The sequence below is a fragment of the Bombus affinis genome, chromosome 12, assembly GCF_024516045.1.
Source record: "Bombus affinis isolate iyBomAffi1 chromosome 12, iyBomAffi1.2, whole genome shotgun sequence".
Classification (NCBI taxonomy): domain Eukaryota; kingdom Metazoa; phylum Arthropoda; class Insecta; order Hymenoptera; family Apidae; genus Bombus; species Bombus affinis.
In genome coordinates, this window is record NC_066355.1 from 4,632,084 (window position 1) to 4,904,739 (window position 272,656).

General features: G+C 40.4%; 10 protein-coding genes, 5 long non-coding RNA genes and 1 other non-coding gene across 31 annotated transcripts; 7 read left to right on the forward strand and 9 right to left on the reverse strand.

The window, feature by feature from the left end:
- The first annotated feature begins 14,266 nt into the window (after nt 1–14,266).
- On the forward strand, nt 14,267–20,916 carry LOC126922486 (uncharacterized). Its single transcript, XM_050735060.1, has 9 exons — nt 14,267–18,464; nt 18,603–18,844; nt 18,939–19,116; nt 19,218–19,360; nt 19,440–19,624; nt 19,695–19,806; nt 19,877–20,059; nt 20,161–20,403; nt 20,514–20,916. The coding sequence occupies exons 1-9, from the start codon at nt 15,368–15,370 to the stop codon at nt 20,592–20,594; spliced, it is 4,464 nt and encodes a 1,487-aa protein (XP_050591017.1). The 5' UTR covers nt 14,267–15,367; the 3' UTR covers nt 20,595–20,916.
- A 61-nt stretch (nt 20,917–20,977) lies between these two features.
- Nucleotides 20,978–26,017, reverse strand: LOC126922499 (39S ribosomal protein L10, mitochondrial). The gene is given in 4 exon segments (XM_050735085.1): nt 20,978–21,056; nt 21,058–21,260; nt 21,321–21,827; nt 25,848–26,017. Coding segments are annotated over 4 exon segments (759 nt in total). The 5' UTR covers nt 25,870–26,017; the 3' UTR covers nt 20,978–21,029.
- On the reverse strand, nt 22,091–25,794 carry LOC126922488 (partitioning defective 3 homolog). The gene has a single exon (XM_050735061.1). It carries the CDS (start codon nt 25,287–25,289, stop codon nt 22,404–22,406), a length of 2,886 nt encoding a protein of 961 aa, XP_050591018.1. The 5' UTR covers nt 25,290–25,794; the 3' UTR covers nt 22,091–22,403.
- Nucleotides 26,018–26,085: 68 nt separating the features above from the next.
- Nucleotides 26,086–28,614, forward strand: LOC126922490 (UBX domain-containing protein 4). Of its 3 annotated transcripts, none has more exons than XM_050735066.1 (7): nt 26,086–26,481; nt 26,677–26,811; nt 26,884–27,296; nt 27,368–27,643; nt 27,724–28,050; nt 28,137–28,369; nt 28,453–28,614. In XM_050735066.1, exons 1-7 carry the CDS (start codon nt 26,400–26,402, stop codon nt 28,577–28,579), a joined length of 1,593 nt encoding a protein of 530 aa, XP_050591023.1. In that variant the 5' UTR covers nt 26,086–26,399; the 3' UTR covers nt 28,580–28,614. The 3 variants fall into 3 exon arrangements, with proteins under 3 accessions (XP_050591023.1, XP_050591024.1, XP_050591022.1); XM_050735067.1 differs by having other exon boundaries at nt 28,456–28,614; XM_050735065.1 differs by having other exon boundaries at nt 26,087–26,481; nt 28,444–28,614.
- A 154-nt stretch (nt 28,615–28,768) lies between these two features.
- Nucleotides 28,769–38,625, forward strand: LOC126922498 (homeobox protein ceh-19-like). The gene is made up of 5 exons (XM_050735084.1): nt 28,769–31,259; nt 31,342–31,461; nt 35,381–35,607; nt 37,359–37,495; nt 37,554–38,625. Exons 1-5 carry the CDS (start codon nt 31,085–31,087, stop codon nt 37,765–37,767), a joined length of 873 nt encoding a protein of 290 aa, XP_050591041.1. The 5' UTR covers nt 28,769–31,084; the 3' UTR covers nt 37,768–38,625.
- Trnam-cau (transfer RNA methionine (anticodon CAU)) lies at nt 37,070–37,142 on the forward strand. Its single transcript has one exon. It is a non-coding gene; the product is annotated as a tRNA-Met (tRNA).
- LOC126922496 (cyclin-H) lies at nt 38,108–40,111 on the reverse strand. Its single transcript, XM_050735083.1, has 6 exons — nt 39,876–40,111; nt 39,349–39,573; nt 39,112–39,285; nt 38,811–39,036; nt 38,620–38,731; nt 38,108–38,504 (listed from the first exon to the last, which is right to left on the reverse strand). The coding sequence occupies exons 1-6, from the start codon at nt 39,990–39,992 to the stop codon at nt 38,363–38,365; spliced, it is 996 nt and encodes a 331-aa protein (XP_050591040.1). The 5' UTR covers nt 39,993–40,111; the 3' UTR covers nt 38,108–38,362.
- A 70-nt stretch (nt 40,112–40,181) lies between these two features.
- On the forward strand, nt 40,182–117,677 carry LOC126922503 (uncharacterized). Of its 8 annotated transcripts, none has more exons than XR_007712810.1 (6): nt 40,182–40,330; nt 40,407–40,465; nt 64,039–64,499; nt 88,575–107,574; nt 113,732–114,064; nt 114,728–117,677. It is a non-coding gene; the product is annotated as an uncharacterized LOC126922503 (long non-coding RNA). The 8 variants fall into 8 exon arrangements; XR_007712812.1 differs by having other exon boundaries at nt 40,407–40,460; XR_007712814.1 differs by lacking the exons at nt 40,182–40,330; nt 40,407–40,465; nt 64,039–64,499 and adding an exon at nt 75,098–75,866 and having other exon boundaries at nt 88,575–90,265; nt 98,606–107,574.
- LOC126922504 (uncharacterized) lies at nt 40,670–57,618 on the forward strand. Its single transcript, XR_007712817.1, has 2 exons — nt 40,670–46,017; nt 57,472–57,618. It is a non-coding gene; the product is annotated as an uncharacterized LOC126922504 (long non-coding RNA).
- Nucleotides 115,110–228,363, reverse strand: LOC126922495 (homeotic protein distal-less). 7 transcript variants are annotated; one of them, XM_050735079.1, is made up of 5 exons: nt 226,545–228,363; nt 217,780–218,003; nt 141,757–141,928; nt 140,229–140,541; nt 115,110–117,427 (listed from the first exon to the last, which is right to left on the reverse strand). In XM_050735079.1, exons 1-5 carry the CDS (start codon nt 227,026–227,028, stop codon nt 117,259–117,261), a joined length of 1,362 nt encoding a protein of 453 aa, XP_050591036.1. In that variant the 5' UTR covers nt 227,029–228,363; the 3' UTR covers nt 115,110–117,258. The 7 variants fall into 7 exon arrangements, with proteins under 7 accessions (XP_050591036.1, XP_050591034.1, XP_050591033.1 ...); XM_050735077.1 differs by having other exon boundaries at nt 217,780–218,021; XM_050735076.1 differs by having other exon boundaries at nt 217,780–218,021; nt 226,530–228,363.
- On the reverse strand, nt 124,028–130,787 carry LOC126922505 (uncharacterized). The gene is made up of 2 exons (XR_007712818.1): nt 127,655–130,787; nt 124,028–126,566 (listed from the first exon to the last, which is right to left on the reverse strand). It is a non-coding gene; the product is annotated as an uncharacterized LOC126922505 (long non-coding RNA).
- LOC126922508 (uncharacterized) lies at nt 211,515–217,773 on the reverse strand. The gene is made up of 2 exons (XR_007712820.1): nt 212,302–217,773; nt 211,515–212,199 (listed from the first exon to the last, which is right to left on the reverse strand). It is a non-coding gene; the product is annotated as an uncharacterized LOC126922508 (long non-coding RNA).
- Nucleotides 228,364–256,759: 28,396 nt separating the features above from the next.
- Nucleotides 256,760–259,360, reverse strand: LOC126922624 (uncharacterized). The gene is made up of 6 exons (XM_050735421.1): nt 259,345–259,360; nt 257,973–258,036; nt 257,681–257,865; nt 257,424–257,505; nt 257,031–257,124; nt 256,760–256,950 (listed from the first exon to the last, which is right to left on the reverse strand). The coding sequence occupies exons 2-6, from the start codon at nt 258,019–258,021 to the stop codon at nt 256,881–256,883; spliced, it is 480 nt and encodes a 159-aa protein (XP_050591378.1). The 5' UTR covers nt 258,022–258,036; nt 259,345–259,360; the 3' UTR covers nt 256,760–256,880.
- A 706-nt stretch (nt 259,361–260,066) lies between these two features.
- LOC126922661 (uncharacterized) lies at nt 260,067–261,099 on the forward strand. The gene is made up of 2 exons (XR_007712890.1): nt 260,067–260,208; nt 260,396–261,099. It is a non-coding gene; the product is annotated as an uncharacterized LOC126922661 (long non-coding RNA).
- On the reverse strand, nt 260,846–263,289 carry LOC126922640 (SIFamide-related peptide). The gene is made up of 3 exons (XM_050735440.1): nt 263,187–263,289; nt 262,447–262,598; nt 260,846–261,196 (listed from the first exon to the last, which is right to left on the reverse strand). The coding sequence occupies exons 2-3, from the start codon at nt 262,574–262,576 to the stop codon at nt 261,105–261,107; spliced, it is 222 nt and encodes a 73-aa protein (XP_050591397.1). The 5' UTR covers nt 262,577–262,598; nt 263,187–263,289; the 3' UTR covers nt 260,846–261,104.
- A 1,672-nt stretch (nt 263,290–264,961) lies between these two features.
- Nucleotides 264,962–269,187, reverse strand: LOC126922609 (uncharacterized). The gene is made up of 2 exons (XM_050735397.1): nt 269,022–269,187; nt 264,962–266,968 (listed from the first exon to the last, which is right to left on the reverse strand). The coding sequence occupies exon 2, from the start codon at nt 266,966–266,968 to the stop codon at nt 266,240–266,242; it is 729 nt and encodes a 242-aa protein (XP_050591354.1). The 5' UTR covers nt 269,022–269,187; the 3' UTR covers nt 264,962–266,239.
- Between the last annotated feature and the right edge of the window lie 3,469 nt (nt 269,188–272,656).

A 272,656-nucleotide genomic window follows, 5' to 3' on the forward strand; every position in this document is an offset into this window, starting at 1 on the left:
AGCAAAGATACGGTGCCGACTCGTGTCCAGTTAGCCAAGTACCGGTATATGTGGCTGACCACGCGTCGACCTATTCTACTGAATGTATTAGGTATAGCTTACGTAGCCACGCTACGTTGCTATCAACGATGCCAGACAAATATTTTCCCTTCGTAGGTATTAATGTTTACACGGAACAGTGCATTTGTAACTGCAAACAGAAATTCCAGCGAAGAAACGAACGATAGACGCGTTCTGCAAATTCATTCGCGATTCCTGTACGACGGCGCGGCGCGTTTCGATTCATAACTTTCTCTCCTCGTCTTTAATTTCATTCTCTCCGCTGTATGGCCAGTTTCCACGCGCGAACGAGCAAACGATCGAGGTTGTCGGCCATATGCCTGCATACTGGATGAAAAGCATTATTTCCCTCTCTTCTAACGAAGTGAGAGTGCTCTCTTTGCCGAGTAAACGGACGGGTGTGCGTTGCCCAGAAGCTCGTGTTGAGAATAGCACGAATAACGCCATATTTCGCGAGAAGAAATAGAATGAAAATGAGAACGAACTTTGTCACGACGTTATTGGAGGCACGCTTTCGATTTAGCTTCTAGGTTATTAGTTCAATACGTAGATAGACGTAGACGCAGGTATCGCCTTGACGCGGAGAAAACGTGATCTTAAGAGAAAATTTAGGGTAGTAAAAAATTACGCGACGTCTTCTACAGGCCAGCAACGGGAAATTGATTATACTTGAGATATCGAGACGTCGATTGAACGGTCGCTGTGACGACAAACTGTACCATCGACGTGTCAAATTTTGTAGGGTTATTAATCAACGACAGTCGAGGACAGAAAAAGTGAGAAAGAATGCGTTTGATCGTGAACCTCAACGTGGAGGAAGCAATCGGCTGATGCTTCCATAACGATCGCAATTACACGATAAACAGACTCGATTGATCAACCACCGACAGGCAATGGAAAGATTTAACGAACTGTCAATCGATGTGACTGACCGCGACGATGAATTGTTTAAACGCGTTTCAACTGGTCGGATCAAGTGATGCGCTCAATCGCTGCTTATTAATTATGATTCAACCGGAATACGTGTTTTTGGTCTGTCCAGGGAACCCTCGAGGGAATGATGTAATAGATAATTGTATTAAGTAATATACATGTATGATTGAATTAATGGATCTTTAATGGATGTCCTAACGAACATCAACAATTTACATATATTACTAGTAGTTAGCTAATACAGATATTGTTTAAAGTAATTGAAATGAAACGACTCGAAATTATCAACATTTTTCATTTCTTGAGAAACGTGATCGAATATATTAGTTTGTCCGAAAAATTTCATCCGTTTCATAAGGTGATAATAGATGAACAACAATTTCTGTTTTATATTATTTTATTGAATTAAGTATGAGCCATTTCGTTCTATTTCTATTATTATGTTCGTGCATAATTCAACAAACTAATATAAAACAAAAAACATTGTGCGTCTATTGTTTCCTTAGAAAACGTAAGAAACTTTTCCAACAACCTAATATTTATATAAAGGGCGTGATAAAACACATTTTCCATCTGTTTTATATAAGAGCAACCTAAAAGTTTGGTATATTTTCAACCAACATGGTGTAGCAATAAATCAATTACTATATGTACATAGTCGCCGAAATTTCAATAGCCGACGGTTGTAATAAAAAAATAGATAATGCTATACAATCTACAGACACCAATATCCAATGAAACCACCCCATGTGTATAAAATAATTTCCAATCTTCCCAAACATCAGCGACACAATACTATTGCCCATATATGATACCATCCCTTTTCAATACCGTGAAATATCGAGGAGTTCCAATAACTATAGTCGAAAGAAGGAAATATTTCGTTGCTGGGAACGCTTTATTGTATCAAGCCCCATGGAAGCAACCTCTTTCAATGTTTTCTCGTCCCTGAATATACAGAGCGGGTTCGCTTGCATACGGCGATAGGGAGATCCCCTGGAAGATCACGTCGCGTGATTCGTCTAGGAAGAACGACGCCGTGAAAAACACATAAAAGACGTTCCGGGGGCTGGGGCAAAAATGTGGTTGGGGCCATCTTAACGCACTTTTTAGTCGACATCGAGGTCGCCGGGCATCGTGGCGCAGGCTTGTGTAGCAGCGAACATAATAGAAGCCGGCACATACCGGAATTTTCATTTTTCCGGTCGACCTCGCGGAAGATCATAACCCGTCGCCACAACCGACGAGGCAAAGAGAAGAGAAGACAGAACGCATCTCGGAGCGTCGCGACGCGAAAAATGTACGGCTGACCTGCGTCGTTCCTTGTCGTATATAACGGACTATGGTCAGCCGCGCTTTGCTCGGTTAAATGTCTGCCCTCTAGGCTCTTCCGTACACATCGTAAAAAACTTGCATACCCCCGGTGTATAATCTCCGGGAATCGGGCCACCCTGTTGGAAGAGATTCATTGTGCTGTGCTTTCGGTGCTGCCGTTCGCTCAGCCGACAGAGAATTACTGCTTTCTTCTGTTTCTTCCATGGTGCTGCAATTTGCTCTTCTCTGCTCTGTGCTTTGTTTCGTACGAACATCACAGGGGAAGGATATGATAAATACATTTATGCTCATTCTCTGACGTTGTTAACGTCAGAATAATTTTAATGTGACATAATTGCAAATGAAAATAATCCACTATGTGTTTCAAAGTAGCTAATAAATCGACAAAATTTTATATATGCGTGATATATACATATATACATATATATTATATATAAATATATATATTTTATATCTTTTATTTATCAGAAGTCCCAGTTTCTACAAGAGAAGGGACGAACTTATTCGTTTTTTGAGGTGGGCCAAATCGATACACGAAATGTTGCACAATTGTTATTAAAAAGAGAAGAACCGAGTAAGTAAAACGCGTAAAGTTACGTATCGATCGGCGATACGCGTTAAAACATGAAATGTACGAGAAAGTGCAAATGGCAAATCAGCACAGGCGAGGTATTATAAGCACCCGTACGTAAATCTGGCCACGATATGGCTGGCGGTAGCAATAACCGATATCCAGCCAAAGATTGCGTGGCATAATAGTGAATGGAATTTTTATGGAGCAGCATTTTTCGAACTGAATGTTTTATCGAGACTGCAGCCAGCACAGTTGCTGAACCATCCTTCCCCTCTTTGTCTGTCTACGTTTGTGTGTATCCTACCATCCCTGTGTTTGCTTTCGTACGTGTTTCTTCTTTCTTCCACGTAACCTTCGTATACCTCCCTTTTTCCATGGCTTCACCTTCCTAAAACCACTCTCTCTTACCCTCTCTCTTTATCACCTCAGAAGCCGCTATCTCGACTCGCTTCCTACTCCATCCATCGACCAGCCATTCTTCGCGAACCCGTTAAAAGCAATCCATACTTTATTCTCGCTCCGGCTGTCTCCGCGACCTTCTCTCTTTCATTATCCCGTGGAACTTCGACGGATGGCGTGTGTACCCAGCCTAATGCAGCCTGGCACGCAGACACGCTCAACCACGTGCTAGACGTCAGGCACCTCGTCGTAATTTCGGTTCCTACCACGAAAGAGAGAGAGAAAGAGAGGGAAGCGAATCTTCGTACGAAAGAACCGAATCCGCCGATCGACCCGAAACGAAATCTCCTTTGAGGCAGCCCAAGTCGAGAGAAAAGGATCCTCGGTGAAAATAAATCTGCCCCTGGCCCGACCCACTCGCTCGTCACCGGAGGCGGCCCTCTAGATTTTCAGATTTCGCAAAAGTGATTCCCAATCTTGGAGGAAAGGAATCGGAGAAGAATGGATCGCTGGTGTATCGCATGACGAGAATTGCAGGCAACTGCCAGATTATGTGCGTCGATAAGTGAAACGAACCAATGAATTCTTTTCCTTATCATTCTACCCCATTTCTACGTTTAACTGTATGCGTTAGAATCGCCTTGTTATTTTGTTTAGTATCTTCTTCTTCTAGCTACTTGTGCAGCGATGAGTATGCAAATAGGAGATAGTTTTATACTAAATTTATCTCAATAGTTTGTAATTATTAGCCGAAATAAAAGTTTAAAAACTATATCTCTATGTTCGTCGCACTTCGAAATATAACAAACTGTATATTATATAAATAAATAGTAATTACATTTTTTGCAATGAAATTAGTCGAAGTGACGAGCATTTCCTACTTGTATTCCCTATCTATCTCAAACAAGTATAAGAATCACGAATTTTCTAAAAATGTACGATTGTACTGTAAAATATTATAAAATTAAAAGTATTTATAAAAATTCTATCTAAATCTTCTAACGAAGTTGCGGCTAGAATGATTTAGAACTCGCGAAACCTGGAATGTTTAATTCCAACTCGCCCAGCCGGAACTTTCGCGCCTAGATAATCGCCGTAGCAATTCCTGGCGAATTCGTGACCATATGAACGGAGATACGCGTAGACATCCCTCGCACGCACCCTAGCGAATCTTCGTGAAAGAATTTTCATCCAGCAGCTCGTTTCCTCGACGAACGTTTCCAGAGTGCACGAAGAGCCGCAGAGAGTGGAATTCTTGACGTTGGTCGTGTTCAATTTCCTCGCCTCGTCAAATGGAACACGTATCGATCTCTGGATCTTGGTCTAGCGACTGATAGGAAGGTAGGAACTTATAGTGGATCCACGGAAATCTAGATCGATGCGTGGTGGATCACGAAAAGAGGGAAACGTTTATTCGCGGGATAAAGGGGATACGAAGGAAGGCGAAACAGGGATGGAGAAACGGATAAAAGAAGATGAGATAGAAGGGACAACAGGGGGTCAAGAGAAGAAAAAATATGGGATTATGAGTTTATACCGGCTCCCCGTGGCTGGTACAAGGGGTTGTTCGAGTATTCGATTTTCAAGCGTTCCAACCTGCCAGCCGCATAACCAACGTACTATCCGCGTTGTTTCCTCCCTCTTTCTCGACATTCTGGGTGATCATAGATGGCCACTCATGAAAGTATATTGCACTTTCTGCCACGGTTTACACATTGCATTCTCTGATGATTGGATTGAAAATCGATCCTCCGCGATTGCGTTATTGGAAACGGACGCAACAACGAAACGGATGTCTGAATCCGCGCTAGGAACCTGAAAAGATGTTTTCCATCGCCTTGTTCCTTCCCGTTTTTCACATTGCTATCGTCGTTTCCCCTGCTTTTTTTGCCAGCTGCCTTCTTTTCCAGCAACCTCAATCTCCAAGCCAAACACTCGTAAGCCCGTATATCTCGTTCGATCGTCGCGCAAACGATCCTTCCTTCCCAGGGAAGGAATAAACAAATAGAAACACTTTGAAAATCCGATTATGCAAGAAGGATTCGCCAAGACTCGAAAAATCATGACTGCTGATCGATATTCGATTTTATTCGTTATGGTTACCAATGACAGGTTAGAAAGTGATCTTGTTTGAGTTTCAGCGTTTGCACGATTTTATTTCTTCGATATTTTAGTAATTTTCTCCTAGCTAAATCTTGGATATTTTTAAAGAAGAATTTATGACTTATAGGATAGATAATACTGGTTATTATAACCAGTATTATAATGAAAGAAACATTTTTAAGAATGGAATGAGATAATTCTTTAAATAGTGGCAAACAAACTGGTCGCCTTACTAACATTAATAATCTCTTGCACCACTAACGGAGTTGGATTTTTCCAGCAATGCTCACTAAACATTTTTCACTCAGCTTAGAATACTACTTATCCTATAATTCCTGAGCCCTCTTGCAAACATACTTTGCATGAAAATCCCCTTCTGCGATGCCTCCGAAATTATACGATTCCCCAGCATCGCCAATCTTTAAATTCAGTTCTCCGTATTCCACTATTTTTCGGCTTCTTGATTTTTCTAAATGCATATTTTAATCTACAAATCTCTGATACCACAGTAATATCAATTTCCCATTCATCGATTTACCAATTACTTCCCACGTTCGCTTCTTATCTTTCAACTTCTTGATTTTTCAAATTTATTTTTTAATTTAGAACAATTTCCTACTTTTTGATTCTCAAACATTATCGATTTCCCATTGTACATTATATATCAATTTTCGATTCTCAGCATTACCAATTCTCAAGTTCTTTATCCATCAGTATTATCAATTCGCAATTTGTTGATTCTTCGGCATTGATAATTTCCAAGTTCACTATTCTCCAACATTACCAATTCCTCAAAACTTAATTGTTCGCATTCATCTAACATCTTTTATTTTCTCGGTATTTGCTGATTTACCTTTTAATCCATTTCATGAACTAAAACTCGTGTCAGTAGCTACCTGGTACACGTACTTTCGTTTACCAACGATAGCATAAGACAATTCCATAATTAATTCTCCATGAGCTGCGACAAAGAGCAGGTGCGTTCGTGGTAAACCGATAATATATATCGCAGCGCGTAAGAACGTCTAGTTACCTCGTATCTCGAAGAACTGTACGAGGTAGGAAGAACGGAAGGCTGGTGGCCTGTGTTTCAGGATCTTCCGAGATGACGCTATACTCGCATAATATCCGGATTGCGACCACGCGTACCATAAAATGGCTTGGAGTGGCCGGGCACGAGCGAGCAAACGCCCGGCGAGACATAAAATCCGGGGTAGAAAAATTCCCGCGTTTCTCCTCTACCTTTGCCTGGACCTTTTTCCTCTTTCTTCTTTTCGCGCATTATTTAACGTAGCTCGCGTGTCCGTTTACTCTCGTTTAACTGTGTATACTGTTATTCAGGAGCTAGGCCAGTGAACTAGTTCATGTTTAATGCGAACGTCAACGCTTCTCCCCCTGGGAACGCGCTTAGAATACATGTTCCCCTATTAACGAAGGGTTGCTTGAAAAATTTAGGCGACACTGCTTTTCTCGATTCGAAAATCGATACTATGGTGAACATTTAAAATTATACTATATATTTTTGAAGTGACAAACAGACTCATGACTTTTTGTTCGAGTTTCAAAACTGTTGGATACTATATCGGTATAAGAAACTCCCGAGTGAATATTTAATTGGCAATTACTCAATTTCGCGAAAATATTTTTAGAGCTGAACGATACTTCTTTTAATTATTTAACAAGATACGAGGAAAATACTCGAATAGTTCTTATAAATAACCCGATTTAAAGGAATATAATCCTGTTTTCGTGGTAAGAAATAGATCAGACCGTAACATCTATTTCCACGTCGACCAATAGTAGATCGGAACAACTGTTGATACACGTGTAAGTTCCAATTCGGACCTCTGTTTGTATATGTATGTCTATAGAGCAGCGATGTAACCAACGCCTAACCCAAAGCTATCTAAGACTTAACCAGGATCCAACCGATACCTAACCAAGTCCAACAAAGATCCAAACCGGAACCCTAGCCAATGATTTAATCTGCAACTACCGGGCCTCGTGTAACCGAAACTTGGTCATGTTTCGACCAATATCCGACGTCCGATTCGATTTCTAATTGGCCATCTGCTCAATGAAGCTCTACATCATCACGATACCAGATATACCTATGCTGATCATAATTCTTCTCGCATCGCCACACATCGTATAACGCTGTTATCGTTGTACAGACACTAATCACTAATATCATAATCGATCATCATTCATAGTCATCGAATATTGGCACACACCTTTATTTTCTAATGAAAAATTTCTTCATCAATTTCTACATTTTATATATATAATCAAGTTTTTATAATCGTGTGAAAATATTGCCAAATGATATGAAATTTAATTTACTTGGATCTAAACAAATGTGTAGTATGTAAATGCCATAATAAAAAGAATGGTACGCCAGTATTTTTTGATATACACACGTACTACCTCAGATAAATGATAAATTGTCATTAATTGTCCAAATTATTACTAGATATGCCTAGACGATTATGTAAAATAGCTACAGAATCCGATAATCTTCTTAAACCCGTATATGTAGTTCATGTTAGTAATTAATAGATTTTCCCGCTGGAATTTATTCAGATTCCTCGATTTAATAAAAAAGCAAAAAATATTGCAGCGATAAAATTTTGTGGAAAATTCAAGTTATTACACTTAGGCGACGTTACGAGATGCTAGAAGGACGCAAGAAACGCAGACTCACGAATTTCTCCAATGGTATTAAAAGTATCTCCAGCGAAACACAGACCAGGACTTCCCCTGATTTTCCATTATAAATGAGACGAGGATACAACGCCCCATACAACGGCGAATATAAACCACAGGAACGTAAACGATCCGCTGTTTGATATTAACACGACAGAAAGAGAGGGAGAGAGGGAGAGAGAGAGAGAAATTCAAAGCCGGGATCGACCGATAAATTATTGCAAACGGACATTCTTTATTCTTTTGTACAAAGCGAATAGTGAAGAGATCGTTGTAAAAGTACGCTCAATTATTAATCGTGTCACAATTTACGGTCGATAGCCGGCAGGCAACGGTGCTCGGTGTCTGTAACAGAGCGTATTGATATCCTGTCCATATCATTACCACTGGGGATACCGGGGTTATTTCACGGACATCAAAATTGCCAGGATTTACCGATTAAACTCGGTGCCTCTCTACCGGAAAGCTTAATGCAATCGAGCCTTGACAATCGAAAGCTTGCGAGCTACATGTGTTCGCGGTTCGCTCGATTGTTTGATAATCGTTGAAACGTTGTCGAAATAGCAGTACGTCGTTAGCAAATCTAGAAATATACATCGTGTTTCAATTAAAATAGATCCGAACGAATATTTTTGGAAGAAGTATAAAGCTTCGGTTTCGAAGCAAAAGCTACGGATAAAAACTTAAGTTCACTGTATAACAAGACAAGTTGCAATTAATGGGTACAAAAACGATAAAAAGATAAATGTATAAAGCGGCTGACGGTATTGGAAAGCGAACGACCGTATCTGCGTGGTAAAAAGTACCGCGGGTGGATCTCGGGGGAAGGACAAACGGAGGAGCTTAATTGAATCTACCACGTCCATTCACGTTGATTAATTCGGTTCGATCACCGCAACGGGATACAATTATTTCATGCCAGAAGTGCTGGAAGGGACATTGCCATGTAACGGCTGTCCTGTACCCGTTTCTAATAATCATTTGCGAACGACTACGGCATTTCATATGCAAAACGATCTGTTTCTAGTACAGACTGACACGGCTACCAGTGCATGTTTGTGCCTGTACATCAATTTCTGCTGGATACAAATACATTTACGCACGATCGCCAAAAATATACTACATTTTTAACAGTAGATATGTAATTGTATTTAATGAAATTTCACAATGTTTCTTTTCGATTACACTCGATGGTGTGAACAGAAATCATTTCAATTATTAACTTTTATCAAGTCCCCACGCTTTTAACGGAACAACACGCTCGAACTCATTGAATATGTCATTCATTCTCTTCGTGCTAATTAATATATAGCAAATATAACCGCGTGTTATTAATAATCGTTCACCTTTCAGGATGGATGTATTGGAAACAAACGCACGTTCGACGACAAACCTGTGTGTTCTATCGACGATTCAACGAAGGACCGCATTTTACCAAATACCCGGGATAACAATTAATTTGATGACAGACGAATAGCAACGAATCGATCACCCCTGGTAGATTGCCCTGATGTGGATGATGATGCATGAACGTAACACGCGTGCTTCATCCCTGATTATTATCCGTGACGTGTGGAGAATCGTTGTTACTGGTAACAAACATCGGGATAATAGGCAGCCGACCTGTTTTCATCGGTAAATAGAACGAACAACGAAGATAAGGGTGATTACGTTCTCTAAATCGGCCACTCGTAGGAGGGATTCCAACTCCTCTAACTCTTGGATCGCTTGCACGATTATCAGGATCGATCTGCTACCGTTTCTGATAAATGACCATTCGGCCGTCTGCTGATCGTATGCGTTTCAGTTAATACTATTCGGGAGGACTAGTTCGGTGATCCGCAGGCGCGGAGCGTAAAACGCATTAAACCATGCCACGAGATTGAAGTGGAAGATTTACCGCGAACCAATTTCATAGCTGATCGGAGCTATCAATATTGTGGTGGAAAAAGCATTCGGAATATCGCACGAAAGATTAAGGCGATGCGTTACTCGTGACGTAAAAATTTTATAAGATCCATCGAAATTTCTATCGAACGAGGATCCGAAGACATTTGCGAACAGAGGTTGTCCGATTTGTTAACGATCGAGAAAGAACGAAAGGAATTTAATAGAATCATAGAATTTCAACAACGACATCGAATTTATACAATGAAGATTATCTTGATGGGAATTCATCTATCGATCTCTATTTGGCTGTGTTTAAGCCTGCTTTTAATATTATGCTTATCAAAAGGGTAATTGGTTGCCGGCCGAATGTGACAACGTTAAAACGACAGAGAAATCGAATTTCGCGTTGGTATAAAGAGGGTGCGTCGGCCGATACATAATTTATTTCGCAGCATCGCGAAACAAATTTACGCGGCAATGTAATTTGGCACGCGCGTATCAGCGATTATTTCGTGAATCCTCGGCCTGGCTAACACGCCAGCCAGCGTGTGTTCATCAGCGAACAACTGCGGATATTACAGAAACACGTTCACAGCTTGCCGTACGTATGGACATGGAGAGGAGAGAAGCCGGGAGTCTAATTTCACGAACAGTGGATAACTTCGAGAAGACAATCTAACTATCTTGCTCACGTACGGAACAACGGTGTAACTAAGGAGATAGCCAAAGGGTTCGAAAGGGCCAACACACAAGTCGAAGTCCGTCTAAGAAGTACTTTCCCTCACGTATCACGGGTCCTTCTGTTTCCTGGGTTAAGATGAACAGATCGTGCGAAGTACAAGGCTCCCAACCTCCCTTTTCCGCTCCTCTGCGGCTATGTACTTCAGGAAATATCGTTATGACGCAGTAATAACGTTGTTACCGAAATCCATTGAACTCGAAGCGCGCTACTACAAGTTTTAGAAACTCACAATAATTGTAATGATAAAGCATACATAAAACGATGTTTGGAAAATGACATGAATGTTACGAAGTGTAAAATATGAGATTAGTAACCAAACTAGTTATTCTTTAATATCGAATACTTCTTGTTTTTCTTTTTTTTTATTTTTTTTAAGTATAATTGAATCAATCTATTTAGAATCTAAAACATCAAGTGGTAACATTATATTTAAATATTACGCAAATCAATCTTCTGTATTTGTAACATAACGTAAAAAGATCCCTACTATTCTGATAAAATAAAAAAAGGCAATAACGTATATGGCTCGCTTTTGAAAAAAAAATCGACCTGCATTAATCTAGCTTCCAAATAGAGAATATAAATACGCCGATATTGATCTGATGCCGTTCATGTGCTGTTAAATGGGCGACAGTCCTATGTGTACGTTATAGCGTGATAGAATAAAAGTAGAAAAAGATCGAACTGTTCAGACGCACGCCTTTTCCACAATAAGTTCCAGAGCAGGCGCCAATGTGATAAAATTTCCATATCGAACGTTCGCTATCTCTTATCAAACAATTCGAGAATTCAGAATCATCGACGGCCGCGTTCGTTTGCACATCTCGTGCAGAAAGAACTTCACGTAGAACTAATGCTCTATATTCTAATGCAACGATAGAAAGGAAAATTTCACAAAATATGCATACGATCAAATTACCGTGGATATTAAGAAAAATATATCACCAACTAAAAATATAATTAGCCAATCAATATATTTTGAAACTTATTGTGGTAGAGGCGCATGTCTGAATAATACGATCCTTTCCTTTTTATTACTTATAATTACTTTCATTTTATTGCGCTGTAGCGTGTTCTAAATCATTCTAAGGTAGTCGTCCATTTAAAAAGAGCATCTTTTAATATAAAAAACTTTCGATATCATCGAGTATTTCCGCTTTAATCTTCATTCAAGAGGTCAAAACAAGAAGCGTCGTCTAAATGAAGCGACGTCGTCGCCGGCGATCGACATCCCGTTTTACATGGCGGAAAACTTTTCGCCTAGTAAAGGGCGAGGAAAGTCGAGAGAGAAGGGAGCAAAAATTGTCCTGGATCACGATTAATTTGTATCCCTGTTCCCCGGGTAAGCACGACGTTGGCCCAGCACGTACAGCTGAATAAAACATCATCGCCCGTATCCAACGGGTAACTAAATTTTAAGCAATGGCATGGCGCCGCAGCACCGACCTTTTGAAAGTTCAACGACACATCGTGGCTGGCCGCGACTTGTGGCGCTCTGCTGGGAATCTGGCATAAAAATTGTAAATCGCGGATATACCCGGTGCCCCGATACCGGAGGGAATAATCATGTATTACGATCGGCCACGAAACTTCTCCTCCATCCCCATCTTCGCCGTTTTGCTGGTTGAGTTATGCGAAAGAAAGAGAACTTGACTATGAAGAAACACGAGAAAGAAACCATGGAAAGGATCGAAGGTACAACCACAAGTACTTCCTAAGGGCTTGGTACTCGAACGGAACGGTAAGAGAGACAGCGAGAAGAGCCCGATGCATCGTTGACTTCTTCATTAATGGTAATGATCGCGTCCTGAAAGTCTTCGGGAAACTCGCGAAAGGAAACATCGCGATTTGTATTCAGGACACGATATGGCGTTGCTACGTACCGTGGAACCAGGGTTCGAGCCAAGCCGGGGCGGTGGGTGGATTCGCGAAATAAACTCCTGAATAAGAGGAAGAAAGAAGGAGAAAAGAGAGAAGTGGAGAGCGAGAAGAGGGTATACGGGGGTAGTAGTAGACTCTTGCGCTCCAGTTCGGCTTCCGACAATAAAAGTGAGCTAAGACCACGCACACGTTAGCATCGTGGCGTCGTTCGTTCATGAACGTATACGAGAAGTAAGTTGTGAGCGTGTCTAAGTTCCATCGCGTGGAGCACTTCAGGATGCCTTTTCGGAGACTTTATTTGGCGACGTCGTTCGCTATTCGCCGTCTCATTGCTCGTAATAATCGAACGAAATCGAGAACGAATGATAATTTTCAGTGAGAATGTCACAGTTTGGAGCAGATGAGGGAATTGGGGATGAGGGGTCGTATCAAAAACGCATAACTATAACGCATATTCGATATTCTATCGCCAACCTACATACTATTGTTATCGACTACTGTGAATGATAGACGATCATGGGGATGGTGTGCGAGGAGCAAAGATAAGAGGGAACTCTCTATAGGTCAATTTAAACGCGCCGTGAAGATGCGAGTATGGTCGTGCGAGAATACTGCTGGTTGCCGCGCGCACGGGGTTATTTAACAGTGGTCTTATTTCAAAGGCGTGCAAGGAGTATCAAAAAAAAAGATCATGTATCTTGTGGTTCCTTTAAATGAAACCTCTTAACGGGAAGCGGGAATGCGGATAGCCGGCGTTGCAACTTTGAATATTGTCGAGTAATTAAATAAAATATAGGAACATCTGGCGTTTTGTACGAAGAGCATCGTCCCTTTTTCCATGGACGAATCCTTTTCACTGTACCCTGATATTGTGTTTCATCACCGTTTGTGCGAGCGTAGCGTAGATGCACGCGAGTGCGTCTGTAGAATCATGACCGCGCGTGTTATGTCTTCCAGAGAAACCGCTTTGGCTTTCGAGATACCTGTCGCGTTATAAACTCTTGAGCAAACATACTTAGGTTGGTTCCCGAGGCTAAAAGCCGCTAAAGGTTAGCTCTCGCTGATGTCTTTCTTCCTACTCGGTAATTGTAATTAAAAATATTTGCTTGGTTGATTTCCAAACGGGACACCTCTTTGAAAATCATGTTATCACCGAAAAATTTCATTAACAGCGAGTACCCAGGAACGACACTCTACCATCCCTGGCGAAACTTCTTACTGTTGCATTAATCGCGTTTATGGGAAAACTAACGGCAAAAGAAGGAAAGCGGAAAACTGTTATAGCGATCTTATAACAGGAGATTATCAGCAGAGAGTCGAAGCGTCAGAATGATCTAAACCAGAAGTTTATTTGGAACTATATCGTTTAACAGAAGAAAATGTAGACCGAGGTATCGTTTGTTTTTGGAGTTGGTAATAAGAAATATTACGGGAAACCGGACGTTATGTTATTTTTGGTGGATGGCAAACAAAATACGAGACTGACGAATCGTAAAGGAACTCTGCAGCTTCATATTTGGTCCAACATGTTTCGTGTCTTATATGTGTATGTATATGAACGTGACATCGAATATCGAATGACGTGTACGTGAGTTTGGATATTTTTCAAAAAGACGACACTTATTCGTTCGTGAGTTGGTATCGGCTAACTCAAAAGCGAGACGCTGATCATCACCATGCTGGTCCATGCCCTCTCACGGGATTAGTCAAATCCCAAAATAATACCGTGGGCGAGAGCAGAGTTTGCATATACCGTGATACAAATCTCCGCGACGGTGTAGATCGGATGGTTTAAGCTGTTTGTATATAAATCCGGCGCATGGCCTATTAAGTACCTGCTTCGTTCGTCATATATATTATACCCCTATTTTAGGATATGTCGTCTTTATGTCAGAGAACAGACATATGACAAAAATCTACATCCAATCGTAAAACTACGTTCGTTCGATCAACTTCTCAAAAGATAATATAATACTTGGATATCTCATAGATACACCGGTTTCACATTCTATTCTCTTGAAATCTAAAGTAAGATTGTCAATTGAAATACCGTAAAAAAGAATCGTTTCTACGAATCGTAAGAATACTCATGAACGAAAGGTTGGTGTTCGTGGTTAAAAAGCGCGCGCGTACGGCCGTATTTCTCTGTTTTGATTTCGGACAGCGAGCGCGCAGACAGCAAGAGTGGACTTGAAAATAACCCACGGCAGGAGAAGGCCCGTCTATTAATAGTGAAGAGTGAGAGTATCTTTGTCGTGCGTGTTCGGCAGCGTCCCCGACGGTTTCGCAGCGAAATTCGTCAGTCGATTTACCGTTCCGCGATACATTCCTCGCACGTACACGCCGGGGAAACGCGTAACTCGATCGGAACACGATGTTCCGCGCAAGTTTGCGTCCATACCCGGCAACCGTCGTTGTCTGTTGAATTTCCCTTTCGCTTCGCGTTGGCGGATAGGCGAAAAAACATCGAGAGACTAGAGAATCGGATATACAGAGAATCAGAAGACAGGTTCAATTAAAACCAAAAGAGAACGTACTGGTTGTAACGCGAAATCGAGAGGTGTGCTGTGTCGGATGAGAACGGAAGATTCTTCGAAGGTTCCACGAGTTTGGCTTTACCTATAGAGACGAACTGGAAGGAAGTTAAAACCACATTCGAGTGATTCTAAATAAAGAACTATGCGGAGCAGTGGATGAGCAGTGGGGCGGAGCTGGCTGCGAGAGGGAATATGCGGTGAGTAAGAATGGTACAGCGAGCCGCATGCAGCATCGAGGCGAATACATTCTCCAATGGCGTACGGATCAGCGAACGGGAAGGAAGAACGTCGGATGTCGTCGCGACGGAAGCGTCCGTAGACCACGAGTCGCGTAACATTCACGAGGCAGGACGTGGCAACGCGAGATTCTCCCTGTTCAAGTGGTTCAAACGGTCCGGTAATCGCGAATCAACGGTGGACAAAAGGCGAAAAACCATCGATAAATACGGAGATAATGAAAACGGCCGGCAACGAAGCGTATCGTCGAGCGCGGAAAGCGTAGACACGTTTTATAGTACCACCACGGTTCGTAGTTTCGCCTTTCACACTGGCACCTTGAGCAGTTACAATGGATTATCGTTAGACATACTAGAGCAAGCGGCCGAAGTTGGCCCCTTCGCGGCTGGAGCTTCGAAGGTTGCAGTTGGCAACAAAGAGAACGAGTTAGCGGATGTTGCCTGCACGCTACCTACGAACGCTCATTCTCATAGAAGAGACATAACCGCGAGATACTCGCTACAGCCGTCGACTACCTTTAATTCTTGCGGAAATTTACCGCTTCCCGATCGACGATTGTTGGAATCGTTAAGAAGGCTAGACGATCGAAAAAATCATTATAGCGTAAGCTCCACCCGTAGAAGGGTACACGTGAAGGGGAAACGACGCGCACCGAATCCTCCAGTGACTTCGATCAAAGCAATAGAGGTAGATGCACGCGAAACATCGAGGAACAGCAGCAGGCGAAAGCGACGCGCGCCGAAACCACCGGAGAAGATCGTCGATAGTAATTCGCCTGAGAAAAAGTGCGAGAATCAGATTACCGATGGCGGAATGGACGTAGAAAAACCAGCAGACACCGAAGACGCGCAAACTTTGAGCAACGACACGCTAGTCCTTCAAGGAGGCGTTCTAATGCCGAAAAGGGAATTGAAACGAAGTACGAAGGAGAAGAACACGAAGGACACGAGTGCCAGTTCGTCGGACATCGCTGTTCTTCAAGAAAACCAGACTGCGGCGCCCGGTATTGGGACTCTGAGCACCGCCATGCCACGACCTTGGTATAAACGGAGCGTCTTCGAACATTCTCGGGATTCCGGAGCGTCCAGGAGGGGCGATGTCCTCCGGGGGCCAACAAGCTCGACGATCGAAATAAAAGAAGAATGTGCTGCCACGAACACGGCTTCTTCCACGAGCTACTCCGTGGACGCGTCTTTGTCTAGGCGGAGCTTCTTCCATCGTGGCGGACAAACGGAGGACAGGAAGAAGGAAGCAAAACGAAGATCCGGCCTGTCGATTTTAACGAACATCAGCGAACTTGACAAAGAAGCCGCAGCGATCGTACAAGAAGAACAAGCACGAGCGAGAGCCTCGATGCTATTGAAATCTTCGAAATTCGTAGATGCTTTCGAAAAAAGGAACGATATGAACGAGGAACTCGTTCAAGACATCGTCACGTCGGCAATGGAAAGTTCGTCGCCCAGACGTGGCACGCGAGCTCTGATTTCCAAGTTCAACGCCATCAGTAACATAACCAAGGTCACGGTGAATGCCAATTTCTTCGCAAGGAACGCCAGGGATCAGCAGCCGGCGAAGTTTGAACGAGACGTGGTGAGAAATGCGAAGGCCTTCGAGCATGCTAATGATTGGAAGGATCATCCGAGATTTTCGGTTCAGTCTGCAAGCGGACAGGCTAGTCACATCGAGAAAGATATATCTAGATACTTTCCACCGCAACAAAAGACATCTAGAAATCGGTCAGAGAATACGGAAATAGGTGAGAAAGTTTCGGGAGCAAAGGGTAGTTCGATCAAGGAACAGGGCGATCGACTAGTCAGTGAAACTTCCAACAGAATATCGTTCTTGCAGAGTCAACTGGCTGCAAATAGAATGAACGATCAGGTCGCTCAGAAGGATAGCACGATGTCCGTAATGGAGGAAAAAATTAGATCCAGACAGGAAGTCTCCAGTGAAAAGAAGGAAAAGGAAACAAAAGCGAGTAACGAGGGCCAACGAAGACCCTTGTTTCCTCGTAGCTCCGTGGAAGCTAAGGAACACACAACTTTGAACATCTTTGAAGAACCAAAGAAGCTGGACAGACAACGTATCGATGGTGTTCAAAAAGAATTCTCGGATATATTCGACGAGATCGACAAGCAATTGCGTATGAAAGAGTTGGAGCTTATTGATCGTAGGGCGACCCGCACAAACGCGACAGCCACTAATCAGAGAAGTAAAGTTCACGAGGAAGAAGCCGGAATATCAAGTAAGGTAACTAAAGTGCTCGATATCCTGGTCGAGGCGGAGAAAGACGCCAAGACAAAGAGCGGCATACTGCCAGAAAAATCGATAGCCGTCGAGGATACCTTTCGTCCGACCGAACCGAACGCGAAAACGAAATCGACTAAGACCAGGTCACCGTTATTGAACACCATCGAGGATCCAATTACAACGGATTTAAAGGAGATGTTGAAGGAAATGAAACACTCGTTACCAAAGCGTTCGAAGCCGGGCAAGATTGTGACACGTAACACCGACGTGACTGAGAAACTGGCTCCGGAAAAAGAGGTAGCGGCTGGCCCTAGCAAGACTACGTATTTCGTTTCCGCTGTAACGAAGGTCGAGAATATAGCGCTGCAAAATGATTACGAGCCCGACAAACAGAAGGTATCGTGTTCCGTACAAACTAGTGGAAATATACGAAGATTGAATCAGCCTTCTACATCCGCGGAACAACCGTCCACCTCGGGTTGGAAACAAGAAAACGTCCTATACAAAACATCCGGGAAGAATTTAGGTGGTTCAGGATTGGTGAAAAATACGTTCCAGCTCATACGACCACGAGATTTTGCTGAAATAGAAGCAACAAAAACGACGAGAACACCCGCGTTCAACGAAAACACTTACGCCAATGTGATCGAGCAATCGATCTACGCGAATGCACGTGTTACTCCCTCGCCCAAACATACTGGTTCCGAGCGAAATATCGTTACGAAAATTGATAATACCAGTGAAATGCCGAAAACACCGCCCGTAATTGAACGAAAATTCATTGCGAAGGAAGATACGTTCGAAGGTAGTGAAGAAGGTAACTTTGATTTAGTTGATTGTCCTAGATAGTTGCGGGATTTTCTGAATGAATCATTCGTCCAAATTTATTGCTTAATGTCACGCGTTTTTCCCTGCTACCATTTTAACGCTTGTGCTTTCTCTCTGTTCGCGACAGATGACAATTCAGCGGAAAAGAATATGAACACGCTGGCCATAAACCGATTACTCAGAAAGCTAGAGGCGGCTATTGCATCTGGTCATCACCAACAAGCAGCTGGTTTAGCAAAGGAACTAGCACGGCTTAAGATCCATTGTTCCGTGATTCGGCAACGATCAGCTCGTCTCAAAGATCAGTTGATTAAAGTCAATATGTACATTGAGGACAAGCTTGCCCACCAGGGACCGATACCACTTCAGGTAAATAGCGTTACCTACTCAAATCAAGATGGCCGAGGTTTGCCAATCCATATGACGATATTAAATGCTGTACTAAGCCCAAATATAATAACAGCTGCCCAGCAGAATGACGGTGGCCGAGTTGAAAGCAAAGATACATACCGAATTCGAGATACCGACGAACGTGCAACGATGGATCATTGGTAAAAATTTAGCGGATCGCGATGAGGCGACTCTAAACGAATTACAAGCCGTAAATGGCTCTCCGGTATTTTTGTACCTCGTGGCTCCAGGTAATGATAATAATAATAGGTAAGCTAATAAAATAAATAGTAATAACAATAAGCGAACTAATAAATGTATAATGGAATATTTAATAATTAATTGCTTACAGAGTTAAGACCTGAAAATATGGTACGAGTGGAGAAAGATAATGCTGCAGAAGAAGTATCAAATGTGATAAACGATGATACAAGTACATCTGCTGAAGTGTTACAAATTGTGGAAGAAGATCCCGAAGAAGTCAAAGAACCTCAGGTACTAAACAATTTCTAGAAATTTGTTTACCTTTTTTATATAGAAATCTTTCCTATAAAGTATAAAAAAAAAATTGCAGGGGACAGAGGAGAGGGGACAGAATACGCCAGTGGAAGTGAAGATGGATAGATACGAGGAATTAATTTCTTTGGAAAACTGTGACGTCATACCGAACTCCGAACCGATCGAATGTCCCGTATGCTTCGTTACATACGGTCCTCGTGAAGGAGTGATTTTGAGGGATTGTTTACATATGTTCTGCAGGTATACTATTAACTTCTGATTAAATTTGAAATAAAGTTATAACACATTATCGGCAAGTAATTTTTCCTAGGTCATGTATTGTTAATACGATTCGATACTGCGAAGAAGCCGAAGTGAAATGTCCTTACAGAGACTCACAATACACCTGTGAGTCTACTCTCCAAGAACGTGAAATTAAAGCTGTAAGTTAACCATTAAAATTTTGGTAAAAATAAGTACTTAGAAAAGATTTAATACGATACGATTATTTAGCTCGTTGAACCAGAAGTCTATCAGCAACATTTAGCCAAATCAATCGCTCAAGCGGAGAATAATGCTGGAAATAACGCGTTCCACTGTAAAACTCCTGACTGTCCTGGTTGGTGCATCTACGACGACGATGTGAACAACTTCCTATGCCCTGTATGCGGCGCAAACAATTGTCTCACATGTCAGGTCGGGAAACAAAATTTAATAATTATACTTCGTTCATGAAAAGTGGAATTCAAATACTATATTGCATTAAAACAAATTAGAAAGAAATCTTTTCTCCATAGGCCATTCATACTGGTAAAAACTGCAAGCAGTATCAGCAAGAATTGAGATTATCAAAAGAAACGGATCAAGAATCGCGAAGAACTGCGGAAATGCTCGAGGAAATGGTGGACAGAGGTGAAGCACTCGCGTGTCCCACGTGTGCGGTTGTTCTGATGAAGAAATGGGGTTGTGATTGGTTACGCTGCTCAATGTGCAAGACCGAAATATGCTGGGTAACAAGAGGCCCGCGTTGGGGTCCAGGAGTGAGTAGTCGATACGTGACAATGTCATCATTCGATATTGAAATATTAATATATGCAATTACGACTCGATTGTTTTGTTTTAATATTGATCGTATTTCGGCGGTTCGCAGGGAAAGGGGGACACGTCCGGAGGCTGTAGATGCGGAGAAAATGGAGTCAAGTGTCATCCTCGTTGCAATTACTGTCACTGAGAACCATCAGAAGATACAATTGCTGCAACAACGTACAAACAACGGTGCATATAATGAAATAAAGGGACTGCAGTGCACCATTAACCAAAATATTTTTATACTATTGTCGAAGTTATTGTATCGGGGCAAACCACTAGTCAAATGGGTTGATATGTATTTAATAACGAGTTTGATAACCGATAAATCTGGTACTGATAAGTTACGTGCGTATATGTCACACACACGCTGCTTGCTCAACGATTAACCTTATCGCGGAACCGTCCTTCATGGAACTGGAAGTAATAAGAAGTAATAAAGAGGTAGACACCTCAGTTTCCAACAATCTCTCTTATTTTTTGTAGTGATAAAGGGCACGGGAAAATAACTTGTACTTTACTTAATGCTTCGTGTGCATCATAAACATATAATAAATTATAGATACAGGTAGCTTTGCAATTATACAGGCACCGATTGTTCATTTCTTATCGTTGGAGCTTGTCTCATTTGTACCGATCTGTTCCAGTCGTGTTACAAGCGTCGTCTGATGATGTGTGAGTTGTCGATTCAGGTTAAGGCCTCCTGCATTCTGTAATACTTGAACCAAACTCAGCTGCGCCGTTACAATATCCATTTCTCCGTATTTCAGAAAATCATCGTAGTTCAAGACTTGTCCTTCCAATATTCCCCCTGCAAAAATATCAACTGACTAATAAAATCGCTCTGCAATCATATTTCCATATTACGTACCTAATATGAACATTTTCTTGCTTTTCTTGATAATCTTTTGTAAAGCAGTCATGTTTATTTCAGGACTGAACACAAACGAAGTATACCTGCTAACTAACGGGGCAAGGGCCTCGTAATGTGTATCCTTAATGACATGGTTTACAATATGAGTCCCATAACGCTTGTAGTGCATATTTTCCCTGAAAAGTGCAACTTGAACGTCGAATACATCCAGCTGCTTCATACTGTTTACGTGCAAGCAACCAATCATTTTAGAATTGTCAAACCAATTACGAACTTCCCTCGCTATTATTTGATCGTAAGGGCCCAACTGTTTCTCGACTTGTACCTTTTGTGACTCTATACAAAATTGTTCCAGAGTTTTATCTTTGTTGGGATTATCAAAGAACGGCGTCAAAAGATTGTTCAATACTCTTTTCTTAAAATATATTTTCGGCTTTTTAATGTTTATCTTTCCCCTGTAACGCTTCTGTTGGTATAGTAATTGATTCGGAGTTAACTGAAGTGCTAGAACAGAAGAAACATATATTGTACTTGTAATGAAGATAAATTCCTGTGCCATCTATTTAATTAATGTACCATACCATAACTCACCCAAGTTTGGCAACATGCTGTTTGTATCGAACGTTGCTTCTCTTGGATATAAATTAAAATTTGCAAGAAAATTTTAGCGTTATAAAATTTATAATCGAATATATTTTACGAGTCTACTTAATATCAATAATAATTTCCGTTTCGTCAAATTATCGGTTATTCAATTTACACATTGCTTATATTACGTGCATAGTTTTATTTTAAAAATAGATACATGATCGGTACGAATTAAAGACAAATACAAAAATTATATAAGTATATATACAGAATAAATTTTTTTTTTTTGCAATGATATAAGGCACTTTGGAACAAATCATACATATTTAAGTACATAATATATATGTGTGTAAGTACATGTACGAGCGCACGTGCAATGAGTGTTAAGATGTGTATATTTCGTGTATAATATGTGTTTTCTAGGTGTTATGCACAAGTATGTTTATGTATATCTTGAATTCCGTATCTACGTTATAAATTCCCTTTTGTATATTATGCGATATAATTAATCGTTCCACTGCAATAATTACTGGATTCGTGACGAGCTTCTATACTATCACCGAAATTGAGCGATTTCCTATTCTTTCCTAATCGAAGCATCGAACGTATGCCACCTTTCTTTCGCAAACGCTTATATCGATCATCTAAAGCTGAATTGAGAGATGCTTGTTTCACATCCCCCCGACTATTTGGAAAACCCTTGCAATCGTCTTTAAAATTATTGCTACTCCTTATCTCGCCATGTACATCATCGACAAGCCAATGTTTCCTCGGTGACGTATATTTATTATTACATCCAGGTATAGTGTATACGTATTCTGACTGAGCAGGATCCACGGACTTTTCGTATCGTTTCATACTACTCTCACTGGCCGTTCTACCGTCAGTAGTGCCTTTATTTTTATTCTTATCGTAAATGTCCGATTTGCACCCTCGTCTAGTTGGATCCTCTGACTCAACCGATTGATTCGAATGTTTCTGATTGGTCTGCTCCTGATTCTTATTTTCGCGCCCTTCCCGTAATTTTTTATTTCTCTTATAAGTATCTGTGTTCTTGGCATCTAAGGCGGCATGTCGCTTCTCCGACATACTCTGTCTACCTAAAGCGTCGCGCGAAAACTTATTGGAAGAGGAATTAAATTCTTCCAAGGATAATTGACTATCGTACGTTGGATCTCCGGAATACTGACTATCTTTATCGTCTGTGTTTCGTTTAGCTTCATTGCACTGTGGCTCATTGGAGTCTTCTAACAATACTGGTTCCGCGCGATCGTCGCGCTGTCCTATCGTAATCTTCTTCACGTTACTAGCAGATTCTATCCACGTTTTATTGGTAGCGATGCAGTAACTTTCGTTCCTTAAACTATTCTTATTATATTGTTCGGTTAATCTATCGATAACTGGATTCCATGGAGAGGCGGTCACACAAGACAATAATCCGCCGTTGTCCAAGATGTCTGACTGGGAATTCAAATTGTTCTTTTCTTTTACTCTGCCTTCATTGCCTTTCGTAGAATCAGAAATATATATACTATTAGCTGACTCCAGTTTACAATGAGAAGACAAATTCTCTGATAAATTTTTATCATTTCCATCGTACGAAGATATCCTCCTGGCTATTGTAAGAGTGATCACCCCAGTTACAGAACTGTTTGTATTGAGCATCGCTCTTCTCAGTGTCTCCATTGCATCTGAATTTGATAATCCTAATAATGATACCCCATTAACATTGAGCAATTGATCATTGGTCCTCAACCTCCCATCCCTTGAGGCTGCACCCCCATGAAGGACACTTTTAATAAAAATTCCTAGATCCATGTTAGTGTTTTCATCTGTGTTAGTAGTCTTTCCCTTAACACTAACACCTAGTCCTGCTTTCTCTGAATCATGTACCGGTATGTCTAAAGTTAAAATCATGCGATTTTTACGTGGTGATAAAACAATATCTTCTGATGTAGACTTCACTGGTTTAAAAGTGCACTTATCATAGTTATGGGTATTAAGTTTATCTTGCACTTCGGTATTCTTTTTCTTCGGCGATGTATTTAATGCATTCCAATATTTTGAATTATCTGTAGCTTCTAAGGCTTGACTCGTGGAAGTACCATGAGAATGAGAGTCTGGAATACTAGAGGAAATTTCTTCCTGGCGCGATACCACCATCCTTACCTTCCCACCAGGTAGAATACTTCTGAGAAGTGAAACCACTTCTGCTTGACTTTTACCAGTCATTTCTTTATTATTTACTTCCAACAGCCTATCCCCAGATCTTAATCTGCCATCTTCAACTGCAGCACCTTTTGATAATATATTTTTAATATATATTGGACAATGACCTCCTGCAGGATTGTCACGTGTTGTGACACTAAATCCAAGACCATTGCTGCCTTTCGTTAATTCTATCTCTATCATACGTCCAATCTTACGGGTGTTAGCTGTCTGCAGCAAATTGTAATTACTGCATTGAAGTCTTTTAACATTATCATCAATTTCCTTTTCTGACCCTCCACTAGTATTGCCATGATTTTTATGCAATGATTTTTCTTGCGGCTTCTTATGTTTTACTATGGAAATTTGCAAACATGGTTCTGACATACAGGTACGAAAGATCTCTTGCACTTTAAAAAATGGTATATGCAATAGATTGTGTCCATTTATTTTAATGATCTTATCATGCAGGTCAATTTGCCCATCTCTAGCAATTCTGCCATTAGGCTCAATACCTTCGACTCTAAGCCCTTGATCATTACCCAACAAATCATAACATGGCACCACATGAAGCCCCAGTGACCCTGCTTCATTCTTTATCACAATTTCTCTAATTTCTCCTTGATCTCCTGGTTCTATATTAGCATTTGCATAATTAAATGACACTTTGGCATCTTGTCCCAGTGGCTCTCTACGCCGAGAATCTCTGGGAAGGGACTGAGCAGAATATGTGGTTAAACAAGGTTCTCTGGTTGACAATGCATGCATTGACAATCTTTTGGTGCTTTCCCTTTTAATACCGCTTACAGAAATGGAGGAATGTGCATCAATTGTATAAGGTGGTTCTTTACTATCTGGATGAAAAAAGTCTGGGCTATTTGTGCCAACTGAACTTGCCCCATCACCACCAGCATGCGTAACGTCAGAATTAACAAAATGAGCAACAATCTGTTCTCTGTCATCAGCTACATCACATAACCTATCATCTGGATCCAGGAGACCACCTCCAGTTAAGGAGGACAAACTATTTATAGTTAATGCACTATCATTTTTTCCAGTTGCCTTTTTATATCTTAAAGTAGCCTCATGCATTAAATCTTTAACCAGTAGGGTTCCATCTCCACAAGGAACCACCACTCTAACGTTGTCGAAACACACAGTTACCTTCATGCTCGTTCCGATTTCATATTATCTTGTTATACGTTTACGGGCACGTATTGATTATTTCTAATACAATAGTATACTTAAAATTCTCTTTAAGGGTTTAGAAGTCGAATATGATGGATGAAGTGCACGTGTTGTGAAATATATAAAATTATAAATTTTATTTCGTATAATATGATTATCTTCTATTATCTGTCGTGTACTTCCATATTCCGATAATGAATCACCGACATCACACACTGGACACTTCTTTCTTTTTATTGCCGGTTATATTTCTTTAAAACCTACGTATATACACGTAAATTAAGTAGACATACTCGAAAGAAAAAAAAATTGTCACGACTGATAAGGCGGACGCGTACGCCCAACTTTATCACAACATCAAATATGCGGAACAGACGCACTCGCCATTACCACATTTTATTCCACTATTCCTTCTGGCAAACCAACGGAAAGTAAGAAACATGGCGATACAAACAGTGTGGCCAACAAAATAACCCGTACCGCTTCCAGTTTCCACATTCGTCTTAACCATAATAAGGAAAAAATGGCATCAATACTTACCTTTCTTCATGAAATGAGCCATTACTTAATTGTATTATTCTCGAGACAAAGGCAACAAAATGGTTCATACATAAATTTTATATCTTTTTCACACATTAACTCGCATCCTTATTTATACACTGGTCACACTACAATGGTTCATGTCCACTGGTTCTTGTTTAACCTTTAAACTTAAAGGCTGTGTTACAATCGACTGTATTTTCATCGATTTAACAATAAGCTTACCTTCAATTTGCGAATAACTTGTCTACAATAGCGTTACGTGACACTGACTTGCATTTCACAAGACTTATTTTTGCATATTCACACAAGATTGTGGTTACAGCTATTTATATATACCTTACTGAATTAATATAAAGACAAACGGACAATTATGCTCAATGCAATGGACCAATTCATTAATACAATTCAATAGTTACCTAACCAAACCTTACGTAGTTTTTGAAACGTCAAGTTCTATAGAAAATTTCTAGTGATTGAACTCACTTTTTCATTACGTCATTATCAACTGATAACACAATAGAACACGAGTATCCTTAATTTGCAAAAAACATGAAGTGGTTTAAAGGTAGCATCAATGAAGCAGTGGCAACATCAAAATCAAGGAAAGCAATTTTTGTCGTTTTCATCGAAGGTATATATTTGTAATGTTAGGTTAAGGTATTATTTAATCCGTTATTACTTGTTTTTCGCCTAAATTGTTTTTCATTTCATTTAATTAGCAACATACTTACAGATTATCTTTTATTTTCAAAATCCTATTATAATAATTATGTTTTGTTTGTATCATGAATGTTATATGACAAATAGCCTTGTCATCTATTTACAGGTAAAGATGACACATCTGCACAAGTTGCCGAAGCAATCAATGCTACAGAAGTTTCTTGCCGCTTGGAACAGGAAGATTTTGTAGCAATTCGATTGGAAAGTGGATCTGAAACCTACAGATTCTTTGCTCAGATTTGTATCCTTTGATAAAATATTTCAAGTTCAAATTTCAACAAAATTCTGTATTTTCCTAAGCATTTTTCAACAGATCAATTGGTACCTGTACCATCCCTATTCTTCATTGGTGAAAATGGTGCACCTTTGGAAATTATTGCTGGCACCACAACAGCAGCTGATTTAGCTACTAAAATTGACTTAGTTTTAACAAAAGTAGGAAAAAATAAAAACGCATCTGTCAATCTGATAGATGCAGAACAAAAAGCTACTGTGGCCAGTGGTGCCACTAATGCTAATATGAAAATTGACGTAGATAAAAATAACGATAACATACCAAAATCAAGCAGAGAAGTACCATTAACTCAAGCTACATCAGAGGATAAGGATAAGAATGTAATTAAGAACGATATTAAGGAAGAACCATCCACAAGCTTAAAAACTAGCGAGCCATCAGAACCAGTCAATGAAACAAAGGAGACACCTACTAAAGAACTAACACCAGAAGTATGGTTACATAAAGATTTTTTATTTAAAGCATTATGATAAAAAAAAATTAAAATATTGTATATCTTTAGGAAAAAATAAAGAAAGCACAGCAGCTAATAGAATTACAAAGAAAACAGCGTATAGAAGAGGAGGAAAGGAAAAGTAGACAAAGTGAAATAGAACGTCGTAAAATCGGTCGTGACGTACAAAAAATGCGGCAAAAACAGCAGGATCTAGAAATGAAACAAGCTTACGAAGAGAGAATGAGAGAGAAAGCTGCTGACGCAGCAGCTCGGGAGAAAGTTTTGCAACAAATTGCTCAGGATAAATTAGAGAGGAAACAAAAAGAATTAGCAATGCAGCAGGTTTGTATGTTCTTTTCCGTAAGGGGCTCATAAAATTAATTTTCTTATATATAGAAAAAATGTATCCTTGTCAAATGTAGCAACAAGGACAACAACAAGGACAGCAACAAAGTCAACAACAATGTAACAACTCAGAACCATCTGAACCACCGATATCTATGCCAACTGTCAGTAGAATACAATTCCGATTGCCATCTGGCAGTCCTTATATCGCGCAGTTTGAACCATCAAGTACTTTGCGTGATTTGCGTAATTATGTTGTTGAGAATATTAATTTACCATTCGACCAATTTGCGATGTCTACCTCCTTTCCAAGGCGGGAATTAATGCATGAAGATGACGGTAAAACTCTTTTAGAATTGCAACTGGTTCCTACAGCAGTTATCCTAATCCTGCCTTTGAAAAATGTAATTTCAGTTTATACTTCGATAAAATATTCATGTTCTTCATCGTATTCGTGAGATGCTTTATTATTGTCGATTTATTATTTCAGTCGACCGTTACAACAACTGTGACATCTACACAAGATATTGGTATTTTACCACGGTTCGTTTGGTCCACTTTTTCAATTTTCACAGCTGTGTACTACTATGTGATAGGATATTTTACCGGAGGTACACGCAATAATACACCGAAACAACCAAATAACTCTTCTGGAAATAACGATTCAGAAGACAAAGCAGCTGGTACAGTTAAAAATCTTCAGAATGTTGCCAGTTCATCAGGGTAGGTTTCACGTTTATGAGGATATTTATGTAAATGAAATACAAATATAGGCGATAACGATTTATGACATTTAGTTTGGTTAGAAGATATTTGGGTAATCAAGGAAGTACAACCATCAAAACTGAAGGAAATGTACATAGACTACAATCAGGTGGGGATGATAATGATGAGAATAATACATGGAACGGTAATTCAACGCAACAAATGTAGATTATTATAAATCAATAAAGTTCTAATGAGCTTTACTTTGTTTCACTAATCAGAATTTTAGATATGCAACAGAAACAATCGATATCTTCGATAAAAAGTATATTTTATTAAACTTTTACATCTTTCTGTTCTGTCGCACTGCAATCAAGCGTTACGTCGTTATAATCACGATATCAATTATCAATTACGATAACACGTTGGATAACGAATCATTTTATTTAAGCAGGAAAGTTTACTTATCATCTTCTTAAATGTTAAATCGATAATATACTTTAATAAGTTACAAATGATATAAGGACCAAACGCAGTTTTCCAACTACTATATGGCAGATAAGCATACATCCCGAAAAGGATATGGAATATACATCCTTATATTCGTAGTACGAGTATTAAACTTATTGTGGGTTTTAAGTTATATTATATATGCTTTGAGATTTCCTCTTCAAACAAAAATTATTTTGTTTTATCACATTAATCAAAGTTATGATATCTTTTCGAGTAACAAGAATTATACTAAGAATAGTGATCACGTTACGTTTTATTTTACGATAGAAAGCAAAATGTATCGATTATATAGAAAGCTTTTATTCTGTTATTATATAAGTAATAAAAATATATATATATAAAATTTACACAAATCCTAAGATTTCCTGTTGTTACACTCAGTCAGAAACATCTTAAGTTCATTGCTTTTCGGTTCTGTGCGGCGTATAATTAATGGCGCCAAGTAGTTGGTAAGATGATACACGACAGTTTATTACAACGGTGAGAACATGGAATCATGACGCGTGATTTTTCGTCTGACGAAATATGATTCCAAAAATATGTTCAAGGAAACGATGGAAGACAAATGCCAGAGAAGTGTGTCGACCGTTTCATTTTGCGGTTGACACGTTCGAAGGAATCGATAATTTACACCCTTGCTACCTTGATGCTATCGATTGTGGAACCAATTAAGCGTAAAATTAACAAACATTTTGGCTGACTTGTTTCTTCAAAGGTGTCAGCTTTCTGGCAACGTAACATATTGCAGAACATGCGAGAGGAGTGTCGTTCAAGTAATGTGATCTTACGGACACACCTACTAGTTCTTTCCTTTTACTGTCTACTATGTTCCATCATAATGTATTGCTCATACTTGAAGATATAAAATTCGAAGTTCTTTTATACCGTTCTTTTTTTTCTTATGTTGCACCGAATCAAAACGTAAGAAAATTAATATAAATCAAACGCGATGGATATAAATAAATTTGAATCAGAATTAACTCCAAGCCAATATCATCTGGTTCTGATTTATTCAGAAGAGTCACAATTTGGCTGGCTGAAGTGTGAAACAAATTTCTGCAGTGTATTTCGTTGGTTTGCATAATCGTAGCCAAGTTTTGCATCTGTCAACAGTTTTTGTATCATTCTATCATCCCTTTCATCGTTCTGTTAATATAAACAATTGTGCGTCTAATAATCTCATTAAATGTATGAACGAATGTACACTGACCTTATCATATAGGTAAATGACAAACTTATCGCGTATTTCGTATTACGAGAATTCAGATTTCTGTAGAATCGTAATACAGGTCTAATAATACATTTAAGCCGTTCAATTTATCATCCCGGTCATTATATGCAAATTCGCAACTATACACGCGTATTACACATATTTCGCATCTACTATTCCTCTCGATTTTCTTATTTGAATATAACTCATCATACAGTCATCGAATTATTGAGATATTAAAAAGAAATTAATCGTTCGTATTTTCCAAGTTGAAATGACGTTCGGCATAATCAGGGTACTTCTAAATTCATATTCGATGCGGATGCAACAGATTGAAAATTGATATCAAACCGCGTTCGCTTTCTGTCAAGACAGTTATTAAACAGCGTTTCATGGCGGTGACAGAAATTTATGGGTACCTCATTACCACCGTTTAGTGACTGCTACCGTCTCGCTGTACGAGATCATTAGGGGCTCCTTTCAGAAACGCACGTGCTTGCCAAGAACCGCCCAAACTTACATAGGATTGGTTGAACATACAATGACGTCATGAGCACGTGGCTTTTCGTCGCCGCCTCGAAGAACGAAGAATTTGACTTGGTTGCCAAAAAAAATATTGTTGGACATCGCGAGCAACCCCGACAATCAGTCGCTGGTTTCGACTCTAATCCCGCGAACGGATCACGGATATCTATGAATGATCTGAATCGATCTCGTACTTGCAACTTCATCGGTCACATCATTCTGCTTTTTCATAGAATAAAATCAAAAATGTTTCGTTAATTACCGACGAATCAAATTTGAGAACCATTGTACGAACAGGTAGTGATTGTGATGCGATGGTGATAAGCATAGTGAAGACATGTGCAGTGATTTTTAAAGGATCGGTTCTTAAAAAACCACTAGATACGTATCTTTGAAGTACTTTGAAGTGGATATCTAATCAATCGGAACATCGAACGGAGATCTAAATGATAGCGTCAGGCATTTGAGAACGATCGAAATTTAGAATGTCGGAAGAACACGTGAAAATATCAGAAACCAATAGAGAATCGATGGAATTGAATGAAAGTCCGAAAGTATGCTCCTTCAGTATCGAAAGTCTTTTAGCGCCAAGTAAGAAACCTGTCGAAGAGGAAACTCGTGTATCAATTCAGACCGAAACGTATTTGCAAGGTCACGAATGTAAGTTCGTCCAAAATTTCCGTTTCATTCTACGAAGATTAATGAAGCAAATTAAAAAAAAAAATGAAATTCATTTAAATAGCAAATGATTCGGAGGAACGGAAATTGATAGCGCCAGATTCCTCCATGTCCATGGCAGAAGAAATCGAATTTAACGATGTGGATCTGGTTTGCACGACCCCTGAACCAGAAATGTGTTATGGTAAGCTGAATTGAAAATTTTATGCCCGCATTACAATTGATTTGCAATGAAAATTAATTGAAATGCATTAGAGCGATTCTACTGAAACAAAGAAGAACGTCGGTTTTAACATTTACGATAAAATTAAATGTTTCCATAAACATTCATCAGTTAAACGTATCCAAATGAAATCATTATAAAATCGCGTTTGCGATACTCGATTTTAATGACAGACTGTTTTGCAAGATTATACGGCGCAACTCAACAAATTATACAGGTGTTGCACACTTGTATTTGCTTTATCAAATTACTTGGTTAATAAAGGCATATATATAGGTATATATATAAAGATATATATTGGTTATATATTGTATGAAAACACAGAGGTAAAAGCTCGGAAAATGTCTTAATTCAACAAATGGCAAACTATCGAGTTATTTCAGTTGAAAGTCTATTATTTAAAACATCTTATCGTATCTGTTATGTATTTATATTTCCTTAAATTGCACGGCCAACCAAGATATCGCAATAGTACAATAAAAAAGTCGGTATTAAAATAATACCGTGCCAATCATTCGAAAACACACGATGATTCTTTTAAAGTCTTAATCATTCGTTGCGCTGTCATCGTTTTAAGTTTTAATTGCCTCTCATTACCTAGAGATTCCTCATTAAAACTCTAAGTAAGTAATCAATAAAACACGTCGTAAAATCCGTAATATACGTTGACGCAAACATTCCGATGTCAACGCGAAACACTAAAATTACTTTGTATCCCAACTTTGCAGTTATTACACGTTGCGTAGTAATGGGTAATTGTTTCCACTTAATTCGGATATTGTTACCAACGTGAAAGGGAGTAATTGTTACAGAATCCACATGCTTCCTTCACGTGGTAACAAATTCGTAAGTTTGCGCGGACGACTGTGAGTTTGATCCATTACTTCCTGCAGGGTCCACGCCCACTCAATGTTCCTGCTCTTCGTTCACTATTTATCTGTCTCCTGCTAATTCTGCCATGGAAATGCGGCAAAATGTGTCTTCGTATCTCCACCGTACAGAATGTACAAAAAAAAAAAAGAAAAAAAAAAAATACACCATGAACGGATAACATTCGGCGATATCTTATGAGTTGATCCTATTTGGTTTCCATCTCCAGCGTTAATAAGAAATTCTTTACATATCTTAATCTCTCGATGCATTTTCTAGTTACAACCGTATTACGATCGTTATGGCGAATCAATTCCTTAGAGTCATAGATTCAGTTCATACAGAATATCCATTTACTGGACTAGTGTTATTATATGTCCACGCCATAATGTACGAAGAGACATCGATAGTTGGCTCAGCTCAATTCCATTTTACCAAGAGTGTTTTAGATTCTCGACGACTAATTTCCACCAAGGGCCCTTGTCTTGTGTGATTTACACAACGTAATGGTCACCGCGATAAATCCGAGATCTAAGGAAAGGACAATTCTCGTTTGCGCCGTGCTTTTCAACTGAGATATGTGGGACGTCGCGTCCAACTACAAAGCCGTCAACGCGACGCGTAAATCTTTGCAAAAGCTGCCTCGCGAACGAGTAAAGTCGTCCAAAAGATATTTTCCTTTTTTACCGGCTCACTTTTACGATTTTTAATAAACGATTTATTCGGTCGTTTCTTCAACGCGTAATATATCTTGCAACTGTCTATCAGATATAGGAATTATAGTAGGGATATCATCATCGTTGAATACCAAACGTATAATGGTCTAATTCGAGACTCAAAATCATTTTCAATTCCTTGAAGAGTAAAACGAGACATCTTTCGTTGAAATCTCTGCAGTCTACGATATTAATCTAAGTGAACGATGGTTTAGATCATGACAAAAGATCTAGCCATCTGTCTATTCTGAAGCGTCCAATGGGTATGACTTACGCGTGTGGATTAATTATCCTGGTAGTTGGCCACGAGTGTGAAATCGTGCAACGCCGAACGAATGAAAATTAGCCACGTTTTATCGCGCATTTCTACTCGTGCTCTCACCATTCATCACAGAATAATTAGGAGACAAGTTCACCGCAGCTCGCAGCAATTAGGTAAACTAGAGGGCGTGGTGTTCTATTTCGGCTCGCTGTGCTCCTCGTCGGCTTCCACCGCACGCTTCTTCACGTTTTAAGCTCCTTTTTGCATCGTAGCCTTCCACGCCAACCCTTTCTTCCCTCTTCTTCTTCTTCTCCTTCTTCTTCGCGGAGCTCGTTCGTCAATGCAACCGAGTCAGAAAGTCGACGACAAATGAGCCGCGCGAGCACCCTCCGAAAATATTTTTCTCTTCCGCTCGTTCAGATCTTTTCCGGAAAAGAATGTTAGCTTTTCTTTCAACGAAAGGTGTGAAACCTCCGTTAGAAAAAAAAATTCCCGAAACGTTTCGTTAGAAAAAATTACAATAAATTTCCTATAGGTAATTCTGTAAAGAGAAGAGTAAGACGGATTTAATTCTTTATTAACTGCAATGTCCACAGGCATCGTGCTAATACAACAGATATAACCGTTCAAATCTAAAATGTAAACACGTGCTACTTGTAGCCTTTGATATTATTATCTGCGCATACTGTTTCCCAGCATTCGAGTTGGAATCCTTCCTTAATTTACACGTGCACAAGCACGCACGTCGTACGACGTGGTTCACGTCGAGTGAATTAGAGGCGGTACGGTTTTAGCCGACGACTCTGTAGTACGGGAGAGAAGAGAAGTCTCGAAAAACGCGCGAGAAACGCGACAATTACGTCGCCATCTGACAATTAGTAGCCGGTAAACGACACTCTGCGGTCCCGGTAACCACGCCGCAAATACTTTTTTCGAGATATTTATTGCACCTCTGACTGCAAGGGTTGCTCGAGCCGATCCATTCTTCTTGCAAAGGAGGAAGCTTTTGTCATCGATTTATCGATGCCAAAATAACAGGTTCTCTTCACGTTTGATACAGTGATAGATGAGGTCTAATCTTTCCAACGTGCTTGTTCCAAGACATTTAATACAGATGAGATGCTAATTATATTCTAACGACACGAACAACCGAGCGATTTGATCCTGTTATTCAAGGGATTTAAGGGATTTTGTATTAATTTTCACTATGCATATATTTATATATATATAATGTATTATTTCTAAAGGTGATAAAATAGGGTATAGTATGCGTACGCTATGACACGAATGGTATTGCTGTGTTGCGAGTTATACTTTTCTTTTTTGAAGTAACAGACGTATATACATATATTCAACGGTGGAGCGTCGTGCTGCCAGGGTTTTTCGTCGGATGACGAATGGGCAGATAATTAGAAGATGATCCCCGCTACTTAGAACGCGATCCTGTTACCAGTCGACTAAAAGAGACCCCAAAGACATTCCTCATGGGCGAGGCGCGACGTCTTGTACCAGCGGCTTGTAAGCCCGGGATAAATATAAATATAAACAAGTTCGACGGGGGAAAAAAAGTAACGAGATTGATGAGGAAAGAAATCTTAAAGGGGTAATTGGGTCTGGTTAAGTTAAAAAGAGACGGCGTTTTGTATCGTCTATGGTGCCGATCTCATTTAAAAGCAATTAAAATGAGAACAGGTCGCGTCACGGCACATAAACCACCGCTTTACAATTAATGATAGGTCTTTGTCATCGCACTAGTTGTTTAAATCTAGTCCCGTTTATTCCTGATCAAACATCGAATACGATGTTATAGTTTATAATTCGCAGTTGTCTGCTATTTAATCTCGCATGAGGCACGTGTTATTAGAGCTCATTTAATTACGACGCGTTTTCATTCCGCTGAAGTAACATGACCAGCGTCGCGCAATTATTCGATAATTACACGATAAGGAAACGTGGCTTAATTATCATTTCTCGCCCGATGTACTTCACAATACATATAGAAATAGTATAATCCTTTCCACGATGTTACCAGAGGCGTGTACCAGCAGTAGCGGTGCCAACTCTACAACAGGTGTAGATAGAGACATTCAAGAAAAAAGTGACAGCGCTATTAGCGATGACGAAAGAAAGAAGAGGCCTCGTACGGCATTCACCGCGGCGCAAATTAAGTCATTAGAAGCAGAATTCGAGAGGAACAAATACCTAAGTGTGGCGAAAAGACTACAGCTCAGCAAAAGTCTGAAACTGACTGAAACTCAGGTACGTGTTACATAATTTATGTCGCTATTCATTCCAAAGATTTCCGGAGCGGAAACTGATCTACCTAACGGTTTCATGCGGAGAAGAAAAATTACCACATTATATTTCATAATAATGAGAAGAACTGGAGCTACTAAATAAGAGTCCCCTGTGATTAAAGGGAAACACATTTCGCTGAAGTTGCTTCGAACAAGATGCACACCACACAATAAATTGCGATAACGTCTGAGACTTCCGTAGCCTAAGGGCACCTGAAATAGTTTAAGTTCCATGTATCCTGAGTTCCTCAAATTCAACCGGGCATTGAATTATGGCTCTAAAGGTCACCATATGTATAGGCGCCAGATTGTGGCGCCATGGGGGAAGATCGCCTTTTAAGACCAATTAGCACTTATACGCCCTTTCTTCTCGCACGGAGAAGACGAGAACGCAAAACGATCGCTCCTTTCTTTCATGGAAATCTTTAATTAATCATCGTGTTGCGTAGAAATTATATTCTACCTAGAAATTCGATTCTTTTTATCTACTATAGGCGCCACGTTTAAGCAACCCTCTGTATTGCTCACTTTTCTACGCAATTCGGTTTCTAATATTATCCTCGCGATCCGAAGTGCTCAGCTTTCAACAAAGATTTAGCTACGTAATCCTACACAAAGTTATAGAAATGGATTGCGACAGTTACATAATTCTTCCATTTACTTTATAGGATGCAACATGGCTTGCTGTTGCATCGCTTTAAACTAATTAATTTATGACAATACCCTGGATATTTTCTGTTCGGTCGAGTTGCAATCGTCCAGACCAGTAATGTCGCGAACTGTAATAATTGCCAAAGCGGTAGAAATATCGCGGGGTACCGCGAACGAGGCAGATAATTATCTTCGTGATCACAGCAAAAGGCAAGGATGATCAGACGACGGATCAGAGGGAAGAAGGAGACGTGTCGTGGCGCAGACATAACTGTCACAATATTTCTCGTAGTTAACGAGCCAGCTCCGGGAGTCCCCTTCTTCTTGCTCTACTGCTTCTCCGATTCGTGTGTACGTTTCCAGCATGCCACAAGAACTAAGAATCCCGGGACAACGGATGCTTCGAAGCGACGGACCGAAGAGGCGTCGATTTTTTAATTAGGATATATTACCGCTTTGAACGTTCTGAATCCGGTTTAGGCATTCCCCTTCAGAAAATTCTGTAGAAATCGTGTCCAAGATGGTGACATCATTTTTTCCCGCGCTGCCTCACATGTTTCATCTTTTTCTCATGGTCAGGCTTGATCCACTTCTCCACACAGGAGCTTCAATTTGTATGTTTCTTTAAATTCATAATATCCCTTGAAGATTGTTGTATTTTCGCAATTATTTAACATAAAACATATAGCGTTATTTTTTGTATAAATATATTTGAAAAGCTCAAGCTTGCGAGGTTTGCAATTTCAAATGTGGTGGCGAAAAGCTTTTCAAATGCCTCGGTAGCGCAGTAGGCAGCGCGTAAGTCTCATAATCTTAAGGTCGTGAGTTCGATCCTCACCCGGGGCAAATATTTTTGATTTTGGTTACGAGAAACTCTGAACTTCCTTGATCTTAACATATTATACTTCGTAGCTTATGTTATTCACTTAATGTCTTATCGAATCAATGTTTTCTTCACCTAGGTCACTTCAATTCTTTATTGAACATACTACTATAAACGAATAATATTTTCTAACACTCGTATTTGTTAATGAATTTTTGTGTTGTTTCTTATATTTACAGATTAAAATTTGGTTTCAAAATAGACGTACAAAGTGGAAAAGGAAGTACACAAACGACGTGGAACTGCTGGCGCAACAATATTACTCCAGTTTAGGTATTCCTGCACCCCGACCAATTTTCGTCGAGGATCGTCTTTGGTGAGTATCGATATTCAATGAAAATTTGACTTTTTATAAAGGAAAAGTTTTTTTGCAGGTTCTTTAATTATCCAGCGCAATTGCAACCAGGAGCACCGATTTTTCCACAACATTTAGCGACAGTACCTTTACCATCTGCCTTGCCTATTGTTCAACCATTGCCAAGTAATTTAACAATGGGTCAACAGACATCGATTTTCCAAAACATCCCAACAAGTAATCCGACATATCATTTAAGCCAAAGATTAGACTTTAGGCATCAAGATTCTTAAATGCGAAAATATTCCGTGTTAACGTTACATCAAATGAGTTGGTAAAGCTCATATGCAATATCAATATAATTAATGTCGTGCAGGATTGGATCGTTAGAAATCTAGGTATGTGATATATATTTTTGAAAATTTTAAAATTAATAACATTTTTAAACATTCTAAAGAACGGTTAAGATATTTGTTAATTTTTTATTATCACAATAAATAATGATACTAAAATGGAACCAAAATTCGCGCCAAGAATATATCATAGTGAAAACGTAATCCTCATCTAAATCGTAAAAAATTAAACATTTTCATTTAAATAACGATAGAAGTATAGAAAATGAACAAGGTAAACAAAAAGTTTATTAACCGCATTTATTATAAAGAGATACAATATATACAGTAAATAATTTTTATAACAATTTCCTGATTTTAATGAAAAACTAACAAATATATTTTTATCTCTAAATAGTATATATTGTAGTATTAATAAATATTGTAATCCTTTCCTAAATCATATTGTTATAAAGTAATCAATTATTTATTATTATTGTGTACAATCGGCAAAGGTATAAAAGATGATATCAATGCAATGTCAGAAATTGCCTTATTATAGAGCCGAAGGAGACAAAACTTTGCTGACACCTAAGATTTTCTCATCATGAGCTGCTTGATCTTGTATAATTTTAGCATATTTTTCATTGTCTTGTAAATCTTCCTCATCTAACATTTCTTGCATTCTCTGCTTATAACTGTAATAGTATATACAAAAATCTTATCTTGTTGAAACTTATGTTACCAAATATAATTTACATTATACTTAAAGTATATTTAAAACTATGCTTAAGATTATAAATATATACTTACATTTCACTGTCAGGATTATTTTCCTGATTTCTACATTTTTCCAATTTCTTTTCCAAAGCTCTTACCACTTCTCTTGAAGGAGGTTCTACACATTTAGCCATAGATCTTATTTCTAGAATATATATTATATATGCCAATTAAAATATATTGTAGAAATACAAAGTAACATAAATTAAGGAGGATATATTTACTTCTTACTGCTTCTATTATACATACTAAATGTTCTTGAGAGAACAAAATATCAGTTACATAATTATCTAAATTAGCAGAGGCTCTAGATGCAGCATGTAATGTTGCAGCCAATGCAACTTGGCTTGGTGTATATAGTAAAACACTATCAGTCAAAAATACCCTTTCTAAAAATTCATCGATATATGGCCTCAACCGTTCTGGATTTTCCAAAGATGTATACCTCGTCTAAAAATATATTAATTCTATCAAATACATCAAAACTATTGAACTTACACTGATATAAAGGTATTGAAGATGTACCTTGATATCTATCATTAATCCCTCTACAGGTCTGAATGGATTGTGCACTGTTAAGTTATAATTTAGTTGCTGCATAAGGAGCAATTCATTATTAAGTATAATATCGGATGCCTTTTCTCTATCTCCTTTAATATTAGCAACAAACTGACATATGGATACATTAAATTCTTCTACCTAAAATCAACTACTGTGATAAACTGCAAAAATGTAATGATAATATGGAGATAATATAATTACTTTACAAGCCAAGTAAACACAAGTGACTAAAATCTCTTTGGGATGATAATCCATAACACTGTTTCTAAGGTAAAATCGTTTGAAATAATGCAACGCAGTAGCTACAGTGGCACGTGGCATTGAAGGTGTGAAGCGACGACAGAAGTCTCTCAATTGTAATTCATAGAAACGAAGTAATGTACGTTCCTCTGTGTGGGATAGAAAATGTTCTTCTCTCTGCTCTGGCTTTTTAAAATATAAGTTCCATGTTATGTTTTGTAGAAATAACATGTGTATATCACAATGCATGCAATACAAAATTATACACCAAAAAACGAATTGAAAAATGACAAATAAAAATTCATATAAAACAGTGTATATATGTATCGACATATTTAGCTACAATTATCAATAGAGTCAAATATCTACTTCACCAGTTTATTTAGAAATAATACTTTTATTTTTAATTATAATACGCACGATAACGGTTTGACAATTAAAATACAAAATTTCATCGTTTATTTATCACTGCAAGCAGCATAACTCACCTTCATATTTGCACCATGCCTTTGGATAAATTCTGCATTGGTTTTCTCTCTTAATGCTGTTAAGTCATTTTCATCGCTAAATATCCAATACCTTCTCTGTGAACTTTGCGGGAACATCGTAATTGTACTTTTGATAAGTATATTCAAATACGCTAGGCACAATAACACAAAACTCAAACTTGACGTTTACACTGTAAAATCACACGGCAAAAATCGGCATTAAATATCCAAGATGGCGTGCGATGTTTCGACTAGTCTATCGCAGAGGGCAGCATTAGGCGCACTTTGCGCCTATTCCTATGTCGATACGGTCGCGAACTACAAGATGGACGCAACGCTAACCTCTCCGCAGGAAAAGTTTTGTTCGCTAAGGAAGCACCTGGTTTGATTCAAAAGCAGCGGCAGAGGATGAGAAGACGTACTTGTATTTTTTTAAGTGAAGAAAATAAAAGCATGTAATATTTTCTCACAGTAGTATCGATACAATGCAGCAATGTACGTAAAATTAACAAATGCGTTGCATTATTACAGTTGGTGTTTATTTACGATGCACATGCAAAAATTGGCAGGCTGTTTGCAGAACAAGTAAGGTAACAGATAATAATTCAATTTCCATTGCATGCAATTGTCTTTTCAATACACCTATATTCGTCTATATTTACTTGACTGTTTCAATGATATTGAATAATGAGGATGATATTAACAGTAAAAAATAATGAATATATATAATATATGTATATGTATGTATAAGAAACATATTCTTGGTATTTTGAATATTCGTATTTATATTTATCTGTATTCATGTTTCCTTATCGAATTAGCATTGTTTTCAACAAAGGTTGTCAGTATCATTTTAGTGAATGTTATTGTTTTAAAGAATGTTTTAAAGAAATAGAAATTTTCTAACGCATTATAGGTTATACGCTGTGGCAAATAGTTTAATACATAATATTGCGAACTATTTATATAGGATATACGTTACATTATTTAGTATTACTATAGGAAAGATATATAAATGCATAAAAATACGGAACCATTAGTATAAAAATATGGAATGGAGCAAAATACTCGAACATAATAAATAAATACAATATAATACACATTGAAGATCGCACACACATTTTATGAACGACAATATGTCTTGCGAATATGATGTTAAGAAATGATGTTCAACAAAGTTACGGCATAAAGATACGAGCTGGTGAGTACAACAGAGGTTAGAGTTTTCGGTAAAAGGGATCATATTTTCTGGTAACGTGATTGTACGTGCCAGTAATAAACAAGATTGGCGAATGGTTGATACAGGGTTAGAGGTGGGGGGCCAATTTTAATATGTACGCCCCCGCAAGCGGTTGCACGTCGGATCTGAGGGGGCGTTCCTACGACCCTTTGTCAACCGACGACGCCGCTGCATCTTATCACGATCAAGGCTCGGGATCTCCCATTCTGCTCTTCCACCTCGTTCAGCCCTCGAGGCCATCCCGGTGCTGCCGCTTGTTCAAGCAAAGACGTTGCCTCGACGTCTCGGTGGCTATAACTTTTTACTTTTTGCACATTGATTTATGTTTCTTTATGCTATGCGACGATACGTTGTCGCGGGTACAGTGTGGATCTCTTAAAATTTAGCCCAAGCATCTGCATCTTGTATCGTGGTGATCTTAGATGCGAGATAAAACGACTGTGTTGGAGTGTTCTTGAATTAATTCTTACACAAATAACAAAATATAACATTGCAAACGTGCCATATATGCGATCTATAGGAACACTAAATAATTAAAGGCAATTTTCAATTTGTATGACTGATGGACGATGCTACTCGAGAAGTTTAATTTCCGACGAAATCTACGTCGGGAAACGATATGGCACCGAAAGTGAAGTACATCCGCCATTAATCTAATATTGCGGTTGCCGCCACCCTCGACTTTGCGTGCTGCACCCTTTCGCGCCGAAGCTTGCTCCCTTCGTACAAATACAAACACTAACACGTCATCATTGTGGACAAGCATCTATACGTGACCATCTATATATCAAGATATCTCGTGTATCTACGTGAACACGGAGGAAAAGGGAACCAATCGGTTCGGTTAACTGGTAACGATAATGCAAAATCAATGTCTGGTATGGTGTACGAGGTGTGACGAGTAAAGTGGATTGCCATCGCACCCCAATGGTTCACCGCAATCTAGAAGAACTTTCTATCAAATTGCAGTTGTTTCTATCGTCAGATACGAAGCTCAAGAAGAGTAGACGAGCAGAGGAGGAGATATCTACTTCATAGTTTTGAAGTCGTTGCATCGAACAATGGGTATGAATGCAAAAATATTGCATATGTATGCAATTCTTTTTTGTATGCGTGACCTAGTGTATCGCATGACCGTTAGCATGCCGTGGTATCGTCGTCGGTTAACCCGCAAAAAGCGGTATCACGCCTGCTTCTAACACTCTACGTCTGATCGGCCAGGTATCTTGCACGCAAGCCTTCGGCGATCGAAACCTTCTCGTGTATTGTTCGTCATGATGGACGTACTGTTTGCATATTATATGAAGTTGGTGGTCACAATTCTTTTCTCTCGCTTAAAAATGGCCACCATTAGGCTGACGATATTTCTGAAGTTTCTCGTTGTGTCAGTAACGATGCTATAATCGATTTATTTTATAAATTAATTGAAACGAGTGCATGAAATATAAGAGTAATGTAATAAGAAGAAACGTAAAATACATGGTTAACTATAATGTCCTATTAAGAGAATATTTTTTAAAAGAATATTACAAATTTACTTTGTATTGGAATTAAATATATAAAAATGCAAAGACATATAAAATCGATATGTTTCGGCTTGTTTAATTATTTAATGGGGCCTCAGATTCGTGTTAACAGGCAGTATATCACTGTCTTCTATATACGGTGTGCATTATCTGCTATCGAGTGTCTCGGATAATGTGCGTTCACTAGTGTGTGAAATGATTATATATACCGTGTATACGAAACTAAATTTACCAGAGAGACGTTGTTACGTAACAAACCATAAATCTCGCAGTCAGTGAGCGTACATAGCTGGAAAATCGTGGTACACTGACTTATTTCAGACGCTGATGCATTTCTATACACTTATATAGAAGATATTCACGCACGTTTATAAGCAAATAGCGTACGTAACACAGTCTCAGCGTCCAAGACTGATGCACCAACGTTATGTTCATCGATGATGTCCTGTCATATGAGTCATGGTGTTTATCTAAGATTACTACAATTTATCAAGGCTGCCACGGGCCCTAGACCATTACAAAGATTCGCAATAACTAACAATTTTATTTGGGCAAACCGGTAAACGGATCAGCCTGGCGTACGATATTCCTTCGCAACTTCTCTCTTTTTCTGTTGTTATCGAAGTGTGCATAGTTATGATCACTTTTGACCAACAAAATATAAGAAACTGTAATGCATGCAGATTGTAATTTATAAGATAAATACTGTGGAAAGTAGGGATAAGAAAACTTGCCGTGGAACGTGGCTCGTCCGACGGCAACCAACCACAGACGACCTGCTTTTTTCTCGAATATTAAATCGCGATACGAAATTACGATCACGCCGCGAAACACTGTTCAAGATGTGTATCTAGATATATATTGAAGTGATCGCGCGAACGGATCGCTGCTCCTGAACCAATTATCGTTGTACAAATATCCACAGAAGCAACTGATGCTTCGGGCATCGAAGATGCAAATAACGCGTCTGCTCAAGATCCAGAGTAGCGACAATATTTGATCGACAATATGCGTAACCATGCATTTAACAGGAACGGATCATTAATTGAAGATTCGTATTAATCGCGCATCGATAAGGTAAATAAATAATTTCGATGCTTGTAGCCGGCAACGATCCTCTTTATTCGCTCTTGAATCGTGTAAATCGTGGACTGTCTGTGAAAAAGTGACGGACCGAACGGAGCGATCATTACTAAACAATAAAAGAGCAATGTAGTAAGTAGAACAAAGCAAACGAAACGAGGAGGGTGGAACGGAAGAGCGGAGTCTCGAAGACGGCTGCTCGAACGCAACTTTGGCCCCCGGCAGGACCATGGTCGGCGAAACACGCGTTCAACAATAAGAAGCATCCAGTGAAGACGAGGAATGGTGGAAAACGAAGGAGAAAGTAACGCCAGAAAGAAAGAGCAAGACAACGTTCGGTTGTGTACGGTATAATTACAGAGGGCAGAGCAGTGGCTAGACCCACTGCAGCAACTTATCGTTGCCTAAGGCGCCAGCATACTCGAAATCGGCGGGACTCGATCCTGTTGCGACTTGGTCCTAATTCGTATTCGTGCCCCAGGTGTAGCAGATAGTATACGTCTCGAAAAACGGCGGAAGGACTGGCAGGAATCTCCTATGTTACGCCCTTCCTCCCTATCTGCGGTTTCCTTTTTATCTCCTTTTAGCAATGCAAATCTCGATGGTTATCAGTAATCCGTATGCTCTATGATTCTAACTAAATTTTAAGAAATAAGGTCATATAATGCTTTAAAGCCTATGAGAAATACAAGATGCGAGCATTTGTGATTTGACTGTAACGTCGATAATATTGGTATTATGATAATTACAAATGAAATATGTGGTTCTAGCTCCTTCTCTTACGTTTGCGAATATCAACTCGTTCTTGTTCGTCGTTTTCTTTATGTAAAGCGTAAGAGATCAGTGGTGGTTTTATTTTTATTCTTACCACAGGAGAGGAGTAGCGACCTCGAATCCTCTAATTTCCTTTAGCCGCAACCACCGATAATTAACGACTATAATCAGGGGGCCAGTTCACGTGACGCAACGAAACGTAACACGGCGCTTCGAGAACCCCCTACGGGTGAGGCGTGTGCATTAAGATGGATATACACCTACCCAATTGCATCCATGTACATATCGTGTATATGTAGAATATATCAACGTGGGCGACGCCGGAGAAAAATGTTCGGGCTTATCAGATGTCGCTAATTAGTTTATGACGAGCTAAGTAAGGAAAATATGCAACGGTGTTTAAACTATCTAAGTGTCATTCACCGGATCGGCTAACGGCTCATAGTAAATTACAGCCACATTAGAGTGTATTAAAGTTATTAACTAATTTCAGTGGAAAAGATTCCCAGTGTTAACGAAGATAAACAACGAAGTCTAATTAGAAATTTGGAACAGATCTATGTGAATGCTGCCGTTATTTTACCGCGCGCATGAAGAATCGCTTTTACAGCAGCGTGTTAGTGCAGTCTAAATATTTTGTTCTTATAATTACATGGTGCATGGTTGCGCCATAAATGGAAGACGACAACCTTGTACCAGCCTGCGTGAGAGACTCCGAAGCGCGATTACGTTTCGCGGTCTCGGCTTGCGTGCAGTTTCTTTTTTTCGTGCACTGAACACGGAAAGGAAAGAGTTCTCTGAATGCGACAGAATAATGCAGCCGTGCTATGCAATGCTAAGTACAGAAGATTCAAAGGAAACTTAATAGAACGGATTACCATTTAAATGGAAAGAACTGACATTTGTACCTTATTCGGAATTAAGACCGTTATCTTATCTTAGCTTGGACATATCTATTTCTATTTCATGTGCAAATATATATATATATCGTATCGTATCGGGAGTGCAATATATAAAAGATAGTGTTATCTAGAATGTCGAAGTCAATGTAAAATTCGATAGCGTTATTAGCCAAAATTGTTTTTACTTTTTGGAACGGAACGATCGAGCAAAGGACACATACATCTTGCTGGAATAGTACGCACCACGTGAGCAAAGATTATCCACTTTTGCGGTAATTTGTGGCTGCTGATGCGCATGCTGTATCGCGCAAGATGGCCGCCAACTCGCGATCGCTGATTGGCGATGGCGGAGCGGGTTATTTGACCGGCGGTTGGTGGTTCCAGCACTGCCTGGTGCGAGTAATTTTGATCGTGATTATACTAATTTCATAGTATGCCCCTTCTCGGTGGCTTAAGCATTGGGTGAGTTCACACGAGCAGCAGTACAGGGCAAGAGTTGCCGTGCTAGCGAAATCGAACATCATTTGTAAGATTCCTTTCGACGTGTGTCAAAGTGATTTTGTGTTTTCGAATCTACGCCAGGTTATGGATAACAGTTCGCAGAAAATTTCATGTTGGTAAGTGTATTGTACTTTTTCTGATAAACCGACAGCTTTTTTAGCCATAACGATTCAGCGTGCACGCGATAACGATGTCATGATGCATAAACCACGATTACTTTTACAGGCTTACATACGTACTGCGAATTGCTTCATTTGATACAACTGTATCGTACATTAAACGTTTGCATGTAATATTTCATATATGATATGTCGCACACGCTGGCTACGTTAAAAATACGATATACGTTTTTAAAATATGTTTCACAATATATTTTTTTAGGAGAGAAAAAGATACGCTGATCGTGTGAAGCCGCCTCAGCTATTGTTATTAGCGTCAGTTATATTGAACCATAATTGTTCCATGTTGTTAGTGCGGCGTATTCACGGGCAAAAGGCCCCCGTTTTACTTTCCTCTTTTCCCGCCCCTCTTCTTCCCTTTCTGTCTCTAACATTTTCTATCTTCGTCTCTTTCTCTGTTACTTCTTCTATCTGCCTTTTACGCTCTTGTTCGCTCATTGCCTCTCTCCTCCCTGTGGCCAGCGAGTGGAGCATCGCCGCCACGGCGGTGGGGGCTAAATTACCACAATTTTGTACTTTTTATACCGCGAGGGAAAAAAAGAGGATAATTTTTGGTGGAAACGCAACAATTTTATCGGCCGTTGTTATGTGAGATCAGTTGGTGTCTACTGCCGCTACGCGTTACACCTGCCTGTCTTGTGTGCTCCGCTCTGGACTATGGATCAGCGGGTTCTGTTCCCTTTGTCACCTTATTTCCATCTAAATCCACGTTGTTTTGGTTCCGAGACGAATAACTCAGTGTCCCCCTTTCGATCTATCAAGAGTCATTTATATCGCCGCCATTTTGCTGACCTTGACTAAGGTTTCCTCGAACTCCACGTTGCCAATACTTTCTATTTTTCATTTTTCATGTATAAAAGTGACAGTTAACGATGACAGTGCATATGTCAAAGTGTAGCTTCTAGTGTTTTCGAAAAATTGTGTATCTTTACTATCTTGACACTAATTTCTCATATAAGTGATACACCATGTATTAAAATGCATAGTGTGATTGTGAATGGCCGCCATTTTGGTGCACACAATTCTTTCCCCCGAGGAATTCTGAATAGTGATATGTAAGTGAACAGAAGTTCGTGTTGAAGTAGAAGATTCGTTGAAAACGATGATCTCATCAAGATATTGGATTTTCTTCTATTAGTACAATGATTTTCTTATAAGAAAAACGATAAAATACCGCAAGATATTTAAGTTATGAATCACGTCAGGGAAAAGTCGTATGGACAAATCTTTGATTCGATGTCTAAGTTTGATATAGTAACTTTTCTTGCGAAAAATGAAATTTGGATGGAAGCAATATTATTAATAAATATCTCAAAATAATTAATGGTATATATTAATTGATAGATGGTAAAATATTAACATACGCGATTTATATTCTAACCATTAACTACTGCGCAAAAAAATATTCTTCGTTTTGCTTTATCCTTCAGATAAATTCCTCTACTCCTCCAACATGCCGCTGGCCAGGCATCACTGTCACGGGAGATTTATACTCCTTGAAAACTACATGCTTGCACGTGCACACAATGCTGCTCACTTTGTGCATAAAACACTTGTTTCTTTATTTATCTAATTGTCGTTGGTCTTCTCAACGAAACATGTTTCGAACACATTTTGTACCCAGGACTGGCGGTTACTGTTATTTAAATAAACAGATTAATTTATCCAAATATTCCTTAACGAGGTTTCTTCAAAATTCTTTTCTGTCGTGTTATTTAGAAAGAATGTTCTTCAATCTACGATTGTAAACTTGCAGCTAGCATCGCAGAATAATGTTTTACCTGGTACAGAACTTGTAGATTCGCTAAGTGGAAACGGATTTTCTGTTTCTTGCGGTTCCTCGAGCGGATCGTGGAATTGTTAAAGCCGTCGGATCCTTATTGATGCCGACGATATCTATCGCTCCCGGGCTTGCTGGACCAACGTTGAAAAAGGGGAAGAAAGAGGCAATAAAACTGCAAGGGCGAAAAGGACGGAGGTAAATAACGGTGGAGAAGGCGTGGTTGGCGCGATGCGGCGCCCTCAAAGCACGATCGCCCCTCGAGGGTACATCTTTTAAGAGTTCGAGGTACGAGGACCGTCGAAACTGGGAGCCCTCGAGATAAGATCCTCCTAGTTATCGAACGGACTCCCGTTCACGATCGATGTACCAGAACCCATCCACGGTTTTTGATATACCCGCAGGCGAATCGATCCTTCCACCTTTTGATTTCATTGTGTCTCAGAAATGTGGCCTTCATCACCCACAAGGACGCTTCTTCCAAAAATCGTTTAGTGTGCGTCGGTAGCTTCTTCTTCGAACCTCCTTCAACATCGTCGCGTCGCATCGAAATATTCGCAATCCAACGCAGTTCTTGTACTTATCCGACGGCTAGAAGCTACCGTGAAGTTAGTTCTCTTTCATTTCTACAACGAATTTAACGTGGAAAGAATAGAAGGAAAGAACGAAGTAAATTATTCATCTAGTAAAGTCAGTAGGATATCTTGATGTTCCACTTCTAGGAAATCAGAAGGAACATTTGGTAATTCTTGAGGAAACATTCGTGCAAATGGGCACCTTTGAATTAGACCAGTAAGAGAGGCACTAATGACGATACGATGACCCCAAGCTGTGGAAACAAAGACCGAGATGTAAGAATGGTAGAACATACATCGTTTAAGACGTCGGTAATTACAGACTCTGTTCTATCTCGTGGGACAGCCGCGGCAGATGTGGATAATGATAGCCTAAATGTGCCGATGTGTCCCACTTCACGGAAGACGCATTCAGCTTTCTAGGATTTTGTCCTCCTCGATCAAAATTTCGATCGAATAATCGGTATAACCGCATCACGAATAGAATAATAAAAAGAACGATTCGCAACTCAAGAAATTCAGTTTATTAAATGCATCAAGCAATGCAGACAATTTTTAGAATTATGATACTAATTTGCTGGGTTGAATTCTTGGAATAAATTATTAACTTCATAAAATTTTTAATCTAGAAGCCTCATCTACATGCAGATTTATCAAACTGTTTCGTATCTCACGATGTTTCGTAGCTACTCCCAACCAATTTCTTTCCTTAAGGACATTGATCCGCCGTTCGACGTGAACGAGACACGCTCTGCGCTCTTTCAAGTCTTTAATTACTAAAGAATTTTACGAGCCGCAGCGTCCATCTCTGTCATATATTTGTCCAAGCCCACCGGAAGTTCCAGCTAATTGCTTATCTGCTAATTTGTAACTTTACCTATTAAGTAATATTATAGATCAGTCTTGCAATAGCTTCTGGTATGCTATATCCTCCACTCTTTGATAAATGCCGATGCAATGTCATTTTCTCCACATTTATATTCTATGTTGAAAATTGTTTAATTCCAAAGTTCAAATGGTTTCGTTTCTCTTTCCAATGTCTGACATTTCACGCTTTCTCTACTCTTGCGCCACGGATACTGGAATTGAAACGACTAATCAAATCTGCAAGTGGCGCAAGTTTAAAATTTTTCCTCGCTAATAGATTACATTGTAGACGTGTCGATGGTAGTTCTGTGTGAGAATAGAGGAGGTTTAATGTTTACCCTCGTCTTGTTCGCGGATTGGATAATTGTATCAAACTTGATCTGATGGGAACAACGTAATTCGAGGTTGTTGAGTATAATCTTGGCACCATACACTAATCATGACAAAACAATAGATACTATGCTTCGGTGTAATAATTATGTTATCGATTCGACAATTGCGCACGCGGGAACTTTTTATTCCTCGGCACACTTTATTCAATCGTGAAACATTCTACTTCAACACGGTAGTACAAATCTTTCACGCCTGGCGATATGTCCAAAGTAATCATAAGTACCAGGAACTAAATTCAAATTCTTCGTAAAATCTAATTCAGAGATACAACTATAATATAACAATTCAATCCTCCCTTCTTTCCAAAACAGTCCTTCGATGCGGAAGATTTACCGCGTCATAGATTATTCCTATGGACCATTTCTCCAAGCAACTATCGTATCTAGATACCAAGCTGTAAAACTTAACACGTTAGAACGAAGAAGGATGCTCGAGGCAGTTAGGTCAACGCGATGCTCGAACCGTGAGTGTCTCAGAGGTCCATTTTCGAGGTCACAGCCGGCTGTCTTTTTCGCGGTGGATCATGGATGGAGAGCGGATCGCATAAGCCAGCTACACGAGCCAGGACCGCGTAATAACACGGCAGCACGAAACAAACCGACGAATTAGGTACTATCGGGTTCTGCGAAAGCGGTCGACAGACGGACGTAGCAGAACGGACGGATGGACAGACAGCTAGCGCAAGGGCCCAGCGTGGCGAAGAACGAGGAACTGTTGAGGGGGGCATTCGGGGATGGGGAAAGAAGGGAAGTCTCGAAAGGGCCTGGCCTCGTGCAATTACGGGGCCCCGGCAACCCCGACATTATCCCCAATTATCCGTGTGCGTTTTGAGGTTAGGTTTTCGGGGCCCCTCCGGGCCAAGAGGCGCGCGAGAGCCACCGCGAGGCATCGCGACCCAAACGTCCACGTAAACCCCTAAAGAAACAGGAGACAAAGAGTAGTAGGGGCGAACTCGATGGAATGAGACTTTCGGTGTATATATACGAACCGATCTATTATATGGCGTCTGGCGTCAGACACAAATCGATCCGGCACGTTTCGGTTTTCTGGGTTGTATGCTTTCTCGCGAACTGCACGACCGCAAGGCATGCGACCAATTCGCCGTGAAGGGTTGATGCATGGTTATTTCCGTGACCGCAGATCGGATACCACCGATGCAATCACGATGGAAGGAAGTTGAGTGGTAATGAGAGTCAAGAGAAAACCGTTAGAGACGAATTTTCATCATAGAAAGGCCGAATTCGTTCTTTTGAACGTAAAATGAATACTCCTTCCGTGTATTAAATACTTGTAATTACGATCGTAGGTGTTAGATTAAGTGAACAGTGTTCAGTGAACTTTCGCGATTAGAGTGTAAGACACGCCGTCTCGGTCTTGTGTGTAATTAGAAATACCCTTCGCGGTACGTGATACCTAGCATTAACCGTTCCATCGAAGCGAAAGCGAAACCAAATAATATATTCATAACTGCCCAACCGAAACGGTCTAACCACGGTATAGTTTACCCTAGACTGACAAGAACACCTTGGTTTCGTTCGAAGGGCGTAGTTCTTCGCGGTATCTGCTAACCTTTCACTGATCGTTGTTACGATCTAAAGCACTTGGATAGTAGAAAGGGCGAGGGACGATAGAACGATGAAAATAGGGCAGTTTCGAGGACTCGGGCGGACCTCGTGTCGGTTGGCGTGCTGGAAAAGATTTACAGTCTCCGCACCGGAAAGGGTACCGAGAGGGCGGTTGGTGGAAGAATGGTTTCCGGCGATAGCTTCTAGCTTTAGAAACTACACCTACACCCAGGTCGATACGCGTGCCAGCTTGAAATAGCAGTGATAACTAACTGACGCAAATTTTAGTTCAAATTTGAACACTGTACAGATATTTTATCAATTTAGATCAGAAAATAGAGACAAAGATCTTCGAAACTTTATAAATAGATAATTCGTAGAATTTACCTTTTTGTCATAAAGAATAGATGGTAGTTTTCTTTGATTTCAGTTTTCTCCCTTTTTGTCCTTTGAATCACGTATTAGGTACCATTGGTACGTTTCTCGCATATGCATAATAATTCGTCATTGCATTCTGAAGTTACACCTTTCGAATACAATTTTCATAATGATATGCGAAATGTCTGTGGTATTCACAGTCTGTTGCGTGGCTCCACCTGGCGTACAGAATGAAATAAGGTACCAGCTGACCAATCCACCTAATATTATATGCTTTCCACCTCATATTCTTTCTTCTCAAAGTGAATATTTTCTTTCAGAAGCGTTGAATTACGTACTTTTACCGCAATTGCACTTGACTTTGATATCTCACGTTCGTGTCTTCCCCCCATCGCCCCATGTCTTCTGCTTCTTGTTAAAAACAAAAGAATCGTTCTACCATGTTACTTACTAAAAGACAAATTTCTCTTAGCAAGAAAATCACTACTTGCTCTTCCTTAGTTTCTATACTCAGGCTGAGACCTGGTCTACGTTAGAAAATCATCACCATAGACAGCTTACATTTATGAATGAGGCAACGACATGCAAATTTTTCCATTACGCTTTAAAGCGGAACTTCATGCTTCTAATTGAGGAAAGTACCGAGTTAGTTTGAACGTGGTTGATTTCTCACGCAAATTTCCGCATGTAGAAGGAGTCGCGAGGCCGCGTGCGTTTCTATGCAATGAATCTCGACTGGTTTCCCGAGCGCGTAAGGTCTCGAAATATCACGTTGGCCGGCTCTATAGTTCGGTGCCTATCAATCACTTGGCGCATGGTCCGGCAATAAGACTTCTCGAAGGAGGGAGCTATTATCCTGCCAGACTCTGGTGATGCACGACCTCCAAGCCGACGCTGGACCTTAAGCTGCCGTTGAACGATCGTCCGCCGCACGAAAATTCCGCGACCGCATACAAACCAGCAGAAATAAAATGGTGATCAGCCGAAGAAAATTCGTTCCTGTCACCCAGAAGCTCGCTCTATGTGCGAAGATTTACTTTCAGCGATTTAAAAATGTCCTCGTTGATTTATTTTATTAAGTTGTGCCGTTTAACACGGCAGGAAAATAGAAAGCAAACGATCGAACACGGTCGCCGAAATGTAAAATATCAAAGAAGTACAAAGGCACGAGTATGAAAACGTAATAGCGTGTGTAAATCATGGATCGATGAAAAAGTAGCATAGCCTCGACGAGGGGAAGAGAGAATTATGACGCCAGGAAGCTGTACGTCCGTGTTTTATCTCGGACAGAATGGTATAATGAAAAATCGGGCAGTACACGTAAGTTAAGGCCTACTCGAGAAAGAAAGATCGAGCTCGTTCGCCTCTTGAATATTCATTAATCGTGGCTTGGCTATAAGTATACTGACAGGGTTGAAGGATCGAGCAGGAAGAGAGATTTTCTATTAGGGAATGATTGTATGGAATAGCAATCGTTAAGGTGGACATGATTCTTCGTGTTTTGTATCATAAAGAACTATAAAAAAGAGAATTTGACGCTTCTTTGATAAAATATAATACCGCGTGAACATAATGAAGGATATCCTGTGTTTCCTTTGTGAAATCTCTTAGAAATTCACGCCGTGTCTTCTCCAATGAGACTAATGAAATTATCGCAAGTGTTAGAGGAGATTAACCCCGGAACGAAGTTAGATCGCGTGATTCGTGAATTCCCTGCGGTTGAGCTGAGACTTCGTTCCTTTCTCATTCGTGACAACAGAGCTGCTGCGATGCACGTGTACTCCGTGATACAGAAAAATTATCCAGGCAACGTCTGTTCGCGTTATGCGCTAAAGTATCCCCACGTAATACGCACGCTACTGTCTACATACATTCAACTTTTCCTCCCTTGTGGGTTCGTACACGTCTAGGTAACACGCGATCTCAAAGGATGAGAACAGATACTACTTTTACGATTTCAAGTTGAGATTTCATTGAAAACTTACTTTGTAGAAGTACATAAACATATGGAGAACGATATTTATCGAAGAATTATTCAGTATCTAATAGAATGCGGAAAAATAGGTGACACAAAATCTTCGTACGCGGTACAGGCTGTGCGTACTTTGAACGTGTTACGGCGGATTTGAGATGGGTGTAATCGCTTACGAAATGACATGCAAATGCAATGGGCATCCAAGGCGAGTCTGGTTTTTCAGGGCGTTACCCTCGGAAATTCTGGTCGGTTGGTTGGTCGATGGTGAACGTTGAGGGCGGCGCATCTGTCGGCGGAAGATTTATATCCCGAGGCCGAAGTTCCTCCACGGAGTTACCCGTTGCGATGTTACCTGACATTAGGCACGCCAACACGAAATACTTTCGGGTATCGTTCAGCCCCTTTACTATATCAATAATTGAAGTACTAAATTATTAACTAATTGGAACCACTTCGTAGACAAATTAAGCGTGAAACGCTTGTCCATATATAATTACCGTAACGGTTATTCACCTTTTTTGTTATAAAATTAAAATTTAGATCCTTTTCATGTTACCAAATATTTTTTAGAAATGTATCTTTAATTGTGTCTGTATTCACACTTGTCTGTATATCATATTTATATACTTTTATCGATGAAGGACGAAGTAAGGAGTTATAAGTGATGATACTAACGACGCACGAAGGGATGAAATTCATCTATGAAGACTCGATAGAATAACATCGCTGATGATCAACCACTTTTATGACCATGACGCCGAGGTTACCGAGTCCAGGCTCAAAATGGAGGACCTCTCCGACACGGCGAGAAAACGATGCGCTGCGGCGCGATTATACTCGGCTGCGAGGGCCGTCCGGTCTATCAAAACCCGCTCGGCTATACATCAATGCCATCTATACGTATAATTTCGATGTCGACTGCCACTCGTTTTATTTTCCGCGTGCAAAAGCGAAGGCGTACGCAGTATGATTTGAGGTTAGGTTGACCGGCATTGATGATGCGCGTACTTTTAGCGATTCCATTCGATTGTATCTCGTTTGTCGGTTTCGACGGCGCAACATTTAGGTTTACGAAAATCTTGCTGCTAGCGAGTCTCGATGGAAAATACACGTTTCGAAAGGTTGAATATAATCTTTATCCTTTGTGTACTTAACCAACCAACGATGATGCGCTTACTTACCTAGCACAAAGTCATCGTGCGTATGATGAAAATGCGCAACGCGTATCAAATCGGCGTATCTTTCTCTCGTTAGGCGGCGGCCAATATTGGTACACGATAAATCGTTAGTTAACGTAGCGAGACGCTAAAGAAGATGCACGGTAATATTGGCAGTTAAATGACACGGTATTATCCGAAGGTAATAAATGTCACAATGCAGTGTAATGACTCTGTAATTTTGGTCACTTAACCGACGTTATACCATCAGTTATAGACATGCGAGCGCCACGTTGTCGATCTTCATTTACTCGTGTGGTAACAGGTTGGCCAGATAACGCTCGATATTTATTGCATTTTCCACTTAGATACGAGGTGTTGCCTGATGTATCTTACTCGTCGTCGGACATTTTCGTAATCCATCATGCGCAACAGAATACGCGGACGCGTTTCACGAGTACATTCGTGGTCGGGCAGGGGGGCAGGGGCCACGGAATCGCTCTTTTATTGCATGCCTTCGTATTTCTTTCTCAGCCTGCTTTCTCAAGCTGACACTTAGGAATTAACAGATCGCTCGGTGGCAATTAAACCCCCCAAAGTCTAACTCTCTACTCGCTGGTTCCCATGGTTGCACTATGCGCCTGGGCTCTTTGGACGGCGAAAAAAAGACCGCGCCGAAATGAAGGAAACATGGGGATTCGAAGAGGTTAAGGAGGGAAGGGAGGGTTGGGAGAGGAGGAAGACAGACATCATCGACAACCCTGGCGAACGGGGTACGTGAAGTTCCTCTGGTTGCGCCGGGGTCGTGAGAGCAGCGAGAAAAAAGGCCCAAGAGAAAAGAAAAAGCAGGCCAGAAAAGATACTGCTCCGTTGTGGAGGGCAATATTTACGAGAAGGGTTGGGTTCTGCGAGTTCCAACCATGGGACGTAATTGCACCGGCAGACTACTCTGATTTATTGGGTTATTACAGATCCTGCGTAAGAAAAGTTCGACCCGCGTGGTGTATGGATTTCTTCAACCGTTTCGCTATCTTTGTGGTTATTCAAGATGGCGTGGGAGTATGGAACAAGAAAAACAGATTATTTTATATAGTATCGTATGAGATAATTTTCATCTTTCTCAAGTTATAGTTAGAATACAAAAATAAAAATTTTATGTTGTATGAAAAATGCTAAGAGTTAGCGTTAGGCTGGTTTTAGTCCGTTATCATTGATCGCGTGCTTGTTTTCAAACGCTGATTGTTCCGGGTTGTTGACGAGAAATGACGGTCGATATTTTCCGTAATACGTTTATACAATGCGATTTTGCGTTTGAACGACAGACTGCGGTTGGTAAAGTTCTGTTCCAGGACTGTAGAACCCTAGCGATTGAAAAGCACACGGAAGAAATATAATAAGGTCCATATATTTTAGTTTCTAACATTACGTTACGTGGTAGTTAAACAAATGTTTTGATATGAAATAATTATAAGAGGGAAGACTTGATAAATTCGAAGATATGTCTTCTAGAAATAAATAATCAATTCACGTTGTTTCATAAAAAACGAGTAATCTTACTTTGGTTATGTGAGTAATTCAATTTTAGTATGCACGAGCAATACTATTAATATTTTCGAAATGTTTAAGAAAGTAACAAAAATACATATTCAGCCCCAAAATCAAATGAAAAATTAACGATATATTGAATTTTGTAATTGCTTTTCCATAAAACACAGGAAATGTATCTTGTCATGTGTTTCATCCACAGCGAATTAATTTCATTATTCTTAAAAGGCGACGATTCTTCTTATCGTAATGCGATACACCTATGATAGCATTTTGTCTAAAACTTTGATTGTTTCGAAAAAGCCAGTTAGTGCGGATTAGAAGATAAGTTGATAATATAAAAAAATAACATCAGGCTTTCAGAAATCTATTTCACAAATCTTTCAGAAAGTCCGAAGCCCTAAAATTTCATTCAAGTCCATTCTAGATCGAATTGCTTTTTTGTTTTGACGTTAGGCGATAAATCTCGAAACTAGTGGGCCTTGGGGTACCAAAAAAAATATGAAAAAAAATGAAATGAAAAAAAATCAGGATGCGAAAACGAGAGATGCATTTTACCAATAGATTTACGAGCCTATCCATCCTCGTAGCACGCACTTGCTGCACATATTCTCGAGAAAAGCTCGCCCCTGTATGTGTGCATTATACGTATATAAATATATCTAGGATTCCAGAAGAACGGTTCATTATTATAAGCCAGGAGGCGTAATTGTTTCCAAGGAACCGTCATGGCGAAGACCTTGCCTGGGAACGTCGAAGTGTTGGCAACCTTCTACAGGACGTTCCATCGATAGCACCGCTAGTCACGACCATTCTACGTCTACCGATTCTAATACTCCTTTCGATGCGGTGGTACCGCGAACTTTCAGATTTCCACCGACGGGTCTGTCGGCGTGCTATGGTATACAAAGATGGTGTATGAATAAACTTGCGGATACGTGTACCGTAGCGAGCGTGTGTCGGTGTAGATCGAGATTAGATAAATTACAATTCGCCGTTGGCTTGATAGTCTGCGGTAAAATATAGAATTGAAAATTAGAAGTAACATTTTTTCCTTTTCGTGCGCGCATGAAAATAGCGTGCACGCGCGCCTACGGTCACTCAGTTTCATAAGATCACCGTTAGAACTTGCCTGATATTGTTCCTTCTGTTTCAGGTGTTCGTCATTCGTGAGCTCATGACGCGTTCTTGATGGCGTTCTTCAGGATCTGACGACGAACCAAGAGGAAATGATAGCCGTATTGATTCGATGTTTTTGAATTTATCTAATAATAAACGTGTATATCTCTACCTTTTTCTCGTACCTACGATGTTTATCATTATCGACTGGAAGATTTTTCCGAGGTTGTCTTTTCCGGTTCTTCTAGTTTACATATTCGAAAAACGGAAAAGGCACAGAAAATGTGATGAATACTGGACAAAAAATTTGGCCGCGAACGCTGAATAACGGCAATCTAGTCTAATCTTGGCACGCCCATTACACACTGCACCGCGAACCTATTACATCATGATCGCACTAGATAGGGAGTCTATCTATAACGAACCCTGATTCTGTGCCTACCTGTGATACGTATAAGGTACAATTAAAATTCGAAAAAATTCCTGGAAACCAGTTTCAGCCTGGTTGAAATATTTCGCTACGGGGTGGCCACCCAGCAATGTCGATTCAGGATGATCACATTTAATTACCGATTTCTAGTTATTCATCCAAATTTTCTATTCGTCGGCGATCGATGATTTATTTGGTTTCCCAACCGATCGAATTAATCGATCGTGTGCGAATAGCGCGTAAGATATATGAGAGATACGTACTCACCATATGATCACGACAATTGTCAGGCTCGTGATAATAAAGTAAACAAATTAGCTGATACAGGCTGATATCCACGGAAGCGAGTACATATATGTATAAATTATTATTCACGCAGTTCAATTTTGCGATCAACATGAACTAGCCATATTCTAAGGTGGATGTTTACGATTTAACTTGCTGAACGTCAATTTGTGCCTAGAAGGGTGAATTTTATTTTGTAAGTACCACGCGTTTTACAATGTATATAGGTGTATGGCGTGAAACAATATGATCGCACGCGAGTGCTGAGTGCTCGTGACTGATGTCTTCATGTACCGACTCCATTGTTGCGTCCATAGTCATTGTAATTTTCGCTTCACGCCAGAAAAATCAATAATCGATAGCTTGGTAATAACGCCGTCGTGTTTCCCGGAATGGAATATTACTCGTTCGGCTGCATTCGCAGTCGGAGAATATATTTTCCCATTTTCACATCGTAAACAGGTCTCGTTGGCAAATCGTCGGTTGAGACCACATATATAGTGGCTTGATTCCATATTGCTTCTTGGAAACCAATTTTCTCCCACGAACGCAACGTGTTACATTACACGTGGAAATAATTTATCGATTACTTTCGTATTTTACACTGTCGCGAATTTGAGGAACGACGGCCATACCGAACCGCGAGACACGGGGGGCATGGCCACCATTTTGAAAGATGGTGCATCCTGCAAGCCGTGCAACCTACACCCACGCAAAGGTAAGGCCGTTGAGAAAACTCAGACTACTACAACCACCCACGTTTGATTCCCATTGGCCGAGCCGTCCTCACCCATAAGATACCACACCACCCACGGCCTACGGACCCCGTGCAGGTCACTGCCAGTTCTCTACAGGGTGTCCCTAATATACAAACTTCAAATACTCTTGAGACTGGCCCATTAAACGCGACCAAATGATTGCGGAAATGCATCATACCCGAAGAAAGTTATCGAGAAAGTCTACATCAGAAAATGCGATCAAAAATATCCGTGAGAAAACAAAACTTAAACTTCAAGGAGTTTGGCAAATTTGACGAGTACAGATTGAATTCGGTTGAATCAGTTGCCGATATGAAAATTCTAGTTGGCGAAATTTTTTTCAATACACGTGCTAGACGCACACTTAGCGAGAAGGAATAGGAAGAGAAGATCGAGGAGCCCTCGACACGACTTTGCCGGCGCTCGGATTACAGTGGGTTAGACCAGCGCTAGATTATCTCAGTGACGGTAAGTATAGGTTAGATCGGCAACTCTAGCCCATCTTGCGGCCATACCAGGAGCATTGCTTCCCCGAACACGTAAGTCCCGCACTCTCGGGGCACGTCGAGCCACGCGATAATTCATGGAACTTTATGCGCACCTCGTGTAATGCCAGTTCCTGTTTTTTTTGGCCGTCATGACGCGGCATAGTGAGCCACGGTGCTGCACGAGCCTTAAAGAATCGCATGGGTGGTACTTTTCAAGGTGAACTGCCGTTGAAAATCCGTGAGCATAAAAGACGACTGGCCGAGTAAGTCGCTTCACGAAGCTACCATAATATAATGGAATAAATACAAGAAAATGAACGAACGAAGTTCTTCATTTTATATATATTTTTATATGTTGTTTACATATGAGATCGTATTATCTACGTTTTTATTTTAATTACCCGCGTTAATGACTGTGGTTAATTTAGTATGAATATCAGGGTGAAATATCATCCGGTCTATACATTTTATATCGTAGCTGTTAGAGCGCTATGAAATTGCATCACCTTTGATCGAGAGATTAAACGATTTTACTAGTTGCCAGATAAAATCGGCCAAGCTACTTTATATATACATTGTTACAGCATGATTTTGTATGTTTTAAGATTGTCAGTCGCTCGCGGAGAGATGGAATCTGTAGCGGCGCCTCGCATTAAAGACTACAATTTTTCCATTCCGGGGCCACTAAATTTTACTACAATTAACGCTGGCAGCAAATTGCTACTGCCGATCGCGGAGATAACCTAATTACTACATAATATCAGGTAGAGTTGTTGTTACGATGTACCGGTGTGGTAGGAGGGGAAATTTAAGTACAGCCGAGGCTTTAGCACCAGCGCGACGGTGGGATAATTTTTCCTCTGATTATGGGCACGTGCAATATTTCCATTAGTTGTCAATTTAGTTGTCGGCACCTGATGGACGTACGTTGGATATATGTACCTGCAACCGTTCCGGGAATAATTAACAATAAATTATCCACGGAAGCTATCATTACGGTAGCTAATCGTGACAAATTGACCGTTATATTATTAAACAGCTTACAAACGCTAATTGCGTGACTCGTGTGAATCGTTTGAACGAGAGCAAGTGGCTGATTGTAAGTGAATAATGGACACTTAGGCCGATCGTTTCGAATCATAGATCGAGTCGAGTAATTGACTTTCTTTCGATAATTCGATCCTACGGTAAATAGCACATAGGCCGAGATAAAATTTAATATTATAACCTTGTCCGATGAAATTCGAAGTGCGTCGAGGATATACCGTTACTTCGTGGTCATTGGGTTCGTTAATTATGTACATACATACATATAAGATAGAATCTCGCTTAATTAGGTGATGAACTACCGGACAGATCGCGAAGAAGCTTATATCTTATATAGCTTCTCCTCGAAAACTCCTTTTCAATTGGATTTTCCTGTAAAACATTGTTATGGAAGAAATCTTTTTCGTGCTTTATCAAAAGTCATAAGTACTAAGGTGCTTAAGAAATTGCTGGAACAAAGTTGTTGAAAATAGTCTGAAGCACGACGTGGCCAATAATTTTCCCACCATTGGTAGCGAAGCGTTTCAGAGGGAATCTTTCAGAGGACGCCACGATGCACGTCTAAAACGCAAAGTTAATCAACCTGCTGACAGATGGCAGAGGCAGTATCGCAAATTGTGGATAAGCCTTTACCAAGTACCGAAAAATATCAGCAAATATTCCGACGTGTTGAAAACTCGATTAACTAATGATAGAAGAGCAAACGAGCAGCCACTTCGTGCATCGATAATTTAACAAGAAAATACTGTAATATCGAATAAATATACATACATATAGAAAATCACCACTTGATGGATGTCGATTACACTAAAAAGAGTAAGAAAATGAAAAACAATAATGTCTTCTATTTAGCAAATGAACGGTTCTTTTACACTTCTACCGTTATTACTTATCGTGCCGCTGTTATAGCAGAGTAACTGAAAAATTAACTCGTGTAATTTAGAGCGGCGTTTAAGTTGATCGCCACGCTCTTAACGGATCCATTACGTTATCCTTGTTAAACCAACACGTACAGAGCGAAAACGCTTGTTCGCCGGCGCAACATGCAATCTTGAATTTAGAATTTCGATAACGCCATGCAATAAAACCTGTTTTTCCCGCATCGAACTCATCGATGCAATATATATTGAGAAGTATTAGTCCGGTTCCCAAGATGGTTCGTTGAACAACCTATGCCTATGTAGGAATTCACGAGGTTCATCGACGAGACACAGCAAATGATTTTATACTTTGGAGCGATTTCAATTTCTCTTCTTTCCTCTTGACACCAACGTTGCGAACGATTCCTCGTAATACGGGTCCCCGATCAAAGTGTAGAGCCGTTCACGATCTCGCACAATCGCATATCCAAGGGAGTCGAAAGTGCGAAGCGTTTACACCGGTATTTGAACTTCGCTGATGACGGTAATCACGCTCGCTCGACGCTTCAATTGCACGTTTCGTCGGGTTTCTGCGCCTCGGTTACTTTACGATCGGGAGTAACCCAGCGTGGTGGTCAGGATCGTGTCCTCTTCGTCAATCTCTATCCACGAGACCTTCTCCAATATCTTTTTACTCATTTTTCAGCTTCGCTTCTTTGACTATCCTTTCTCCACGTTTCGGTAAATTAACGATAGGCGCACGTTCCTGCGGAGTCGAGTAAATTTCTATATTTTTTCTTCAATGTTTACTGTAAGACTGATGGAATTTACCTTTGTTTGCACTTTCCTTATCCAATTTCTATTTAATCGACTGAGTTATACTTAGCAAATGTAAATTTAATTGTAATAAATTTGTCTGATGTTTACGATACACGAGTGAAATTATAATTGCAAATTAATATAAAATGATTGGTTTCAATAATGATAGGAATTAAGTAATTTAACAAGGCGCCATATAATATTTGTATATAGTACATAATATGAAATTATGTACTCCGTGGAGAACGAACGTTTTTGTAAGATAGCAAAACGATAAGACGGTGTTAATTATAAATAAAAGAGTGTGGCAGTTTGATGAGTTTATCCTGTCATTAATCGTTACCAGGGTAGAAAATGCGACGCTTCTGGTGGCATTGCGGTGCTCTTAGTGTGCCACGGAAATTCTAGGATTCTCAACAACCATGCGGCCACGGTTGGCATTATTTGAAGTGTTTCTATACGCGGATGAGTTATTACCGTAAATTACTATTGTTACGACTTCCCTGGGCGCGCGTTACCGTAATCTTTTTGACACGTAGCGCGACACACGGTGCCTTTCAATTCGCCTGAGATTCAAATTAGCCGTGCTTCAATGTATTATCCCATGGCGGTCTCTGGCGAGCGCGCGAGCGCGTACTTCCTGATACCCGTTGACAACCGTAGAAATCACGCTGTCAAAATATTTTTCAGGCCGACCGCTTTTTCCAACCGCGTGTTCAATATTCACTGATGTGACAGCGATGGCCGCGGGATTGCGCATAATTTCACCGCGCGACGATTTTCGACTCGTTACAGAATCATCGCTAAGAGCCAACGAGGACGCGATGGCTAAAAATACCAAGAATATTTCGTTCGGATTCATTGTGTTTCGGCTGAATGCGTTCTCCTTCCTGGATGTGTCTCGGCTCGTGAGTCGTGAGACTTCGCTCGATCTTCTGGTCTAAGAGGAAACAAGAAGAAGAGAAGAAGAAGAAAAAGAAAAGGAAGAGGAAGGAAAAAAAGGAAACGTTCCATGGAGACGGTGGCGCGGAGACGCGGCGACACGGTCGTTCCACGGTGTTCGGAAGGATGCTGCGACATTATCCTTTCCATGTAGCGAGCGCATCGACGACGAATGCACGAGGAACGCGCTTGTATCGAAAGGCTATACGTACGTGTATAAGTATACAGACACGAGTAGCATACAAGCGGAGATCGCACGCACGCGGCCAACAGAGCGCACCGGTTCGACCGGAATCGAAGCTCCGTCGAAGCCCAGCCAGTCTCCGCGGCTCGATCTCTCACGAGAGAGCCGTGAGCGCGTGCATGAACGCACGCACACGCAAGCAGGAACACGCGCGGAAAGTCGAAGCCAAAGCCCAGCAGTCGGTGGACGCTTTGATGTGGCCGCCGCCGCCGCTACCTTCGCCACCCTGAATACCTTTATATCTCGCTCTGCTGGCTCTCTCTCTTTCTTTCGCATTGTCCTGCCGCATAGTCTCGTCCTTCTTTCGCTTTCTCTCCTACTTTGTAGCTGCACCACGCTCTCGACTTCGTTCCGCAATTCATCTCGGTGTCCTCGCGGACTGAACTTCACCCCCTGTCGAGACAACCGAGTGTGACGATGCTCTAGCTTGCCTTGTGACACGATCAATTCCTCCCTTTCGTTTTTTCCATCGGCGAGGAAATCCGGATTCGTGGATTTCTAGGAAAAAGAAATGAGCAATGCAGGAGCGATAATTTCCTAGTAATCGTTAATCCTTATGTTCTAGTAAAATATCGAAAGCTTTCGATTTTAATATTCCCTTCGCAAATTAATCTTCGCTTGAATCTTTCATCTTAATCTATATGGCAAAGGATTGAAATTCTTTACTGCCTAAAAGTACAACAAAGTTGAAACTTTAGAAAAAATGACCTGGATTTCATTCATTGTTACAGAGGATGTCCCCAATTTCTGGATGGAGATATAGTTTGGACGGGAGAGAAAACGGTTGCAGAGTACGTATCGACACGTCGATCAAAGGAGCACGAAAGAGTGACGGAAAGCAAAATCCTCGGCGATGCCCGACGTGGCCGGAATGTGGGATGTAGAAAAAGTGGTGACGTCCCTTTCCCCCGCTTTGGCGGTACCGATAGCAACAGCACGAGGATATCGCGGAGCTTGCGTTCCTGCGGGATCAGGAAAGAGGACGACTCTTGGCCAGCACCTGTAGCACGTAACCGTGTGTCCATCTGTCCACCCGTACCATCGGTGGGAAGGCAAGGCCTGACTTCTTGCAGCGCAATCAATCGAGCCGCCGCCGTTGCCAGTTTCTATTCCTCTTTTCGTTCCCATCTTCTCTTCAACTTCATCTTTTCCGCTCACCACCTTCGATATCCTTCTGCTATCTGCTATCTAGGTGAGTTTAGAACCTCTTGGAACATAATCTGACTTCAAGTACCCAGGAATTTTGATTGCGTTGCAATTTTACTCTTGCCTTGACATTTTTTTTTTCCTTCGGAGAAGCGCGGTACTAGGGATTCGAAATACCAGGAATGTGACGTACTCGCGATTTGAGATACTAATTTTCTATAGGTTCATGGAGCCTGTCGATATTCTTGAATTTTAGTTTTTTCGCTTATTGCCACACCACTGTACCAACTGACACTAAATAGTTTATTTATGATTATCAGTTTGTAAATTTCTGGTTAAATGGAAAGATTGTGATCAGTTACAGCTGTAAACAAATTCTAATCATAAAGAATCAAGGATTGAAATTGTACTAGAAATTTGACACAGGTGCTACGAATGCAAAATAGTAGAAATGTAAAATTATAATACAATATCAAAAGCCGAAGGCATTAGGATTCTTTAAATTAACTTATCTTAGATTTCATACTTCGACAAGTGTGACGATTGCAAATACGACAGTCGCAACTCGCAAAGACGTAATTTCATTATGGGAAAGACACGGTCCAGCTAAAGGCGTAGTCGAATCGCGGAGCTCGTTGTTCAAGTTTTTAGCTCAAAACAGGTACCGGTGTTTTGCGGTGCGCGTAAAAGAGAGCCTCGTGCGTGCCACGTATGAAGAGAGTTACGCAAGGCTTCTTAATTTCTTTTCCTCGCGGTGAACCGGCGAAAGAACCGTGGCCTTGACGATTCTACCGAATCAACGTTGAGATCTTCTCCGTTACGTCATACCTTTGATCTTCCATATTCAACATTTTTTACGCCCTCAGAGGAAGCATAACGTGACAACGATGACAATAAGAGACTGGGAACTGTAGCTCGTAGGACCAGAAATTCGCAACGGGCCAGAAATTCAAACAGGTCAAAATCTGCATACCTATCGACCGTTCCTTGGATCCTAGTCTCTATTTCTCTCAATATAGAAAACAATAGAACTAGAAGGTGACCAACGAAGACAAACGATGGGTGGCAGATTCGAGAGTCACGCTTACAACTTTTCCTATTTCAGCAATCGTATTATCTTAGCTTTTCTCTGACATGGTTCAGCGTCGAAGTCAAACTAAGATGTATATAGTTTCGGCTTTTCTTCTTTATTTCAGACGCGGTATTTTTTTTCAGGAGAAAAAGAAGAAGAAAAGATTCGACCATGAAGATCGTTCGTTATCTGGAAGATAACGCGACTCGTTGTTCGCAGAATAATTAAGCTGAATGTTTGAATCGTAGAGTCGAATAATAATGACGATGCTCCACGCGGCGGTACTCACAGTACCGGCACAATATAATTAACAGTAGCCGTGTACACATGCGGAGCAACAATTGCCGGCTCCTCTTTGAAAGAGAGACCACCTCCGGAGGCGATAATTTATTATTTTTATAGGGAGCTATTCATCAATGGCTGCGGTCTCTGCCACGGTTCCTATACCGTCGTCAGGTCACCCACAGTAGATGAAAGAGAGGGAACAGGTGTCCAGATTTGACGAGGAGAAGCTTAATTGTCTTCTTCCGCAGAAAAAACTATCTCTCGGTATCTTGTTATTTATGATGAGAAAGAAGAGTGTAGTAATTAAATGTTAACTTGGATCGTGTAATAGTTTAGAGGAAGATTCCTTCATAAAGCATTTCGTGGAAAAAGTCAGTTTAATTTTCCATTTAGATCTTCTATAAGTCTAATATTCTCTTTGATTCTTCAAATATAAAAGAGGAAAGAGACGAAATTAGTTCATTCATTTTCAGTGACTCCGCATTCAGGGAATACGTTGTCTAAACACTTCATTTTTAGCTTCTAAACGATCATACTATATAACATTGATTTTTAAGTGTTAAGATAGGTCGTGTAATACTTTAAAGAGATACACTTGTTTATGAAGCACATTTTACGGAAAAGATCATCCGAATCTTCTGGTTCGCTATTTAAGAAACTTAATATTCTTTCTGTTTTTTAAAAAAATGAAGGGAGAAAGAAGAAATCCATTTTCGAAGGTTTCCTCTAAACAGTTTTCGATTATTTACATTGACAATATTAATATTTGACTATCCAATGAACCGCTTCTGATCTTGTCTTAGAAATGACAAAATGTCACCTTTGGTTCTGAATATCTCGTTTAATCGACGCTACATTTTTAAAATCCAAATGGCCCTAGACATTTGTGCAACTCTGTAGACGAAACGATCGGCTGCCAGGCACGATTCTAATTTCCATCCACTGTACTTTCATGGATGTTCACAGCGGTCAGATCGCTTTGCTCTATTTGCATTTAAACGGCTCGCTATGGTTGACAAATGAGGCCGATATTATCGGACAATCGATTGCCAGGCTGAAGGAATCGCTTTGCTCGCGCCCGCCAAGCCGGCAAATCTCTTAACTTCGCGAGCCCCGATTCAGGAAAGGGCCGGGAAGAGGAGAACAATCGGGCCTGCGACATGCCTCTACAAGCGGATTCCGTGTTCTCCGTGTCTGCCTGTTCTCTCTCCGTGTTCCTCGTCCTCCTTCTTCGTCTCGTCCCCTACCCTTTTCCCCTTTTGTTCACTGTCTGTTTTTGTGCGACTCATTTCGTCCGAGACACCCGTGAATTTGCTGGTTCTATGGGAACCAACAAAACCAATAAGATGCATGCTTTCGCTAAAGATCTCGCGAAGTTTACTGCTTTAAGCCATTGAATGATAAAAAAAATTATTTTTTTCTAATAGCGTCTACATTTTTCTATTTTCTTTTTGTTTTCTTTTTTTAAGATGTGGCATCTGAAAGAGTTCGAAATTATATATTATACTCTGTATTCTCTCTGTTGCGGATAGTGTTGCTATAATATTTTGTGAATCAATTTGGAATTTTTATAGTTTCGATGAATAATAAGTGAAAGTAGATGACGACGAAGATATATTAAATAACTATGAAGTTATTTTTGGTCAAGGCCACGAGGTTCCTGAACCCCTTGGGAATCGAATCGAATAATGTTTGGACAGCGTACTATGTCACAGAGGAAACTCCGCACGGGCAATTACAATATTTCCTACGTTGTGAAAGAGGATGGGCTTGGCTGACACTCTGACAGCCCGTAGTCAAATGTTCCACGCTCCCTTGCGTTCTCCTCTACGCCGCCATTGTATCTGCATACGCACATGCCTGCTTCCCTAACAGTAACTTCTCGTTTTCGTCTCGTCTGGTACACGTGTCGCTGCTAAACTACCTTTCGCTCGTTTCACGCGCTGTGAATTTGATTTTACCTCGGAATCACTCATTCGATCGTTCCTTCCTTTGTTTTCATTTTATTTGTGAAAATCATCAGTCCCCTTCCTTGCTCGTCCATAAATCATAGCGATATTTATTTGACTCTATCGCAAAATTATTCATTATAATTTCCTATCCCTTGTTTTCCCTTTTCTCAATTAAATTATGGAACGATTTGATTGCTCTACCTACGTCATCCATAAAATTTAACTGTACCTCGAAATATTTCTATTATTAATCGAAAGAATCAACTTTCAGATAATTGTTTCCAATATCTTATCATTCGTCCTCATTTTTAAAATCAAAATTATCAACCAGAACAATGGACCGATTTAATCACTCTCCCTCCATCGAATTCAGGACCATAAATTAATCTGTGCCTCAAAACAGTCCTTTTGTTTCCACGTTATTGACTAAAATGATGAACCCCGACAATGGGTTAGTTTAATTATTCTTCCTGGGCGATAGAACGCAGTCGCTATAAATGGTATACCGGTAAATTCACGGTCAACGAAAAGAAAGAGAGACAGAATGCCAGATCAAAGGAGAGGGTCTCACAGGTGGACGCATTGCGCAAACGAAAATCTCATTATCGCGAGACAAAGGTAGGACGATTAATCATCATCATCGGCGTATCTCTGCGGGCAGCGCGTCTGGCTCGCGGCGGAAGCGCGGGATGATAGACTCGAGGAGTCGAAACAGGAGGAGACGAAGAAAAGAGAGCAAGATGAGGAACGAGCGTCACCGTTGCGGTGCCTCGTGAAAGGTCCATGCGGAACTAAGTCGTCGTCCTTTTGTTCTCGCGTCGCTGGACCATCGTAGCCACCTACCAGACTTGTTTCTCCTTTTCCTTCTTTTTTTTTATCTACCTCTAAAAGACCATCCTCCCTATTTTCTCTTCTTCTTCTTCCTTTTTTTCCCTTCTCTTCCTCTCGAAGCAACGATACCGCGACAGGGGGCTCGATTCTTTCACGATTCGTCGCAGTTCATTTGCGTATAGATCTCTCTGTTGGACGATTCCAAAGGAAAGAAGTCGAAGCTCGGTGCCTTAGTCTGATTCCATGGCCGTCGGCAGAACGCGTTAAATTAGTAATTGTGTTTATTACGAAGGCAGGGGTAGCCGTTTTCGATCGCTGCCACCTCGTGTCGCGTTCCTTTCGAAGTTAATCCGTGCCTCTGCAATTGCTTTTTCGCCTCGAGAAAGAAACGATTTCGTGTGTGGCGTTCGAAGGTATTGCGTTCCCTTCCGCCGTTTAAAAAGATGGAAAAATGTCAGTGTAATAGCAGCTTTTGTCCTCTTTCCTTTCGCTCTTCGTGTACAATAGTATATGCGATGGATTTTAAGAGCCAGACCACCCTTCTTGCGCTCGTGTTTCGAAATCGACAAACGAGTCGGTTATATTCTCTATTTAGGTGTGACAGTACGTAGGAATTTGCATAGAGAACTATCTGTATCCGCCATGAAATTTCTATGAAACGATTTATCTTTCACTTAGTAACATATGTGTGTTTTACGATATACCATTTGCGATTCATTACAATTAGAGACCTGATTGATGAAGTCGCATTCGGAATTATATGTAGCATTCAGTCTTCTCCGATGGACAGCGCCTTCTCGAAGTACACGTAAATTGAGATGTAGGAGAATTTGTACGTTCGAAAGATCCTGTCGCTAGAAGGATTCTAGGAAAAATTCTAGCAACGAGAGAAAAACTGCATTTCTCAGAAAAGTAACAGTGTGCGAGGATAGACTACAAGAAGAAAGAATGCAAAGATATCGGAAAAGAGACTGTAGCGATAAAAAGCAATCCAAATACGTTAAACAAGGAAGCGAAGGAATTACACTAATAGAAAGGAGCAGCGTAGGAACACTAGAAGTAGAATCTAACGACAAAAAGAACAGCGACAATCTTCAACACTAATAGAAAAGCCCAAGAGTATCGGAAGAAATGACACTATCAGAACAAGAAAAAGATTCTACAACTAAAAATACAACAGACTGTAACTAGACAACAATCCAGGATGTAGCGTTCCACGTACAGGATACTAAAATGTCGTTCCGCCCAAGAACTCCTAATAAAGGAACATTAATGACGTTTAATTACAACAATAATATTTTTTCCATGAACACGGTAGCCAGAGAAACCTTGGAAAAACTGGACGACGCGACGGGCGAATTACGCTTCGCTCGGATTCGACCCGGCAGTTTCTCCTTTACCTGGAGTATCGTAACGCGAATCCGCGACACGATGGAGGATCGGAAAAAGGAACAAAGGAAAGGAGAACGTAAAGTCTGTCGTTTGACTGGCTGGGTCGAACCGATCGAGCGCCTCGTAATTATTGGGTTACCTGAATGAGAGACGGTCGGTGTCGACAATGAAAAATTCTGGAAGGATTAATTTCCAGCCTCGCGGCACCACCACGATAGGTAGGATCCTCGGCTTCACGTTTTCCCCTTCAGGGGGAACATGGCCGTGGCTCTGCAACGCGCGGAAGTCCCATCGAAATTCCGGTGTGCACGTGGAGCCCATCAATCTTATTTATGCATATTAGAAATTACGCGTATATGTAAGTACACGGCATGGTACACGATACCACCGGCGAAAAACGAAGAATTAACAACGTTGTCGGGCATCAATCTCTGCCTCTGTTCCTGTTCGATGTCGCCGACCGGTTTTTAGGCGAGGCAACAATGTTATTAAACGCTATTAGAATAGGTCGTTTAAAAAAAGATCATACCCGATCGTTGATTTTATGTACGATATTAAAAATATCGAGAGCACCGAAGGAATACTGGTTTTAACTCGGACATACGACTGTTCGTTCTTTCACTCGTACGAGAGATCTAATGTTAATCTGGAATGGCGACGAATGTCACCGGAGGTGGTCCACGATGATAAATGCGAGGCCTTAGGCGGACCTCACCAGTGAAATGGTAGGTAGGTAGCCGGGTAGCCGACAACACGCAGCAGGGGTCTCTTCTCACCTCTGTCCGGTGGCAGTGCAGTGAAAGAAGGAACACGCTTCCGTTTCAACGAATCCGAAGTCAATCTGCTGCTTCGATCTTTCCAGAATCAATCTGTTTTACGCTGTGTTCATAAACAAAACATTCGCGATTCTAGAAAGATTCCTGACAAATCTATCGATTTCTATATGAATGTAAGTACGTACTTACATAGTTCTTCGCTTGATACCTCTTCAAACAAGCGAAAAAGAGAGGAAAATAAATTGTCGTGCACGTTACAAAGAAGGTAATCAACATTCTTTACGTTTGCTTTTATACTCTCGGAAAGATAATTGGAAGCACGTACATTCGAGTGGAGCCGGGAAGGAGGAAGAGGAGATTTAATATCGAATCCAGCGAACAAAGAGGCAGACAAAGGGCGAGCATCTCGACGCGGAGAAAGGAAAACACTTCATTCGCTTCTGTGAAATTATAGAAGGCGGAGAACGACGTTTGCAAACGTCGAGATGCAAAAGAGGCGGCGACCGTCAGCAACCGGGTTCAGAGGTTAAAAATGCGACCTTACTCGACAAGAGGGAACCTTCATCGTCGTGCTGCGACAGAAAGCGTCGCTTTTACAAACGCGATCTAAAGAGACGACGCGTGCTTTGTTCTTATATGAGCGTACACATCGAGCCGGCGAGGCTTGAAAAAATTGCTTGATATAAACAACAATTAAGTAGGAGTGCCGTGGATACCTTTCACAGCGTCGAGCCCCGTGGGAGAGCTGGTGTACGACGCGACGAGAAAAAAGAAGTCGAAAGGTACGCGGTGCGCATAGAAGAACGACTTCCTCGCGTAGGCGATCCTCGAATCCTCCATACCAAAATTGGCCAGAATAACTCTGCGAAGAGCGAGTAATTAGTTTCGGAAACGATTGCAATTGTCCTTCGATTAGGAACAGTTAGGCTAAACGAAAGAGAACGCTTTCGACTGGAACGTTTATGAACGAGTTATTAAATCTGAACGATTTAATTCGGCTGTCTTTTAATTAGTTTGTCGATTCATCGTATACTCCACTGAGAATTATATTCTCGCGTGATCCGTTACGGTAGATATTGATATACGAGATTATCGAATGGACGATGGAAAATTTCTGCTAAAAGGAACAGAAATCCTCTGCCGTCGATCGTTTTCAGCGTTGGTTAGGCTACATTTTTAGACATAGATTGGCTTAGATCCTTATCTTGGGAAATCCTCGTGCGAGCGAGATCCTACAGATAGATAACCGTTAACTCTTGTGAGAAATCATTGGCAGCGTTTAAACGTGGTTGAGGAATTTTTAAAGCTTCCATTCTTCCAGTTCCCTGCCAGATTTTGTATTTTTTCTTCCATGAAAATGACGATCGTGTCTTTTAGATGTTACGTGTTTGATTGATGGTTTCTGGTTTGTTTCGTTAGTCAAAGAGGACTATTTTCGAGACTCCATGCGCAGTTTGCATGGGGGTTGCGAGTTGGTTTAAGGGGGCGGGTCGCATCCCCATGACAACCGTTGGCCTCGCTGATAAATCGACTTCGTGCGCGGCACATCGGTACACCGTGAAATGCGATTCCAGATTACTTCGAAAGTTACGATCCTAATTAACGATCCACGAACGCACTCGTTGTTTAAATTACCGCTTTCGTGGGTTCATGGTTCGATGCACTGGGAACGAGTTCTGTAATTCAACTCTTCTGATAAAGTTTCTTAATAACCAGCCTTTAAATGACTTTATTATAAATTAATAGTTTCGACGATTCTCTAAATCGTTGGTTGCCGCGGCAACATCGTCCGACTTTTCTGATCTTTAAACACATTTTCCACCCGAACGATACAATCGTTCGTCGTCGTTGATTAAAGAACCATGACGCTGTAAAACGTTGCCTGGCAAAAACGTAACTGCTTCAGCCAGCCGTGGAATCGTTCGATCAGACACTTTCAGCAATAGTGGACCTCGACATTTCTCTCTCTTTCTTTCTCTCTCTCTCTCTTCATCCCCGTGATGTTCTCCTTCTTCATATACATAGCCACGACAACCAGTCGAGGTTGTGTCTGCCTTTCCAGAAAATTTTCCGCGGAGTTGGATGGAATATGAAGTCGCGTGCGCTCTTGCAAATGTATCGCAAATTGTCGTTGCGAAGTGCTTAATGCAGGAGGCGAGGTGGTGGCCGTCGAGGTGGCGGAGGACGAGGACCAGGATTGGGGCGAGGAGACGCTCTTATAGACGAAGGGAGACGAAGCCATTTCGCCCGTACCCGCCCACGCTGGAATTCGAAGCTTGGTTGACGTCAGAGGCGTAGCAAAACTGTCATCTGGGCGAGGAGTCTGACGACTAACGCGACGCTCCTCTAATGGTCCCGGTAATGTCGCCCGTAAAGATAATCGACCGTGAGATCTTCGACCGTCTCGTGGCTTTCTTCGTCGTGCGGATTTCCATGGGACCGCGAATCGCGAAACGATTTTCCGGCCTCCGATGAACGAGCCGGTACGCGAAGCGTTAGCAATTGTGTAGATGTGCAGGTGCAGGCTGTCATCAAGGGTGCACTTGGTGATGGAGCGTTCTTTGAGGTCGGTGACGTTTTCAAATGTTTTCTCTCCTTCTAGATTTTTCTCGCAAATAAAGACGGAATGGTTTCGTTCAGGATGGAGACGGAGATTTATGGGTTTTATTCGTTAATGCGGGATACGAGGATTTATATTTGATTGCGTGCTTCTTCTATTTCAGAATGTAGTCGTAGTTTTCTTTCTGTACGTGCGTGAAACGCGTGAAAAATTTGATTGCGATTTAATGGCGCGCAGGGGTTTATTAGGGTAATTTATGGGCAATTGGTAACGAACGTGGGCGTCGTTAAAATTTTAATAAATATTTGTTAGTTTGTTTTAACGTTTGTACGAGGTGACAGAGAAATCTGCATCGATGCATTCGACGCGAATGTAGAGCCGCCGCGATGCAGTAACATAATGGCCCCAACAAGCCACGAGGGGTTGGGTCGGTGGCTCGGTTGCCCTCAAATCATCACGGGGGTGTGAGGCAAATGACGTTCGGCCACGCGGAAGTAACGCGATAATGGCAGCTATGAAAGGCCCCACCACGATATCTGATGCTTTGATGTCCTCTCCCAAAGCTGCTCGCTTCAAAATCCATTCTTTTCACTAACACTTTAAATTCTTGAACCCACACACACTGCTTCTGTCGATTGCTTTATTACGATCCGAAGCGACGCGACGTAACGATCTCAATAAAAGTATCCTCCCTCTGCATGTAATTCCATACATTTATTCGTAGTACTTACATGAATCTGCTACTAAAATCTATGGAATAGTTTGTTGAAATACAAACTGAGATTAAAAAGTGAAATAGGGGAAACGATCTGTAAATAAAATTAATTGGCGGTTTAAAGGAGATAATACCCTGTTTCTTAATTAGGGCACTAGACTCTGAAATACGCTTTGAACCGCTGGCTATTGCTTATTCCTATGTTTCTGACATCGACAATGATGCAATTTGAGTAGGGATATAATTGGTTTAATAATGTCTACTTAACACATTCACTGCTATTTACATGCATATTTTTTTTTATCAAGAGGTCTTTATTTCAAGATTACATTATACTATTTTTCGCAATCCATCGAAACGTACAATCTCAGAACACACAATACTTGCTTCAACAGTATCATTTAGATTCTAAGCAAGATATTGGAGCTGTTCACACACCACATTGATTAACTCCATAAATTGAAAAGTAGGAAAATATAACGTTACAAACACTATTTTTTAATTGTACGTTATACTTTACTATTCATTATGCCATCCTTTTATAACAACTAAAGCTATGAAGTAAATCATTTGTTTCTCGATAGTTGAATATTAATCGCGTACTCGTGTCATTAACAAACTGGCCAAAGGTGTCGATTAATTTGATTCCTGGAAGGATAAACTATAAATCTTCACTAGAATAATACAGACTAGTACAACGAAACGATAGATACGTATATAGCATTGATATTCAGAACTGGACAAAAGAATTCTGTGCCTTATAAAGCGATCAAAAACTGCAATTACATATGACAACTATAAATCACATCTCTATATTCCAACGACAAAAATTGTAACGAAAAATTACTGAAACTTCCCAAGTTCACGAGTAACTCTTTCCCGTCGCTTTCAGCGGATGTTAAAGAAAACGAATCCGCGACATTGGCCCAGGTACCACGAAGATCGATTCCGAAAAGCAGTTTTTAGCGGCGAAAAGGAATAGCAGGAGGCAAAATTACATCTCGAACGGCCTGAGGTCGCAGTCTACCGGAACAGAGACTCGTCCGTAGTCGCAGTTTGTCGGCCAATGGGACCAGACAGAAACGCAATCGCAATGCAGGCCAATCCCTCTGCCCCGTTCGTCCACCCGCTCGCTCGCCCTCCCGTTCCCGGTAATGACAATCATTACGGGGAATGATTGCAGCGTCGGGTCCGCCAGCGCGCCAGCCGCTATTGGGGGATGGAAACCACCTTATAGAGTCTCTCCTCGGTCCTCGATGCGAGCGGTTTGTCACATGCTCCCGACGCGGCACAGTGTTTCCTTTTCGTCGCGATTCCTTACGAATTCGTTACCACGGTGAAAAAATACCATAATTTTCGCTGAACGATCGTGTAAGATGGACAGACGTTGAGGACGCGATCGTTCGAAGTATGGCCGACGATTTCGAGCCTCGAACACGTGGATTTCTAGAAGACTTCTATCGTGGAGAAAGGTTTACCGAGATTGGATTGGAATTTTTGTGGCTTTTCGAGGTGCTAATTTGAGAAATGGAATTGGAGTAATGGACTGCGATGCTGAATGGAGAAAGTGATAAATGGAAGACGCGGACGATGCGACGGTCGCGTGATGGAAACGTCTCAGTGCGATATGAGTGCGTCATCGAATACTCAGGGTCAGGATGATGTAATTACTGGAAGATTTTTTGTATGGCTCGGCGAATGATGGAAAAGGCTTATTCGTGATAAACATAGTAAAATGTATGCAAAAAGTCTATACATGAGAATCATCGAGATGACAGAAGAACATGGCGGTCATTCGACCACGTGACTGTTTGTACGACCATTTTCAAGGTAACTGACAATAAGAAATATGTATTCATTTCTAATAAGATATCTGTCAGACGTTTAACATTTTTACGTCAAACCGTATAATATTTTCCAATTGATTCGCTTGTACCATGTAATTTAATCGTGACAAATAAGTAAGGCAATTATATCGTATCTCCGTTTAGCAGCATCAGTCACTGGAGATTCGCCAAGTTTGCTGAAACTTCTCTGTACAACGGAGCCACGAGGTTAATAGCTAATTGTCGTTTGAAAACCGATCGATTTCTGATGCTCGGTGAATTCCTTCGTCCGGATGCAGGTGGAAAGAAATCTCGAGCAGACATAACGGTAAAGTGATAACGCGTCATTGATAGAATGCAACGCGTTGATTCGACGGATGCGCGTAATATTCGTCGAGATAGGAAAGAACGGACGGGTATCAATTTCAAAGTCGATAAAATATCAATGCTTGTTAACAACGATGAAATATGGTCCATGTCCTATATCGTTATGTATCGAACGTGGAGCATAATGACCGGTGATAATCGTTCGTAATAAGAGATCGAATCGAAGTCCTCGTGGTTCTAGGAAATTATGGAATCGATCACTTCGCGAGTTATCCGGATCATTCTTGCGAAACCCTGATTTCTTTGGGGGCAAAAACCGCGGTCGCGAGACCGGTTAGAGCTTTAACTGGTATCGAAAGAACAGATTGCAGGAAACGCTTGGTAAAAACGCGGCTGCGCTTCGCAAACTGAGGGATACATCGCGGGGGAAAAAGTTGAAATTGCCGTCCGTTTCAAGAGAGGAGCTTCTCAATGAACGCCGGCACACATCTCTCGCGATTGTTTCACCCTTCTTCGACGAATCCTCGATAATTGTGCTCGGACGTAAATAAAGATTCTCGCGAATGAATGGAGGGTTGGCGAGAAGAAAGTGTAACGCCGGTACAATGTACTTAATTGCACGTACAGTATTTGGCTATTGAGTTAGGAAAAATTTTACTTTCCTAAAGACGACGCTATAAATGGGAAATTGCACTTGCTTCTTCATAGAATCGGTACATCTGACAATTAATTTATTACTACACTGTGTCATAGAGATTTTTTGTAAGCAAATGGTTACAAAATTTTCCTTTCATGGTCAGACAATTTATTCAACTTGAATGGTATTGAAAATATCTGAACTCTGTTCGGATCGTCGCTGTATTTATTATCGATTATTATAATATCCGACCTGAAGACGAGGATACCGAATGTCTAGCAATATAACGAAGACATAAAATAACTGATACAGCTGTGTATACGAAATATATTAAAAAGACTACGAGCTATAACGAATACAAACGAAGAAAATAGATAAATATTACGATCTCGGTTTAGCCGGCCTTCTAATTTTACTAAAGTTATGAAAAACATTGATTGTTTTTGGTATTCGACGAAACTGTAATCATCACGATAATCGAATAGGACAAACTTTTAATTCTAAACAGATTACAAGAGTTTGCATAATAAAGCAGACGCCACTAACTTCGCGGTGACTGGATTGCCAATCGACCGCGCAAGATTTCCGAACGTAAAATCATCGTACCGACTGGAGCCTGTCATAATACTAATCATCCCCTGGACGCAAAAAACAGATCGATTTTTCTCAGCCAAGCCCAGATACGCGTCCCTCCGCCCAATCCAGTTTTCCTCGCAGCCTGCTTAATCCAGTTCCACCGGGGCTGACTCTCGTCAAAGTATCGGTTACAAAGTATCGAATCGATGCTGGAGGTATATTTAAAGACGCAGGAAGAAATTCGACTGGATGGTGACCGGATTCACCCATACTCTGATACGTTCTCCATCTGGAAAGAGGCACGGTATTCAACGTTTGGTCGCGTGTGTGCGTATTTCTGGGCGCGTTCGCTCGTGTGCGCGTCCTTTCTCGCCGCGGAAAATATAATGATGGCGAGCGAACGGAGCTGCGAGCGTTCGTTCGGTCGAGACTCGCGTTGGAAACCGGCGATAAGGAGGGAGTGTCTACTGCCGCCATAATGATAGCCCTGAGCGGCTCTCTGACTCCGGTACACGCTGCACCGAGCTGTTCTGTGCACGTTGCATCGACTATACCGTGCGTTTGTACGCGCTATGTGCACATGCACCGAGCCGCTGCACGGCATGCAGGCACGCATGCACGCGTGCACGCACTTTACGTGTCGCCAGCCAGACAGTCAGCCAGCTAGCGAGGAGAGACTCGAGAAGGAGGGAAACAATGAGCGTGTTCCTTGCCGTGCTATACCTCGTTTCTCCAGGAACCTTACCCTTTTCCTCTATCTTCATGCACTCACCGTAGTATGCTTGAACCTTTGTGTCTGGCTACCCACGCGGTGCATGCGCGACTCGCATGCGTTCCGGCTTCTGGGGGTGAGGATCTGTTTATTTATGAGTTGTACGAATCGTTCGCCAATTGCTGTCATTTAAAATTTAAACTCGCCTGATGAACAAGTTAAAACGGTTATTAGAAATCGAAATATAGGGTGGAGAAGTTAATCGTAAGGGAAGAGACTTTCTCATACATTGATTAACATTGCTGGTGATATTGTTGTAGGTTTCGAAATAGAATGTGTTTATATATATATATCTCAGGTATAGAGCATAGTGGCTGGTTTATATCGCGATACTTAAAACGCGAGTAAACGATCCACCGGCTCGCAGGGGTTAATCTTTCCATGGAATCTTGTTCGGAAATATGTTCGAGTCGATAAATTAAACTAAAGGGAGGGGAGGGGGGAGTTAGGGCGTTGCGTAATAACCATTGGAAATTTCGAAAAAATCGTGCGCCGCGTGGCCTGTCGTTCGCAATTCTCCGATCGCAGAAAAAGAGGAGGATTTCTGATCGAACGGCCGCGCGCACACACCACACCCCGGGTTTCTGGTACCGCGGCATTGCCACGAGGGTTATACCGGGTTCACCAGCGGCGTATATGGGGTTCCGCCATTGGTCGGGTCGGTTCAGATTCATTAGCACGCGAACGGCGATTGGCCGGCCGCGAGGCTATCGTCTTTTTGCTTTCTGCCCGCGTAATGACGTGCTGCGCGTCTCGGCTTATATGCAACCGAGCGATCGTGCATGGCAGATAGGTTTTGCCGGTGTCTGCATGTGCATCGTCGAACCACAGGCGCACTGTTATACGCGTGCAGCCACGTATACGGTCGCACCAACCTTCGTATACGTTCACACGTACAGGAAGCGGCCGACCGAAGCTGGAAGATACCTCGAGGGGGGTGTGGAGTTACCTGCATCGCAAATGGGTCTCCGCCACGCAGCTCAGCCTCGAGTCTCGAAAAGGATACACATGTATATATACGCCCTTTCTCCTCGCACCCTCGACGAATCGTCGATCGTCGAACGGGGGAAGCCGAATCACCTGATCGAGATCCCCAGATTTCGCGAAAAAATAATTACCAGAGAATCGGTGAGAGATAGGTAGACGGTGTTGAAATTCGATTCCGAGGGGATGTGCACGCGGGCCGTCTCACCTCCATTTTGAATTCTTGTTAACCGTGGCCCAGGGGTGGTTGATGGTAGTGGTCGCGCCAGAGAACCCGTTGGTCGAGCACATTACAATAATATCGATATTAGAATGCAGATCGTTTCATGCGCGTGACTTCCACGCGGCGTCATACGGATTGCCAAGGACGTGTCTTTTTCTTCTTTATTTTGTCTCATTTTTCTGTCTCGTTCGATACTTGTCTTTTTTGCCGCGATTTGCTTCTCGTAAGTATTAATTAATTCACGATGTACGTAACTGCCTGCAGCGGAAATTAAATAAGTTTCTCGTATTCAATTTGCGGGACGAGATCGGATACGCGCGTATGCAAATCGTTCAATTACGACAAGGTAGACACGTATGCAAAGCGTTGAACGATGTTTTTACTCCCGTGTCGTCATCGTGACACGTGATCCATACGTTTCATGCTCTGCTCTCCGCTTTCGCCAGCGCAGTCTCGATTGTTCTGCTTTGCCCATTCCCTCGTTGTTTAATTACCGATCCAGACCGTTGTTTCCTCTTAACGTCATAATCGACTGTAGGGCCGTGACTCTTAAATCGGTCCTCGACGACCAATGCACAAGTGTCGCGACAGTACACCCCTATGCATCGTTGAAAGGGCGCCTGGTTACGTGTGGAGTGAGTTTGAGTGCTCTAGGAATGTGTCGAAAGCACTTCGCGTAACATAGAGACCTTGCGACTAATGCCTTGGAAAGAATGAAAGAACTTGGAAAGAATCTTCGTCATCGAATTTGCATTTCTGTTTGTTTATTTAATATATCATATATTTAATATCTAAAAATTTTCTTCGTCGAATTGTAGTTAATCGAATTAAATATATTTCTTTCTACTGAAAAATGATTTTCTTTTTTTTTTTTTGGTAAGTTTCTTAGGACATTACTTGGAACATTGTTCTAAATAAACGCTCGAATGACAGCGGATACGGTTCGTCAAGATTACGTAAACGCGGCTAATTGCACCGTGGATTGCATACAATATTCTTTCTAATCATCACTTGGTCGTTCTTTGTTTCGAAAATTCGTTCCCAGACGTCCTTGTCACGAATTATTATCCGGTCTTCGACATGTTCATTATACGCTATGGAACTATATCTTCCATGCGACGTGGCGTTTCCTTGTCGCTTCGCTATTTACATCTTCAACGGTGTAATTCCCACATGAATCCACGTTTGACATAATGACAACGTGGCTTAAATACGTGTCATTATAATACGTGTCATTACGTCGAATTTTCTCTCTGTTTAGTAAATACGTTTAATTAAAGCGTAACCATCAATGGGTGGTATATCCTTTATTCTTATTTAAGCAAAGCCATAAATAGTCCAGAGATTGACCAGAGTTTTTCCCTGAAAGGAAGTGAAATCAGACGAAGGCGAAGTTTTCGCGAGAAGCCGAGGACCCGTTCTTTCTTGTCACAGCACAAAATGGCCATTGAAACGTGACTTCGCGTTAGCAGATATGGATCGCGCCTTCCCCGGAGGTCGGAGGGATCGCTGTAGCGCACGGGGGAAATGGTGAACTGCCGGAGGACGGGGTTGGTGTCGCCATGGCAACAACGATCCCTCAGTAGCCGAGCCCACCTACACCCTTCATTCAACTCTACCACCCCTGTAATCCGCTCGAACTCGAAGACAGCCACTACGCAATTTTCATGAGAGGATACCGAGTTCGCGACGCTGTCTTTCGGGGATCGTAAGGCAAATAGAGAATCTGTTTAAAGGAAGCGACAATCGTCGCGATTCATCTCGCCTATCTTACGAAATAACACACGATATTTAAAAAAATATCAACTTCAGCATTGAACTTCGAATATCAGACCTTTTAATCGACCGTCATTGACAGTCGATCGACGTCCTAATGTTCCGATTGGGAGAAGAAACTCGCGAGAAAAGACAAGTAGTCAGCTCGTTCTTTAACGATGTCTAATTAATGGAGGAAGTTAAAAAGGGCGCGGTTCACGGCGACCGTTATTCCAATCCTTTGTCGGGAATCTAACGAAGCGACAAAACGTCGCTTTAATCGGCAAGTTGGTCAAGTCTGACCCAGATAAATATTCATGAGCTTTCACGAGCGACTCCTTGCTTCTCTATCAAGAGCACCGTCTAGCGCTGCCACGTCTCACTGTGAGCTCTCGGCCGGCATTCACCACCGTGTTATTTCATCCCCTTTGTGTTCATTAATTATTTTTCGTCAACTTATAATGCATCAGCGACGAATAACATACATATATGCATACGTGGTCGCGAATATGGGACGAGTAGGCGAAAAGTCTGGACGGGATCGGCCTCCGGGAACAGCGTGGCGATACTATATTGTAATATCGTCGGCTCGATTAACATAATATCTTTGCTCCTTTCGTATTCAAAATGGGCCACCACCAGGGCCGTATAATGGTACTCTCGATCCGTGTTTATACTAATGCTAGGTTCCCTGGGACGAGCTCTAAGATCATAATGAGGCTTCGATCGAATTAGGAAGGCGGATGACTCCTCTGCTGGTCTCCCGTTTCTTCGCTTATCCGTATCCTCTTACGTTTTCGTCTTTCCCTTTCGTTTTTTACTATTTTCTCGTTTCGAGAATCCCGATATACTTTTCACAGGCAGCATCATTACGCGAGGGCAACCACGATCTATGGCAACGCACACGGTGGACACGTCCTTTTGCTCTTCTTCTCGCTATGGATATTAAACGGCATTTCAGGGAAGCGTCTCGAACCCTCTGATATTAGACGAGACATCGTTACGTTCGGTTTTCTAATTGGTTGAAAAAAACAACCGACTAGAAAGCGGATCGTTCGACGGTCTTCGATCCGATTACACCTTTTCAGGGCATTAATAGGCGTGGCGAGCGAAGCGTGTATCGAGGAGAAGGAAAAGAATCCTTCTTCGACTATGTGAAACACGATGTCGGCGTGTTTAAATTTTTCATTTCCAGTAGATAGGCATAGAAGAGAAATCCGGACGTTCTTATATACAGGCTACGTGTCTCTTCGTTTTATGCTTCGTATCAAGCTTCTTGTTAAATATCGATTCTTCGACAATACGAATGGAGAGGAGGTGGAGGGGCAGCGAACGCGAGAAAGTAATTTCTCGTTCAAGGAAAATCAACAGTTTTTCCGCGAAACGAGCTTAAAATCTCCCCCTCGTTGGTCGGAGAAGTGCCATTAGCAGCGGCGGCGAGTACTTTAGAAGCTTCCAGCTTCCCCGCTTCGTTGCATCGCCGAGCTTTCGAGTACAGCAACATGATGTTCGTCGTTGGTCGTTGTTCTCTTAGCGCTTTCGTGATATTGCATCCATTCGGGCGAGTTCCTACGGAAAAGGGTGGAACATCGATTCCTCGATTTCTCTTATTCTCGAATTGAAAATCTCATTAATTTCTCGTTTCGCCCTTGAAAAAAATCTAACAATTTTTATTTCCTTGTTTTTAACGCGGATATATCGCGTTAAAAAAAAGAACATTGTATTGAAAATTCACCTCGATGATTTCCACGGGAAGATAGTAATCCATTCCCCTGAAACGGAGGGGTGGTAAAAACCAGGAGAAGCAATAATGCGCGTGCAACGTGTGAAATCGCGCGCCGGGAAACCGAGCGTTTAAATCGTACGGGCCCGCACGAAGCGACCGGCCCGATCCAAGGCGAATTCAGGATTAATGCGTTTTTAATAGTGACATAACTGCACCGCTCGTCCGCCTTTCCCCCCTCACCTCCTCCTCTTCTACCCTCTTTCTCTCTTTTTGTTTCCTGTTCTCTTTCTCTCTTCCTCTCGGTTCGTATCGCGGTTTTTACGCGGCGAGTGTCGGTCGTGTACGTCGTTTCTATCGCGAAATACACTTCGCGGAAAGCCGAAACGCGCGCTTTCGGGCATTTTTAACGATCCTCCATGCGATAAGGAGAGCAACAGACAGTGAGAGATGAAAGGAAGGAGGGTGAAAGAAACAGAACGACGAGCAGAAAATCGCGTGAATACATTACAACGAGCGCGCTCCACTTTCTTGCCGGCGGAATTGCGTTTTGCAAGAAAGTCGGCACGCCCTCCCCTCGTTTCACACAGAAACGTCCGGAATCGGCGGATTGCGCGGTCAATTTCAAGCGTGTCGAGAGAAAGCTTCATCGTACCGATCATCTGTCGCGGCGTTTTGCAAATTTTGCTCTTGTACGATGCAGTATATTGTTCTTGTATAATGTTTTCTTCGATACGAAGCTTTAGGGATGTGATATGGACGGGCAAGAGAAATCAAATTTACAAGGGGAGTGCTGTGATTCTTACCTTTTTATCAGAAAAAGTTAATCTTAAAATAGTTAATAGCAGAGTATATATCTAAATATAGATACCATACGCTGATAGAAGTTAGAATTAAAATGATGTGAGCCAAGTTTCCATCTCAATAATTTTACCATCACGTTAATCTTACTAAAATGGTCTGTACGTAGAAACGCAAGAAATTTGAAATCTACCACCTCGATAGATTTGGTTCTACTGTTCCAATTGTAACTTTTTATTTATGACTGATGGTAAAATTGTAACTGTAAAAGTTGTAGCTTTGGTAGTTCTACTGTTAAAGATTGTGTGGTTAAAGATCTCAATATTTTATACGACATATAGACCATCGAATGTTACAGTTTCGTCTCAATCGCAACCTCCCAGCCTTTCTAAAATCCCTTCATAAAGACATTCGAATGATTATAAAAATGACGCTAAAGATAGGTTACTTTCAACTATACCAATCTAGCTGGAAAATAGATCTAGAAAGGCGAGCACACAGCTGATAGCACCTATGGCTTTCTTCAACTGGCCAATTGTTGAAATAATTTTAAACCTTCTCTGAAATTGTTACACTTTCGCCACTCCTTTTCCTTTCTACGAGATTATGTTCCCGATTCGATATGAGCGTAAATTGCTTGCCGCGCCATCGGTATCTTCCGCGACGATTTTACGGGCGGCCATCAAACTTAACGCGCCCGCGTACACATTAAAAGTTGCTACGCCCGGCCCGGGTCATGAGATAATGAACCGGCCGTATGATTATTAGAATCAAGCGTGTCTGTCGCGCCTACGACTTGTTCATTTTTTTACTGCAAACGGGCAGATTCTTTTGAGGTTACGCCGATACGAGGCAGGTGGGGAACGGGCGCGATACCGATCCGTATCATAGTTTTATTCCTTCCACGGCCAAGGAAAAAATGTAATTGGCCTGACCGAAATCTATCGCATGGGTAAGGGGGCCACGGGGGGAGAAAAGGAGCACCGAGGGATGCAAGGGGGATGAAGGAAGAAGAAAAAAAGCACGTGTGCGAACGGGCGACCGCTCGTAATAACAATGATTAGGACGACGAACGGAGCATGAAAAAAAGTAGAAGAGCAGCAGGTCCTGCCTTGGATCCATCTTAAGATGGCGGCCGGGGGAGCAAGCCACGTGCAACCATCCTCGGTCCTATCTAAGATATACGAATTCCTTCGAAAAGTATGAGAAAATATTCCATCTGAAACTTTCTTTATTTCTTCCATAATTTAGAGAAACTAACGTATCGCGTAAAAATTTGTTTATTTGCAACATCGTGTCAGGGTGGTCGAACGTATAGCATTCACCACTCGTGGGCCAACGAGCAATCCGCTCCGATCCTTTCTTATCTGCGTATCTTCGCGTCGGTTAAATCGAGGGTTAACTCTTCGTCGTCGTCGACGTCGCCGTCCTCTACGTTCATGTGCGATGCCGCCCGTGGAAAGAGTTGCTGGAGGAGAAAAAGATTGTGGCGGGGGAGGAAGAGGGTCCAGCATTGTTCGCGGACATTGTAAGCATGTCCGGAACAAAGAGCGGTAATCGACCCGTGTAACATTTATAACGTAATGGGAGGGCCTCACCGGCCCATAATAATATCAATTACGGGGCAACAGGAGAAAGTAAGAGAGAGAGTCTGAACTGCGGCGAGAAAGAGACGAGAGAGGGACGGAGGGTGAGGCAGAGGGCTTAGATCGAGGGAGCATATTCGCGACGCGGATTCGCGAATCTGTCGGCCAGAAAATTGACCAACGAAACCTTTCCAGCCGACCAGCTGTCTTGGGATAGGAAGAGAGCATCGTGACGTTCTCGTTAAGTCTCGTAATCAAGTTCGAGGGTAACGAGATTCGTGTATCAGAGGGATGATTCGTATATCTTTAGAAATCTTAGAACGTATAACATTCCAGGTTTTGGACTCGTTCGACTAACAAGCAGCGATTCACGAACTTAGTATTGCGTACATACTTCCTATCATTAACTTTCTCTAAGTTCACTGTATTTTAATTACGAGTTAGGAAATTTAAGTTTCATCTATTTCTGTAGTATCACTTAGCGTAGGTATACAGAAGAAGCAGTATCCACTCTTAACAAGTTCTTCCTTAAAATTCTTACTGCTCCAAACCTATTAAAACAATGACATTATTTGTATTTAAATATACTTACCATCGAATAATTCTACAGCCGCTTCGAATCCAATATGAGATCAAATTTTATTTTTTCTTTCTACGGTAGGAATCCTTATGGAATCACTTTGCGCTTCGGTTGAAAGCCTAAGAGAAGACAAAGAGGAGACGAGAGTAATCGAGTTGAATTGACGGGGTGCGTAAGTGAATCGACACGTCGCGAGGCAATCGCAATTGGCTTAGAGGTACCGAAACAGTGTCGGGGCAAGGTCGAGAACGTATCGAGGAGGGCCTGGGACCCTTCGTTTTTTAATTTCGCTCTCTTCTCGCAAGGTTTTGTTTAATGGCGAAGGCGGTAACCGCGCACAGACCAGTCGACCAATGAGAGCTCGACTGGAAATCATACGCGGGATCGCCGGCCGCACGGCGGCCTCCGAGAGTGGAGGTGAAGTTAGGTTAGGTGAGGTTATGTTCGCTCCCCGCGTCTCCTTAACATTCGACGGGCCTGTCCCGGCACGGCATCGCTCTCGTAAGAGGTGGGGCTCCGTCTCTTCGATCGGCGTTAGGCATTTCTTCTTCTTCTTCTACCTCCTCTTTTTTTTTATCTACACTTTTTCTCCAACCTTCTCCTCCTCCTCCTTCTTCTTTTCTTCTTCATCGCCGTCGTCGTCTTCTTCTTCTTCTAGTTCGTCGTCTTCTTCTTCTTCTTCTTCGTCTGCTTCTTCTTCTTCTTCTTCCTATTCTTCTTCTTTTCTTTCTCCTTCTTCTTCTTCTTCTTCTTCTTGTTTTTCTACTTTCCATCGTCGCTCCATCATCGACTCCTTCACCCCTCCAATGCTGCTCGCTGTCGACGAAAGCCTGTCCACTATATACTTAGCATTGCCTTCGTTTTAGGACCACGTGAAACGCCAAGATAAACCGCTATCGCGAGTGTAAGTGGGGGTGGCAGAGCTAGTTATCGAAACATGGTTATCTTTAAAACCGCCTCGTATGTTCATTGGAAGGTTTTGAAACATTCATTCTATTTTGTACTTCTGAAAAACCATGCTACATTTTTTTATAGGTTGGTTCTAACATTTATAGTTTGCAGTATGAAGACGTTATTAGTTGATCGTTTCTGAAGATCATCGAGGGTTCGTGATTACGTTGGAAAAATGATCGAATGTGGCTGAAAGTTCATTCTAAATTGCAACTACGCGATAACCTCGATGTAGCCACATAGTTTGATAATTCCCGAGATTCGATTGACTTGCGAGCTCGGAGGAACCGTTTCGGGTAGAAAATGTTTCTATCGATGCCTCGTTACAGGCAGCAACATCGTTGGCTTGGCTTTTCACTTCGCAGCAGCCTCTGTTGCTCCTGTCCTAATAATCGGGTTATCGGCCATCGATATGTCGAGAACTCTAATTACATTCTTCTGTGTTACTGCTTAACCGTGCTGCGCGCAATCTCCTTCTCCTCTGTCAATACCGAACAAAGCGTTTCGCAATTCCTTTCGAGTACAAGAAATTACGGGGTACGTTGAAACACGTGGGAAGTAGAAGAGCTCGTCGAAGACGAAAAAATTTGCGGGATTGTCGATACCACGGATCTAACCATTACAGATAATTATCAATAGCCAGGCTAATGATTTCACAGAAAATTTGGTAAGCCAAAAAAAAAAAAAAAAGAAGGGAACAAAAAAAGAACCTGATCTATCTTATAGTAGCTTTACATGACGTTACACAATTCTGCTTGTAATTCAAAGGATAATTATCAACATTCGTGAATCTTTGTTGAATTCTAGATGTAACAAAGAGGATAAAACGGAGGATTGATAAACACAAGCGACAGATTCTTCCGGCGATCGCGTGATTCTGTCGTTTACTCCGGAATAACAATCACGTGACAATGTGTTTTTCGCGTGCCCCATCCTAAGTCCGATTAATCCACACGATCTCTACATGGACGAGCGCATTGATACCGTTAATTATTAATTAGATACAACGGTATCACATTATTAATCAACGTTTCACACACTGTTACGATCTATTAAAAGAATTGATTTAACGAGAAACGGTGCACATCGGAATAGTTTCGAGTACCAAGTTTCTGTTCCATTTCTGCAAAGTAGAATACGACCGAGCTCGAACGGCAACGCGAGACGTTCGTTGAGGTGATCGTCGCACCAAATGCACCAAAACGAAGCCGTGAAGGGAAGGAAAGGAACGTAGCCATTGATGCAGTCCGAGCAGAAACTTCGTTGATTCCTTTTTGCGGCTATTGATCGATGGTGACCGTAATTTTCAGATCGCGTGCCACATCAGCTGCCACCTTCCTCTTCAATGCAAACCAATGTTATCGGAGCGCGCGTTTTTCCTCAAACTCGTGCCTTTCACATTTCTTCTTTTTCCTTCTCTTTTTTTTTTTACTTTTCACGCGGCCAACGAGCTACGTGTTTTCCTGTCGCGATATAAGACAGCGATTAGGGCTTGTTTGTAAGTTCATGACCAATTAATTTTATTTTTCACAGCGTGCGGTAATGAACAGTCCTCTTCTCTGGAAGTAAAAAAGAGGAATATTCTGGAACCCTCGTTTTGCTCTTTTGTCTCGTTAAAGGATATTTCTCTTTCTATTTTATTTTTGCTTTATTCTCTCCTTTTCGTACTTCATATTCGTCGTTAGCAGACAAAAAGAAAAAATACAGAGAGAGAGAGAGAGAGAAAGAGAGAAAGAGAGGTTGCATGTGCAGGGCGCCGACACAGCAATCACGTTTCCGTGTTCTTTCCTGTTGCAGGTGCAGCACAGGGACAGAGGAAAAAAGAGAACGAGAACCTTGAACCAATCGTAAATGGCGTGGAGTGAAAGCGGTCGGTCTCCGCGGTTTTCCCAGAAGAGCGCGAGCCACGAAATTATCGACCTGTAAATCGGAACGAAGGATCTCGTTTCTTACTTACCAACGTGGGTATGAGCCCGCTCTCTGTGCCAGAAGAAAAAGGAAATATAAAAGAAAGAACGAAGATTGAACGTACACGTTGGTCCCGAGACGAAAATCGTGAATCCGGTGCGTGCTACGAACGACGATTCAGACGTTACAATTTGCTCCTCGCCGCGAACAGCTTTCTGCCACGTCAATCCTCGCATGTCGAAACGTGGCTCGGTGTTCCCTACGATTGATTTACATCATCCATTTGACGGATTACGAATAACGATGTTTAGATGTTTCAGAAAATGACTGGCGAGCCGGGTTTGAAGATTTCTATCGAGAACATTATTGCACAACGCAACCGAGTGATTGATGGAGAGCGTGCACTATTTTCTGACATGGTTTCGATGAAAAAAAGTGTCATTTATTTCCCCCAGTGATAACTCTGGGAATCCTTCCACTTGGATTAATGACTAACCATTATCGTGCAGACTGTGTATCATTTCTTACACTTTAATTGCGAGTAACTGGAAAATAAAGCGGTAGCTTCGCCCACGAAAAACCAGAGAGAAACAGAGAGATTTATTCTATGCTATTATAGTAATGAAAAAACGAGAAAAGGAGCTGCAATAGACGAGAAAGCGTCGTGGGGTCACACCTTGCCCGATCGAAAAGGAAGATGAGATTGAACGGTGACACTCGACGGACAATACCCCGTGACTCGATTACACACGAGTACCGTTAATCATCCTAATAGCGTGCGCATAATGTCAGATACGATCTGCGTTCGCTTGCTACGGTAGATTCGTGATGCCACGCTCCTCCAACGATCGTTCGGCCCACGTGCGACTCGGCGTCGCACAGGATGAGTCGAATAGAAAATGAAATCATGCTCCGCCGCTTAGAAATACGGCTTTAAGATCGTGAATGGGCGTACGGAGACAATCGGAGACGCTAGGCGCCTGAATTCCGATTGGACGTTGCCTTCTAATTGAGTCATCGTGTCATTAGCGTTATAATAATCACGGCTCGTAACGAAACGATCTCTCTTTGTTGACTGTACGCTGGCCTGGAACGCCACCGCCGGGAAAACACAGAGATCCACCCGAAGATCGTACGTAGATCGATGGCCAATTAAGCTCAATTACCGACACGGATAATCGGCCACCGTCGGTGAAAGAATGATTATTCCGCGAATGATCGGTTAGGATATCGACCTTGGCTGATTTTGCAAGATCGATTGCAACGATAAAATAGACAGAGGAAGGAATTCTTGACCAAGTAGGAAGAATGATTGGATGGAGAAAGGAGTTTACGAGGGAGGAAAGAGAATTTCTTAAATTGAATTTGCGATTACATTTGAAGATATATTGAAATAATATTGCTAGATTTTATAGCTATAACGTACTTGTCTAATGCATTGCACAAGATAGGAATTATTCTTCAACGAATATGAAAAATGATTGAAGAAAGAAGATCGAAAGGAAGGATAGTTTGCTGAATTGAATATCCTTGAACGAATATGAAAACCGATTGGACGAAGAAAGAAGTTCGAAAGAAAGGTAGAATAGTTTCCTGAACTAAATTCGCGATCATATTTAGAGGTATTAAAATAGAATTGGTATACTATATCGTATGTATTCGTCGAGCCGCCTATTTCACTGGAATCCGAACAAAGAGGGCCTCGCATTTTCGGAACGAGTTACCGGAACATCGCGTGCTACCGAAATATTCTGGAAATATGCTAATTACCAGTTAGTCAGTCAGTTTCTTGTGGCATTGCGCCCGTTTCTACGATCGCTATTGCCTCCTTTCCACGCGGTTCACCTTGTCGAGACGTTTCGTCCCTTCTTTCCTGACTCTTTGTCCCGGTTTTCAGGATTGTTCTTGTCCTTTGTCCGCCGCGTTCGATTGTCCCTTCAACGAACATGCGACAATTTGACGCCGTTTATCTTTCATTCTTTTCCGTTCGAACGGAAGGTTTAGCTTCTTTTTTTATGGGGAGTTTTAAAGTCATAAATATGGGTCAAAGAAAAATTGCACCTGTGTCCAAGTGGGTTCTTGGGAACTTCATGCCGACCATTGAATTTTTTTAAGTTACGTAAAGGAATACTTTACCTCTGTGAACTCTTTCTTAATAATCACGAACATTTGTCTTGAACTTTTTTGACAGATATTACGTGACAGACGAGTGATTTATTTAAAGATTTTTTAACTAGAAGCGAATCGATTGAACCTTCTCTGTAATTCTACCGTTACTGTCTGACGAAGTCCTATTCTACTTCGTACAACTTCAATCCTCCATAGCCATACATTTTACAGACTCTTTAGACAAAGTGGGTCGTTTATGTTCCAGTGTAAATCTTCTGCTGTTCTCGATTTTCAAAAAAACGTACAAAACTTCTGGAATACTTATCAGTGTCTCTATTCTATTATTATACAACGCTACGTTCAAGCAAATATTTGAAACCTTTTTTTAATAAAAATGAAAAATCTTTTCTCGAAGAAATTGAATTGTTCGCGATGGATTGAATATGTAAGCGTACGACTCTCATAGAACCGGCAGGGTTAATGAAACTTAATTTTCTATTATCGTGGCAGGCAAAATGTTAATTTCTAGTATTATGCGCTATATTTTTCTTCTTATCAGAAATTGAAAGATTTACGAAGAGCTAAATATTGTGTGTAGCTACACAACTTTCGTAGAAACAAGAGGGTGAATAACGGAATACAAGTTTTTAACGCCATGGAAGGCAAGGTGCTAATTTGTAATTATCGTATACTATGTTTTCCTTTTCATAATCGAGCTTTTGACTCGTTTTTCATTGGCAGGGATCGTTGTCATTGAGAAAGCCCGGCCAACATCTCGCCAATGTGCTTTCTTGCCTCTCTGTTGTGTGCAGTACAAGCGTGCATACTTTCTGTCTTCACTCCCATTAATTAACCACACTGTGTACGCGGTTGTTCTCCTGTTTCGAGAATGAGGAGCGACCCCTGCGCTGTATCGCCGGCCTACAACATCCGCCCTGAATTAATTGAATATACGGCTCGCGTTTACACGCGATACGGAGCCAGTCTTTGTGTGTTGACTAATACGGGGCTTTGGTACGTTGGGGAAAATTAAAAATTCATCGGAAATCGCGCGTAGGACGGCCTACCTCATTCCCGCGAAACCGTAGGGTTTCGTGTGATTTGAGACCCGAGCCGTGGCACCCACACGTCCAGTCTTCCCGCGAATTCGTTCAGAAAAAACAACAACCTTCTTGGAAACGTGTATCATGCGAATATTAACAAATAGAACGCGGATCTTTATGCATTTATAAGAAATTTGAAAATACGAAATTGTACAGAGCGCGTGTGATACGAAGAAAATATAACTCTTTGTATGATATCGATAGTTGGAACAATCTTCTGGAGATTGCCAGAAAATGCGTATACGAACCCAAAATTTATACGCGTCCTGTTCACTACCAACATATATTTACGTGTCTCGTACAACAATGATTGTATTATATTCTCAATGGCGTGAATTTGCATGGAAATGCAGCCAATTAATAAACTTCGAACCACGTTTGGGAAATCGTTCTTCAAAAGGTACGGCTCTGACTTGATGGCAAATGCGAAACGAACGAGTGAAATCAGGAAAACTGGACTAACATAGTCGTTGTAGTATTCCAGCCATGTTTTTCTCCTTCGATGTCTGGCTCATACAAACTCGTCACACCTTCGACCATTTTCTAAACTTTGTTCTCGAGCATGTTCGAGTGGTAAAACCGTGACGTTTGCACCTTCGAGTGCAGCATCGACGGCGGCGCGTAGAGAACAACCGGAAACGAGGGCAGGTCTATTATCGCCCCGGAGGTTATACGAGCTAGCCGAAGTTTCATCGCCGTGGAGTTCCAGGTACAGCAATATGTTGTTTTATGGTGCAATCATCGGCGCGGTAATAATCATTAAATCCGTTGGCCGAAGCTGTGGGCTCCAGGGTCTCGTGGTCTTTGTCTCTTTCTCTCTTGAACGAGCTCGTCGTTAGGCTCAGATTAATTCGTTGATCCTGATGTTGTTTCGCTGTTAAACGATCAACAAGAATAATCGTTTGTTCTATTAGCTGAAAACAAACTTTCTTACGAAAGAGAATTTGACTTAAAAAATTGCCATTCAAAGAATTTCTTAACTTTAACTAGCATTAACTCTTTTATAGAGAGGAATCTTCGGTGATGCTGTACCGAAAACAATTTTCTTTCGTTCACCTTCGTATTAGGAAAAGATACGAGAGATTCCGAGATAGTTGATGGGTTAAAAAAAGATTGAATTTAAAAAGTTGTAGCTCAAACACGGTTTTGCGTTTAATTCTTTCGTGAAGAAATTTCTTCAACAGGCTAAAGGCGCCGGCTATGATTGCACAAAAATCTTTTCTCGTTTATCTCTTCTATTAAGGAAAGCACAGGAAGGGAGAGAAGTAGAAAATCAGTAAGTTAAAGAAGGAAGATCGTCGTTCAAGTAATTATCTTACTAGATATTTTTGTACAGAAATTTTTCATCACTCTAGAGGCGCCAGCGACGGATATCAAAAAATCCTTTTTCTATATCGAGAAAAGAAAAGAGAAGGGAGACTACGAAAGGGTTAGTTAGCGAGTTATATGATGGCCATAATTGCGGTTTATTGTCTCAATAAATATATATTATACGACACACGCCGGCTATGTATCAAGGCAGAAGCAGCTTGATCGACCTGCTTCCCGGGATTTGAAATCAGACGGCATGTGTCGGCACATGTAAGGCGCAGTTTATGAGTCTGCTTAATATGGTTTATGGTGTTTTGTCCGGCTCTTGTCGACTCCCTACGGAACCGGAAGATGCCTCCTAACGATCTACCGAGAGATGATGACGAGGATCAAATAACGATGAACCATCGACAACACGTGTTCTTTATATTCAACGAAAATTATGTATGTTTTAAACGTAATTATAAATATGGAAAATATTTTACAAAGGAGGAATAATTTATTCCAAAAACATCATGTTACATTCAAGCAGACGATACATCAATTATCCTCACCTCGTGAATCGATGACAGAAATTACAGCTTTTTCCAATGATGATGTCAATTTACTAAAAAAGTAGCGCGAAGAAACAATTTAACGTCTTTATGCTTGATCGATTGTTGGCCAGGTTACTGATTCAAACGTACTTACACTCGTATATTGTTGCATAATATACAATTAAGGAGACAGGAAGCGTGTACAATTTGCTATACGTGTTAGTTTCCGCTCTGACTTTATCGATCCTCGCCGTGTCGATTGATAATATTTACCGATGAGTTTTACATTGCATAAGTTACTATTTTCACAACGGGCATGTATCGTCACGACAGAGCTGTCTATTACGCAACGCGAAATAATTAACTAAATAAGCGACGTAAACGTTCTACTTTTCTAATCTTCTCTATAGTCGTTTTATGCCTACATTTCGTCGATGAGTGCCCATTAGAAGTTCATTATTCTTATCTTAATTACACCAACACGACGGTGGTTCAACATTGTTGTGCACTTGCTCACCGTGAACCCACAAGTCGTGGGATATCGTGTCATTCCATTGGTATAATCTAATAATAATTCATAAAACGTAGCCCGTGTCGCGAACGTGACGATCGGAAGATAACGAAAATGATAAACTATACCCGTAGTATCTAGCAATGGAAGCCAGAGACGAAAGCTGAAAATTGCACAGTTGTAACAAAACTGTAGATTTTTATTCCTTTTCATCGTAGTATAGTTATTCTTTCTATCTTTGCCTCTATAGTCGCTTTGTACTGTTGCTAGCAACACGTTGAATTTTTATTTCAATCAAGAATAGATAATGTATCAGGAAGTTCATAGGTATACGTAGCGAGTAGACTGTAGATGCTTAGGAAAATTTATATTTTTATATAAACACGATTGAAGAAATGAAACCTAAGTAAAGATTTCTTTCGACTACTTAATATTAGAAAAGGTAGTGCACTTTGGACATTTCATTATGTTTTTGCGTGCTTCAAATTTTTCATAAATATATCAAAATCAATAGTAATGAGTCTGATATAAGGATGAAACAACTATGAAAATATTTTCGGGATATCTCTGTGACAACCAAACCATCGATGTGCACTATTGCACAATGCAAGTGTAAATCTAAATATTGTTTGCCCTTTTAGTCTTTGTATACAAATTAAGACGTTGCAGGAGAATCGGAATGAGTGGTTCGTTATAGTAAACGCATTCTTCCAGATAGCGTAAAAGCGTTAGTCTTGCTGCTGGCTAATTCCGTTTGAATTTAACGGCAAGGACAGCCTAATTGATCTATGCAATTACGTACCGGTGGCGTAAGTGGTGCTAAGTGAATACCGTGGTAAGCCTTGGTTTCTCGTAAATTATCGGACAGCAATTTGGTGCGCGGAAAACAGAAGTAAAAAGGCACCGGTGAATCCCTTCGATCGACAGAAATACACAGCGTGCGATAAGCCTTTTTGCGCAACTTTTTCGCATCGTAAACAACAGTTTTATTATCCCCATTGGCTATCATACTGTTATGGTTTGCTTATTTATCAGAATCTGCAATTTCAATACGATCCGCTATCTTTCATTTAACATTTGTAATTTATTTTTCTCAATTTTCTTCTTATATTCTTGTGATTTGTATTTCGGTAGTACATGGCGTGCTTGTGACAGTCCTTTGTTCCATTGCTGAGAATTTTGAAACCGAACCAGTTCCACAGACCCCTAACATTAGAGCTCGCCTTATTTTCTCGTAATGACAGTCCATCGAGGACTGTCTTCGGGTTCGAGATTTGGAGGTTGAAATGAAAGACACTCCCTGGATCGTCCGATGATCGTTCAGACTCTTCCTTTACCATTATTTATTCCAAGAGTTGTACTCATGTTTGGAATTTTCTTCCGTTATTATCGTGTTAAGCAGACGATTTTTGTTTATTAATATTACCGAGAATATTAATTTTTCTGTTTCTTTACCATGAGTACGTATTTTATTTATGCGAACGAATTAAGCTCGTGTTAATCGTATTAATGATAATCGGCGCTAAATGCAAGAACTTAGCAAGAAAACAACACCATAACGGGATGAGAAGAATAATACATTAACCATCGCCGGTCGTCGCGTCGGTTGTCTTCATTTCACGGGGCTTTTTCCAGTAAACGGCATGATGGATGCGACGGCGAGAATGCAGTCGACGGGACAAGAAGAAGTCCAGCTGTACATTCTTACATAACAATTGCGAATTCAGCTAATAAATTATAACACGTCCTAAGTGTCTAAGCAGCGAGCGTCTATCGCAAAACCCTTGCGATATCGCGATCCGTCGGAAAAAGGGAAACGTTCACCAGATATGGAGCAAATACCATTTCCCAGTCAGAGGCCGAAGAAACGAAGAGTGAAAGGGAACTTTCTGAAATCCTTTCATTTCAGTAAAATTGCGGTTTATTGACACTGATGATCTGAAATTCGCTGCAGCGAATCGTCGCTAACAAAACGACCGATAAACGTTTTATACCTTCGCTTCGTGCTTTCTTCCAGTTTCCCCAGGAAGTAAATCCAACTTTCCATCCTCGTGTCGAAGAACCTAGTTCATAAAATTCGATAACCAGAACATTTGCATGGACGCACGATAGAAATGCTCTCGCAATAACGCAACCGAATAACACACTGCAAATTCCGATCTGATTTAAACGAATCGGTCTCTCGGAATCAGAATCAGAGTGAACATAAAAGGATGAAGAGTCGGCGAGTGCATCGCGAGATACCGCTACGTCGAGTTTTAGCACTATCCCGCGTACCGGGATTACTTTCCTTTCCCCCGAACGATCTTTTTCGCGAACGGTGAACGGCACGATCGATGGCAACGGAAAAAATGCGGTCGATGCAGCAGGAAGGACGCAAGGTGGACACGGTCGAAGAGAGGGTGCAGCAGGGTCGCTGCTTTCCGTGAATGCCGGCGGCTTCGTTTGATGGTTTTTACCGAGAGTCCTGGATACCGCGCGTTCCTATAGCACGATTGGCTCCTTCCATGGGCCCCCGTTCGGTCATTGGTCCTTTCCAACAGGATCGTAGGTGCCCGTGGGACGACTTTAAACAGACGTCGTCGCCTTCTAAGTTGCTCTCCGCCGCGATTCTTTTATACACGCCAGCTCCGCGATGTCGTCTATACGTGCACGGAGAAAACGACCGTCGGCATTCTTCGGACCACTCGTCGCGGCCAACCTTTACCAAGTTCGACTATGGCGAAAATGAAATAGTGACTGCGTCACATCAAGCTTTTGACTTTTATGGGACACGGATTTTCTCATCGACGCTGAGAGAGACGCTCGAGCGTGGTCCCTGCTTTCGACGATTTTGCTCAATCAGCACGTGGACATTTATTCGTAGTGATCGAAATCAACGATAAATTTCATACATGCAGTATTTATTTAACGGTGAAGTAATTTGGACCTTGGATGAGGCTAGCAATTTCTTTATGGAGATATGAATTACTTTTGTTGGTGATGTGATTTGGATCTATGCGAATATATTCTTTGTATCCTTTCGAAATACTTGTTCGGTGAAGTGATCTGGATCTTGGCTGTTGTTGGGTGAAATAGAAATTTCTTTGTAAATATGTATATATTATTTTATCAAAGTATTTATTCGATGGAATAATTTAAATCTTTGGTGCTGCTGAGGAGGCGTAGAGATTTCCCCGTAAACATATAATCGCGTTTTCTTGAAATATTTATTCAACGGAATACGCAATTTAGGTGATATTGGGTGAAGCTGAGAATTTTGGAGATATATGAATGTTATTTATAATTTTCTCTATTTATATCAACATACCAGACTTTATGCTGTAAATTAAAGTTTTCGAACGTAAAGTCTGTCACGTAATTAAAATTTTCGATGGAAAATTTGATAGTCGAAAAGTACGATATTTGTTTCGTGGAAGTTGATTATATTCGAAATAGGCGTTCGAGCGGTTCTGGTAAATTGTAAACCGCTTGATGTTATGAAAAGGAAGTACATAATGAGGATTATTGCTAGCAATCGACTACTCGATATTCCGTTCTGCATTAAGACACGGAATTATGTTTAAAATCGAGGACCCAATTAGCCGAGTGCATGCCATTAGGTCCATTCTGACGAATCAGGCTAACATCGTTTGATTCTGTGTGTATAAATCGTAACGTTAGGGGTTCTTTCGCGATACTTAAAATGCAGTTTCGTTAACGAAACTTCGATCAGAGTCTCAGACGCAAATATGTCTCGTATATGCGGGATATGGTACTTGGAGGTTTTATGGAGTGCCGTATAAAGTGGGATAAAGCCTCTGTTCCGCCGGCACGAACCGATTCTGGTATGCACGAGAGTTTGGTTCGCCATTTCCTGAAGAGATGGCGCCACCATAGCGGTCGATACGTCTTTCATAGTTCTTCGTGTACCAAGGTTAAAGAAACGGAACTGCCTACGATGAAGACATCGACGAAAATGTTACGATCGTTTAAAAATAACGAGAATTAATAATCGTAAATGGTTGTCTCACGTCAAAGAGATAATTTGTTACATTTTAATCGCGATATAATAAATGTTACAAGTCGTACGATACTTTAACATTATTATATTATATGCATAAAGAAAGTCGATGTGAACGGATCGCGTTTGATGTTTTCAGTTTCCATGTTGTTTATTTGTTTTCGCGTGTGTTCAGCTAATGGCTGGATACACGCTTGATAATGCCTTTATATGGCCCGATAAAGCTCATATAGCTTTTAGCAATGAAATCATAATCGCGCGCGATCGCCCGACACGATGTATTAACTACATGCCAGCCCTGTTTGTAGCTACACGTAGACGCATAAACGGTTCTATTAATTATGTAGATGATGCTGTTGCGTCACGGATCGACGCTGAAAACACTCGACCGATTCCCATATACATCTACATGCGCGATATACAGAAGAGAACGACGCCTGATATTCCTCCGAGAGAAATGGCTTGGAGAAGAAGAGGATTACCAGGTAGTTATCCCTTAAATGAACAGTTTTATAACAGAACTCGATATGAAAAGTGGAAATCTTGGCTAGATGTTTCTAACGTACATCTTCGTTTCTATCAATCGAAGATATCCTTAGATAATCGTACGCCTCATTTATGCGGTTAATTGACAGCTATCAATTTATGAAATTGCAATATGAAATCTAGGAACCAGGTATGTTTCAAGGAAATCTCGATGATATGGAGGAAGACGGTAATATGTCAATTAGATTTTAATGAAAAGCCTTGAGAATTGATTAGATCATCGGTATTGAGAACTTTACGTATGCCAACGGTTGGTTATCAGGTATTTTCAATTCGAGATGAGCAACGTAGACGTAAATCAAGCTTGAAGCTTGAGAATTTTGTTGGACGTCAAGTTGTTACGCGGAAAGTACTAAACACGTTGATGAAGTGCTTACAAAACGTTGTCCAGAAGAGAGACAGAAAGGTAGAGGGGAGGAGGAGGACTCCCCTTGCTGTTCCTTCAATTCAATTGAATTCTATTCCAGCGTGCAGTTGATATCATTGAGGTCGCCACTTAAATCCTCATTGTCGTTCGTCGCTTATTGTTTCACCCTTCGTTCGGCTACCAACGAATGTACATACGTACGTTTCTCTTTCACATCCGTACCCGCACCTCTAACCGATCTAAAGGAGAGCCAGACTCGAGGGTCCAACCAGCTAAGAATTGAAACTATCGTTGCGGATCAGAAAATGGCCGCTCTGGATAAATTACACGGGTTAGGAACACGGTTAAACGAATTTAAAATTGATACAGATTTCATTAATCTACTGAAAATGTTATGCAAGACAATTTTCTAGAATGTATAAGAAGCTTTAAGCAAGATTAAAATACAGAAGAATTTCATTTGGTACGATAACTAGTAGTTGTGTTAAAATATTCTTCTAAATACTAAATCAAAAATTCCTCGAAAAAAAAGAAAAACAAAATAAAATAAAATAGAATAAAACATTCCAGTAAAAGATATTTCATACGCATATTCGGTAATTGAATTTATTCCAAAATATTTCTCCCACATTTGCAACTTAGACAGCGTACTGTACGTGACTGAAAACACCGAACAATAAAGTCATTTGCACAGGCGATCCTCCAATTACAGCGAGCACCACAACACCGCAGACTCGTAATCCGAATCACGCATGAAAAGTAGATAGAAACGCGGCTAACGAAAGGACGCCGATGGACGAAGAAGAGACGAGCCTCTGGCGGTAACCAAAAATTTGGTCACCCAACCCCCTCTGTCTGCCTGAAGGGCTTCCCTCGACTTCATCACCGCTCGAGGACGCAGGTAGCGCCATCCGACTCGACGCTACTTGCCGCGTAGCGAATTTCAAGGAGTGCACTTCAGGGTCTTTCAACAGTGGCCGGTGCGCTGGAGAACCCTCTTCGTGTACCGTGAAGGCTTGGGTAGTTTCTGGCTGCGATGTTGTTGGCAACGGGGAATACCCCCGGCACCCCAGCCACATGGAAACGTGGACGGAATAATGGACGAAGTGAAGTGCGTCGCGGTTGCTCCCGAAGTGGGCATTGTTGGCCCACATGCTCGCTCGAACAAACCAGGTTGATCGACTTCGTAGGAACACATGGGAACGTCGACCGCTACTCTTTCTTCTTTCCGTCTCCTTCTTCCCCTTCGTTCTATTTTTTCTCACTTCTATTTCATCTACTTTTGTTTCGTCTCTCGTATGTATACATACGTATGCAGGTCTAATCTAATTGTAGCAGTATTACGACCACTTTCAAGAGTCTTCTATTCTACCCTTCCCTCTTGGTTCCAATCCAACAACATCTATTCCTTCGCGAGAACCTTATCAATGGCGATCTAGAATCGTACAAATGCATCCGTACGATGTGATTTGCTTTTTGGGAGGATCAAAGGAACGTTGAGTTGGAATCGGTTCTCTGTTGGGATAAGACTGGAGAATGCCGCAGTGGCTCGTGACGATCATGTAAAGTGAATTATCCTGTCTGATTATATCGTCATTGTCATTAGGTCCTGATCTCTATCGCCTTCTCTCTGTCCCAGCCACCTACGGTGCCCCCGTTAACAATCCCACTTGATTCCGTCATTGGCGACGTTGGAGTTCCTGAATGAGTTCGTAACGAGATGCACAGCCAGAGGGCTGGCCCACGTCGGGGTTGCCAGCACGTGTCCTCAATGGACCAATCAAAGCTCACCCTCTTCTCTAGTCTAGTCTCTCTTGCCGACTCCCTATGCGTTCCTCTCTTCCCAAGACCGGGCTTTATGTACATTAGCCTAATACGATTTAGCCACGGAGGATTTTGTGGGTCGCCGTTAGGATCATCTTGTCATGGCGTGACTCCTCGTTCGGCTTCGGATCATTTTCTCACGTTTAGAAATCCATTATGAAATCATAAAAGAATTAAGTTTACTCGTCTTAATCAACTACCGTTTATAATAAATTCCAAAAGAAATTTCCTTGCTTCGAAGAAATGAATAAATTTTCCAAAGTTGACAGTTCTGGAACTAATTTCCATAATTAATCGTCTTTATACCAATAATCATAACACGTTAATGAATCGAGTGCCCATATTAATTAAGTTAAATTAAGTTAAATAAGTATCATTTAATGTAAACTCACCCCCTTCTTCAAAGGAATAAATAAATAATTTCCCCAAACCTAAGAACTCCATTAGTCGTCATTACATTAATAATCATAATAAAATTCTATTCCTAAATCCACCCCTTTTATGAAGCTGTTGAATTCTCCAGATTTAGCGACTTCGAAATTAATCCCGTCAACTATAGTCCCTATGCTAATGACTAACGATTATGTGAAGGTATTGCATCAATCTCATCATAAAATACTTTCTAATGAATACAGTAATGGAATTGGAATTAGAGGAACGAAATGACCAACGGATAGAGAATTGTGCACACACGTGTGATTATGCGTACGCGTTCACGCGGCAAATGCGTGTTCGCATAGAGCGTGAATGCATTTGAAAAGAATCTGATCTTGGAATCGGGACTTGTCGAATGGGATAGTTTAATTGTCGCAGGAGGGTGAAATTGCGTACCGACGACGTTTCTGCGGCGACGAATTCCGTGGGGACAGCGCGCGATTCCAGTTCAGTGCATTCGTTGGACCCTGACGCGTGGACCACCAAGTAAACGGGCTTAATTTGCAATTTGACTTCTATAGCGACTCATCTCGGGCTTGTGGCTATAAAGTCGTTATTAAGATTCTATTATTACAAATCAGTGGAAATAAAGATTTTCTTGAAAACAAGATGGAGATAATATTTAAAAGGGTAGCAATAAGGAAGCAACTCCTATTTTTAATTCCATATCCGTTCGAATTCCACTAATTTGTATAAATCAACGAAAATCAACACAGAATCAGTCAAAATCAAATGACTTCTTAAACGCGCTATAAATTCATAGCCGATTAATATTCGTAGTGATAAAGTTTTGCACTTTTGAATATGAAACTTGTAGCTTTCTTTTTCTTCTAATAAATACCATTTAAATACTCGATCTTATCGTTACTTCTTATCGTTATCAATTCTTCGAATTATTTGAGTATTTTTCAAATTGTGGGAAAATAAATGGGAAATATATAGAGTTTTCGAAACGGCTCTATTAAGATGGAAATTAGAATGTAGAAACGAGAGCTCTCTAGCAGACGTTCCAAGTTTGAACGCCCCCTCCTCGGTTCCAGGAATAAATAATTGAACCTAATTTGCCCCGGCTGTGGTAGTTGTACGCGTAAAATCCGCTCAACGCGAATTTAGCCGGCGGAATCCGCAGCGTAACTGCAAAAACGAAAGAATGAAAAAAATAACCGCACTCGCCAGCCGTAAACCTCGAAAATTATAATTGCCACGCGGCGTAGGCAAGAACGCAATAACGCGAGTTCCAGTTGTAAAAGCACGTGGACACACACGCACGTCGCGTGTACACCAGGTAGGACGTAATACGCGTTCGTATATTCAAGAGATTACGGAAAGACGAGGAGTTGCGCAGTCAGGGCTACAGCAGCACAGTGGCTCGGCCGACCACGATTGCGACACCTCCTTTAACAACCACTCTCGACATCCAGGAGAAACTTGTGACATCAAAACTTCGGGCCGTGGTACGGTTGCAGACTCCGCAATTCGACGATCCCATGAGCCGTCGAATGTCCTAGATTGAAAACCCTCGGTTCATCTCCTTCTCCAGATATTCACCTTACCTTCACGAATTATAGTTATTTTAGTGGAGAAGTTGCATCATTGTGAATTAAGAAATTTTTCAAAAGATTATTTAAAACCTTGCCAGATTTAATATTTATCACAGAGCATAGATATAAAGAATCTTCTAGGATACACATCATATTATGTGAACCCAATATAATTAATTTCAACCCTTACTATTCTACAGCCCATGGAATTACGGATTCTTTCAAAATTTCTTAGAAAACTCTTCAAAAGTCTTATCTGAAACTTATTTATTCCTTATTCAAGAGAATGCTTATGCTAACCATCCTCGCTAATATTAATCAGCTTAAAACTACTCAGCTCTGAAAATTAGGAAATTTCTTAGACAGTCTCTTAAATTTCCTCGAGATTTACCACGTAATTCAAAACATATTCCACTAGTCTACATTCTACTTTCAATAAAACCCTATCTATCCTTAGAAACTAAAAATCCCTCAAAACGGTCTCCCTAAAATTTACGTTGTAGAAACCAAAGATACAAGGATCGTATACAGCAGCGATTCCTGGACATTTCCATCAACAGCGGAATACCATGATGACGGGCAACGTCCGCGAAAAGAACAAAAGCACTTTCACGTGTTGGGGGATAGACGCGGCTAATTGAAAAAATCTCGACGGATGCTCCAGTAACAAAACGTGACTTTCGGCGCGCCGCAGTTCGTGGAACGAGAACGGATTGGCTCGGGTTTCCACGGCGCGAAATAAAAGCCGCACGCGGAGTAGATTCAATCAGGCTACGAGGGGTTTGATGAGGGGTCCAGGGGGTGAGGGAATGCAGCATCGATGGGGAGAGTGGTGCGCGAGAAGCAGTCGGTTGAAGTGCAAACGCGAAGGGCTCCGTAAATGCGTTCACGCACATATACGGCGATGGGTTCAAGTCAGTACATCGGAAAAGGATAAACTATCGTTGCACACGCACGCATATTGCTCGTTCGTTCGTACGCGCTCTCCCTAATATCATAGGGTGCATTACGCGTTAAGTTAAGTTACACTTAAGGATGCTCGTTGAACAGGATTACGTATGTACATACACGTTAATGCATGCGTACCTAGTTGAGTGCGTATTGTCGCGCTGGAATGGGAATTAAACGAGTTTTATCTCGCGAATACTAATATCAGGGTGTCGTGTAACTTTCAGTTAATGCGTCTGAAAGTGGGTTTCTTTCGGTGACGACAAAAAGTCTCGGCTATTTTTCTGCTGGTAAATTTTGTTTTAATTAGGGATTAGGATGGATCTTTGTAAATTTTCGAAAAAAAAAAGGAATGAGACGTTTTACAGTAATTTAAGGGTAATTTTGTAACGTACGATAAGTATCACGTTAATGACTGAGAAATTATAATTGATGGATTTTTTGTGAAACGATGTAAGTATACGAAATGATCCACCGTATATGTGTATTCGTACTTTCCTAGAAAAGTGATTTTTATAAACATTATTATAAATCTTCAAATTTTAACGTCTACGTAAGACAAGGTATTTTAACGGCTCGAAGTGATATCTCGAATTTGCTTCGATCATCGATTCTATTCACGTCTATTCGTGTAAAAAAATAGAGGTGCAAAGGGTTAATGTTTGAAGGCATGCTGATTTCTATATCACAATTTAATTACACTCACGCTCTCCTCAAATTAAAAATTTCATCACCTATATCACTTTCCCTTCACTGAACCCTTCAATTTGAATTACTCCTGAATCTTAACGCCAGCCAATTTGTCGTAACACAAAGTAAAGGCTGAATTAACGAGCAATCTAAATCTAGAAACCTATGTTCGCGCGATTCCTCGGCTCGTTTCTTGTTCTCGTTCCACCGCTTTTTCCGTGAAATAAATCGCTGTTCCAACAAACTAGTTCGAATCAGAGGAAAATACGAACTCGGATAACAGCGTTCCTCTTCAATTTACTTACTTCGTAGGCTATATTCTCTGGATTCGCGTGGAGGTAGGATAGTTTTCTTGGTAACGCGAATGCACGTATACTTTTTGTGGTTGGTACGCTGCCGGCTATACTGCAATAGCATTAGGCCGGCCAATTGGACGCATCTGTTGACTGGTAACCGGGTGACCTCGCCTCTTATCAAATGCGTTGACACGATAGAAGTCGAGAGGTCCATTTGTTGGGCGTTAACGTTGCATAAAAGGACAAAAGGAACCAAAGCAACCGAGGGGAAAAACATGATACTGATTGCGCCAGCTGATTGTCTCTTCAAGATCGACGATTTCGGTTCTTCCTAAGGGCTCCTTTTCTTTCCTCGTTTTCCAGATCACACGTCAATTAGACCATTACAGACTTGCAAGAAATAGCTTCTTTCAGTCTTATCTCACTATTTGCTTATATGTGTTCATACGAGAAATTAACGCTAGAAGGACCGACGATTAAAATAGAAAACTTGCGTAAGAAAAATATCCAAGTATATAAGGATAAAGAATAATGCGCGGTGTATATCTACAATAGGAGAATTATAAAACTTGTATAACAAATTACAAATTAGTCATTTTAACCACTTTGATAGTTCTAATATTAGCGAACGTCGGGTGAATAAAATGTTTTCGTTTGCAATGACGATAAACACAAATTTTCTGTGCTGTCAGGCCAAAGTTTCCCAACATTGAGAAAGAGAAAAATTGATATATGGTCGAGATATAATATTTGGCCCATATCTGACAATGTTATAAGAATTTTATTTATCGAAGAGAAAGAGATGAAGGATAGCAATATAAAATTACACGAAACGCCTGATAAGATTAATTGCGTTTGCATCAGGCTCTCGTGAATATATTTCTTCAAGCGTTTCCGCTCTTCTTCGCTTAAACACAGGTAGACATACACTTATTTCGCGAAATTTAATTCTGGGTTACACTGATGGAGGGTAAAGACAGCCATGATTAATCAGTTCCATCATTGAAGGCTGTTCGTCGTTAAGACGTCGATGCCCGACATTGGAGAAGGGGAGGTGGAAAAGAAGTGGACTCGGGGAGTCGTTAATCGCGGAAATTCGGTGAAACCGTAATTAGCAGGACGATCGCCGTTATGGCGGGGCACGAAAGTTCGCCGGACCAGCAGCCTAATGAACTCGTTACATATTTACACGTTGTTCGTGCCTGACGGACGGTTCGGGGAGCTCAGAAAACCACATCGAATTAAGAGGTCCTTTCGCAAATTGCAGACGGAACACGAGAGAGCGATTTAACCTTATCGATCCACGAACGACTTTCTGATCTGTTTTAACACCCACGTCCTGCCGCTAACGTTCTAGATAATGATACTGGACACGCCTGTTAAGCCGCTAATTTGAAACAATTTATATGTGTGTATACATTTATATATATATGTGTATATATGTATATCTATATATATAGATAAATATATATATATGAATTAAACTAGTCTGTAATTTGCCACCGTGGTGTTCAGTTGTTGGACTGCGAAAATCGTCGGGTTTCTACACTTTTCGATACTTGACAGGCACGTGTGTTTCTTCTCTTCGCTAAAAGCACGAAGCTTCGTTCGTTTCCTCTCCGATGTTTTGATAGCGTAAAAGACGTTGAACTGAGTTAGTTGTTTGAAATTTTTGCGATGTCAAAGATGCAATTATTTTGTCAAACAAAGATCTGAATTTGGAGATATGTGGTTATATATATATTGGCAGTGATGTTTAAAATGAGAAGTATTTAACTTTTGCGAAATTAAAAATATTGTATTAGACGTTATAGAGCAAGGAATACGATAATCGTGGGAAATGAAAATTTAAAATCAAGAAACTAACTTGGTGGTATCATCGATAATTTATGAAATCCGTATTTTTGTGAACATGACAATGAAGTGGGATCTAGATATTTATATTATCTATTAAATATTATGACGAGTATTTTATTTTGTATATTTTATAAATACGAAACACACCTTAATCATCAAACCCATAAACTTCATGAAGTTAAAACCTAAATCGGGCATTTAAACCATTTATAATACAATACTCCTGTAATTCCCAGAAAACTATATTCTCTTCAACGATTTCTTCCTCAAACCCGTTTCTACGATCTAATTGTCGTATCTGAGATTCAATTCGCCCCACCAGCCCCGTTTCTCTACGATTCCCTCACGAGTACAACGAGGTTCGCCAATTTGTCGTGGCATCGGTCGTGCTTCGTTCTTCGACCGAAGTACTTCGACCACTCGACCGACGGTCCCACACGTGCAAACGCGTCCGCGTAAGCATAGAACGCAATACGTGCGTGTGCGCGCGTGTTTGTGTGTCGTGGGGTTAATTGAATCAAGCAGCACGCAACCAGCTCTGTATACACTGCCGGGTCATCCGAGGTCAAATCGGTAATGGGCTGACCCTTAATTCGCCATGTGGCTGACCACCGAACGCCGATACATCGTCGTCGCTCTGGTTCCTTCGACATGCGACCCATCCTAGATTCCCGTTGACCTTGAACTGGAAACACCGTCGACGACACGGTGGATCCATGCCAGCTCGTCCGGCACGAAACCCACCCCCTCAGGTGCTATCTCGAATCCTCCGTGTGCTTGGATCGATTCCGATCTACCTTCGGGAAAGTCTGGTAACAATAGAAACTCTTATATTGGTTTCTTAGAGTTTGTGGAATTTTTTTAGAATAAATTTGCGTGATTCTTTTAATAATAAGTAGTTGGCAAATTGATTTGGGATATTTGTAGCGATTAAAATAAGAACGAAGCTGCTTCCTTTTCATGATGATACAGGGAAATTTGTTAACATCAGGAGCGCTAACCTTCTCAAACTAACGGACTTGAGATTCTTTGTTTGTGCAATTGATAAAAATATACAAGCGCTTTTGGGGCAATTTGATATTGATTTTTATCATCTCGAACGTTGACCTTAAAGATTGACAATTCTTATACTGCAACTGAATACTGAATACTGATCATACGGTCTTAAATATTTATGCACATGTTGGTGTTTCTTATCAGTAGACGATATCTGAATAACACCGGTTATTTCTGCCTTTAGGTGTTTCTGAGAATATCGGATGATTTGTAATGAAACTGACCATCGTTTGCGAGCTCTAAACGAAAGATCGCACAACCGTTATACAGAATAAAATAATACATATGGGACCGAACGATTTCTTATAAATAATTTGCTGAAAAGAGGCACATCTTCCTGAACAGTTAGCAACATGTTAGCTGCTCGTTCTTCGAGAGAACGTTAAATCGCGATCAGACTTTTTATCCTGTAGCCAGACAAAAATAAACAAAGCCGACGGAACGACGTTAAAACTGAACGACACCGAGGTCGATCACGCTCGAGGAGGAGGATCACGTGGACGACCATTTTGTATATATAATATATATATATTGTATATACAAAATATATATATATATATACCATACGACAATGTCGATCGCGTTTCGTACGGTGTACGGTATCTTAAACGTTTTACAAGAAAGCGAGTCGTAGTCCGTGGAGCAACCGCGAGAACCGTGATTTTAGGGGCGGCGATCATCCGTGAGGCAAGCCGATAAAGAGCACCGCGCTCAATTCCGAGAATTGAATTACCGAGGCGTGGCGCGTAACATGTTTAATATCTTCATGCGGCGGAATTCCGAATCGATGGAAAAAAAGAGTGTATACCGGCTTGATCGTAACCGCGGATACAATGTCCGGGGAGGAAATTACATGTTGCTATACATTGTATTACATGGTATCTGACATTGATTCCTCGAATCTGCATGCTTCGAACCTCAATCATCTGCCGAATCGACACCGTCTCCATGTGACATGGTTGCGTTACGTTGTATGGCAGGAGAATACTGGCTACCACCTTCTGGAGAACCAGGTGAACCAAGCAGTCGAGTGTGACCAATAATTCTTGATTAGAAAGCCGACTCTCATCGGATGCGAAGGCGTACGTTCTAGTGGTGAGAAGAAACTGCGAGGCAACCACAGAAGAAGAACTGTGAACGAACGTTAGGAGAAGAGAGAGTGTGGCCGAGTCTGATTCGCCGGAGAGACCACTCGGAGAGAGGATCCATCAATCACGAATGTCCCGCACCTCGAGAGTGCTGCTTCTCGCCGGTAGCAAGAAGCTGCAGAATCTCGTAGCTTTTACAACGACGTCGCGGAGGAAGTCAGAATCCATCGTCGAGAGCCCGGTTGTTCCAGGGTCACGGTGCAAAAACCGCGTAATAATCCGGCTGGTCGTTGTGTGCTTCGAATCGACCGGCAGATAATATTGTTTCTGTTTTCGAGCTATATAACAGAACTTGGTCGGAATCACGCGAAACTGGGATATCTAAAAAGAAGGAGAAAGTTTCGACACGGTTTTTCTCTGTCGCGTAGGTTAGCGATGATCCACGCTGCAACTTCGAGCTGTTTGATATTTTGTATCTCAGGGGAAATAAGATTCCAGTAGAGTTCTACTTATCTGAATTCGTTAGCGAGCAAACAGTTTACGTAATAGGATTTCGTTAGTTCTTCTCGCTATTCGTCTTGTTTCGGTCATGTAATAAGATCGGTTAGTTCAATAAGCAAGAGTTCGATTAATCTAGCAATAATTTGCAATATATTGCAATGTTTTGCAGTATACCGTAATCATTTTTTCATAATTCCATAGCATTCATTTTGTGACATAAAATGTTGAATAAATGTAATGAATATACGACTACGATGACAAATCACGTAAAATTAGTACTGCACGAGACATGCTACGGGTAAACCTTCTAGATGAATTTCACATAAAGTTTCTCTTACACCACCGCCATCTTAAATGAGAAAAGTAGTCCAACTACGTTTCTAACGTAAAATCGGTCTAAAAAAATAAGCGTCGTCGTAACTCTTGGCATAAGAATAAGAGGCCAGAGGGTCTTTTAATAGCATATTCTTTTCAATTGATAAATGAGGGTTCATGCTGCAGATAACTGCACCTTATTGTCGGAAGGATTAACCTGGTCACCGGATTAGGAGGGATTTTTTCACCGTGACGAAAGAATCGAAGTCGTGGACAGAGAAAGCCTCAATGTGGCAAATGGAAAAAGAGGAAAACAGGAAAGGTGAGGATGGTCCAATGTCGGAGGGAAGGAAGACGAAGAGGACGGAGGCCGACTATCTCGGAGGCGAGATTGTGTGTTAATGTATGGCTGGCATTCGGACGACAACCGTGACAAATTGCTTTATTAGGTTGGCAGCCCGGGAGCCTTTCCACTTGCGGCTCGCACCTCAGGGCCGCTACTCATCGTGATTGTACGCTCTATTCTCCTCCACCTCTGTTCCTTCTTCTTCTGCGTCGCCCTCTTCTTTCAACACGCAGTGGAAGACCAACGTAACACGCGGCTGGATGAATGGATGAACGAGAATCCTCGCCGCGGGAGGCCGATGCTTTTTTGAAATCGAACCGAATCACCTTACCTCACGGTCTACTGCTACGCGACTCTATTTCGCCGATTTTGCTGTTTTTCAGGGAAATCAGTCGATCGAGTTGTTCCCCTTTCCTCGTGAAACTAATTTATTCGGTATTTATTGCCCTGATTTACATTCGTTTTGTTCGGAGGATTATGCGTTATGGGTGGATGTTACATCGTTACCAATACTCAGCAATTACTGTGTAAAATGTCGAAGACTACGTGTATCACTGTGAAATAAGAAGATGCTTGATGTTCTGAGACATTTGAAACACCGATGGATTTCTTAATGGAAATAGCGAGACTACTTTTTAAATTTATACCAGAGCAGTTGTATAGAAATAATTAGCCAATTACTATTTATATAACTATCGTGTAGTATAAAGAATCATGAAATATGAAGAATATAGTTGTGAATAGAGAATAATGGATGACAAAGAAGCAGCAACTTCCAGCAATATATTATATGTAGTAGAAAATATCACATGGAATTTACTATGAGCAGTACTAATGCACCTATTCAATCCAATATTCCTTACATAAATCTTGGAACAAGGGGACAAAATTGAAACAATATCAAAATGTATATAATGACAATTTCAAACCTTCTACACCAATATATTAATCGATAGAAACTTGATTATTACAACGAAACGATATCTACTGCTTGCTCGTGTATCGTGTAAAACTTGAAAAGGACCAACTGATCATTGACTGATAGTTTCCCTGTATTAAGGGTCCAGCAGCAACAGTAGTCATGGAGTCCAGGAAGCTGGGTCGAAAAGATCGGGCCACTATTACGTCACCTGGCCAAGGTTGCCACCTTGCAGCTCGCGTCCGCACGGCAATCGAGGCGAAGCTGCGGATTATTAATGTTTGCGTCGGGTCGTTAATGGATCGGGGTCTCCCATTCGAACACGGGGAACGTAGAATGCGGGTCCAGCTGTGAACGCGTTATAAGATCCTTTTTTGCGCGGTACAATGTCCTGGCGACTCCCGGATGCGGCATCATTAAGTCACCTCCCTCCTTACCTTTCCCACTCGCGCCCCCTTTTCCTTCTTCTCTTCGTTCTGTTCCGCCACTCGGACTTTTGTAACGTGCTTCGATGCCGGCCCGGAGAGATCCCCGGCCAAGTAGAATCGAATATCGACATGCCAGTCTCGTGACCTCCCTCGGCTTCTTCCTTTCGCTAGGTTATTAACTCTCGCCGGGATAATTAGCCACCGTTACTTAAACCAAGTCAACTACCTAATGATCTATCGTCACCTTCGCCTGGCTCTTCTCTTTCCCTCTTGCCTTTTTACCTTTTTCTCTCGGGCCTCGTGCTTCTAGAAGTCTAACAACCACGAGCTCGTTTCAGGCTACACCTCGGGCTCGTTACGTTGCCTTTATTCCACCTGTTAGTCCAGTCTCACCGAATTGCCCGCTCGAAATTGACGCGAGACTTGTTTGAAGATCATTAACGGTTACCTTGCTGGACTCGAGGCGACCGCCTTTTCGGGCACTGTGCGGAGCGCCAGGCATTTTGGCCACGGCTTGACGAACCGTCATGAGCCGTCTCTCCGTCCTCGAAATTTCCTCGTGTACGTTAAATACCTCGTACGCAATCTATTGCCATGTTTAATCTTGGGTTGGTATTCTGTGCTATTTAGATGCAACATTTGTATCATTGTTTCTTGTTCTAATTTATGTTATTTATTTCTTTCACAAACGAATGGAAATGAGGAATTTTTCCTTTATTTTTTCGTTAATTATTGACAGCACATTGCGTAATTTATTCTATCTATTTCTTTTATCTGTATCGCTGACAGTAATCAACCCAAATATATTACGACATTTAGGAGTCATTCCGTTCATTTGTTAATGCCTGAAAGTTTGTTATTTGTCCCTCGAGTTCCTAGTCTTGTACAGATAATATCTGCTTAAATAAATATCACGTAGTTTGTTCAATTTATTTCTTTCGTTCAAAGTACTGAAAGTAGATAACCAGTGCAAATATATATTTGCGTATGTCCGCGAGACCTAGGTATCATTTGGATCATTTTGAATTTGTCAATGAATGGGATTTCGCTATCTATTCGTCGAATCCGCATCTACTGGACATCCCATAAGTATCAATTTAAACGTGGAACCTAAAGTCGTAAGCGCATAGATCATGTTTCATTTAGATATGTAGCCTCGCGATTTTCATTCGTGACGAATTGCAGGGCTGATAGGGATGTTTGCGTCAGTAGGATCGAGCCTGGTGTTGATTTTAGGGCTATCAGACATCGTCTAAAGTCAGACGCGTGCGATTGGACCAAATGCTATAAGTGGAACATGGGAACAGTCCGGATTTCTGGTCCACGATCACGTCGCGCACGTCGGGCTCGTCAACGAATAGATAACGAAGGAGAATGAGCTAGTTGAGGCGGTTTGATACATCGGCGACATCGCCGCAACATTCATCTGCATAATTCATTCTTATCAGTACGATTCCCTCAAGCAGGGATTCTCAACCATCGGCCAACAATTCCTATCGAAAAATTAACCAATCTTTCATATTCATTTACTACGCTCGAAAGATTATCGCGCGGAAAAATTAAACAGGAAATTTCATTGAATTTCATTTGCTGACAAAACTAAGGATTCGATCTGTTGAACCTAAAATCGATATCTATGTGTAACAGGAAACAGTGTTCGCTTATCCTGTGTTCGATTCTAGAGTAATAAGCGCGGACCGGAATAAGAGACGAACGTTCCAGTTTAGCGAGGCCTCTTTCGGTAGAATGCCGGCGTTGTTAACATCGTTAAACTCGGCTGAGTCTTGGTGGACAGGCAAGCTGGTCAAAGCGACGCCTTTGACGCGATGGCACGATATATTAAGAGTGGTTCACAGGTCGCGGGATTCGCGTTCTCCGCACGTAAGAATAAGACGCCCACCGTATTTACCCGCTCTGAATTCCTGAGTCGCGGTTCGCCCCCTCGCGAATTGTTGCGCAGCGCAAACCCAAACTCTTAACTCTTAAGCTCGCATGACTCGCCCGCCCGCCAATCTACAGGGTGTCCTTTAATCTCTATCTTGCCAAAATTCAAAGATCCTCGACGTATTATAGCTTAAGGAGAAACTAGGAAATTGTTGTATAAAAATATATACATTTCTGACAAAGGTGTCAAATAATAGGTGTTTTCAAAATGATCCAATGATTCTTCTAAGTGCGTCTCTGTAACGTAGAAAATTAATGAAATGACATTTTATAGCTGCGTGTTTGTATCTTTTATTTGGTCGGATGTTCATTATGATCGCTGAAAATTGATGTCCAGTTGTGACAAGATTTTTATTTTCCTTTCTACTTTAGGATGAATGGCGTCGTTCCGGCAGGCCGAAGATAAATCGAGATACTTCAAGAACACCCCGTACCTACACAGATGTTTAAGAGCTAAGCAACTACTCAGAGCGAGTGAGTTGATGCGAGCCGCGTATCACGAGAAGGAAGTTCAATTTAACCCAATAAAGGACAATCAGAGGCCGACGGCGACCAGAGACGAATACCTACTACTCCTCTGATGGCTAAACGGATCGACCGAGGGACTTCGCCTTCAGGTCTTTTCGGCTCGGAAGATGGAAAACTCGTCGACGTGTTCAGACATCGTATCTACCAACGTCTTATCGCAGACATCCTTTCTGTTAGGTTCGTGCATATGAAATATCTCTTTTCCGATGTGATATACTGTTATCAGTGTTTTATTTTATCGTTAATTGTCAAATATAATAAAGAAGCAGCAACTTGCTATAAATCATATTATTTAATCCTGAGTGGTGGGTACTATGTCATAAAAAAAAAAAAAAATTGATACCTCATTATTGGTTGTCAGATGTAACTAGAATATTCGTATGGTTTCCTTACGTGAGTTTCATTTTGGAAAAGGTACCCTGGAAGCGCTTGAAACAAGTGGAGAAAGTCAAAGATATTCTGTGTCCCAATGAAACAATTTTTTAATTGATAATAAATTATTCTATAAAAGAAATCGTAACAGATCTATTTCAAGAATCGTCCAATTTAAAAATCGGTAATTTTTATAAATCTGAAATAATGAAACTAGTACGTCGTATATGCATTTGATTAAATATACAAAAAGAACGTATTCATTAACTTAATGTTATTCAATTAATTTATTGATTCGAACAATAGCATAATATATTTCTTCAAATAACGTTACACGACTGATCAACATGTTTGTTTACCGTTTAATACCACAGATCCATCTGTTGTCGATATCCAGGCTACGTTTTCCTTTTATACAACTAGAATAGTTCGCCAGAGGAGTTTTCGATTGGCAAATGGGTATTACAGGCTTAGGGAGTTGGCGAAAATGGAAAAGGCCAATTCAGTTCATTCTTCGGGTTCGCCGCTCCGCGAACGACAAGGAGCATCTAGTTCACGATCCAATGGACCGTGAAGTCTGTGACATGGACCAAGTGGAATTTTCGGTCAGTGTGTTTCTTACAAAAGGCCGCAAAAAGCCCGCAAAAAGGCTGCAACGATCCGCTATGAGAAAGGAAAGGGAACAGAATGGCTCAACGACGGGACTTGAAGCATTCAATGATGCTGATTCGTGATCGCTGATCGGGAACATCGATTTTGACAGGGTAGAAGAGTGGTAAACAAAGCGATAGATGATTTACAATTTCGTACAGTTTCTTACAGTTTAACTAATATTAATAATAATTCAAGGTAAGTTGCAGTTTCTTTATTTGCAGAATTCATTATACATTAAGTTACAAATAGTACATAGGATTCTTAACACATTCACTGCTACTAATGCGTGTGGTGTATCGATTAAATACAGACAAATTATCGCTCAAAATAAAGAAATTTCTGATACAGCGAAAAATGTAACTGTAGGGACAGGTGATCGTGTTTCAGTAACAGGAAGTGTGTTAGAGGGGTAACATTTATTATAAATTTTTTACTTATATCATTAGAAACAGAAGAGACTCTTATTTATATACATAGAAGCTTGCATATTTTATCTTCTAAAGGGACTTGAGCTACCAATTATTTTTTATATTACATTTGTAGTTTAATATTTCACAATTATTTATCATTATTCAAATTTCATTCTTATTTTCAACCCTTAACTATACATCTGCGTATCTTTACGCGTTTTATTTACTAAATCATATGTCATGCAAGTTAATCCAATATATCTATTAGATACTTTCAAATTTCTTACAACTGCTCGAATTTCTTCGTCTCTAGTTAACGCTTTCACAATTCTCGAACTGGCATAGTCCAGTCTATAAAATCTCGCGACGATATTGCCTAACCCCCCGAAATATGAGTTGTCACTCGCAGCGAGACGCAAATTAATTATCATGCATTGATAACAACGTGTTACAAGAGCAGACAATCGGGGACCAACGGTGTCTCCAAAATCTCACGGGGTTCATTCACGGAAAGAGCGAGGGCTATCTATGAAATTAGCGGGGGTTCGGCTTTAACCCTCCCCATGGATGGATAAGGGGGGTTGAGCATTAGCGATTATACGCACCGCGGAGTCCATACATCGGGTGTCTCCGTGTGGAACTAAACAGACAAAATGGCCACACTACGGCTCACCCTCGATTCCGTTTTCCTTTTACGAGCCACAGTGGCCGTCTCTTTTCATCCTTCCTCCCTTCCTACGAGTTTCTCCTTTTTACCTACAAGGCATTACCACGACAAGGAAGAGGCGAGTCACGAGATTTTCGAAAGTGCTCTCTCGACTCTTTTCCTATCTCTGTATGCAGCCGCGTTTGTGGAAAGCGTACTGCACGCTCTATCAACGTAGTATTTCATAGTGTTTAGTATTTCTCCTCTGTTGCATTTTACATCTCGATATCGTCGTAAGATCTATCGAAAGGCGCATTATTTGCATTTTACTGATGTGAATGGAATAGTAGCGGGAGATGGATGATTAAATTACTCGGAGAGGGGTTGCTTTTTTCCTGAGATTATCTTGACCGATTATCTACTGCAATAATGTTCAATAACGTGATATTACTCGGGCAAAGTCGAGAGCTGTGTACAATGTTTTTATCAGTTTATGCGATTCAAAGATTGCCAAGTGTCGAAGGAAATACGGTAATGAAATTAGAAAAGAAAATCTTCTTACGTTGGTTCTTCTAATCTGGTTGTTGAAACGATTTACAAAGTTTACAGTCGCGTACAGGACTCATGAAATAGCATAGTGTCTTTTCTAGTGGATTTCCTAGTTGGCTACTTTCCAAGTATTAAAGATTATAACGTAAAACGTATTAGATAAGAACATTAGAAAACGGAACTTTACCTCAATTTTATTAATTCATTTGATTGATAGCAAAATAGATGCTAGTAATCTCTTCCCTATCCTTCTTTTATTCTTACATTTATTTTTACAAAATCGGCTTTTGAACGAAAGGCGTGCCCATAAACACGAAGCAGATACATGAAAATATTCTAAAACGTGTACACATTTACAGCCCATAAAAAAAAATGGCTAAATAAAAAATAAAGCCCAAAATAAAAAAAATTTTTGAATTAAACACAAATGTTTAAATGCAAGCTCTTTTGTTGGTAGCTCTCTTCCATCGCGTCTTCGCTTCGTTGCTCTCGCAAAATCAAGTTTCAAAGGAGCGACGGGTCCATCAAAATGAGGACATATGTTGATCGACGGTCCAGAAGAATGTCCCGAATGGTCCCTTGTCATGGCGTGTTGCGGTATGCATCGACAAACGAAAGTAGCTTCCCGCGGCGGCTAAGATCGGTGTCATCCCCTTAAGTGGGGACAATGGGGCTAAATCCGATTTTCGAAATGATCCCGTTAAACGTGTCCAGGGATTTACGGAGGGCGGATGCTCTTCTCAATAGCCGATGTTTACCGGTCCCAATGGAAAGGGATTACTCCGTGCATATCCACTGCACGGGAAAGAGTGTGCACCGATGAACTCCCGCGGCGCCAAAGAGGGGATGCTCGAAAGTCCGCGCTGCAGGGTGCATGAGGCCTGATCTTGGGATACCTTCTCCATCGATCTGCAATTTTAACATACATAATAAAATTGGAGCAACCACTAATTATCTCACATGAATTTTTCTTCTAAAATAATCCTGTCGTGGTGAAGGTTTTAAGAATTCTGTCATCGTTGCGGTATATATCGAATGATGTTTTTATTTATACTCTGGACTCAATTTTTGAATTAAACTTACAGAAATAGGGTGGAGAATGTTTACTTTTGTTAATGTAGATGGAATTTATAATTGTCAAATAAAATACAAATATTTATTCGTTATGGTCTGACTGTCATATCATTCATTTCGATTGGAACGTAAGAAACAAACAGTTATATGAATTAATACAATAGTTAAATAAACAACGATCAGTTGAGTGAACTAATGCAATTCCTTCATTGAATACGTGGTGTGCAATATTCATCGCAAATATTGAAGTACATATTGCATTACATCTATATCTGTGTAATGAATTATATGAGTTATTTTTGGGTTATTTTTCAAAATGTTTGTGAAAAGAATTTTACGTCTATCTGTCAAATTACCCACGATCTTCGCGATCCTAAAAAGTTATTTGATATTTAATATACAGATACTTGACGATATTTTGAGATCCTTCTTCTAGCAATGGAAGAAGTTCACTCATTCCGTAATATTAAAATCTTCAAGTAGCAATACAAAACAAGATTATAATCGCGACATGTATTATTTTTGTAAAGCAAATATAAATATAAGAACTATGCTACAGTTACTTAAATTAAAAATTCCGCTCCGTTTTATGTCGTAGTTGAAGGAAAGGTAAAAATCGACGAGCGAATTCCCCATTAGCATCCTGAGCAGTTCTTTGAAACAACAAGAAATACTACTTAGGTGAGAAAGAATAGAAGTTCTCTAAATTCGTATAGAATCCTGTGATATTTTACACTGTCGATAATGTTGGACGATTAACCGATTCCCTAAGCACCCTTTCGTCGTTCGAGTTCGAGAAAATATCGACCCAGCTCGTACTGGATGTCAGGAAGTTCATTCAGAAATTAAGACAACCAGCGTACGGCCTTTGCCGCGGCGACTTTAATTGCGGCTAATTGTTACGAAGGTCGGAAGCGGCCTGTAAAGACGCAAACCCACGCAATTGATGGTCACACCACGCGATAATACTGGGTGATCGAATAGTAACGAGTTACCGTGAGTCGCGTCTTGATTACTAGGTACGTAAAACGAGTTCGTATTTAAAAGTGATCCGACTGTATCAGCGATACATAAGTGTTATTTCCATCCTTGAACGTGGTCCCGTACCATAATTCTCTATCGGACAACGAAACGTGTAAAAGAAGGAATATCGTTCGTAAACACGTCGAAAATATCAATCAACGATAATTTACGTCTCTGGTAAAGCACGCCGAGTCTTTGTAATTACTTCATCGGGTTCTGGAATTCTAATCCATCATTGTCAGCCTGTTTGTCCTCTTAGTCCATGCTCGATACACTAAGGAAATCGATTATAATAAAAGAGCCCACGGGTAAACGCATCAACACACAGATTCATATGTATATGTATAGTTAATGTTCGGAGTAACAACGCGCAGTCTATGGAAAAGAGAAAAAAGGATGGTAGTTGCGTAAGAGATGAAATCACAGGAGACGGTTTTCCCGAGAACGAGCGGATTTTTCTCAAGAATCTAACAAGGACACGGTTACTTAACGCCTCATCGATCGACTTTTCCATGCTAGTTCTACACGTGGTCGAATAAGACGGACGAGTGCAGGAAATTTCGTGACCATTTTTCATTTGGTCAGACAGGGGAGAGGGTAGGGACAGGCAAAGAAACGAATGGCAGGCACGAGTATGAGAAGGAATGCGAAGGGAAAAATTCTAGCGTGCATTCTGCTGCACACATCGTACGTATTCGTTCGTCTTCTTTTACTCTCACCTCTATCCCACGTTACCGAAGGAACTCGCGAGGTCTTTCAAGGTTGCTGCTTGGCTTTTCGTGCCAGCCACGCAGACGCAATTTGCCTTTCGGCCATTGTCATTTCTGCACGATACGCTCGTACATGGCATCTCGTGCGTCTGTATCACCGCGTTTCCTTCTTTTCTTCAGCTCGGCCAGTGGATTCTGACTTTTAGGAATGTTGTTCGACTGTTGTCGATATTCTTGTACGTCCGCCAGCGACGTAAATTTAACCCTACCGTGCTCGACATTTATTTCAGTATTTTAACAAATTAAATCTCCTGTTCCACACAACTAATCTGAATTTCGGTGCATCGTATCTTATCTACAAATAGAGCAGAACAAATTTTCTATTGTCATCGTATTCGTGTTAAAAAGGAAACTTGGCGCGGAGCTTAGAATAATTCATCTTTAGTTCAATGAAAACACTGTTACGAGAGAGATACAATAATACAAGTTCTCTTTTCCTTTAGCGCCGTTCTGTCAGTGTTAGTAAAGAATTCTTGGTATGTTAAGTAACACTATTACTTCTGTCAAGGAGACAGAAAATCATTTTCCTCATTTCCAAAGTCAATTTCATTCAGAGAGTATATACGATTCCCTTTAATGGATTATTTCCTTTGAACTTCCAATTCCATTATGTTTCCTCTGTCACAAACTCGAACTTCATTTTACACTTGTAATTCTGATGAAATCATAAAAGACAACACAAAAGCGTTCATTGAGAAAGTGATGGAAGAAGGAAATCAAGGAAACCGAAAGTGTTCCATTCGATACCCATTGATATAGTGGTTTATTCGAATACTCTTTCTAGAGTCTTTCTATCGAAATTGCTTTGCCATAACTTCAATCAACGGTCGCCCTAACGACGAGCATTTAGCTGCACGGTCACGAAGGTGATTCCGTGGAATCTCGGCTAACTGATAACCAACCCGGCAAGAGCAAAATGCGTGGCGCGATGTCAAGCAACAAGGAAGGGAAGTAGAGAAGAAGATTCGCCGTGTTATTAAACTGGTCGATCATCTAATTACGCTCGACTTGCGGTCGTCCTCGTTAGATCGCGATACGAAATAACGGAAAGCAAACTGACGAGACAATCACCCTCTTGAACTTCTCGACTGTGTACGTCTTGCAACAAGAAAACCACAGAGAAAGCAAAGATGCAATCGCTGGAAATGAAGAGAGGGATATAAAGTAGTCGAAGAGGAATAGTTGAAACCGGACGAGTTTCACGATTCCCGTTTAGATTTAGAGCGAGCAAAGGTAAGAATTGTAACATAACAGGCTGGGAAAAATTTTATTTGAAACAAGAACAAATATATTAATGTATCGTTCCAAAATCGTCTAAAATAGAATCGATGAAAAAAAAAACGTCTTCAAATAATTTTCTATTTTAGTCAACTTCTTTCAAATTTAATATTAATTTGAATGTTAAATAGATTATTGTGTATACATTTATGCCATAACCAATATAGGCGCTATAGTATTTGTTGTTAAAACTATTTTGATTTCGATCATCTTTGAGTAATATTTATCTAAATTTGTGTACATCTAGCACAGTTGATAATATTGAAACAACAGAATCAAGAACTATTTGAATTATAGCTTCAAGAAACGTATTACACTTCGCAAGAAAATTCCAAACAAAGTTATTTCGTTCTATAACTAAGTAATGGAAAATTTAATCGTTCATTTTTCAAACATTTTACTCGAATAACGTCCAAGTCTGGAATATTTATAATGAGAATGGCCAATAAGATAACGTGGATGGATGGTGCAGCAGGCGCGACTCCAGCTTGCGAAGGTATAAGCTGATGGGATTCTGGGATTCATTAGCGTAATTAACGGGTCCTCATTAAGCGTATTATGGTATGAACGGATCGTCGTTACTAGCAGAGTCATCGAGTTTGGTTTCTGCAAACGGAACCACGCATCAATTACATTCGAGTCGCGTGCGCTACTCTCGTTTTCGCTGTGTGCCGTTTTACGTTTGTCCTTCCCCATTAGCTTGGATCCTGTGAAAAGAAGCTTGCGCGCTGTTTTGTAGCAATTAACCCTTTCGAGATATGCCGAATTTAATGCCTCCGCGTGTTCCTACCACTTTAATGAATTTCCGACAACTGAATATTAAACATTGTCCCGTCTTCGGTCGCGTTCCTCGTATTTCGAGAAACACGTTGCCACGTTCCCGGTATTTATTGGGATAATGAAATAAGAGGAATCATCCGTGGGATCGTTTTTTATTTTGATAAGGTAATAACCGCGAGCTTCGTTCCCTTGTTTGGTCGAGCATGTCGAAATGAGCTCGACAAAACACGCGTAATGGCGCTCGTGTGTGACGGGAATTTTAATTACGAGCGTGACCAGTATTTGATACACTTTCGATATATGTATACAAGTATCTTTGTACGCTAGATACTAATTGCAGAAAAAGAAATTGGGTACATTCTTCTATTTTTAATTATATCGAATGTCATTCTTTTTTCTTTAATTTCTTTAAATTAATGCTTCGTTCGATATTACGCATTAATTTTGTTTAATTCGATAGATTTTTAATACCATAATTATCCGGGCTAATGAAATTCTGAACTCATCTACTTTTTTAAGTTATTAGATTCCATAGAATCACGTAATGATTCCAAGCATCCGATAAATAACGCATAATGCAAAAGTTTTCAACTACTTACATTTTTCGCTTCATATTCCAAAAACGATATAGAAACAAACTTTAACCAACATTAGACATAAAGGCACGACAAAAAAAAAAACAACAGTATAACTATTCCTATAACCTATAGAAGATTTTACAATAAATACGCAATCTGGGAAACATCCCCAAATAGGAGCCACGAAGGAGGATGAATTTCGTCAAATTCTTTTGTCATAGCACATTAATAAGCTCGAAGCCGCGCTAATCTCCTTGCCCTCCAAATTCGAAAATAACAGCTTGTGAAATAAAACGCGCGATGCGTGTGCCGTAACACAAAGGTCGAAGGGCGCGGCGTAGAAGAGGGTTGACGCGTGCCACCCGAACCCTGAAATCGGAGTCGATGATAGGTTAAAACGGTGATCCGCCGCCGTATACTTCCGACAGTTTTGTTATCATGGTGGTACAAGGGAGATGCTCGTACGGCCTGTGGACATACGAACGTTAATGCCCGATTCACCGATAGTATCAGTGTTTATACAACACGTTTTACGTCCAGGCAGCCTGACGGCGTTATCTTGCATAGTCTTATAGGCTTGACCGGGTGTATCGAATGTAAACCATTTGTACGAAGTTTCAAAGGATGTCGCGAGATAGGGGTACGAGGCAACACGTGTAACGTATACTTGTTATAAAACTCTTCGATACCAGATGTTGGTGACGGTATGTTGCAGACGTGTTTTTATTGATTCTGGTAATGAATCTTATTTGCAAAGATATATCGACACCTTTTGAACAGGTATTTCGAAGGGAAGACGATGGTATTCGATCCTCTTAACTTTCTGTATTTTTAAAACTAGTAATCTATAATATATTTTCTAGAATAAATATAGTAGACACGATTGATTATAATTGTGTCTCAATATAAACTGAACGTTTGTTTTAATGAAAATACATTGTTTACATTCGAAATCCGATATCCATCAGTTTGACGCGTACGATAGCCAGGTGTTGGAAAATAAAAGACGATAGAATTATTTTAACGCTAGAACTACCTTTGGCCATAAGATACCTGTATACGTATGAAACTTATATAGCTCGTAGAAATCAAAATGAAAGATACACGAAGAATTGTTCAACGCAACGAAGGCCTTTGTTCCTAAATTTTAATAAAAATTATTCGAATCTCCAAAATACACCGTGATAGATCTATAAAATTTCTATTGAAAGCTACGAATGAATCATTTGGACTAAGAGTCGAGTTAAAGAAAAACGTTCATAGACGTTGGAGGAAAGAAGTTGAAAACATTTCTGATAGGCGTGGCGCGAGAGAGGGTGTCGCCAGGAATATTTTAGAAATTAATGTCAATGCGAACGACGATATCCAATTACACCGGAAGCACCCGGTACAAGAGGCCGACTTACAGTCGGGGGTTGCAGGCGAAACCGAAAGAAAGAGAAAGGACAGAAAGAGAAAGGAGGGAGGAACGTCGGGGTGAAAAAAACTTACTGTGGGGGGTGGAAGAGGGGGGAGTGAGCACCAAGTCCTCCCACATTGTAAAGTACCCCTGCACTCTAACACCGGTCGGCTTTTTCATCGCGCACGCTTTTTTTTTCTCTTTTTTAACCCTCCTCTCGATCGCGATTGTGTCCGAGACACCGGGGGCGTGAACTCGCCGATGCCGGCACTGGCCTCGAGGCGTTTTTCGCATTTACAAGCGCCCCGAAGAACCGTTGGTGCTCGCGAATAGTCCAGCTGGCGACTCGCTCAAGGAGATTTGTGAGTTTGCGTTTCAACAGGCTATGTACGTGCGTTTTACGCGCGGATACGGTTGAATATTTCGTACTTAATGGAAGAACATGAGTTTTGCTCGTAAAGGTAGCTGACAATTTCTGTGAGGATGCGCGCATAAAAAGGGAAGCGACATTAAATATTCTGACGGGTTTTTGTATCTTCTATTTCTCATTTTCTTTATATATATAAGAATAAGGAAAGGTAAAAAAGATAAAAATAAAAAAGAAGTATAATCATACACGATACTTTAATTACGTTGCTCAACGCCATTTATTACATACGCTTTTCAGTTCTATTTCTTAAATACATCTTTCACTTCTATTTCTTATCATCGCTTATAATTCCGCTTATCAAACCTATTTATTATTTCCGTTTATCAAACCTGCGGTTTAATTTAATTTTTTACTGTTGTTTTTCAACACCGGTTTTTTGTTTCTGTTATCTCAACCTTATACAGCTGTATGTTTTTAATTGCATTTAATTACTGTTTTATAATCCTCTATTAATACCTATAACATTTTATAAGGAATGACGAAGCGTTTTTACAGATTAAAGTTCAAAATCATACGTGTGATATCTTTACTTGCGAGGTTCTGCTTTATTTTGCTCATTCTATCCGTTAGAACATATTGATTGAGATAATAGCTTCAATGAAATATTATTTTGGACTAGATGATTCTCCGTATGAAATAATAGGCCTCGCCGATGATTTCTTCGATTGTGCGACAGCAATTGCTCGCTAAAAAATAACAAAGGAGACAGAATTACACATAATTGTCTTATCCGATGTTTCCTTCCTTTGATTTGATTCACAAAAAAAAGTGCGGCGACTTGCCTAACTTTCTCGATCAATTATTCAATGCATAATCGTGCGTTCGCTTTCCTTTCCTTTTTCCTTTGAACCCACGTACGATTTTCAATCGTCCAACCTTCGATAGCTCTAGCTGGAGCAAGAGAGACTCTTAGGGTGCTTCTTTGAAGTCTATAGAACAACTCAAACCAATGCGTTCACTTCACGACTTCAAACCTTTCGAATTTGTTCGTGGAATTGACAATCAACGACCACCATATGTACTCGTAACGTTCATTAATATGGACATTATTTATCTTCTCGTTTATATCTAGACGCTTCATCGAGGGCGAAGCAACCAATAAATTGTAGTATAAAAAAACAAGTTAATTGTCATTTTAGAAAAATTCTAACAATTTTTCTATACACCTTTACGATAAAAAGAGATCTCAAGAAAATATGAATAAAAAATTATACGGATGGCGCAAATGTCCAAGAACAAGGAAATTTCAAGACCACCTCGAGAACGTACGGCACGTTCTCCTCACGGTTGAATAATACATGAAATGTTGCCTTTCTTAACGTCGTTCGCGGTCGTGCGACAAAAGAAGTATCGACAAAAGAGTGGCCCTCGGTATATAGACTCGTACGTTCAAGCCTCTTGAAACATGCATGAAAAACAAACAGATGCATCCGTCAATCTGACACTGCTAATTTATATATCGCTCGATTCCCTACGATCCTATAAAAGGGTTAAACTGGAGCAGGAGAGTAAGTGGAACGATGAGAGGAAATGAAGGAAATTTTGGCTCTTAGCTCATCGAGCAGCCGATAATTCTGTCCCTGTTCGTCGACGAGATAAGGATCTAAGATTACCGCGGTCCTGTTAACGTCAGATTAGTGTCACCAGCCCTTTTCTAAAGTGACCCCACTCGACGAGAGTGGGTCAGAGGGTCGGACGCGCGCCCGCTGTCCAATGGCTTTTAAATTCACTCGGCTATACGACTACCGTTCCGCTGGATAAACGTTCCTTCAAATCTGTTTATTTTTGCGTGGCTTTACTCGACAGGTAGCCCCTCCGAGTCTACCTTTTTCCAAAGCAGCGTGCCTTTAAAAAAGGACTGGGGAAGCCATCCTTTTGGTCTCATCCTAATCCCCTTAACCCTTCTTAACGTCCCGGAATAAAGGAAGACGTAGACAGATCGGTTCGGCGCATTTGACTTTTTTTCGAAGGAACCTGTGAACGTGTTTCTGCGCTTCCATCTGACTTACATACAAATTTCTAGGATGGATTTTTTGTTTGGAGAATTTAGCTTTTTAACGAGACTCGAAGATTTTTTAATTACAGGAATTTGAGATTCTTTTTAATCGTGCCTCTAAATTGCATCCAAGCTCAGAAATAGTAGATAGTTCATTTATAATGGATGTGAAATGGTAAAATTTGCGGGTATATTATTGTGTTATAGATTTCTTTTTAATTGGGCGGTTTAGAGGGATGCCAGAATCAAAGTATTATAATCTGCAATATATGTTCGTAGATATTTAAAAATCACACGTCGATACTACTATGAAAAAACATTTTTCTAGATAAGTACAGATTCCATATGAGTTTCTCACAATCAGAAGACAAACCGCTCAACTTCAGTCTCCGTTAATTTCTCCATTTCATTATCTACGTATGTAATTAGCGTTCAATTTCTCAAAGACCAAATAATTTAATTTCTTATATCCATTTATCTCTTTCTACCTTCCATCCATAAAAGTGGGTGGCATAATATACCTAATCATAAATATTAGAATACAAGATATATAGTTATAACCTATCATTTTCGACTACTTTTCAATTTATGGAATTGTTGGATGGTTAGTACATTTTTCCTAATATTTATTTAATTTTTCCAAAATGTGCATTTGTACTGTATCTTCGTTCAGCTCTTCGATTGATTTCTTTGGACTATAAGCACATACCTTAGATATACCTAAAAGAAAAGCAAGCTCTCATAAATTGTAGAATTGCTACCAACAGTAGATTCGATAAAGAAGCAAAGGAGATTACGATTGAATGTATCGTGTTGTTTTATGATGCGGGGACTATAGGCTCTACGAGAATGGAAAAGCAAAAATGCACGCGACGAAGGAGTACAGGAAACAAGGAGGAGACTGAGGCTCGATACACCGGGATTAGCTCTGGCTCCTTAATGAGCGTTAATGGCACGTGATTTCTTAATCACCTTAACGATCACCATGCGCATAACTCGTCGCCGTGAACAGTGGGGATCAATAAAAACCAATTTATCCGATATACTCAGCGCGTTGTACCGATTCATCTGACATAATTTTATTTTTCGCCGTTTACCTTCCGTGACACAGCAACCATTCCTTTTTTCATGAGTAATTATTACTATGTACATTTTTGCAACATTATAACTTTTCTTATACATCATGATAAGCAATATATTCGTATCTCTGATCTGTTCATACTGAAAATGAGATTGTAATAATTTTTATGTCAACTCTCTCGCGATTTTGGATAGCTGAGATATTTCGTTATCGTAATGTCGTTTATGCAAGGTTATACAATACATAGATAAAATATTATAGACAAAATATTTCACGCGATTTTATTAACACGCGAAATATCTCGTTAGAAAATTTTGAATAAATAATCTATTATGTTAATTGGTCGCGTCATGATTATTATCATTATAATTAACAATGTTGTATTCAAATCAAACTATGTACACACACGCGGAGGTAATCGAAGAATCATAACATCGAATTTGAACGACTCCGGCAAGGAACAACGCAAAATCCAAACAAACGGCCACTATTTCGTGCGCATTTCGTGTCGACCGTCTGGACGATAACATCGCGTTGTTGCGCGTCGAAATTTCGGGAATCTTAATCGCGTATTACATAACTTTATCTCGTTACATTATTTCTCCTATTCCATTCGTTATTTCGTTTAAATCGCGTGTGTATTGGTAGTGATTCCGTTAATCGCGAATATTTGAGGATTGACTAGAAATCATGATCTATCCAAGAGGGACCAAACTATTATTTTCACGTCGATTCTTGAAGCAATGGCCACAATTACATACGATGCCTTCCTACGTTCGTCCTACCGGTAAGTGTGATGTAATATTATTAAACGCAATACAGTTTTATTTCTATCTTTAGCAAATTATTTACTATTTCGTAGATATCGACTATCTTCGATATTCTTCCTGTGTTTTATTTACACACATATGTATCTCGAGTGACCAAGATTGTTTGAAAACTGCGTGCACTTTGAGCTGTCGGTCTCACTTTTTTCCAATTTAAAAGAAACTGCTCGTTTTGCGTTGAAGCATTTAATTGCTCCATGCATCCGGCATCCATCTTTTTCTTTTTTCATTTGTCTTGCTTCATGTTATTTAATATGTGCGAAACGTCGTCTACCCGTTTAATTTCGTATTGAATATTCATATGGGCACGGTCACACCGTTTCCAGGTATGTAATAAGCACTACCATTTCCATGTAAATTCGTCTCGGTTATTGTGTCATCTCGAAAGCGAAAACATGATGCAACAAGCGTCCCCGACCGATTGTTAGATTATGTCAAGTTCTCGTTTTGTCGCGTTTATTTGATTTACCAAGGACGCGTGCGTCTTTCTGCCACGTGGCTTCAACCCCTTGCGAGACAAACGATCCGTTGGGCGGAGTTCTGCGTTCATTTCCTTTCGACCTTTGTGCCTCTGCGCTATGCAACTTCGCCAGCTGGATGTCCAGAAGGCGACGCAACAGTTCGACGTTTAAAGCCGTTATGTTATAGTACACTAACGGCGGCGCTACGCTCTCTTTGTAAACGATTTGACAATGCTTGATATTTGATAATCCCGATCGATTACGTTTGTTTCAGGCGTTATGAAATAGATCGGATTAAACTTAATCGAAATTATTAAAAAAGAAATGATAGAGGTGCCATATTATTGATCGATTCATCGATTTATCCATTTGACATTATCGACTATGTAAAAATGTATGTAATGTAAAAAATATTTGTACACTTTAGAAAAAAGTAGTTAAATTTGTTATTCAGGAAATTGTAGGATCTAAGTAAGAAAAGAAATAATATAAGGAATCGCGATTCTTTTTTTACACCTACGGTATTAATATACAGATTAATATCAATTATCTAATAAAAAAAATTGCGAAAGAAATATCACATTAACGTAACGTCGGTCCTTGATGAATCAATGTACGTCAAATTCAAGAAATAGACGTTATAATTTCTTCCTTATGAATTATTATTAATGCATTGGAAGTAATATTTATACAAGGTGTTGCAGAATATGTAGCAGCTAATCGTTTAAGAAAGAAGTTTATGCAATATGCTCATTTGTAAATTAATACGCGAGCATAGAGCGTTTAACACGTGGAAGAAAGATGTATGAGAAATTTGAAGACGAACATCTCATTACAAATTAATGTTATACGTTAACGAAGAAAGACTAACACTCGACTATAAATTCTTTTCTTGTATAAATAAAAATAAAGCGAAGCAATTAGCGGTTCTTTTATGAACGAAATCTAACGATCTCACGATAGAATCATCTAATAAAATGGAAAATTCTCAACCACATATCCATTAATATATTTTAATGAGATTTCAATAATCAATTACGCGTGTTCCCATAATCTCGAAGGTTCTGTATCATCGCAAAAGCAACACTGTCGCTTTCATTTGGTTCATAAACATCGTTTTCTCGAGCTGCGGCCTTCAAGGCCGAACTCATTGGTTTTCATCCACATAAGAGAATTATGAGATTAACGCGAACGAGGTTCGTCGAGAGAAAGATGGCAGGGGCAGCCAGAAGGTTAGGGTTGCCCGACAATGTCGCGCAAACGAGCGAGCCACCCTATGCGCGAGCCCGCCACGCCCTTCTTGCTGCGTGGAATCGCAAATTGGCACCCCAACCTGACCACCTCTTGCTTCGACCACCTCTAACTTTCCTCCCCTAACTTTTCCTCTTTTTCTGCCCGTCGTCACCCTTTCTGGTTCTCCCTTGTAGACTTTCGGTCATCGAATTCGAACTTTGATCACGATTAATTCCACACATTGGTGCTGTTCGTGTGTCTTCGGTCGAAAATTTTATCTCATACGCGATATCGCAACTTTTTTATGTATCACCATTAGGTATTTAAATTTCCAAGTTTCTAAATTTGATACGTTAGATCACGTTAGATATTTAGATTTGATAATTTCTTAATTTCATATCACGTTAAATTCCGAAATCTCTTCACTTTACTGTTGAATTTCTGTATCGTGATAAGCAAGTTGAAGTGGCAGAAGTTATTTAAAGTTCATAGTTCAGCCATATCCCTTTCGTAATAAAATCCGCAGGACAAAGATCGAAGCGGGTTTAGATTTCTAAATATCTCAGTTTCCTATCACAAATTTGCTAGAAACTTTTCTAAATCTGTATATCGCACTAATAAGGGAGAATTTGTCAAAGTTCATAGTTCAACCGCAACCCTTTCGTAATGGAATCGCCGAGAACAAAAATTGAAACGAAGGACACATTTATCAGTAGCTTGTCACCGAGGTTGTTACGATGCTACATTGTCCCAAAGACAATCTAGCGAAAGAGAATGGTCTAACAGCGATGATCCACGGTTAGATAGAAGCGACGTATGGTGGTGGAAGGAAGGGACGAAGTAATAGAATTAGTTCGACCAGACGAGGAGACCTCCTCACTTAGCTCGCTATAATACGAGGCAAGTTCCGTCACGAAGACCTTAATATCCGCCACTTCCTCCGCCTCCCACTCGTTCGTTTGTTTATTCGATATCGTCCGCCGTCTTAGCAAGTCGTAGCTTGTTCTTCCTGACCCCTGCACGATACTAATTCCTTTTCCTACTCCGTTATATCCTCTATCAACGAGTATTACACGTGTCTATACTTGTATCACGTTTATCATCGATGTTATTATCTCTTTCCTTTATCTTCGATGTTACTTGATCGACTGAATTACAATCTTAAACGATAACAACTATACGAGGCCGAACAGTTTATCTATCTGAGAAGCACATAGAGATAAGTTTAGCCATTTAAGCGGCTGAAAAATGTCAGGATTTGTATACTATAATAGTAAACTTTAGAATATTAAAGATAAATTTGAGAATCATTTTTTTAATTATTATTAATAGTGACACGTGGAATAGTTTAAATAAATTTTGTCGCAATAAATATTACGATTACTTTAGAAATATTACGAAAATAATCAAACTTTGGAACGTCTAATTTTAAGGTACTATGGATTAATATGTGGAGAATAGTTAGTACGTGAGGTTTAAAGGACGAGATTGCTCGTTGTTGTAACAGTCAAATATATTTAAAATAATAAATTAACGTACGTAAGTCTTAGTACAAAGTATAAATCGCAGAATAAATAATAAATACTCGTTAATGTACGTCGCGTAACTCGATAAATACTCAGATATTCGATATGTATTGTTCGTTCGCGACCACATCCGTTTATTTATACTGGTCGGGGAGAAGTCGAAAAGTTTGAAATTTGTTTATCATTAAATTTCTGCGTCAAGGCTGAGTCAATGTGGCGAGGCAAAACAACACTATGAGTCGCTTCCGCTACAAATAAATTATTATCTTTCTGAATTTCGATCCATCCTCTGGAGTTATTGAATTTCTTATTAAATTTTAGATTACCACGAGGTGACTCTATTCTTCTCTTTTACTTTCATTTTTTTTTTTTTTTTTTACAAATGATTGAATTATTTCTGATATGAATTTCATTTACACTGCGCTCGACCAAAGAAATTCGACACGATTAAAATGCTAATTATCCGAAATCGAGCAATCTAGTTAGCTAGGGTGGCGCGATCTGTGGCCACGATAAAAGGGAAACTACACGAAGTCCGCGCGTTCCTCTCGCTCACCTACGTTCCGTAGAAACCAAGATGATCGTGATGCGCGATACTTAAGTTCTCGAGCACTTTAATAGTTTAATTTTCTGCTCGCCTCCTGTTTGTTCTCCATTCTAGATTCGGATCTCATCTTCGAGAATGCAATTAAAGAGGTGGAAGAAGAGAAGGGAGGCGGCTGGTAGGCCTTGAGTAATAGAATAAGGGGATGTTGAGGGAAGTTGAATTAAACGAGCTGGTTTATACAAAGGCTTGCTTCGACCGTGTTTGTCTAGAACACGATCTTCAACACGAATTTGATTAGACGGAAGCAGTTGTTAACGATTGACGTGTATCATCTCTCCCCCTCTCGTTCTCCTCTTCGTTAGTTTAACGAACTTCGATGGCGAATAAAACTGTAATTAGTCGTATTACTTTTACCGCGTTATCGTTCTATATGTATGCGTAGAAAGGTCTAATCTCGTAGGGTCGATTAGTCGTCGTTAATTGTGCACTGCTATTTGTCGAATGTAAATTCGATCCGTGAAATGTGTCGCTATAAATTCATTTTATCGTGTAGATGATAAAGCAAGATACTAGGACAGAATCGAAAGGCTGGCAAAGTGGTTAACATAATGTGATAACGTGGCATACATGCAATGAACTCGTTAGACCTGATATAGGTACAGGTTTGTTCAGAATCTACGGTGTGCACCGATTGAATCTCTCGAAAATGAACCCAGCCGATCGAAACCAATCTACTGTAAATGCGACGAGAATAAACAGATTTTCTCAAGAGGACTATTATCTTTAGCGTAAGTGCACAATTTTCGAGGGAAGAATGAGCCGATGAATTTTGAAATTCCAACGATCATGGTGAATAAAACAGCACGTAGTGGTAACTGGAAAAACGAAAAGAGGCAAACATCTACTCGACATAATCTTTTCGAAGGTACACCACAATGAATACCGGCGCCTTCCAGTCGAAGGCCCACAGTCGAGATCCATCGACCATTGTGTCCATTATAGGTTTTTGTCCCCCGTTTGCGAGGTTTCCCTGTGCGTCTTCTGAGACTTTATGCCGCTGCATTGTCGTGCCACGGTTGCCTATCTCTTTCCTTCTTTCTTTTCCTCGCGCTTTCTCCTCTCTTCTTTTCCTCCTTCTCTCCTCCCTTTGCTTCCCTTTTTTTTCGCTCTCTGTCTACCTTTTCACCGAGTATAAGTTTACGTTTGGAAACCGCGGCAGAGGCGCGCACACCGCATTCATCGAGACATCGGTACACCTTTTTCTGCCGGTGGTCCCGCACGGACGAGCAAGCGTAGTCGCGCGTAGCAAACGACTGAGTGCCTGCGGAACATGGCCGCTTTTGTCGGGAAGAATGGCCTTTGTCTCGAGGAAAATCAATATCCAGATAAGCGTACGATTTAATCATCGAATAGCTAATTGGCTTATTAAGCTTCGTCACGATTATTACGATCAGCCGAACGGATAATAACAGACGTCAGATCGATTCGTTCTTTCTGCGGATGGTGGACGAGTTTTGGCTTGCGACCGCGCGGACAGCAGCGTCACGAATGTAATCATTGTTCGCTTATTTCGAGATCAAGTTTTGAGCTTTGGATGATCATAAATATTAGAGAAAGAAACGCGAGCATCCTTGTTTTTATTGTTAATTTTGTTACGTTTCTTGGGTTATTTACGATTATTTTCCTTTGAAATTCTTACGTTTGATGCAAATATAGCTGAGAATCTCAGTGACGTACAAGCGAGTATGTTAGAAGTTAGAAGTTACGCGTAATCACAATCCTTAATTTGATAGCCGACCAAATTGTAATTTAATTTTATATTGCGACATATTTTTTTTAATTTTAAAGAATATGTATCGAGGCCTTTTAAAATAATGAAAGTAAAATATTTTTCTAGAAAAGTAGTAGCATGACTCACACGAGTTATTGATTACGATTATCAGCTCGCTATACGATATAACAGTTGTTGATAAAGTTTTTCGAATAATCCGAGATCTGCAGTAGCGTTAAGGTATAGAATACATTCCATGAAATGGAATAATACTTACACGTTTCTCGGATAATTCCATCAAGAATATTGTCAGGGTATTATTAGAGAGAGAGATTTTTTTTTTTTTTATCATGAAGCTTGTTATTCTGTGAATTTTCCATCTCTTCGAAGACACCGTGTAGACGCATCGAAGACACGGAATAGTCGGTGGTTTCGCTTTAAGCGAGATAGGAGTACAGTTATCCATAAAAGTAGAGCATGCGTACGCCGCCTTTAAAACGGCAGGTGGTGTCCGCTACCGGTGAACAAAGAGAAAAGGGAAAGAAACAGGAACTCGAACCTACCGTCAGGACATTGGAATCCTCCGTTCTGCAGTTTCAGTTCCTCGGAAACCATCGAATAATCGCTCCATTTACTATCTAACACGACAATTTGTGAAACATCTTTGAACGACCTCCATTTTATTGCATCTTCATCGTATTCTCGAAAACTCGAGAAATCACGAACAAGGGTAACAGAGTAAGTACGTATATAAGTCGATGCGATTTAAATTGCATTAATTAGTTATTATTCATATTTTATACAATAGTAATCATAATTAAGATATTTTAGTCCTCGTAGTATCTATATTCGTACAAGGGTACTCGATAAAATTAATAAATTGGGGTCTGCCGTGTTCTTATTAACCTATATGTATATAGACGATCTCTGGCTCCCTATCTCTCTCTCTCTCTCTCTCACACACATACACACACACTCTCTCTCACACACACACACACTCTCTCTCTCTCTCGCGTTCTCTCCTATCTTTACACATCTTATCACAATATCATATTATACACAGATTTTTTTCACTTGTTTTACGGCTTACGTGCTAAGAGGGGTGGGCCCCGGTGCAATATTTACACGCACCAGAAGGGATCGATCATTTATAAATCTGTTTCACGCTGCTCGATTCGATCCCCGCTTACTTGCACCGGGACTAGTAACGCTAGTAAATTCTACGGACTCCTCTCTTCTCGTTTTCTTCGTCTCCAATATATATTTATTATTTTCTTCTCCGTTATTCCGTGTGATGGTCGTCATTCCATTATATTTCTTCTCCTCTCGCGCGCCTCTCTTCGTTTCCCATCGCGTTAAAGTCCGTTTCGCTCGTCCTCGGCCAACGTTCTATTATCTCGCGAACTCGACGAAAGCGTGACAAAGCTAAACTGCAACACGTTACGCTCTTGCAAGTGACCGACACACTGTCACAGGGCGCTTCCCTCTTCAACGTTCTTTTTCTCTTCGTTTTTTAATTTTATTTTCTTCTTCCTTTTACCTTCTCTTTCTTTTTCTTGCCGGGATCTTGGGACGAAAAATACGCGTGGAAAAAAAATTGGAATAACGGGTTACAGGATGTGTCTTTTACTCGTTTGCGAGAATCGCCGGGCAAAACACTTTCGTCCAGTTCGCCGCGCGAATCGAATTGTTTTACGCTGTTTTTTCGCAATTCACTCGTTCTACACGCAATTTAGGAACTGAGGGAGCTTCGTCTTAAATTATACACGCATACGCCTCCTTATTGCACCGAATCTAAACGCAAGAACCGCTGTTCCGTCGCCGTTCCGTGCCTCGCAGCCGCTGCGGTCGAAATCTAACGGCACTTATTAGTACATATACACGGAGGGAATCGTTGCTCGTCATCTCTCGTCATCATCGCACTGAATCCGCAGCCGTGATATCGCGTCCAGATTGTCGAACGACAACGACGAACACGACGAGTAAAGCCGCGATGATGGGAAAAATTTCGACCAGGATAGAAGATACAAGGGGAGAGAAAACACGTCGACGTAGATCTTGCTCGTCGCCGGTCGTTTCCCTTCTCTGCTCACTCGCTAGCTTCAGGCTACTTCTTTCTCGCGGATTTCGAGGTAACACGCGATGGCTCCAGATGTCCAGCGGCGTGAAACTGGCTTTGTACTCTGTTCCCATGTCGAGAGTTTCGCGATGGGAAAGCTCGAGCGCGCTCGAGGAAATATTCTAACGGAGATCGCCGGGGAAACACGAAACGTAACTCCGTCGGAACAAGCTCGAGACCTGTTTGTCATTTACATTTCTCGATCGAAAGATGAATTTTTCTTTAAACCGAAATAGAATTTGTGGATATGAATCATAAAAAGAAAACCTTTGCAGTAGAATTTGGATTCGTCGATCGCAGAAAATGAGTCGTTTAAATTGAATTTGCATGTATCGATTATCAAAAGGATATCATTGACACAGAATTTGGATACATTGAACGCAAAAAATAGGTTGTTTAAGTAATATTTGTTAAGGTTTAAGCAATATCCGTCACAAAGAGCGAACCATTGAATAGGATTTGGAATATCGACGATAAAAACAGATCTATCGATTTGAAATGTAAAACGACTCAATTTAAATGTAAAAGGAAATGTAATAATATAATTTCAAGACTAAAATAGATGTCGTAGTTGAGATTGGACATCCGAGAAAGTCGAGGAGATTTTTTCGACGTAGTTTTGTTAAAGTTTCGCGATTCCTCGAGTTCGTTCTCGACCAGAACGGTGGCATCTCCGGAGGCGAAAAAGAAGGCAGAATGAGGAAGTAAAGGGACTGTGTGAGACCGCGTTCTCATGAGACGACCATTGTTACACCGACACGCCGGAGGATTTGGGTCAGCGGTGGGGCTCACCGACCCTCCCAGTTTCCCCTAGTCGCAAACCGCAAACGTTCGTTCTCTTTTCCTGCGGTTTCGTGGCGTCTCTTTGAAAGCTAGCTATATCGTTGGCCCGTGGTGGCAAAGATGGCAAAAGGGTGGAGATCTTCAGCATGGCCGACGGGAAACGGTAAAAACAGCGTAAAACCCTTTTCGTTTTCTCGATGCATCCTCTAGGTACGAGATTGAAGGTTGTTCGATGAAGAATTACGAACAGAGAGGACGGCAGGATTTATTCCCGAAAGAAATCGAATCTTTCGAACGAACTATATGCGGTTTAGAGGAGAGAAAGATTTCACGAGATCGCGGAGACTGTCTCCGCGACAGATGTTTCCGCTTGATGTTCCATCGAGCCACGATGGACCCGAGACCATGCTTTCACGAATGTTTCGTTTCTTCTTTTTCCCTCTTTTTTTCACGAATTTAATGAACGCGCACTTGTCAGAACTGTCCGTCGCGTCGTCGACCGAGATAATGATTTTTTCCACTGACTGTGCACGGCCTCGGGTTTCGTGGTAAATCGCGCGTATCTCTTCGTGTCCTCCGCTCCTTTTCGGAGGAGGGTCCACCGCGTTCGGTTGCTTCATCCGGAAAGGAGGGACCGGTGATTACAGCGCGCCACCGTGATTGCCGAGATCGTTTGACTCACGAAAATGTCATTAGGATCTTATTACTTTTAACCGCCTTGAGGAACGACTGTTTCTCGACGACGAGTTTGTGCAATATTTCTTTCTTTCTCTCTCTATCTCCGTAAACCGTCTTTCTCCATCTTTCGCCCGTCTCGTCTCTGTCCGTCCTTCTTTCTGTCCCCTTTCGCGGTTACCCTTTTTGCTTCTCCGCCTTTCTGTTCTCTTCTCGCTCTGTTGCCGTTTGATCCGATCCAGCTTCCAGAGCACGAAGTGGGTCAGCCGCCTCGGTTGGGCAACTGTCACAAAGGATCGACCGATCTAACGTCATCTAACAAACAGATTGACATTTACGAAGGAAACCGAGGAATCGTTGTGAATCATTTAGAACGCGAAACATCGTATCCCCTCCTTCAGGTGGCGAAAATATCCTTGTTCCGCGAGAACCATCCGATGGATAATTTGCCAACAGCTCGACGAGGAGCCGACCGCTATCTTGACATTTAACGAAGTGGCGGAAACTGTTCCTGATCACTTTGTTAATTGTTTCACGATCATTGAAATTCTATCGATAATTCAGTCACAGTTAGATCGATCGATCAGCTGGTTCTGCCTGGTTCCGAGCGTTCGACGACGAAGAGCGATCGGTAAGCTCGCGAAGCGAACGCGGACGATCTGCCGTCGATCTCCGATTGAGGAGATTCTATTACATCTATTCGATGATTCGTACGTCGTCGTTATCTGCTGTGCGATTTTTCGGCTGCCCTTTGTCCCCTCTCTTTGATGATTTTATTTACAGGCAAAGCATGATCGTCCATCGTCGTCGATAGACGTTTCATATAAATTCCATCAACGTGAAAATCGAGTCGTGCATCATTTGCGAATCGCCATTCGCGATGCATAATCGTACGTGAATTCGATTCTCTACTGAACGTTTTCATTTCACGAAAAGTTCGTTCATTTTCGTCGATGCAGGACAGCTGCGTTCTTCCAACTTACCATCATCGCGATTGGTTCCCTATAGATCGTACAATCGCAACGCTTTGATTCTTCGTCGTAACGACGGACGACCAATTTGTCGTAGACCGGAAAACCAGTCGCTGAACACGCGGCTCTCGTTAAGAGATAGAAACAATTTATTAACATCGAACGCGAAGTCCATCGCGACAGGTGCTATACGTATTCACACTTTGGGGCAGGGGCGCTGGCACGTCCGCGGTGCTACGAAGAAGCGGTTCCTCCTGAACACAGCTCGAAGGACATCTTCGTTAAACCGCCGGCCACACCCTGAAAAAATACGACAGACGAACGAGCCATTAAAACCCAGCCCTTCGTGCCACTCTACGTGGAAATAGAGGTCTTCCCCCTCTATTTCCACGTACACGATTTCTTTGGGTCATTCGATCGGGAATATCGATAGATCAGGAAACACGATTTAATCGTTGTATCTTCTATCTGGGAGTAGATGTTGGAATTATTGCTAAATTCTCTTCATCCGGGCGTACATGTTGGAATTATAGATAAATTCTCTTCATCCGGGCGTACATGTTGGAATTATAGATAAATTCTCTTGATAAGAATGTCCTTTATTTTAATTTGTATAATGCAATGCAAGGAACCGATGTGTCGTTGATATTTAAAGTTTGTATGTGTATATATATGTAGTATCGTGGACAAAAGGCCTAAGATATCGGCCGAACTATAAACAATGTCGCGAGAGCCGCGGCATCGTCGGGTACATCAATGTGTCGTCGGTCTTCTTTTTAAGTGGATAGTTTCGTGGAAAGGGCCTGCGTGACCCTGGCCACGGGCGTTTTCGGGACATATGCGTGATATGGCGGGAAAAGACAAAAAGATGTTAAAGGCAGTGTTAGTTGAGAAGCCGGAGAGGACGGATGCAAAAGGTGTGCAGAGTGTGAATTGAGAAGCGAGAGCGAGCGAGTGTAGAAGCCAGAGAGTGTGAATCGGGAAGTCGAAAGCCGTCTATGAGAATAAGAACTACGACAGCATTGTAATCATTTCGTTGCTTCGAATATTATTTATTAAATCAAAACATCATTACTTGTCCTTTCCTCTAAGACCCATTAAGATACTACATATATTTACGTCGGTAAATGTTACGTTCCTTTTAACTTCGTAACAATGAAAGTTAGTTCAAATAATAACAATTACATGGAACAAGTTCAGTCGGGTTAGATTATTTCGGAAAAATTATTAGAAAACATAAATAACAAGTTATTTCATCAATATTTAAAATATTCGAGAATTTAGAAATAATTGAAACAATAATTAGCGAAGAATGCAGTATTGTAGGATTAAAGTTGCAACGGATTTTATTTACGAAAATCTTTACTCGAATGGAATGTCACAATGAATTATCAAGGAATAATGGAACGCGTTTCCGCTAGAAACAACGGTAATATTCACCTAAATCTCCTTACTATAAATCTTCTATATATATTAATCTATAAATTAATCCATAAATTAAAAAATATCTACAAGAAAGAAACTCTTAAGTCCTCGTAACTCGATCCACTAAGATTTCAAACTATGCAACTTCGTCTATTATACCGTGCATTAGTATCTTTCATACCCTAAATTCAGCGTCCCCATTAAAGCAACCGATCAAAATGAAATTTCATTAGGATTGTAATGAAACACTACTGTCGTGATTAAATTGATCAAATTTTAGACCAATCTAAAACATGATACACCAGTATACAAGTTAAAAATACAGCATGAATAGACATCTTAAGCTTCGAATAAGTATTAAACACAGTCTTACTGAATATTGAGATTTATTTATTATAATAAAAAATTTGCTGTTCAAATACTTTCGTGACCTCTGTGGAATATAATAGTTGTACTGAATATTAGATTACTCCAAACGTTTCTTTCGTATCATAAGGACATAATAGATACGCAACAGCTTTGTTTTTATATTATTTTATTGAATTATATATGATCCATTTTGTTCTATTGGAACAATACTATTGGATCATACATAGTTCAATAAAATAAGAAAAATAATAAAACAAAAAATGTGCATCTACTATTTGCCTGTGAAAGAAAAGAAGCTTTTGGGACAAGCCAATATCATATAATTGTTGCATGTACATATTTTCGTATTGGTTTAAAACTTTAGCAACATAATCACAGTAGTCGAGTCTCACAACAGTACCGATGCAATTTCAAAATGTTTCCCACGGCACACGGTACACATCCATAAAAGATCTCTACAAATGTTGAAATATTTTCATGAGTCTGTGTATATTATAGCACTCGTCAATCGTGAAATATCGTCCTGTGGACACGGTGTATCGTGATCGGTTAGTCGAACAGAGTTGTCCAATGAATACTAGAAGTACTACTTACGTGAGTAGTCCAGGATTAGGATCCGCTTGGTACCAGGAGTACTGTGGCATGTAACCCGCGTGGTGCGGCGGCGGCGGTGGCGGCGGTGGATGGTGGCCAGGCGTATGGGGGTGATGGTGAGTGTGCGGTGGCGCGTGCGAATGCGGATGGTGCTTCATCTCGCCCGGCCAAGAGGGTGCGGGCGGGCTCTCGTTGTGCTGAGGCGACATCTCGCTTCCTGGGCTCGAACTGCCGGGGGTGTGACCCCCTGCGCCACCTCCCATTCCACCGAGATAGCCCGTCGTCGGACTGCCCGACACGGAACTTCCGCCTCCTGAAACGGTAACAGAGAACATTCGAGATCGATCCTCCAGATATAACCTTATCTTGAACGGAACAGAACGAGGGGGTGGAGCATTTCGATTCGCTGCAGCGTTCCATTGACGCGTTACGGGGATGATTCAAAGTCGTTCGGAGGTGCCGGGTGAATTGATTTATCGAGCTGCGAGGGAATATTGCGGGAGTCGATGAGGAAAAAAAGGTCAGGGTTTTGCATCTTTGGAAATGGAATCGAGTTGAAAATATCGAGATTGGTGGAAGAAAGGGATTGGTTTTAGATGATTTGATGGATGAAAATTTAGAGCTGGGGAATGGGGATTAATTTATTGGATTAGGTTAGGTAAAGATTGGATCAATTTATTAGACCGGGAGGAAATATTATATGATCGATAGTGAGAAGATTTGAGATTTGAGAAATTACTTTAAATTGAGAATATCAGAGTTGATGGAAGAAGGGGATTGGTATGTCGATGGAGATTCAGGACTGGTTTATTGAGTTATGTGGAAACTGATAGAAGAAATCGTGGAAAGAGCGCGGTTTGGTAATTGATCGAACCAGAATATCCAGATTGACAACAGGAAGAAATTGATTTATAAGTATTTAGAAATATGAGTGGTTCGCGAATCAATGTTAATTGAAATTAAAATATAACTTAGGATTTACGTCGATTCTTAGAGATGATTTCATCGAGGAAGATGTGAGAAAATACAGCGCGCTGATAATTCATTGAACCAGTTGTAATCTCGAAATCGAAGCCGAGATATGTATGTGGATCGACAAGGTTATCGAACGGTTTTATGCCACTGGCATTACGATTCGATCTCTCTAATTGATTTATATCTTCTGAGTTGGTATTCGTGAGTAGCACTTGCATCGTGAAGAAAATTGCGGCATGGAAGTTTTTATGCCTTTCTTTCTTATCTTGATTAACGTGATCACGTATCAGGCATCAAAATCATCTCGTTAAGGCGTATTTCTAAATAAACTAATCCTGTTAAATGGACATACTAAATATTTTTGATCTAATTAGAAGTGTATAGAAATTGCTTCCATTTTAACGTAATCGATGTCTATAATATGGAATCGTAATTAATTGGAAACATCGTGTGATACCATTATTTCCACGGGTATTTTAATATACCCGATCAAAATAATGATAAACCGATTTTTTCCTCCAGATTACCGCGTTACCATTATATGCGAACACACCTCCTTGCATGAGACTTCCTGGTTGACCCGGTTGAGGGGATGGTCCTCCGGGTAGAGCGGTTCCACCGGCTAGAAGGCTGCTGTGTTGCCCTCCGCCGCCACCGCCGCCCTGCTGCGCCGCCTTCATCATCTTCTTATATTTACTTCTTCTATTCTGGAACCAGATTTTCACCTGCAACAAAAATCCGACGAGGGAACGATCAGGTCAGGTGGAACTCGTTTCGCGAGTTGTCAGTAGCTATTGGCGAAAGAGACCGAAACGATGAGGAGAAAAACGAATGAAGAAAACGCGGCCGCGGACGAAAAAAGAAAGAAAAACGAAGAGAACCTGCGAGTCGCAGCACGAGGTTGATGTACTATTTAACGTGGACCGAGACGGTGTGTACGGCTGCGGTCGCCAGAGACCAGCAATTTTCACTGTCTCTGTTGCCGCTGTCCTTCCGTCCGTCAAACATCCGATAATTACAGAGGCCGATATGAATTTCTGCCAGTACGCACCGAGCGTAATGATACACGCTTGTTCGGCGTGGCATACATATATATTTTGCAAGAGGGACAAGCGTACATAGTGAGTCGGAGGAGAGAGGAGGAGGGGTTTTTATCGACGTTGGTACAGCGACTGGACGGATATATCGATGATGAAGGAAGGATTGTGCAGCTTTCGATCGTATTCAGCCACGTTATGAAGAATCTACATAATACCGTCGTACCGTCGTCGCGCTACTGGGTTGCAAACTGACGTCGACGAAGAAGAACGAACGAAGGAAAAAAGATGAAAAAATAAGAGAAAAAGAAGAGAGGAACTGCTCGTTTCGTAACTATCGTTTCTTTTGCCTGTTTCTCTGCCTACACGCCGCGCGCGGAACGTCGAGTTCGGCCTGTGCGGCGGATACTAATGCGCTTGTGCCGCTGTTAGGATTGCACATGCGGTATTTTTTTGTGTCTTAGCGCGATCTATACATGCGCCGCGTGCACGTGACGCGCTGCTCAATCTTACGTAAGCATGGCTCGGCTAGGTGAGCGCAAAGAGCGAGAGAGGAACAGACACCGAGCTGAAGCTCTACGTTTTGTATGTTTTGCGAGTACCAGGTAAACGGTGCGCGTTAACCCTGCGCGTAGAAAAAATTCCGGAAGCGGAGGGCCGGCTTTTTTACCACATCTACGTTACGTTTTATACGGTGTTTCCTTTTCTGGGAAATCGAGAGTTGCAACTTTGTATGTAAATTTTCTACGACAAAACACTGGGATAAGAAAAACACTGATTACATGTAACATGAATAATTGCTGGAATTCTTGTGTTCCTGTCCTGTAGATTGATTCAAAAGCGTAACGAGGAATCTGGATCGTTTTTGGAATATATAAAATATTTTATATTTCATTCCCTTTTTGAGCTCTGAAATCTTTAACTTCTTACGCTTGATTTTAAAGAGCCACGACAAATCGAGATCATTTACAATGGTTATAAATTATCCTATTTTTGTAATGCGAAATCAACATAGAAGTTTCGAAACGTATGTTTCATTCTAAAAAGTTATAAGAAACTTAGATTCTTTTCAAACTTTATCAAACATTCAAATCTTCATAAATGCTTCATGTTTCGAAATCGCCACGTATTTTTTAAATTCACGCTTTTTTGTAGGGCTTTACGAAAAAGCTTGAATTATTTCTAACGTTTATAAAATATTTTATTTTCATTAATTCCCAATTGTAAGAATTTCAAGTTCTGAAACCTTCGTAACGTAGAACTTAGGAAACTCGGATACCGAGGATATTTTCCCCGTAGAACCTACTATAAACCGCACATTCAACTCTCGAATATTAATCAAAGAAACTGGAACTCTTATCAATCACCGGAGAAGACGCTTCTTGTCGGTTCTCCGTGTCAACCCTCGGTGATCCGCCATTGCGTAACCGACGAGCGAGCGTTGGGTGTCGGATACGTACACGGAGTCCACGACTTTTTACGCCTTGGGCGTCAATCAAAAACCGTACGGTTACTTTAATTAACTAAGTCGGCTCCGTGAAGCACGGAGCCGGAGGCCAGCGGTGAACAAGGGGCAAGGGACGATGTGGTTAGAACGACGAGCAAAACGGAGAAAGCAAAGAGAAAAGGGGGAGGAGGTACGGGGAGGCATCGTCACGTCAAAACGAGTTCATTAAAACCGCAACAGCGGGTTTGTCTAACCTCGAAAGAAATACTCGTGGCCGACATTGTTTCACGTTTCGTGAGGCGCATCGGTCCGTTGAAACTCGCGGTTCTTTACTTAAGTACATGTGTTACAAGTGCGCGTACTAGTCATAGAATACGCGCGTTGAGAATGCACGTGTCACTACGTGTGCATTGTATAAAATGGTGGCTGAGCGGTACGATACGTGTATCGGCCGAAAAATATGTTGCTAGTCGAACACTCGCGAGCTTGCCTCCTTCTCGCAGTCTGTCTTATTGGCAAGCGTGTGGCTGGCGTGCCGGCGCAAATAAATCTCTTTCTAATTGCTCGGTGAAAAAGCGGAGCGTGCTTGCGCGCAGGAGATGGCGCCCGACAAAGGGGCCAGAGCTAAAACCTCATCGCGGCGTGGTTTATTTCATTGTCGGGGCTGGGCTCCGGGCATTTGCCCACTGCCACTGGCTTTGTTTATTGATATTTACAGCCAGCGTGACACACGCGGCATACGAAGAAGAACATTGGAGGCCCCTAAGGGCTGACAACGTCGGGGTTGCTCGCTTTTGTTCATGAGATATTCGCTCGCGAGTTACGTCCGCCTTTTTTGTTCGGAGACCAAGGTATGTTGTTGTCATAGCATGACGCAGGTGTAGATTCTTCGACGCGAAGGGATGGTACGTTGGCTCGCACGGGAGAAAACTTGTTGGTTATTTAGAAGAGTTGTTTTATAGATGGAAAACAGTGGGAACGTTCGCGGCTTGTCGCGTAACGAAACTGTCTAGAGGCGATCTCTCCTATCGTAAATAAAGTATCGATTCTCGGAAAGAAATTTTCCGTTTAGACATCGATTGTCGTAATCAGTCTAGCCGCGTTGTCGCGGCGGGATATCCGTAACCAGACGGCAGCAGGAATTCTCGCAAAAAATGCACTGACCACGGCTCGAAATGTATGCAAATTCGCGTGACGAGTCAGCACCGCCTCGCGACGGAATACATAAGGGGTAGAGGAAGAACGAAAGGACGAAAGAGGGAGAAGAAGAAGAAGAAGAAGAGGAGGAAGAAGCAGGAGAAGAATATACGAACAAGGAGAAGAGTACGAAAAATACGAAGAAGTAGAGGCAGCGTGTGCGAAGCGGGTATAACGCCGATGGCCACTAGAAGGGCACGGTGGCAAGCTGCTGTTATCTCTTTTCCTCCAGCATCCTGGAGAATGTATAAACACGCGTGCACTCCTGGTGTTCTATGTGTGAGTGGTTCTACGCAGCCACGTCGAATGGCCGCCCCGCGCGAGTGCAAAAATTACTCCTGTCAGCCGGTGGTCGCGCGCGAACCTTCGCCAAGGGATAAACAAAGAGGGAACAAGATAGGATGACCTCGTTGTTGGCGTCGTTGATATTGCTGGGACCAGCAACGGCTTCCGACATCGCCCAAGGCGAAACAGCGAGGCACTCTGGTAACAGCCCCCGCCTGTCGATATCGCCGATGCATACTCAATGAGCGACAGATCGTCGCCGTAGGGTGAAGGGGGCGTGAGGTATATAGAGGGAAGAAGGAACAGGGGTACAGCGGCGGGCACAGCAGCCCGGCAGCAGCCGGGACAAGGTTCCAGAGTAAAAAGTACGGCAACGTTTCGCCTGCGTGAATCCGAGAGCGCGCGCGCCGCCTGTTTAATATTTATGAGAGAGGCATCTAGGAATAATCTACGTCTAAATGAAAACGCTCCCACCGATTCGAGCCGCGATCTCCAAGAACGCTCTCTCTCCCTCTCCCCGAATCCCCGGGCCAGCTGTTCGCCACTATGTTACTGATGGATTGTCCTGGCACGATTGGAATCGCGATGAAATCGTACGGGGTAGCGGGAATGTTCGTGGTTTGTGTAAAGTCACGCGCATAAGCCAATAGGCATTTACTAATTTTAAACATAATTTTTATCAAAGTTTGTTTATGTAATATGATGTAGAAACGTATTACGATTTTCTTCTCTTTATGATACGCCGATAAAACGGCGGTCCTCATTCTACTTCATTTTATGATCAAGACGTTTATCTTCGAACGTTTGTCGTCTAAATGTTATGTACAAGAGGGTTCTTTTAACACTACGTTGAATGGTAAAAATTAATTGAAAGAAATTTACTAGCCTCCGTGTTGCTATACAAATATTAGGGTTGGGAAAGATTATACCGATTTTACTTATGTTTTACATTTTAAAGTACAATATATAACGGTGTTATTATTATTTTTTATATTCGTATTAACATCACAATTACTTACAATGAAATCATATTTGCAAAAATGAAACCCAAAGAAACGAAAGATTATTTCATTACCAAAAGGAGATTACAACGATTTACGTTGGTGATTATGTCTGATCACAGGTGGTCCTAATTCTACTGGGAACATCGGACCGTACGAAGTATGTTACAAAGTTTTGAACTTTGGTCTACGATCTACATGTTCCTATATATACACTTATGTATCTCTCAATATTCGTCACTTAGTAACGTATGACAGACATGGATACCGTAATTGGTGCTTGCAAAAATGTAGTCCTTGACTTGATAATAGCAGTCGATAGCGGCGTGCCGTTTCAGCGCAGTTCTGCTAACTGTAGTTACAACCTAGTTATACAATGGCGGGAGGCATGGGCGATAAAACTTTCGGAAGGTTTCGAAAGGTTATGGTAATGCGAACGTAAAAACGGTGAAGTTCCGTTGCATCTGACTCACGCGCTTCCTTGGGAAACATCGGATCGTTATGCCGGGCTAAACTAGATACCAAATTTATTTCTGTATTTCCTCCGTGAAACTCCGTTAACTTCTTCTTTTTTTTTAACAATCAATCTTGATACGTCTACTTTTTCTTCAATTTAAAAAATACGAACAAAATAAGAAACATCAAAATTCATTTGATTGGCAATTTTTATTTCATACAAACTACATATGCAAGGTTAGTTTCTCGAATGAAATATTAGTTGTTAAGTCTATTTTCTTCTTTTTTTTTTTTTTTTTTTTAGCATAAGAGGAATTTAACTTTCATTTTGTAGAAGCCACGTATGAAAAATCGATCGTTAAAGTAAAATATTGAACAGATAAATATCTAAAAGCGGCTATCTTCGACAAAATTCACGTCACACAAAAGTTATCTATTCCATTAACAGACTATGCTGTATCATTCCCCGAATAATCGAAACGGGGGCTGGACAATTAAACGCAATTAGTCTAATGGCGGTAGCTGCGTGAGCAATAACACGATATAAAACCAATAGAGTGATGGCTGCTAGTCATAATTTCTCTAGGCATTGATAAGACCGCGCGCGGCTGACATTGTTCCACGTTTTTAACGCATTCTGTTTGACCAATGGCTACGATGTTTATCTACGTATAATTACTTTGTTTTTCAAATAAAACACAACGGCAAACCAGTTTAAGCGTATATGAGTATGCAACGATCGTGAACGCGAACGCTAACAATATGTCTGTCGTACAACTGATTACTAATTATGTTCTCGGTACACAAGATTAAATACATTTCATGAAACATTTTTGTTACCATATTTCTTCCACTGGTCAGCTACTTCAATCGCACATTATATATTTTTAATTCTTAGTAGCATATATCTTTAATATCTTTAATATATAAACTTACAATATCTTTTTATCAAATTATTCAAGGTCAACACACGAAATTCATTCTATCTTTCTTCATTTGTTTTTTCGATATTTATGCGAAACTCTGCGAATATGTGAATAAATTAACATCAGCACGGGTCACAGCACAGATGAAGTGCTTTTACCATGAGCAATGGCTTAGTTCAAATTGCATCTTATAAATTAATCAAGGTATCGATATGAACATTTTCAAGCAGAGAAAACTGAGAGACATAAATCATCACTTCTGTATCATGTATCTAACACTACTTAAATCACATACCACTGATATATTTACATCCGATATTTGCATACTACAATCTGAGTATATTCTACATAAGATCTCAATTACCATACTCCGTCATTAAAGCGTTAATATGGTTATTACGTTAATGAAGTTATTCTTCAATATGTGATATAGATATATTCATATATGATATATATAAATGAAAATATTTTATTTATAGAAATGTAGTATCGCAGGATTTAATCCCACAAGCTACTCCTCAATCTTATTTTTCTCTACAAACACGTGTCTAAAGTGCTACGTAAGAGAAGTTAAATTACCGTAGGAAATATAGCTGCGAATTATTTCACCAATCATCACGTTTCGTTCACCTCCCCGTTGACCACGTGCAGATCTCTGCTGACACAAAATTGGAGGTTATATCGCAGCGGTGTATCGCCGATTGGATCGAGTTATATTCCCGTGGCGGGTCGATCCTTGTCCATATAGACAGGGACCCCCATCGGCGTGTTCTGAATGATCCAATCTGTCCGCACAATAAATAATCACGCGTATCGGCACGGCCTACCTGCGCCCTCCGTTAAGCCGAAAGCCGTAACAAACTAATCCGTCATCGGTACCGGACGACGGCCACACACTGCACGTCGCTGAAGGGTTTTTCAACGGGCTGGCAATCAGCTACGAATCGATGGAGATGGAAACGGGGACGTTGAAGCGAAGAGCCTCGAATTCTGATAACGAGTGGCGGCGAAATGAGGATATTTCGGTCGATAAGGGCTGTTAACGAGCAACTTGTCACTGTGAAAATTCTCCCCAGTCTTTTGAAAGTAGAGTATTTATTTCTCTACAATTCTTCAATTCTGAAAAATTATTGCTTCTGTTGCTAGTACGAGAATCTATCTTAAACAGTTAAAGATTAACCCCTTTGTATTTGTAGATGAGATATCTCGCGACGCATTTATCCAATACTATAGGCGAAATATTTCATATATCTGTTTTACCATTTTTGCAATAGAATATTACAGATAAAATGAAACTAATAGAGACCTTTGTGTTGCAACATTGCTATGTTTAACATCGTCAATCCCTTGCAATCTTGCAAATTAATTTTTATCCAAATCTATAGAATATTATTCAAACATCTCGCGTCATTGTACAAAGACGTACATCACATCTCACTTATAACGTTAGTGATCGATGTTATAGCGTAGAATATGTCATCCACATGTGACAAAGGGTTAATCGAATCTTCCTAATCTTGAATATCACACGAGACATCGACAAATTAAAGCATCATTGCTCCCAATCAAATCAAAACGTTCTAACTGCCACCGAGTTGCAACCAATGGTTCGTGGGAACTATAGAATCACCGAATCGAGGGATTCGAATTCGACCACGATTTTTATTAATGTATTCAAACAAGTATATATACGTACGGACGACATATGTCGAGTTTTCCGAACTGTCTCGTCTGTCAGAGCATGTTAGCAGGTATCGTAGGTACCTACGTTTCCTACCTAGTTGAGGGTGGTAGAAGGGGGGTGGGGGACAGGGAAGGGGATAATAACAGCCGTGTAAATGCGTCACTAGGGCCCCGTTCGTTCGCATAATGCTATAATGCCTTTTTTTTATTTCGCTCGCCCGCTCACTCCCACAATGCAACGTCGGGTTCCCCTGTTCCCTCAGCTCCGCTACTCCCCCGCTCCTTGCCCCCCTCGCTGCTTCGGCGATTCCCACTTCCTGCCTGGCATCGGTGATGCGCAGTGCCACCTTAACAACAACGAAATTCCCCAGTGGTGCAACGGCCCCCTTGCGTTTTGCGTTCTTCATCGTTGCGTTTCTATGTTATTTTCTACTTCTTTCATTTTTTCTATTTCTACTTTTTATTTCGTTTGTTTCTAAAGTCAGAATAGTGGTTCGGTCGTTCTAGGACGTTTACCAGTAAATCTACGATGTAAGAAACCCTCGAGGAATTGAAAAGATACCGTTACACATTTCCTCCGATAGTATCTACCATTTGGTCAGCATCGAAAAAACAAATTTAATGGAGTTTCCGTTTACGGACGAGCCACGTTCCGTGGCTGGACGCGTTAGTTAGATATCAATCAAACGTTCGTGCGATGTTCTCGCCTACCTGTTTTTCCCATTTTTTTATCTTGTCCTTTTTTTTATTCTTCTTTTTTAATCATGATCGCGAGAAACATTTTGTTGCTCCCAGCGAGTACAATGGAGCACGTGCGCCGCACGTTTGTTTGCCGACCAGAGGAATCTTAATCGGAAACGCGATTATCACGAGTGTTATTATACCTATTCCCAACGACCAAGGTTCTCTGTTGCTTTCTCTCTATTCCCGTGTTTCGTTTCTCTCTGTGTATCGAACAGGCGAAAAATGGTTATGGCTGAAATCGAAACACCGTTTTACACCGCGATCACGTACCGTGTGGAACGAGTGAGGCTGCGACAGCCGGAATACGAGCGGTACACGCGCGTACCCTGTCACCGTTCCTTTGTCCCGGGACCATTTGTTATTTTGTACATATTCATAACGCCGTTACATCATCGCGTACCGATGCATTCTCTACACGGCCTTTTCCTTCTCTCTTTTTCCCGTCTCTCTTTCCACCTGCGCGGACACGCACACTTCGTGCCGGTTACTGTTCATCGATACCTGCGCTCAGCCTGAATTCACAAGAGGGATTTAATACACAGACCGCAGCGAAATTGAGAAACTTTTGGAAAATTCGAACTCTCCGTTGTTTGGTTCAAACAATAATCGGCACTTCGAAGAAGTTAAAATGAAAGATTGTCCAATTGCAGAAAGAATAATTTTTACTTGAAGCGAGAGATAATCTTACAGATGGTCGAAGAATTTGTAGGTCAGACACTCTTATTGTTACAGTGAGACACAGAATTATTGACTCAGTCGGAGATTTAGCAGATACTTGAGAATTAATGACACAATAAATGGGATTTTCATATTTTTCATTTCTAAAGTGTTTGCGTTATGAGAAAAATAGATTAAGATATAGATCGTTTTACAGTTACGAGGAAGCGAAATGTAACATTCAGTTCGAACGATTTTACTTATTACAAGACGATTCTCAGGAGTTAGCTTTCTGCTGTTTATAACGAAGAATAAAATAAGCGATACATCTGGTTTGTCATCAACTACGAGTAGGCTGATCAAAAGAACAGATTATTCGTATATGTGTCTAAGTACATTGTTACGTGACTGTGGCAAATGGGTATATTTTAACGAATCATAGAAAATCCTAATATCTCAAAAATCTGGGAAATTTTGAAGAATGTTAAAGACATGTATTAAAAGCTATTGTTGATTGAACATAAAGAACGAGTAATATTTCGTATATCATCGGAAGTGAAAAGTTTAAAGAATGTCAAAAATATGTCTAGCTGAACCATTACTTAAATTGAGCTACTACTTAAACAGAGAAAACAAGTGTATTACGTGTATCATAGGAAATGCTGATGGAAAGAAAGCTCGGAAAAGGCTTGGAGGATGTCGTAAATATTTATGTATGTATGAGAATGCGCTGTTAACTGAACACAGTGAATAATTAATATCTCATAAGAAGTCCTAATAGAGGAAGGAGCATGGACAAAGTTTGAAAGTACACGAGGACGAGCCCGAGTCCCGTTATGCGTTTACGTGGTTTTATGATAAAATGCAGATGCGCCGGAGCAAACGTTGAACCACATCTCTCTCCTGGCTACATGCAGATCCTGGCTTACGTGAGAAATCTTAGGGAACCGTTATTGTATATCGTACTGGCTGTCGTTCGCAAGACACAAAGGCCCTATTCATCCGCATGCAATCGCATGCATAGGAACTGATCCTGACTTCCAGCATGCCTCGCATCGCTTCGCGCCATCCTCTTCGGCAAACGAGTACCTCCTTGCTCGCTCAACCTCGTTAGATCGTGGTAAAAGAATAATATCCGGCGTTAGACCCCGATGTTCCACTAAATGATATCCCGATTATATTATGCTACCGTGGCTTTCACCGAAAACATTCACTAACATTTATCTCTGCCGTTCCATCAGTATCTACCATATAGGTCGATGGATCATCAGGTTTTAGTTTAGCCTAGTGATTCGTGGATCACTTTCTCTCCTTCACTTTCTGTTTCAATATTTTTATTCGCGGGAACTCTTTATCTTTGTAACGATCTCTGGTGTTTCAATGAACAGCCTTTTATATATGGTACGGGTAATTTGGATGTGGCTATATGTTTAACCTCTTTTTTTCATTTCGAATCGAATTTTCACTTTCAGCATAAATTGTGTAACACGTTATCTTTGCTCCTTATCGTGTGCTCGTTCAACGCGTCCATGTAAATGTGTACTTTAGTATAGGATTAAAAGAGATATTAATTATTCTATTTGAAAATGTATCTCAGTCTAAGCAAAAAATTCAGATTATTTGATATTTCTTAATGTTATTTGGTAATACCGAATAATCTGAATTTGCTGGCTCATAGCGGGATAGATTTCTAAATAGAATGACGAAATCTCCCAATGCTCGAAGTTCTCAACTAAATCAGTGACCCAAAGCTTCTACTTCGCCAATTCAAAAAATTTCCTTCTTTTCTAAAAAAAAAAGCAATCTTTTGCAAACAAAGAAAATCCAAAATCTATGAATCATCCCTCCGAAAGTTTAACAAACATCCACTCAATTTACTCCACACCCTTCGACACGTACAAGAGGGGGTGGGGTTCGAAACCAGGAGCCACCGCGTTCAACAGCTCAATCCTGCGTTTCAGCTGGTTGTCATTGGCATAATTAACGAGACGGGGCAAACTCAGCTCGGCCGATTCCCATGTCGGTATTCGCGAGTTTCCACGAGCTGCTCTCGGAATAAGTCCTCGTTTGTAGGTGGATACCTTCGTCACGGTGAGCGGTTCGCACCATGGTTTACCGGACAATCGTGGTGGACGCGCTCGAGGACGATGAGCGGAGACAGGACAAGAGAGAGAAAGAGACAGGCGGGGAAGGAAGAGTGGAAAAAAAGACGCGAGGAAGAAGTTGAAGGCGGAGGAGAGGAGAAGAAGCGAGAGGGAGAGAGAGAGAGAGAGAAGGAACCTTCTTCTTGGTAGCGGCCGCGGAGGAAGAAAACGAGGGACCACCGGGAACAGAGAGGCAAGGGGCAAGGAGAATGTCGTGCTGTGCTCATCGAGGTGTAGATCCTCGTCCCCTGGGTCGTTCCTACGCCGTGGTCAGCGTCCCACTAAGCCACGGTCGCGTTTACATTCGCGTTCTGACTGCGTTTAAATTGCAGTCGTACATAGAAAAATGAGCCTCCGCTGTTTTGTCTTCGTTGTTTAGCCCCTTTTCACTCCATTCTTCTGTGAAAACAACAGGAGTACGCTTTTCTGAGTAATTCTTCTTGTTTAGAACTTCCTTCTCCTTATGTTGATCCGATAGTTCACATAGTTTCTTGTTCTTGAGTATTTCGAGAAGAAGACTTACAAAATCAGATAGGACCACATGATACAAATATTTGCTACAGTCGGTGGAATTTTGCGACGATGATACGCAACGTATTTGATAGATATCTCTTTGTAATACATGTTTTACTGTTTCTAATTCAGTGCGCATGAATATATAACTGCATTAACATCGGTAGATATGCAATGTTTTCTGGGTTAGTGCTTTTTGCTTCAAGATAGTGTTGCAATTCCACTACTTTGTGGAATAAATGAGAAATATCTCTTCTGAGTGCATTTTTCTGAGACACGAGATAAGCAAACGAAACGACAGCTATGTATTTAAAATATATGTTTTTCTACAGGAATTCATTATACATTTCAACGTCTGTATGCATACAACGTCTAATCACTATTATAACAGCGTAACGATATCACACTGGTCACATCCATCATCTCTTCAAGGCTATACCACTACAAACAATAATTTCTCATCTATTTCTCGTCTAATATTAAACAACAAGACACATGCAATTGCATTTGTTCCACATTATCAATTAAAAAGAAACTGATTATACTGTAATGTTCATTCCTAACGGGAACAACGTGTCTTTCATGTAAGAATTAGATAGCACAATCTCGAGATAATCTGCCCAATCAATATTCCTCGCGCAAATATTAATATCCCTAAACACTGTGCAGCCGCATCATCCGATAAGATCGAGCGTGTCGAAGTTTCGCTTGGACGATCGTTTCGCGTCTGGAATCGCACCTGTTGGTACCGTTCTCTTATCCAGCGGCAAAGTGGAAGCGGATACCACGATACGACCAAGAGCGTGCACCAGTCGTGGTATCTTCGAGGGGACGCTGAGTGCACGGATTAAGATGTAAACGACACGTTGTAACGCGGCGGCTAGGCCGCGATAGGTCGACCGGTCGGCCTGGGGTCCCTCTTTATTTCTCGTTCGTGGAAACCGTAAAGTCCATTTGAAGCGCGCTCAGTTCGCGCTCCGATGGGCTGCGAGAGCGTTTCTGGACTTTTACGGAAATCGGGAACCTGGGAGCACCGTACGCCATGTACAGTGCTCGGCCTATGGTGGCGAATGACCTAGCCCGATCCATAAGCGTATACTTCGCCTCGAGAGCACCCTGCTTTCACGCGTTTTAATCGCGAGCTCTGTGTTCCGCGGATGACAAAGATAAAGATTGTTTCTGCTAGCTAGAAGAGAGAGATGAAAAAGAAGGATTGAGATATCGGGGAATGAGCTGATAAACGAGCTGATCGGAAACCTGTTTCCTTTTATCAGAAACATGGTCGAGCGAGTATCGTTGAGATAGTCTCCCTTTGAACACGTTCCATGCTTTTCGTTCGATTTTGCTTACGTTAGATGAGGAATTAATTGTCTTTCGAAGACTTGCAAATGAATTTCGACAAGTCTGTTTTGATGTAACATAGTATCATAATAGGGAGTTGATCAAAATTTGTTTTTTTTTTTTTATGGAAAGAAGTACTTTAAAGACGTCTAGTTTCAGAAAGGAACGTTTCTAGGAATCTTGGAATTGATTTGTACTTAAACAGCCAATGTTTATGCAGTGTATAGTAATATAATTGAGGCTTTAATTTTTCTGTGGGGGGTGAAACGAAATATTTCATAATTGACAAATTGCAAAGACGGATGATCCAAGAGTGAATTCTTTCACGGAGTTTTAGAAATGGATCTGAACTTTAATAGTCAATATCAATAAAACGAATATTTCTTGAAATTTCATGTTTTCAATGTGATGGAGCCAAATACTTTATAGATCTCCAATTACAAATATGAAGAACTAGAAAACAACTGTTTCTAAGAATCTCGAAGAAATATTTGCATTTTAATGATCGATATTAATAGAACTTTGTGTCATAATCCAAGGTTGTCTAGAATATATCCCCTGCAGTAGCATTGTATAAAATACTTGAAGGATCATCGGTCGCAAATATGAAGAACTCGAGAACGAATCGTTCCTAAGAATCTCTAAGAAGACCTAAACTTCTGCATTCTGATGATCTGCATTCATTTCCACAATGAGGCGGAACAAAATAATTGAGAGACATGTTTAGGACATGAGAGGCAACGTAACACAGGAAGCATGGAGCTTTATCGAACATTATCAAAGTACCGTAATTTCGGAAGTCTCCTTAACAGGTTCTCATCCGGTAAGCTCAAGAAAGATTAATCTAGGGCTGCGATTAAAAGAACAACTGCAACGGAAAGCGTTGCGCGTATGTAAATCGGCGGCGACGTGTCTCAGAGCAAAAACTAGACTTCGTCGGTCGTGTTTACAGTAATAAATTACAAGGAGACAGCCCTGGCAATGTCACTCTCGCGTACTCCGCGCCGTGCACCTCCGCACTCTCGGTACGTGTCGCAGGATGATGAAGTGGACTCTCTTTCTTCCAGCCAGGATACGCATTATATCGTTGCTGCCTATACACACGACTGCTTCTCCGTTGTGTATACACGGCCTTTTATAATCTCATGCGCATCGTATGCACGTATGCATTATTCTAACCTCGAAGTGTGACGCAGAAACGGGAGAGAGATAAAGGCTTATCGCGAATCCGCTGGTATACCGAAGCATCGAGTATATCCGCGATCTAAAGCCGGGGAAATCCCCGATCTTCATTAGCATAGAGCGTTCCGGGCGTAAAAGAAGAAAATTTCCATTTGATCGCGCCGATGATCGCGACGGTACACTAACCTGATTCATGTCGGGGATCAAGAAATTCCTTCCATCTCCTTATGTACGTATCGTTTCCTCTTTGAAACTTCCCCTTCTCGTCGCCTAACTGGGTTCTCTCGCGTTTTCATCTCTTCCTCTCTCGCGGTTTCATCTCTTCCTCTCTCGCGCGGAATCGCCGATAAAATCGCGTCGAATTAAATACCGACGCGCCGGTTTCGTATAATCGAGATCCCCTGGCCTGAAAACGCGCGAGCTACCTTTCGATCCTTATCAGACATCGGCGTGATTATCGTCCCGTATGAGCAACAAAGATAGAGATAGCAGATCGGCGCGTTTGCCGTATGAATTTTGATGATATCTGATCGATGACTCGCGAGCAAAAATCCGGCTCGTTAAAGGGAAATTTATAACCGACCTATTCCAGTTTCGTGCCGCGGATTCTATGGACGGACGTGCCATCGTGAAACGGTAAATTATATGCGAGGCTCGCGCATGCACTTTCCGCCGGCGTCGTAGCTTTCGTTCCTTCTCTCTTTTCTCGGTATCCGTTTATCCATGCGCGCGTATCCTGCATCCAGAAACGCACAGGAGCCTCGATGGTGTACACCATAGCTTGTATGGTCGATATAAAAGTTTTTTGCACCGTGGCGAACGAACCGAACACTTGTGACGACGTTGCGGTACTACACGAACAACGTCGGGTACGCGTGTGGAAAAAGTCGACGAGCTTCGACTTTCGAGGTATCCACGTGCATTCGCCTATGAAATTATTTATATGAACATCGTTTTGAGCTGTTAGATTCAGTCGCTGGATAGGCTAAATGGTGGTAAAAACGCCTTATGGTCGTGTACGTACGTGGACGTCTTGGTAGAATAGCTTGATTGCGATGAGGATATTGTACATTCTTCATGGAGTCGAAATCTTTTTGCTTTGCATTTAGTAATAGGGTAGTTGCATAGATATTGAATTTAATTCGAATAGCGACAGAGTAAGAGCATTAGCGCTTAGGGCCAGAATCTTTGGATTATTTGGTATATTCATAGCGTGCAACTTGCTACATTTCTATAATCTTCCAATATTGCAAGATTAAATATTTTAACACACCGATCACGAGCCACGTGGAAATCACGTTATCTTTATTTCATGGAATTAATAATAATACTAATCGGAAATAATAATAATAACGACGAATAAAATTAATCTTCAATTTCATATATGAAACTAATGATAGTTTCCACATTTGGTAGATAAAATATTCTAATACACTTTGGTAGATGAAATAATATAAAAAGTCCTCAAATAATTCTGCGTTCAAATCCAAAAGAAAAATCACTCTACCAGTATCCAAAATTATCTGATGTTCTTGAGAAAAAAGGAAAAAATTTTCATAACGAACGGAGTAAATACTTGCCCTATAAATTCTCAACACAGGCTGATCGTGTACAGGATCCGTAAGGCGGTTGAGAATTATCCAAAGTACTCTTGGGCGTATAGCGGGGCACGTGCAATTTTCGAGCAGTTTCCGCGAGCTGGATATCGAAGAAAGAAGAAGGGAGGAGAGCTGTAGGTCGAGAGGGGCGAGAGGAGGGTAATTTTAGCCGGGTTGCCGGTAATTTCACGCTTTTACTCGGGAAGGTTAGCAAGGCGCGGCTCGTTCTCGTGGAAAATGTCGTCCTCCTCGCGTACTCGCCCGTACATCAGGCCTTCGAGTGGGTGCACACACGAAAACCGCGAGACCGTACATCCAGATAGTTACGGGACATGACTTCCTCGCTCGCGGGATTTTATCGCCCCAGAAATCTGCTGCCGTGTGCATGAACACTTATGTAGCCGTGCATGCATGCACGATGGTACACCATCGTAAGCCGTTTCGCGTCCCGAACTTGCCGCCGTCGAAGATTTGCGACTGTTCACTTGCCGCTTATGGCTTGTCGCGAACCGAGGACACGCGAACTTCCGGGGGAAATCGTCGATGGCACAGAATCGTCGATTGTTTAAAAACTATGATATGAAGTTTATAGAATTTCATGTTGTATTTGAACTAACTACAGAAGTTAAAGATCTAAAAAGGAGATTAATTCTTCATGAACATGGTCGTTCTTCTGCTGTGGGAAAATTTGTTTTTTTTCAGTTTGTGTACGTATTGCAAAAGTATGATATAATTCAAACAAGTTTTGCAGGAAAAACTATTTGAAAAATTATTCATATATATCAAAAACATAATGTTGGTATAAAGAATAATCTCTAGGAAATAATGGTCAAATATTATTCTCTATAATGACGCATAAATGTAAGTACACAATTACGAACTTGTTGAAAAACGATGATATTGTTTCGAGTAGTGAATACCACTCCAGATTAATGAAAGGTTATCGATTTAGTCAGGAACGCATTTGTAATTATAAAAGGTCGTACCTATTAATTGCGAGTACACGATATGACACTATGTGTCTTTGATATCAACGGTATTTGCAATGGACAATGTGTTCCTTCAAGGAGAGGCGTCACAGTCTCACTTTAATCATCCGATGCACCCTGTCATTCTACAAACACTTTCATCTACTTTCCTGTCACACGAAAGAGGCAAGTTAAACTATATGTATTCAATGATCGATTATACGATCGAGTAATTCTTCTTTCAAATTTTTTTTATCACTTATAGATATCTCTAATGATAGAGACGACAGAAAAAAGCATTCCATAGAATTATTCGGCGATTATATTTTTGTTTCTCTTTTTTCTCATGTTGGAAAATAATTTCGCTTGGATCGAGACTTTTAAAAGCAAACGCAACGATAAAAATTATTCGAAAGGAACTTTTTATAGAACTACGTATTTTATGCGTTGACTGGATATTCTTCCCTTTTTTTTTAATATATCGCTCCTGTTTACATTTTATAATAGCAGACGCATTTGTAATCAGTTGTTTCGAGGAATTATAGCAGGCTTTGTATAATATTTTCTTCCTCCTCCTTTTCTTTATGTTACATTCGTGCCGGTCGCATAACGGGCAGATCCACGAGGGTGACCTGCACGTTTTACTCACGCACTCGACTACGAAGCACTCGTCCGGGAACTCAGGCGAGAGAGGAAGGTCTGTTGTTGCCCGAAGTCAGCGTCGGCTGTTGGCTCGTCGGAGGCTCAACTTGAAGGAGCAATCGTTTGCAAGGAGCAACGAGCGATCGTTGATAAGGGTATAGATGCGCCCCAGGTGTAGGCGTAATAAATTGTTTGCTGATTCTATTGAGCCTACACGATGAAAACAATAGGGCAAATGAGGGACAAGGGGCGAACGAGAGATACCAAAGAAAATGAAATATTGCCGCGATCGCGGATGTCGCTGACGAAACACATTCGATTTCTAATCCGAATTTTTCCACCGTCACACACGCGACAATTCTTTGAATAATGGTATAAAATATTGCAAATATTTTTATCCTATTATTGTTTGCCAAATACATACCTAAATATATAAAGGTATATAAAATGTTGGGTATCCACATAAACGTGTAGTTGTACAGGACACTGTGCAAATAATTCACGATGCTTTGATATTACGTTGAAATCATGTTCAATTCATGATGTCTTAATTAGAGAATTTTATTTTTCTTAACCCCATAAAACACAAATGACTAAAGTAAAGAGATAACAGAATGACTGTATAATACACCTTTTACGAGTTGTACAGATATTTTAGTATAAGATATGGTAACTGAAATCCATAAAGATCAATGGCTAAGATATAAACAATCCATGCTCGTAATGAGAAGCTCGTAACAATAATATAAGCACCGAATGAGAATTATAAATCTCAATCTCCACGCAACGCAATAGGATGATTCTAATAAACTACGCCCTGTAGCAATGCATTTATCCTCCAACGTTAAAGATTTGCCAAATTTTCAAACAAAATCATAATTACCCATTCCATTAAACCAATCAATTTTATCAAACCAACTTGTAATTACGTAATATACTATAAAAAAAATATCGACTAAAATTTCTAAAAACGCCTAAATCTATTAAATAATATCTACTGCAGCGACGAACCAATTTTACAAAATCCTCAGAATATCCATATCAAAACACTTTATACAGAAGACAAGTATGACACGGTCTTTTCCTGTTTCACACAAAAGACAACTATGACACAGTTCTTTTCTGTTTTACACAGAAGACAAGTGTGACAAAATCCCTTTCTACTCTCTTCAGAAGCTACGATCCCCAACGAACAACAACGCTGAGAATGTGTCTTAATTAATCTGTGCGAATTAAGCGGATAGATGGTACCGAAACAAGAAATCAGCGGTCGTGGCCGCCGCAACGAGCCGCAACACTCGACAGTCTCTCGGCTCGTTTGTCACGGATCGGCTGGTTGGAAATGTCACGGCGCGAAAACGAGCGTTCATCGTCGATCCATTCGCGTTCTATGCCGCTGTGAATCATTAGAGGAGGCGGCGGTCGAAAGAACCCGCGAATAGAACGTATTCGACGATAGCGGAGAAGTCCGCTTCGGGAGTTAGGCACCGGCAAAAGATCGCGTATCTCCGCCACCTCGCACTGTCTCACGCGAGAGCATTGTTTCACGTTTAACGGCAAGGTGAGGTTATGCAATCCCTCTAACCGTGGAGGCGCGAGAGAAGACGAAGAGGACGAGGACGAAGGCGAAAAGAGGAAGAGGAGGAGGAAGAAGAAGAAGAAGAAGAAGCGAAGCAGAGGAAGGAGGCAGGAGATGATATCGCAGCGTACGATCACCGTGGTTAACTATGATGCGCCGTGTATGTGTATTTACGTGCACCCGCCTTTACCTCGATGCTTCAAGACTCCCTCGACCTTTCCCCAAGCATTTAGGAGTGGATAGCATAAAACGGGAGCTGAGATTTTTACGAAAAAGGATTGTATTTTTTTTACGAACATTCTGATTGCTATCGACGTTTTGGAAGGAAACATAGTATTTTGAATGAAATATAAATTTCAAAGTAATTCGGATGATTTCTTGAAAATTTTTCCGCTGCGATAGATGTGGAATTCAGAAAACAGTTGACAGAAAAAAAAGTTCTTCAATCTTTTACTTGTCGTCGAAATTGCAGGGCGAAAATTACTATTATGGATGGTGTACGAACTTGAAAATTCCGACGATTTATAGTAAATGTTCCAACTGCGACAGAATTAACATTTCACAAATGACCATATTTGAAGTAGGTCAAATTATCATTGAAGAACAGAGAGTACAACTCGATGAAGCGCAAAAAGGAAGGAAGAGGGAGAGAGGGAGGGAGGGAGAAAGATTTCGTGTGCATTTCTTCGAATGGCGACTGCAGGCAGATGGAAAGCGTGACGCAAGGTTAAAGAGAAGTGGGTCGTATTTTTGTGAGACCAAAGTTACAAGAACACCAACACGCAATTAATAATACTGGGATCGATCGATCGGGACTTGCGATCTCGAACAATCCTCTACGTCGTGGCACAACCTTCTGTTTCTTCTTCGTCGAAGAATCTCGAGGATATCCTGCTCGTTAAGCCCTCCATTTAAAGGCACGATTTTCGCGCGAAGACAATGCGCAACGACCTTAAGAAGCTTCGCTGTTTTCCCGGCGCCTATAAGGCGCACGTTCATTAATCTCGATCGGTGAGTCACTCACCGTGAAGAACTTTCATCGAGGCGTGGGCCCCTGCTTCTTAACTCTCTACCATCCGAGAAATCCGACAGAAAACCGACTACCATAAACTAGCATACATTCGCCTCTATCTATCCTACATTCCATTTGAAATGGTACAAAAACTTGATAGAGACAGGATATACTGAGATCCATTTATACCAGCGAAATTTTAATCGATTCAGGTTTAAATTTTTAGGCATCGACACAATCGGACTTAATTTTGAACAAGTTTATATTACAAAATTTTGATCCATGTATCATAGAAATTTATTCCTTCTTATTGTAAGGATCTATACGTATAAATTAGTAAGTGAAAAAATTAAAGAATTTGTTTTCACTTTGGAATTGAAACCTCATGAAAATATAATTGGCGAAATTAATTACATATCATAAATATTGATCGAACTTCTGACTACCTGTTCGATCTACTTATCTGAACGTAAATTTCCATTATTTGAGAACTCATAAGTAACAAGGAAAATCGTTAATGAATTCTAGTTACCTAGATAAATGAAAGTCTATTATAGAATCGTTCAACTTTTGGTAATTAAAACTTCTTCGTAATTCCGTCGTGGCCCTCAAGTTTCTTAAAAGACTTTTAATGCTTTAAGAAGAATAATACAAAGAGCAAGAAGAAAAAGGATGAAATATCCAAACTAAATCAACAGAACACATCTTTAACTATAATTTTATATCAAATATTCAATTAATGATCGAACTGTGACTTAAAAGGTTTCAATGTATATTAGTTAAACATGTTCAATTATGCACATATTCCTACTAGTCTTGTTAATTATTCAAAACCAATGTTACATATATCCATAGTAATTTCCTTTATAGATTTCCGACTAAAAAGTTTGTTAAACTAAAAAGATTCTAATCTATTCTATTTCCTGTTAAATTTCCAAGTTTTATAGAATACATGGTGGTACCAGACTTTTGATCGGTCGTATACGTATATATACCCCAATTCTCGTCATGAGACACCATAAAGAAAAAAGAAAAAACGGAACGCAGACAGAGGAGCCGTTATAAGGTGGTGGCTGGGAAACGGTTAATAGGACAAATTATACTAATAAAAGGTAACAACGTCGGCCGTTTTCACGGTAGAATAACAATGGGTCTCGCAGGTCCATTTGAATATTTCCCTAATGCCCGACCGGCCACGGTTGTGGCGGACATGCGCGCGCTTTTTCGTACGCATCAATGCCCCGTAGGTCGGGTTCCGTTGGTCGTCTGTCGTCCGGAAGGGTAGGTCCTGCCTACCACGAAACTCCGTTCCCGATGCCAGTGTCTCCTCTCCTGCCGGGGGAGAGCGGCCAGCGTGTCCGACGACGTGGCATTAAATTCGTTCTGCCACCCTGGCCATTCGTCTGCCGCGCTGCCGACTGCGTGTGCGAGCTGAGCCGCGCGTATATCCGCTCACGGTCGCACGCTGCCCGCTCGGAATTTATTGTCTTTTGTAATTGGATTATTGAGCTGTAACCGGGCGCGCGTAACACGTGACGCGTTTGTTTTCTGGTTATATATATAAAGATACGGTGATAATCGTTATATCGTTCGGTTTTCATGGGAGTTTATGGATGTACGTTTATGGGTGTTTAAGAATGGTGGCGAGATCGATGGGTTAATTTTTTGAACAGTCGTTGTGATACGGGAGATTATCGAATGGAACACGTAGTTTTTAGCATCGTTTTCTAAATTTTGTTCGTTCTTCCCTGTCGAATTGATATGACGATAAACAATCAACGCAATGAAGGGATAAATAGTTTTATATATAACTTTGTAAGTTTTTTAATTGGAGTTATGGTAACGAAATATGTGTACATTCAAACATTAGGTCATCGTTCCGAATGACTGTTTGTAGGATCTTTAACGAACAGGAATTATTCCCTTTTTTTACGTTTACGTTACTACGTGTATTATGTCAACGTATGGATCTAAAACAACAAGAGTAAAACTTGGATTTGGTTTTTCTGTAACCCAGTAATATTCTTTTTGTATCTCGTAATCTAAATTTCGTCTTTGTACAACTGTTCGAGAAATATTTGTGAAAATAAAATTGGCGAAGATAAATTTGAAATGAAGGAGTATTGAACGCGATGGAGAAATGTAGCTGGAGAATACGCCATACTTCATCGTCATCGGGAACTACGTCGCTCCGGTATTGGACGAGGATCGATTGTCGGTAGGGCGCCTGTCGAGGGGGTTCCTCAAATACGGGGCTGCGTTAAAAGCACGCTTAATTTCACCGTGACACGGAGGTATCGCGTTCCGGCCAATCGGAGCATGGAACGATCGCGGTCGAAAAAGGAGAATGCGATGACTGGAGCCGTACGGTCTTTCACGAGGCATCGATGGATCGAAACCTTCACGGTGGCGAGCACACGACCGCGTCCATCGATTCCATCATGGTGTCTCCTGCCTTCAACATTCTCTATTCTACTTAAACGACTCGCGATATTCATTTCGATCGCCCGAGATATCCACTCAAGATATTAAATGCAAGGAATATGTAATTGTTTGTAAAAATTTACAAATTGAAAAAGATTGGAAAAAAATTGGTAGAATTTGACTGAACACAAAAAGTATACAAAGATAGAAAATCACAAAAGCGTAGGATCGTAGAAATAATGGAGAGAATTCATTATACGAGATCGTAATAAGAATGAAGGCAAAGTAAAGAACTGTTGTTCAGACTAAGTAACTGGAAGATCGTTAAGCATCCGTCACACTGCGCCACTATTGAAATAAATTCACTAGGTCGAACTACTCTTTTCAAAAATTAGCATTTTATTCCCATTCTCTTGAACCTAGTAGCGAGGAGAATCCACGGTATAGGATCACAATAAAAGCTAACGGTAAGACAGAGCGAAGATCCTTCATACCACGTAATTTCAAAATAGTTTAATTAAGTTAAATATCCATCACGATGCACCATAATGGATCAAAATCACGAAAACATTTTATGCAAACGAATCTTTCAATAAATTCCATTTTGCAAAAAAAAAAAAAAAAAGGAAAAAAAGAAAATAGAAACCAACAATGAAGAAGATGCTATTAAAATGCACCATAATTAAAAAACATCGTATGCAACTAATTTTTCACCAAACTCCGATCTCCCAAAACAAGAATCCAAAGGAAATCCTACTAAAATGTACCATAATCGAAAGACACTCACAAGGACGTGGTACCTAACAAATTTATAAGATACTTCCATTATCCTGAATCTAATAATAAACAAGACCTACAGCGCAGAATCGCAGCAAGGATCGAGACAAAGCAGAGATCCGTTGCTCGCGCCACGTAACTCCGGAACGGTTAAGTATCCTTATGGAAAAAAGCGCACCCCGAAGATGTAATTCCCGAAGCGTGCAGGCCACGTCCGTGGCTCGTTAATTTCAGCGTGTGGAGGAGCGGATGCACGAGTCGCTCGTTTCCAGGCTACTTTTCACAAGCTCCGTACCCTTACACGAGTAGAGCCTCTCTTCTAACGGCGATCAGGTGTCTTCCTCGTCGAACTCGAAACACCGACACCGGTGGTATCGTGGCTGGAGGAGCGGAATGGGCGTGTATGGAGTCCCTTGGAGAGCCAGTGCCTGGACGACTCACGATGAAGGAGAGAAACCATAAAGTTTCCCCCTTAAGTTAGCGACCGGCAGCACTGGTAGTAAAAGCAGCCTGGATTTCCATGCAGCGGGCTGAAAACGAGCGGGCTTATGCGGCCAGGGGAACGTAAAATCGCGGCTTTCCGACCCTTTCGCCTCTGCACCGATTGTAAAACTCGTCCTCATCCTGGACCGACGTTTTTCTGCTTCTTTCCGCCGGTTTCTCACCTAGCTGTTCCGCTGCCGCCTCGCTAATTCGCTTTTTCTCAGCTTTTGTACCGAACCCTAGACACTTAGAAAGGGAAATGAGATACAGGGATCTCGGCTGAGGCTAGCATGCAAGTTTTTTGCGTTACAAACGGTATAAACAAGAGGAGTTGAACTTGCGTATGGAGTTTATAATTCTTTTTGGCGCGTTCTTCTTACATCAGCGTTTTATCGTCTCGGAGTTAATTGTTTAGAAACTTTATGCACCGATGCTATCGTCCAAGTAAAGATCTTGTATAAGTAAATGATGTTTTTAGATGAATGATTATAACGTTTCACTTAACGTTTCTTCCTACCGTTTTCTTTACGCCGATCTAAAAACAAAGTAGTGCAACTATATAACGTAACAATTTACGATCACTTTCCTGTAGGAGCTCGAGATATGCTACGTAACACCCCATTAGAGACTCTTAACCGATTTCCAAACCGAAAGGATTTAAGTAACGAAACAGTCCTGATACGTGCGGCTAATAGAATCATAAGGAAACGAGTTTTCGATTAAATCGGGATGGCCGGTTCGAGAGCTCGTTAATTAAAGTTTCCATCGTGCAATCTCGCCGAGAAAAATAAACATTCCGGTACCTGTAAATCCTCCACGTTATTAAACGGTCCTGTTTCACGGTTCATCGAAGTACGACGAACTTGCCGTTAGCGTATCGGTTAAATCGTGAATGAAAATCGGCGGAATTCGATCGACAGAAATTCCAGCGCGTCTCGTTTTCCATCGGTTGAAACGGCGATATCAATGAGCTCGAATCGCGAGTGAGAGTGTACGGAGGCGCGAGCGGCGGTCGGCACGATTTTAATCGACAGGTTGTAACCAGGCGGCCTCATTAACTCACTCTGTTGGTTACAACTTTGATAATTACTCCAACTGCCTACTGAATATATCTCAGTGGATCAGCTGTGTCTCACCTAGAAAGAATATCTCGAATTGCCAAATCGATCGTTCTTATTTTCTTTTATCTTTTGCGTCCATCTTTTGCTTTTCCATTCGATTTATCTACCAGAGATTTTTCCATTAACTGCTTTTAAAATCCTTGCGTGCGTATTAGGACGGTTGTGTGACACTTATCTTTTAAATGAAATGCCTACACCAAACATTGTTGTTGTAGACATATTTAAGCACTTTCAATGCGATACATCTATTTTCCTTTAGAGATTATGTCTCTGATCGTTTTGTCTATCGTCGAGAGAGCAACTTTTATTTTTCTTCGATATCTTTCGATTTCTTTCAATGTGTTACAACTTTAGTCAAAAATTTTCTCGGATCACTGTTTTACAGTCTTCAAGGTAACTCTTGATCCAAAATTTTCCAAATAATTTAATAATTTTCATCGAACGATTTTACCTTAAAGTATGGGGCTCTTCGATGATAATGTCAATCTTCCTTTCAGCTTCTGACACCGTAGCTCGTAATTTTCTCCTGGATGTAACGTAACCATAAATCTTACTCGCGGTGGATGTAAAGTTCTCGTCCCTTAAAAGGGAATCGTCGTGGAATCGGTATTCCCGGTGGCCGAAAAGTTCGCTCCCCTTTTTTTTTCTCGCGGGACTGGGAGTTGGCGCGAAGTCTCGTCTCGGTTAAAAGAATCACGTTGAACGGACTCGGCATGAAAGTAAGATAGCGATCCGACAACTTTAATTAACTTTGACATTGCCGCTATAATTACGGGCGTCATTAAAGCCACCGGCATTGTAATTGAGTTAAGAAAAGCGATTTACACCGGGAGCAAACTGGAAAAGTCTTGGCCTGCACGGTTGATTCTACTTCTAACGGTTGGCCAGCCAATTCTTCCACCTCGTGTCGTGTGCCCACTGTCATCAACATTTATTTATGACAAATATTACCAAACGGTGGCATAATCGAGGAAACTTCTCGGTTCTTTAAGCGCCACGAGTGATGATTTACGACGAAGTCGCGGTTTTTCAAGGAATTACATGATTCTCTAGACTTTAATGGCGCACGACGTTTGTCAATAGCGATTACTCGCAGGAAATATTATAGAAATATTATAGAAACAATATCATCGAGTTCTTAATTTTTCTTTACGGACGGCACCGAAGAATGTAGAACAGAGTTACGCGGTTTTTCATCGCGCGATTCTTCTTCGCACGCTGCCTCGCAATCTGGCTTCGATCTTCGCGAGGTCAAGAGATTATTTTATGAATATGCATACGTGTTACTCATACATATACATGGCCGAGTAATTCATAATGGTCCACTCCCCCTCGACGTGCAACGACTCCGCATTAATATCTAGTTTACTCTCACATTTTGCACGCCGTCCTCGTCTGGGAGAAACACCGGCAGACCGTTTTAAGTGGCTTGTCGACACTTTGACAGAAACACGGTTACCACGAAACTGATATAACGTCGTCCAGCGTAATTTCGCTTTATGAATACTTATCGCGCGGGAGTCCGTCACCCAACGAAGTAAAAATAAGGAAGAGGAGTGGAGAGGAGAGAAGGGAGAAACGGGACAAGGGTTGCGATAGTACAAGTTTCACGCGAATAAATCTATTTCGCAATTATTTTAATTTACGATGTTGCGCCTGCGTAGCGCCACATTTTTCCGGCATTTTCTAAGAACTCTTGGATAATGTTTCAGAAGTGACTCCTAAATGAAAATTCCTTATCTTTGATATTCCTGAATTACTTGCTTTTCTGTTGGAAGGGAGAAAAGTAATTAACTTTCGCTAACTTCAATAATTCCATCCTTAAAGAAGTTAAATATTTCTCTCATATCTCGATCGTGTTTGACTTTACTATTCCATCAATCAGAAGATAACATCAATGATCAACATCAACATCCATCAATCAGAAGATCGTACGAAATGAAATATACAAAAACTCAGGGAACCTTTGCTAAAGTCCCAGCGTGCTAATCTTCCCAAATTAATTTTGCAAGTCCTGAAACGGCCGACCTAAAAGTAATACCAGAGAGCCATACCAATAGATGTAGATTAAAAATCGAAAGCAATCGAATTCAAGTGAATAAATAATACTTCACCCGCATATACTTTACGAAAAAGTCCATCCATACATCGTTTAGAAAAAATCACAAAAAATCTCAAAGAATACACAATATCGTCCAATATCCAATACACCAAGTCTTCGGAATTTCCATAAAAAGTTACAAATCGGCCATTCGATCGCCCTGTTACTTTTTTTAATCGTTCCATCCGTCTTAATCGTCAAACGATGGAATCACCGTCACCAAGAAGACCAGCACTGGTTGGAGCAATTACTAAGAAGAAAATCAACCGCTACCATCACTCTATCGATTCTATATCTTGAGCGGTGCATGCGGCTCGTGAATTAAACATGACCCTTCACCCGATCCCTTCCCACCCCAATACGCCGTGTACATCTCTCTTTCCGTCAAAGCTCACCTTCTCCGTTACTTACTCCAACATTCTTCTCGTTCCCTCTTACTCATATCGCGACAAGGGGCGGTGGGGGTAAACAGGAAAGCGGGAAAAAGACAGGGAAAGAATGAGAGAGGAGAGAAGGAGCATGGGCGAGCGCTCGGTATTGATGCATAAAACGTGCATATTTACGGAGCCTGTTTTCACGGATGTGAACACCCGGTATGCGCCGTTCGAGAGAGGAAGGCAACCGGGCCCCGGACTGCATCACGAGCGCCATTTATTTATTTTACCCCGGCGGATGGATAAAACTTGTTTACGGTACACGGACACCGGAGCGGCGTGCACGCGTGTAGAAAAGTGTGTACGCTTGGCCAGAAAGCGCGGATTTGCTCGTAATGAATGACGACAGCATCCGACCTGGCTGACGCGCGAGTTCTCGTTTTTTTTCCCGAAAGGCAAAGAGAAAAGAAACGAAACGAGGGGAAACATGTGGTTCTATGCATTTGGAGCAAACTAGAATATCCTTACTTTATTACAGTAGAACTCTATTTATCCGAAGTTGCCGGCTGACAAGCAATTTATGTAATTGTAGTCGATATAGGTAATTCCTCGCCAAATTTTTCTGACTACATGTTGCCTCTCGTTTCGTCATATAATAGGTACTCACGTGCAGAAAAGCGAATTCAAACAGTAGAAGTTCAGTTAATCGAGTGTTAACTGAATTTCGTTTCAATAAATGGTGTTTAGATAAATGGCGCTCTACGATATAATACGATAGGGTTGATCGAGTCACTTAGGATTCAACATCTTAAAATTCAATCTTCAATTTTGCACAGAATACTTAACCAAATTTGCTATATAATTGTGAGACTTGATGTTCGATGAAGATGAAAATTTGTCGTATTTAATTCGATGTTTTTATCGCGCCGCTAATGATAAATAAAAAAATCATTTATAACCGAATTTAGCGAATTACAAAGCAAATTACTTAGTTTGAATCAAGTAACCCTAGTTTATCCTACGTAATGGTACGTAACTTCGATGTAGTCGCGAAGTAGAGAGAATGATTCAATTCGGATGATGAAACGACGAAGAAAACCATTTGTACGTAGGAAAATGAAAATCATCGCGGATACTCGAGGAATAACATGTTTATGTTTGTGTTCGGTACTGCCAGAATGATTGATCTCAGGTTGATACGGAAATGCTGGCCTCTGGAAGATTGATTATCAGCTTGCACTAGCAAGGATGGAGTTGGTATACATAATCGTGGCGATTTGCATGAGCTCACCGTGCGTCTCTATCGTGTCTCTAATTAATAATTAGTCGTGACTAAAGCGCGTGGATCCGCTGATAGATCTATGGGATAGAGGTTTCGTCTCATACTTACACTTTACGTTTATCCAACTTTGTCTCATATACGATACACGGTCGTGAAATGTTGAAGTATAACATAATTACAGTTATGAGCGTTTAAATTTAATTTATCGTTGGTTTACCGGCAACAAACATTTCGTTTATGCTATTTTATTGATGTTTTACGATTTCATGGCTGTCAATAAACGAGGAAGTGAAAAATGATAACGCGGTGAAACGATAATAGGGAGTTAAATATTTTAATAACTACTTGCAGGCATAAAATACTCGACTACTAATAAATAAAACAAATAATAAATATTGAACAAAAATAAATAAATTGAATAACATTATTTGTAGCACTGTAATAAGGCGAAGCTGTCATAATCGATCAAATTTAAAATCGATCTGAAAATATATAAAAAAATTGCAAGGTATTTACTACAAACATATATTTAATATAAAATTACTATTCACCATGGACAGCAATCCGAAGCACATAATAAAGATTAAATATGGTCCCACTGAACACTGAGTATTAAGCGTTATTGAATATTCAATATTTTAAGTGCCAATGTAATGAATAATATACAATAATTAATTGTTTAAACACTTTCGTGATTTCTGGGAAATATAGGTATACTTGTACTAAATATCACACGCATTCTATATAAAAAAATTTTCAATTTTGTATCGAATTTTATCAATTAATAATCATGATAGTCGTAACTCGTTACAGCGCTAATTTTTAAAATTTGTTCTGCACACATACTGGGTTCGTGTAAGGTGTCTACAAATATATTAGCAATTATCTATACGATACAAGTTGCTCGTTCGTTTTCAAAAAAACGAAGGTCGAAAATAGAATCAATTATAACGTTATATTTCCATTTTCTCTGTATTTTCCAGTATGCGGCCATCAAACCACTACACAACGATATATCATACGCGTCATGCGCGTGGGTAACACGCACTTCCTACGCGTGTCGTGCACAGCTTCCCACGTATCTGGATCGACGTAAGTACGTGTCACGAAGGATAAAATTTTCTGTTTAATGTCACGCATCACGATGCGGGATACGACGAGACGTTTTGCATCTCAAGCGTGACCAATCGATCTGCAAAATCAATTTTCCTAATCGGAATAATAAACTGTATCTCCAACTGCGTCACTCAGGCTATGGCTTAATTCCTTCGCAATTGGATATCTACATCGTAAATCGTGTAATAGTCAGACTTCGCTATATATACGGCGAAGGGACGAATATAATGGAACGTTTGGAGAATAAGACACGCGAGGATCGAAAATGAGGAGACACGTTCGATTGATTCGAAAAGAGAAGAGATAGATGGTGGCGTGTGGTACCTTGGGTGCCCACGGACACGCAAACGATGCTTCCATAGCAATTCAGAAAGTCGAAAAGCGCGGCCACCAGCCGGCATAGCCAGTTGTCTGTGCTCGTCAGTTGCCAACTGTTGCCGAATATTCGTTACATCGTTGTTCCACTTCTATTGTTAGTGATTCGATAATTGTATGATAGTTGGATACCTTGCATACAGTTAAAAATGGTTAATATAGTGTACGGAAGAGTTATTGTTGGAATTGAAGAGCTTTATGAATAAAGGGTTCATAAGGCAAAATGGTCAACTGGATAAATTGAGGTGGATTGATAATTATGTGTCAACGATGTTGACGCGTTTATGAGAAATTTAAAGATGCAAACAGGCTTATTGTGATACTTAACGGACAGAATACGTGTATTTATACAAATCTAATTTCTTTGTGTAAGTTCCGCAATTAGATTTTCTTTCGTGGAGGATTTGATAGATAGAGTAGATAAGTAGTTAAGATCGTTCACATGTCATGGTACCAAGCTTCATTGTTGCAACAGGGAGAGGAAATAATTTTCAGCACGTCCTTGGAGAAGGGGGTATTTGTCCTCCCATCCGCCGACGGACTCTTAATGGGTTTTTAGCCGAGGCCGTAAAACGCATTAAAACTCGTACCGATGACGAAGGAGGAGGTTCCTCCTTGCCAAAAATCAGGCTGTGCATCAAGGTTCCCCCCAGAAATTCACGGCAGCACAGTGGTACTTAACACTCGTCACTTGCTTTACTCGCAATGACCGACTAACGAGTCGTCAACTTTTTTCATTCGACCCCTTATTTTCCTTCTATCAAAAATTATGATTTGTAGGTTCATCGATCATGCAAATGAATAAAATTTCCTTCAAAAAATTTATCCATTATTTACTATTAAAATACGTAAGATAAACTTGACATCTTATTATTACGAGACGAAAAGTTAAAGATATTATGATTTCAAGGCTCTTTCAAAAAAATGAATTTTATATATCGCGTGGAATTTTATAAGGAAATTAGCTTTTATATCTACAGATTGTATGGAATCAGGGACGTTTGTGTGTTAGTATAGTATTGTATTGAGAAACACTGGCAGGACCATCGTGGGCGTACCTCAGCACATCCCATATACCTATACAGGTTATATACTGCTATTCGCTTTTCGTGTTTAGGCGCAGTACTGCGGTCTGGTCGCTTCCAAAAACTACCGCCGTAAGATGATACTAATTTTCTATTAGGGTGCAAATGTGCAAAAACCGCCGTTATTAGGTGACGAAAATCGATCCCTGTCCGCACCCTCTCTCAACAGGATAGCACGTTTCCGTTTCCCTTGTTAGAAAAACAAGACGTTCACTTCACGTGACTTCACGTGTCCTTTACGTCCCATGTGCTCGTATGAGCAATTTCTAGCCATTTTACTGGACGAGGCCATAACTTATTTCATTATTGGGAAATAGTGATCCGAAGCAGGTTCCTGCATCGTTAATCGCAATATTTGACAGTGCTAGTTCAATGTATAAATACATAAAATTCTACTTTAGAGGTAACGTTATAAACTCGAAAAAGGATTCGAATTACAATTGGATTAATTCAGAGATCGGTACAGACTCTATTCTGCACACCATAGTCACATTACCTAACCAATGCCACACAACTACCAGGAACCTGATAGTTATCTAACAATTATCAACTGTACCAAGGTCGCCGAAACCGGCCATTTTCAGGGGAACTCCCTTCATAGTCTTCCTATTCTTTCCTTAAAACCATCAAACTCAAACAAAAGCTATCGACAACTCTTCTAATCTCTCGTCTCGTTCTATAGGCCTCGACATATTTCATAATATAACAAGTTTGATTATTCTATGTAGAATTGGAGATGGAGTTTTAAGACGTTGAAGAAGCTTCACTCAAATATGCCGTACAAAAGACCTGTTTAATATAAGATCGTTTTTATTCATTCTCGCAAATTGTTATCGCTATAACATAACTTGGCGAGCAATAATTACGCCACGAAGCGGGCTACGGTTGAGCCGATAATTTTTTGCGACGTTCTCATACGTACTTCCATTTTCTAGAACAGCGGTGATACCGGTCGCTCGGAAAGTAAAAGGCAAAGCAGTCGGTAGCAGTTCCGACGCTCCACATGCGATTGAGTTATAAAACCGTTCGATCGGCGAATCGTCGAGCACCGTTCAACAGGAAATAAAGCTGTGCAAATTACCCAGGTGAACGCTGGTTCGGGACAAGGCAGGAAGGTAACGGAGCCGAGTATTATGGTGATCCGACGTATCGTGGCTGCTCGTTTAACGAGCAGTTAACGGGGTGCTCGGTTAATTACGCGCTGCCAATAACGTAACTAGTTATATTTTAGATTAACAGCTCAATAGACCGGCAAGATTTTCATGTATTGGTCCAGTCGCATAGTCATATTTTGTCAGATCGATCATGGTTGACTTCTATTTATTCTTGATATTTTTGCAGAGCTCAAACGTTGCATAATGAAACATTTTGCATCGAAAAATTGGACGAAAGTTGATTTGAAATATTTTGCGTAAGCACTGGTCGTAAGTAAAATTGTTGGTACTGATCATAGTTGAATATGCGAGGAATAATGCATCAATATTTCATTTCTCGTTCTAAGTAATCCGAGTAAAATATTTTAATGTTGAATATAGTTGAATATGTGAGGATTAAAGCATCAATATTTCATGTTTCATTTAAGAACGCATGAAATACTGTGACTCGCCGACAGTTAGCTAAGAGTTTTTTCTATCGCGCGTTTCATTCGCGGAATATGCGTTCTATAAAACACCGTCTGCTTATTACAGACTTTTATATGTTTTAAAGGAAATTTGTATAAATTATGGAAACTTCAAATGCGTTGGTTCTAGATTACTACTAATCTAGAAAATAGAATATCTTGAGAGATAAAAAGTTTGATAATTGAATCCTTAGGAGATAATTAAATGAAAACGCGGGAAAAATGATTTTCTTATGGGATTTCGAGAGATTTAACCACGATTAATGATCAAAATGATTAATGATCGATTTTAACTAGAAACGTTTCAATTGAAAAACTGGCATAGGATAATCACTCGACATTCATCAAGAAAACTTTCTGAACAAAAATTCGATCCAATCAAACTGTAACAATCGACCCATCAAATATAAAAATCAAAATTTACGAAGAATTTCGAATTTTCCAAGAGTAGCTATTCTTTATCGTATCCCTTGCCAATGGCAAAAGCGATTTCAAACTTCGATTAATGCAAATATTACAATTATCAATCCAAATACATCAACATGACATGACTGATAAGAATTAATCACCATGAGCGATTCGATATGAATATCCTATTTCTACGGAGAAAAGATAGCGGCCTCGAAACTTGTAGTTCGTGCAAAATCAACGAAGATAAGGAAGACGTATTAGATCGTGAGCCAAAGTAGCAAAGTAAAGAACCAGTTAGAACGAAGTAGAGAAGGAATTCGCGTGTAGCCAAGAACGTAGGCGGGTCTCGAAGGCTTTCGCCTCTATTCGAGTGCACAGGTCCAAAGTGGCTTTCACCAGCGGAAGAGGATCACAATGGTCTAAAGTCTAAGAGGTTCCCGTGCAATTTTCTCAGAAATATGGAAAAATCGTGGTAAAAAGTTACGACTCGAAAAATGTACTTCTTCGATGAGTCGATGAAGCATCACGCTCTGTGGATCTTGATTGTTGATTACGATTATCATTGCTCGTCGCTCTTATCGTATTTATGAGTATCAGGATACTTATAAAAATCTAAATAATTAAGATCCTGTAAAATGATCTTATTGAAAATCTTATACTGTGGCAAATTTATATATTCAGTATCACGAACATTTCATCAATTATAGTCGAATTAAATTCCCCTTTTGTTTGTGTATTTCTCGATAACTGTGTTAGTTAGTCACCATGCGTGTCATTAATTTTCATTGTAAATGATTCTATAAATCAGATTCAATGTGTGGTTGGAATTTTCCAATTTATTCACTTCGAATATTTTTCAACGAGATTTAAATCATCATTACGTATTCTTAATCCATCATTTTTTGTACCAATCGTTTTCTTAGTATCCATTTCAATTATTACATCACGTACGAAGTTAATAGGTATCCCCATAATTTCTGAACGATTGTAAACATTTTCTACAAACTTCATCTTATTCCTCATGGAACCACGTTTTTCCCCTTCCATTTCCTCTATCCAAGGATCAATTGCGCGAGCTTTGGTGACGATAGCGACTCGCTAAATCGAGCTTGCGCGGCTTAGCTATTTTTATTTATCATGCTTCCCGTTGAAGTCTAAAGAACGTCCAACTATAGGTAACAGCGGAAGCGTATCGATTCCGTTTGTGACATTCTATCGAGCCGCGTGCCGGGCACGTTGCTCTTCCGTTTAAAATGTCTGGGCGAAGTTTGAAGAATGTTGCGTGTCTTCGTGAAAAGAATTTCGTAAAAATAGAATACTTTAGGCTTCCGAAGGAAGAAGCGTATAGATAGGAAAAAGTTTTGTGACTGCATGTCGGTACGCCAGAGGCGCACGAGAAAACCAGCTTGTAACAAATTACATAAAAGACAAGAATCGCGAAATAAACGAGTGGGGAGAACGGAGAGAGAAAGAGAATGGCAGCCGGGTAAACGTGTAAATTGCACGCTGGCCACGCGATATCGATCTAACGTGGTCCTGGATAGCGCTGATTAGAACGCCAACTAAAGCCGATTGAGCAGCACCGATCGATTCGATTCACGGGTATAAATCAGAACTTCGGTTGGTCGAATGATCTGGTACGTGGCAAACTGCCGACTTGCTTCAACTGCCTTACGTAACGCGGATGCGTCGAGAAAAATCGAGGATCCTTTTCCTTCCTTATCTCTATCCATTAAGATGCTTAAGAATCTATTTCAACCGAATCGAATTCACTGAAATTTTAATCGTCAGTCGAGAACAGTAGTAGAAGGCAGACAACATTTTTCTCCAAAAGTTTAGATATTAAGATATTAAACAATAATACATGATTAAATTAGATGGTAAATGGCTAATAGTATCAATAATCCTTTTTATTGTATTTTATTCTGAATGATCTATCGACTCTTTTGTTTCTATAATTTCCATGTTTTTGATCGATTATCGCAAACATTTTAAGCATATAACAAGGTAAGCATTAAGTATGGCCCCTGAATAGCGAAGCTAATTAATCTATCGGATGATAGATAGGTGTTTAAGTTACTTTTGTCACCCCTATGAAATATGTACGTATATGCGTATACTAAATACTTTATAATTTCTATATGTATCTTCATATTTGTTTCTTTACCATTGCGATCACAATCGAATTCCAAACTGTTTCATACAACACACATAATATATTCATAAAAGATTATTACAAGATTATTGTTACATTAAGTCTGCAAATGTTCAAATACTTGTGTCAGTCTGCGTATAATGTGCAAAATTTCTTAAATAACGCGGCCCAACTTTTCCATCCCACTGGTACCAGGAGCGTGCCTCGATAGATTTGATTGTGCTTCGAGCGCATTGGTAATTTGCGATCGACGTCGCGTAGGCCGCTGCGCTAGGGAAAAAAATCGGGCATTACACGCGTGGAAGGCGAGCAGAGATCACAGATAAGGGTGGCAAAAGGTGAAACGCATAAATCACGACACCGTGGCCGCGTGATATCGATCTGTTTCGACGGGCAACCGATTGGTACACGCAGACCGATTGAGCGGCGCTGATCTAACCGATCCGACTCGTATAAATCAGATCTGGTCGGTATCTCTTTTTCCAGAATGCCGCGGATTTCTCGGTCGGCCGCGGTGCGATGCACGAATAGGTTGCGCATAAATATTCAACATCGACAAGGTTGCTACACGTGTACACGCGCGGAAGCTACAAACCGCGCTAAACCCGAAGATCGCATCGCTTTTTCCTCTTGGTCGCTTCTGCTGTTCCATACGCTAGGGCCACGTGTACGAATTGTGAACGCGCTTGTACGCACTTTGTATATTTCTTGTATCTGTTTGTTACAAATAAAATGTGCGATTTAATATTCATTCGTTTCTTACAATGTTACAATATTACGAATGACTGATCTAGTAATATTGCTAATGACAATATTATCATATTTGCCGTAACCAATTGCGTCTATGGTAAATATAAAATGTTAGATAATTATAGTAAATATAGTAACATGGTTGGTTGGAAGAAGGTAGCAAGTTTTTGTTTCGGTAAAAGTAGGTTATCGAGCATCGAATTATAATAGAGAATTTGGCTACGGTTGAAATAAGTATACTAGAAGTCTTTTTACGGGAATATTAAACACATTTGAATTTATTCGTAGAACGATGAATGTAATTCATACTGAGTTTTTAATAAGCAACACGTGTCATGCGTTCGCATATTTATATCGAAACGAAGGACTCGTTCTACGAAAGGTCGTGGATACCTTATGTCATCGAATAAACGTGTCGGGTCTCGCGTAAAATTTTATCATTGCGTAACAAACATTCTTACCGTCTAGTCGATAAATTTATTCGTATTTGTGAAAAAGTTCTGTAGCAATTAGAGACATGTTACGAAGGAACGTAATCTTCCTGATGAAGGAAGGCACTTCTTATCGAACGACACCGTACCTACTAGAAACATGCATCGCATTGTCGACAAAAAGGGGAAAGAACTAGATTTCTTTATCAAGTGGGACACCGATATATTAGATTACGGTAGACACAAAATGTCGCACGACTCGAAAAAATGACAGACGTAAAACAGGTACCGATGTTTCGCCATTATCCATGAGAAAACGACAACCGATTAATTGTAGTGATAGCCAACGTTCAATTAGTTGATGAAAACAATTTATGTCGATCTGTCACGATATGAAATTTTCATTTCATCCGCGCTAATCAGTCGACTGAAAAGGATTTACGATCGATTCCACGAAATAATCCATAACTCAGGAAGTGGTTCTATTTGTGCATGAGACGTCATTCTTCGTCTTCTTCTGATAAGATTGTTCATTTATGCTGATCGTTGTAGGTACAATAGAACTGTATTTTTCTGCGAGCATTTGAAAAATGAGATAACGCCAGATAGGACATTTTAACTAAGGATGACAAAATAGATATTCACGTCGATTTTTCGACTATTTCTTTTTCTTTCGTTTCGTAGAATTTTACGTTCAGATAACTAAGTACGTCAGTCGGTAGAAGTTCATTAACAAAAATTCATTTAGCAGCTAAAATTTCGTTCCAGTAAACGAAGCTCTGTAACCGTGTGCTCGTTAAAAGAGAAATCATTTTACAGTTAACGAAGTCATTATATGATCGGCTTTCTAGTGGAAGGACTTGCGATCTACGCACGATTATCGTTAAAAGGTTTAGATGAAACCGCAAGATACTCGTTTATAGGGATAAGAAACGAGCTTAATTTAAAACAAATACCAAGATTCTCAGCTACAGCCGATATCCTTGCTTCCGATGATTGTTCCAAAAATCTTCGTTTCCAAGATATCGTTTTTACTAATCGTTGAAAGCGAATGTTGACGCACTTGTGACATCCTTCCAGACATCGAATCATTGATTAATTATTTACAACGCATAATAATTAGATCGTTTCCATGCATAATTAAATCATACAGTTACAAGACTTGGAAAAAAGGAGGACAGATCTGTGGAAAGAGGAAAAAAGTCAGAATATTAATTGCTATTCATTATAATACCATGATTAATAAAAATCTCATGTTAATTGCGCAATCAGTGATATGCACTTTATCGATACGATTCGAATGTGAATCAATTACCATTCGTTAGGTACCATTAAACAACTCCGAGTTGTTGCACATGTTACATTCTTCAAAACAACGATTCTTTCCTCCGATTTCTAGTACCTATGGTAAAATACTCGACTTTTTACACCTGACGAGTCGCGTTTCACGCTGTATACTTAATGGAGCTACCATCGAATGTCCCCCTTGGCAATATATTTTTATACGAAACAGTCGATTCCATTTTTTCTGGCAGAATGTTGTGTAAGATCGTAACGGGGGCATAGATCGCCAATGCAGATACGCTACTCTGCAAAACTTTCGACAAAATGAGCGATCTTTGCCGAATCTTATGAAAGTTGTTAAAAGATCGGTTACATCATACCGAAAAGTTCATCAAAGATCTAATCTCCAAATATTAAGAAAACTGTTTTTAATACTAAAACGACCTTTTACAGATTCTGCATTAGATCGATATTTCTACCATCAAAGATCGCTCAGCAAATATTCGGACTAAACTAAACTAATAATTATCTAATTAAACTAAAATAAACTATCTATAGTTGAAAGATAAGTTTTCAAATATTACGGAACAGATTAATATTTTTTCCTGTATTTTCTATTTGTACTATTTTTCGTTTCAGCGTTTAAATCTACCATTGAAAACAATCAGCATCATATAGAAATAAACGATTAGAGTGGTAGCGATTCGCGATGAGCAAGCGACTTGCTGGAACCATCGGCTAGTCAAAGGACTTCCGGTCCTTCCTATGTGGCGTCTGAAAGGGCCGGATGCGTCGAAGTGTACTAGTCGGTCGCGATCTCTTACGCAATCGCGTATTACTACGTGTCACCGTGGCCGTCGTCATCGTCGGCATGTCGGCGATAGAGGAACGTGCGCGCGCGGGAAAGAAAGACAAGAACGGACGGAGGACGAGAGGATAGACGTCGCGACGTCTCTCGGTTGGAAGTGGGGAATCGCTTACGTAATTTCTTCTTCTTGGAGCAACTCGCGACGAACACACTCAGGGAAACCACTACTATGCATCTCTATACGTGCAAATACGTCGAAAGAGGAAGAAGCCGCGTGACCGTCGTTGCGTATATCCATCGTTTCGTAGAAATCTGACAATTCGTCAACGGTTCATCAACGTGGCCAGCGGTGGCTTTTTGTTATTCCTTCTTTTCAACGACAATGGAATATTTCTCTTTCTCTTTTGTCCTTTTTTTTTTCTTTCTTATCCTTTGTATTCTCAAGAGAATTCTCAGGAGAATCACAGTAAGAATCATCGATTGCTAGCAGATTCCACGGGACACGGAGAACACGGTGAAGCACGGATCATTAACTAAAGCGCGATTCGACGGAAGAATTTGTTGATTCATCGATGTTAGTGGCACAGAAACGCGATATACCGGAGGAGTATTCGATCGTACTTGTATATGCGTTTACTTCGTAAAATCGATCTCATCCTTCCATCCTCGTTCCATCCTCGTTCCATCCTCGTTTCATCCTCGTTCCATCCTGGTTGTGGAACGTCGTTGCACAGATAATCTACGGTTAGCCGATTCCTCTTGTTACCAGCCTGATCGTTAAGCCTCTTTTTTCTTCAGCTGTCGGCATTACGGCGATACTCGACCGATGCCTTTTTTTTGCCAACATTCTTCCGTCGTTGGAAAAACACATTTATGCGATCGATTTGCGAGAAATGAAAATTCAACATGGACAAAGAGAGAAACGACACATTAGATACGATCTATTGCGCGAGGATTACTGGACATCCTTGCGTGGCGCTGGTGGCAGCGTGGAATTATTTTTCGCCGCTTTGTGCACCACATTCCTCGGCTAATAAGTCATTGACGCTCGCCGTCACGTCAAGTATGTACCTATGACTAGTGTTCTATATGTCCCGCGCGAACGAGAGCTCGTTCTTCTAGCTTTCTATCCGTTCGATGAATTCCCCTCGTTCCCGGATTCCTGATGTTGGGAATTCATACCGCACACAATGCTCTACCGCATTGTTCCACGTTCCTCGATCCCGCTCCCGCTGTCAATTATACTAAAGCCACCCGTGTCCATAAGAAAGAAAAACCGGCCGATTTTTCCTCATCTTTCCGATAGCTAGTTCGACTGCTCGCTGAATTCGAGTTTATCTGGGAGAGTTGCAGCTGGTACTTGGCGAGAGATTCGACCTCTAGTCTCGACTAGAGTTCGATTGCATGGATATATAGATTACATATGGAGACAGTTTTTCTATTTTTTGTTGGTCTTTAAGTTTCTATGCTGTGAGGTTTATCTGTGATCAGATATCGCTACATGTCACTTTATTGTAGGTTTGAAGTTTCATTCGTGTGCTGTTTAGATCCAGTTTTCCTTACTGTGAGGCTTGGCAATGCTACATACCGTTGACGATGGAAGGAACGAAATTTCTAATTATAAAATAATGTTGGCAGTTTGAATGAGAACTAATTTATAGCCTATTTTGAAGATTACCATTATGTTAGAAAGTGGAAAGTTTGAAGACTTTCAGATAGCACGGTATTGTCAATAACAGAAAAAATGTGAGAAATAGTTGAAAAAGAATTATACTTAATTACTAACTTCAAAAAGTTGACACTTTTCAAAAATAGCTGGACAAATTAATTACACAGCATAACAATCAAAATGGCATCATGCACTCGCACCTGCTTACCCTTCGATTTCCTATCTTTGGATCGTTGTTGATTCAACCATTTGGATCAAATTACTTAATTATAAAATACTTCATTTTTATGCATACCTTGTGTTTTAGGCGATAAAGATCATCAACGGTGTTTATCTCGCAAATTAAAATTAATTGCTCTAAAATTGCGGAACTTAATTTTAAATGGGCCCAAATTATTGCTTCACCTACAGAACCAGTTTTTAGTACTAGCATTACCGACCTTTAATACGTATCCCTAACTATATTATAGATTGTCAGTTGCAATTAGAACAACAATAAAAACAAGTAAGTATATGTACCTATATTTTAATCTCAATAAAATAATATTCTTCGTGTTTTTTCAGTAATTACAAAAATAACAAATCTCGTACCACTTTGTCTGGCTTGGTATTTTATTGTTAATTTCTATCATCCATAGATGACCATGATTCACAACAAAAAACGAAACGATCCGTGAAAGACGAAAGGGATATTAGATATCACGGTTTACGATATTATTTCATAGGATATATAATATAAATTAAAATTACGAAATTTAATTTAGATCGAATCCAAACTATTGTCACCTATAGAGTCGTCTTTTAATTTCGATCAACCAACATCTACATACAACCAACAGGAAGCGAAACGCTTGATGAAAGAAGAAAAGCTCTATCCTATGGTTTAATACGCTGATCGAAATGTTACCATTTCATTATCTCGCAAACACGGCTGTTAAGGATGGTGAACGCGAAGATCGCGTTGTTATTAACGACGACGCATTTCCTGGAGAACTGGAAGGGTACCAGGCAGCTCGCCAGCTACAGGTGGTTCTGTAACATCGTTCTCCTAGCCTGTTACCGATCGCTGTTACTTGTTTCGTTCCCTTTTGCCTCTTTTCTCCCCTTTTGTCGCGTCTGCCGTTTCCCTTGCGCGCGGTTTAATACGCGCCGCGATCAAATGAAAGCGCCGCTCGCTCCTGCGTCGTAATTGCTTGGAATTGCAGCGGGGCACGGTCAGCGTGATAAAATATTTCGCCTATAAAAAGCCAGTCCGGATGCTTTATGGAATATTGAACCGGCGCTGTTTATTACACAGCAGGGACAGGTTGGCGCGTTTCATCATGGAATCGTTTGATTTCGCAAAATCGTTGGCACGCGCCCTGAATGTGATGATATGATAATGTAACGATAATAGGATGGAGATCTTGGATAGTTAGGTGGAAAAATGATGAATGTAAATAATGAAGCGGTAATACCGTTGTGACGTTTATAAGCAGTTTAACATAACAAATTGAGATTGAACATACACTAGAACTTGATAAAATATTTAATGCGCCAAATATTAGAATTATAAATAGTACGAATGAATAGTTTATGAGACAGCTCAGTTGTGATATCCTAGAAGAACATTCATGTACCGAAATAAATTTCAAATACAGATATAGTAATGCTGAACATTGAATGAATGAAGAGATAAATTTTCTTGACAGGATATCAATTATTCAACTGTTATCGAGCTACACACGATTTAAAATAAGTTAATTATTTTTGAAATCACGAAGTGTAAAAACATGCTATACATGTGTAGTGTACTATTTTATTCGTACAGGTTCCGGGGAATTACCATAATCCTATGTTGCGACTGAGAAATGTACTTGAAACTTTAGTAAGTTGCGCTATTCATCAAACTACGCTTGAGTCACGCTGAAGCGACACTCAGGAATGTTGGGCTTCTTATCAGGAAACTTATTAACAATGTTGCCTAACCGAGACAATTGAGGCTACTCGTACTATTTACGGCGACAGGAAGTTACTGCATAACAGAAGAAGACTAGGAAAAGAACAAAAGACAGCTATAGACTTACTACTTCCAAAAGTTTCATACCTATCTTGGATTTTCTAAATCACTTACTTTTACAATAAAAATATCTCTTGGAAAGGAGGAGGGAAACTAGATTCCTAAGCATTTCTATAATTTCTATTCTATTTCTATTTCTTAATACTTATTTCTATTACAAAAATATCTTCTCACAAGGTAGAAATACTTAATCCCTGGAAATCCTTAAACTGTCCATTTGTCAAGATCAACGATTTATAATATAATAAACGATCTATGGGTCCGTAATTATCTTCCATTTCTCAAGAAAAGATCATGAATCGAATAGCACCAAAAGTCCATCAAAATGCGACAGAAGGTTGATTAAAATGATCGAATCGAATCGATCGTTGCCTAAATGACCAAACTCGGACCTCCGTCGTTGTCTCAATAATTAAGATCGACAAGATCGCCAGAGTAGATGCTCTTTATACGTCAGCATTAAATGACTATATTTCTCATGGTGTAGTCGAATCTGCCCGCGATGCGTATGCATGCAGGAACGCGTCAGACCTGGAAACCTGGACGATTGTAAGGCCAGATGCCGACGTGCGGCTTTGCATCCACGACGAAGAACGACGACGAAGAAGAAGAAGAGGCGAAGAAGGAAGCAACAGCAGCAGCAGCAGCAGGCTGGTTCGCATAGGTGCGTCGTAATGACTGCAGCTCGGCGAGCGGCCGATGGATCGCTCGAATACCATGGTAGCATCGCGAAGCCGCATTTTTCGCGTAACTGGAAAGACTACGCGACCGCGGGCGCCCTTTTCTCTCTACAGTGCCCTGATGCCTGGTAAAAGCAGAAAGGAAGAGGCAAGAAAGAAGAGAGAGAGAATGAGAAGAACTGAAGGAGGAAAGGAGGACGACGACGAAACGCAAGAAGATGGAAGAGAGAAGGACAGAGATCGAAGGTCGAAGAAGGAAGACAACCGTGACTATCGTGGTCGATTACTAGGGAAGCAAAAGGAAAATTCTGACTCGTAGGTGGCATTTTATCGTGATTAGAAAACCTTTTTCTTCTTCTTCTTTTTCTTTTCCATCTTCTTCTTTTCCTTCCTCCTCTTCGTGTTCCTTCATCGTCAAGCGGACGCTGCCAGTTTCTATCCTCGAGGCAAGATGGACTGCCACGCTCGAGGGATCCTCTGACGCGTCGCATCCGCAGCGACGGAATTCTTACATAACCCGCGCCACCTCCCGTTCCACGTTATTGTTGCCGTTGCCTTCGTTTCTGTCGTTTGCTCGAAATGCCGATGTCGTCATTCCACCGGCGATTCAGCTGGCGAGGAGCTGAGAAGGAGACAGGGGGGTCGATGGTTGCACCAGAGACGCGAAATTGATTCTGGCAAACCGGGGAGAGGGGATTTTCTTGGACGAACTTATGGAAAATTAGTAGAAAACGCATTGGAATCTTCGCCGTTAAATCTCGTTGTCCATCGAACTGGGCTTTCCACGTTCAAACATTATACAAGAGAATATTTTTATATGGTTACTTCAATCGGCAGAAATTTATAGTGTCATATGCCTGAGGCAAACAGATGATTCTATAGTCGAACAGCGAATTTTCTTGAATGATCTTGTAGGAAATTAATAAAAAAAATTGCATAGAACTCTTCATCGCGAATTCTTCATAATTATCATTGTTGACATTACGTTACATTGCTAACATTAATATTGAAAAGCCTAACTTTTCCCCATTCTAAACTTCATACGAGAGAATATTTTTATATGATTACTTCAATCGGCAAACACTTACGGTGTCATGTCTCTGAGGCAAGAGAATAATTCTGACGAACGACGAAGAGTGGATTTTCCTGGACGAACTTATGGAAACGCGTCGAATAAAAATCTTCATCGCGAGTAGTTAATAATATTTACTCTTTGCTATATTTCGATATTCATATCATGTATATATAAGATGCACTGTAGTGAGCGGTTACTTCAACCAGACGCTTATAACATCGTGTCCCTGAAATGATCAGTTGATTCTGATAAACGAAGAAGGAGGGAATTTTCTTGGACAGACTTATGGAAATTGATGGATAACGCATTAAAAATCTTCGTACAAATTTTTCCATTATTTGAACATTAAAATTTCGACTTTTTCAATTCTTACTCCGAAGAACACTGTCGTACAACTATTATAATCAGAAGATAACCAGTAACGAAATAATTTTTTCAAGCCGTCTTATCGTAAATCAACGGAGAGCGTATTAAAAAAATCTTCATATCAATTGTTCCATTCTATAAACATTAAAAATGTCTATTATTCAATGTTTATATTTTATGCATCGTCGCGCGGTTACTTGAACGAAGATACGGATATAGTGTCGTGTCCCTGAAGAGTCGATTGAAACGGCGAGTGTTATCGATCGACAGCCAGGACGAGGGTAAAAAGTGGAACGAGAGGAGGCGCCGCGGCCTCTACGAGGCGCGAATCTCGCGGCATGAAATCGCCGCGACGGGAGAAAACCTACGGGGCCTTATAATAGGCCGCAGAGCTGGTCGAGTTCTCAAGACGCGGCCAGGGAGAAAGAGAGAAAGAGAGAACAGGTGCGTGACGTCAGGTGGGCAGCACCTCAGGGCCGCGCGAGTGAGGCCCCTTACTACTTTTCACTGAAACAGATCGCTGGTCAAACGGCGCCGCTCACAACCGCGCGCACTTCCACACACGCGTTCATTCCATATGCTGAATAATCCGCGAATAGAACTGATCACGCCTGTCGCTACATCTTTTGAATCTACCTTCTGTTCAACATTCCAGAATCCCTTTGCGCGTAGATTGATCTTAAACTGTAGAATTAATGATCATTAAAGTATAAAATTAGTATCAAAGCGATGAAAGGTATGTGGAGAAATATATGGTAACAAAAAGTCACAGAGAATTCCTAAGAATGCAGCGATTCAAATTGATAAGATTTCTATGAAAAATTAGGAACTGGATATATTTTGAACACTTTGGAAAATAGTTAATGACAAAGAACAGCAGAAATTCTTAAAATCGCACCAATTTAAATGTACAGAATTTCTATGAAAATTGGAAAATTTGGTTATTTTCGGTAGTGTAATAGTTCCATATAGCCAGCTTTTTAAACTACTTTGTAGTGTATTCGTTAGTTTACTGTGCGATAAAAACTAATGTAACATAATTATAAGTTTGTACAACTAAAGGCGTGTTCAGACACTGAAGTCTTTAACATTGACTAAATTGTGGTACCAAAATAGTAAATTTCCTTGTAAAGCGAGTGGTCATAAATTAAGAATTCTTTTTTTTTTTTGCATTCCATAAAAATCTTCCAACAATAGAAGAAGCAATCCGGAACCACGATAATCTGATCCAAACTACAAAACATTTTACCTTATATTTTTCCATTATACCATGACAAAGAATCCAAATTAAATGAATCTCTCTTCGAGTTAGTGTTTCACAAAAATATAGGATCCTAAATGGAAAGTAAGAGACTCATATAATGACCCGGCGCGATCGTAGAAAGCATGAAGCGGATGGCAGCTTTCCCGGTTAGAAAATAAGGAAAATCGAGAGTCAGGCGGAAGGATGGAACGATGGCAGCATAAAAGTAGTCTCGAGGGTGAGACGAACGATCTCTGGGGTCTTTGACGAGCGTCGTGTCGTAGTCGATCGTTGAGAACAGAGAGAACGTTGAAGCTGCAGCAGGAAGGAAGGTGAGGACAGAGAACCGCGCTTGTAAATTATGTATGAGAGTGTACTCATGGGGGATTACATAATGGCTTGTTTACGGCCGCACGTAAACAGCAATCAATGAAGCCAGCCGCAATCGCCCGCGCGTTTCGTCCAGAAGATCGTAGGTTCGATACAAGATCGCGAATTATGGTAGGTGTATTGACGTAGAGTATAATGCAAAATCGAGTGTAACACGATGGAAACGGAATGTCACAATATGGGATCCGGATCGATGGGTTTATTAATTATTTATGACGATTGGCTGTCACTTTCATCGACACGCGATCGATCGTCCATTTTTGTACAACATCACGCCTTCTTGCTGCTCCACTTTTGCCCTTCGAAGAAGTAATTAAACAATTACCTTTATCGTGTCTTTGACGTGTTTGCTAATCATTTGCTGTGAAACGTGAGATTTGAAGATGTTGATCAGTCTCAATTCTTTCTCTTGTTTATTTTTTCCCGAAATAGGCTTGAAATATTAATTTACAAAGATAATTAAACGGTAGAATATTAGTAAATTTTCTCGAAAATTAGTGAGGTAACTACGTAACGCTCTCATCTATCTAGGGAAATTTTATAATGAACCTTCGATGTTATGTATGGTAGGAAATTTTAATGTTTGGAAGCATATAGATCTTCGTATCAGGATGTCTTTAATATAAATTATTGATTTAGTTTTCTTATATTACATTATTAATTCTCATTGACTTCAATTCAAATTATAGACCTCTCTCTTAAGGCCTTCAATTATGTGTAAATCTTCTGACCCACTGACTACTGGCACAGTAATTGATTAATGACACTACAGAACTTGAAGTTCGTTAATCGAGTGTAATACGATACACGATCGATAAGATAGAAACAGTGGCAGGGATACAAAATCTTCCCGATGATTACAAGCCTCCGCAACATGGCTCCCCACGGTGGCACGACGCGTTTGTAAATTACACGAATTAATTCGACCGTTTCTTTGAAGACTACCAGTCGCTCTTAACGAGCGTTTAACACAACGCGGCCCATGTGAACGATTATTAATGACGGCGAATGTATTAAGTACTATATGAACGTCTCGGGAAATCTATTTGCATCGTGTAAGCTTGTAGAGATACTTCTTCTTGTTTTCACCTCCATTCCCCCTTCTTTTTGTCGTCCTCTATTATTTCGATGATAGTGTCACTCAAGGTACATCGAGTTAAAACTTCATTAATCACCTGATTCAAAATCTTCTACACGTGAGACTATTTTCCTTAGAATCGTTCGATTTTTCTACCCAGGCAAGAGCGATAAACATGGAGATGTAATGATAAAACGAATAACATAGCGTGTTCTTTCTCCAATGATAACGCCATTATCGTTCTTTCTCACGTTGAGACGTCGGTTTATCCAACGATTCTCAGGATCTCCAGTCTTTCCTATGCCCTCGACCAACCTCCTCCTCTTTCTCTTCTTTCATTCTTCTCTTTCCCGCCAGTTCCCGATGCAAAAATGTAATTAAAGGCGTGCGCTCGCGCGGCTCTCGCGCGTTCACACACACACAAATGTATATATGTATAATGAAAGTGGATGGCAACCGGCCGCTCTGTGCGAGTGAATGACGCCCGAAGGCCACGAAGGTGCTGCAACATGTGTGCAGTTGCAGTGGTTACGTGTACACGAACGCAAGAAGCACACACGGCGTAGTACGTAAGTGCCAGTTAGACGTTCAGTTCTACGCGAAAAACGCCTCCCGTCCCGCGGAAAGACGCCGCATCGATTCGCCATGGAGGCCAAGGAGAAAAAGGAATCGTTTCGCGGCCCGTGCGTTTGGGTGACACGCGGATTCGCGAGAAATCCATCAAGAAACAGTAATTTTCTGCCTCTTTCACTTGCTCGTTTCTAAGAAACGACCGAATGAATGAAGATATACCGAGCTTTTTATTTTATGGAAAAGAACTATCAGAAGAAAAATCCTTTTCCCATTTTCGTTTCTTCGTGGAGTGAAAGGGCAAAGTGAATTTATGTTTTTAAATCTGGCGGTTCATTGGGATTTTATTATTTGTCATTAGGTTTTAAAGTTTCCATTCTTGAATTCTATTTAGTTGTACGAAATTTCTTGACTAAACGAACTTCTGTGCATTGGATTTATTTATTTACCCGAACGTCGATTCTTATTGTGTGAAAAAAGAAAATGATATACAATAAAGGAGAATGAATAGACTTGTATCGCATGAATTGCTTGTCCCCCGGGCTGGTTCATGCATTATAAATAAAATTTTACTTACTAATAATACGCAGATGTTTTCCATAAATATTAACGTTGATTTTTATCATGATAGGAACATGCTTATACACATATATGTACCCATTTATTTTCATGATACCACTTAAATCATAATTAGCAACGTAGAGCGCATTCGGTTCTGGCGTGAAAGAATCATTTCTTATATAATAAAGAAGTGTATAAACGGATGAGCGTTTTGGTAAAAAATTGTCTGCAAGACACGGTAAAGGAAGCTAACGTGGCTCGTGTCGAAGAGAAGAACGATACCAGGCCGTAGCTACTTTCCACGTGTAATTGGGTTAGATACCACTCCCACCTTTCCTTTTTTTACCCGCGAGATTTCCCATTATTCCTTCGTTGGCTGGCGATCCTTGCCACGACCATACGATCGATTCCGCCAAGGCGATCCCTCGTTTGTAACCGGAAGACTGGGAAAGGTACCGAGAGAAAAAAAATCCATCTCTCTCTCTGCAGGTTCAGAGAGCCGCGCGTTGACTCCACGCTAATAGGCAATCTCTCTTTCTTCCCTCTGGTTCCCCATTCCGCGTCTCCTTTTTTCTTAATCAGGTAGACACAACCATTATCTTCGCTTCCTTCCCCCGTGAACGCGGCATGGAGAGCTCGTTGGTTTGAAACGCGCGTGTGATACACGCAGGGCCCCGTAACTTTTTCGAAAAATCCTATCTTCCATCATTCGATTCGCGATGTCCCTTTTTCTGTCATCATCGTCGTCCAGCGAATCTTCTCGTATTTTTTTTTTATATATATATATATTCGTTTTTAGTGTAGAAAGGAATAAAAAATATGATTGAAGCAGCTTAATAACGTAGGAGGGGAGTATATCATGCGATGAAACGTCTGTCGCGCGGGCGATCTGGATTCAAGCGGGAAGAGTGTGTTATACCGGCCGCAATGAGAAAAGCAAAGAAACGATGCTCGTGAGGCGTGAACGCAATTAACGCGATAGTTTCTTCTGTTCAGAGCCAAGAGGTAATTGCTGCACGTCTTGCGTTCGGTTTTCCATCAGACCGGACCGGGATAGCTTTTACGTTCAGCTTTCAATCTATTCGCGTCGCGAGAAAGCACTATTTAGAGGGGAAAATATGGACAGAAACGGTCGTCGGATGTAATTGAAAGAGAAAGATGCATGAGTATTTACCGAGTTATCTTGACCCAAATAGGTCATAGGTCAACAAAAATTATAGATTATGCAATTCAAATATATGAAATTTGAATGATCAAACTCTTAAGTGTTCAAACAAAATGTAAATGTCTATGATGGTTGCTCTAATGAGTTATATCAATTCGAAGATTGTAGATCAGTACTTTCATCGTCAGTATCCTGGATTATTAATTTGAACGAGAGAAACGTTCAAATTATTAATCAACTCATCTAAGAATCGAATATACGTAAAATTTGTATCGTCAGGATGCTAAATACTTCTTAAAAATCATCAAATACGAAGATGCATTGGTATGGCACTTCACCGATGAAGTTTTTCAATCCAAGAATTGTAGATGAATATTTTGATCATCAATACTTCGATTGGATCGATACTCTGAGCGAAAAGATATGCAATGATCGTTAATTACCGTGAAGGATATTTATGCGTGAAACTCGCGCCATGAAGATTCTAAATATATTTTTAAAAAATGGTCAAACACCCACGCGATTAGGCAAAACAAAGGCAAGAGGCCGTGAAGAGGAAGAGGCACAACAAGTTGAACATTTTTTAATATGAGGATGCAACTAAACGAGACGCGACGGAGTTGCTTTTGTTTTTGGAGGTCAGAATGAGAGGAGAGTGTTGAGCAGCACTAATTGACCTCAGGGGCCCGACTGACCCGGCGTGCGTCCGAGCTGACAGCCCGGACCAGCCGACGATTAAACTTCCCGTTAATATTGCTCGCTCGTTCTCTCTCTCTCTCTCTCTCTCTCTCTCTCTCTTTATCTCTCTCGTTTTCACTCTGACTTTCACATATATACATACGCCGTTCCTTTCTCCGTTGACCGTTTCCTTTTACCCGCGTGGTTCGTCCTTATACGCTTATCGTATTCGTCCATCCGATTCCTCTCCTTTCTTCCACGATTTCGTCCCTCTTCCAACGAGTTTCTTTTCTAACCTCACCTCTTACCTAGCCACCTACGCCTTCGTACGGGATATCTATGAATATTTATGCCGGTGGTGTAGAGTTTAGGGGCACAACTACTGCAACGAGTATTGTCGAAAGTTGGCGAACACAGGGGTGGATAGAACCACCCCCTTTCGCGTCGAGTATCTGCTCGCTCTGCATTCGATGCGATGCATCACGCGATTGCGTCATTGAAACGACGCGAACAGGAGTGGGTACCAAGTGTATTGGTCTGGTCGTGAGGTTTTGGAAGCTCGTCGATGATGTGAGAAATTTAAGCAACCTAGTTTTGCTTCGCACAGAATTTTCCTAATATTAAAATTAATGTAGACTCAGCAAGAAAATTAATAGAAAGTTTACAATTAATATTTGTATAAATGGGTACATCAATAACTTCTATAGTACAAATTATATAATTGCTTTGGTCAATTACGATTTTTGTAAAATTATGGCGTCCTTCCGTACCAATTATTCTTTAAATTTTATTTCGTATACTGATCAATCCATTGGCTTGCAATTTTTCTTTAAACGTGCGTTAACTATCCATGACTGTAATACCAATATATACGTCTAATATTGAAACATGATAAATAATATTTTTATTCAGTAGTTCTCGTCGAAAACTAGCAACTAACTTTAAAGTGAATTTGAAACTAAGTTTTGTCCCAAGCGTAAAGCCTGTTTCCATCATATAAAATCACAATCCGTGTCAGGAGAATACCAAAAATATTCCAAGCCAAACTCGATAAATCCTATTTATCTTTTCTCCTCGTGAAATTGTCATAATTAGCGCAGTAATTAAAAAATGTTTTGAATGACTCTTTGGACAACGATCAGCTCATAACTGTCCATCGAGCCAGTCTCAAAAAAACAAGTGTTTACGATGCTTTTGCACGTGCTCCGACAATGTCCACGATGCTATACGTAAAAGAAGTACGCGTCTCTTCCGGTCCCATTAGTTGCCGCTGGTTCGTCTGGAATCGTTCGGGACTTCACGGTTCAGAAGCCCCCTTCGCTCGCGATCTTCGAACTATTTCCTGGCGGACCCTGAACCAAGAACCGGAAGTCGAGAACGCTATCGAACGCGGGTAAAGGTGAAATTTTGTGGTGAAGAAAAGTTTTCGTGGCCGTTTCCGGATCTGCTTGTCGAGCGCCTGTCCAGACTTTAGAACGAGCGAATGAGCGAGCACGAGCACCGACGCGAGGGACCCCTGTCATTATTTCCCACAGCCGCCGTATGTTTCTACGGTTCCGCTAGGCTAATCCCAAGACACGGCGAGAGGAACGATAGAGGGAACACGGGGAAGCGAGCGAAAGAGGGAGAAAAGAGAAGCCACTGTGAGAGGAAGGAAGGATTCCTCGAGGGGCCCCGCGTACAACCTGTCGTGTCCGCCTTGACAAAACAGCAAAATTGCCTTGGGGGATAACGGCGGCGGCAAGCACGGTCAAGAAGAGCAAATTCTTCTTTATCAAATGGAGAAAGAAATTGCCGGCCGGAAAGCAGCAGTTTTATGAAAGCGGTGATAGACCTTTCTCACGGACAGACAGTTTCTGCTTTGAGTCAGATTGTGAATCTCGGTACAGTTCGGTGTTGGGGTAGGATTTCAAATTTCTTCAACGAGGTCTGAAATTGGGAGCTGGAAATTGTATAGAATTATACCGGGTAAAAATATGCAGAACTTGGTATGTTTTATATTATTCAATGAAGTTCAATTCAATTTATCATAGGATAAATAATAATAGATAAATTCCTTAGATACAAAAAGGCCAACTTGTATAATGAGGATTTAATTTCAAAATAAATCTTTGGAATAAGCTTCTGTCGCTATTCTTGAAAATAAATCTTTTCAAACTGGATCTTGTGCAAACGAAATATACTGTCAAGGCGGGAATTTGGAGTCAATTTTCATAAGAAATTAGGGTGTTAAAGACCAACCAACCAAAATATTGGATAGACGCGACGAAATGTGTCTTGGAGATATTTTTGTAATTTATCCGAAAAATTCTGTAGAACATGCGTGCGTAGGATAATCATTTTATAAAACTGAAAGTGAAATTTTTTCGTTCTTGAATTATTTTCTATTATCTAATCCTTCTGCATTATCGAGTTACAATACCGTATCGAATTGCGTTAGAAATGAATCTGTTTTACAACCTCGCCTTTCTATCAAAACCAGGATAATGAACAAATTAAAATTCCTCAAACAGCAATTCGCAAAATATTTGTTAAGCCTTCCAATCGCGTTCGATAACAGAAAAATGATTGAAACACAAATTACAACTTAGGAAATTCAACCTTGCGGCAATTAGACTGCTCATTGTTCCTCGAGTACGCGAACATTGCAGCTCGACCGTAGATTCATCTAAATCATTCAACATGAAGTTACACACCTAAGTAGAAGTATTCCATTGTTTACGATGTAGGAATTATCGTTTGATTTTTCGCCGTTGTACGACCATTTTGCGAGCTAGACTCTTACGTACGCTCATGAGGACTTGATGTGAATTATGCAGGTGAAGCCAGATATGAAAGCTAGGTCGCCGGGGTTCGTAGGTTCGTGGACGGCATACCGTGGTGCAGCGGCATCCTGCCTTTGTGAACGTTTTTCTACGTCTCCTCTTCTCTCTCGCTCTTTACTGCTCCATCATAGTTATTTCATTTTCTACTTACTGTGGTAACGAAACATTTGTCCCGGAATAGCATACAACTTGCCTTTGGTAGCGTTAAAAATAGTACATTCGACGATAATTACATGAAAACCCGAACTCGATTGTCCATTTATAGAAAAACCGAAGGCACTGTTGAAGGAAACTCCAAAGTCAGACATAAGTGTGTCGACGTTTCCTATGAACGGCGTTCGATAGGGGAAGATCGATGCATGCTTATATCATACGAAAAAAGAACGAAATAAATAGAAGTACGGAGGTATGGTGAAATAAATCCAGCGCGTATAAGCTTGGTGGTGAAAAGTTGTCGAGTGAAAAGTTGGTCAAACACACAAGGGGTGGTTATCCGGGATTATTTAGGAATGTTCGATCCCATTCCTCGAAAGGGTTCGTCAGATCGGTGTCACTCGCGTGTAAGTTTCTACCAGCAGCCACCAGGTCGACGTTTAACTCCTTAGTGTGGGTTGGTGTATCGACCTAGTAGAAGCATGAGTTAATAATAACAAAGAATCTGGGCTCTCATTTCGCTGTCGTTGCTCACGTCGCCGCAGAAGGGGTTCGTAATGAAACAAAGTTCTAATCGTTAGCAGGCGTGCCTATCGATCCTCATCATCGTTCCTTGTTGCTACCGGTGTATTGGTAGTGATGGTCGTGCAAGGAAAAGTTTGCCATTTAAATTGCCGGATAACTTGCCGCGTATAACTTGTACGACCGTATACAGGCTAGCCTTTGATTGTTGTACGTAAACCGAATCGAACCAAAGGAGGACTAGAATCGTCCATGTCATTCCCAATCGTTGACATCGTCTATTCTGCGGGTATATAGTATTCTACGAAAGACACGTAGTGATTTCGTGCCAACTTTTTCGACGCTAGAACTGGAAACTATAGCGTCACCGTTCGATGAAGTTCAACCGACGTTTTTGTGACGTTGACGACGATAGGATTATACTATATCAACGAGTCTTTTACAACGCGTCCATTAACATTTGTTAAGCAGATGTATTCGTAGAATGAATTCAAGAGGTTGAAGTCTCAGAATGGATGGACGAATTACTTGAATTTGAACTTTAACAATTTATCAGCGTGAGTGTATTATTTACTTGACTTGATATATGCTTTCAAGCTTTTATCTTTCTTCTCATTAGTCAAATGGGCAGCTAGTTTTAGTAAAATAGTGTTTTGTGTTTACTATCACATGAAATTCGCTATATTTTTTCAAGTGATAAAAATATATCGTAAGAGGATAGATGGTAGATTTACGCGATTGAATTCAAATTCTTCGAATCTTATTTCTGCCACTATTATCTTCATTGTGATTTTTCCAGTAAATATTGGATCCGAATACAAGTAACTTGCTTAATCTGAACGCATATTAACCGGAAAAATTCCATGAATTTCAAGTGTTTCTATCTTAAGACTCGTATTTTTTCCTGACACCGGAGAATTATTCGAAATTAAACGTAGCCAGAGCCGATATGCTTTTTGCACGCGACCATTACCAAGTTCGTGTTGTAACGACAAAACTAACGATCCGTAAAACCGATGCGACTTTGGCCACGATCAGGATCAAGCTTATCCGTAAACTTAGCATTAGGATTTTTACATTGCGTCGTTCGCGTTCTTGTAACATTGTAACGAAACGATAGTCATTCTGAGTCACGATAATATCTATCACGGAATCGTAATTAAATTTGCGTGCACGATATTAAAAATTTCATGAAAAAAGGTACTAATTTTGTAATGTTATTTTTCTAGTGTTATCATAAGAGATAATTCAATACATTTTCGAGTTAGAAAAAGAAAAAAGAGAAGACTCACGATGGTGATGATTCCTAATGTATAATTTGCAGTATTTAGATTGCCGAGGTTCGCGTACAAATTAGGACTACGTGTTCCAGGATTACGGCCTGGTTAATACGTATACCTCTTGAGAGGTAACACGATAGCACCATCGCGGCCCGATTTACAAAGAGGATCGATCGACAAAGGGCATCTGATAGAGGCTATACCGGGATCTTGCATTGAATGGATCGCGGTCGGTTCGTGGTGTGGTTTACGCGCTTCCAAACGCGAGTGGTATGATACCGGGGTGTAAGGCTGTGAATCTTTAAGCCTGACTTACACGTGCCAATTTAGAACAATCCAATACGATCGTCGAATAGTAACGAAGAAACTCTTAGTCACAAATGCTAATAATAAAAATGAGCAAATCTGAATTTTTGAAAATTTTAATTTTTCCACCTCATTATTACGTATATAGATGTTTATAACCCATGTTAGATGTATAGATGTTTTAACCCATTCGATTCTTACTTGCAATCGTAAATACTCTTACACATATTCGCAGTATGTTCGCAATATGCTCAAAATATTCCTACTCGCAAAGTAACGAGCAAATGAATTAAGGACGAAGATAGCAATTTTATGAATAATATTCTCGATATAAATCGATCGAAAGTTGGGGCTATTCTCGTTTGGAAGATTAATATTTCAGAATACTTCGTTAACAGGGTGTTTCAGGAAGAACTAGAAAAGATTACTTTTAAGTAAATCGTTATGACATCGAACAAATTGATGAAGAAAATCGAAGAGCATGATTTTCAGCGGTGTGAGGGGGGCTTAACGCGGTGGGGCCCGATCCTACGGTTTTGGAGGAAGAGTACAAAACGCAAAGGGCTCGGAGCAAAGACGAGACGGTGGGCGGGGCGCTTCTCGAGCTCCAAGGCGATCCACTCCGACCTCTACCTTCTTACTTAGAGAGATAGTAGGCGCGCATCAACGCGTTACATCTTTCATGAAACAGCAAATGAGAGTTAGAGATTGTATAAAAAGCGAAGCGATACGATGTGTGCGTATGCACGCGCGCGCTTTTACGGCCGCGTGCTGTCGGACGATTCACGGGAACAACGCAACAAACGGCAGCTGCTTGAGATACCATCAGGATCGGCGAAGCTGCTTGATTCTGACAGCACATTAAAATCACTCTTTTTTTCGGACTTCGTCCAGTTATAATAACCAACGCCCGAAATAAGTCGCGGATATTGCCAGGCGCCAACCCGCCAGTCAAGTAGACAATAATTATGGCCACAGGGCTTCTCGAGCGACACTCGTTAAGCTCGGTATAAGAAATTTGTTGTCGTGGTGGCGTTCTTAAGAACGATCGGTATTGACGTCCATAATATTGATCGGTGACGGCGAGCCGTTTTTATCAGGAGAATACGTGGAATTACATACTAGGTTTTGCTGTTGTGCAAAGCAAAAAGATTTGATTTAACGGAAAATTCAAAGTAATTTTTTTATAAGAATAGTTAAAATTCATAAGATTGGGAATTTTTATTAGGAGAACACGTGGAATTATGTACTAAGTCTTGCCATTGTGCAAAGAAAAAGATTGGATTTAACGGAAAATTCATAGTAATTTTTCTTATAGGAATAGTTAGAATTTATAAGATTGCGCGTTGATCGTGAATTTCACGATTCGAGACGTGGAAATTTAAAACGATATTTTAAAATTCCAAGCACGAAGATTCGAATCCAACGAATCGAAGATTTGAAAATACAAGCTGAGGGATCTGAAGGTTTAAATACGAATCTAAGAAATCGAAAGTTCAGATACAAGCGAAAAGATCCAAAGGTCGAATCCAAGTTGGAAAATTCAACATTCCTTCTGTAACATGTCACACATGATGACAGACACGAGTCTATCATCGGTGAGTTCTTAGCATCATCCGACAGCATTCATATCGACATTTCGAGTAAACAGCGCATCGATATTATACTCGAGATATTTCTTAAGATATTCTAAAGGTTAATCTCGTCGGCGATATCATGATATTCTCGTTAGATAACACGCACTACATATCAAACAGCGTTCATATCCAATGTCGGGTCGGCAAAAAATCTTGACGATTGCCGATGATGTCTAGACGATTCAAATTCAACAAACATCGCGCGTTCCTTCATCGAATATTTGTTCTTGACGAAAATTGACGGGCATATCACCGCGATCAGCAGGATCGTGATGGCAAACAGGATTCGACGGAGTTGTTGCAAAAGATCTGGCGAAGTGCTGCACGTCTCTGGTAAGAAGAAGACGTCGGTGAATCGATCGATCGGCGATCGATGCCGATTGAGACGTTCCTCGGGGTGCAGCGATGCCGCCTCGTTCTTTTTATTCTTCCTGAGCTTTGTGTGCAGAAACGGATTGACGAACGATGTGTCAGCGGTGACAACTGGCGCATGCGCACCCTGAATACAAAATGAAGCGGACGTTTGGTTGTCCGATCGGCTTCTGCGCCAGCTCGCCCCAAGCCCACGTGTCTTTGCCTGCTCGATTTTTATAATGTACCGAATGAATAATCGATGCCGTGGCGGACGATGGCGAATTCATCGGTCGACACATTTGTCATCGCCTTCGGAATCTAGCGACACTTTCTTCGAGAGACGAATCAGGTTCCTGAATGGCCGAGCAGCCTGGTTTCTTTTGTTAGAAAAAAGAGACTGAGAATTTAGGCGAAGAAATTAATTAACTATTAACTACACAGAGAACGAGGTAAACTAGGATTGTCTTGAAGCAAACCTGTTCAATAGCTACGGATTATTTTTTACACCACGTGAAATTCGAAGGCACAAAACAAGATCCTAAAGAAGCTTGTGTTTTTTTTTTGTATTTTCCGACAAATGACAGGCAAAAATTAGTTAATTGCACGAAGCAAGTTATAAACTGGTTTATATTTAATATAAAATTTAACGTAACGTATAAAGTTCAAAGTAAATGGACTGTACTCGCTACCGTGTTAAGAAAAAGGGAAGGAGATAATAAGAAAGAAAGAAAAAAGTTGAATGAAGAGATCATCGTGCAGAGGAACTGGTCGCGTTTGACTGCAGATGCTCATTTTCCCTTTGAGATACTATACAGATACCGCGTTTTTTCGTTCAATTAACGCTGTTTCCGGAAACCATTGCCTGCACCACTGATCGCTGAGTATAAATCGACTAAAAAACGAAATGTATTCACACGAACCGCGAAATCTATATTCGGGCTAATTTGTTTCTTGCTGCGTTGAATAAAAGCCATATGCTTAGACCGATAAATTGAATCGATATACATAGCTTGTCAATCAAGGTCGTGCCTCGCCTCACGGAAATTCTCACAGTAAAAATAAAACGTCACGTAACTCGTCATTACGTAATAGTACACCTGCTTGCCCAATGATCCAACAAAAACAGCTGAGCTGCAATCTTCGAAATATCCCTCGAAATACGCCTTTCATCCCTATTCATATAAATTAGTCGATAACCACCCATCTAATTAATCGAATATAATATCGTACATCGTTAAGCGAGTATGTCTCGTAGACTTTATTTTTGTTACTTGTTTTTGTCACTTTACTTTACATCTCGTCACCTTACATTGAACTCAACCGTTTTATGACATTTTTTAAAACAATACAGTTTCTTGCTCTATTTGAGGTTTAAATTGAATGCATTAATTAAGTGTTTATATCGTTGTCGGCTAGTTTTAAAAAAGGTTATTCATTCGAATGATATTTCATAGAGTAAACAATACTGCAAGAATTGTAAGATATGGAGGACAATAGTCATATTACGATTAACATGTAATCGATCATTTTATTTAAATACAAATATTTAAACATTTAATAAGTAAAAGGTGTAATAAAGAATTGTATTGTGGGTTATGTACACATTCATGTATTAGTAATCCTAATTTAACGATGTGTACATTTCAGATTACCACGAAAAGAAAGATTTCTAAGCTCTCATAAACATTACCTTACCAATATATAAGACTTTAATAGTGCAATATAAATTTGTCTACGCCAACCAACGAGGTAACAAAGAGTGTCTTCACACAGCAGAGAGTAGGTGAACATCTACGGAGGTCGGCACCTTCCGAGACCGGGATAGGGTTGTAAAACGAGGCCCGGCCCGAAGCAATGCCGCAACTATGCGGTACATAGGGTCGCCTTGGCGGCAATAGAAGGAAGGGACGAGAAGCTTGTGTGCAACGGATCGACGGATAAGTGGAAAGGGGAAGCAGAATGAAGAAGGACGGGGAGAGACACGAAGGGGAACCGCCATGAAACAAACGAATACCGAAAGGGCTGACCTGCAAGAGTGACTGGGAACGATAGCGAAAGAGAGTTGCTCGGTTGTCGCGGCAGAGAGAAGGGTGAAGGAGGTGGATGCAGAAGAAGAAGAAGAAGGCGACTCGGAGTAAGAAACCGAGAAAGCAAAAGCGCGGGGACGCTGCCACTTCAAACGACCCGCGCATTCGTCCTCCCTCCACTACTTCGTGGTGGTTGCCGCGGGAGTAGAACGGATTACGAAAGAGCAAGGGAGACAGACGAAGAAGGAAAAGGACGTAATGGTGAAGGAAGGGGCTGCCAGGACGACTACTCTGGATTCCTATAATTGTTCATTTTTGCAAATTCCCGAGTTTTTGCCCGGTTAGCCCGGGAGTTCGGTAACCCCAAGGCGATCCAACCGTTTCGTGGCTCTTGGCCCGGCGTTTTCGATGTCACTTTACAGCATATCTGTGGCTCGTTCAAAGAGAGTTTCTGGGTTTGATGTTTTGTTATTGAATGACTCAAAAGATATCTTCTGAAATACAATGGCTATGAAGGGTATTTAAAATTTGGACATCCCCCTATTTTTCAATAGTGGCCTTTTTTTTATTTAATTCTCTATATATTCCATTTTCATTATGTAAAATTTGCATAGTCGGTGGAAGGTACTAGCAGATGACACGAAATTTAATATATTTGGACGGAATTTGTTTGTTTTTAATTAATCAATTAATTGATTCTTGTGGATATTTGATTTGATAAATTAGAAGAATTAATGTAACACAATAAATAACTGTAATATAGCAACGATAATTATATCTTAATATTAAGACTGTTTCCGATATTGAAGGACTATCTGATTATCTTATATTCAATTGTAAATCACTATAATGTCGAATCATTCTGCATATTGACATAAGAAGATCGATATAATAAGTATGCTGCACATGGTTGTTAAATCCCTTCAGGGAAGAATTTATTCAACTCAGAAACAGATCATTGTTTCTCGGTTCATTTATATGTATTTATTTAAAACATATGTATTGAACACAGAAGAATAGCACACACATATTGCTATTACATCTGCATCGTTTAGAATCATGATTAGATTGAATAAAAAATCGGAACACACACATATATAAAAGCATCCTTAAAAAACAAGTAGCGTATTAATTGCCAATAGACATCGAAGAAATGAACAAATATACAACATATCCTATCAATCATGAAAGATATCGATAGACAAATGCTCCTTCCACGATTTCGCGCAAAACGCATAATTCGATCGTTAGGGTGCCATTAAAACTTCCCCAGAACGTTCCCACCGACCTCGACACGAACTTCTCTTCTTCTCCTTCTTCTTCTTCGTTTGAAATCCTTCCTAGAAGTCGTAGAACGTTGAGGTGATACTCGCAACTGACCCGATACTAGTACGCTCGCGTGCGAATCGCGAACTGGGACGACTCGTTACCGGCAAGCAGAACTCGCGAGTCTTCTCTTTTCCGTTTGTCTTTCTGTATGAAGCCAATATAGCATGGTTTCGTGGAATTCCCTCGGTGAGAAAACGCAAGATAGTTGGAAGCTTCGAGTAGGAGGGTCGTGAAGCTTCCAAGGGGAAAGAAATCTCGGAGGAAAATTATAGTTTTCACGTCACGAAATCTTGCCTTCTCCGTCGCTTTTCTTCTTGAACTTTATGGAATTGATGACTTAACTATAGTCTCTATGGAACTGTAATTTTCTTATAAAGCGATAGAACTTTGTATGAAAAGTTCGAATTGTTATCTTGCCAATTATCAGGATCGTAAAAGGATTTGAGAAGAAATTTTCAAATTTCCCCCCTCCCCCCAAAAAAATCAGTTTATCGAAATACTCAACTATGATTACTCTTTGGCCTACTATATATTTACATTAGGAAAATTTGAGAGAAATACGTCATGTTCCGCCGCGCAATACATCTCCACTCTATCCCGCCCGGCTTGACAGCCAACGGTCTACGTGCCATCCTTCGAACCCCCCATAGGCCTAAGGACTCACCATAAAGTTGAAATCCTAACTGCATTGTTCGCACATATGGTTTAAGTTAATTTGTTTGCCCGAAAAAATTTTCTAATTCTAGAAGTGTTTTCGGCCGGTTTTTAGAAAGGTCCTTGGATTTATTACGCCCTCTTAAGAATTACGGAGAAGGTGGGTAGTGACCTAACGCAAAAAGCGGAGATCTACCTAACGGAAAATCCGAGTTTTTTCATAAACAATGTCGTCTAGGACCCACGTTGCTAGGAAGCTTCTTCCTCCTATCTTCCTTCCCAACATTGGTCATAACCAATCGGCATTGCGGATCATTGCCTTCACTTTCCTAACTAAAAATGTAAGCAACGAATTCTTCGTTCAAAGAGCACACCCATACCGAGCTTTCCTCCGTAATCACATCAGAACAAACTTCAGAGTTCATATGTTCCTACACGTCATATGAATGAAATGAAATCCAATTTAAGGTTTATGGTACAGCGTACACCGAAGTATTTATCCTTATTTCAGAAAATTTCCATTTTCCACTAGAGTCTCTATTGGCAAAAGGAAAAATACATAGTGTAGATTAGCATTAAAAGATGCAATTGTAATTAGTCTAATTATTCTAAAAAGAATATGAATCGTTTCAATATTATCAAATATAAAAATACCTTGCAGAAGTATAGAAGTACGGATAGTTCTATGATTCACCCGAAGTGCAACGCCTCAGGGTCAACCTTGTACCATCTTCTTCTTCTTCTTACACGACAACTTTGAAACGCTAAAAAATTCCCTATTTTGCACACTAATGAGAAAAAGCCTGTCGATACATGATGTTGCCCGAATTCTTAGATCCCTTTTCGATCCTGCGGATCGTGCGCGAATGCCAAGAGAGAGGGCTCGGATTTACCGGCGAAATGTTGGATTTATTAGATCGAGATACGCGTGGGCGTGCCTGGACGTGCCCCCCTGCCCACCCCTTTGGCCTTACCGTTAGCTACGTGCACGAGAGACTCTGCGAAGCTCGCGATGCACAAGCCAAACTAACCTAGACACATCGGAGAAGAGCACACCACGAGCAGAAGGAACACGCACACGCGTAGGTTGAGCCGAGAAAGTGAAGGAGGATCATCGCCAGCAGACGTGGCTTGATGAAACTTTGAAACTCCTTCCTCGAGACGTTGTTGTTGCGCGTCGTTCTAGGAATCGAGAGAAAAAGAGGGAGAGAGGGACGTAGGTATCGTGAATTCGATCGTCGGCGCCGAACGATGATTTATGGACGAGTAGAGCGAGAAAGAGGGTGAATTCGTAAGAACGAACGACGAGGACGAGGAAGAAAAACGGAGGAGGAAGAAGAAGAAGATCGAAGAACCGAGGGAAAGCAATATGGAATCGAACCCGCGGTGGGGTTACTATACTATCGTCGATGGAGATCCATACTAGTCGTGGGAATCGTGAATCATCCCCCTTGGACGAAGAAAACGCGTGGAAGCCTCTTTCTCTGTTTGAAAACATTCACCGCAATGGTCGAAGGAATAGTCAAGTGACGATGGTGGATTGCGTGTCGTTAACACGAAGCGTTAACGAGATGCGTAATGTCGGGAAAGAGGCGAGAGCGGAAGTCTAGTGCCTATGGTTCTGCCTGGCCTGTATGTGGTTATATGGAAGGGAAAGTCCATGCAGGGTAGCACGGTAGGAAGAGAATGTCGAGACCTAACTACGACCTATCTAAGACCGATTCACCAACACACAAGAGCGGTACTAGAGGAAGCCTTTTCCTTTACCTCCTGGCGGCAAGCAACGCCGCTGCAACTCGCCAGGTTATTTACAGCTTCTTGGCATGGAGGTGAGCTCTCGCAGAGCCCGACCACTGCCAGCAAGAAGGAAGTAAGGATGATTTATATCCGCTGCTACCAGTGCTGCTCCCAACCCGCGATAATACCAATCATTATCATCGCTTAATAACAGGCATTACTGCCAACATTGAAATAATGTGTGTGTACCCCAAGCTGGCTCAGCCATGGCTGACCCATTCCTACACCATCGCGAAAGATACTCCCTTTCTCTCTCTCTCCCTCTCTCTCTTCCTCTCTCGCGATCTTTTCTACTTCCATTCTTCCCTTGTCGTTTCTTTGTTACACACGATCTTCACCACCACTATCAACATTATGCTTTAACATCGCCACCTACTCTTTCTTCCTGTTTCTCTATGAATCTCATGGACTGACGTACATATATATATACGTGGGTATACAGGGGGCACAGAGGATTTTCGCACAGACGATCTTCGTACAGAGGATCACGGGTTGATATCGTAGGCTGAGGCGCCCTTTTTACCATAAAGTTGGTCAGGTGCAAGAGCGCGCGCCACAAACGAAACGCATTGCGCCGCCGGTGATCTTCCTGAAAGATCTTCGAAGAAGGCGGGGAACGGGAGGAGGCTTTCGTTCCCTTCTTGGTGCAGGGATTCCTCGCACGAGGGAGGAAGGAAGAGGGCGCGCTTCTGCCGGTCGAAACCCCTCGAGCCTGTTTTGCGCGAATTCTTCTCGACTCCGCCGTGGTTCTCCAACCCGAGGGACCGCGTTTGCTCATCTCCTACGTCCAGATATTTTTAGTTTCGGCATCGTAATAATTTCTCAGAAAGTCGAACGCGCTTTCTTTCACCCCCTCGTTCACGCTTTTTATCAAGGTCGGGGTGAAAAGTTTACCATTTGAAGAATTATGAAGTTAAAAAAGAAATATAGAATCGTATGGAAGATACAGGAGCATAATTTCTGAGGTTAATAAAAGGCGACGCTGTGATTCTTGTTTAATTACATAGAAGGCATGTTTATTCATCATCCCTGAATTGAACCTTCTTTATGATTACACTCATTAACCTTCAATTGGTATGGTGAAATGCTGGTTACGTAACCAGTGGGGTAGTGTCAATGTGATAAAAGAAGTAGGTTAAACGTACGCTTTATCTAGCCGGCCATACCATTGTGCTCGTGTTAATGTCTGTTCTATAACTTGCTATTAGTTTCTGTGTTGAAGAAAGAATAGAAAAAGGTCAAAATTCTATGCAACTGTTTCGAATTTGTCTAATGTAACTTGTCAGAAATCATGATATATAAAATTCCACGTTACTATTTTATTATGTCAGTATGACTTCTTGAGTCACGGCTTCTCCACTAAAAGACTAATATATCCGAAATATCAGCAATTTTCAACATGTAAAAAAATTAACCCTGTAACTGAGTTTGCTTTAAAATGTCACAATTACTCGATAAAATTATATCGTTTAATAAGAATTTAAAAGATTGTTTTAACTCTTCTTTTGATAATAAGCAACAGACATGAATATTTAATTTTATATTTTATTAGAAGCTTGCAAAATCCAAAGACTGTTGGCTAAATTGTAAAAGAAGCCATCATTTTTCACTGCTAAATTGTTGAACAATGAATAATTCTCTGCTTCGAACCAACTTCAATTCCATGAAGACTTCGCGTTTCTTAATCACACCACTTTTCTAGTGAACCTATCAACGATCTAATTTTAGAAATCGAATGAAAAAAAAAAGAAAATAATTTAAATTCTATCGAACTGTTGCAAGTCTGATCACGCATATTTAGACAAGAAATCGTCGATATCGTTATTATAGCGGAAAAAAAGAGAATCTTCGAAAAGCTTGAAGAAATCACGGTGTACAAGCGACCAGAGTATTGGGCGAAATAAAAGGCGCCCCTCATTCGTGGCGCCCCTCATAACTCGTCGACACGGTGGCGCTAATTTTCGCGTGGTGTACTAAAAAAATCGTGGCGGACTGGCGTTTCTGCAAACATCGAACTCGTCTGCCGGTAATTATTGGTATTTGAGGCACTGTGGGAGGTCCCGCGAGGCACGCCAGCTCTTTCGATCCACGTACATGAACACGCCGCTGCGTGAAAATAATTATCGGCCTTCTCCGGTTCTTCAAGAGTCCGGACCTGCCATCGGTGAAGAGAGAAAGAACCACGTCAAGGGGAAGGGGGATACCTTGGCAGCCATCGATAAAGGAAAGACGAGTTTCCGCCACTCTTTTACCTTCCTTTTCCTTTCTCCCGATTGGAAAAATGCGATCGCCTTTTGTTTCTTTTCCACACTATGCTTGCATTTTATTTTTGGCACTTTAAAATTCGAACGTGATAGAAAATAGTTTTGTTAGATTTTCATTTGATGCATTTATGAAAAATTGAAAGATACAGGAATTCGCAGAACGCAGATCGACATGCAGACAGAATGCAAAAATTACACGTTTGGATATGGAATAGTCGAAGTGAGAATATCGTGGGGAATTTGTATTAATATTTTCATAAAGTCCCGTTCAATAATTGCAGATTTGTAATCGCAGATGGATAATCGCGTAAGTCCTACAAATGGATAAATTTTCTTACGATTGAAAACACCAATTACTAAAAAGCTTTTCTATCCCCGCAATAACAAGAAGATTGAAATGTCGTGTTGTATCCATCCAATTCAACCGAAACGACAGTCGTCACGAACCTTAAACTCTTCATTGTGATCCACGGAGCCACAGAATCGAATAATTCGTTTACAGTTAGTGGAAGTTTCTTTATCAGTGAGAGACAGCTAGCAGAAATTCCACTGTTCGTGTTAATATTTGCTCGGTCGCGGGAAAAAAGAGTTGTGGTCGCGAGATTCGACAGAACCGTAAAACGTTTGAAAGAGAAAGATTAACAAGAGCCGGTGGTTAAACGGGAGGTGGAAAAAAAAGTAGGCAATTACTTCAAGGATAAAGATTTGCTCGGGTTTTACAGGCGTAATCGCAAATCGCCGCGGCGGATTTATTTTATTTTTATTTTTCGGCCCATTGAACACTATTAATTACCTTCGATATTTTCCATCACGGGGAACGGAGTAGCGCGACATGATTACGTCAAGCGTGTATGACACGCGTGAAACGCCAGGCGAAACAGTGCACGAGTTTCGTAGCCTGGGCAGAAAAACTAGTATTACTAGATTCGCTTTTTTATTAACCGGGAACGGTTAAATGTGTTTCCCTGACGAGGACAAAAAGTAACGCGCGATTGAAGGCATCAAATATTAACAAGAACGTCGAACGGCAGTGGCTGATAACGAGCGTGAAATTTGTCTTTCGTGAAAAAGGAACAGACTGCTGGTGCTTCAAATAAAAAATCAAGAAATTTTATCGAGTAAAGTATTATTTCAAGCATAAATTCATTTCTAGCTGGTATCACTGTGATATCGTACCAAGGTTGACAAGATGCACGATTTATAAACGTATGAAACGTATGCGAAAGAAAACTCGACTATTAAAGCAATATTTATGTGGAACGTTGATCGAGTAAAAACTGTCGGGTATATCTGGGTGAAGGAAAGTACACAGCAAGCCCGAAGACGTATGATTATAGCGACAACGCAGGCCATTAGACAACGGAAACATCAATCCTGTAGCGCGTTGCATCGTGTACGACAACTTTCGTCGAATCCGAGGGAAAGTTTAAACCGTGTCGTTGCCGACGACGATGCTGTCGCCGGACATCGTACAATAAAACAGCCTGGACACGAATAAAGGGATGCGCATACGCATAAAGCGATTCAAACGTACCAACAGTGACTATAGTGATTCGTTGCGAGCCTCGTTTGGAGGAACAAATTACTCGTTTCCTCTCATCGATGTCCTATTCGAAGGATTGTTATTGAAGAATTATAGGCTGATAAGTATTTTCAAAACATCTCTTCCGTGTCTGCAAATTCTATTAATTATTTCTGTACTAATATTTTATAAGATGATGTGAGCGTTATTTTGGCTTTTGTGTACCAAATCAAAGGAAAGCAAATGTTTTTACTTAACCATAGAATTCTTTGAAGACTCTTATAAAAGAGATTCATATTAGAAAAATTCGTCACAAGAAGAATCTTCGTTTTCTTTTATTTTTCTGATTTAGGATATTCAGATGAACCAGCGAAAATTGTATTTTTTCAATAATGAAAAATTAGCTGTTAATAATTGATACGAACTAGACACGGGCTATAATCTATTGATCGCATTTAAGTTTTTTCACAATTATACGCAATTTTCATTACTATTAAAAATTTTTGCAATTTTAGAAATTTCATCACTGTTGAAATCTCCAGTTCCATTATAATTCTCTAGTTTCCAAGCCCAAAATGTAGCTCGAAAATACTTCTTTCGACAGTGATGCTTTAACGAATGCAGAACAAAAAATAGATAATGCAACGGGTTAACGAGCCATGTTAGATAACAAGGCCAGGCCGGAATAAAATTGAATTAAACAATGTCGTGCACGATTCACGTGGATCACGGGTGGATGTACGAAAATACACAAGGGCGCGCGTGTGGTCGCACACGAACGTTCCGCGGAATAATAAGTCGTGCCATGCCGCGGATCGCGTGCCACGCCGCGAAACTTTCCCATTTGTAGCCGGTGGTCGACAGATACAAGCCGATAGCGAGACACGTCGCGTCGGTCTGCAGCCTCTATTAGTTTTATTGCGAGAATACACCGATAACGCTACCGAGAGGCTGGCAAACGGGGATGGCGGAACGTAACGCGGAGACAAGAAGTTTTATTCGTCGAACATATCCTTATTTTGACACGCACGTACGTAACTACCGCGTCGATCAGATAATAACGCGATAAGCTGCGTCGATATCAGTTACTTTGATAGAAAATAGGAAGAAGCACGAGATTGGGAGGATGGAGAGAAAGATTAGAGCGAAGAGGAGGAAAGCTGCTTAGATCGAAGGAAAGAAAAGCAATGAATCGGTTAATCGGTTTCCTTGCAACTACCATGGTAGTTGTTTTATGTCGAGTACGATTCAATACGATTTTCAGATGAATTGGTTGCCTTTTAAGGATATAATAACTAAACTTCGATTTCTGTTCGTCATACGGATTTATTAGGATTCCAGGATATTGAGATACTTTATTTTTTAAGAAATTATATTACATATCTGAGATTTTAGTTTCAGATACTATGTTGAACAAGAAATTCCTAATTCTTAATTCTTCTTTTCATCATATTACTAAGGTAATAATATATAATAAATTAGTACCGTTATATATATATACACTGAATTATGTTACAATCTGATACATACTACTACATTATATTCACAGAATTGATGTGTTAATAGTTACTGAGAAATATAAGGTCTATTAGCTTTTACTATGTTGTCGCGTTTTTCATCAAGTTTGCATTACCTCCTTTATAAAAACTTCGTTATTGGACTCCTTCGCGGAATTTGAATTTTCTCCGTTCAAATAATTTTGCAACAATTTTAATCACGTAGTGCCAACAACAGATCAAATGAATATAGCGAATGCAGCATAAATATCATCAGCATAAAACTATCACACGACGCATTTTTGTCTTTTTTTGTTAACAAAATATTGACAACTTGTCAAGATACTATGAGTATGAAACTATGAAACTAAGTAAACTATGAAAATAGAAGAATAAATTGTAAATACGAGATTCAGAAGAATTGTGAAAAAATGCCAGAGTTGTGCCAGGTAGTTTCTTTCACGAGACAAACGGGTAAATATTAATTACTATTACCATACGAACCGCCTAATGCCGTGAAAGACAATGCGGCTGACATTCGCGTCCAAGCTGGCGCACCACTTTCACGCGGCCGTCGCCAAACACCGGGGCTGAACAAACGGTATTCGCCTAATGATTCATACGCGAGTCCGTCCAGCAGAATCATCAATTATATTCGAGCCATTGTTCCGCGACTAGAGACCGGGCCCCCATTATCTAATACATCTAACCTACAAAACTCGTAGCTACGTCGAGCCATACTCCGCCATAATCGAGTTCTACCACGAGTCCACCTTTAAATCTGATAATAAACGTCGAACAGAAAGAGAAAGAAACGGTAATATCGTACAACTAGTTATATAAAACTCCTAAATCAAGTAAAAAGTTCAGGGACAAAGTTCTACTGCTTACAAATCGACTTATAAGAATTTTCATCTGATTTTCATGTTTGATTTATAGCAGGCGATCGAGACGGTAATTATTAATTAATTAATGGTAATAAACATTGAACAGAAAGGAAGAGAAATATTCTGTAGCTGTATAAGGTTTCTAAATCGAATAAAAAAAACTCACAGACAAAATTTATCTGATTGTGAATCGATTCATAAGAATCTTCATTTGAATTTTACGTTTGATTTATAATGGTTGATCAAAATATAATAAGAGTCATTAATTAATCGTTTCATTGTTCCTTGGCGAGAAACTGAGTTCGTTATCTGTAGTCGATCGGTATTGATAAGTACAGACGAAAGGCTCGCCAAAGTAGCACCGGAGGCATGTGTACGACGCCAGTGATAGTCAGATAAATGGACGCAGATAAACGAGCGGAAAGCGAGGGAAAGGTTGGAGATACGGGGCGGAAAGACACATGTACGAGCGGTTATTCGCGAATCGACGTCTGCTGCGACCACGTTTCGAAAGTGATCCGGTGTTACGTAGTGTTCCGGTAGCTAGGAAAAGATAATGTGTTTTTTTGTTACATTTTCTTCTCTTTAACATCTTTGCCTTTCGATTAGAAACCAATCGTCTCTAAAGAATACTTAATTTTATTTTACTGCTTTGGTCTCATACGAAGTTTTGCACATAAGCGCCTCCAATAAGTAAAAGAACAAATAAGCAAATAGATTTGTCATATTCCGTGTTAATTTTAATATCAAAAATAGTCGTATAACAATTTATTACAGTAAATAGAATTATTAAATAATCTGAAATACTATATAAGTCTGTGGTAACGGAAAAGACGTAGATAATTAACACACTACTTGAAACATGGCTTTCCGCGTTACATTGATTTACATACCTATCACGTGTGTGCCTGTACATTGTATTTTAATGATCACTTTAACATCAATTTTTCTTACAATATTGTGCGAATAACATGTCAATCACTCGAGTTGTGAGATCATTTTGTTTCTATTTGCTTGGGCGTTGCGATAATATCATAGTAGCAATTCTATAATAGTTGTGTATCAAACTTTGTAATATTAAACCAGAGTAAAGAATATTTCTAAAGAGAGAAGATTAATCTAACATCTTGAATAACCAAGAAATTTAATTTTAATTTGTCTTTCACTTCTCTATAGTATCTCGCTAGTAGACGGAAAAATATAAAAAGGAAAGATAAACGAGGTTTCGCTTGTCTATTTGAAAGGCCTCTTTTCCTTCACTTCGAAATCTTTCTCTCTTTTTCCATTCGAAGATCACGTCGATCGATCAGTCGAATCGAGAAACCCGAATCACTTTTTCTTCCATGAGCAAAAGATCGTGTAACGCGATCTTCATTTTTCATCCTCTTAGTTCTATCTCCTGCACATACCAACATCTCAAACAACATACACATTTATGATTCACGTTTGAATATATACTCGCTCATGCATGAATAATAATTATTTGCACGTTAATTTTCACCTTAATTCCCACGGCTCTCGGATTTTCTGCAAATGCATCGCGTGTTGCATCAAAATTTTCTGCGACCTTGATCCTGATGCACGAACGGTACCAGTCAGTTATTTATTAATCACTGTCCAAAGGTGTTGAGGATATGTGGGTAAAGGTAAGAAGAATTCGTTACATGAAACCCTAGTTAATCCTGGTTCATTCCTATTAAAGAATGTTGGCACACGAATCAAAGAATAAATCTTGCATTGCAAACCGTTCCTGTTATAGAAAGTTTCGTTGGAGAGAATGGAAAAATCTCGTTTGAATTCTCGAAGTTCTACGCAATGGCGCGCGGATAAATGCAGCGAAAGGCGTTACACTGTCGATCGATCGTTGCTTTTATATATCGCCCTTTGAGTGACAGCATTATCTTATTCCCGGAGCGTACAAAGTGATCGATGTAGAGGGGTAGTTCGGCTCGATCGTTCACCGGTCGCCGTAATATCGATATCGAGTACTATCTACGTCTTTCATGCCCCTTTCAATAATAAATAACAGGAAGTATAGAGGATGATCCACCGGTGCGTAGCTTTCGATGGCCACTTAGAGAGGTGCTGGAACTTACGAAGCGTGTTAGACACCCTTAAGGGAACCTTACGTAAACCTTGATAGAATATTTTCAGAATATCGGCTAAATATTTGACATACGTTTAAATGAACATTGGATAAAACTTTGGCTGAATTTTTCGTGAATATTGGACAAAGCTTTGCACGAGTATTAGACGAACTTCGGATGATCATTTGATAAATCTCTATGGGAACATTGGTCAAACTTTTTCAGCAGCGTTAGTTTCAGAACATTGAATAAACCTCTGAGTGAATTTTAAGTAAATCTTGGATAAGTATTGTAAACGGTTGAATATTAGACAAACTGTGGATGAAATGCTTAGGTGAAATTCGCACATTAGATGAGCACATTGAGGAAACCTTTGAATGACTGTTGAGTGAATTTTGGACGAATATTGAGCGAAGGTTGGGTGTACCCTGGATACCTCGAATCTTCGGGGGTAAACGTACTTCGGAACATTCAGATTTCGAATTCACTCGGCGTGCAGTTCTTCCCTTGGTGTGCGCGACTTTCGAATCTCGTTTCGACGCGTTGGCATTCCCAGGGCCAATGAGGAGAGATCGACCACGTTGGTCGGCGAAGACGAAGAAAAAGGAACCACCACGCCCAAGGTACGTGGCAGGAACGCAGACGGTCGTGTTGGTACCTATGTAGCCACGTCTACGTGTCTATCCCCTTTGCACGTACACGTTTCTGCTCGCGACGATGTGTACTTCGCGTGTACAAGTACTCTCTATCCTTATTTCCCGCTTTCTTTCTTTCTCTTTCTTTCTGTCGGTGTAGCAGCACAGCGGCACGAACGCGCTACCACGTCCTCAAATTGAAGTCTCGAAGAAAAAGAGATGCGTGGCCTCACTTCTCTGGTTCAGATCTCCTCCACCGTTCTTTCTTCTTCTTCTTTTCGTATCGTCTTCGTCGTTTTCCGTGGCGAAGTTGAACACCACGAGCAAACCAAAGGGCAACCGAGAAGAAGCAAGGAAGGGAGAGGGAGGGAAAGGCGCGGATAAGAAGATGTCGAAGAAGGGACGACACAGAGGGAAAGAGATACAAAGAGACGAAGCGGTTTCGAAGCGAGGAGGAGGAGACCAGCAACGAAGGGAAGATGGAAGAGTCTCTGAAGGCTCTGTAGGCGCCATGTTGCTGGCGATGACAAGAAACCCGATGCGACGGTAGCAGGGCCAACGGAGCAGGCACAGGCGCTTGCTCGAACGCCTTGATTGGCCGATTACAGATTATACACGGTACACCCTGAAGAGATGCATCGGCCGTAAGCTTCGTCGGGATCAGCTACCGCGGTGCTGCGGAGACTTGGTCGAGGATGTTGCATCGAGAATGATTCACGAAGATTTGGAAGCATCGCAATGGAAACTACCCTTGTGTGGAAAAGAAATAATAGAAAATAGAGAAAGATATTGAAGAAGCTTTAGAAATAGATACGTACCTTCGCTAAACTTGAGAATTCTGAGAATTTAGATTGACCAGGATAGATCGTTGTTTAATACAATCGATAATTTTTTCAGGAATTTTTCTCCTTGAAGTACAGTTCAAGAATTAGATGCCTTGTAGTGGAATGTATTCTTATGATAAAAGAAAGGGGCAGCATATGGGCAATGCCGAAGAAATGCTAGGAAAAGCTGTGTAAAATTTAATAATTCTGTGAATTTCGATTCGATGAATGTAGAAATCACTGTATTAATTTCCTCCACAAATTTTGCACCTTGAATTACGCTTAAAGATGCGGAAGCTTTGTATTAGAAGATTGTGTATTCCTCATATGAACAAGGGAAGTGAAACGTGAACAATATTGAAGAAACTTAAGAATTCCGTGAATTTAGATACGTCGACGATTAATCATTTTTGCCAGCGATTTCCTCCTTCGAATTATACTTTTAATATTTCTTACAAGAGAAAAATATATTGACATTCTTCTTTACGCGTCAAATTTTGTAACAGTGCAAACGAATTATGGATAACTCAAGACTTTCTAGTTCTCCTTCAAAGTAACAAATTGAATTCAGAAATGGAAAATTCCGATTCCAGAGTCTTCTGTTGAAAGAATGCTCTGTTTCGTGTTATTTTGCAAACAACCTGACACGGTGCCGCGATTACTCATCAGGCTGCGTCGAGCTCGATTCTCTGGCAGAAGGAGAAAGGGGAATAACTCCCGCGGAGCTCAGACTAATGAAATTATCCGGTCCGGGACCCCCTGCAACGACATCAGCAACCTACGACAGCCAGTTATCCCGTGATTACGCGATACCCAGTTACGTATCACGATGTGTGTACCTATGAGAAAACCTCTAGCCTTTTGACATCTATTGAACCCTCGGGGAAGGAAGGGGGGGGGGCTAAATACAAATAAATCAATTTGGGGTCAATTTCCATTGTGAAATCAGGGTTATTATTTGACATACTTAATATATACGACCAATAAATCATGGTTTAACTCACTGATTGTATCTAAAGTACATATTGCTATTTCTCTGCGGAAGCTGCATACACTTTTTATCAAACGTCTTTCCTTAGTTATCTATGGTATGTTCAATGTAATTAATTGTATTTATTTCAATTGCACGGTTTAATGTTTTGTTTCTTTTTCTGTTAACTTTTGTGTTAAAAATCTTCATTAATACCTAGCCGCAAAAAATCCAATGATTGAATTGGTGGTTATTTTTTTAGAATCTAGTAAATTAATTTTAGATAATTGAGACGGCGCAACGTATACGTCACTAGCAGGGAATGTGTAAATCAACGAGCAATACCGATACATCCGATTTAATCCATATTTCACAGTGAAATTTTTGAGAACATACTAAGAAAATTATGCGTGATAATACAAAAAGTCTGGTAATTGAAAGAGAGGAGAAATAATAGTCTTATAAATAATTAAATAACGAGAAAAAGATTCTTCCATGATTTTTACGATAACTCAAACCTTCCACGTGAATTAATCGTAACAATCAATCACTGCGGAGCTGATCACTATAATCTCGCACCATCTATATGGCATTGATAAACGCAGTCGAAGGAATTTTCCCTTGGTTCGCTTCTTTTTCCAGTCGAAAGTAGTCAAAACTTAATTAGGGTAACCGGATTCAATCGAAGAGTCGTAAAACTGACAAAACTTGAAGGATTTCGCAAAATCACGAATGCAGCTTTAATCGAATGCATTGCCGACATAGCGCATAAATCGTGGTCAGAGATATATCGAAATTAAGATTTCGCAAGCGGGTACGGTTCGTTTCAATTAGCTCGAAGGCGCGATCGCGGTCTAATAAATCGTTAATTGGGAGTCGTGGGATTATCCGCAAGAAATTCATGACTTCGAGGAGACCAGCGTCAATTAGCTTTTGACCATAGGTTCAGCCTAATAAATCGTTAATTGGAAACCAAACCGGATAATTAGCGGAAAGCCAGTACCGATGTCCACCGTGAAAAACTAAAAAACTTCACGATCGTCCGGCTGCTGGAATTATTTATGATCTTCTCGTTAGTGTCTCGCGGCTGATTTTCTCCCTGTTGCCGATACGCTGCACGTTAGTACTGGCAACCCTATCCTCCCGGTGTCCAGGGCGTGGCGGATCGGTGATTTAGTAAAGTCATTTGTGCCGATAATGCTGACAGATGCCGTCCATCGAGAGTCCTGTTACCCTGGACTCTCCGTGCAACAGGATCTTCTCGTGGTTTCAAGGGGTGGACGCGAAACATGACTATGTTTCGTGGATACCGCGCAGAAATTTGAAGAAAAGTTGCACGCGTAGGTTAATTATAAAAATAGAAGGGTTTTACTAGTAAAGTTTCACGGAAAAATCGTACCGCGTTTGAAGATAACTATAGTTTCGAATTTAGAATGCAATTTTCGAAGATTAAAAGGCATACGACACGTAGCTGTCACTTGTGAATATTGCACGCAAGTTTGAAAGCAATACAGCGTATATGGATTGATTAAAAAGTGTAAGAATTCTATTAGTGGGGTATTATTGGAAAAATTTGAGCTGCGCTTGAAGATTATAAATTAATAAGATTGTAGCTTCTGATACCGAATGCAATTTTGGAAGAGTCAGGTCGGAAAATGTGAAACGTGAAAGATCGTCTTTCACAAATGTTTGGGGGCGAAATATTTTGCAGATGGAAAAATTGTTAAATTATATACAATTGTAAGATTGTGGAAAAGTTTCAATATGGGAAGATTCAGAGGGAGAATACGGAACGTGATCGCGAATATTCCAAAGAAGTGTCTTTAGCACGTGGATTAAATTAAATCTGCACAACTGGTGAACTAATCATACTTTAAGAATTCAAAGCTGGTCAGTTTCCTTCATGGAATGCAATTTATTTCAACGATTCAGAATGCACAATCGTACAATTCGAAGAATGCAGACAAGCCACGACAATCTGCTCGATAAATACACGCGGTAAAAATCCACTGAAGAAGAACATCTTATACAAATTAAATTAATTTAAACCAACATTTGCAGTGATTCTCAGGGATTATACCAGAAATTTTCCGCGCCTTCCTCTATCTTAATGCAACATCCGAGGATATTACGAGCGTTCTTAGAGGAATTTTCTTGCCATACGAAGCTGAACGCGTACCGAATGAAATTTTCATGGAAACCGCGCTTAATTGCCGGGAGATAACGTGAAAACGCAGTGGATTCCAGGCGTAAGAGTCACGGAACAACATAAGCCCCGTGTTGATTCGCGTGACGAGTGCAGCGTTCATCATCCCACCGACGATGTAGTGCACGTGAATTTCGTTGCACGTGAGAACAACGTACGTCGTATTAGTACTTCCGTGAGAGAAAATTGATGGCGAAAAGAAAGAAGAATTAAAGAAACAAGCACGACAAAAAAATAAAAAGAAATATAACACTTACCTGGGTTTGTGTCAGTCCAAGACTCGCCGCGAGCTCCGCTCTTTCTGGTAGCGCGAGATATTGCGTTCTCTGGAACCGCCTGTTAAGTTGTTGCAACTGAAGGCTGCTATAGATCGTTCGAGGTTTCCTCATTTTCTTTCCTTTACCGTTCCTCAAGGAACCGCCGCCACCACCTCCGAGCTCGTCGACGAGACTGCCACCCTTGTCACCCAATGGCGAGAGGTCTGCGAACATGCACCACCCTAACATCAACTTTCAGAATCCTCATCACCGATTGTGTACGAACTAAAGAGAAATTTAACGAAAACCTAAACAAAACTATTCGACAGATACTTGATTTATGACACATTTAGAACGATAGAACGATTTAATTAACTGATCCAAATTCGAAACGATTCATTGACGTTTGTGGGAAGAGAAAAGAACGAAAGGAATGGAAAGAGAAATTAGTTGAAGGCATTATAGCATCGAAAGAAAAGGATGAAAGGCTTGTCGAAGATCGCGACAAAGGTTCGGGCGTAGGTAGCCGCGATAAATCATGATTAATCTCGTGTAATTTGCCACGTGTGATCGCTATCGTGGCGAACAATATCGGAGTGCTAACCATAGTGTAATTAATTAAAAAAAATTGTTATAAATTAATCATCGAATAATTACGCACCGACTAAATAAACGCATCGTGCCAGCCCGGCGAACGCTATCGTACGTACGATCACGCCATTATGTTTATACCCTAATTACAATGTAGCGTAATACGGCGCGCGGTGTGAATCCTTGAACGTAACACAGTCATTTAGAAATCCAAACAGGCCAGCCTTGTCATTTTCCACCTAATGTGGCGCGTTCAAGGAAATGTCATCCTGGAAAATTCACCATACGCGCGTGTCTGTGTGTGCATGCTATGAAAATCGGCATAGTAAAACATACATCAACATGGCCTCCATCGAACAGGTGTAGCAGAAAATTCTCGAACGTGGCATGGTTGATAACAAAACTTGTAATTACCAACTTTTGAATTAGTAATTCGAAATTTCTAACTACTCGCGCGTGATCTTCTACCTTTATGAAATCTATAGCGATCAGTCGGATATGCATACGACGCGTGTATACATACATACGATATGATTTTTATGATTTATTGCTGGTCGTGTCACCAGTAACGGGGGCGTGGAAGACTGACCCGTGGATCAACGAGTTTCAAGATCGATCGCGGAACGACACGGAGATTTTGATTACGCGTAAAATGGCAGATATTAACAAGCAACCCCTGCTATACCTGATCTTTTCTTGCCAGGTTATATATGTACGTACACCATACTTGGCGGGATATTTACGATACGCAATCGCGTGTTAGGAGGAGTTACGGGGTCTTTCCATCGGCAAGGATTCTTCCAGAAGGCGGTGTCCTTCGTTTAACGAGACGTTTTTGCGCTGTCGTGACCGGTATCGTCGAATACATTAACCTACACGATTTTATGTCAGGTTGAACGCGATAATGCTTATTCGGTGTTTTATCGTGGCAGGTCAGTGGAGCCATGATGTCGCCGAATATAACGTGTCATTTCGAAAGGAATAATAGCCGTCCCGTTATCTTTACGCATTTTTATGCAATGTCTTTGACATATAGCAACGCGCTATTGATAGGACGTACTATGTTTCTGTGGAAAATATCGTAGCTTAATTAAGTACCGAGAAAAACTGTCTTTTTGCTGCGATTAATTAAAATTTTCAATTTTTTAATTCAACGTGTTAACCACTACTAGCAAGCAAGTTCATGGCACATTTATAATGTAGCATTTGTTTGAATGATGGTAATCAAGCTTTCATTCTATCTGATTTCGGAATTAGATATGCGCTTCTTTTACTCTGATGGATTTATTACCCGCTTTTGAAAAGGTTTATATTTTTTGAACCTAAGCAATTATTTTCCTTTTCTATTTATCAATTTTAATATAAACTCAGAAAATCTACAAAAGTTTTTTCATACTTTCCTCTTTCGTTTGAAAATCAGGGAAAATATCGGTATAAAAGAAACGGTACTCGAAAAAATTTCTATTTCATTATCGATTATCCATAAATCCCAAGAAACATAAAACTAGAACACACCGACACTGCACACCAAACCGATACGAATTACCATTTTTATCATTAGTTTTCCGATTTTTGTGTATTTATGGACAGTCCAAAATGCATCAAATATGCAAAAATATTGAAAATATCCAGTGTAGAATCTCCACTTAGAATGCATTTCTATATGGAATCTTCATAAAATTACAAATTTACGTAAGTATCCGTCTAAGCACAAACATCGTGAACTACGCTATAATGCATATACCAAACACATTGCCAATCATTCCATTGATTATGAATGAATCACCGCGATAATCACAACCTATGATGCAACATCGTGGCACAGAAGTGCATAAAAGCATAAAGTTCAGTGAAAACTGTAAGAAAAATCGGGAAACGAAGGAGAGGCACGGTTTTACGATACATTTTTCTCGGGAGTGCTTGTGCGTTGCAAGAGCTCGCGGAGTCATTAGCGCGACGGTGTATGCAAAGCGGTCGCTGAAAACCGCTCCGGTCGCGGTGAAACTACTACTTTAGCATAATTCGCGCGGCTCATTTGCGAGCGGTCGTGCGTTCCCTGTTTCCTTTACGCGCGCGTTCCCTTCCCGATTTTCGCGTGTACGCGATCGATCGATCCGCGGTTGCCTGTTATTTCACCGGGAATAACCGTTCTCGAAGAGGCAATTTATCGTCCTATATATCCTCGATGCAGATATAAAAGCAACCACGATACCGTAAAATATAATTAATACACCATTCATCAGAACCAAGAGGTTAACGTTTCGCGAGTGATCAACGATTCTACGCGAGTTTCTGTGAAAAATCGTTTGGTCACGGATCGAAAAGAACTGTGCTAAGCCTCGATGCAGATGAGCGGCGCAGTTGCTATTTCGCTCAGGCGACGATGTGTAATTCGATGGGTTTGTGCTTCTAAGATTTGATACAGACGAGCGAGTTTCGTCGCGTGAATGCAGTGTGTTGAATTATGTAGGGAAATATATGTGAGTGAGCGCATTTGCAATAATTTCGCGCGAATTTGCGATGCATAAAAATCGAGAAGCGCGCAGTTCGACATATTTGTATTTACTATATGCTTAGATATATTCGACTGCAACGCGCGAATTTTCCTATTTTTACCGATTTACGTATAATTCGCTGAATACTAAAAACGTTGCGTTTATGTACATTGATGTCTATGATAATTCGAATGACTTCGAAATTTGATAGATATCGCTTGAACACTTTGAATTTAAAATATATATAACTTCTAATCACTGGTAAACTTAAAATAATATTTGTGTAAGCATAACAAGAAAGCTTTACTTAACTTCTATAGAAAAAATGAAATAAAATATAAAAGAAATGTATTCCTTAAACAATTATCAGTAATACTGTAGACAAAGGTCAGAAAAGGAAAATCATATATGAAAAAAATTCCCAATTTTAGAATTATCTGCGAAAATAAAAATATTCGTTGAAAAATGAAAAAAATAAGAATTCTCGTACATATTATCACATGTCCGACAATGAGCGTTATTATATCGCTATATGTGCATTGTTTTCTGTTCGCTAACGTTGCATGCCTGGCAAAAAAACTCTCACGAGAAAAAAAAACCACTCCTTCGTATCGAGGCTCGTATTTCTAATAACACAATGCACATGACCATGCAATCCGGCTATTCGACGAATAAATCTGTCAAATCTCACACCATCGCCACTAAAAAATCGCAACGTCTCTCTGTGCCCAGTTCTAGCCCTGTCAATGGAATACGAAGTCAAGTCCGAGTGGAAAAACAGCAGAGTTAGAGACGAATAGTTTATCGTCGATCGCAACAGCTAGCCACGACCGGTGCACTTTGCGTGACGACCATTCGAACCCCACTTTTCTCATTGTCAGCTGGGGGGACGAACCAGGATCCGGTTGAGTGGCAGCCACACGATATCTACGGATGTATCTAAGCCAGAGAAAACACGACTTCCGTGCAAAATCTTCGAACTTACGAGAAGAGAAGAAGAGAAAGGAGAAGAAAATCCATCATTGCTGCCATCATCATCCATAGAGCAACTTGAAATTTCCATCTTTGAAGATTTGTGACCCAATAGTGCTCCGGACCGGTGTTCCTAATCCTTATGAAAACAACCGTTTAATACCTAATCCATCACCCTGGCCATAAACCCCAGAACTCTCTATCCGAAGGATGCATTGTCTTTGAACCGCTCCGGTTTAATTTGACCGGTGGTTGGTCGCTGCCAGGCCCGGTAACTAATGTAGAGTTCGGTAAAGGTAGCCACGCTAATTGGATTCTGGTTCCTGGGATCGTTTGCCTCGTTGCGACTCGACATGGATGGGCTCAACGTCGATGACAAGGTAACGGCAAAACGGAGAAGAAGGCTCGACCAGGGACGATGTTAATGGACGGTTCATTTGTCGCAACCGATGAGATTGCTCGTTGATATACGACTATCACCTAACTGTGCACTGTTTACGCATAAGATCGGTACGATGGCTCACGATTGTGTACACGATACGAGATAGTCCCTTCTTTTGTACTTTCTTGATTCTGACAAGTCGTCGCAGGTAAAGTTTCGGACAACTTCATTAATCATCTTTGCTTATATAACGGTTCTGATGTCCAATTTCTGATCGATGTTTTTCATATTTTCGCACGAGATGGGGGTGGAATGGAATTGGGAAAAGAAGACCGAAAGAAGTATAATATAACATTAAAAAGTTAACAGTTACGATTAACGAAAGGAGATAGCGGTAGAAGGAGTTACGAACTTAGCGTTGTAAAAGTATTTCTTGAAAACTTATATTGCTACATATAGGATGAATACATTAAAAGAAAAACTGCGACGTCAGTGAATGTAGTTTATGCATTGACAGAAGTCAAAAGAGAATAATCCACAATGTCGGTATTTGAATTAAAGATTATGATCAATTTTAGAACAGATATAGATTTTATATTTTCATTCCATATGGAAATATATAAATGCGGCTGAGCTACGAACAGCTTTTAAAAATAACTTATTAAATGTGAATTACGAAACGTTACACGTGACTCGTAGCATGAAGTTGATGAAATGGTATTCAAATATTTCATATATTTCCTTCTTCTCTAAGCACATTTGACAAGGGTATTAAATTGGAGGTGTCAAGTATTTTGCCAGAAAGGTAGTTGAAAGGAACGACACGCGGCAGGTGGCCAGAGCCCGAGGAGGATGTGCAAACAATAGCGTGCTCCTTTGTAATTAACTCGCGATCGCGATTCTAAAACGATATTTATTATTTAATTAATTCAATCGCTTTCATCAGGCTCCGTGCCTGATTCGCAGAGGATTACAAGCAGCAAAGAGCAACGGGCAAATTCTTTCGTCGCAATTTGTCACACGTGTAAACGAGCTTCTCGTAATGATTAATCACAAACGATCGGCACACGATATGTTCGAATTAACCAATTATCGCTGTACAATTACGACGAATGGCGCGTTGCCACGCGGAAGAACGAGTGTAACTTTCTTTAATCGTACAAGACAACAATAAGAACCAAGAAGAAAATGGAAAACGCTTAAGAAAAAAAAAAAAGCATTACGATGACCGAGTGATCTACGAGGATCGGCGAAGCAATCAATAATCGACGTAGCAACACGTGGCTATCGTTCGATAGATCAATTCTACATTATCGTAACCACTCTCTGAGAACGCTGTTAATGGAGGCAGACATAACGTTACGACACGGCAATCGCGATTTGTCGCCATTCGTCGGAAACACAACGACGAACTCTCTCCTCGAGCAGAATTTTCTACCACGCTAATCCGGTTCTTACGCGAACTCGTCATAGTTCTATCCTGCTGGGGTCCGTTCTAATGGTTTATGAAAACCGAGCACGAAGAAATTGTCATCCTAATGAGAGAAAATGACCTATAATCTGAACGATTCCGTGGAATCGTGGAACCCATTCGAAAGAACGCATCGTAGAATATTTGCCCATTACCGATCACGGACCCTTGGAAAATACGTTCGTTTCTTCCTTCCCATCGATGGTCAAGTATTTGCAATTTTCCAAATCGAGAGGAAAGGAAGGAAGGGAGAAGAAATTGCCGAGAGTCAGAGCCCTCGACCGTTTTATTGGATTCTTCTATGCAACGATGGGTAAACGTATCGTGTAACGTGCGAATATCTCGAGGGGCGAACCCTTTTTTCATATACTTCACCATCGGAGGGATTCACCGTTTCCTTTCTATCCATATTTATCTATTTTTTTCCTACTCTCCTAGCAATTTTCGACAAACTCACCGATTCAAGATTACCTATAACCGATATCCCAGTGCTTCGAATTACGGAAGGGGTGGTTCGAAACAGGCGAGAACCTCTCGTGGTTTTCATAATGCAGGGACGTTGGAACGTGCACGTTTGCGGCGGTAAAAGACAGGTGGAAAGGAAGAAGAACCACCGGTCATTATTAATTTACGCGATAGATAGGGTTCGCAGGGGAGGTTGCCGATTGTCCCCTTCAGAAAAGACAGAAACCTATAGAGAGTTCCCATAGAGAAGGAAAAACTCGTGTAAATTCCTCTTCAATTAATTTAGGATTTTATCGAGTGTCTTCCGTGTCGGGAATACCGTCGCGTCTAAAGAACTAAATATTGCACGTTTCTATCGACGGCAGCGACGATATCGTCGCTCGTGTTCGTCGATTCGCGGTTGACAGCTTCATCAGCAAAGCGATACGATATACCACTGGTACTTCGAGCAATAATTCTATAAATGACGCATCGTGTTGATCATTTCTTTTCAATCGTTGTAACGACAAGCTTACTTAGCGAGGAATCGATGCTGAGTTTTCTTTCACGGCGCACGGTGAGAAATTCATAGAACGTTTCCCTTTATATATAACGAAATTTGGAAGATTTGAAAGAAGTTGATGGAATTTTGCAATTGCTGATTGAGAATATTCGGAGTATTTTAAACTAATTTTGCAATTCGCAGACTGTTGTACGTAGCTAAATAATTTTACATTGAAGAGTGAAAATTATGCGAATTTAAAAATAATTGATTACAAAGGACTTTGTAATTATTGATCGAGGGTATTAAAAACATTTTGCGAATGTTTCTTTTTTCTGAACACATTGGTGTATAAATAATTTCATACGTAAGACGAAGGTGAAAATATATACGCGTATCTAACTGTTTGTATTTCAGCTGCCTGCATTTACATATTGAATAAAAATTTCTGTGAATTTTTTAGAGAGCCAAGATGATTTATGAAAGAAACAAATTGCAGTTTCACGGAAGTAAAACCTTATCAGAAAAAAAAAGACAAAGATGAGAAATGCAAAGATGTTTAGCGAGATAACAACCAGCTTTATATATCTAATTGCTTGGCGTTAGCCAATATGTGGATATAAACTAGAAAAAGAGGACAAGATGAAGAAAACATGGATGCATGATTGCATGATGGACAATTGCATATATTGGAATTTAGTTAACTGTATTGAAATATACAGTAAAAACTAGCGTGAACTTCAAAGAAGTTGGCAAGGAAAAAACACACGAAGACGAAGGCGAGGGAAATGTGCAAAGAAACGATGAACAGTTGCGTATCTGACTACTTGAATATCTAGCGACGCTTTTCGAGGACACAGGGAGGCCGCGACTATTCTTATTCAGCCGGGGGGGGGGGGGCTTTTTGTTTCGTTCGTTAGCCGCTTTGCGGGACTTTTTCGGATCCCAAGAGGATTCTCTTTCCTAGTCGTATATCTTATTCTCTTTCTCCGCGTTATTGTGCCTGCCCAGGCCGTCGACCGAACCACTACCTGCTACTCTAGATTCTCTCTTCCGTTTTCGTTTCTTTTTCCGTCGAGCGCCTACCTTGCCAGATGCGAAATCAACGAAAGAAGTTTACGATTTTGACTTGGCGTCCGATCGCCACGCGTACGCGCAACCATAATGTATTTCCAACGATCTGACCTCCCACATGTGAAACGTTTCAGGATTAGATAATGAAACTACCAATTTGTGTTAAAAATATCGCAACATCGCTTCTATGTACTTATCGACGAATTATGCGTGGAATTGTAACGAGTATTCGGTTGAAATACGTTACGAGTGTAATGCGTTTTAAGTAGAATTCTACCGCCGGGATCAGACATCCGACTCTTGGGAAATTTAAAGACATCGTTATCAGAAGAATTATCACAATCGAATATAGTAATAGCGATAATTATACGTCTGATAACGATTCTTTAGGGTATTTCTAGTTGATGTGGTTTATGAGAATATTCTATTATTTAAAAAACTTCGTATTCTAATCTATGCTAATCGCTACTTGCTTTGAAAAACTCACAGCGAATCTATCAATTTAAACTATTCGACGGTATGGTTATTAGAAAATGATATAGTAAGCTTCGCTGTAAACTTTTCAACAGCTCCCCGTTCCAAGAAATTACTCATAGAAAATCCCTTTTATACAAACTTTAAGCTTTTAAATCAGCTGGTTTGCTAACTTTTAAGATCAACTGCAAAGAAGGTTAAAGAAAAGATTCACTAGATTGTTAACGTACAACCATCGCCGTTTTAGTCATCGATCGGCGCCGATTTCCAAGGAACGAGGAGCACAGAATTAAGTTAACTATCTTTATTCTAATAGTAGGAATAAAAAAGGCTGCGAATACATACAGTTAGGGTACTCACCGTCCTTGGGTGGTGAGGGGCACTGGGGCGCGTACGATCCCAGGTGATATCCGTAGGCGTTGTGCTGGTGCATGGGCGCGAACGGATATCCGGTTAGCGCGGACCTAGGACTGGGGAATCCTGCATCCGCGTGTTGTTGATTCCCGCTGCCTGGTCCGGACGTTTGGTGACTTAGCGCGCCGACTTGATGCGGGAATTGATGAGCACCAGGCACACTGTGCCCTCCCGGATACCCACCACGTAGACTGGCGGGATTATATAAATTATTGTGTTGCAATTCGATAAATGCTGACTTGCCACTTTGCGAGACGGGCGTGCTCGACGTTGTACTATCGCCACCGTTTCCACCAGGTGGTCCAGGTGTCACCGAGCCCAATCCTGTGTGATGAAGATGCTGTTCCATGTCGGAACCACCGCCACCGGCACCTGCACCACCGCCACCGCCACCACCGCCACCTCCAGACGGTCCACCGCCTCCCGACATGCTATTCGGGGTCGGGGTACTGGACGGACAGGGGTCGCCCGCCCCGAATGGGCTCCCCAGGTCCGTGAAGTTGAGCGTCGTCGTGCTGCCCGGACGCTCCACCTTAGTCGCGACGTCGATGCCGCCGCCACAGCCTACGGTTCTCGCGGACAAACTCGCCGACGACGTCGTCGCCGCCGCCGTCGCGCGAACACCGTACGGGGCCCGAATCTTGGGGCCTCTGTTTCACGTTTCACGACCGTTCACTATTGATTAATGGATCGCTTATGGGTACGATGTTAATTCCATATAAACAGGCGACATTTGGATATTCCTCGTTTACTTCGTTTCAGAATGCGGATGGTTTTAATGGCTTTATCGGTGTTGCTATATTTGATAGATTTCTGAAGCGGTGATTAATGAGGATTGTTCAAAGGAGTTGATTTAGCTGATCTCTTCACTGTCACTTTAGAACGAACTGTAGTATGATGTTCGAATTGTCACTAGATTTAGTTAATTGTTTCTCTCACGTGTTCACAAATACACTAGTTTTGTAACTCTCCGCCAAGTAGTCTGAGTTAGCTCGGTTACAGTTAAGTCACTAAGCACTTCACCCGCGTAGCCTTTACGGAACTGAATCCAATTTCATGGATCGTATATTCTAAAAGATGCACCAAAGTCAGCACAGGTAGTTTTGTACGAGTCAGCTCGATCTACGGTAACGTCCTCCGTGATCGAATAAACTGCCCATCGGAGTAATGGTTCTTTGCACTGCGACGGAGCGGGCGCTTCACGTTCTTGGACCCGTCGATCACTGTTCCAACAATCGTCACTGTTAATCACGTTCCGATCGTGCACCACCGCGAGGATAGTCACGATACCGGGCCGAAATCCGTGGTATACGATCGTCCTGGGTATTTGAAAACGCACTTGTTATATCGCACGATCGACGGTTTGGAAATTTGGTCTAGCTTCTCCGACGGAGATCCGATAATCTGTCGGTCGAAACTGTGGTCCTAGTGTGACAATACACTCGCGCGAACTGCGTGATTTAATTGTACGTCGCCGATGACACAGAGGCGTGCGCGCGCGCGCACGCTCGCTCTCGTTCAGCGGCAACCAGCAAGTGCTTTTTCCACACGCGCGTATGCCGTGATTATTCGACGCCGATGAGCATCGTGGCTCGGCCGACGTGGTTGTCGACGAGAGAAAACGGTCACGACGATTCGCCGATCACCGTAGGCAAGAAGAAGAAGAACAAGATGACGACGACCGACGAAGAAGAGAGAAAAGCACACACGCGCGCCTGGCCCAGTAACTGCAGTGCACACCGCGCGGCGCGGACCGGTATAATGATACATAATGAAGCCGAAGCCTCTCCCCGGAGCCCGGCGTACGGTTTCCGAAAGTCGCCGCGGTGGCGCCACTCAAGGCCACACCCACGTTGGCCGTTAGCGCGCCACGCGATTGGCCGTTCCACCATTCCCCCACTTTGTGTCTGTGACGTCTAGGCGACCGATTGGCTATACGGAGGCCATTATGGTGTCCGTGTGGGAGTTGATGAAATCGGGCCATGCCCATGGTTTACCGACACCCTGGGGGCACCTTCGCTCGTGGAGGTGTTTTCTCTACCTGTCCGGGGACCCTTTTCGTTCGTAGTGCGCGTACGACGCTGCCACTACTCCTGACAGACTCTGTCGGGGGTATAGCTCCGGTAAAGAAAGCCAGAGACCACGCTCGACCAGCGACGCTTGTATGCATGGAGCGCCGAGTTTCGGGCCGCCGCCGCCGCCGCCAACGACGACGAGAGACTCCCCCGTTTCCCTATCTACCGCCAATTCGATGGGAATCGAGGGTTGAGGGTAACGCTGACATCTGGGACGCGAGTAAATTTCCCTTGCCGAAAGATTGGACGTAGTTTCTGTTTCGCTGCTTCGAATTGGAGTGTCTAGTGAAGACTGTTCTTCCGCCACTTTTGCGCTATTTATCTTAGAATAATTCGAAAATCATACGATTTTGCTTTCCGAAATAATCGAACAAGTTATTTATTATTAATATTCGCGATAAAAATTACAACATACGATATCGCCTATTTCGGATCATGTAGATTGCTTTCTTATGATTTTATGGCTTTTGAGATTACATCTGGACGAAAAACTCGCGAAGATGCAACAAAAAACAGCCGGACGTCAACGTGACAGTTTGGCAACAGAAGTCCTTGGCCCCGCCCATTGGCCCACCATGAAAAGAGTGGACCGGTGACGGAGGTGGAATACCTAGGACGACACGTTTTTCCGTACACGCAACTCGATTGCTAATTACTCGGTTCCATTTTCCGAGCGAAGCCTTCTACTGAACACATTCGACTCTGCAATTTTTCGTTAATGTAACACACACACACACGAAATCATCCTCTACGTCGCAGACCCAGAATGACGTTCTAAAAAATGTTTCAATCTTCTCGAAATAATTTTTCCCCGCTTCTTTCGCTCGTCTAATATTTTTTTTAAGATCTCACAAAATTTTAGAGTTAGAACGTATACGCCGAAGACTGCGCGCCGCGTAAAGGCACGGGAACAACGCGTCGAGCCGTGTGACCTAAATTTTCCTCAAAAGATGCTAATCTGGCTGCGGTGGTCGCATTATAGGTAATAGAATTTTTTATCGGAACAATTTCTCGCCGGCTATACAGGAGTTGGTAGCACGGACGCGGTGTAGAAAAAAATTCAGCCAGTGAGCAAATTTCGTAACGCGCTTGGTCTTTTTGCTGATCGTATCTGCGCGAATGCAGCACGGTAGACAGGTGAAGGCGCGGAAAAGGATCAGATCCCATTCGTGGATAATCCGAAGCGTGGTTGCTCGCCCACGAACAACTTTTGTCTCCTTCTTCTGTCCATGCAATTAATTAGTATGCGAATAATCTTCTTTCACCTGCAACTTCACGACCATATTGGAGAATCGACACGAGTTTTGTCGAAATTGATCAAAGGGTTGATACGGTGGAACTTTGGCTATTGGAATATCGATTAAGAGAATAATCGATTAACTAGAACGTTCGGCAGTGGCAAATTTGGAAATGATTTCTTGTAAGAAAGATTGGGAAACAAGAACAGAAATGTAGCGAGATTTGGTTGCTATTTTTCTTTTTCTTCTTTTTTTTTTGCATATTCTTGTTCGAAAATGTTATTATTGTAAAATAGTTCACATTTTTGTTCAGGAGCTCTTGTTCTTGTTCGATATTAATATTTCTAAGATAGTCTAGAATGAATGATTGTTTCTCGTATGAAAACAAAGTGATTCCATTTGATGCATCTCATTCAATCAATGTTTTACTGTTTGAACAATCAAGGTTTTACTGTATTTCGCAACCTTTTCACGCATCAAAGATCTTACCATAAATCATCAGGTCAGGTTTTATCACTCAAATCCCGATATCTTATCAAACGTGTTCGTGTCGTCTTGAAATATCTAGTGAACGGCCACAGTGTTACGTGATTGCGACTGGGATGCGCGTTATTGGCTCCCGTTACGGGGCAGGATTAAAGCTGACAAAATCAGGACGACAGCAAACGTCTAATTAAGTCGAAAGTCTTCGAGCGGCTGGGAAACGACACGTTCCACGCCAGCCAGTCCCTTATCTGATCGTTCCTAATCGTCTTCCCAGAATTGACGTTATTTTTTTCATCCGCCCCCGTCGGCAATTTTTTTTCCATCCTCGCGTTTCCAGCGAACCATTGTTTGCTACATAAGCTTTAACTATGAATGACTCTGGTAAATTTACCCAACCACGTAATCGACTGATCATAATTTTAATTATGCACAAGTATATATCATCATTATATGTACCTATAGCGATGTTATAGGGATGAAAGAACGAGAAAGAAAGAATTAGAATCGGGAGGAAAAATAAAATAGAGTATTTGATAAGTAATACCGCCATGGCAGCTAACACGAGGACATTTCTTCGATCGAATGATAATTACACCTAATCAGCATCGCTGGGCACAATTACCGACTATACAGCGTGTATCGTCTGCAATGATACTAGTTGCCGGATAATATCCCGTTCATTAACATTGCATCACGTTCCAGCGGCGCACACCTACTCGATGCTTCAATTACACGAATATTTATTCTTGATGCGATTGCCTGGACGACGTGAGATTAATTACACAATAACCTATCGAGATAGAAAACTATGGAAGAACTAATTTCCGCGTAAACAGCGCCGTGTAAATTGCACGACGATAATGTAGTAAGAAGAACGAATACTTGGGGGTGGTGGAAATTGGATATTTTTCGCCTCGCTTAAAAAAACTCACAGAGAACGTAAAAATATTAAGTTCTTAGTAAAGAAATATATTATGTTCATTTATTGGAAATCTGCAAGTTCGTGCTCTCGAGATAGCGACCCATCTTCAAAATAATTCGAAGAAACTCTGCACGTGAACAAATTGCGGAATCGAAGAAAAGCAAAACAACTGTCGGAAGATCGTACTACATCAGAATGGCAACTACACGTTGACTTTAATAATACACATACTGCCTTTAATAACCAATTAAAAGGAGATAAAAGAACAGTTCATAAAGGATAAATGCGTAGTTCCAGTTCTAGTATGTAATTATAATTTTAATAATTTTCCACGTATTCGTGAAGCTTGATATTTATTACTACGAGTGGATTAAGAACATTTTCCAATTCCGAGCATCGCCGAAAATGACCACTCTCAAACTCTCAACCGTTCTTTCTGATCCAAGCAAAGGAGAGTAAACGACGTTGGAGGAGGATTTTTAACCAGTAGGTCAAAGGCTCGAGGATAACCAGTGTTCGTTTAAAGGATCCGTTTCACCCATCGATGGTTATAACCAGATGCAAAAATAACCATCGAAGTGCCGGCGGTGGAGTACTTAAAATCGAATTTTTCTACGTCTCCCGAAGAAAATCACTTCCCTCTTGGTAATGCAGGGGTACCGATGCGCCCTCAGGTACGGTACTAGGCCAAAAGAGCGTGGCACGCTCTTACAGCGCGAAATTACATTGGGGGGCTAATTGCACGGCGGCGGTAGCGCAAACACGTGTCATCAGTTGACCACCACCACCAACACCAACACCAACAACACAACGAACCACCACACACTATCATGGTTCGGCATGGCCATCACCATGCAATACCCATGGTGGGTAGCTGCGCGGTCGGTTGTGTACGGTGAATTACGTAATTGAGGTAAATGGCGGCTATCCAGAGTGCGGGGAACTGTGCTAAATAAAATGCCATTCAATTAGGCGACGAGAGGACCCGTGTCGACGTTCCTGCTTCAGCGTCGACTGCCTCCGACTGTGACGAGCCACCGCGCAACTTTCCTAAAGCCGATAGATTCTCCAACCGAAACTTTCTACTTTAAAAGGATCCAGCGATAGTAAGAATCGACGGATAATTGGGCAGGCGTAATCAGCACGCCTTGTTGCTTCTCTTTCGAATATATCGGTGAACCTTAGGATTGCTGGTTGTCGTAGAATGTTGAAATGTTTGGGCAAAGTCGAATATAGTAAGTCAGGTGCAGTTTCGTTCGCTGAATTTGTAGATGCTTATTTGTTTAAGTAGAGAGAAAGGATTTTCAGTGATCCAATAAATTTTCGTGTGAAATGTTTCAATGATTATCAATAATAGGGACGAAGATTCGTGATGATGAAAAGTATGTTGATTATGGTGGATAATTAGGCGGATTTATTTAGAAAATTTTGTCTTAGAAATGTCTGATTCTCATTGGGAAACTGAAGCGATAGCGTAATTTTACAAGCTTTCAGTATCAGTAGATTTTCTCGTATAACAGTAACAAGTTCGAAACAGATAAAGTTTGCAGGTGAATTTTACAAATTACAAGCTGCGATAATTAATTGTTATATTCGGCGTAAAATTGTAAGATTACAGGAACCGTTTGTGCAAGTCAAATCCACAACTTCAAATTTATCATCTCTCAATCGATTAACGCCATTACAATTAGTACATTATCGTGCAAGGAAACGTTGACAGAACTCGAGACTACATTGAGGTACATGAATAAAGTCGAACATGAGGATCTTTAAAATCTTTCATCCAAGCAATTTTCCAAGCTTTTAATTTCAATTCCAAGTTTCAGTGAAGAGAAAGGTATCTGAATGCTTCGACGAATTTCCGCGTGAAACGTTTCAAAATTTCTACTTGCTTAAATGGAACGACCGAGGGATGGAGCGAAAAAAATCGACGGCTAGATAGACGATGCTCCATTCAGCGATTTCTTAACACACCTTCCTTTTTTTATGGACCAATTTCGCGATTCTATGCTACGAGAGGGGAAAACGGAGAAGCACAGAGCCGTTCTCCGAGTGGAAAGTAGAATATAAACAGTGGCGGCGTGGAAACTCGTGCACGAAAATTACACGGCGAAGTGGCGGTTTTATTCTACTCACGGTTCTCGTTTCCCCGGCCAAATCAAAACGACGTAAAAATATTTCTAAATTACAGCGCGAAGTAACACTTTTATCGCCCCGGTGTAATTGCGCTCGCATCTCGCAAAACGAGAACTTTCTCTTGCCTCTACTTTCGCAGTTTCCGCGATCGCCACTTTTCCATTCCTTCTCATTTCCATTCCTGCCGATGATACAACGATCCTGTCCCCCGATCGTGCAAAAACAAATTTTATAGCGTGTCTTTAGACGTCGTCGAGTTAACCAGCTGAAATCATCCCCTTATTATTGCTACGTTAGTAGGAAGTATGATACAGAAGATAATGTATTAATCCTAAAAGGATGATCAAGAATAATAATGTCAAGAATTTCAGGGAAGCAATCTTTTTATACTTTGCGATTTTTCCATCAGCATTCTCGTAATCTAATATTTCGAAGGCTAGCTAACAGTGATACGACAGTTTAATTAACACATTAAAGTTATCAAATAAGAAGAGAATGAGATTTTGAAAGAACATCACAAAAGATTCGTGCATAAAATTAAGTATGAAGGATACTAATTATAGGATATTAAAGAAAATGAAGTTTTAATGAGTTTAAGAACTCGAGTGAACAAAAACTATCTTGAAGGAATGGGAAAAAATTGTTCTGCCATTTCGCAAAACAAAATCAAACTGGTTTTAAATCGTAAAATACAATGAAGAGAGAAGAAAAATTAGATTAATAACTAAAAATGAAAGAATAAGAAATTAAATGAATCTTTAACATGTTTTACTCGAATCCATAAATAAATATGAAAAATTTCCAAATTCTCTAGTCTCGTCTCAGAACAAGATCTTTCTACAGTCGCGATTACAAGGGTACGAGCAAACTTCCATCCGATGGCAGATCTCGGAGCACTCCTCGACGCCCGAAGCAGTGACAAGCTCCGATCATAATTTTCGTTCTTTACTGCCAGGCAGTAAAAACCCGGACGAGTATGGGTGGGCGTTGCCCGCAAACATTGCGTTTGACCGTATTCTACGCGGTATTACCCCGTCCAAAATCGTTTCCTATATTTAGCCACGGATCATGTCCCACCCCCACTTTCCAGACACTTCAAACACCGTTCCACGCTTAAGAAACTATCGTTGAAATTTATTAAACCACTGAAAAACTCTTTTCTCCATTCAAATAACACACTATCGAATCTATCTCATAAGATCGCTGTGAAACAAATTCATTCTATTCTGGAATGCATACGCATGCAGCGTCTTTTATATTATACGTCATTCTTATTTCTGTTTACTCTTTAATAAATTTTCTGCCGTAAAGTTAAGGCGCAGTAAACATTTTTCAAAATGCACTATCTCCGTAATTCATCTATATTCATCTATATTTCATAATTCGTCTAAGTAAGTCGATCTTCGCTCGCAATCGGTGCTCCAAACCCCTCGATCCTCAGTCAGACGACCGAAGAATTCTCACTTCCACAGTGCCACTTATAAAACTATCTCAAACATCGACAAACCAAATCTATCTCACAGCAGAATCTCTCGTTAAAACAACTCTATCCTACTTCGAATCGCACAGAAAAATATTTACAAACACGTTCGTGCGCGCGTGTGTTATTTTTTCCCGAACGCGGCTACCTGGTGCATGCAGGCGTACAGACGTATGCGGGTATGAAATTATAGATCAGGTGCACCAGATCGCTGGAACATCCGGCTCATTAGAATTTCAGTTTCGTTTAACTCGACGAGGTGTACGCAGCTTTGTGAATCTCGGGGCGAGAAATACAAAAAATGCCGCGCTTTTAAGGAGCACGCACGCCGCGGGGTGAACTCGAACGTCGCTGTCCAACGAATCGTCTCGTCGATATTCGACGAACCGAACATTCGTTACGCGAATGAACTCAAAACTCGCCGATTGAAATTCATTTCCACGGTGGCTTGGGGTTAAAGAGCTGCTTGCAGATTTGCGGAATCAGAAAGGGAATGGAACAAAGGGATGTTTGGGTGAGTCTATTGAGAGGAGGAGAAAGGGGGAGGAAATAACGAGCTTGTGGAGGGATGTTAGCCATGGGAAGGGATGAAAACGTGGGTCCGTCTTAAAGAAATGAATGGCGCACTTGTGACGAGAATGTCGATGAGAATGAAGATTCATTGAGCTCGTAGAACCTCTAGAGAACGCGTCAATTGATTGATGAATATATATGTATATATGTATTCTACTTTATTTATAGAAAATTTATATTTATAGAAAATATAAGAATACATACGAGGGATTTATTGCAAGAAAATTATTTAACAAGCTCGAATTTGCGGAATAATTTGTAATTTACAACATGTCGATAAACATCTTGCGATTAAAATAATGTAGAATCTGATGAGTAACGTCGTCAGGCCGACGCAGAAGAGCGAAGGACGAATCCTAAATTGAATGTTTCTCGTTCACCTCGCTATACAGGTTTTTAATGATCGGCCTAGAAAATCGATCCGATTGGAGATTAACCGACATTTCCCACGTTAGATTCGATCGAGGAAAAAGAAGTAACATCCGCCGGCACCTGTAACCTCTCATTGAAAGGATGTTTCTTGGCTGAAGAACGAACCACACCCTTTACGGTGGCGTCCCTTCATCCCCATTCTAGGCGATCGTCACTTTCTCTGACGTAGCCGATGAAACGCGGCATTCTTTTGTTTCTACCGTCCATTCACCTAAACTGGCAACCACCTCGAGGATCGCCGTTTATTCTCTCCTTTCTCCACGTATCTGGAAGAAAAAGAGGAAAAAAGGAGAAAAATAAAATAACGCGGCGGTATCGAAGGCAAGACTTAAGAAAAAAAGGACAAATGGAATGGAAAGGTAGGAGACAGAGTAGGAAACGGGCCAGTATAATTACAGGGACGATCTTGGCTAAGCTGGATGAGTGACAGTGGAGATCGTCTTTCTCAATCCAGCGGGCCTTCCGTAGAGGAAGTGACATTCTAAAATTAACCTGAAAATGTAGTGTTTCTCTGTAATATGATTTATTGTAGTTTTCGAAATGCAGTTAGCTCGTACACTGTAAATTATTTGAAAATTCAATTACACAGAAATTACAAATAAAGGAAAATTAAACAATTACAAATAAAGGAATTTTAGGAATTACTTACTCGGGTAATTGGTAAGAAAACTTAAATAAGGTCCTGTATATACAGTGAAGGAAGGATAATTTTATGAACACAAAGGACAAGTAAAACTGCTATGTTACAAATGCATTTTATCTACCTTTGCTAAATTCAATATTGCCGGGAACTAATGTATTAGAATTCTAGTAGCATTCATTATTTTGAAGCTACAAAGAGTGACTTTATGGCCGCAGTACATCAATGTAACTATAAATTAATTAAACATATTAACGTCTCTATTCTTTGCTACTATCCTACCAATCGATACTCGAGCAGAAGAACTTGGGATAATTTGCGAAAAATTGTTTAAATTTTCAATATCGTCTATTTCCCTGAACCGATAAAGAAAGGGGATGGCTTTACGGTTGTGAATCACCAGCATAATCATGAAAAATTAACTTACAAATTTATCAATAGAATCAAGTTCATATTATCAATCAGTAAATTCAAGCGAAATAAATTAGAATAATTTAAAGAAATTGTTTGAGTCTTTCGTAACGTCCGCTTCCCTGAATCCAAGAAAGGGGGTGGCTTTGTAACCGTAAAACTTTGCGTTAGCATAACCGTGAAGTAATTAAAAATCAACCTACAAATTTATCAGCTTCATATTACCAAGCAATAAAACCAAGTAAAAAGAATTGGAATAATTCGTGGAAAGTTGTTGAAACTTTGGATATGATCCATTTTCTCGACTCCGTAAGATGGGAGAAGGGTGGTTCCATGGCTGCGTACAAAAGTGGGAAGACAATGAAGGGAGGAAAAAGGGCGCGCGCGAGGAAAAGAGAAGGTTCCAAGGGAGAATGTATCGAGAGAGAACGTCAGCTGGCCGCGTTCTCGCGTGACGACTCTCCGAACCGTTGGCTCGACTCCCTTCGTCGCTGAGGAAGAACCCGCCTCGTGTATCTCTGTCCTTCATTACTATTCCATGTGTCATGGTGGAGAAGTGCACGCTCCCTGAGCGTATACGAACAAGCAACAACAACACGGAAAACTGGCCAACAATCAGGTCGTGTGCGTGTCTAAGCCCGTGCGTGCACGCGCTCGCGCACGACCGAGTCTCTAGTCTCTTCGTCGTGTTCGTTCCCTTTTCCAGGAGAACCGCACGGGTTGTTCTCGCAATGTGCGTGTTTAAGAGAGAGAGCTGTGGCTCTAGCCACGCTAGCCCGCAGCGTTCGATGTCAACTCGTTGCCATGCATCTGCCTAACCGGCCTTCGGCTGTCACGCCATCACCGTGGAGCAGCATGATCTCGACGTGTTGCCCTTGTTCAGCCCTGGTTTCGAACTGGTATCGTTGCGCTGAGATCACGAGATCGACGGCGCGAACGTTTGCTGATCCTGGGTGTTGCCGGTCCCTATGTAAGTTTTACTTCAGTTTAGATAGTGTTGAATTGGATGAAATTTGCTCTAGAAAAGATACCATGGACTGTATTCCAGATCCAAATATCGATTGACCTAGGATTGATTTTCAGAAAGTGAAATCCCAAGCAAGAGAGTAAATGCTATTGAATTGGATGAAACTTGATTTATGGAAAATACAACAAAATGCGTTTCAGTATCTGAGATTAACTGCCAAGAAGTGAAATATATAGAAATGTACAATATCAGGGAAGAGGATATTCGGTTTTATATTTTTTGTGCGGTTTTCCGATTTGATAAATTTCTACGTTATGAAATTCTGTTACACATAGGTATATAGCTGTCGAAACCAATAATGATATAAGATGTTTTCAATGGGAATGATTTTTCGGCGTTTTATCAGCATCGTAGTCGGATGTTTTAGGAACCAAACGACATATATATTTTAATTTGATTAATTACAACGCATTCAGCGTACTTAACACACTTCATATTCAATAAACATAATCTATTTAAAATTCTAAGTAAATCCAGCTAATATTTAACACAGCCAAATTGTGTCATAAACAATGAAAAATTCACTGCTACTGTAACAACCAGTTTGATAGCTTTCGACTAAATATCTTCGAGTAAAATATTTTTAAGAGAATAACTTCAATGTCAGTATGTGCGAAGTAGCGTAAAAGGAGCAACAGTTAGCAGAGTATGAAGTCATCCCATCAGGTGGTCCAAGATCGTTGCACGGTACTGTTGATTGGCACGCAGCAGCAAGTGTAGAGAATCGCTGCAGGCAGAAGGGAAAGAAGCGCGAAGAATCGTCGCGAGGGGAGCGTCGAGGGTAAAAGGAACTGTGTGGAGGGTTAATCCTGCTGGATCCTAACCGTAGAATCTCTGTAGCATTTCTCTCTTTCCCTTTTCCCCTATAACATAATTGGCCCCTACGCGATCTCTAGTCTGGTGCCAGAAGGGATTTCTAGGAGTTGACTCGGGCTGGTCCAATCTCACCTCCCGTTTATATTCCACCGACGAACCTTTGGGCTCCCATATTTATCGGTGATCCAATAAAAGTCAAATTCGATAGCTTCGATCGTTCCAAAACACGATTGTATTAACAATTCGATGATTTAATGATCGTGAGAAACAGTAAATGGATTTTGAAAACAGTAGCGCGTGAATTTTACGATCTTACCTCGATAAAAATGAAGAAGGATGCTCATTAGTGTCGAGAATGGAATAGTATCTTATCTCGATAAAAATGAGAATGAACAGTGGCGCGTGAATTTCGTAGCCGGTTGATTCTATTTTTAAAATATAGACGAACGTTCACTAGCGTCGCGCGTATGACAGAATCGCGCGAATTTTACAAAAGATTCATTTTATAATCTTACCTTGAGTAGAAGTGCAAAAGAATACATTCACTGCTGTCGCGAATACGACAGTAACGCATGAATGCTGTAGACGATTCATTTTACAATCTTATCCCGATAAAAATGGAGGGTGATGTTCATAAGTATCGCGGATACTCGTTGGAACAGATCGATGGAACGATAAATTATTTCAGGTAGAGGTATATAAATCGTATCGAACGATAGTCTTCTGGTCGCGACCGAGAACAAAGGAGAATCAGTTCGGGAAAGGACAGAAACAGAGCCGATGAGAGGGTAGCCGAAATAATTAGCGGTAAGCATGAAGAAGGTCGGGCGGAAGGCCGTGGCCAGGAAGCGGCGTGGGGAGTCCTGTGATCTTTGGGAAGTCACGGGTCAGCTATGTGTGCTTTGGCTCGTTTTTGCTGGCGAATATTACCGCGAGCAATTAGCCGAGGCTCATTAGTTACTGTCCAATCAATCAAACGGACGGACGGAAGGAAGACACTTCCTTGTAAAATTGTTACATGGAAGTGGGAGTCGCGACAGAGACCGGTTTCCTGGAAACTTAAATCTTTCTTTTCCCATCTATGCTCGTATTGCTCATCCTTCGTTTATTTCTGAAATGAGGAAGAGCTTTATTCAAGAAGATAACCGTCGATGCAAATGAATATTATTTCCAATATCTTCATTAATTTCGCTTGCTCGTTGATGGTTCTCAGAAATCGAATTAAAAGGAATACATATATCGAAGGCAAGAGGCAATATCGCGGCGCGAACGGCGCAGCATCCATCTTCCTCAAGATCCACCGGTTGACCCTTTCCACGGGAGTTTAAACGAAAGCCAGGCAATCTACCGGCTGGTTGGATCCCGCAGGTTCATTAGTCAACAGACTAAACACTGTTGCCCCATGCCGCTAAGTAAGCTGTAAAGCCTGAACTATCAGGCACCGGCAAAAGGACCAAGCACATCTCGGTGAGGATGAACTCGATTGATCGTCGCCGGATGATCGCGCAGAAATCGCTGTCACGTGGCTGTTAGATTCTTTCCAGCAGCTGGTCGTATCCTTAATGGGCCACTTAAAAGTCGATTAATTACAACCAGAGTAGGTTACCTTCTTCGGCTAGTCCATTTTTACTTCCTGCCCTTATCCTGAAAACTACATGAATCCAGCGCGATTCATGTCTCACTCATAGGTTCATCTAATTAAAGTGATATTAAGGATCAAGATAAATTAGACTTAAGTTAAGTGCAGTTTTACTCCTTTAGGGTCGGAATATCCAACGATTATACGTAATTGTAGCCTGTCTCTACGTCTTTCCAATTTAATACACTAACGTATACATATAGGTATGTTCATTCTTTTAGAATTGATAGTGACAAACTTTTCCATCTAAGTAGTGTGTCCCTTAACATGCTGACTGTTGGTCAGATTTTCTACCTTGTCTATAGTGTCAAAGTATATCTTTCTTGCTATTGAAATTTCATTTTCTTTCTCTAGGAGCGATACATAAAGGCATGAAAAACACTGATGGTTTAAAAAAAAACATTTTGGAATAAAAGGGTAAGGTGAAGGTTTAAGATGAAAACAGTCGATCTAATCAGAGTTTGGCAAATAGTATCTCGAAGTGCAAATACAAAAAGGTAGCACGTGGTTGGACACAACAGCTCCGGGGGACAGTGTACACGGTGGTGATGTGTGACGTAGTCTGACACGATGTCGGGGCATTGAGTCCCGCTCTGGTCAGAGCAGAGGTACATCGCGGTCGTACATGATGTATATGGTGCGCGGGAATAGGGGCGGGGCGGAGACAGATGGGCGTGTGGAGGATCCCTTTGAGGCTGCCGCATGCGGCGCCAGTGCCTCTGCCCTGGAAGTTCTTCTTTTACCTCTTGCTTCCATCGAAAACCTGCGGACGATGCTTCGAGGCCCGAGCAAGCTTCGAGCCTTTCCCTGGCGCCACTTGGAAACACCGTCGTCGTTGAAACCTTTCGGTGCAAGAATTCACGCAGCTTAGATTTTGGTAGAAACGATTTCGTATGTATATATAGTAGCTACAAAATATATAGCCACGTCGTTGTATTTATTTTATTTATTAGTGAAAATGAAATGCATAGAATGTGATAAAAAAGCGCTTCGTTGGAAAATAAAGGTATATGCCAATACTTTATTTATTAAACCAAATATGTATTTTTAAACTAACAATGCCATGAAATAGATTAGCTTGGCTTTCCCTCGAACCCCAGCTTTAGCAGTACATATGTCGAAGCAATCAGATATACACACTATCGTGCATAAGTATTAGGACACCTTCTGATACATAGTAGAGATTAGATTATATGATACAGATTAGATTATGTAGTACATATAGATGTATATATAATGCATATTCACATTACATGCATTTTGTAATGTAAAGTACTAAATGAAGTAAAATTTATTCCAACTTTTTAATAAATATAACAAGTGTATATAGATTGTACGAGCATGTACATTGCAGTCTTCAGATGTTTCATTCGTCACAACGCTGGTTCATCCGCATAGTTCATCCACCGTAACTATTAACCCGAGTCAGTCTATTTACGTCCATTGGAAGCGTCGATGAAATTTGTTTTCGATCTAATGACAAGCCAGTGTTAATGTGGTCGATTAAACAGGAAGGATGGGAAAGTGATTTTTCTCTCTTTTCTTGTAAATTCACGTTAGATACACGCGTACTCCTTACGTAGATCAGAAAAGGATAACGTTGCAAGTGAGGCCGGCCTGTAATGCGAATGTAATTACTCAATTCATCTTGCGTCCCGACTAATTGCGCGTTCTACGTGATCTCGATTAGCCGGGCCAGCGGTTTAATTGCCCGGCTCGATTTTACGAGTCGCGCGCGATTCGCGTGTCTTGTAATCAGACCCCTTTTGCAGAGTGGAGATTGATTACGGAAACGCGCGTTTCTGCTCGGTTCCGTTCGTTTCATGACACTTTCGCTGCTCGTTATTAATGAACTACACCCTAGGAAACGACTGTAAATGTCAGCCAGCCTGATCGTGGATATTCTTCTTCGTCGAATGAACATCACGTATTTTTTCGTGATCCCTTGCTTTTTGCTCGTTGATAAAACGCCCGTTTACCGATTATATAATTGGATACGGAGAGGAGGCAACGAGCTACGGCTAACTCTTCTCTCGATAAATGAAAAGAAGACGAGAGACTCACTTTGGTCGGGAGGTTCGGGCCGTGGATCAGGCAGAAGGTAACGTTGCCCCGAGGCGACGAGAGTCGTTTTACCAAGAAGTGTTAGGAGATGCCCGCGTGGTATAGAGAGGAATTTCCCGCGAGGCTCGCGTGTCCCGGATTTCAGGATCGGGGGCCCCCGTGAATCCTCCGGCGTCCTCGATCCGCTCTCGCTCAAAAAACCCCTCCTCCGGGGGTTGACTAGCCCGGCTAGAATACGTTGCGAATCACGCGAACCCTGGGGCGACTGAAAGGTTAGCACGGAAACATCAGCTCGCAGATCTTCTTTCTTCCAAGCCTTTGTAGACCGGGGTAGCCTCGAAACTGAATTATGACCGCTGATTACTGTCGTTCGACCACGGTGCCCCTACGCTGTTTTATCTCGCTTGCAAACGATCCTGTCGAATGTTCGAGCGGCGGGCTTTGTAACTACCAACCGATGAAATTCGCGTTTTGGTCCTGTACAATAACATGAAAATTATATTTACATCTGAAAACGTGCGTTGAGGCTAGGAGTAATTTGTGAGTCTTGTGATTTCTATGTGTAGCGAGTTTTGCGTTGGTATCAAAGGTTTAGAGATAATTCAGTAAAATTCCTGTTTTATTATCGTACAATAAGATATTTGCATCTGGAGACATGCGTGATGTCAGAAGATAATTTCGTGGGAAGTATTCTAATTCCTGTGATTCTTGACTAGAACGAAGTTTCCATTTACAGAAATGATTGGAATAGCAATATAATTCGATAAGTTTCCATTTCATTTTTGTACAATAAGATGGTGAGATTTACATCTGAAGGTATGCATGATGTTTGTTACGTCCGGTGACTTTTTATGTTCGAGGCAATCACCATAGAGTTAAGCTGTGCACATAGAATTAAGTGGATTACGATAATCCTAAGGAACTGTCATAAAACGAGGCTTTTCGATTTATGGTTAAGACCGGTATTTATGGGTATTATAGGCCATAAAACGTCTTTGACAGATTCCTTATGGTTATCGTCTTTTCAGTTAAAAATTGGAAAAATCTCGAGATTCCACCCGTAAGCGACAAATGGTGGGGCAATCACCACCGAGTAAGAATTTTTCTTTGCGATAACATTGTCGCCGAACTTGACTGATTTATTATCTTTAGAACAGTTAACATCTCTTTACCGGGGTTTCATCCTTAGATTAGTCACCTACCTCACTTATATCTACGCATTGGCGTAACCATCTTCTCTACAAAGTCGTTGGAAATATATTTTATCTTTGAACTGTTAATCAAGCATTCTACTCATTAAACCACCTCTATTATCCTAACCCAAATAGGGGGTCGATCAGTTCGTGGCGTCGATTGTCTAATCGTAACGGGAATTTACGACTCACGTTGACACGCTTCTTCGCGATCGCGTTTCTCCGCGAACGATCGAGAAAACAATGTCTTAGGGTCAAAACTACATATACCAGTTTGTTTAATATTTTCCCTTACAGAATCCATTTTAAGACATCCGTAATGCCTGATAATCGTGTTCTAGAAAATATACCAATTCTTGCGCTTTCTGTTCACAGCAAAATTTTCAATAGCAGAAAAGATTTTGAAGAATCAATAATAAATATATCGACTTCCCTATTCATGCTCCGCGTCAGCAACCACCGGAGGGATCCATCTGATTTGCAATCTTCTTCAAGAATAGACGCCACCGTCGCGTGGCAGACCCTCTAAAAAGGAGAACACAATGTCGCAGGTAGTTGTCCGTCAGGATACACCTCCTATGATCGGTGGTCTACCTAAACACGAAGCATTGTCACCTCTTCAAATTACCTTCCTAGTTTATACAAATGCGTAACCAATTTCAAAGATAGAGATCAGAAACCATGAAACAGTTTGAATGGGTTTAGCAGCCACCAAAAATGTGTAAATATTTCATGCAAAGGACGCGTCTTGTCCGAAGATTCATGTCGGCTGAGGCCACCGCGTGAGTCTGTCGGTGTCCTTTATGGAGGTGAGGTAGGTCTTTGGCCATGTTCAGCGGCCGACCTTTGTAGTTGGGTCTAACCTCGTTTGTGAAACAAGCCGACTACAGGCTTCTTTTTTTCTACGCGATAGACAAAGACCGCACCGCTTGTTCGTTCGACTGTTTAGGGACCTGGTTATAATTGCTTTCGAGGTTTCCAATATATTCTAATATTTCTTCGGATTAGTGTTCTTTTAGTATACTTCTCCTTTCCTTTTCTTTCAATGAATCAGTACTGTTTGAAGAACGGCACTTTTGAAAGAAATCGATGAAATCTTCTAATTTCCTGTATCCTATGAGTTCTATGGACGCATTTATGCATCCAATGTAAGCTATCTTTGTGGGCGTATATATGCGTTTATCGATTTTTTCGGCCTCTCTCGCTCTTGTGATTCTTTCATTAGTGTATAAGATGATACATGTGCATTTCCTAGCAACGGCAATAAACAAAAAGAAATGAAAGTCCGTTTATCTTCTGTATGGTTTATAGAGAGTCGCAATTTTTATTACATCGCGAGAGTCGTGATTGTGAGTAATATCCCTTTGCACTCTGTTTTCGCCGCTGTGGCGACAACGTAAGTATGATTGTAAATAGTGTCGGAGTAACTAGTAGTCTGTAGTAAAAATGATTCGGAGTTTCTGGGAAGTCATCGGGCTGCTCAGAATGCAAAGGGATATTATAGTAGTAGCGTATATAAATCATTATATTATTTTCTATTTAAAAAAGTATTCCGTCCTCAACGATCGCAAACGATAGGCGCGTGCCGTCACGCGGATTGCTACCGCCGGGTGTATTCAGCACTGAAAGGATTAGAAATAGGCGATTTAGCTTAAGTAGTAAAGTTGCATGGTAGTTTTAAGTTTTCAAGGGAAATATAAAAAGGACCTTGTCTAATGGAGCTTTTTTCGGTTCTTTTGCTTCGATTCGATTCGGTACGTGAGAAAGATCGATCTTTGGACGGAATGGCACTGGAACCGATGGTATATTTCGTGGTCACGAGCCACGAGAAATCACAGGTTAGTTCAGTTTTCACAGCCTCCATTTACTCTTTACGAATCGTCGAACCCTTTTCCTGCTCGGAGCGCCAGGCGCCAACGTTTCACGCCTTCTCAACGGCCCGTTTCAGCTCTTTTTCTTTCGTACGGGCGCGTAGTTAAGGATCCTGAAGCATCGTGCTGCTTGCCTTAATGATTTTAAGTCTCTAGGAAATGGTATCCCTCGACTCGCCCAACAAAAATTGTTAACATGGTCGTAAGAGTAAGATATAAAACAATACAAATGCATACATTCTCCTTCCTGATATAAGAATTGGACTTTTCACGGAAAAGAATACTTTTTTTAAAAAATAAGGCTATATTCTTCTGTAGATTCAAATTTATCTATTGAAAATTGTTAGCAATGGCTACACACCCATGAATTTTTACGAATAAATATAAAGTACAAATATTTTTTTTCGTAACTTGAAAAATTGATTTTTTTCAAAGATAAAAAGAGAAAATCTTGTTCAGAAATACTAGTTATAACTTTCTATAGATTTCAACTCGTTTAGACAAAGGTTATTAACGATGATTACATCGATGAAACACTACGAAGAAAAGTAAGATGTAAATATTTTCATCTCCAATATAAAAACTGTCACTCTGTCAAAAAAGAAGGAGGGTTTCGCCGCCACCAAAAAAAAAAAAAAAAAAAAATTAACGAACTCGCCAAAGAAAACTACATTATTATAACTACATCCATATTATAGAGTTAACGAAAATATTGCGGCGAAACGAATTATCCTTTCCAATCTATATCCCTTCGATATCCGGCCGTATTCTTCTCGTCTGCTTTTCTCTGTCCTACACATTCACTCTAAGTATTCCCTTTTCTCTGTCTACCCTATTCACCGGCCATTTCAGTGCAAGTCATTCCGGAATAATTTATAACCCGAAGGATCGAGCTAAACGGCCGAGCTAAGTTAACTAAACGCCGTGCTAATTTCATTTAACGCCTGTATCTGGCGAGCACGCCGCGGGGGGTTGTTTATCGAGTGTCCCTTACGAGTCGTGGCCTCAATCATCCCTTCCCGCTTGTTCTCTCGCACTTACCCTACGTCGAAACGAACACAGACAACACCGCAACCCTTTCACGATACGCTTCTCCAGGAAGTCAGGAACGTTTCTTTTTAGCTCGTTTTTGGGCGGTGTCCTAGTCGTTGGATGGTTAGTGCTACTTCTCACGTGAAACGATCGAGATACACGACGACGGAGAGAGAGGCAAGAGGGAAGAAACGATGCCAGACGATGGTTTCTTTCGCCACGGCAATCAAAACGAATTCGATGGCCTCGTTAATGTCCGGTTTTATCGATTTGGGACGAGCGTAAATTCCGCGGCGTGACACGTAACCTCTCTTGACTTTTTATTATAGATACGCCGTGTTTCACACCGTGGAAACGCGCTGATTTAACACCCCACGGTCCTATTGAAAATTACGACGCTGTCTGGTGTACATTAAGAAATTCGTTCGGCTTCCGAGTCTGTGCTCCGATCTTCTGATAAATTACGAGCCAATTTCTGGCACGCTTCTTTCGCATCGAATCGACCGATCTATTAACCTTAAGGAGGTCGCGATATTCTCATGGAGTTGCATACAAGATCGCATATTTGAGAGATACGTCGATTTAATATCTGCTCTGCAGTTGTTAACTTTGTTGGAAAGATTATACGAATAAACGAGAAAGTTTCATTTCATCGAAATATTATATATGTTCGATGGGTTTTATTATTTTCAAAGAGAGAAGCAAGTTGGTAACTTGTAGAATAAATTAAAGAACGCACACTTATCATTCGCCTCGTATTAAAACCTGACTAGATTTTATTAACTTCGACTTTATCGCTATTTCTATCGACCAATTATCGAAAGAATCGTCTTTTACGACGAACAAGATGTCTTCGACTGAAGGAAGCAATAAGAGAGCTAATAGTTTTGTATCATCACTGTCAATATTTGTTATATATCCGTGTAGAGCTTTGTTTGCTGTAATTCTTTATTAGTACTTAACGCTTCAGTAGTTACTCTTTATCCACAAACAATACATCTATCCATAGATGTTTACAAAATGATTTCAAACATATTTGTCAGCTTCCACATCATAGCCTCTGATGTATTGGAATTTCATATGTAATATTTCTTTTCTCTATAGTCAAAAATTCATTAAGAAGGATCGAGAAACACCGTAACCGAAATCTTTGGAATAGAAAAGCTGTCTGAACGATGACGACCCCTGTCTTTCCTCATTGACAATATGTACCAAGGGATTCTAACTTTTTTGAGATTAATTACCAAGAGCTCGATAATATCGGCACGGTAGCTTCGTTTCGACCGACACTTTAATGGCCGACACATTGATTCAAAGAACAGGACAGTGGAAAGAAAGGAAAGAAGAACGAAAAGGGAGAGACAGGAAGGGGAAGGAGGGGAATAGATACAGAGAGGAGACGGTAGCAAGGACGTCTTTTATTTCTTTCGTCTCCTCTCGGTACTACCTGGCACGCTCTTTCTCTTCGTTCGCAGGAAGATAAAGGATGGTAATTGTTTTTTTCTATCTTTTTTCTTTTTATTTTCTTCTCACTGCCGTTCCTCTCGTCGAGTTTCTGTTCCTCTTGGAGCGCACAGGGCGTCGCGTTGCCTCGCCGTCATTACACGGCATGACAAGGCGCCTCTGTTCCAAGCTCCTCGACTTCTCGCCACTTTTTCTGCTCCCCATTCTCGTACCACCTTTTCACACGGCTTCTGAACGGCAGAAAAGACTTCGAACGGCAGGAAGCGACGTCTCTCCTTGTGCACGGCCGTGATAACCTTTCAACCCTCTTCAAAAACCGTCTTCGCATTGTGAACGAGCGGCTCAAGTTAGTCGGGGGAGGGAACAACCGGCGATAAAAGTCGATGATGACGAAATATGCTATCTCGCGATTATAATACGCTCGCTCGGCCATGTACGCTGCGTAGCTCGCTTCGTTTCATGTCGCTTTGTTTAGACCTTGGACATTTCTACACGAGCGGTTTGTTTAAGACGCAGAGTTCGTTATATTTATCCTCTTGATAAAATTAGAATGATTTGTACTGGAATTGTATTCGCTCGAAAATGTTTCAGCTTTTTGTATTAAATTCGTTAACTTATCAACTAATTTTAGGAGACTTGCATCTTTCAATGCAATAGGTTATTTCGCCGACGATTGAAAATTTCATTTTCAATTATATCTTATCAAGATTCCTCTGATGAATTTCTCTATATCGGAGGATTAAACGCATTAAAGAAAACAACATTAGAGAAAACAACGAATATTTATACACTTTAGTATCACAGGTTTAAATGAATGAACTATCGGTGTCGTTCTAAGAAAACCGTCCACTGTTTTTGTCGTGGTAGATTCGTGGATTTGACTTGTTCTTTCACACGACTCGTATCCCGAGGGAAGTCGAGCCGGCAGGTCTCGCAGGTTTACGAGGTCCTACACTTGTACACTCGCCTAATTGATCTATGGCCGACCGTCTGTTCTACCTGCAGGGATGAGAAGGCGGTAACACGGACAGAGACACGGCCGAGGCAAGCGTGCACACGCAGAATATCAGAGTGAAAGCCAACGAGTCTGTCAGGGTGGAACGGAGCAGGAACCAGGAACAGGCCCTGCATTTATTGCCAGCGAATTACTCTGTGGAAAAAGCTTGTATCCTGCCGAAGAGAGGCTGCTCCTCTCACCTTCCTTCGTCTTCTGATTTAGCAGCAATCCTCCTAGACAAAAATCTTTTCCACTTCGTAAATCAGAGTCCTCGTTTGAAGACATCAAAGGAAATTTCAGAGAACCCTTTCTTCGAATAAAGGTTTAACAATATTTCTTGTACAATGATTAGGGATAAAGATTTTATAATACGAAGTGAAAAATTAAGATGAAGCTTTTAAAGTACAAACTAAAGAACTGAGATACAAATTTAGAAATATAATGATTTTTAAATACATACACAGTGATATTTCCATTTTCGTTATTTGTGGAAAAATTGTTGAACATTTCAAATTAAGTACAAACATTCGAGGTGACGAACAGGTGACTTTTTTCAGCCAGATAAGATCACTTAGAAGTTCCAGATTAATTGGAATGCTCAAACATGAAGACGCGATTGTTCTCAAATATAAATTGTTCATCATTTCAAACAAAGTCGAAGATTTAAACACGAGCAGATTATTATTTCCATTCGAACGAAGATAGAACAATACTCCTGCATCTTATCGAGTAATACACATCACTAATACATCTCCGGCATATCTACCAGATTCCACGACCGAATTTTCAATCTTCGTTGCAACAAATTACCCGAAAGAGCTTAATTCCTACTCTCTAACTTGCGATCGAAGAAAGTCTTCTAAAATCAAGCGCGTCCCTAATTCTCAAAGCAGTAGCAGTTTTATCGCGCAGCGTGATCGATCCGCTCCCATGTCCCTGGTGCATGCGAATGTCACTGCACGAGAGTCTCGCGGTTCCCAGTCGATCGTTTGTACAACGGGTGGCGAGGCCAGTGGGTCGAAATGTTTGGCGACATGGTCGAATTATCCTCGACGCAGGCGTGACGAAGAGGGCGAAGCACGATGACAACGTGGAGAGAAGGCGAAAGAATAAGAGGAACGGGGAGAGAGATTCACAGAGGATGGCAAACAGCGAGCAACAACAAGTTGCTCGTAATAGGTCGCCGATCGGGCGGCGGTCTCGTGAAGCCATGGGTCGAGGAGAGAGCGAGTCCGTTGCATGCCACAAATTGGCTCAAATATTTACGCAATTGGCATGATAACCGCATTACGTGATTATGTACGGTTGTTGCGCGCGATCCCGATGCTCACCCTCTCATCCCATCATCAGCACCACCCTTCTCTCCTCCGCACTGTCCCGTTTCTCTCCTCTCTGTTCTCCATTCTCTCGTCTCTCTCTCTCTCTCTCTCTCTCTTTCTGTTATTCTGTGCTCCGTTCTCCATGACCTCCCGTATAAACGGCAAATCAGGGTTATTAAACGACCAGTCGCGAGGCACGCGCATTGTTCCCGCCGGCCATGCAACTTCCGCTTCGACGTTCTTCCGGTTCTTTTCGCCGATCGCCTACCGATTCGCCCCTCGCGGCTCTTCAATCTTTCTGCGGATTTCTGCGAAGAAATCGTCGCAGTTCCTGTTTATGAAAGTCGAATGATTTTTTATAAATAGGTTCGATTAGAATTTTTCGATAGATCCAACCTGTGTAAGATCTTGTAGTTGTAGGATTTTTATGTCTGCAACTTTCTCTTGTTGAACGAATAAAGGAGCTTGTACTGTTTTATATTATTAGTATTTGCTGTGGATTGTGTTTCAAATGCTTCTAATTGGTTGCCTACTTTGATCGTGGTTGGAGTTCCCTTATTTTGTGTTTATCGAATCTATCACGCATGATTTTTTAAACTTAATAAGTTATTAAATAACTGAGTAATAAATTTTAAGGTATTATATCTTTCTTACAAATATGTCAGAAAAGTATGTCTATGGCTTAACCTCCACACAGTGGAAGTTGGGTCATTGTGGTCAGGAATGTCAAATATGTTATTTTATGGCGATAAAGGAGGCGAGTTAAAAAACTTCTTATGTCTATTCCTTGCTATTAAAATAAGGAACAAAATTCTTCCTACAGTTTGATAGAATAATAGTACGTGAATGTAACTTGGAATGTAATAAACGTGAAATATCTGTGTCTTGCCTGTTTAATCAAAGATTAAGAAAATCTTTAGCGTCATATTTAATTCAATTTTAATTTTACTCAAGCTTAAGAAATTCTTTTAACGACGAAAAAGGAGATCTTTCCAAAAATTTGATTTAAAAGTAGATGTTATTTTTGTTATTCAATAATATAGATAAAGAGTCGTTCTTTTTTTCGGAATGATTCGTTTAAATGATCGATGATTTCTTGTAGTCGTGTTTGCATCTCCAACGATTCCATGTTAATGCAATATCGTGAAAAATAACATGTGATTCCTTAACTATGAAAAACATACCACTGGTGTACCGCTTCGTTTCCACGAGTAATGGAAAGAGAAAAAAAATAGCCGCCGCTATAATTAGTGTCCATTTGAATTGATTGTAAAATGCGAAAACGAAGTAATCGCAACCGGTGTGTACTCAGAGACGATAGAAAAATTATAGGCGTCGCATACCGAAGAAAATATGAGAGTATTTCATACCAGGTTTTAATATCGATCTCTCATTAATGTCCTTAGCCTGTTCATGCTCTGATGTACCTTGATCGTCTTGAAAAAATTATACCTGGAGTACCACAAAGTGATAAACAGCCGTGAATTATAGTACGTATAAAGCACTCAATGTTGAAGATCGTTTTATTCAATTAATGATTCAATCGACTTTGCTTTCGTCTTGCATTTAAATTCAAATTCAAATACTTCCATTCGAAATCGAAATATTTAAATCAACATCTAAATATTGGACTAGAGATCCAAATATTTAAATTCATATTTAAATATTAATATAGAAACCCAAGTATTTAAGTTTGAGCTTGAGTAATGGAATTCAAACAACGAAGCGGCAAGCTATTTTCTAAGAAAATAAACCATCGTACAGCTCGTACCTGATATTTCAAACGCAACCTTCTGCACGCATCAAATATCTAATCAATCTACAAGCAGAAACAAACACATCTTGCCACATATCTGATTTGCATACAACACTGTAACATTCCTCCAACACGTTTATACTTCCATCGCCTGTAAGTCGCTTCCAAAGGAACTAATCCTTCAATTATTCTAATCGATGCATCGATGCATCAACTCACCTTCTCCACATACCTCGTCCACACAAGCAAACTCAACAATACAATTACCATAAAACCGCAGAACATTGATTTTCATAAATGGTAAAAAAGATTCCATATATATACGTTGACAGCTCGGCAAGCATATTTTTCAGCTACACAACTTCCACATAATTTTTACTCGTCAGAACATAGGAAATTGTTCAACTAACGTTAATATCCTCGGTTGCAATTATAATAATTCGGTTTTTTTTTTGTTATTCAATCAAAGACTAGTAGTATTTCACTATTAGACTGCGAATATTCATGCAAAGCCATATTTCTACGAATGTAATTAAAAAAAAAAATGGGATTTAAGTAGAAAATTGTTTTACGCACTAAATGTCATACAAAATACTATTTCATATACTTCATATATATGCATGCTATGCATTCTGTTTGTTTCTGCATCCTAAACATTCTCACAAATAGAAATACATAAGAATGCAAGCCTAACTGTAACATACAACAAGTTTAGTTACTCTGCGCGAAGTTTAACGTCGAATTTGAAGATGTTGAAACTCAGGTGACCGAAACAACCCTACGTGTGTCTATCGAAGGGCTTGAAAATGGGAAAATAGGAGCTGAGGATCGTCATCCCTAGTCCCGGAGGCAAAGTTCTGCTTCGTGATTTTGCCACGGCCACGGCGGAGGCTGCTTCTTCTTCGAAGATACAGTTACTCCGGCCGGCGATCTAGCGTCGATCCGTTACGTAACACTCCGTGGAAACGCTCCGTGTCGACTTCTCCTCGTCTCTCCGCCTCCTCCGGCTGACGGTGAACGCGCGTTACGTGCGGTTTCCGTAAATTGCTACGTGCAAACCAGCCAGGGCCTGGTTCACAGTGGTGCTCTCGTCCTCGTATACTCTCTTCTGTCTTCTCCTGGCACATCTCGCGCGCCAGAAAACACACCAGTCGGTGGGAGTCGGCCCGGTGGTTGATGTTACGGAGTTCGCGGAAACGCGAGGGTATTCAACGAAAAATCGGTGCCGCGCGGCGGCTAGCTAGCGCACGGAAAGGTGAAAACGTCGTACGTGCGAATTATCCGTTGGCACGAGAGCAGAGGAGAGCAAACGAAGGATAGAGAAAGAAGGTACACGTAGAAAGTGTAAGAGAGATAAGAGCAGATATTCCAGGACGAATACTCTCCGATACGTCTCTCCTCTCTTCTCCGCCTTCGCAGCCACTTCTTCTGTTTCGGTGCCGTTGTTACGGCAGCCGGTTCACCACGGTAGTCATTACTTGAATTAAATAATACTCGGTATAATTATTTGGAAAGTTTATGCGGAGATGTATGGGTCGCTCGTTCGAGGGAACACGGCCGGGAGAGCGCGCGGCTTTTAATTACGCGGCTGCTGCCAAACAACGTTTCTTCGAGGATTGCGCGCGCTCTATGGTCTGGCCCACGGGGTAATTAGCCGATGTTTAGAAAGCTGCACGACTCTATCGATGACGGGAGACCGTGTGTCGTGTCACGAATCTGGGTCTTCGAAGGATGGATCGTTTAAGTGCATGGGAGCATTGTGTCGTTCATTGTTCGCCCCGGCTCGTCACGTTGCGAATTATCGCGAACGGTGAGAAGCGGGAGAGAACGAAACAGATAGATCCACCGAGAGAGCACCGCTTCGTTGGTAATGAATTAAAATTACCAGTTACGCGGCTGCCTCCGCGTAAACACCGAGCATTGATTTAAACACCGAGATTATTGTAATTACAACAATTTATTGTCTCGGGGTGCAATCGGAGAAGGCAAGGGAAGAGAGGCAACCGAGAGCGATCGGTGGCGATATCTTGCGTTAGGTTTGCGAACTTGGTGTTACGTTTCAGGTGCGTGGCGCCATCTTCCCACGGATCGAGCAAATTGAACGTTTATTTAGAAATTCATTTTAAATATTTCTTTAAATAAATTTCACATATAAATAGTTGGAAACAGTTCCATAAATTTTATTTTCACCTTACGTTTTCTTTATTTTTGATTCACGAAATTTGTAGATGCTTCACTGTCACCCACTATGGTAACAATGTATTACAAATTATATTTCGTAGCGTTAATAATTGTTATAATAGTAGGAAATTCATATACGAAGAGCAAATGAGAGTTTTATCGAGGAAAGAAGCTGAAATTATACACCTTGTTGAACAAAATAAGTGTTGTTTTCGAGGGTTATCGACGGTAGATGAAGGTTCCTCCGAGGCTTCTATAAAGTGATATCGAAATGACTTCTCCTCGAGGTTCGATCCGCCCGCGTTCTGACCAACAAGTGTTGCAAACGATCACGTGGCTGATCGAGGCTCAGCCCCGTCATTATCATAACTGCTTCTCGAGTACTAACTCTAATGTCGATTTTAACGAGAAACTGTATGCACGGTCGTGACAACCCGAGGGTTGACATGACGCGTTCTACTCTGTAATAACTAATAACAACACATACCTACCTTGCCTCTTTTAAAAAGCACAACTAAATTTTGATACAGATGATATTTTTATTAACGAATTAAATTAGATGAATAATAAGATCAAAAAGAGGTCCTAAAAGCGATATCTTCATTCCTTAAAAATATACATTCTTATGTTTAGATAGAAATGGTTTGTATATTATTAAATTAAATGGGAGTGGAATTTTCATCTCTTAACAGTTGAAAAGAAATTGGAATAAAAATAAAATTAAATCAATTAAAGTGAATGGATAATAAACTAGAAGAAAATTGTCAACCCTTAAAAATCTCTACTAAATTTATATAGAGAAGTGACTTTTATATTGTCCATTTGGATTGGATAAATAACAAATTAAAAGGGGTATTTTCATCCCTTAAAGTTAAGAATAAATATAGGTAAAAACGAGTTTTGTGTCAGGCAGTTAAATTAGATGGACAATAAGATCAAAAAGAGGTCCTAAAAGCGATATCTTCATTCCTTAAAAATATACATTCTTATGTTTAGATAGAAATGGTTTGTATATTATTAAATTAAATGGGAGTGGAATTTTCATCTCTTAACAGTTTCAAAGAAATTGGAATAAAAATAAAATTAAATCAATTAAAGTGGATGGATAATAAACTAGAAGAAAATTGTCAACCCTTAAAAATCTCTACTAAATTTATATAGAGAAATGACTTTTATCCATTTGGATCGGATAAATAACAAATTAAAAGGAGTATTTTCATCCCTTAAAGTTAAGAATAAATGTAGGTAAAAACGAGTTTTGTGTCAGGCAGTTAAATTGAATGGAAAATAAGATGGAGAAGGAAATAGCCTTTTATTTTGTATATTTTTCACGGTGACTGTACTCGATGCAAACGTTCGCGATATTATGTGACCCTTCCCTCCAGTGTCATTTTTTACGTACGCCACGCGAAATCGATAAAATCGACAATTACGGGAGAGTTGGTTGTCATGTAAGTAAGTACTTACATACGTGTACGCTCACGTTTCGAGCAACGTCTAGGAAAATTATCTCCCATATGACGACTGACAGAGGACGCCTGAAACTGCAATTTCGCAATTGTGCGATCCTTCCAAGAACTGGCGCCGGCTATCCTATTCCTTTTTCAGAATCGACATATGCGTTATGTTTATCAGAACCTCCTAAATATACAATGAAGCACGAGGTAGATTTTCTAAGGCGAAAATATTACAATTTCTTTTCTCGTTTATTACTTACAATTTTGTAAGCGATCTTTTATTCAGTCGTTGAAATATTAAATATCCATTCTGTACTTTCAGAACCGAATTTTTGCGGAATTTTGGGAAGAAGAAATTATTCTTTCGTCAATGGAAACACATTTATTCCGATCTAATGAAAAAAAAAAAAAAAATAAATAAATAAAATGGCACGATACAATGAAATTCAGAAGTTCTGAATTGCAAGATTTAGGTGATATATTACACGTACGAAGCAGAAGGCTCATAAAATCGATATTACTTCGCGCAGTTCGATTGTCGAACAGTTTGCACGCAGATGCGTCAAACGTGTCAGTCGTTTATTTTTCTTAATGTCTGCGATCGATGGCATATGCAAAACCATCTGCCAGTTAAATTTGGCAACGAAATTTTTCAGATTATATGCTGTCTTTTGTTCGATGTTCCATGATTGGTGTTAGCAATTTTCCTCTTGAATAATAGCTTTAAGCATACCACTAGCATAAAGAAAAACTCGGTAAAAACGCAGACGAGAGAAACAGTTGTGCGATAAATTGCAAAGAAACTTGTTCAGCATATGCAATGTTACGTTTGCAGTTAGTCATTTGGGTAAAGATACACAAAAAGAACATTTGAATTCTACAAAATTAGGACGTATCACAAAATAAGGATTTAATTCGAAGTAAGAGGAGAAAATGACGTTTGAAGAAAGAATACATCTCCTATTTACATATTTATTGTTCTCGATATTTAACCCAACACCTTACACCGATAGCAATCGTTAAAGTATATTCATCCGTAGGCACAGCGACGTCATTATCTCGCTTCTTTAATGCTAATTGTCCTCTGAAATCACAGGCTCATTTCCCGTTCTCTTCTTCCGTTTCCATACGTCGTTGTCCACGCTTTTTATTAAACAAATTAACCAAACTTTAAACCAACTATCAGCTAGACAGTTTCGCACTGATAATTTTGAAAAACATACTCATCTGATGTGTCTTTGGAATAGCCAGCCAAAGTTCGCCAGAGTTCTCGAGGTCCTTCTATCGCGAGGGGAAAGTGTTGCCAAGCCCAAGCATCTGTTAAAACGGTAGAAAACGTTTTAATAAAATTCTCAGAACGTATGTAACATTCATTTTCCTTTTCTTTTTTTTTTTTTTTTTTTCGTTTGTTGGAAGTCTAAATTTCGATCGAAAAATTAATGCTCCTTCTTTTCTTGAGAAAAATTTAATGTATTAATTAAAACTTTGTATGCTGCTACTTATTATTCCTGTCGTCTAAATGAAATGTTAAGCTATGGACAGTTGTTAGGAATTAGAAAATTATTTTACAATTATCCTGACTTAATCGAATCGAACGTATAAAATTGATTCGTTACCATCAATCGAAGGATAATCCACGCGTCTCTTTATAGGTCTCGAGAAAGTTTTGTCGCTAGCATACGGTGCCCAGGATTCAGCCTTAAAGGTGAAGAAAACACACGCTAACTTTATGTAAAATAACTAACAATTACAAAAGCATTGAACATTCGCACGAGACAGTACTTTGTCCAATATATCGTCTGATCGAGATCGCTTATTCACTGTGCGGTATGAAAAGTATGAAATTAATACCCTGTGTCTCAATTATTAATACCTGTGCACGACTATTGTAGCCTGAAACCTGTGGAATGTTCCTTCGAGACTTCAAAAAATCATTATAACCCTCGCTACGTCCTACACGAGGAATGTTCTTGGCAATTTTCAAGAAGAATGCCGGTACCTCGTCTGCCTTAGATAGATTTTCACAAGCCAGCAATGCCAAAACGCCAACCGTAAGAGCTGGAATGTTTTGAAGAAGAAATTCTCACGAAACTCACTCTTCATCACTATAAAAAGGACACTCCACTCTCGACACAAAATATTCTTCGTTTAAAAAATAAACTCACCACCAACGATAAAACGTCGTGAAAATCCCAAAGATCGCAAACTCGTCATCTTCTCGCTTTGGATCTGCGAACGAATCGATTAATTCTCGATCAGTCTTGTAAAACAATTAACTAACAAAACACTGTGATTTTCCAACAAATTTTATCTAACGACTATGTCCGCTCGTTGGACCATGATCGTTGTCTGCGAAAACGTATCGTATACTTGAACAAGCCAGCAGAGTAAAGTGCACACGACGCTGTTTCCGCGACTGTATGTGACAAACTGAGCGATTTTTCCTAGGACTTCTTCCATTATCGCTAAGAGTGGACAGAATACTCCTGCACCGTGGGCGAAGGAATAGTAGAGTTTGCACGGCAAAGCCCCACTGCATTTAAATATTCCCGATGTTTGTGATGGCATCTGCGCGATGATCACGCGTGAGAAATCTTCCCAACGTGTACGTTCCATTACGTTCTCGTTGTTTCAGCCGACATTGAAACCGAACTTGAACATCTAAGATACGTTCGTGTAAATACGAAGAAGAAGGGAATGCACGATAAGTATAATTTTGTTGATTTTCTGATTTTAACGTTACGTTAACATTAAACAGGAGGGTATTAACGTAACGATTAAAGACGACTAGAATCTCGTTCAAGGATATAAATGTTGCAAAAGTAGTTGGTCGAGATTTATGTAAATAAATGATATTTTAATATAGTCGATACTGTAATATCAAATAACTATAATCCGCTAGGCCCAAAGATATGAGTGATTTAAAAATAGCTGATACGTTGAGGAAGCTTTATATAAAAGTATACTTACAAAGACAAATTTTTTAATACTAAAAATACCACACCAGTCAAAACGACTGGTTCTACAATTTTATAAATGTTTCAACCCTCGTTTAGGGACCATGGTCCCAGAAAAATGTACTACATAACATGGAATTGCTTCTGTAAGAAAGTAATAAATCAATAAATATAAAAATATTCTATCATTACGTATTTTTTAAAGACCAGTCATTTTGACTGGCTTCGGTAAAAATAGTTTCGCGTTAACTATCGGTAGTTCTAGTGTCAATATCCTCATATCGTAATATTATACGAGAAAGAAACTTTGAAACGTTGAAGAGGATAGGAAAAACACGTGTTTACGATGGAAACAAGATGTAGAGACAATTTTAGCAACACGCGATCGACTAACAATGTACTGAATTTTAAAATTGCTTCCTTATGAGATATAGAAAATGTGATTTATAATGTTTCACCCCTACATTCTTCATATGTAAGGAAATGTATGTAAGGTTACGGTGTATCTGCGGAAGCCAGAATAAAGAAGAGAAAATTGAAACGCTTTCTTGGGAAGTTTAGTTCTGCACGTGTCACTTACCTTCCCGTGGTCACGATACACTGAACAAAAATTGTCAGCTATCCTCCTATTTATGCGGCGATTTAGAATGCATTAAGTATTTCGATCAGGTTGATTTTAATGCGAATCGATGCAGACACTTGTTGCACCCCTATCCTCTCGTCGAATGAATTTGGAGCTGAACGTTTGTCGCTGAATAATTTTTGTCTGTGGAATATTCGAACCGTCGCTTACGTTTCGAGTATATCGCGAGGAGTTTCTGAGATTGAAAAATTGTATTTTAAATTGATCGTTAAATCTTCTCATTCCAGATTTCAATGTTTCTTTAATCGTCTTATTGTAATTGGAATTAAATAACGCGTGTATTATATAGGAAATATTAGGTTGCCCGAAAATTGTTTTTCTTCTACACACTCGTTTTTTACAACGATGAATCTTTATACAAACATGAAACCTAATCTGTCGAACGTTGTGATGTTCATTTTGATAGAACAAAATGGATCATACGTAATTCGATAAAATAATATAAAATGGAAAATATTGCGCATCCATTATTTCCTTATAAAACGAAAGAAACTTTTCGGACGACCTAATATTTAATGGTTAATTCTTAATTCTCTATTCAATAGCGTTCATCTGTCGTTGAAAAGTGTATTAAGTTTGAAGAAAATATTAAAAAATTGTCTTATTATAATTTAATGATAACGAACGATCGTATCTGGTTTTAATTTTAGGTTGAAATTTTTCTGAAGAAGCTGAAAACCTTCTTGTTTGTTAAAATGAGAGTACGATTGGAGGATAGAAATTTAAAGGTTGTGGTCGTTACTAATATTAAAAGGTTGGAATTACTAAAGGTTGGAGGTTACTAAAAGGAGTTACTAAAAGGTTGGAGGTTGTTACTATTATTAACGTAATAAGATGTTTTCGTTATTAGTAATATATTTCTATAAGAGGATAATACGCTGTTGAAATTTATCGATGATATTTTTGATGGATGTATCAAAGATTAAATTATCGTGAATTTCAAGAAGTCATTGATTTATAAGGCAATTATTTTCCTGTTTGGTTTTAGGAAACTGTCTTCGTCCACGCGTAAGCGTGACCCTTATTCCACCAGGTGAGTGATACGTGCTCCCCATATCGAATCGTTCGATCTGCATTTCATATATTGGATAGTTTCGTTGAACCTCTGCTTGCTACGTAAATCGTTTAAAATTGGACACTTTCTCGAAAAGACGCATTCTTTAAATTCATTTTCAATAATCAGATAAAATGATTTAGTTCTATACAGGATTCAGAAATCATAAGGTAAAAGACAAATTTAACCATTTTTGCAACATAGAACGTTTAACGCGTGCAAATGTACACTTTAATGTACATTCTTAATACTTGTAAATTATCAATAATAAAATATTAAAATTAAATAAAATTGTCGATTTCTTAAAAAAAAAAATAAAAGAAACATCTGGGCATAATAATTTTACATAAAAGTTACAAAGATGGAAATTATCAAACCACTGAATTAATGTCAAGAAACATTAGATTTTATTACATTGTAGTATCAGAAACATGTATACAACGAGATTAATTGAAATTTAAGCGACATAATTACAAGACGGCGAGTGATTTGGACGATGCGACGAATCTCAAAGCGTCAGAGTGATTGTTGAACTAGACATTAACGTAGTTTGGCTATCTATGTATTACACGTCGATGAAATGATCAAGCAATAAATATTAGCATTCGGCGCGTTCAGGTGAACCCTGGTGCATTCAGCATTTTTAGTTGGAGTCCTGACGTGCCAACCAGGCGTTGCATGTTTCGCTGACGGTTTCGCAGACCGATGACATGGCTCGGCTGGTGAGTTCGTAATCTATGGAACATTCCATGCAGAAATATCACTTTTGATAGAAATTGTCAGGGAAACGACAGAATAATATGGAAATTCAATACGCTTAGACGTAAGATAAGGGTAGCAGGATGTTAGAAGAAATTTGATCGAAAAAGACAAAATATAATGTAACATAAGATAAGTATTAGTATAAGAATTTAAATATAAAGAAATATTAATAATTGTATAAATACAAATTTGATGGAACAAAGGAATAATGTAAAATTCAGAGTTTGCATAAATATAAAATAAAATGTACTATTGGAACTCGGAAGGGCATAAAAGAGATGTGAAAAATTCTTAATCGCGAAATTTTAGAAACAGAGACACTTCTCATTATTTATAGAATTATTAAAAGATAAGACGTAAGATAAAGTCAGAGGAAATTTGATCGAAAAAGACAAAATATAGTGTAACATAAGATAAGTATTAGTATAAGAATTTAAATATAAAGAAATATTAATAATTGTATAAATACAAATTTGATGGAACAAAGGAATAATGTAAAATTCAGAGTTTGCATAAATATAAAATAAAATGTACTATTGGAACTCGGAAGGGCATAAAAGAGATGTGAAAAATTCTTAATCGCGAAATTTTAGAAACAGAGACACTTCTCATTATTTATAGAATTATTAAAAGATAAGACGTAAGATAAAGTCAGAGGAAATTTGATCGAAAAAGACAAAATATAATGTAACATAAGATAAGTATTAGTATAAAAATTTAAATATAAAGAAATATTAATAATTGTATAAATGAAAATTTGATGGAACAAAGGAATAATATAAAATTCAGAGTTTGCATAAATATAAAATAAAATGTACTATTGGAACTCGGAAGGGCATAAAAGAGATGTGAAAAATTCTTAATCGCGAAATTTTAGAAACAGACACACTTCTCATTATTTATAGAATTATTAAAAGATAAGACGTAAGATAAAGTCAGAGGAAATTTGATCGAAAAAGACAAAATATAATGTAACATAAGATAAGAATTAGTATAAGAATTTAAATATAAAGAAATATTAATGATTATATAAATGAAAATTTGATGGAACAAAAGAATAATGTAAAATTCAGAGTTTGCATAAATATAAAATAAAATGTACTATTGGAACTCGGAAGGGCATAAAAGAGATATGAAAAATTCTTAATCGCGAAATTTTAGAAACAGAGACACTTCTCATTATTTATAGAATTATTAAAAGATATTGTAAATTTTTATTTTACCAGTGATAGCGTTGGATCGCTTGCCGAAGATGCTTCCGTTGAAGGGAGGCTTCCTGTAGGCGGCATCCACGGCGATGGCGAGGATGAAGAGGGCAACGACGATGGCAACAACGAAGCGGGAGGACATCATTCTGATGGTTTTGATTTGTAAACTGCTTGAAATTAAAGGAACAATTATTTGATAAACTAAGAATATCGTATAGGAAGAAGAAACTAAAAGTAACATGGAACAGGGAGTAAAATTTTTCATATAGAATTATTTAATATATAAGGGAAAAATTCTTATATAGAAATGGTCAATTTACTTACAAATGTGGAAACGATAGAAGTTGTACGGTAGCTGGTCAGCGAATGTTGCAAATAAGGCGAAAGCTCGGAGCTTTTATAGTAGAGAAATGAACCGAAGACAAATGTGCCTATCAAGTACAGATGGCCTACATTATTTGTAAGTGAACTCACCAAGAAGTTTGTCTAAGGATGTATCGATTCAACGTAATGTTAAAATTCCTCGTACAACGACGGCAATCAGTGGAAATAATGGAAGATATGCAAACATTTATGTGAAACTTAAAACGTAGAATTTAAATATCATGAATTATAAAAGAAGAATAAAATATAAGTTTGAAGATTTGTAGGAAATTCTAAAAATGATTCGATACAGCTATCTGAATTTTTCTTACACCAGAATGTAAAGAAATTTTATTTTCTATAGTATAATAATAATGTATTTCTAATCTTACCTAGAGCTGGAAGATCTTCTTGGAGAGAAGGAAGACTGTGATCTGCTGTTTCCGAAAGAAGGCTCGGCTTTTATAAGAAGCCAGGCTACACACAGAGATATGTGCTGTAATATTGTTATAGAACAATGTTACAAGCAATAGCGTACGAAACTTAATTACAGACACTCCTGATTACTTTTTACCCCAAGGGAAATGACGATCTATTTACGACTCGGAAGATATTTTATATAGATATAAAAACAATATGAATAATGTTACTTCAGGTTACGATATTATTATATATCGTATTTAATTTTGCAAAACACTGTTTCATCATATTGTAACATAATATTGCTAAATGTACTATTTCCTTTTCTTCTTCTTCTTCTACAAAACTATGAACGTAAAAGTTTCATAGAAACTTTTGTGAGTATAGAAGAACAATTTGTTAAGAAACGTTAATATTTTTTAAAATATTCCAATATTTCTGTAAGTAGAATAAAAATTAATAATTTGAATAATCTTTTATTTGTGTCCTATTTGAACGATTGATGATTAGAAAATTCCTATTTTTATTTGTAAATTTCTGCATTATCTACCGAAGAAATGGTAGAATGCGATCATTGATTAGATATCAGAGTTTTATCACAGACAAGGTGCGTACATACATTTACTGGATGATCTTATCGCGATATAACCGACGAGGTACAGAATTAGTCAATGGAGACACTATAGACAAGTATTATATATATACCAAGCCAGTATTATACTGAATCGATAACGTCTGGTTGATCAGAACGTAGAACTCGAAAAGGCATTGCATGTCATGTCTATTCTGTACTTTGCCTGTGGTTTCATCGTGACACTAAGGCCACAGACATGTGGAACAGAGACGGTATAGAAGAGACCTGATATTTCAACAGAAACCACGTATTTGAGATGATAACACAAAGATTTACAGTAGGTAAATGTCGATAAATTATCTTCAACTGTCTGAACAAGCTGTAAATGATAAAGAAGGAATCTATAAATTTCTTTTGCATTTATCTCTTACCGATCATTTCCTAATTTTTAACTTGACAAAAACATCCTTCGAAATTATAAATAATATTTTTTAATACACTTCAAACTTTACGAGAATTTATCTAAAATTGCACCGTTTAGATTATAATATCCTTTATTTATCGTATGACAAAACATAATGCGAATATTATTTACTTATACGATATATACATAATGTACAATCACAAACATAAATAATACAAATATATCAGAGACACGGATTAACTCGTAAATATGCCGATAAACGAGCCTTTGAGCGTAATATTCGTTAATATTAGTAATATTAATACAATATATAATTATAATATCGCTTAATTATTTTTCATGACTGCTTACCGGCAGCAACCACATACATTTTTTACGTGTAGGTACATATCAGAATACAATAACTCCATGTAAACCTTAACAACGATTAAATTGTGCAGATTATACTCTAGATTTGTAAATTGGTACCCCACAAGTTTTCACTCCTCGATATTATATCGTTAGTTAAATAAAATTTCCGATTATTCGTACGTATATTTACAAAGCAATTACTTCACTTATAACTATTACATAGCCCAGATAATAAATTGCTGAAGTCGAGTCTTTCGCGCATTTCCTACCATTATTACGGAACTATTTCAATGCGTTGATCGATCCTAACAGAAAAACCAATTTTTTTACTGTTCGCCGTGTTTATTATAACGTAAGGACGCATAATTCATACAGAAATACATTTCAGCTGTATCATCTTCTCTTTTTTTTTAACAGACAGATGTATATATCGAAAGTGCGCGAAAGACAAAGTTTTGCATCGCACAGGCATACTAGAATCTACGTCTTATTGTCGCGTCACAACGTTTTTTTTTTTTTTTTAACGGCACACTATATAAAATGAACGAACGCACGTTTCGCTCTAAGGAAGTCGAAGAATCGTTTTACAATCACCATCGATTTCCCTCGAACTGGAACGTGATCGCGTTCAAAAAATAATCGCCTAAATAACAACTACAACAAGTACTCGCATGCTTGCATTGTTCTGCTCGCCTGTCGGATTATTACATCCGATCATGTTCGAGGCTCGATTATACGCGAAGTATCAAGGAAACTACGAAATTGGAAGACATGGATTTTGTCTCATTTCCCTTAACAAATATCTTAAACTATCGATATCCTAATATCAAATACAGCATTATTAATTAAGATACGACGGCGTTGTGTAAAAGATTATTTATTACAACTAGAAGAAATCTTAGGAAACTAGACGTATATGGACGCGCGGGTGCACGCGTTTGTTGCACCGCTGCCACGTATAAATATCGTTTATTGCATAATACACACATTGCACTTTGTTGTCCTGTTCACACGCCTTTAGAACGATGCTCACAGTGTTCCCTATCGTTTCCCTGAACTGTAAATACCGTGCGAAGGATGTGTCATTTTTATCGTGGAGAACGGTCGATAATTCGTGACAACGAAAAGCCTCCTTTGTCTCGAAGAAAATCCCTCTATTGCGGTCTGATAAAAAGTTTTTTCCTTGGTCGTTAAGCTCCCCCCGTTGAGCGCGTGAACCGGACCTAGCGTCTAAAGAAGTCTCTTAAGCCTAAGAAAGCAATTAAGCCATCTAAAGACCGATAATCGCAGATTGCGATCGTTTCGAAAAAAATATTCCACTGCCGTCTTCCATACTTTGTCGATATCTCGTTGATCGGTGGATTAACAACGAGCAGCTGGGTCGAAAGCATCTTCAGATAAAAGACACGAAATACTCTTTTCTCATCCGCCGATCGCGATTATTGGAATTGCATACACGAATCGTAATATACGACCGAATCTCGCCTCGACGAGGATTATCGAGGAATATACATGGAGTAAGAAAAGAAAGAAAGATATACGAAATAACAGTGTTTACGTGTTATCAACCAAAGAAACTAACCTTATATCTATCGGTACCATCGTTCCGACTAACCTACGAGATATGTAAATTCGTAAATCTGCTGCCTTCATCGTCCGGAAGCCCATCTTCCTCTTCACGGTATTATGTCACAGTTACAAGCGCTTCCACCCTTACCGTTGTCACATTGGTTCATACACCATCGGTCCCAGTCTACAGATGTTTCATCCGTAGAATCTTCCATACGAGGAGCGTCATCTTTGGAGCCTGGTTTCTCTAAATTATCAGTAGCAGCATCTTTAGATGTCTCTTCAGAGTCTGCTTTATTTAAATTGTCGGTATCTTTAAAGTCTGCTTGGATTATGTCCTTTTCCACTTTGATCTCCGTGATGTATCGACGAACATCTTTGGTCTTTAAACTTTGACGTCGAACAATCTGTTGTTCGCCCGCCTTCTCCAACATCCTCGTTACATCGGCCCCCTTCAACCGATCCTCTTCGAATTTCTTGACTGTCGAAGGATCTTCTTGGTTATTCCTTGTTTCGCCATAATTTACGTCGTCGCAGGAACAACCGTGGTATTGGATAAGCGTCCGTCGGAACGTACGACAGGTGTGGGTGTTGTCGAAGACGAGCAAATCCGACGAACCATGACACGGGGTCAAGCAGAGCCTGAAGAGACGGTGAATCGGGAACCGGCCTCCGCTGGACTGAAGAACGAGTTTCTGCTGGTGCTCGCAGCCTCCCGTGATCTCGGGGCTGGTGTTCCGTGCACGGCACAGATAAACGCATGCGTGCTCGACCGGATGCGCGACCACCATGGCCAACAGCAACGCCAGCAACACCCACCGAAGTAGAGGCGTCATCTGAAAGTGATGGCTAATCAATACGAAAGCAAACGAGGAACTTGCCGCGTTCCGATAGCCGCCGGAGGAGGAATCGGAGGGATTGGTTATGACAATCGGGAATTTCCTGCAGCTCTCTTTCTCTTCTGGTATGCCTCCAAATGATATACGGGGTGACTCGCGTTACATAGTGCATAGAATAGAGGAATTTCTGAGAAGAAGGCGAATAGAAATTGCGTGAAGATGGCTTTTGATATTATATCCTAGAATTTGCCAGGTGTCTTTTCATGGCTTGAGTGGATGCGTTAAAATATAAAAGTATTGATAGGATACGAACTGAAGTTGAAATTTTTAGGTAAAGAGGACGGTTCTCTATATATTTGCGAGTATAATGATCATTTTTTAACGATCAAAGTGAATATTGAAAAGTTTGGAGTATAAATTCATAGTTAGAAAACAAACAGAAGATTGTTTGTATATCTTAGAACTTTAGCGTTTTTAACTTTAGAACTGATCATTATTTCTTAATGATTAAAGTCGATGTCTAAAATTAAAGAGCGTTCTAAACAAGCAGGTAGATTTTTGGTTACATAACAATTCACAATTATTATAGAGATTGTATTTTATTTTTGAAAATATAAAATGAGTAAGAATTTTTAACAAGTAGTATAATTATCGATTGAAATATAGATGATATTAAAACGCTAAAACACAAATACTAGAAATTTATCTAATTCGTCGCTTTATCTTTTAAACTTCTTTTTTCTTCAAAAAGCTCCTCAATTATGAAAGTGTCCAAATGATAAAATTGAATTAAAATTAAAACTATATTTTGGAAATTGACAATAATTTTTGTTGACGATTAAGACATATATATGAAATTCTGAATGAAGTTCTGAAACGATACGATCTGGAATTGAGATTCTTGGAAACAATAGTATGCTTCGATAAATTGAGATTATTCTCTTGTTTTCGATCGAATTTCTTCGTCGAATAATGGATTGATTCGGGTATCACGAGACACACTATATCCTAGAAGCTTCGTTGGCACGCGGAGTGAGTAATACCAGGATCTTGGTATCCGTTATCGGTTTTGGGTGCCGTATGTCGATAACTGATGCGGTCGTCCCCAGTTTGGAACGGGCAAACTTTACTAAAATTCCACTAATTGTCATCAAGGGCTCATGCTTTCTTAGATAATCGGTAAGCCTTTATTTCCTAAGTTGTTTCGAAGGTTTTCTCGTGTCGATGATTTACGAGTACAAGCTCGATGGAAACCGAAGAATTCCTTCGCACAAAAACCGCAATCGATTCCATGTGCAGTAATGTGCACGGTACAATTTTTAATTTTAATTAAACGATAGAAGCTACAAGTTTTGGCATTTTTATTTTAATTGACATAATAGCAAAAACGCGATGACAAAGAAGAGATATACCAATTGCTTTCCAGTTTAAGGAATAAAAATAATCGATAGCGATTGCTGAGATCATGAAGCCAGCATTGAGATTCCTTTGTGTAGAGAATGTGGCACGCAGAAATTGAAATCTGCTCCTGACAAAGGACTTTGTGAGCTTATTTCGTGAACCAGAACGACCCTGTTTTCTTCCTCTTTTATTATGAAAACTGGAACATGCTGGCGATATTGAAAAGAAATTTGACAATTTGTTTTCTTGAATTTGTATAAATTAAAGATTCTATAGCATAACTAAAGATTCTATAGATCATCTTCTATAAAGATTCTAAAACTATATTACTCAAAATTTTTTGATTCTTGTATCATGATTCGTTGAACGGAAGCTTGTTTCTTCTTTCAATTACATATTCTTCCACAGGCTTCTAAATTTATATTTCTTTGTTCCAAATTTCTATCTGTTTCGTACAAATTTTATAATTTCTTTCTTAATAGTACTAGCGTTGATCCTTCAGAAATCAAATAGTTAACTTTTATAAAATTGTCGAGTTTGTCCTCTGCATGATTCAATTCCAAAAATAATGATAATAAATAATTTTCGATAATAACAGCGTTTCAAAGCCAAATATCTATAATGTAAAAAGCATAAAACGATAACTTACCTTTAACGTTAAACGTAAATTAGGAAGAAGACTTTATGATCCGACAACAGGTTGATCGCGCGAAATGAATGAGAGATTTGAAGCTTTACGACGCACGCCACTGGCTCGACTGTTTGATCACTAACGGCATGTATCGCATTAACTATCATTGGCTGTATCAACTGGTACAGACTGATTACGGGCAAACGTGTCCAAGGAGCGTAATGAAAGATAACACAGCGGATACTTTTCCGTTCACGTTCGTTTCTTTTCTTAAAGGGTCACTGACCTATTGAAGACACTTATATTCATTCGAGGAACACGTAAATCCTATCCATCTGTTCATGAAAACGGTTTGAATACTCGATCTTATAGACTTCGATCGATTATCTATAAAAGTTCATGCAATGCTTATTCCTGGTATTGCTTGGATCTTAGCGATAATCGCGTACTCCAAGCAATTTCAATCTTTTCCTTGTAAAGTATGAAACAGGAGTGCAATCGTAAATACGAGGAATCAGTACATGAACGAGGGCGATTAAATTACTTATATCTTGTGCCAATGATGAACGATTACGTTTATGTAATAACGATAACCAATGAAATCAGATTACTAGAGACAAGAAACAGAGATTATTAGAAACGTGAAAGAAGTTGAGTATTACGTGGGATTAACTTTTTCTATTTTCTTATCTTCATTCATAACGAAATGATGTAATACGGTGTAATAACTGCAATAATATCGTAAAACTTTAATACTTGTGAAATGATATATACGATAGGATGAAAATCATTAGAAGTACAATTTTCTGTCATGTTACTTTAAACTTAGGCATATTCGTCGTCCATGGGACGTTATCACGAGATGCTGATAACGATAATCTGAAACGACGCAACAGAAAAAATGTAAGATCTCCGTGATAATACGAATTAAATAATGCTTACTTGTGACGGATGTTTTTCTCGACGTTACAAGTGGAATTTTTCAATTCCAAGGTATAGGGGCAATATCTCGTGTCCGGCGAATAAAAATTTTCAGGCGACTCGTCCCTTTGGCATTTATATTTTCGCAGACATCGAGCTTTCGAATGAAAAATGACCTCGCAACGAGATAAATGCGTGGACGAACTACGCCAGGTTTTCAATCTAGGTTACTCGAAATTCATTTCACGAGACAAACGAGCTCGTAGTCTGCCACCATGAATATTCACATTCACGCGTAACCCATTCGCGTATGCAAGTACTGGCAAACGCAGGGGATGCATACTACGTCTCATACGTCCAGTATCGATCGTTGTCGCGTTTCAATCATGTCTTATTTATTAGCAAAATTTTGTCCTTATGAGCAGTGAAATAAATCATCGTCATTGTAATTTGTATAGATTCAACATATTTGATCGAATGTTGCTTGATCGTGTTTTACCCTTGTCTATTCTTTGTGTTTAGTTAATTCGCTGGAATAAATGTAAAAATTGGTATACTTAACGAATACCTTCATCTTTTATGAATAGTCTTTTCATATTCAATTGAAAAATTAAAAAATTTAACTATTATATTATTCTGTATTTTGCTGGTTTTTTTATCAGTGTATCTTTATGATACTAAGAGATCAATTATTCCTGTCAAGCTCTTTGAATCTTTATGTCAATATTTTACTTTTGTTTCAAGAAATAAAGGAGCCTGGATGATTAAAAAAGATTTGAATGTAAAATTCATTTCGTGTATACTAACATAATATTTTAGTGATTTCTTCATATTTTCATCAAATTGGAAAATTATATAGTAGTAGAAAAATATGCCTGGGTTAAATTTAATTCAAAATAATTTCCGGATAACATTATCTACATCGGGAAATTAAATATTCTAACTATGAAAATAAGTAAAAATAGATGATTTAAAAGTGTAATTTGATTAGCATAGCAGCTGCTTCGGACAAGCGTATGTTTATTACTCAATAGTTTATCAAATCATAACTTACCATAATAATTAACATTTCTTATTTTCTATTTTAAAAAAATAAGGAATAATACAATATCTCGCTATAATATTCCAGGGATGAAATTCGTCACAAAATTGATATTCGTAGATAATACAGGAATCTCACGACATATCACGTTCCTGCAGTATCAAGGATTAAAAATTTAACGCATTTCATATCGACGTCTCTCTTAATCAAATAAACAATGTAACATTCATAATGGCGCCAGTGTTATCAGAAAACGAGCATGCACTTTATCCGTTTCATCGAGATAGTACTTTCATGATTTTCACGTAAAGACAAAGCGAGAAAAAGTGGAAAACAGCCCTCAGGAACAGCGGAGAAGGAACTTGGACACAAGTAATTTGCATTCTCTGGGCCGATAGCGCCGTCAAGAAATTTATCCCGAGGCATCCGAGAATTCTTTTCCCGGTACCTCCGGGCTGCATCGTTTCAATTTAAACTTTCTGTGCGAAGTAACAGACGCGAGAAGCTGTTGAATCTCTTTCCACCAAATTCCAAATCGATTTCTCGTACAATGACACTGTTATTCTGATATATTGAAATGTCATCATGATTCTGTCTAATTGAATTTTTAACTTCTGAGTTCGAGCCCGAATATTCGTGAAGGAATATAGGAATATTCAAATCAATTGCTCTTTACGTAATTGCTCTTAAGTATTATATCCGATCGTACGAATTTTCAATTATCGAAAGGCTATTCTGGTCCATTCATCGAATTACATCTCCTTCTGAATATCAAATTTAAGGTTTAGAGCAGTTTTCAATTATTTTTAACAAAGCTAACTGTTTTCTCAAGTAGGTAATACTAAAACTCTAATTAGGTAATTACCAGATTCGATGCACTAATTACTAAAAAAATCGTCAACTACGTTCTCAACAAATAATAGATAACTACCACTCGAAATGTTATCATCACGAGACTCGTTATGTTCTTCCTGTAATAAGATAATCGACATCGCAGCTAGAGAGCCTTCAACTACATACTTAAATGAAGAACGTTCCAAATTATCAAAGAAAGAAGAAATAAAAAGAGATCAACTTATATACTCTTCTCATTGAGCAACCCTTCATTCTCAGAGTGCACTTTACAGACAATTTTACACGAAAACAAGTAACTAAAATGGAAAAACAAAGGGGATCGTTAGCGAAGGAGAAGAACTCATATTCTCTAGTACATATAACGGGTGTCTGAGGAACATAGAGGCAAGGAACTAGGTGTATCGACCTCAATGATGCGAATACGTACACTCGACGATGGATTGTTACGTTCCTGGTAGTTTCTGGGTCTTGTCCTGTCCTCCACCCTCTCACGAAGGACGGAGGAAGTATTGATTAAATTCACCGTCGGCCATTTTGTCCCGCCATCCGATTGGCTGCCGTCCATTTTGTCCTTCCTACCCTTCCCTATACCCTCGCCTAACCTCTACATTTCTTCCTCTTCCTCCGCTTGTCATTCTCTCGAAGTGTATCCCTCGTTTCCTCTCTTTCCCCTTTCGGTCAGAAAGTTCTCAACCCTCGCGCGACGAAAACTCCAGCCACGAGACGCATGCGTCGCGACATTTTTCGCGAAAGAAATCGGCAATCAAATTTTTTGCGTCTCTTTCGCGTCGCACCGTTGCTTCTCCGTCTAAGAAACGTAGGTGGATGCTGAAAC

Coding starts and splice junctions, on each gene's coding strand:
- LOC126922640 (XM_050735440.1), bottom strand. CDS start 262,576: ATGATGTCCTCCCGCTTCGTTGTTGCCATCGTCGTTGCCCTCTTCATC. Junction 261,197..262,446: donor GCGATCCAACGCTATCACTG/GTAAAATAAAAA, acceptor AATGTTCCATAG/ATTACGAACTCACCAGCCGA.
- LOC126922488 (XM_050735061.1), bottom strand. CDS start 25,289: ATGAAGGTAACTGTGTGTTTCGACAACGTTAGAGTGGTGGTTCCTTGT.
- LOC126922496 (XM_050735083.1), bottom strand. CDS start 39,992: ATGTTCCCGCAAAGTTCACAGAGAAGGTATTGGATATTTAGCGATGAA. Junction 39,574..39,875: donor GGCATGGTGCAAATATGAAG/GTGAGTTATGCT, acceptor TATTTTAAAAAG/CCAGAGCAGAGAGAAGAACA. Junction 39,037..39,111: donor GATTAATGATAGATATCAAG/GTACATCTTCAA, acceptor ATATATTTTTAG/ACGAGGTATACATCTTTGGA.
- LOC126922486 (XM_050735060.1), top strand. CDS start 15,368: ATGGTACAGCGAGCCGCATGCAGCATCGAGGCGAATACATTCTCCAAT. Junction 19,361..19,439: donor AAGAAGTCAAAGAACCTCAG/GTACTAAACAAT, acceptor AAAAAATTGCAG/GGGACAGAGGAGAGGGGACA. Junction 20,060..20,160: donor ACAATTGTCTCACATGTCAG/GTCGGGAAACAA, acceptor TTTTCTCCATAG/GCCATTCATACTGGTAAAAA.
- LOC126922490 (XM_050735065.1), top strand. CDS start 26,400: ATGAAGTGGTTTAAAGGTAGCATCAATGAAGCAGTGGCAACATCAAAA. Junction 27,644..27,723: donor AAGAATTAGCAATGCAGCAG/GTTTGTATGTTC, acceptor TGTCAAATGTAG/CAACAAGGACAACAACAAGG. Junction 28,370..28,443: donor AATGTTGCCAGTTCATCAGG/GTAGGTTTCACG, acceptor TATGACATTTAG/TTTGGTTAGAAGATATTTGG.
- LOC126922609 (XM_050735397.1), bottom strand. CDS start 266,968: ATGACGCCTCTACTTCGGTGGGTGTTGCTGGCGTTGCTGTTGGCCATG.
- LOC126922624 (XM_050735421.1), bottom strand. CDS start 258,021: ATGACGAGTTTGCGATCTTTGGGATTTTCACGACGTTTTATCGTTGGT. Junction 257,866..257,972: donor ACGACGTTTTATCGTTGGTG/GTGAGTTTATTT, acceptor AAAACATTCCAG/CTCTTACGGTTGGCGTTTTG. Junction 257,125..257,423: donor GGATTATCCTTCGATTGATG/GTAACGAATCAA, acceptor CCGTTTTAACAG/ATGCTTGGGCTTGGCAACAC.
- LOC126922495 (XM_050735076.1), bottom strand. CDS start 227,028: ATGTCGGGAGGCGGTGGACCGTCTGGAGGTGGCGGTGGTGGCGGTGGC. Junction 141,929..217,779: donor TTGGACTGACACAAACCCAG/GTAAGTGTTATA, acceptor TTTTTGTTGCAG/GTGAAAATCTGGTTCCAGAA. Junction 117,428..140,228: donor CCTAATCCTGGACTACTCAC/GTAAGTAGTACT, acceptor TTAAAATTGCAG/ATCGATGGAGAAGGTATCCC.
- LOC126922498 (XM_050735084.1), top strand. CDS start 31,085: ATGTCGGAAGAACACGTGAAAATATCAGAAACCAATAGAGAATCGATG. Junction 31,260..31,341: donor GTATTTGCAAGGTCACGAAT/GTAAGTTCGTCC, acceptor TCATTTAAATAG/CAAATGATTCGGAGGAACGG. Junction 37,496..37,553: donor TTCGTCGAGGATCGTCTTTG/GTGAGTATCGAT, acceptor GTTTTTTTGCAG/GTTCTTTAATTATCCAGCGC.